At 41.6% G+C, this 247,753-nt stretch overlaps 8 protein-coding genes, 1 long non-coding RNA gene and 1 other non-coding gene across 20 annotated transcripts; 8 read left to right on the top strand and 2 right to left on the bottom strand.

The window, feature by feature from the left end:
- Positions 1 to 47,938: 47,938 nt before the first annotated feature.
- Positions 47,939 to 70,476, top strand: LRP11 (LDL receptor related protein 11). Its single transcript, XM_061990314.1, has 7 exons — positions 47,939 to 48,458; positions 54,152 to 54,315; positions 57,491 to 57,632; positions 61,146 to 61,271; positions 62,001 to 62,213; positions 67,634 to 67,735; positions 69,185 to 70,476. Exons 1-7 carry the CDS (start codon positions 47,939 to 47,941, stop codon positions 69,337 to 69,339), a joined length of 1,422 nt encoding a protein of 473 aa, XP_061846298.1. The 3' UTR covers positions 69,340 to 70,476.
- A 6,619-nt stretch (positions 70,477 to 77,095) lies between these two features.
- Positions 77,096 to 113,234, bottom strand: PCMT1 (protein-L-isoaspartate (D-aspartate) O-methyltransferase). 3 transcript variants are annotated; one of them, XM_061988977.1, is made up of 8 exons: positions 112,982 to 113,234; positions 98,685 to 98,789; positions 97,457 to 97,488; positions 95,633 to 95,737; positions 92,142 to 92,262; positions 87,263 to 87,348; positions 85,507 to 85,723; positions 77,096 to 79,335 (listed from the first exon to the last, which is right to left on the bottom strand). In XM_061988977.1, the coding sequence occupies exons 1-7, from the start codon at positions 113,232 to 113,234 to the stop codon at positions 85,544 to 85,546; spliced, it is 882 nt and encodes a 293-aa protein (XP_061844961.1). In that variant the 3' UTR covers positions 77,096 to 79,335; positions 85,507 to 85,543. The 3 variants fall into 3 exon arrangements, with proteins under 3 accessions (XP_061844961.1, XP_061844960.1, XP_061844962.1); XM_061988976.1 differs by having other exon boundaries at positions 85,554 to 85,723; XM_061988978.1 differs by lacking the exon at positions 112,982 to 113,234 and adding an exon at positions 112,811 to 112,829 and having other exon boundaries at positions 85,554 to 85,723.
- Positions 113,235 to 119,476: 6,242 nt separating this feature from the next.
- Positions 119,477 to 128,690, top strand: NUP43 (nucleoporin 43). The gene is made up of 8 exons (XM_061988974.1): positions 119,477 to 119,673; positions 120,018 to 120,140; positions 120,405 to 120,482; positions 121,501 to 121,678; positions 124,339 to 124,474; positions 125,237 to 125,388; positions 126,342 to 126,464; positions 127,583 to 128,690. Exons 1-8 carry the CDS (start codon positions 119,554 to 119,556, stop codon positions 127,795 to 127,797), a joined length of 1,125 nt encoding a protein of 374 aa, XP_061844958.1. The 5' UTR covers positions 119,477 to 119,553; the 3' UTR covers positions 127,798 to 128,690.
- Positions 128,691 to 129,432: 742 nt separating this feature from the next.
- On the top strand, positions 129,433 to 155,230 carry LATS1 (large tumor suppressor kinase 1). 2 transcript variants are annotated; one of them, XM_061988973.1, is made up of 8 exons: positions 129,433 to 129,631; positions 134,396 to 134,904; positions 138,814 to 138,949; positions 140,725 to 142,250; positions 146,892 to 147,474; positions 149,268 to 149,450; positions 149,655 to 149,761; positions 150,758 to 155,230. In XM_061988973.1, the coding sequence occupies exons 2-8, from the start codon at positions 134,554 to 134,556 to the stop codon at positions 151,271 to 151,273; spliced, it is 3,402 nt and encodes a 1,133-aa protein (XP_061844957.1). In that variant the 5' UTR covers positions 129,433 to 129,631; positions 134,396 to 134,553; the 3' UTR covers positions 151,274 to 155,230. The 2 variants fall into 2 exon arrangements, with proteins under 2 accessions (XP_061844957.1, XP_061844956.1); XM_061988972.1 differs by having other exon boundaries at positions 138,814 to 138,964.
- A 1,571-nt stretch (positions 155,231 to 156,801) lies between these two features.
- Positions 156,802 to 156,872, top strand: TRNAG-GCC (transfer RNA glycine (anticodon GCC)). Its single transcript has one exon. It is a non-coding gene; the product is annotated as a tRNA-Gly (tRNA).
- Positions 156,873 to 157,110: 238 nt separating this feature from the next.
- KATNA1 (katanin catalytic subunit A1) lies at positions 157,111 to 175,506 on the top strand. Of its 6 annotated transcripts, none has more exons than XR_009818098.1 (14): positions 157,111 to 157,208; positions 157,687 to 157,807; positions 162,053 to 162,227; positions 162,959 to 163,116; positions 164,097 to 164,280; positions 165,805 to 165,926; positions 167,252 to 167,357; positions 167,691 to 167,849; positions 168,957 to 169,083; positions 170,609 to 170,743; positions 171,066 to 171,192; positions 171,579 to 171,686; positions 172,256 to 172,728; positions 175,166 to 175,250. XR_009818098.1 is itself a non-coding variant. In XM_061988969.1 (12 exons), the coding sequence occupies exons 3-12, from the start codon at positions 162,057 to 162,059 to the stop codon at positions 175,362 to 175,364; spliced, it is 1,488 nt and encodes a 495-aa protein (XP_061844953.1). In that variant the 5' UTR covers positions 157,111 to 157,208; positions 157,687 to 157,807; positions 162,053 to 162,056; the 3' UTR covers positions 175,365 to 175,506. The 6 variants fall into 6 exon arrangements, 3 of the variants coding, with proteins under 3 accessions (XP_061844953.1, XP_061844954.1, XP_061844955.1); XR_009818099.1 differs by having other exon boundaries at positions 171,579 to 171,719; XR_009818097.1 differs by having other exon boundaries at positions 171,579 to 172,728.
- A 3,774-nt stretch (positions 175,507 to 179,280) lies between these two features.
- Positions 179,281 to 198,992, bottom strand: GINM1 (glycosylated integral membrane protein 1). Its single transcript, XM_061988968.1, has 8 exons — positions 198,830 to 198,992; positions 190,197 to 190,256; positions 189,923 to 190,019; positions 187,020 to 187,171; positions 184,478 to 184,634; positions 183,589 to 183,719; positions 181,945 to 182,108; positions 179,281 to 180,195 (listed from the first exon to the last, which is right to left on the bottom strand). The coding sequence occupies exons 1-8, from the start codon at positions 198,923 to 198,925 to the stop codon at positions 180,087 to 180,089; spliced, it is 966 nt and encodes a 321-aa protein (XP_061844952.1). The 5' UTR covers positions 198,926 to 198,992; the 3' UTR covers positions 179,281 to 180,086.
- Positions 187,262 to 191,615, top strand: LOC133624789 (uncharacterized). The gene is made up of 3 exons (XR_009818096.1): positions 187,262 to 188,658; positions 188,751 to 188,825; positions 191,175 to 191,615. It is a non-coding gene; the product is annotated as an uncharacterized LOC133624789 (long non-coding RNA).
- A 3,707-nt stretch (positions 198,993 to 202,699) lies between the features above and the next one.
- On the top strand, positions 202,700 to 224,763 carry PPIL4 (peptidylprolyl isomerase like 4). 3 transcript variants are annotated; one of them, XM_061988965.1, is made up of 13 exons: positions 202,700 to 202,791; positions 204,068 to 204,135; positions 204,221 to 204,285; positions 205,895 to 206,012; positions 208,871 to 209,013; positions 209,351 to 209,447; positions 210,832 to 210,948; positions 212,496 to 212,620; positions 213,636 to 213,702; positions 214,465 to 214,576; positions 216,749 to 216,845; positions 217,450 to 217,588; positions 224,314 to 224,763. In XM_061988965.1, exons 1-13 carry the CDS (start codon positions 202,722 to 202,724, stop codon positions 224,536 to 224,538), a joined length of 1,443 nt encoding a protein of 480 aa, XP_061844949.1. In that variant the 5' UTR covers positions 202,700 to 202,721; the 3' UTR covers positions 224,539 to 224,763. The 3 variants fall into 3 exon arrangements, with proteins under 3 accessions (XP_061844949.1, XP_061844950.1, XP_061844951.1); XM_061988967.1 differs by lacking the exon at positions 202,700 to 202,791 and adding an exon at positions 202,873 to 202,893; XM_061988966.1 differs by lacking the exon at positions 204,068 to 204,135 and having other exon boundaries at positions 202,721 to 202,791; positions 204,176 to 204,285.
- Positions 224,764 to 235,204: 10,441 nt separating this feature from the next.
- ZC3H12D (zinc finger CCCH-type containing 12D) lies at positions 235,205 to 246,964 on the top strand. The gene is made up of 5 exons (XM_010206777.2): positions 235,205 to 235,913; positions 240,542 to 240,681; positions 241,667 to 241,901; positions 242,967 to 243,073; positions 243,762 to 246,964. The coding sequence occupies exons 1-5, from the start codon at positions 235,531 to 235,533 to the stop codon at positions 244,769 to 244,771; spliced, it is 1,875 nt and encodes a 624-aa protein (XP_010205079.2). The 5' UTR covers positions 235,205 to 235,530; the 3' UTR covers positions 244,772 to 246,964.
- The last annotated feature ends 789 nt before the right edge of the window (positions 246,965 to 247,753 follow it).

Genomic DNA, 247,753 nt, shown 5'->3' with positions numbered 1-247,753 from the left:
GCCGTCAATTCATTACAGATGGACTTTGCTGCTGCTGCTTCTCAGGGGGAGGCCTCATCACTCTTTCCACTGCTACAGTGTGGGGTCCCTCCCGCAGGAGACAGTCCTTCATGAACTTCTCCAGCAAGAGTCCTTCCCATGGGCTACAGTTCCTCACAAACTGCTCCTGCATGGGTCCTGCCACGGTAGCAACTCCTCACACCCTACCCCAATGTGGGTCATCCACCAGGAGAACAGTCCTTCAGGTATCGACTACTCCAGCCTGGGTCCCTCACAGGATCACAAGTCCTGACAGCAAACCTGCTCTAGTGTGGGCTCCTCTCTCCCCACAGGCTCTCAGATCCTGCCAGGAACTTGCTCCAGTGTGGGCTTCCCACAGAGTTACAATCTCCTTCAGGCATCCACCCGCTCTGGCGTGGAGTCCTTCACAGACTGCAAATAGCTTTCTGCTCCTTGGTGGTCCTCCATGGAGTGCAGGGGGACAACTGTCTCACCATGGTCCTCACCACAGGTCACAGAGGAGTCTTTCTTCCAGGGTCTAAGCACCTTCTCCCCCTCCTTCTCCACTGACCTTGGTATCTGCGGAGATGTTCTCACATTCTCACTCCCTGTTGCTGCTGCAGTTTAGCAACTGCACAGCAACTTCTTCCCTTTCTTAAATACATTATTTACAGAGGTATTACCTCAGCCACTAATTGACCATGCCTTAGTCAGCTGCAGGGTCCATCTTAGAATTGATTGGCCCTAGCCCTATCAGTTACAGGGGAAGCTTCTGGCAGATCTTTGTTTAAAGAAGCCACCCCTGTAGCCCCTGCTACCAAAACCTGGCCCAGGCAAAATCACTACAAAGTCACATCCCACAAGTCCACATTTACATGAGGAACCTGTCCTATCCTCTGTCCAGTCTTCTCTGCCATCACCCAAGCAAATCTCAACCTCCAGCTGCAGCTGAGCAGTGCTGCCTGCCTAGCTTTTATCAGTCTGGGCTTGGGTAAATACAGTAGGAAAATACCATTGCCAACAACTCGTTCTTAGAAAAACCAAAAAGATGCAGAGAAGTTTTTGAAAGAGGGGAGTGGCCATCATTTAATCTTTTTGTGTTTGGAGTGACCTATAATTTGTGTTTTCAGCTCTGCATATCATGTTGGAAGTCTGGAATGATATTCTCAACCACAAAACTCAAAACTTCCCTGTTTAGAGCAGGAACATTTTCATCTTTACAGACTGATTTTGGTTTTGGTTGCTCAAAAGAAAAAAAAAAGAGAAATATTAAGGCAAAAGAAGGTAAAAATTGCACAAGAGGCTTTTTAAAGCCATACTAAGCATTATGCTTGCTGTTCTATGGGATATAAAGCAGCAATACCCCAACTGTCACCATAATAGGATATTTTCTGGAGCCAAAAGAATGCTGAGGTGTTCCACACTGGACCTAAACTGTCTGGAGAATGCTAAGATTTTTGTTACCCACTGTAGCTTATATCAGGTGTACAGATGGATAAAATATTTTCATTGACTTTGAGTGCAAGAAGCCAGAAAGTCTCAGCTGAAGGACTTTTTCAATGCTATTACTAATAGGGTAGTATAATCACTACAGACATCCAAAAGTTGGCACCCGCTATTCAAACAGCACTTCCGCAACACTCTTAAAGTAGAAAATGAGGTACTGCTGATTAAAAAGCATGTCCTCAGAGGTTATCATTTCAAAGTTACAATTCTAACATAATGCATAGTGGTTGTTAAACGTGGGTGGATGAGAAACTGGTAGAACTGCCAGCATTGTCATAAGGCAGTTTTATGTGCCATTGGTTTTTGATTCAGTTTTTAAAGCAAGTGCATTCCTCAGGAAGCCAGGGCAAATACTTCTGCCAAGAATCTTTCCTGCAACGATTTGCTTCATTTAGAAAGAAAGATCTAGTTGTTTAAAAGTCAAAGTTGAGCAAAAGAAACGTTTAGATCTAACATCATGGGAACGAGCAATGCAGCCCTGTGTGGGCACAATCTCTACTTTACTCCTGAGTGTAAGGAGGCGTATGAGAGCATTTCTTGGAGTGAGAAGTTTCTTCATACCACAACGGAACCATTAATGGTTACACCCATAACAAAGACAGGAGTTAATGTGTCAGAGAGAGAAACACTCCTTTCAAACCCTTCAGCCCCAGTTTCAGCATATCTAGAGGAATGAATTCAGGGAATAAGACATTAAGCTTCCTAAGCGAGGGTCTTCCAGCAGTTAATTCAAAATCACTGTGCTGCACTTCATCCAAAGCTAATGACTGATCGATAAAACCAAAGGGGAGATAAAATACACCACCACTGAAATACTGTGCTCTCTCAGATTGATCATGTCCAGGTCTCTCTCACAAGAACATTGTATTTGGTGACAGGGTAAATAAAGAACAGATAACATGAATTAAGAAACACCAAAGGCAGAGGAACACTTGCATCACCTGCCCTCCCCTATGTTTCTTTCCCAAAGAGTGGACATGGGAATCTCTTGTGAATGTCAGCAACATGAAGCTGTACTTCTCACGTACATACTGCATGGTCATAACCTGTCTTCTGGTCAAAGAAAATACTGAAGAGCATTTGAACTAATTTTTCAGGAGGTTTACACAGTGACCCTTGAGAGTTCAAGGCCCTGAGCATTAATTGCCTATTCCCCTTTAGTAACCCTGTTTCACAGCACGTATTTTCTCTTCCTAAACAATTGGCACTTCCATTAGTGCTGCCACATATGTCAGTGTTGATTCATTTTGGAGGCTAAAAGGTTCTTCTTTAGGCAAGTTTGCTATTTAGGAAATAAACTTTTGACTTACTATCCTCAGTGGCAGTCTAAATTCCCATTTTCCTATATTGTCAAATACTATAATGGCCAAACCCAAGACTCCTTTTTATACTGCTTTCCACAAGTTTGCCTTCCCTGGAGGCTGCTGGGAGGAAGAAGGCCTGCAGCTTGCCTCTCCTCCGTGACTTTCCAATGTTTCATAGCTACTTCTCTAGATTTTACCATGGTCTTCTCTGAACAGCCTTGGAAATAAGTTGCTGGACTCTAAAATGAACCAGTATCTGTCATGAGGTTTCATTCAGTTCAGTATCTGTTATTTTCCTGAGGCATTTACTGTTTAAGGTAGCCATGTGTGTGTAGTTACGTTGATTTCTACTTCACATTATGACGTGCTCAGGAAGAAATTGGAGTCAAGTGGAAGACTCAAAGCTGGAGATTTTCAGAAACCCAAAATTGTTTAAAACTGCAAAGTACACACCAGCTGGTGATTTTATTTCCTTATTGAAATGTACGTTAGCCTTCATGTGTTCTCAGAATCATAGGAGTTGTTTCATGCTTGTATTCCTTGGCATCATAACAAAATAATGTGTGTGTAATGACAGACTCCATTATTTTTGCAATGCAAGACAGTCTTTCTCTACTGGCTGCCCCGCCATTTAAGAGCTCTGTGTGGTGTCTTGGTGGTGAGCTGTGAGACTTTGCTCCAGGCACACTAGCAAAATTCACTGTTGCAGGGCTTCTCTTTTGCATGATTATGGGAAACTTCCATCATCCAGATAGTCTGTTTTGTGCCTGGTGACTGCATCTGAGGAGGCTGAAGACACAGTTACTTAATGTTATTTTTGTGTGATAAAAGTGTTTCATCAATGAGGAGCCTTGACAGCCTGCTCAGCTCGGAGGAGGTTTCGCTCCTGTGGTGTTGGTACTAGGGACATGTGTTGTACATTGCCTCATCTGGATCAGTGTTGCCATCCTCTTCATCAATAAGCAAAAGCTTTTCAGGAGGATACTACCATAGTTCATAAACCACTACAGAACTAAGCGTCACCTTCATCACAGCGGTAGCCCATGCGTGTCAGACACTGTGTAAGTGTCATTTTTGTGTCTCCTATTTGAGTTTAGCTTGGGGCTATGAGCTGTTAATGAGATTCTGTGTCTCTAAGTGATTTCCGACTTTACATGTCCTAATTAATGTCCCTTCCTCTGACTGGTAACTTCCATGTCTCCCCAGACATGTTATGATTTTGTTTTCATTTTCAATTCCTTTTCATCCATTTGTGATATTGATGTTCCATACTCCAAAGACACTGGGTTTGTGTTGATCTGTCACTCTCAGCACTGCCAACTGAGACTGCGTCTTGGCATTTTGCGTGGGATCCAAACTCCATTTGCCTCTGGCTCTCCCAGAAGCTCTTGCAGCCACAGTAGTGAGAGAGGATACCAGGTCCTTTAGAGCAGGAAGTCTCTCTGGAAGGGCTCTAGTTTGCAAAGGTAAGCCATCTAGGTGTCCACTGTTGGATCTCAGAGGGCAGATAGAAACTCAGAGCACTCTCAGTTATCAAGTACGATATCATGGAGCATCTCTGGTGCATGCTGTTCAGTCACCTTAGGATACACAGGCTATGCTGATATGGTACTTTGTGTTGAGGATAGGTTGCAACTAGAGAAAAAGTAGGTAACCTCTGTTTACTTGCACTTGCCTTGAATAACATCAGCAATTCCTGGTACAAATAACCTATGATTGTTCAGCTGGGCACTACCACCCAAGCTGTCACATTTCTTTAAAAAAATGTAGACAAATGCCTCTTTTTTTTTTTTTTTCCTTTTTTTTTTTCCTGGAAGGGATTAGTGGGGAGGTAGAGAATCAATAAAGGAAAAGATTTGAAAAAAAAACAACAGCAAAATGTACCATCAAGCAAGGCTGGACAATTAACATCCCACAGCCTCTAGTAATATTGATTGTTGTTTTGCCCTTGAATCCCACTCTGCTTACACAGAAGTATTAACCCTTTGGTAAAATACAAAGGGAGAAAGTAAGTGACACATATTTGTATTAGTCCATAAAAAGAGACAAACAAAATATTAAAAGAAAGTATGAGTTAAAGAGCAAGACACTCACAGTATTAATAATATTCTGGATCAGCTGTCTCCCAGACAGGTGCCCATCATTTCTGTTACAAACTCCATTTCGCTGGCACTCAAGAAATAAAGAATTATTTTATTCTGCATAGCTTGGCCAGTCTGTAGAGGAACAACATCACGTGTTTTACCAATTTTGGTTGGCAGTCAGTGGCAAGTGATGGTACTCAGGTGCTTGGATCTGGGGAAAAAATCCATGAAAAATCTGAAAGCTAGACAGAAAGTAATAACTTAGCAATTTAGGTGCTAATAGTTCTGCTTTGCCTCATGTCCTCTCATCCCTGCACCTTAGAGCATTCTGCAAAAGAATGTAAGCACAGTGAGACCAAGACTGTCTAAAAATGGGCATGGATGTGTAGCTAAACCTTGGTGCTGCTCTTGATTGTTCAACAAGAAAGAAACACTAAACTTCATGAGTTTTTAGTTACTTTGGAAAAGCAGAAACAATGCTGGGCAGTTCAGCATGGAGGGAGCCTGTAGTCTCTCTGACTAAAACAAGATGTCAAGAGCACAGAACTGTTAAAAGCATTAAGTAATTTATACCATTGCAGTGCATGTTCTTTCAAGCTAAAAGGTATTTTGATGGAGGAAGCATAAACAATCTAGAGTGCTAGCTGATGAAAGCTACCAGCTATGGTTTGAACAGAGAACAAAATGAGGAGCAAAAGTAGAACAAGCTCTACCACTCAGGTGCCTTTCTGGAAGATTTTTACAAGTGTACTGAATACATTTTTCAAACCTTAAGGATATTCCAAGTTACCATTCAAAATCTGGTAAATGAAAAACATGGAGGATGCAGGCATTGAAGAAAGGAGATCAGCAAAATGTAGAGCAATAATCAAACTATTTCATCAGTTTTATACGTATATCACAGGATGCAATTCAATAAAAGAAAGGCAAACACTCCATATTCATCTGGAGTACTCAGCTGTGCAAATACATGATTGGAAAACATGAATTTGACAGCAGTTCTACCAACAGGGACTGAGGGAGTCTGAATCATACACTCAACATGAGTCAGAAAAAAGCTACATCGCAGTGGGATGTATAAAGAAAAGTGTCATGCATATGAGATAGGAAGTAACTTTACTGTGTGAGACTCTGTAGGTAAAGTTCAGAGTGCGAGACTCCAGAAGAGATTGGACCAATTTGTCAGAAATTGGAGAGAAGCCATGGGAATGATTGGAGGTCTGAGACATGCCCTTTGTATAATAACCTACAGGCAAAGACTAAAGGAACCCAATATATTTTCTTTATAAAATGCAAAAGTGTTGATAAAGCTGAGGGAAATAATATGCCCTCAATCTCATGTGGTGAGCACAGGGAAAAATGAGCTTAAACAGAAGCAAAGAAGATTCTGATTAAATGTGATGAAAAAATTTCCATCTTTAGGGCTAGTGAAACGGCAAAATACTCTGCCTAGGAAGGCTGTGGAATTCACATCATCAGAGGTGGGGGTTTTTCTGAATGAAAAGGTAAATAATTACTGTTTCTTCCTTTCTTTCCCTACAAGTAGGAATTACCCAGCCTGAAGGCAAGGAGATGAACTGTGAGCCTCTCAGGCTACACCTGTCCCACTAAGCTCTCCAGGGCCAGGAGCAGGCTCAAATACTAAGGTAAGCACTAAGGCACTCACTAAGCTAACAGTGGCATCCCCATTGGAGCTGACTACTGTCCTGGTCACTGTCCTGGGGATCTCATCCCCAAAGATTCTTCCCAATAGCCACTATGGACAAGCCTATCACATTCAGGAGGAAAAGTATTCAACTGCACAGAGGTATTTGCCCTCAGGGTGAAAGAAGAGGTCATGCCCCTGTTTCCTCTACAGACATAGCTTGAAAGTACCCTCCAGTCCTAATTTTTGTGGGTATTTCTGTACTAACCTATTTTTAATGAGGAGAATCCAAAAGCCCTTTCTAAATACGTGCAATTTAAATGAATAAGCTTTTATGTGTACAAGAACCACCTGGCTTTGGGGCATTCATGCAATTTTGCTGCTCTTAGCAGCTCTGAATAAATAGCATATGAAAAGAAATATTCCACATGCAAACATTATACATTCAGAAATACAAAATATTTCTAAGAATCCATTGCAATATTACCAAGTTGAAAGTTCCATTATCCTAAGTACTTTTAGAAACCTGTAGCAAGAGACACTCCCTGTCCCAAACTTTGCACAGTATAGTTTGAGACAACAGAGCAAAGGTTAAAACACATGGTCATGTAAGGCATCTGGATACATAAAGAACATTTTTGTAAGTGTAAAAATGAGATTGTCTCATTTTTAGTAATTTTCAGTACAAGTAATTTTCAGTATAAGACACAATATAGTATTTCTTCCCCTGCTTAGGCTTGGGTCATTTTCCAGGAGATTCATCTCAGTAAGCTTTATACAATAGTATGATTGCTTCCAAATGTAATTTTCTTGTGTGAATATACATATTGGTTAATCTGTTGGATATCTGTCTAGATTGCCTCCATTTAACAAGCTTCAAAGAACTGCCCAGTACAGAGAAGATTTAGGAGATTTTACCAACAGGTATTGCCCTATACTTAACTTTCTAATTGTGATAGGGGGAAAGTAAAACATCATAAAGTTCAATAAAAACAAATTACTCTTTTTAATTTCAGTCGACTTTAAAGCTGTTCTGTCATTCTGGCCTCACAGGTTTATAACAATTGCTGAGTGTCTCTTTCTTAAAGTGAAATTCAGAGGAGTGCTACAGAATGGGCCCATATATTTCTTGCAAGAGTGAAAATACTATCTACATCAGGGTTATTTTATTTTCCTTTCAAATCACCCTAAGAAAAACACCACAGGCATCAGCTAGTTAGTAACCTCTTAGTGCACTGACCTGTTTGATGTTCACAGGATGGTTATTCAATAAATTAGCCTTAGATGTGGTCCCATTGATAATTTACACATGGATTTCATTACATATCTCAATCTTCATCTGGCTCACAATCTGTAAATATCCCTCCATCGCACAGTGCTGTGTAAAATGAGAATTATTATTAAAAAAATTAATCCTATTTACATTTTTGTCTTATGCAATGTGAAAAGTATGGCATTGAGGTATATTTGTATATTTGTAACATTTTGCACTTAAAAAGTATGTTACTACTTTTAAATATGACATCCTAGCTATTGTTATATTAATCATTAAATTTTTAGGACATTTCTAATAATTCATATTCCTAAGACACTCTCAAAAACTCACTAGATTGACCTCAAAAAGAACCCTTGGCATTTGAAGAAATCACATGTAGATATATGCTACCTTCTCTGGGTTAGCATCTTTAACCCATCTTTAAAGAACAGACAATAAAACATCCCTGTTATGTTGTAGATGGGAAAAGATTGCAATCTGCCATGGATCATCCTGAGAACAGGAGAAGGATCTTAATGAATCAAAGCAAAAAATAGTCAGAAATTGAACTTGATAAGATACACCTGCTAAATTATGTGCTTTGTGATGATGAGGCCAGATCTAAAGCAGCTGTTCTAGAAAATGTAAGGTGACTGAAAAAAAATAGAGAAACAGAGCAAATGAAAAAGATTGAACCATTGTTTGGTGCTATGTGGAATGGTTCTTCAGCTCTGGCATGCTGTTGTTGAATTATCTATCTAGGCCTACTTTTTGATACATAAGTGCACTTCACACTCTTTATTTCTTTTTTTCTTTACCGAGCGTGCATTTATATTCATACATCTAAAATACTCCTGGAATGACACATGCTACAGCTCTGTAGCACTAGGAAATGAGGCAATTATATGTTGAGTTAATAAGTCCAATTGGACTACCCTCCCCTTTCAGAGCTGAGTCCCAAGCCCATGGTTAGGTAGCTACATTTTCCACACAGTACAGAAGGCTTTTCAGAAGAGCAAACTAAAAAAAACCTCCCTTTGCAGAAGATGCCTGAATTGAGTCTGAAGCAATGAATCTCATTCAGAATTGCCTTGACTGAATTTGAACTAGAGTTAGAAGCAAGGTAGCAGCACCTTTTTTTGCATTTATATACCCTGTTTCTCACAGCATGACTTTAGCACAGGTTGTGGGGGCTGCCTTGGTGGACACTGGGGTGGTTAGAGAAGACTCCTGGGAGGAGGAATTTTTTTAGGGTGACTCTGAAGTAATCCTAGAATCAACCTCTCCAGCTTTCTATGCAAGTTCTCTAACTATGAATTTGTTGTTTAGACACTGGAAAACAAATATTTATTCACCATGTCTCCTTAGAAGTAGGAGATCACAACCCATCAGACCCTAAAACACTTCGTCCAGTAATTGTCTTGAAACATGCTGTTAAACAGCCGTTCTATGGGTTTTAAGTGAAGTGTTGCTCTCTTTCATGGTTGAAGCCAGTGTCTCCTGCCAGGCTTTGTCAGTTCTCCTCCCTAGCATTCTGGACCACAGGATTTGGCCTATGGTCTGTTACTGAAAAAAAAATCCAAGTGGCTTCAATGGAAAGACACTTGCCTGTGTTCAGCTGTAGTCTGATGTACCTGCTAGCAGAATCACATCCCTATGTCATTCAGAAGAAGGCAGGATAGTGCTTATCTGAAATTTAAATTTTTAGGAATCTCTTTTTTTAAAAAAGGTAAAAGCAAAACCAGATGTTCCCTATTGGCTAAAGAAATTGACTCTGAATTTATTCTGAATCAATAGTATTCTGTATTGCACCATACCTGGATGAGTATGTTAGACTGTACAGTATTATTATTAATATAAGGTATATGATATTAATGACAGTAACTATTTTACCATTAACTAATTCAACAATAACCAGCTGTTTGTTCTACAGTGTTTTTATCCAGCTGATCTCCATCTTTCCTGGATTACCCATGGGACTTGTGGATCCCCAAGGTTCATAGATTAACATGACATGTTTCCTTTTATGTCAAAGCATTTACAGTATATTTATCAAAATTAATAGGTTTTAAATAAGCCACTCTCCTCCTAGCATGTTGTTTGTTTCTAATTTTCTCATGAGTACTGTCATTAAATTTTGTTCCTCATAGTGGAGTCCTCTGTATTTTCAGTAAAGTCAGCTGAAGTGTTTTCTCCTTCAGTGTTCCAATTAGCCACAACAAATCTTTCTCTTGCTGCCTGTGCATGCTCTGACTGCCATTTCAACACTGACTCATGACTGAGAGGAGATTAAGACTTTGACTTGACAGGGTTATAATCCTCTGCCTGCAATGGGAATGTCTGCTGCCTACAGAGCAAAGCAGGGTCCTGATACCTTACAACTGCCAGTCCATTCGTAAGGAGGCATGATGGCCCCATCTGATGTAATTCAGCTTGTCCTGATTAGATAAGGGAGAAAAAAAATACACACATACCTAATTGATGCATGGGAATTATTTTATTGGATTACTAATGCACTTGGAAAATCTATGGTAACATTTATTAAATAAGTGCTTGGTCACATGTATAACCTGGCTCACTTCATTACTTAGGATGAAGGTTGGAAACTGCACCCTGTGAAATGGTTGAAGCTTTTGTCGATTGCTGAACAGGCAGCATTTTCCATGTTCTTTTCAAATCATCCTTATGATTCACAATGGTCTTCTCTTTCTGAAGCATTATATTAGCACAAATGCTAAGAAGGGCATCTGTTCTACAGAGCATTGCTAACGCTTCAATATATATTCCAGTAAACTGCACACATTGAAAAACCTTACCTTAAACAAAATGTAGCAATACAGTGACACAAAACACAGCTCTTGTATTTTCTTGTGTGCTTACTTTCCTGCCATCTGCTTTGCACATAATACTCATGCCTGTGGAGCAGCTTCCAGGATTCTGGCATTTCCATTGCAGATGCCATGTTTCTTCCCTGTTACCATACCAATCTTTAATTTGAAAAAAAATTACACAGTTCATACAGTAGCTGACAAAGCTGAAACAGTGCCATTAAGGAATAATGATTTCACTTGGAAACAACCTAACAAGCTTGCTAGAGCTGCATCATATCAAGTTAGTAGATACTAATTCTCATTTTTATTTAACTGTCATTAATTACCATACTGAGGTATGAGGTAACATACCCATTCAATTTAGAATAATGCCAGAAAAGTCCTGAGGATCATTACAAAAGCCCAGATTTTATTAATATGCTTTGGGATCTGGAACTGTACGCTGTGTTTTGCATCACAGAAGGCATAGCAGGGAGAATGGCACTGATGCACCAGGAGGATCCTGCCTGGTTGGATACAAGGCACGTGTCATGTCATCTCTCAGCATGTCTACAGAGCTTCATCTCTGGTTCAGGTTGGTGTTACTTCAGTAAATACAGCAACATACGATTACCATTATTACTATTGTTATTGTTACTATTTTCTATTTCTACTTTCTGAGTGGGCCAAATACTGATTTATTTATTGATGTGATTTTTCCCAGGACTTTTTCTTCCACACTCCTTTCCCCAGACAAAGTTTTATTTGTACGTTTCTGAGCCTTTTGCAGTGATGAGCCACTTCAGAGAACTACAGGGCTGTCTTTATTTAGCAGAGGACTTTGAATTAAGCAATTAAACTAGGCTGCTGGGGTTTGCCTTGCAGACTGGTTATTTTCTCTTGCTTTTTCTTTTTTTTTTCCCATATTTTCTTTATTTTGGCAATCTTCATGCTGATTTTGTGGCTGAAGTTCTGCAGTGTTCATCCGTGTCTGTGTCTGTCACCTGCCTTTGTACCTAACAATATAATCCTGTCTCCTGGGAAGTTTTTTCCTGGTCTTCCCCTCAGCAGAGGGGACTATTGCACAGAGGGAAAAGGCTGCATCATCACTTGTTTGATCTGGAGGTTGCCCCATGCTGGGCAGGAAGAATAGTTGAGCCAAAAACAGGTGAAAGGAAAAACAAAATCACAAAAAACCAAAAAAACTTCCAACCCCAAACTAGAAATAGATACTGAAATAATGTCAGAGCAGCTCTGTTTGTACCTCATTTCTAACTTATCCCTGCAGATGTCCAGTCCAAAGGCTCCTGCTCTCCCAGCATAGACATGGGAAGGCTCAGAGCAGAGCTGTGGCAGGGCACTGGTTAGGGCAGGTTAAATCAGCATTGTCTGCAAAGTCAGGTGGCATCTTTGGATGTGCAAAGCACTGTTATTTCCCCCAGCTGCTGCACCCATGCCCACAGTACGCTGGTGTGCCTGGAGGCCATGAAGGCAGGCCCGTGTATGGCTGGTAGAAGTCTTCCTGCTGCCTGTTGTTCAGATATCTATCCTAAACCCACTCCTTATCTCCACACCCAGCATAGAGCCTCAGGATGAAAGCCAAAGTCAAAATCAGAACTCCATTTAAGCAGATAAAGTTCAGCCAGTTCCTGAGCCACATAACAGGTCTCCTTACTCTTAAAGCAATGGCTCAGCCTTAGTGTCTGTGAAAAAAAAAGAAGACTGAGCAAATGTACAACTTTTGAGCAGCGTGAAGGCATAGAAACAGAAGGAAAACATTCTTCTTTTTGATGTGATGCATCTTAGGGGGAGAAGAATATGGCTTGTGATATCTGAATACCTGGCAATATTTCAGGGTCACTTTCACAATGGATTGGCCCTAATGTAAGTCCATGACTCCCAGTCCTCAGCTACATACTCTTACAGATGCTGGTGTCAACGTGGGCACTCCTGTAGCTGCACAGTCATCCAGACCAGGGACCTGATCACCAGAAAACATCCCTTCCTTGGATGAGGTAGGGAAGGAGGAAGGACTTGACTCCAGTGCAGCTCATGCAGCTGCCTGAATACCCAGGAGGTAGTGATAAGAGATACTTGGACAGGGGACAGAAAAATGTGAGATAGCTCATTTTGAAAGTAGTTAGTGTTTACGTTAATGTAAAGTGATGGGTAAGTCAAGTACTCAGGTAGCAAAGTGTGTGCACCCATTGTGTTTTCAGAGCATAATGCTGGACCTCACAAAAAATGAGGTTATAGATCAGACTGCAATATATCTTTAGCCAACACAATATCAATTCCAGTACTCATAAACAAGATTCACTATGAAATTCATAAGGGTAATGAGACACTTAAAGTGATTGCTCCAAGAAAGTGGAGCATCTCCCTTTGTAGCTATTTAAGAACAGAACAAACATGGTCAAGATGCCTCCCTGCTTCCCAGATCCCTTTTTATATGATTCGACAAAAGAACTTGAATCATTGTCAAAGTATTCTAAAACAATTTCAAAACCCAAATGCATTCAAATATATCAGCACGTTTCTCAGTCGAAGAAAGCATTGAAACCATCAATGTGTTCTTCAGTAGCTACAACTTTGTTCTTATGCTTTACTGGAGACATCCTGTCTGTTTTGGCCTGGCCAGCAGTGAGCAGCGTGTAAAGACAAACAAGCTACCTAGTCCAAGAGCCAGTAAAACGCTTGAAATCATTGCTCTTTCTTCTCTTGAACACTTAATTTTTGCTGAAATCTATAACTGACAGCCCAGTTCAAGGACAGCTTTAGGGTAAATACAGGGTAACAGATTTTTGAGGTGAGTAAATTCATCACAACTCCTCCATTTGTGTCAGTGTGGTCCCTTGGTGAAGACTTTGGCCTGTCAGTCACTCACATCTTCCCTTGCACGCCACAACCTCTGACAACCACTGAGAAAGATGTCTGAATTTATATAACACTTGATCACATCTTAGGTCCAATTCATCTGCTCCCACCAATAATGGAACAGGTTTGATTTGGAGCAAATTTGGCCTTTATTGCCAGCTAGGTTAAGGAAGTATCTGGTCTTTATCGATTGTACTTTTGAGATTTTTCTCCCCCATTTATTTAGTGTGGAACTATTTCACATGTGTAGACCTTTCATAATATTTACTGGGTACCAGAAATCAATCAGAGTACGGGAAACAAAAATCTTGATGGTTCATCAATATTTCAGACCCCATCAACAATGCACTCAATTTTATTCAGAGAGGGACTGGAAATTTTTGCTCAGTTTGTGGGTTTGGAGTGGAGCCAGTTCACTTCAGCAAAACTGAAGCCTCAAGTAGGTGATGGTGCCAGGTGCTCGCTCTACCCCTCATTGCCACTCAGCCTAGCAGCCACATGTACAATGTCACCCCTGCAACCACAGAGGCCTGTACAGCAACAAGAGTTTCACAGGATTTATTTGCTTCTCCCACACTTGATGTGGCTCCCTTAGCCACACTGGCCCTGCCAGTGTGACAGGATGGAGGGAGCAGGCAATTTCAGCCTCTCTCAGAGACTTTGGGCCAAAGCTCTTGCTCTTTGGCCCTCATCTTGCTTACAGATGGCAATGAGAGCAAAAATTCAGAGTCTTTACTGGGAATCCCTCCTTTCCTCAGGGCTGCCTTTTATGTTGCTGATTTATTTTTTACTTCAAAGACAAAAAAACATTATCCAGAAAAAGGGACTTCATTTTCAGAATAGACAAATGCAGCAGTAAGTCGGATGCAACGATTCAAAGACATTTAGAAAGATATGAAAACTTATTTCTTTGTAAGAGTGTTGCAGCTTTCAGTTCTTTATTCTTTTGAGTTCTCTTCATGATTATTGCAGCTTTATCTTTGCTTAATAAACAGTGGGCATTTCTGTTGCTTGGACAACAGTGACATTTGAGGGCCTCTTGAGGCAGACCCCAACAGAATCACATCTTGTTCTCATATTTTCTTCTCTGCAGAAGTTTAATTTTCTATAGCTAAGCTCCTCAGTTTCTCTCTGTTATTTCCTGTGTGACTGTTTCATTTAAGACTCAACAGTCTTTTACCCATTGAAAATACATTGGTTTGACTAATGGAACAAGCATCACGATGCTGGAAAAGTATTTCCAAAGCATGTATATTCTTGTTTGGCTCACTGTGTTTCTCTCAGTGGGAGAGTTACTGTGCTTAGACGAGCATGTTATGCACCAGTTAGTCAGGTACACTGGTGATTACACGTAGCTTTTTAAAAGCATATCATGACTTTTTGTGTAGTTTTGACTTGCTTTTGTGTACTTTTCTGGCAGCTTGCTCTTTATACTTTTTTTTTTTTCTCTCCAGACTGCACCATTGTTTTCAAGAGCCTTAGATAATTAGATATGAATGTTTTGATTTTATTCTTCCTGTTCAATAATTATGTACTTCCCTTTCTATTTTTGCTTTCCCCCCATTCCACTGTGATTAATGTACAGCAACACAAAAATAAATGTTGTAATTACTGAAAACGCAATTCAAGGCTACAGTTTCCAGAGTTCAAAAAGAAAGAAAGAATAAGCCACAAAGAAGTGGAGGTTTGATTTTTACTTGCTGGCAGGCAAGGCAACACAAAGAGTCAAACATATAGTTAGGATCTAGCTAAAATGGTAAGCCACAGCCTCCAAGAAGAGGCTGTGTGGATTTGTACTGCCCAGCAAAAGGCCAGGAAGAGATGCTTCGTGAAGTGACCACAGGGAAACCCTGAACTCTGCTGCACTGTTAAAGACAGGACACAACACACTTTTCCTTTCCACCGTGGCCACTTTACATGGCTGAGCAGGGGTGCACTCCGCTCCCTCACTCTTTACATGCCTGATATGATTTTCTCTGTCTGCTGTTGCAACAGGGGTCTCCTCTGTCCGGTGTGCGATGGGGGCTGGGCAGAGACCCCATGCCCTGGCTCTCACTATCCCCACTCGCTCAGGCACAGCCTGGCTTCCGACACCTGGAAAGCTGTGGATGATAGAAAAGCCTTTTGTGCTTTTTTTTCCTTCTTTGGGATAAACAGGGACCCTGAACAGCTGGCAAGCTGCCCAGAAAGGCAGGCAGGCTTGGAAAAGGAGACTAGGGCTTTGTCTTGAACACTTCCCAAAGAAAAATGATGTTTTCTTTACTTTGGAGCAAATAATGGGTGTGTGATAAATTTGCAGGAGAGACTGGGCATGGCAGTTTGACTGCAAGAAAAACTCAGTGAAATAAAGCACTAAATTCTGCCTCTTCCTCTTCTCTCCAAACACTCTTTCAGGATAAATTCATTTATTCAGTAGTAAAGCTGAAGGGTATTGTTTATACATTGTTTTGAGTTTTTTAACTTCAGGAGATTTCATTCATGTGAGGTACCCCAAGCTGTAAAATACATCACTTTTAAGAAAAAAAAAAACAAGCCCAGACCAAACCCTGCATTGGACTGGATGTGGCTCATTTTAAACTCTTCGGTATAGATTACTCTTGTTTTCTGTGAAGGCTGCATGCCAAAAAGCCCCCCCTTCTCACCTTTAGATCATGAAACAACATGTGGTATATTGCTACTGTGTATGTCAGCATTTGGGAAGAAATAGCAGTTAGCCAGGAACATCACAGGACAAGAGTAACAGGAAGATGTTGAAGGACATGCTTCTTGAGAGCCAAATAAAAGCATGGAGATGTGGACAAGACCTAAGGTTCTCCATTTGCAATAGCACTGGGGAGGTCACTGGCAGATAAAGGCACTCATAGGAGAGGACAAAGAGAGATTCTCCCAGGAATGCTGACTGTATTTCACATGGCATACATTATGTGATTTGCACAGGTAATTACACAGACTTTTAAGGGTTAACTCCACACCCTGAAATTCCCTTATAATAACTGTAAGTATCACACCCAGAAAAAATCTGCTGTGCTGCATCATTCTTTCCATCGCCGCTGGGAATGTATGAAAGCTGTCAGTGCTGGCATCCAAGTCGTCCAAAAGCTCCTTTCCTCTCCCTCATCTCCAGGCTCGTTGTGCACACACCTCTCTAATGGGCTAGAATTGGCTTAATTTGATCTTGAGAAAATAAAACTAAGTAAGCACAAAACCACTGAAGTTGTTATAGAACGTATTTCTGAATCATATTTAGCTTCATGCCATGCCAGGAGATGATCTCCAGCTAAATCCAACCTCAGTTGAAAAGAAACATGGAACTAATTCAGCTCAGTATACTTCAGATCTCAGCAGCATAGTAAGTACAACTACTAATCAGCCTCCTCCTTTCCCAGGCCATTTGAGGAAGCTAATCTGGATGATCACACTCAAAATCGGTTTCAACTTCCAGGTGCAGCTGACTTATTAAATTTTAAAATATATCTTTTTCAGAAGCTGTTCATCTACCACAAGTTTAGATTGTCTAAACATGACTATCCACCCATTTTTAGACAGCCTGTTTAGCTGCCCCTGCTTTCCCATTTTGCTCAAGTTGATCATATAGAGATGGAAAACAGTTTTGTCTTTGTTGCAGAACGAAGTGCAAGGGTATTCAACCAACAGCAGTTGTGATTAAAATAAATTCATATTCAAACGTCAGATCAAACCTTGAGTAAGTGTAAAATCATTATAACCCTGTTGAATTCATTGAATTTCAGCCCATTTTCATCAGCCAAGCCTTTGATTAGAGCTGAAGTAATCTTCAGCTATTACTAACAAAATTAGCAATTTGTTTTTCCAAATATCTTACAATGTTTCTGCCCATTCATTGAAGTGGAGTTTCTCTTCAGTGTTTCTTGTAGCTTGAACATGAAGCAGGGATCCTGCACCGATTCTTGCTGAATCAGAGCTCAGCGCATGTACTACCAATCACTTTTCTCTCAAGGGTGCTCAAAATAGCAGTTTCAGCCCATCCCAGCTCACTGGGAAATCTGTCAGCAAATTTCATATTCCTATTATTACAAAACCAATTTTAGAACCAGAAAAAAAAATCAGAGCAGTGATAAAGGTCTGGAGTATTTTAAAAGAATTCAGGTGGAGATGGGTCAGCACTGCAAATGCTTTCACAACGAAGTGCCAAAATTTCAGGGTGAATTCACTTTTAACGTGTTCATATCATCTCGAATTGGCTTTCCACAGACATTTGGATGATTAAAATGTTGATCGACAGCAGTATTTACACTTCACTTCTGAAGCTGCATATGCAAGTATTCAGGGTTAATGAGTTTTGCATTAGCATTAGCAATTACTCTTGCTAGATATGCTCATACATTTCCTAGTTTAGGAGACCCTACCTAGGTATCTGCTTAGATCTGTCCCTATTTGACAACAAACTCAACGTGAGACAGCAATGTACCTTCATGGTCAAGAAAGCCAAAGGCATTTTGGGCCATATTAGGAGGAGTGTGGCCAGCAGGTCAAGGGAGGTTCTCCTCTCCCTCTACTCTGCCCTGGTGAGGCCTCATCTGGAGTCCTGTGTCCAGTTCTGGGCTCCTCAGCTCAAGAGGGACAGAGAACTTCTGGAGAGAGTCCAGCACAGGGCCACTAAATCAGGGGACTAGAACATCTCTCTGAGGACAAAAAGCTGCGGGACCTGAGGCTGTTTAGCCTGGAAAAAAGACTGAGGGAGGACACTTATAATTACCTAAAGGGTGGATGTCTGGAGGATCAGATGACACATTTTTATGTAGTGTCCAGTGACAGGACAAGGGGTAATGAGATGAAGCTGGAACACAAAAAAATTCCACCTAAGGGAAAACTTACTTCCTATAAGGTTGAGAGAGCCCTGGCACAGGCTAAACTAGGATGGTGTGGAGTCTCCTTCTCCAGAGGTTTCCAAAACCCTCCTGGATCCATCCTTTTGCAACCTGATAGAGGCAGACCTGCTTTAGCAGGGTGTTGGACTAGATGATCTCTAGAGGTCCCTTCCAACCTTGAACATTCTATGATTCTACAATTCTGTTGCAGGTAGTATCGAAGTGTGTGCTTACATCCCAATGAATTCCTCCAGGCATAGCTCTAAATTCATCTACTGGCATGCAGGACCCCAGAACCGAGGCCGTAATGGTACTGGGGGAGGTGGAGACCGGTAATCTTAAACAGCTGCCACACTACTATTGCCCACAAACTTTTAAAAAAGCATAAACAGGAGTGGTTGAAAAATCTCTAATAATGCATCTTGAAATAGATCACAGGTGCTCATATGTGTCCTATAATTATGGAGCATCCATTATTTAGTCACTTCTTTCAAATACCACTTTAAAATTAGACCAGTCTAGCACTTGGGATTTTTTGTGTGTGTGATCAAGCACTTTTAGACAAGACAGCAGGCACACTGGTTAATAGCAGAAGAAAAAGGAGTTCTGATATGTTCCTAGAAGAGAAAAGTAGAGAAAATTCCTAAACATCCATGGGCTCTACATGGTACTGGAAAATTAGGTAATTCATAATGCCTTGGCTAGCCATTGTGTTGAAGGGAAAGTCTGATTTAAACACGAACACCTTCCTTCATGGTTCTTCATGGATGTGTCCCTCAGGGACCAAACACAACTCTGCATAGATTATTTCACATTTGGTTGACTTCGAGCAAACCTATAAAATCTATTACTGTTACAACAATCAGTGTAAGAAATACAGAAAGATGAGAAAGAATGTATTTAAATCCTAAATCCTTATTATCCTCCTTTTTTTTACAGTCTATCAAGGAGGAAGGTGATAGAGAGCAAGGTGTTTTACATTTATGGGCAGGTTTTTGGTGTAATGTTGTGTTCTAATCCTAGGGATAGACATCAGGACACAGGTTTATAAATCATAATTTTGGACTACTAATAAGAAACATCCATAAATTGGTTTTTAAATGCAACAATAATAAGGAACCTGAACAATGCATGCTGTTATAAAACAAACAGCCTCTCCTAAACCACAAAAAACTTACCTTATCCATATGTTTGTTCAAAGAAAATGGAATTTGTGGTCTCTAGGTGTTGCTTTGAAAAAATAATGTCAGTAAAGGAGAAAACAGGAAGTACTGAGAAACAGAAATTAAGGAAAGAAATTCAACTTAACAATTCTGGCTGGAATCTGAATGTTCTGCAAAAGAATTGCTAACTGGTGCTGCTGAGTTGTCCTGTTCCTGCTGCATCTGCCACTGTATTATTATTATTTTGCCTCAAGCATTGCTGTGGAGCTCACTTTTAGCTAATGATCATGCAACTAACAGTCTGTCAGCCTTGGTATCTGCTTGAAACAAAATGGAATTTGTCCCTACGCTATTAGCCATGCTTTCTAAACACACTTCCTTTGGCCATATGTATTGAACGTTGCAATCACTGGCTGCTCTACTGTATGCCTACTGGATATGTGCAATAAAGACAAGCATTATAGGGCAGTAGGTAGAAGTCTACATAAACTTCTTTGACATACCCTTGAAATACAAACTCAATTAGACCCTTTGTTCAGCTTTTAGAGTAAATGCGACATGAGAAGCAGTGGGTCAGTGGATCAGTGGCCAGTAACAGTGCCAATTTAGTGTAAGACTCAGTTTCTGCCTGAGACCATCTAATTACATATATTGTAACCACAATGAGATATAACACAAGGCCAATTAAAGCTTCCATTTTGAGGAGGTAAAAAAGTCTAACTGCAATGTGAATTAAAGGGGAGTACAGGCAGCTGGGTAAAATCAAAAAGAGTTCCCAATTTGTGAGACATTTAAACACAGGGAGAGATTAATCTGCTTAGAAATAACTGCCCTAAGCACTGCTGCCCCCAAAGCGATGAGTACCAAGCCATGTTAGGAGAAAAGCTGGCTGCCCATTGGTGTCTAGACCAAGCTAGGAATGCTCAGAAGCCTTAGTCCTCACTCTGCTCTGCTGCATTTACTACAGTGCTGCTGAGGTGACCCATATGCTGCAATGCTGCTGAGATGACCCATTTCTTATGGCAGTGAAATAAGCTGTGAACTGTCAGTAAAGCATGCAAGAAGGGAACTGGGGAAAGCAGGCAGTGGATTCTTTTCAGGTAAACTATTGCTGTGTCAGTGCCTGTCCCACTAGACTATGTTTCTCTGTTCCACAAATAGCTTTGCATTAAAGAAATTAGGAAAAGTGAAATGACTAGATCTTGCTTTTACCACTGTTTTTCCCTGTCTGAATGCCATCATCATGTTGTCTTTCTCCGGTCATTTGTTTAATTGTTCAAATTTTACCTCCTTGACTAAGAGAAGTACTTGAGATTTACTGGTTCTTTTCGAGTGTTCAGTGACAGAGTGAGGAACTTAACCTCCTGATTTTGACTCAGGAAAGTTCGAGTTCAGGACCTCTTAGCATGCATCCAAATGAAGTGTGAGGAAGCCTTCAAGACCCACCTGGACATGTTCCTATGTGACCTGATCTAGGTTGACCTGCTTCTGCTGAGGGATTGGACTAGATGATCTCTAAAGGTCCCTACCACATAGACTACTGTTCTATGATTCTATGATGCATTTGAACTCATAGGGATCTACACATTCTAAAACAAGGCTCAAGGAGTAAACAATTTCTGTGAGGTAATGTTAGGCTTATTTGCTACACCTCAGCTCTGCTGTTTTCCAGCAACCAAGGCTGGGTTCCTGAGTATTTAGATACTGCCACTTTAGAGAAAGGACTGAAAATACAGCCAATGCACCAATACCTGTTTTAGTTTCATTTAGAATAAGACTAAATGATTTAATTCTTCATGCTGTAGGCTGTAATCACCAGAAGTGCTCAGGAAGGGTAGAGTACTAAATGAGTAGGCATATTAATTCTCCAAGTCCTTTAATTAGCTTCATTTCCACATCAGATTCTACTTCCTTATACCTGCCCTAGAGTCTTACAAAATGCATGACAACTCTTCCCATATGCTGCCATGTTTTTCTCAGTAGCAGCTTTCCATCAATGACACTTTGTACCTTTCACCTCCTCTATACTTATCATCCATTCACATACATCTTACCAGTCACTGACATTTTTGTTTAACTGGAAGATTCCAGTTGTGTATCTACACTCCCTTAAAAAAAATCCACCTAAAAAAATTCTCCAAAGAATATTGCTACAGAACCCTACTTTAGTGTCCTATGTATATTTTGTTCTCTATTCTATATTGTGCCATGTAGGTATATATTTTATCGATGTAGCTTCAAAGCTGAATATCTCAGGAGCAAAACAAGTCTCATAGAGACGAAGTGGTGTATGTAATCACTCAACTGGAGAACTGTGTACAGCTGTGCACATCAAACACTTTAGGATAGATGTAGATCATCTGGAGTAAGTCTAAGGAAGGCAAGAGGAGGAGTTAAGAGAAAAATGGGGAAAAAGAGGTTGGTTAGTCTAGAAAATTTGAGATGTGAGAAATCTTTAAATATTTAAAACATTATTGCAACATAATCTATTAATTTGCATGTGACTGGACATGGGGGAAAAATATAATGGGTTTATGCTACAGCATGAGAGATTTAAGATGACCTTTAGGAAAATCTTTCCAGTGGTTAATGCTAGTTAAACACTGGAGTATCCACTGGGGAGGGAGTGGAGTACTTAGCTGAAGTAATAGGGGATAAATCCACTGCTTTCACAATGATTTTGACATAAGATTATTGAAAGTTTAAATGTGTTTCTCCAGAACATACATCTCTTGCTACTCAGAAAGGCAACTGGCTGTAGATGGCAATTTCCTAGGGAGAAGTATCTTCATGACAACAAAATGTTGCTAACTCCAGTCTGCTTTGCTGCAACACATGAGGCTTTCTTTCCATTTACTGGCTCATAAAAATACTGTGCAACAAAACCATGGATCCTTTACTCTTTCTCTTAACTAGGAAAACATTCATTCCAGTATTCAGGTGGCAAGTGACTTGTTCAGCTGGTTAGTAAACAATGCTAGTTACTCTGGAGTTCTGAAGTCTTGAAACCAGAAATTTGCACTACTATGCTTGAGACACCACAACAGAAGCTTGAGGAAATTAAAACAAAAATTAAAAGCAAGCTTTTACTTTATAAATCACATGCAAAATCATCAGACTCTTCAGAAGTCCTTTTGAGTTTTCAGAGACATTATCTCAAGTTAGATCTTTTTCTTCACGAGTTACATAGAAGTTGAATAAGAGAAAAATGTAATGCAAAAAAAGCAATTTGGCAGAACACCCAAGAATTAAACTACCTGAACACTCTTCCTGGTCCCAAACCATCTGTGTTTACTTCATGGAAGTCTGATATGCTATAGTCTTCTATTCATTGAAAAGATCCATTAGTTTAAACAACACATTATGTTACAAGTGTCATCTGGAGATAAAAACGCTCAGTGACTCTATACTAAGAATCTTGGAATAGCAAAAGGCATAGGAGATAATCCAGCCTCAGTGGAAGCCAGGGTAGGGGCATTTTGGTCAGTGAGTGAAGGACTTGGAGAAAGCTTAAGTGTGTACAAGCTTTATGAGGCATGGAAGGTATTAATTTTAAATAGTGATTGGCAAACTAAATACAAGATTAATTAACTACATTTTCAACTTTATATTTCCATTATAAAAATAAAACAATTGCTAGATTGTGTCGATCTGTCAAATGAATAATTTAATATTCTCACTGGTACTTAGGTTCTACACACACATACACACCTCTATTGTAGCAAGAATTGCTGTTTTCTTTTCCATTTATTGTCAAGATTATAAATGTTTGCACTTATTACATCCTATTCTCTGGAAAATTAGCTGGAAGTGGTGGACATAAACATTTTGACACTGAAGAAAATCTGCTTAATAAGCTTAGTAAAGCATTTCCATTATATAACAAATTATATGCATTTACATATTAGGACAAGACTGATGTGAAAAAGTCTGTTTTATAGGAATGATGTCTACTGTTTAGGAAAAAGGGGAAATCTGAGTCTGCCTGATATTTTTGTCCTGATGGTGATTGTGCTGTACAGGTAGTTCTTCTAAACATAAAGCAAATGGGACTTATAAGTAGGATAAGGCACTTAGAGCATGAAAGCACATTGGAATCCTGCTCTCTATTTTAGTTTTTAAAAAAAAATAAAGTTTAAAATAAAAAGCCCTTACTTGAAGTTTCAATTTCAAAGCAAAAAGCACTTAAGAGTTAACTGTGGGTACATAAAGGAATACTGACTAATACTGTAAATGAGAGAGTTACATTTTCTCCTGCTCAGAACCAAGTAGGTATACTCCTTCTGACATTCTCTAGCCATCTCACTGGTCCTTGCTGTGCTCTGACTTATAATCAGTATAATTTATGAAGCAATCAATATCGCCATTTTTATGACAAAATGACACTTTGTGTCCAAATGAGAGATCTCAAAGTATCTGTATCAGCCTGTCAGAAATCAAATTGCTTGGTTACTCTGTAACACAAGCAGGGAACACATCACAGGAATAAAGAAGGACAGTTGCACATGGGTGTAATCTGCTAGTCAGGAAACAGTCACAGTAATAAACCTACAAGAAATATATACCCTTTTCAGTTTTCTGCTTCCAGGGATACAGTTAGTTTAGTAAACTTAGATGTTCAGCATCTCCACCTGTCAGTCAAGCTACCATCTGCTCCCATCCACTGTAACCCCTTCCAGGTTGCCTCTGTACTACCATATATATTCAAATCCCTTCTACTTCAAAGAGCATAAGACAACTCTGATCCTTTCCCTCCTGCTTTGAGCGTGTCCCAGCTCCACATTATGCAGGCTGAGAAGTGTTGTCCTGTTAAAGGTTATGTCTACATCATATTTTGAAGACAGATGCAAGTTTGCTTCAAGCTGATAGGAAGCAAGCCAGTTCAAATGCAGAAGCCACGTGACTGCATTATCAGCACAATGCTGAGCTTGATGTAATAAGCCTGACAGAGAAAAGGAATATATTAGCTGAGCTTCAGTCAGTGCAGAGCACAGGCAAAGCAAGCTTACATCTGTCTGCAATCTGTTGGGTAGCTCCATATTGCGCCTAAATCACATAATTCCTCCTTCAGTCTTATTAGCCCACACACAAACTGAAGCAGGAACAGAAAGCTATTCTGTTTGCTTACTGCAGATGAATTTGCTGACACTGGGCTTGTCAGAGATGGCACACCTGCATGGATGAAGTTCAGCTCTGCTCTGCTGTGCTGCCATTTCTATCACAGGTACCAGATTCATGTTTGTCAGAAACTCTTTATACTCCACATCTACATTTATATTTGTTCAGTTTGCCAGGAAGACATTATTTTCTGCACTGCTACCTGTTTCCACCCACTGAGAATCAGCTTGCAGAGCCCTGAAACATTTATTACCCAAAAAAAAAAAAAAATAGTTGCAATTCTCTTTACAAAGGATAATTTCTCTTTCTGTCCCAAAGCACAAGAGCCCTGATAACATAAGACTTGCAAAAGCACAAGATCGGTGATCTAGTATCACTTAGGATAAAAGCCATAGTTAGCCATTTTGAAGTATGTAAACATCATCAGATAATAAAGAGATTTTATGAACCCTTAGGACCATTTACCCCTGGGAGATTTTACATGCAAATTTTCCCAAGGTCCATTTTCAATGTTAGGTCTATTGCACATAAAGGCTGCACTTTCTCTTATGAGGCCAGCTACCAGATGCTCTGGCCATTAAGGGCCTTTCTTTAAGGGAATTTTTGGACCTCTGGCTTAGAATTCTCTGTGTGCAGGCATTTTCTCTCTTTTTTTTTTCCCCTCAAAGAATTTTTTATGTATAAAAATGTCTTCTTCAAGCAGATACAAACCTGCTGCCTGCGGCATTGTGGATCAACTCCCTGAAGTGGCTGCCTAATGCTTAGGTTGCAGTACTGATTGTAGGACAGCCTTGAACCCTTCTTCCATGTTGCTCTCCAACATGTCTGTAAATTCCTCACTCAAATCACAGAATTCACATGGGACAGATACTCACCATACATGGTTCTTTCCACTACAGGAAATGAGGGTGTTATTCAACAAAAAGTGTCTAGCTTCTCAGTGGGGCAACAGAGATGACTGTTTCCTAAGCAGCATCTAAATTGAATGAAGTTGAGAAAAAAGAGATGATGCAAAGTAGGTTTCCAAGAACAAGTACCCATTGCAAATCCAACATACAGGTTTTCCCCCTCTCTCCTAGAGCAAGCCACATGACCATCTCCAGGCTGAAGGAGAGTGCAACAGGATCAGCATGTCCGTGGCTCAGGAGTACTCAATTCTCTTTTTTGCATCCTGACCTCCTTTGTGCCTGCAACAAGGGATTCATCAACTCTCTTGCAGGCACATGCCTCGGTCTTGACTGAATTTTCACTGTATCAATCTGCTTCTCAGATCCTTTCAGTCAATGAGGAACAGTCATGATACCTAAGCAAGAATAGACAAAGCTGACAAAAAACACTCAGCTGTATTTTGCAGGGGGAAACTATTTCACACTGTTTGTAGCCCTGAAAGGTCTGACAAAAAGTCTACCCTTAGAAACTTTTCTGCCTGCTGTCTCACACAGCTTGCTAGCTGTCCAAAGGGACAGTAACATTTTAAGTGTAAAGTAATAGCAAATACTTTTGATCAAGTGCTTTAATTCTGCCTTATATGAAAGATTTAGCCACCTGAACATCTTTTATTGAGAGACAAAAAAGTCTTCTTGGTCTAATATTTGGAGCAGAGACAGACAACTGTTAGATTGCTCTTGTATCATCCTGTAACTGTACTTCAGTGTCTAGCAGTCAGCTCCTCAGGATGGAGCATCATGCTTGCACTGTTATCCCAGCTCCATAGGCTCTAGCAGAGCCCTACAGCTTTGCCTGAATAACATATGGATATCAGGTATGTCTGCTTAACCCTGCAGCTCTTGCAGAGATGGCACCTTGTGTATCCCTGTTACTCACCACAGACAACTACTAAATTTCCCAAGCCTGAAGTCTCTAGCACTCACCAGTCATGAGCCATGGTAGGGAGGGGAGAAGGAAGGGTATTCCTCAGGGGTAACAGAGAGATGAGATACAAAGATGCAGCCATGTGCTTTAATGGTGGCACAAGTCAACCTGAGGTTTTACTGCCTAGCACAAAACCTCTTCCACCTCCTGCTTGAGAAATGTGATACAGGCAATGAAACAGTTTTGCCAGGATTGCAATGCCCAGGTACTACAAACTCAGTCCCAGCTAAGACAGTCACTTGGCTAGAAGCAGATCCCACTTCAGCAAACTCCTGGCCAGGAGATCCTCATGGGGAGGTCTCTTGGGGCAAGGCCTGGCAGCCAGGGCCTATCTCAGCTGACAAATGAGTGGCCCCAGATCAGTGGGGCCCATGGCTCGACAGGGCTGTGAGCAGCTAGACATCAGCCCTGGTATGGCATCCCTAGGGCAGGGGCTGACATGGGGTGCTGGACTGTGGGAGAGTTCCATGGGGCCAGGCAGAGACAGTCAAGTCTGGCAGTGCCTCTGGGGCCCTGGCACTGTGTTTCTTTTTTAAATCAAATTGCTGTTCTCAAAGACTTTCCTCTGGACATGATGGTCTTCTGCTGCATCTCCCTCAGCACTCCTTGACCATGCTTGGCCATATTTGCTTGCTGTGGGTCACATTCAATCACAAGCAGCACTAAAGCAGCCACAGCACCAAGACACACATATTTTTGAATCATAGAATCACTCTGGTTGGAAAAGACCTTTAAGATCATCAAGTTCAATCACTAACCTAACACAATAAACCATGTCACTAAGCAGCTCATCTACCCAGCTTTTGAGTATTGCCAGGGATGATAATACCATCACCTCCTGGGAAGCCTGTTCCAGCTTCTCTTCCTAATTCCCAATTTAAACTTCCCCTGGTGAAACTTGAGGCCATTTTCTCTTGTCTTATCATGCATTGCTTGGGAGAAGAGACTGACCCTCACCTTGCTACAATGTCCTTTCAGGTAGTTGTAGAGAGTAGTAAGGTCTCCTCTCAGCCTCCTCAAGGCTAAACAATCCAAGCTCTCTCAGCCACTGCCCGCAAGACTTCTTCTCTGGATCCTTCATCAGCTTTGTTGTCCATCTCTGGACATGCTCCAGCGTTTCCTGGGCTCTACTCTGCCTCAGACCTGCACCTGAAGGACCGCTTCTGCATCTCCTCATCTGCCCACCACAGTCTTGGCTACAACCGCTCCTGAGCTGCCGTGCCCCAGGAGGCTATTTCATATCCATGCTGCAGCTCCCTGCCTTAGCACTGGCAGTAACTCTGCTTCACAACCCACCTTTTCAACCAATGAGTTGATTTGAAGCTTTCTGCTATAGGTTACAATGGCTTCTTGCCAGAGCTGCCTCGTTTACAAGTAATGGGTTAGCCTTCACCTGCCTTACTCTTAATTAACCCTCCCTAACTTGCGCTTCAGTTCAGGGAGTTCAATCCTGTTGTGCGCGGGTGACCTTTTATTTTAACGTGTCAATATTTTGAGAAGAGTGACCTACTTTTAAGTTAGAGGTGGAACTAAGATTCTTCTCTGCAAAAAGGCACACTTTGATAAATCCAGGGGACTGGAAGATGAAGCCTGTTCAGCTGGGGATCTTAAAGAATGGAATGTTCACAATGGTCCCAGTTTTTAAAGTAAAAGGTGAACACTTATACAGACTATTTTATTTTTCTCAAGAAAAGGAAAAAAAGCTGTCAGAAAGGGATATAGATCTTAGTGGATGAACAGGTATATCAAAAAGGATACTAGGACTAAACAGGGAGACCCAGGAACAGATAGGAATGATCACTAGAGAAAGCAGTTTTACAACATCAGCATCAGAGTTGAAAAGACAGACCTGTCCCCAGGCAAGCTGATTTAGCCCATGCTAAATCTGAGCTCTAATGAAATCATCATTTCAGCAATATCTTGTAACAATGAGTTCTGTGTGACAGTTATGCATTTACCCTTTAGTTTCACAACTCAGTATTTTAAAACATCTTTCATTGCTATTAGTTTGACCGCCCCTAACATTAAATCAGTGCTTCTCTGGCATTCAGTATACAACTGCTTTGTGAAATGTCTGAGTAATTGCCTTCTGTGCCCCTTCTTCCCAAGGTCATCATTACTGTTTTCCTCACAGGTTTGCAAACCTGCCAGCAGCTCCCACAGTTGTGTCCCAGCTGCACATTTCACTGACCTCATCTCTGCAGGCCACTGTCTCCCTCACGCTTGACGCCAACTCAAATCAATGAAATCAGTCTCCAAAGCACAGCTAATTATATTCTTCTACTGCCAGGAAGCTCCAGTATATCCCAGTGAATCCCAAATCAAACATGGACCAAACCTAGATCTTTGCAAAAAGGTGAGGCCTTTGTTACTGGGTCTATCTTCAGTTTGATCATGGATGTCTTTGGGACATGCTTGTGCAGCAGCAGTTTGTCTCAGGCATCTTTTCATGATCATTAGGAGAGACTACTTCTTGAATTGTGACAAACAAGAGTCAGTTTGGTCCTATCTCCATAGTGTCCCCCTCGGGTGCTTTCAGGTACAACCAATATTCAAGTTTCTCTCAAAGTTGTTAAGCTCCATTTTCAGTGTGACAAAGCTAACCAGGAGCTAAAGAAGCTAAGGTGCAATGGGATAAAAGGAAAGTGCTCTCACAGAGAAAGAAATGGTTAAAAGATAGGATACAAAGGATAAAAGTCAGTGGACAAAGACCACCAGTGGCTTCCCACAAGAATACACTGATTGATCTAGTCCTAAGTGACCTGGAAAGTGGGACAAGACAAAGTAACAAAGTTTGCTGACAATACCAAGTTATTCAAAGAAGTAAATTTAAAGCCAACTGCTAAGAGCTGCAGAGGGATGTTATAATACAGAATGACTTGGAAATAAAGAGTAGCTGAATTCAATATTGATAAATGTAAAGTAATGCCCACAGGAGAAAAAAGCCCAACTATACATATGCAGTGATAGGCTCCAAAATAGCTGTTACCACTGTGGAAGGCAATCTTGAGGTTATTACAGAGAGGTCTACGAAAATGTCAGCTCAGTGCTCAGTAGCATTTTAAAAAGGAAATCAAATGTTAGAAAAGAAATTAAGACCAAACCACAAAGTATCATGATGTCACTGTACAAATTCAGTGTGACTGCATTTGAATAGTGTGTTCTGTCCTGTCTGTATCCTCCCAGATCAAAAAAGTTGGGGGAAAACCAAAGATGCTCCAAAGTCTGGAACAGTTTTGATGTGAAAATTGGTCAACAAGACCAGTAGCCTTTGTCTGGAAGAAGAGAAAACAGGGAGGGTACACAATAAAAGCCAAAACAATCTTGTGGCTAGAAGGATGCAAATAGTGAATAGCTGTTTGCTGTCTTCCAATATAACATCAAATGAAATCAATAGTGATAGTTTCAAAGAAAGCAAGAGGAGGCAATTCTTCAAACCACTGTTCAGCTGTGTAACTCATTGGTACAGGAAGCTACAGGCACAAGAGTCTCTGTTGGGCTTAAAAGATTCATGGAAAGGGAATCCATTTGAGAGTCATTAGATGCAAAGACTCAGTTTCCCAAAGATGCAGATCTTGGGAGTGGGAGAGAGTGGTCTGGCATGCTGACTGTGTCCTTGCTCTGCTTCTGCATCCCTTTTCCCTCTGGGCATCCATTATCACCCAGCAATGATGAGTTGTGGTGGGATCCATTACAAAAGTTCTGGTGTTTTAAGTTTATCCCCTTAGATCAGAGTAAGCATCAAAGCTCACCCTTTCCTCCTTGGAAGTGAGCAAGGCAAACTTAGCTCCTATGTCTATTTTATGTTGGAATAAAATACAGCTTGGTCTAAATCAGAAGGGAGGTGTAAGCTGTGTGACTTGGATTAATTTGGTATTCAGTGGGTGTATGAATGATGACATACCCACCAATGGAACAGATGGTCTGGGCAGCAGAAAAAAAAATAACTAGATAGCTATAAAATCAAACAAGCTCCCTCCAGGCAAATTCCTAACTTCTTTTTACTGGGATAAACCTGAAACAACTTCATTGAAAGGACTGAGCTGTTTACCTCTTTCACTTCAAATGTATCTTAGGTCTTTGCCTAATTTGGCCCCTTGCTAGAATCTTACTCCATCTTACTCCAGGCTGAATTTGGGTCCTTATATCAAATCTTCTACACGGTATCTGTGGAGCAGCATTGAGATTGATCTCCAGAGAGATGAAATCAGCCTTGTACACACCTCTCCTCAGCCCTGCATATCTTGGGGGTGGCAGCTGGAAAGGAAGAGGTACTGAGGCTGATGGGGTGGGGGTGATAATTAGGGTGGGGGGTGATAATTAGAGGCAAGCAAAAAAACCTGAAATCGCTTTCATTTGAGTGAAATCAAGCTTGGTTTTGAAAGCCAGCTAAGGTATCAGTCCTTTAAATAAAAACTCTTGACTGTAGTAAAAATATATCACTAACAGATGCATCCACTGTCTCTCCTTTTCTTCTCTTGCCCTTTCCACACACCCCACATGGTTCTTTATGCTGTGGCTGATCTAGTGTCAGAGGTCGTGACAGGGAGTACACAGGTAAGACATAGTATCACACAAGGAATTTCTCAGATCCCAAAGCAAAAAAACTTTTACCTGCCATAAAGCAACAGCAAGATAAAGAAAAGTATTCCAATTTTAAAGATAATGCTAAAATGGAGGGCTCCATGATGGAGCTTTATCTCAGAACAACATTTTCCACACTGCAGAACACAGTTCTCTCTGCATTTTTTGTAATTTGATAAGCACAGTTTCTGTTATCCTAAGCATGAATGTTTGTCAATACCAGCTTTAAGTAATAAGAGGCTGATTTGGTTGCAGGAAAAAAAGAATGACTCATCTGGCTGCACATAAAACACTGCATTCTTGTAAGTGTATCCTGTATATCTGTATACTTAAACAAGCCTAAGATATGATGCCGCTATATTGTTTCCAAGTAGAAACAGTTTCCAGATCTCTGTGTGGGTGGATAGGCAGTGGGTGGATATAATAAAAACCTCTATGATGTATTGTACATATCTCTCTGTTGTTTTCAAATATGGCTCTGAATTATTAATATCTAAAAATGGAATTGTCCAGTTCTGCCCTTATGCATCACTGTTTACTTCAATAAATCTAAATTTAGCAGGAAATGCTGAATATTTAATTGTGCAGCATAAGTAAAAAAGACTCCCAACTACTCTGGAAAGTCCCTGTTTCGGAGGCAGCAATAGTCTTGAAGTGCTTAATTTTGGTTTTTATTGCTATAATCTGCTGCTAACGTCTTCTGAATCAGGACTCAGCCATTTGATATGCTGCAATGAACTACTCACTTTCACAAACCAGTGGGAGAAAACAGACTTTGTCCTTCATATCTAAGGCATCATTTACCAAGTGGATATGGACAAATGCTCATCTCCTTCAGGCATCCTAATTTAACTTTGCCTTACCTTTTCATTTGGGACCCACTAGTGGAAGATGCTGAGTCTTCTGCTCATTGTTTCCTTGGCTGGCTCTTGCAAACCAGGCCTCAGTGCCTAACCCAACTACCTTTTTCCCCCTTTGGATGCTGCCTGGAAGGAAAGTTATGTGCCTGTCCATAGGGGAGGCCCCATGCATTTTTGCCTGCCACCCCAGATGGTGGGGGCACAGCTGCCTGTGCTGGGAGGCACCCTCAGAGCCAGCCACAAAGTTCCCCGGGGTAGTTTGTAAAGCAGGATCTCCCCAGCTTATGATGGCAGGTACTGACAGGAGATGGACTGACAGGGGTGATGCTGATCTCCTTCAGTTTTTGTCTGTAATTCTTGTGCAGGCTTTTCTCCCTTTTGTTTTGGCACTGGCACATATCTATCGCCTCTGCATCACTGCCTTTGATCTAAACCTGAGCATTTTGCATTTATGAAAAGTTGGTGGTTAAGGCATAATTAGGCTGTTTCCTTAATACAGATCTCCACGAAGTCCATGGCCTCTTCAAAAGCCCAAGTGGGATGCAGAACAATAGATAACTCCAGGAAAAAAACATACAAACAGGGCACATCTTGCTATGGGCCAGCATGCAAATGTACAGTTGTTTGCATAGGGGCTTTGGTAGGGGAAATTAGATTTGTTAAAAACACAGAAGCATCCTGGAAGAGTTACTAAGGCCCTCCAGCAAGCTCTGTTCACCCCTGCCTCATGGCATCCCTGCCCATCCCTAATGCAGCAACTATTTTGCTTCAGTTCTGGGCTACTCAGAGGCTGAACAGCCCCCATCTGTCCCCACATGCACCCCTAAAACCATCAGTATCCCTTGATACACACCCAGGCAGGAACCACTGCCATGCCTGTCCCTTTGGTATACACAGCCTAAACCCTGCTCTGCACACTCAAGGCCTCTCCCCTTACATACACATACACACCATGGTGCTGCCTGATCTCACAAAGTCTTGGGCCCCCATTCAAATAAAAGAGGAAGACAAAGTTGGCCTCAGACCTCACCATGTCACTGCCCAGGCTGGAATTCTAAACAAAGTCTGTATTTTGTGGGTTTGATGAGATTCACCTCCACATATAAAAGGGCTTCACCACTCATTTGCTCCCTATTCTGTATGCACCCTCATCTACCTCACTAACTTTAGCCCTTCTTTATTCACTACCATATAGCTTGTCTTCACTAGCAATGGATAGTTAGAACCAGAAAAAATGTACATTTATTAGTTGGTTTAAAAGAAGAAAAATACCCATGTGCATTGTATGAGTCAGTCTCTGTCTGCAGCTTCCTCTTAGAATAACAGAATCATAGAATTATTTTGATTGGAAAAGACCTTTAAGATCATAAAATCTAACCCTTTACCTAACACTGCCAAGCCCACCACTAAACCATGTCTCTAACCACCCCATCTACATGCCTTTCAAGTATCTCCAGGGGACTCCACCAGCTTCCCAAAACCCATCAGCCACAGGGCAGTGCATAGTTTGGTAACAGTTTTGCATGGAGCTTGTGAGCTTGGCTTGGGGTTTCAGGGAGGTAGTGTCAGGAAAAGGATTCTACAGAAGGATAGATAAGCAGATACAAAGGCATACTGCATGACTCTGACACACTACATTTTGTCTTAATCACTATCAAGACTGAGTGTCTAGGCAATGGTGAAACTTGCACAAGCTAGCAGAGCTTTCTGCATATCACAAAATCATAGAATCATAGAATCATTTCAGCTGGAAGAGACCTTTAGGATCATAGAACCCAGCCTTTGTCCCAGCCTTATCAACCACTAGACCATTTTCCTAAGTGCAACATCCAACTATCTCTTAAACACCTCCAGGGACGGTGACTCCATCACCTCCCTGGGCAGCCAGTTCCAGTGCCTGACAATCCTTTCAGTAAAGAAATTCCTCCTCATGTATCTCTAGAACTTTAGAGTTGTACAGATGCCACCTTTTGATTTTCATTCACTTGCTCAAAACAAAGGATCCAGAATGTCTTACCTAAAAGTAAAAGTATTTAAAAAATACATTTCTTAAGCGTAAAGGAAAAAATCCTATTGATTCTTTCTCATTACACTTACACCTACTTTATATGTTCTTCCAGTGTCATGCAAATTATGACTCATGTAATTTCATACTTCCATTTGTAGATAATAACAAGCAATTTCTACATTATGGTTAGTGCACACAGTCTGGGTCAGAGCTGTAGTTTCATCTCTAGTGGAGATAAGTGTATTACATGTGTATATTGTATCACAAAATCATATGCACACAACATAATTTCCAGAGGGAGTGTATTGAAAGCAGTGCCCAGGTCAGGAGTTACAAAAAGGTCTCTGAGTGCTACTGCAAATCTAGAGAATGACAGAGGGGAAAAAAAAGGAAATTAATGGGCAGCATCATTAATACCAGAAGATGTGGGGACTACTATGCGTTTTGGAAGGCACTTTCTAGGACCTGTTCAATCTTTTTCTGTAGAAAGAAAGGGAATAGGGAGTGCTTGCTAAGTTGGTAACAAGACATACTGTTGTGCTGAAGAAGTGTGAAGTGACAATAGAGGAAATTTGTTCGAATTCCTCTTTCAGAGCTCACTGAGGAATGAGCAGTCACAGAGGTCACGCAGAGTATGGACGATAGTTTACAGCAGTGTGTGCAATTACAGATCACACCACTATGGTTTAAAATGAAGGGCTTTGAAGTCTATACTTAGAGATGCTGCACTAGCTGCCATATGACTGCTGGTAAAGTGGATAAGTTGCTTAGTCTACAAATAGCTTGGATGCTCTCCACTCGTTTCTAATACATAGTTCTGAGCCCACACAGGTTAAATACAATGTCTGAGGGCAGACAGGAAACATTTATTTTAAAATATTACAGTAATCTTTTCTCACTCTCAGGTAGATTACGCCTCAAATGCAAAGCTGCCTTGTTTTTTTGGAACTCATTCAACCCACTCTGAAGTTAAGTCATCCCACTGATGGAGACAGCTGATAACTGGCAGCATCCCAGCTGATCATGGCTATCACCGCTTAGACTTTTTAACAATAATTCCAAGGGGAGGGAAGTGTTGCTGTTGTTCTTTAAAAGCAGGTGACAGTCTCCCTTGCATTTGTGTAACATGTAAAGACTGTAGTTAACACCTCCATTCTTGAGATAAAGTATCAGTTTCCACTATGAGGATAAAGCCTACCTGTTAATATAATTTCCAGGGCAGAGCCTAAGGCTAAAGAATGAACTGTTGCAGCTATCAAGAGTCACCTTAAATATTACCATCCTTCACCTTTCAAAAAAGACATTCCTCTTGAGCTTTGCCTTATCTGGGAAAAAAACCCAAAAAGTAAGTACATTTACATAGAATTATACATACAGATATATATATGTTTGGTTTATACACACATAAAACAAAAGCAAGACTCTATTAAAAAAAAAAAACAAACCCAAAACTCTATTAAAACAAAACATTACCCCAAACACACAATTTTCCCCAAGAGACTGATGAGGCTGAGCTGTTAGTGGCAAAAAGCAGATCCATCATTTCAGGCTTGTGCATGTATATTACTATAAAGTAAAATGAAAAGCCATATCAAGCATAATACAGCACTCGCTCTCCGTGTGCCAGAACCACCATCCGTGGAGAGGAGGACACCTTCGTAAAGAAGGAAGAGGTTGGCACAACTCTGGGCTGCCTGCAAGCTTCAGGTCACATGCTCAGAAGGGAAGTACAAGGTGCTTAATCTTGTCCCAGACCTGTATGGTTTTTGTAGCATCCAAACTAAGGAGGAAGCAAGGGGATCACAAGATTTTCCCTACCAACACACAGAGTCTGGTCCTTTCCTTCATCTTCAGGGTACAGAAAGGCAGCTTCTCTCTGTCTCTAATCAGGTCCTGTACCTACTCTTCTCCCAGCAAGAACATGGTTGCTTTGTAAAATGCCATATTCACATCCAGCCTTCAAACCCAGCTCCACTGTAACAGCTCTACTGTTTTGACTCATATCAAAACAACAGTGCTGTGCAGGCGACTATAATGCTGCCCCCGCTCTTGGAGTGTTTTGGCTGCCTGGAGGAAAGGATGGCTTTGTGTAATGCTAGTACTAGGTGGCATTTGGGGGCCAACATGAAGATTTCCATGTAAAAATCTGCTGATAGACCTATGAATGTCTGCAGGGGATGGTTAGGTGTAAGCTAAAGGGCAGAGCTGAGGTAATCTGCGTGGTGCAAATGGATTGGTGCAAAAGAGTAAATTTGGGGCATAAAGACTCAAGACCTGACTAGCTGTCTCAATCCCTTTCACTCAGCTTGACTCTGCTAAGGATGGTCAGGCTTAACTGAGATCTTCTCAAGCACCTTACCACACCATGGCAAGCCTGACTCACACTCAGTTCAGAAGGAATGAAGAAAACTCTGGTCTCAATCTGTAACGTCTGTTAAGCAGATTGTGGATTCCCTTCTCTAAAGACTAGACCAGGATAAAAGTGCTGTGTTGTCCTTCCCCAGGTGAATCATAAGATTTGTTTCAATAGAAGGTATAGCAAATTATCAAATGAAATCACCAAATTCTTATCCCATTGTTTTAATGTAACTGAAGTTCAAAGAATGCAAGAACTTGTCTTGGCTAAACAATTAGTGCAACACCCCTGGAACCTTGCTAGGGGGGAGGAGGAAAAACAGTCTTTTCATGACTTGGTGAGTATGTTAATATACTCCTTTACCTATCACTGTACTGTATATAATAAAGATTTTACACACAAAAAAATTCTCTTCTCTTTTTGTATAACAAGAATAGATAAGATAGGTTGGCTTTGATTTTGTTTTTTTTTTAATAGAATTAAATCCAGATCACACTTAGCTGGGAAAAAAAAAGTTATGGGCTTGAAAGGGGGAGTAGAGGGATACAAGTATGGTGGTCTGGTTGGGAGAGCTGGTCCTGATGTGCAGGTAATGAGGCCCAAGAGAGAGATGGTATGTGTTGTGGGATAAAGGGGAAGAGAGAACAGGGTGAAAAAGGAATTAAATGGTTGTTTCATGCTTGGGAGAGGTGAGGTGTGATATTTCTCAGGGTAGGGAAGGAGAGACGATGCAGAAGTTTTATGTCCTGTTTAAGAGAGATAGAGTGTGCAGCTAGGGAGAGGGAAAAGAGCACAATGATTGTTCAATATGCAGACTTGGGGTGTGAGGAATGCAAATTTATTTCTAGTGTAAACTAAAGCTACATCGAAGTGCAGAGTCAGGCTCTTCCAATAGATCAGCCTCCATTTATGCAGTGTACTAACAAGGAACTGGGATGTCCTAAGGGAATAATTGCAACAACTGCAATGACTTCCTTCAGGATAGTCAGTGAAAGGTATCCAGGAATTCACCTAGAGAAAAGTCATACTGTTAAACTGTTGAATATGGAAGTCGTTTAAGTAGATGTTTTCTTTGTGCTTATTGTCCAATCAGTGCAAAATCCTGTCATTGAAAAAAAAATCAGATAAAAATACAAAACCCAACACACTATTTCTCAAATCCTAAAGCTGAAGGGCTGTGCAGACACCTTCCCAAGTCTCTGGGTTTCAAAAGGTAACCTGGATATGAATGGATGGATGGATATATGGATGGATAGATATATGGATGGATGGATGGATGGCGAATGGCCATGAGCCAGATGGGATACTGCAGGGTGACCGTTAAGCAATCTAGTTCAAGGATTTGGTAGCTTTGTTGCAGGATAAAATTATACTGAATATCCATGCAGTCTATTGCTGTGCTGTTTAAAGCAATACACAGATTAACAAATAATTGAAATAGCTTAAAGGAACAGAAGGATAAATTTACTGCAATCAAGTAACAAATGATGCAAAATATGGCAGGATCCCAAAGTTCATTAAGAATAGGTGTGTGACTAATTGGTACCTTCACTGAATGCAATGCCAGCCTACACATACTTGTGTTACATTCACCATATAGCCTAGAGATGCTTAAGCAATACTTTAATATATAATATGTCTGCTGATCCCTTCTCAGTCAGACTACTGGAGAGACAAAGAGTAAATACCCAGAGTCTCACAGGAGGCCACAGAAAACCAAGACATTACGAAGTAAAATACTAGATTTTTAAAAGTCTTTACTTTGAGATGATATTCCATCTCAGGACATACTGAATAGCAAGTAATATCAGTGAAATAATTCTGCCACTTGAAATTTCAACAATAGCTCATGAAGAATGAGTAAGCAAAACTGAAGTGCCCTATACTACCATAGCTGACAAAACAGTAAAGTCTTTCCCTCTTTGCCATGCATGCTCTAACTTAAACATGAACCGGGTAATAGCACCATTCTTGAGAAAGGATTTACATTACTATTTTCCAGGCGGATGCCCACTCATAAAAATAGTAGTTCCACAAAAGATAGGAGAGTTTTGCTGCAGGAGCTGAGATAATTTTCTATAAAGTATAGAAATTGCCTTAGTATATTTCATCCATTTCCTTCCTCAAAATAGGAGCTGAGTAATAGTTAATAAAATAAATGTTATTAAATGTTATTATAATATAGTTGAATTACTAATCCATATAAGCATTAAGCTACATGATTCTCTTGCCTCTTTTCTTGGAAAAAAAAAAGAGAGGGTAAACATATTCTTGCTTCTTGATTAAAAAAGCTGCTGGCAGAAATGAAAAACCTAAGGACAGAAAGGAGAGAAATCTTTTAACATTCAACAAAGTAGATAAGGTTTACTGAGAGCTGTTCAAACACACCAGAAAATCCTATAGCACATACCATTATAACTTTAATCTGCCCCTGAAGTAAACTGTCAATCCCACACTATCCAAACTTTCTATACCATCTGTCAGGAAGTTTACACAGAACCTGAGAAAATTCCTCAGATTCCAGTCCGGATGGACCTAACAGCATGATTTCTGGGGTTGATCTAACTATGCAATACATTTGGACACGTGTCCACACATAGTCAAATTTCTTGGCCCTCGAGGAAGACGTCTGGTGTTTATTGAGAGGCTGGAGAATGGAAAACAAAAAGTATTCATTCGAGTATTTATTGAAGTATTAGGAACCTGAACAGTTGTAGACTATATATGGTCAAAGAGTAAGAGGTTGAGGTCTAGCCCTGCTGGCAGAAATCCAGCACAATCTCTTCTACAAGACTTACTTAGATTCGAAGAACAAACAGATTCAGTAGTTTTCTCAAAATGAGCCATTGCACCATATGCATGCTGTATAATCAAGCACTAACAGTATTAATATTGTTTTATACTCAAGTAGCTCCATGATATCCTGCAGCAACACCTCAGTAACTCTTCTGGACATGAACCGTGACTTCTAGTTAGGAATATAAGTTACCACCCACACGCATGTCACTCAGAGAGCTAATTATGTTGGTGATACAGCCTCAGGATTAGTCCTTTGGTTTTTCTGTAGCTGATGGAAATGTAAAAATATGGGCAGGCTTTCAACTCCAGAAGTGCCAAGGTGTAGTGCACCCAACCGCCCAGGGAAAGCCTTTTAAAATGGCTTCATGACACAACTCAAACACACGCTTGCTGTGAATTACACCACTTCTAATCACAGTTTCCAGATTTCACATACAAATAACTTCTGTGCAATGTTAGCAACACAAAACCCTCCCAAGTGAAAAGTATACTGCATAATGCATATACACAGCATACATACACAATGCCTCGCATTGCTCAAAGACTATCTAGTAATGTAGGAATCTAGTATCTTGATCAACTATATTTTAAAAGTCATTATTGCTCAAGTATTTCCCTTTTCTATCTCTAAAAGAAGCACAAGAAGAGAGACAAACTGGTTTGGTCAAACCATGGACTTGCTAGAACCACTACCTCTATCCAAAACCAAGTTTCAGGGGCACTTCTTCTGAGGGTCTGAAACAAATGGTTTTTCACTGTGAATTTCCACATAAGCCCAGCTAAGAAGGGTAGAATCACCAAGAAAAAGCTTGCTATCACATTATTTTCAGGCCACATTTGAAGCAAGAAATCAGTTACTCTCATTTCAAAACTGTTTTTCAAGAATATTACTAGCCAGTTCTGAAAATTCATAATATGCTCAGATATATCTTCAAGCTCTAGGTCCTTATTAAATAAGAATGCAATCCAAAGTCTTGGGGAAAAAATGGAAATTTACATTCCCTGAAACAAAGTCTATATCTTATTTAGGACCTTTTTTTTGTTAATGTAACCAGTGTCTCTTCATTGCACCATTACCCTGGGTAAACTGTATCTGAGACTAACCAAAATCCAGATATTCCTCCATTACAATTTATATACCTTGACAGTATTTAAATGATAGGTAACTGAGAAACAATGGATGGAGTTTATGCTGACATCCACTGTGATATTTACTTAGCCAAGTGTCACCTGTGAGAAAACATATGCATCCTCTGAGACGCATATGGGAGAGCACTGGAAGGAACATTGGAGGATTATCTGTATTCAAGTCATCTTGCCTCAAGCATCACTCCAAAATGTGTGATTTGCAGCCCAGTTTAAAGAAAATCCCACTCTCTCATCCGTCTAAGTTAATTTAAGAGCCCTCCTGCTTTGAAGTCCAGAAAGACTGTTTTAATGAGGACAGAAGTAAAATGCTTGTGATAAAACTCACCTAAGAGCTTAAATTAACAGGCCAGTTATGACACACCTAAACCCTACTTCTCCACCATTAGCAAAGCAGGAACATCACTAAACCTGATTTCACCTGGAGAGATCTGTACGCTGTTAGAACAACAGTTCTAATACTACATTGGCCAGAATACAAGGGAACTGATCGAATTGTACAGTCAAGAGTTTTGGGGGAAAAAAACCCAAACACAAATATGAATACGGTAATCTAAAGCAAACAGCCTAACATACAAAAGAGGAATTGGACTGTACCCAGAGAAAAACCAGACATGAATACTTTTTATTGCATCATTTAATTATTCGGTGCAATGAACTCAAAATGTGTGTTATTAACATGACTTAATTTTTCTATTGCAGCTCTCCTGTTGTAGGTATTCATGAGTAATTCTGAACTACGGGTAAGAGATGCAGACTAAGGATCTGACCCAAAGCCTACTAAAGTCAGAAGACTTTTCTCAGAGCTGGGAGGGGCAAGCTATCTGATCTGCTCTGCAAGACAGAGAGAAGATCTACCAATTTTGTTTGTGCACCTTCTGACTAAGGAAAAATCTCGTCCTTCCAGCTAACATAGGTTAATACTTTATGCCTGCAGCAGAGAACCACATCAGGTCCTACTTCTTAGACAAAATAATAGCTAGGCAAACCAATGTGCAAGGCCATAAGCTATCACTTCTATTATTATAAGTTGCAAGAAGATCGAAGAACAGTCTTTGTCTATTTTACACACCAACGTTCAGAATTAAAACGATCCTTTACATGCATTTTATCTTTCCACCTAATCATGGCTTTCATTCACTTAAGACAGGAGAAGTATATGAAAGCAGGGACTCGGGCTGCTGAAATGAATTGTACACATTCACTGTTCTAGCTGATATAGTAAAGTAACCAATGCATTCTCAGCAATAAAAGAGAAAGCTTTATCCGAGAAATAGCTTCAGAAAAATAACTGGGATTTCAGAAAAATAACTGTTAAAAATGGGTTAAAATTAACAATAATAGTTGCTGGTCTTATTTCTACTGTTTAACATCCCCAGGAAAAAAAAAAACCAAACAAGCAAAAACAGAGAGTACAAGCATCTGGGGAAAAAAAATGAAGTAGATTTGAGTTTAAAATGAGTTTTGTATTTTGCATGGAGGTTAAAAGGAAGCCTCAGAAAGAACGGAATGAAAGTGGTTGACATCTTCTGCTGCAGATCAAACTGTCAATGTAGTTAATGACTTCTACTGTTGCCATTAAGTTAAACATTATCATCACCACATTTTTGTTTTCCTATAGAATCAACAAAGATGTGGAGAGTCTACTGCCCCTCCAAGCTTTCCTTAAGCTCTGTATTTTTGCAAGTTTTGAAACTGACAAAAAGAAAGAAGTGCCAAAAAGTTCAAAATTATTCAAGACCAGTATTCTAAATCCAGAGTGTATAAAGGAAGAATTCCACATGAAACTGCTCCCAGTGATCAAATAATTGGCTTTGTTTTGTCCTTTATATGAAAAATGAGGAGTCACTAACAGAAGAAGGAGTGCTGCTGGTCACATCCAGCTCATTCACTAATTCAGCAGCATCTGCAGATCCTGCTATTCTTTTGTAACCTGTTAACAAAATCTTGACATTATTGATCAACACCAAGGCTGCCACCAGCTTCCACTGACTCACTATTCATCAGCATATTAACCAATTGATTTTTATCAACATACCATATTGCAGGAGAACACATGGCTGAAATAGCAATGAATCAATTTTTCAGCTAGATATTTTCCTTCTGGGAAGTGATCCTTTGTAGTTTTACACATAATATCAAAGCTTTGTGTATTTCAAAAGAAAGAAACCCAAGTACAAAGGATTTAGGCTGTCAGTTATGTACTTTCTGCCAGTACATGGTTTTCCACGTTTTCAATACACAATAGGAATTTTTTTTCATTGACTTCTGGACACAGATTAGACAAATCTTTGCTTAGCTAATGCCTTGGAGCACAAGTTGTTCTGCTCCAGCACAAATACGGGCAGAGTCAGTGTCTTCAAAGGTTAAAATACGCTGACAGTAAAAAAATGCATAATATTGACCCATCCTCATTCTCGCAGCCATTCCCCTATTAATGGTGCTGTTTACAAGCAAAATGGCTTTTTCTACTCCTAGTTTAACCTGGCTGTTAAATTAGGTTTTTACTCTTTGTAAATCAGTCGTAACTTATCTCTACAGAACTGGCTGAAATTTTAGTTACAAGTCTGCTGCTCTCATAACATCTTTCCCAGAGAGTATTTTAATCATTTGGGGGTTTTTTTTCTAAATGAGATCAGAGCTGTCTTTCACCTCTCACGTTGCAGTTTTACAGCATTCATGCCCAAAGAAGCAGCTACCCAGTGCTACTGCATTGTCCAGGAGGGTGCTGAAGGAGCATTTGATAGACTCCAAGTTGAAAACAGATGTTGTGTTTTTCCAAGATCCAGCTAAGAGTAGTAAAAGTGGTACTTATTCTGTCAGCAATATTAGGATTTCTTTGTGTAGCTTTACCCTACTCGTTTTTTTATCCCTGCTCACATCCATGTATGATCTTGATTTTGATTAAATTCTTCACCCTCGTAGTGCCTATACCTTAGCAGAAATCAGCACAATCATTCTGTGACCTCGCTCACTACAAATTTCACCTTACACCTGGTAATAAACACAGTTATTAAATTCACCTTACAAAAGTTGCTCCCTCCTTCTCACCCTTATCCACCCTCCTTCTTTACAAGGAGGTTTTTAAAAAATATATTTATCTCACAACCAGAGCCTTAGTGCTTTTTCTGCCAGATTCTCTGTTCCCATACCACGTGGTACCTGGCTAATGCTGTGCAGCCAATTATGCAGTATCCGGGCAGAGAAGCAATCACAGCACGTATGAACGTAACGTTAAAGTAATCACCTGATGTCTCTTTCTTAGCCTGCTCCTTACCACTGCTGCTAGAGGGAAATAGTCCAAAAAAACAATCTCATGGCTTTTTTTTTTCATTCTCTGTCTGCTTCCCTGGTTTAGTAAAATACTTGTTTTGTATTAGGCACAATTCCACTCAGACATACAGCAAGGAGAGGTGTTTGTTTGTAATATTCCACTTTACTAACTAGTAGATCTCTCATTTTTTGTATACTGATATTTAACATAGCACTAGAAAGACAAGCACAGTTATACACACACATACACATTGCCAAGATTGGGTTTGGCTATTTTTCTTTTCTTAAAGAGAGCAAGGAAAACTGTTTACCATACTTGGACTGAAACCATCTCAAGCTGTAACTGGTTGTACCTTTTTAACTTGTATCACTGTGGGATGTACATATAATCAATACAATATGAAACATTTTCATGATTGCATTACATTTTTCATTTCAGAGTTTGAAAAATGATTCTTCCTGCTGTTTTCTTAATACCAGTACCACATCATTAGACAAATTTGCTTGGGAGGGACAGGAAATACCAAAAAAGGACAAAACACACAAGCTGAGTTATATACCAGTAAGTCCTCTGCTCCTACTGCTAACATTTACCACTCTACTCCTGTAATTTCTGATGATGAATGCCTTGGCTCTTGCTCTCACGGTCAGAAACCTGAACTTTCAAGCTGCAAAGAAAAGGTTATCACTTCAATTCATTCGTTGGTAAATTGCTCAAAGCCAACTGTCAATCAACAGTCCACTCCATCATCCGAGCTGATCTGTATCTCTCATGGGTATTTAATCGACATATTCTCACAAGTAAGCTGGTGCAGAGAAAATGTGTTTAATGACAGCATCATGGTGATGAAAGACAGCATCACAGTGACGACACGTTTTCTGCACATAACATTTGCATTATGTGTTTACTGTTTGCAGCACATTTGTACAATATCAGATGAAAAGGAAGACATCTTTTTTTTTTTTCTAAGCATGTATTCCAACAAAAAAGAGAACATGAGTCTTTAGGATAGGACTTCAGCTGGAGAAGACTGGATGTAACTTTGCCATTTCTTCCTGCTCCCCTTCTATCTTCTCCATTTCTTTCTACACTACACCACACCATTACCTTTCTGTCCCCTGCTTGCTTTATCCCTGTTCTTCTCTTACTTTGGAAAAAAATGTATGTAAAGGAAGAGAAAAGTAGATGCACTCATGTGATTTATGATTTTTGAATATGAATAGAGACTGAAACTAATCAACAGATGGTTAGAGATGTGAATATTCATGAATTCTGAATCCCTGTATTACTCTGCCAGGTATTGTTTAGATGTAAAGAATGTGTGTTATCTAATCACCACTTTTGGAAAAGAAAGCTAGCAGTCTTTTTAACTATCTCACGTCTTATGAAGTGCAGGTTTTGGACAATAAACTGAGGGACATGTATGTATCATCTGAAAATGGAAGAAGAACTAAACCTGACAAATATCTTTATGAATCTATAACGCCCTCTGCTTGAAAATCAAATAATTCAAAATTGGTTTTGGTGATAGGCAGGAATACAAACTAAAAATTTTTATTTGAAATTTCACTAACCAAAGCAAATCTAAGACACTCACAAAAATGAACCAGTAGAGAAATGGGAAGGATAAATATTTATTTACACTTAGACAGACATGAACATCTAGTAGCAATCTATTTTATATAAGTAATAAGCTGCTGCCACCTTCTGAAAAAAGCTCAACATGACTACAAACACCATCTCTCATAAGGCCAAAGTAACATGAGATGCGTGTTCTGAGTCAAGAAAATTAGGCAACAAAACAAGCTCTGCTTCAGCAGCAATACAAAAAAATCTGCTGCATTTACACATTCTTCCTCAAGAAGCTGATCTGAAGGCGGCCTCAACACTTCCTCAACACTTCCAAGCACAAATCACAGAATCACAGGATCTTAAGGGTTGGAAGAGACCTCAAGAGATCATCCAGTCCAACTACCCCTGCCAGAGCAGGACCACCTAGAGTAGGTCACACAGGAATTCATCCAGGTGGGTTTTGAATGTCCTCAGAGGAGACTCCACAACCCATCTGGGCAGCCTGTTCCAGTGCTCCATCACCCTCATAGTGAAGAAATTCTTCCTCGTATTTCTTTGGAACCTCTTGTGTTCCAGCTTGTACCCACTGCCTCTTGTCCTATCATTGGACATCACTGAGAAGAGCCTGGCTTCATCCTCCTGATACCTGCCCTTTACATATTTGTGAACATTAATGAGGTCATTCTCATCCCAGCTCAGGAAAATGCTTCAACATCTACTAAAAATCAAAGGCAAAAGTGTCACTGAAGCAAATCAACAATATCCTCCTTAACCCACCTGGCTGACAAGGAGTCTACTCTCCTTGGGGACACTTTCCAACCACAGCTTCCCTATTGTGAGGCAACTGAAAGTCAACATTTTTTCTCAGTGATTTCTGTAAGAACAACCTACCTCTCTGGAGATGCTGTTACCATTGCTGACAAACAAGGGTCATCTTTCTGGTACGCCCAGGGTGGTGGCACAAGCAACCTTCTATTCCCCATAAATGGGCCCCCATTGAATAAACACTGGCTGTGTGCTGATCCAGAACTGGGAGCTTCTGCTCAGAGGACCTCAATCCTTTGGTGACTACGAGGAAGTGATGACCTGGTACATTTGATCCTCTGCCAACTTCAAGCACTGCAATGGTGGTATGAATTTTATTTATTTTTTACATTCTGGCAGCACAAATTGCATCAAGAGGGTACAATGGCAGAGCCATAGCAAACTGTGTCACTTCTGGCCAATCAGTGCTTCACAGTTGTTACCCCTCTTAGGAACAGACTGATCACCTCTCCAAAGCTGTCCTGAACAACAGCATCATGACAGTTTAGCCTGATTTTTAAAGGAAATGATTCTGCAGTTTTACCATATATCTGCTCCATCCTCCCATAACCTTCGAATGCATTGACTAGTTTCAACTAAATTTGACAGGAAAAGGAAAGTCTCAAAAACTTTACTAGAAATTTAGAGAACCCACTGTGCATAAAGCCAGAGAAAAGCAATCTTCAATATAGCCAGACAAAAGCAGTCTTGAAAAGCTTCACTGCTAATGGGTCCACTGCTTCAAAGAATCACTGAACTACAGTCCCATGACTGGAGGGAGGAGGGCAGGGAGGAAAGTCACAGGAGAAACTGTAAGTTGGTTTAAACTTCGTGGGTAACACCTAAGAGATCTGTGAAGGCAGAAGATTAAAGCAGATTTGTTTTGAAGGAGACTCTGTTGTGAACATGGACTAAACCAACCCACAAATAATAATGGTATTAAAAATGACCAGTTTTTGATGCAGCTGTTAAGATTTTTTTTTCAGTAACTAAAGAAAGGTATTTGTCTATGCTTAAACATGCTTGCAAGAATGAAACAAACTGATATGGAAACAGAGTTACCACCTAACCTGTCACTACTAAAGGCAAAATTTATACACAGTCTCTCTGCATGCAGGGCAAAGCCCATAACCATCTCCAAACGTTTACTGGCCTGTTTGTGTTTCTTAACACCAATAGATAGTTCTCCATGTGCCATTCCCATGCTTTGAGGTTCTATCCATCCAATGAAGAGATAAAGAGGCACATTTTTCAGAGGTTGCTGGTTTTCAGGGAGGCTGTCCTGTAACTTGCAGCACAGAATCAGCCTTCATTTTGTGATAATCAAAAGCTGTGACAGGTGTATAACTGCTGACTTGTAAAGCGTTTCTGTGAAATTCATTTAGTCCTCACTTCAAAAACTTGCACAAGCAGCTCGTCATTACTGGTGAAGCTCCCATCTGGGATTTTTTTGCCAAAAAATCCCGCCACCGCTTTGCTTGCCGCATTTTTTACCACTAGGCCTTTTCTTTTTTTTTCTTTAATAAATTTCTGAGCAGAAAGGCCACAACACCCAGGATGGGGCACTCTGCAATTTCCTTTCTTGTTTTGTTTCTGTTCCTCGTGCTCTCGCAACCACGGGCGGTTTCAGCGACCGACTGCCCCGTGTACTCGTAGGAGTTACCTTGCCGCGTGGTCTTTTCGGAATATTTACGCCCAACGGCCGGCGCAAGCGGCAAGCGGCGTGCGACCCAGTGTCCTCGACAGTCGTGCCGAAGAACCGACGCGCAAGCCCAGCCCGTTGCCAGCGCGGCCCGCCGCTCGAGGCCGTGGGGATCGCTGCCCGCCGCGCCTAACGCAGGGGCTCCGCGCCGGGCCGGGGCGCGGCCCGCGGGTGTGGGGGGCGTGTCCGGGGCCGTGTCCGTGGCGGCCCCGCCCGGCGGAGCTGTTCAGGGCGGCGGGTGCTGAGGCCGCCGCGCCGCCTCTCGCAGCCGGGCGGGGCCGGTGCCTCCCCGCGCCGCGCTCGCGGGTGCCGGCGGGGGGAGCCGGTCCCGCCGCCGCCGCCGCCTGGGGCCATGGCGGCGCTGGTGCTGGTGTTGCTGGCGGCGCTGGGCGGGCGGGCCGTGCTGCCGGGCGGGCGGTGCGCGGCGCCGCTGGCCGACCTGCGCTCGCAGATCTCCGGCGTGGAGTCGCTGCTGGAGGAGTTCCGCCGGCAGCTGCAGCAGGAGGAGCCGGGACCGCCGGCGGCTGCGGCGACGGGCGGCGGTGGGGAGCGTTGCGGCGGCAGCAGCAGCTTCTCCACCAGGCCCGACTCCATCATCCGCACCAAGGACTCCATCGCGGCCGGCGCCACCTTCCTGCGGGCCCCCGCCGGCGTGGTGGGCTGGCGGCAGTGCCTGGACGCCTGCTGCGCCGAGCCGCGCTGCACGCTGGCCGTAGTGCAGGGGCCCGGCCGGCCGCGGAGTGCGGCGGCGGCTGCGGCAGCAGAGCTGGGCTGCTACCTCTTCAACTGCACGCACCGCGGCCGCCCCGTCTGCCGCTTCGCCCCGCACCGCGGCTACAGCACTTACAGCCGCCGGCCCGCCGCGCCGCCGGGTAAGGGCCGCCGCGGGCGGTGGGGCGCGGGGCCCGGCCCAAGATGGCTCCGCGCGGGGAGGGCGGCGCCGGTCGGGGCCGCGCCGGGCACCGGGAGCGGCGGCCCCGCAGCAGGAGGCAAATGGAGGCGGGCGGCCCTCAGTGTAGGGGCAGGCAGGGCCGGTGGCAGGGCACGGTCTCCGCGCCTCCGTTTACCGCCCCACCGCCGTTAGGGGAGCCGGCAAGGAGGGGGAACCGTAGGTGCGGCTCCTTGGGCGCCCGGGTCATGAGGCATCGCCCGCGGGAGGGGAGGACGAGAAACGCCGGTCCTTTCGGCGGGAGGGCTTTGCGGGGTGTGCGAGCGTGGGGGAACCCGCCCTTCGCACCTCTGCCCGTGCGGAACCCTCGGGAGTGGCTGTTCCCGCGGGCCCGACATTGGGAGCTGGCCGGCGGGTTGAGCTTGTTCATGGGTCTCGCAGCCCTGGGGACACCAGACAGGTCCTGGTCTCCTGGATCGGGTTTCCCCGGAGAACTAGGGGTGCTGGGCACTGTGGAAAGCATATACTGCTGGTGCCAGCTATGCCAGAACCTGATGAGGTAGTTTGAGAGGGATTTACACAGCAGCTGAGAAAAAGCATACCTTAGAGGTGCTGTCAAAAGGGTGTCAGGTACCTAAGTGGGTTTCTCATGTGCTTAAGTCAGATTTTTTCCTGCTTCAAAGGAAGAACTTCAAAGCTAGACTGAAGAAGAGAAGGCTATCTCACAGGTAGTCCAGAGGCAGGAGGAAGTCTGTATAACTGCTTCTGGAGTCTGGGCCGCATCAAAAGCAGCAGTTTGTTCAGTCCTGAAGTTTATTAAAGGACTACACAATCCAGAGCAAACAACTGTAGATGAAAACAAGTCTAATTTTGGAGTTTGTTTCCTAGCATCTGAACCAAAGAGTTTCCTTGCACTCCCCACCTCTTGTTAGACAGTTACATCTTGATTAGTTTTACCATAATTTGATGGAATCACAGAATGGTTGGGTTTGGAATGGACTTTTAGAAATCATCCAGTCCAGGCCCCCTGCTAAAGCAGGGTCACCTAGATCAGGTCACACGGGAACACGTCCAGGTGGGTTTTGAAGACCTCCAGAGAAGGAAACCTTCCCTTGTCCTGTTGCTAGATGCAACAGAAAAAAGGGATGCCCCAGCCTCCTGACATCTACCATTTAGATATTTGTAGATATTAATGAGATCCCCTGCAGTCGCCTCCAGACTAAACAGCCCCAGTTCCCACAGCCTTTCCTTATAAGGAATAATTCATTACCTTCTGTGAACAATGCTTGCCTAAATGTCCTCCTCTTCATTTTCTTCAGTGATATATCTCAGCTGAAGTCCATTAGTGACTGCATGCAACATGAAGAAAACTTGGAGGTTAAACTAATGAAAAACTGTGTCCCCCGGTGGTGCCTACTATTACTGCTCCCTTCACAGGAGGGACCTCAGGCTTGTCCATCTGAACCTGCCCATTTTGTGAGAATGCTAGTGGGAACCCCCTGGAAATAAGAGAGCAAGGGCTCAGTTTTTAGAGGAGTTATGTCCAAATATTTTTTGTGAAGTGCACAGGCGGGTAAACTGGAGTGCTATAGGGAAGAACTTGTGGCAGTAAAAATGACCTTAAGATGTCAGAAAAACCCAAGATGACATTTTCAACAGGGAACATATTTATGTAGCAACTTTCAGGCAATTTTGTTTTATAACCCTGGTGCACTTCTAAGATAGAAGGCTTAAGACTAGATTTTCCATCAAAAGTCACAGAGAATTAGGCTGCTTTGAAAACATCTTCAAATGTCACAGAAGTCGTAGAATTACAGAATGGTTTGGGTTGGAAGCGACTTTAAAGATCATCTAGTTCCAACCCTCCTGCTATGGCCAGGGTCCCCTTCCACTAGACCAGGTTGCTCAAAGCTCCATCCAGGCTGGCCTTGAACACTTCAGGGATGGGGCATCCACAGCCTTTCTGGATGACCTGTTCCAGTGTCTCCCTACCTTCCCAGTGAAGAACTTCTTCCTACTATCTAATCTAAATGTCCTTCATAATTGTAAACTGCCATTAATTCCATTAAATTCTGTTAAAACCTCGCCCTAATGTAGTTACGTAGTTATGGCATGATATAAAGACTACTGTTGTCCAAATGTTATTCCACCTACTAGAAATCTTGAATTGCTTGAATTCTCTTGAGTTCTTCAATTCTGTAATTCTTGAATGCCTGGCCTTTCTGACTTTCATGACTATCAGCACTGGGTTTGCAGGGCAATTTCAGTTCCTAATCTGCAAATTGCTCTGTGTCCTGTTGGGTTTAGTTGAAAGTCTGCTTTGTGGGTGATGGTGGTATTGGAAACAGGGGATTGTGCCTTCTTAGTGCAATTACACTGGAGCTGAAGCAGAGCCACAAAGGAGAATGAACTTTTATTCAAATGTCTGTCAGCCGTGACATAGACCAGGAGAGAGCAAATTAAGATTTAATTCTTTTGCTGTCTGATATTATTTTACCCCTGCATTCATTAATTTCATCGAAAAACTGATCTGGACAACAGTGCATCATCACAGGATGATGAAGGCATGTTGCTTTTCCTTTATGTCACACCATGATTGAAGCTAAAATGTGGTAAAGAGCTTTTCCTGTCAAAATTTCCTTTCACGAGGGGATCACGTTTTATTTGTTCTCTTTTATTTTTCAGAGTACTGTGGTGGTGTCTGTTCTGTTGTTTTCTTTTTGATAATCCCAAGCCAACATGTATCCATACCATGGTATCCTCATAATTCAAAAATATTTCTTTGGATTAGTATGCAGCGGTCTCTGAGGTTTTGTGGTTTCATTTATGTTAAGGGTGTTTAGTAAACCAAACCCAATTGTTTTTTTAATGCAGTTAGCAATTAATGACAGATGTGTATTTCTCAGATCAAGTCTATTGCTGTGTACTTCCAGACCAGTCGGCAGTGGGATGAATTTTTGAGACTGAACATTTCAGTGTAAATCCGAGTCCTTCACTTTACACCCAGTTGGTGCTGGTTTGGCTGTGGATTTACTTTGCACTTCCAGGCAGTTTGCACAGAGTTAACAATGAAACCCCATATGCCTCTACTGAAAGATGAGGTAATTGGTATTGCCTTCGTTAGGCAAATTTTAAAATTTGAGGTGTAGAAAGAAAGAGGACTTGAGTGTCTCACCAGGAATATCTGACTTTCCTTCTGTGCCACTCACAAGTGAATCAACATTAAGGTAAACTGATATCAAAGGCATTCAGGAATCCACAGTGCAATCACCTTTTCTAACAAAGCCTTCATTCAGACAGCTAGCTGGCAGCTTCATTATTGGCAGCCCACGCCTGTATAAAGGATGGAGGAAGTGGAAAAAACCAAGCCTGTTGTATTCCCCTTCAAAGAAACAAGTATTGCTCTTAAAGTTGCAGCCTATTGTCTAGAAAGCAGCTGGCTCCAGCACCTGAGAGCCTTGATCCAGTGTATCAGTTTCATCTTGCTTGTTTATGTTAAATCTAAATTAAGTTAGAAATGGAAGTTAAAAAATGCTTTCTGAGCTTGAATTTTCTGTTACTCTGTGTCTGATAGTTCTCTGCTCATGTGAATGGTGGTTCTAAGTTGAGTGTGTCTCCTTGCTTTTTCATGCTACCATCTTAGAAGCGTGTATTTCCCAGATTTGGAGGTGATTCACTTGAGGAGGAAAATGTATTCCCTTGCTTAATTTTTTTTTTCCATGGAAAAAGTCTTAAGCTCAATAGGCTGTCTTCTCCTATGCCAAGTTTCTCTTTTCTCTCTCAGGCCAATTTTTTCTTTACTAGGGCAAAAGACTAGCTGACTTGCCATTGATTTATGTTTCTGACGATGTTCTGGTGGCTTACAAGCAAGGGCATGGTGCTTCCATCCTTTGGGACCAGAGGCCTGAGTGTGGTCCCTCAGTCATCCTTAGCAATGAGCTGGCATGAACTTCTGTGACCTGCTCCAACATGAAGTGGTCCTGCCATAGCAGCTCAGGCTGCTGGAGAGTAAAATTAGCCTGGGAGGACAATATCCTTATTGTTTAGGGCCCAGGGGAAGTGGGACTTGTCTCTGTTCCTGATAGAGTCACTTAAACTAGATAGGTGACATGAAAACACTTTCCAAGGTAGAAGTGGAAAAATGGGCTGTGCTGTTTCAGACCCAAGTCGGTCTCTTTTTGACAGAATCAGTAGTTAATCATGTGAAGACTGTACATAAGTCATATACAGCAAAGAAGAGTTGCCCTGGCACCGTAATAATGGTGTTTAAGAGTGAATTGGGATTTCTTTTGCACTTAAATGTTGCATTTTAAACAAAGTTGGTTTTGAGAACTGAGTTTATACAAATTAGATGAAGCTTCCTAGGGCAGCTGGATGAGCAAGAACTGTTTTATACTTCATGTTCTTAGGCCCCGTTTTCAGTTATTTGTACATTTTCCTAACTTAAGACATTTGCCTTGAAGTTTTCTGTGCCTTGCCTACTACTGAGAAAAGCAAGAAGTAAAAAGCTTGCTGTTCAGTCAGTGATAAAAAATCATCCCACTGCTCCAGTGAGGTCCATGCCTTTGAGCAAGTTCTGGCAGCTAGAGAGGAGCACATGCAAGGCAGAATCCCTGTGCTGCTGGGGAAGTGCCTCTTCCTTCGTTGTGCAGCTCTGCCCACGCTGAGTGAAGTTACAGCCGTCTGTTCAGCAGGTGCCCTTCAGAGATTAACCTCAATATTCTCTCCAGGATAGCCTTTGCGGAGGTTGAAGAGCAAAAAGCACTCTGGCACTTCAGAGTGCCAAGGACATCCTGTGCTGAGAGAAGAAAAGAAACTTGAGGGGAAAACTGCAGAAAGATGCACTCTTGTGACTAAAGTTGCCAAATGCTGAATTGTAGAACTAGGTTTTATCTCTCTTCCCTGCATTACCTGAGAGTTTGCTGAGCAAGTGGCTCAAATCACCTCTTGCAGGCCACGTCACTTAACGTGTCATGGGTTTTATTAGTCTAACCTGAAAAACTTGTGGTGTGATTGGCAAAAGTACTTAGTACGCACAATTTTAATCAATAAGAATTGTACTTTGAATATGGAAAAATGCTACAAATCCTAAACAGCCTGAAAATCAAACTTTGAGTGTCTAAAATGACTTAGTACTGATCCTGAGGTACTACATTTAAAATCAGTTGTCATTTCTGATCAATTTTAATCATTCTGTGCACTGCTTCACCAGGATACCATCTTGTGTTAAATAAGTTTTCCAGTAAATAATAGACTAAAAGCCCAATAGGTTATGCAGAGTGATATAAAAGGTGTGCAGTAACTGCCATCTGAATATGTATATAATGCCTATTTAAATGAATTTTCCTCGGTTCAGATTAAAACACCACAGCAGTGGTGATAATCCTGTTTGTTGTATTAGTGAGACATCCATATACACAGAGAGGTTTTCTATGCCCACGTGCTTCTTATGTAGCAGCTATTTGCTGTAGGCATTGTAGAGTGTGGAACAGTTAACTAAAATTTAAGTAGATACTACTTTGCTTAACAGAATGCGCACTAATGGGGATGTGCTGTCTTTCAGGAAGTTGCATACTGGTGGAGCTATATCTTAACCAAGAAGAAATATGTTTTATGTGATAAACAATCACTTGTCTTCCTCTGGTAAATAACTGAGCTTCTGTTTTTTTACTGAAGAAGAAGATAGTGATGAGCCTCCACGGTGCAAGGCGGGACAAGATATTGTGCTGCAGTCACCTGTCGACTGGGTGCTCTTGGATGGCCGAGAAAGTTCAGATGACCATGGAATTGTGCAGTACGAGTGGACGCTGCTGAAAGGGGACTCATCGATTGAAATGAAGGTATACCTGCAGTCTCACACGTGGCCAGTTACTTGCAGATTGTTGTGTTCTTACAGTTTTAAATGTAGAGCTAAAATTATTAAATGTGTTCAGATGGATCCAGGCACCAAAATTAAGGTAACAGTACAATTTGTGTATTTATTTAATGGAAATGTAGAGCAGCCCAGGTTGGAAGGGACATCAAAGGATCATATGCTCCAACCTTTCGTGGCACAGAAGCCTAGATGAGATTATTTTACCTGTCCAATCACATCTTTAAAACCTCTAGTGATGTGGACTATAGCTGTTTTAGCCTACAAAGGAGAAGACTGAGGGGAGACTCATCATCACTTATACGTACCTAAAGGGTGGATGTCAGGAGGATGGTGCAACATTTTTTTTCTGTAGTGTCCAGTGACAGGACTAGAGGTAATGAACACAAGCTGGAACACAAAGAGTTCCACTTAAACACAAGGAGAATCTTCTTTCCTTCAAGAGTGAGGGAGCCCTAGCACAGGCTACCCAGGGAGAGTGTGGAGTCTCCTTTTCTGGAGCTTTTCCAAATCTGCCTGGATGCATTCCTGTGTGACCTGATTGAAGTGAATCTGCTTTAGCAGGGGGCTGGACTACAAGATCTCTAGAGGTCACTTCCAGCCCCAACCATTCTATGATTCTATGATTCTGTGTCCCTGTATTGCAAGTTAAAACTATCATGTCAAAGACCACCCTGAGCGTGTTTATCTTCATTTATTGTTTTGTTGGCTTGGAAATTAAAAGGTCAAAAGGCTTTGATAAGAAATGTGAATAGCATAATACACAGAAAAGACTTGAACAAAGCTTTAAGAATAGTTGCCAGATATCATCTGGATAGAATTAACATTATCAGAGGCTGTTAATTTCACCCTTTGCATCATTATTTTCTTTAAATAGCAATTAAATACTCTTTAAATTAATCTCTGATGTAGAAATGCATCTGGAGTAAGACAAAAATCAGAAGTTAATTAAGAAAATTAAAGTTCACGCTTTTACTCAAAGTCACTCCATAAAACAAAGACGAGTCTTATACCCATTGAAACTTCCAAAGTTCACATTAATCTTGGTGATTTCTTGATATTTGATAATGGAAAACAAATTTGAGACAAGTTTGTGATGAAATAAATAATTTTCCATTGTGCTCAACTGAGCAGAGGTTTCTCCTGCAGATAGATACCATCATGATTATCCATGATGGTTTCATTTTTAGAGTTGAATTAATAATTGTTATTGTTTTCATATGATCTTCAGTTGCTGTCTTTAGTGCTTTGCTTTCTGTCCTGAAGATACTGGGTTTCATGTCACTTATCCTTAGAAAATTACATGTGAATCCATAGCTACAAAGGAGAATGGGTCTGTGTTTAAATAGGATTAAAAGGCAGCTGTTGTATTGCACTTAATGTACCAAAGAATAAAGAGAAGGTAGAGGAGGGGGAAGGACTGCTGTAAAGAGGTCTTATCATATTGTAAAAGGAAGACAGTGGATTTTTTTTTTCTACTGTGACTGATTATTGCTTCTTAGCCAATTTGCTTCTCAGATTGCTACCCACATGCTGTAGCTGCACAGCTCCATGACTCTGAGGGGCAATTTATGAGTGGTTTTTGTAAAAAAAATACTCATTATCTGGAAATTTACTGTCTAGCTTGAGCCCAAGTTTTAATACTTGAAAAGTCTGAAAATTCCTGTTCTTTAGGCACAAAAAGCAACGTTAAATAAGCAAACATAAGATCTTTATTGACTTTTGGTTTTAATATTAAAGATAATCACAAAGGATTTTAAGTACCTTTCAATTACTTATAAAAATAGCCCTGTGTGCTTCATTTGTAAAAATGCACTACTTGTCCAATAAACCTGCAGTGCTTTTTTGTATTTACTGAAGTTTGTGTTACTGAATTATCAGACAGCTGGAGTTATTTCATAGAGTCATAGAATCATAGAATGGTAGAGGTTGGAAGGGACCTTTAGAGATCATCTAGTCCAACCCCCCTGCAGAAGCAGGATCACCTAGATCAGGTCACATAGGAACACATCCAGGCGGGTCTTGAAGACCTCCAAGGAAGGAGACTCCACAACCCCTCTGGGCAGCCTGTGCCAGGGCTCCCTCATCTGAAAAGTGAAATAGTTTTTTCTTATATTTAAGTGGAACTTTTTGTGTTCCAGCTTCATCCCATTACCCCTTGTCCTGTTGCTAGCTACTATAGAAAAAAGGGATGTCCCAACCTCCTGACACCCATCATTTAGATATTTGTAAATGTTAATAAGATCCCCCCTCAGTCTCCTCTTCTCCAGACTAAACAGCCCCAGTTTCTGCAGCCATTCCTCATATGAAAGATGTTCCAGTCTCCTGATCATCTTGGTGGCCCTGCGCTGGTAATTGTCACAAGTTTAAAAAAAGTTCGACATTTACAAATATCACACTCATTTTATGCAAGCTTATTTCTAAATGACTTGTACTAGTCATGCCAGTTTTGTACCTGTTTTAAGTTACCATGAAATAAGTCATTTTAGTAATTTCTTTGTGATCTAATCCAATTAAAGTTGTTTCAGGATTTGTGTGACGTGACTTTCTGGAACCTAATGTTCTAGTCACTCACTATAAATGAACTTATTTCTGGTTCTGAGAAAGGCATGGAAATTCAGCATGGGGCATGGAGAAATTAACGTGGAAGTTCTAAGTGACTACATCACACGTCACACTGGACAGAGATATAGAGTCTTCTTAATATGCAATCAGTCACCTTATTATAAATCAATATATAGCAAAAGTAACTTCTGTGGCTACATGTACAATGTCTACAGGCTAACTTGACAGAGCGTCTTACTGCCTACTCTCAAAAATTAGATTTCTGATTACTGAAAAGTTTATTTCAATTTATGTTTCAATTTATTCTCTGGTGCTAAGATCTACAGCTCCAGGTAATTGAATGTACTGCAAAAAACAGTACATTAATGTTAGGTGTGCTTATTTTTACAAATGGATGCAAAATAAAAAGATCAAAATGTTACATGTTGATACACATGCTTGAGTGGGCTGGCTAGACTTTAGAGAAGTATTTAATCAACGTGAAAAGCATTATACAGAAAATGCTCCCTGTTTTTAGAAGTTTATGGATGGATCCTTTATACTGATACCTTTTTTTCTCACTGTGTTTCTTTAATCAGGTGCCACAACCAGGAACACTGAAACTGTCTCACATTCAGGAGGGTGGGTATGTTTTCCAGCTAACTGTGACAGACACTGCAGGTCAGCGGAACTCTGACAACGTCTCTGTGACCGTTCTGCCTATGGTTCATTCTGCAGTAGGTGAGAAAATGACTGGAGCTGTCTGTGTGACATTTAGGGGATCATATTCTTTTCAAGGGTCTTGATGGAGGCAGAAAACTTATTCATTTCTAGTGATTTATTTTGCCTTTACTCGTTACATAATCATAGAATCATAGAATGGTAGGGGTTGGAAGGGACCTTTAGAGATCATCTAGTCCAACCCCCCTGCAGAAGCAGGTTCACCTAGATCAGGTCACATAGGAACATGTCCAGGCGGGTCTTGAAGACATCCAAGGAAGGAGACTCCCCAACCCCTCTGGGCAGCCTGTGCCAGGGCTCCCTCATCTGAAAAGTGAAATAGTTTTTTCTTATATTTAAGTGGAGCTTTTTGTGTTCCAGCTTCATCCCATTACCCCTTGTCCTGTTGCTAGCTACTATAGAAAAAAAGGGATGTCCCAACCTCCTGACACCCATCCTTTAGATATTTATAAATGTTAAGTCTCCTCTTCTCCAGACTAAACAGCCCCAGTTCCCGCAGCCTTTCCTCATATGAAAGATGTTCCATCCCCCTGGTCATCTTGGTGGCCCTGCACTGGACTGTCTCCAGAAGTTCTCTGTCCCTCTTGACCTGAGGAGCCCAGAACTGGACATAGGACTCCAGATGAGGCCTCACCAGGGCAGAGTAGAGTAATGTCTCTTTCAGCTTTGAATTGCCGTTTCAAAGTGGGGAAGCAAGCAAGCAAGCAAGCATCACTTGTTTGTTAGAGCTATGATACTTTCAAGCATTTATATGTTCATCCTTGTATTGCTAATAAGCATGTGGGGTTCGAAAAATGAAATACTGCCGTATGTATCAGGCACATCTTAACAGTTCATTGTGTAGTCAAATGGTGCATGCAATAAGGTAAGGCTTGTGCTGTAGGAAAGACCCAGTTAAAATCAGTCAATGGTCTGTGTGAGCCACAGACTATTTAATAGTATTGATCTGTGTTTGTAGTCTAAAAGATGGGATGGTTTCCTGTTTTCATGCATTTAAGGTTTTCTATGTGATGGTAGGTATCAAATGTTACTGGGGAAACTGAAGTTGACCCATTGGTTTTAAACTCTGAGCTCAAGAAACAAATAAAAAGCTTAAAAGGTAGGAAGTGAGTTAGCTTGCAGTGTCTTGTCAGTTCTGCAGTCTTTTATGTAGTACCTTCCTATTGCTTTGTAATCAGCACATTGCTGATACAGATCTCCCACTCTGACACAAAGTAAAAGTTAAACAGCGTTGACACTATGTTCAGCTGAACCAATGACAACTTTACTCCACACCAGTGCAATATCTGTACGCAAGAGGGCAGTCCCTTCAGCAATCAATTCCTACTTCCAAAAAAGTTATCAGTCTGCTTAATAATGCCTGTATTCCAGTAATGGATGCTAAGAGTTGTATTCATTAATGTTTAATTCAGCTAATGCAGCCAGAGAGGTTTGCTGGTTTATTTATCTGCTGCTGCGGGTGTCTGTGGTATCTTTTGGGTGGAGCATACTGTGAATTTGCTGCCTTTTTAATTTTTATAATTCCCCAAGTATGTTTGCAATTCAAGTGTGATGGCTGCAGTTAAACCAGTGCGTTATGTGTGCAAGGCTGTTGATAGTCCTGAAGTACAGGAGATGCCTTTCCTAAGTACGATTTTAGGAGTTTTAAACAGGCGTCTGCATTCCTGCCCTAATTCCCGTAGCATCATGCAGCTTCTTGGTACATAGCACGATAGTGAGGTTCCACAGGGGTCAGTTCTGGGGCCAGTCTTATTCAACATCTTCATCAACGACCTGGATGAGGGGACAGAGTGTACCCTTAGCAAGTTCCCTGATGACACCAAACTGGGAGGACTGGCTGATTCACCAGAGGCTGTGCTGCTGGTCAGCGGGATCTCAACCGGCTTGAGAGGAACCTCATGAGGTTCAACAAGGACAAGTGCAGAGTCCTGCACCTGGAGAGGAACAACCCCATGCACCAGTACAGGCTGGGGGTGACCTGCTGAAGAGCAGCTCTGCAGAGAGAGACCTGGGAGTCCTGGTTGGCAATAAACTAATCATGAGCCAGCAAAGGCCAATGGCACCCTGGGATGCATCAAGAAGAGTGTGGCCAGCAGGTCGAGGCAGGTTCTGCTCCCTGTCTACTCTATGTTGGTGAGGCCTCATCTGGAGTCCTGTGTCCAGTTCTGGGCTCCCCAGCTCAAGAAGGACAGAACTTCTGGAAAGAGTCCAGTGCAGGGCCACCAAGATGATCAGGGGACTGAAGCATCTCTCTTATGAGGAAAGGCTGCAGGAACTGGGGCTGTTCAGCTTGGAAAGGACTGAGAGGGGACCTCATTAGTACTTACAAGTATTTAAAAGTTGTATGTCAAGAGGATAGGACAACACTTTTCTTCTTTAGTGTCCAGTGGTAAGGCTAGGGGTAATGGACATAAGCTGGAATACAAAAAGTTTCACTTAAACATGAGGAGAAACTTCTTTCTTTTGAGGGTGAGCCCTGGCACAGGCTGCCCAGGGAGGGTTTAGAGTCTCCTCTGGAGGTTTTCCAATCCCACCAGGACGCATTCCTGTGCGACCTGATCAAGGCCAACCTGCTTGAGCAGGGGCGTTGGACTAGATGATATTTAGAGGTCCCTTCCAACCACCACCTTTCTGTGATTCCATGATAATAGCCAAAGGCTGTGACTTTCTTATACAGATCAATTTGCTGTTACAACATTAACCAAACATAGTGCTTTACAGAGCAATGGACATTGCTTTTAGAAAGACGAAAGCACAGATGCAAACATTTGATAACTACAAGGCCAGAATGGATTAGAGGAAAGCTTTGAGTGCACAAAATTAAGTGTCTGGGAACACTCTCCGTTTCCAGGGGAATCTAAATATTAAAGCAGGCAGCTATCAGTTCTTTCTGATGGAGGTCACTTGTGAGACCTTGTGCTTAGTCTTGATATGGCATGTGCTATCTTGGAGTCAGTGGATTGCTGATGTGGATAAATGCTGAGCATTCTTGTAATATTTTAACTAGGTTGCAGAAAACATGCCTTACAAGATCCCATATAGTCCATAGGTGTGCATGTAAAATAAGTTACTGTCAGAATACAGAATGGGTATGTAGTGGGAATTACGTGTTGGAGAGAGCCATAGAGATTTCATTCATTTATTTTCAGGTCTGTCCTGGGTCTTTAAGCCTGAGAGGATCTCCTTTCAGCTTAGACCAGCAGAGGTTAAGTGCTGTAGGTCTGCTGCACACGGTGTAAGGTGCAACAGCCTCAAGGTTGAGTATTCCTGTAGCACAGAGATTGTCATAATAGTGATGAGGGTGCCAGGAACAGCTATTAGCTATATAAGTTCCTGTGTCAATATAGCATCATATAGCTGAGCCTGGCCTTTCTTCAGCTTTCTGCCTTGTTCCTGGTTCTTCTTGACATAGCATGGTTTTGCTTTCTCTTTGGTGCTGCAGGTTTTAGTCATTGACACAGTATTTACTGCTTGGATTTCTCCTTTGGTAATTTGGGACGTGTTTCTTAACAGCCTGTGTCGGGGTTTGCTCTCGCTACCAGTTCATCTGTGATGATGGCTGCTGCATCGACATCACGTTTGCTTGCGACGGGCTGGCACAGTGCCCGGATGGGTCGGATGAAACCTTCTGCCAGAACTGTAAGTGCACCGAGACACACTGTAGATTGTGAGAGTCACTGCAGCCTGAGTGTCCAGGGGAAAGTGATGCCCCTTCTGTGGCTTCTCGCCCTGTGAGCAGGCAGCTTGCTCCCAAAGTAGAGCCTTTCACAGGAAATGACACATTGGAATGTTTAATGTCCACATACAGCAGATGCTCAGGACTTTACTCCCTTGCCTTCAATGCATATCAAAACTGTCAAAGGTCTACAAATGTCAGATTTTCTGTTAAGAGTTTGCAACATTTAAAAGATCAGTTCTTTACTTACCTAGTAATTCTAGAAACAAGGATCCCAGTCTCAGTCTGAAAGGGTGTCTCAGAGGTACCCTGCAAAGTGCGCTTCTGCACCTTGCAACAACCTGAAAGGCTGGAAATGTGAGCACCTAGGGGAACTGGCTGATTCACCATCACTCTGTTCTCTTTCATTAGTCATCCTTGGTGTGGGCCCATCCTCAGCTGAGCGAACAAAATTTGTCAGAGGTTGAGCTGGCATGATAGCTAACCACTCTTCCTTTGGTATTTCAGTTGCTGGATTTCACTGTAGAGTTCATAACTATACTCTTGTTTAATGGAGGACAGCAGGCAAGTGGCAACTTGCTGTGTATCTGGAACTCACATGTTGTCATATGTCTGAACCTGAGGAAGTTGTTTAGTCTGCCTCAAGGCCCACATGGGAGGATCTTCCATGATTTTTGTTTCTGTTAACACAGTGGGCCCAGGTCGAAAGACGGTGACACATGCAGCTCTTGGCACTACCCAGCAAAGGACTGTAGGACTGACTGAAAACACAGATGACAACTTCTCTGCAGAAAACACCCTGAAAGCCACTGCCAGAAATCAACCACTTCTCTCAGTGGATGCAGACGTGTCTAACCAATCGCTTTCTCAGGGACCAAAGAAACAAATCAGTGGATTTGTGCCAGGTAAGAATTGAAACAAATAATTTTCAATAAATTATTTTCTTTAATGAGAGAAAATGTCTTGCACTTTAGATTTATTTAAATTGTTGTTTGGTGCCTGGCTAAGAGTAAAAATATGTAAATGTAAAAAATACAAAAGCAGCTTGTAATGATTAAGTTACAAGTAGGTGTTGCCTTACAAGTGTCAGGTCTGGTTCTTACAAGGTGCAAAAAGAAAGTTAAAATGTAGGAATGCTAGGAAAAAAATGCACAGTCCAAGGAATAAATCATGTGGATAGCTAAATAGAAATTCTGCCACAAGCTCAGCTGTATAAGCTGATGTATAAGGCTCTTTAAATGTGTAGGTGAGTACTTTCAGGAGAGCATAACAAAGCACTGTTCAACTTGGGCCAGAGTAATTGCTTTTCTTCTGGTGCTATCTCCTTCTTTTCTGTTTACCTGAAGTAATATCTTGATTATTACAGACTTGTTTTTTTTTCTGAAGTGCAACATCCACCTGTCTCTTAAGCACCTCCAGAGATAGTGACTCTACCACCTCCCTGGGCAGCCCGTTCAATACCTGACAACCCTTGCAGTAAAGAAATTCCTCCTCATATCCAGCCTGAACCTCCCCTGATGCAACTTGAGGCTTTTTCCTCTTGTTCTATTGCTTGTTACTAGGGAGAACAGACCGACCCCTGCCTAGCTACAGCTTCCTTTCAGGTAGTTGTAGAGAGCGATAAGGTCTACCCTGAGCCTTCTTTTCTCCAGGCTAAACAGCCTCAGGTCCTTCAGCTGTTCCTCATATGAGACATCCTCCAAATCCTTTACTGGCTTGGTAGCATGCCTCTGGATCCTCTCCAGCACCTCAATGTCCTTCTTGTAGAGAGAGGCCCAAAATTGGACACAGGACTCGAGGTGCAGCCTCAACAAAGCCGAGTACAGGAGAATGATCACCTCCCTGCTCCTGCTGACAACACTGTTCCTGATACAGGCCAGGATGCCCTTGGCCTTGTTGGCTGCCTGGGCACACTGCTGGCTCCTGTTCAGCTGCTGTCAACCAACACTCCCAGGTCCCTCTCTGCCTGGCAGCTTTCCAGCGACTCCTCCCCAAGCCTGTAGCACTGCTGGGGCTTGTTGTGGCCCAAGTTCAGGACCCGGCACTTGGCCTTATTGAAACTCATGGCACTGGCCTTGGCCCAGCCATCCAGCCTATCTAGATCTCTCTGTAGAGCTTCCCTACCCTCCACCGAGGCTTGGTGTCATCTGCAAAATGACTTAAAATTCTGAAGTCCACTGTAAACTCTTCTCACTTACATAGTCCTGAGTGACACCTGATGCAGGGTGACCCAAACGAAACGTCAAGTTGCCACAAGGCATTGCAGGCTCCTGTGGAAAGTCAGCTGCTAAGTAGGTCTTAGAAACCACTGGGCTTGTGAATGCAGAAGTAAAAGCAGACTTGAGGTCACCAACTCTCGTAAGCTATAATCAGAGGTTATGATTGGAAGTAAATTGAAAAGCATGGTGCTTCTGCATAGTCATTTTCTGTGTTTACCCATTGCCCAGTGACTAATGTGCACCAGTTTTGCCCTCAAGGTAGCCTTATGCACAGCAGTAGGCAATAAAAGAAAAAATATTATAAAACTAAAAAGGTTGTGGTGGGGATTCAGTGAATCTACCAGAAGCTGTTGTAATCTTTTTAATTTTGAGCAGGCAGGATTTCCAGCTGACCGTGTCTGGTTTTAATTCTCATGGTTGTAATATTGCTGTTTTGACAAAGCTTAGTAAGAATTTCATTTTGGTTAAATGATACTTAAGGATTTCCTTGTAAAATAGAAGGACTCGGTCCTTACTGACCCGGGAGCCCAATGCTTTGAAGCAACAAAGCAGCAAACTGCTCAGCGAGTGTTTAAATCACCCACAGATCAGTTCCAAAGAGAGTGCGTGTGGTGGGACATGAAGAGGTGGTAGGAACTTGAGTCCAAAGGGCAACTGCCAAAGTCAGCTCAGGTAGCTCTCTTCTCATGCAGACAATTAAACTCCATAGAATCATAGAATGGTAGGGGTTGGAAGGGACCTCTAAAGATCCAGTCAAACTCCCTGCTCAAACAGATCCATCTAGATCAGGTCACACAGGAACATGTCCAGGTAGGTTTTGAAAACCTCCAGAGAAGGAGACTCCACACCTTCCCTGGGCAGCCTGTGCCAGGGCTCCCTCACCCTCGCAGGAAAGAAGTTTTTACATAAGTGGAACTTTCCATGTTCCAACTTTTTTCCCTTTCCCCTAGTCCTGTCACTGGGCACTACAGAAAAAAGTGTCCCATCCTCTTGACATGCACCTTTTAAATACCTGTAAGTACGAGTGAGGTCCTCCCTCAGTCTCCTCCAGACTAAACAGCCCCAGTTCCCGCAGCCTTTGCTCCCCATAACCTCCCCATAAACACCTTTCATCTCTGAGAATCCAATAAAGATGTCAAATAAAGTGATCTCCTTGTCCAGGACCACCATAAATTTCTTTTCTTCACATCAAAAGCAGCTGAGCTGTGCTGTAATGTTTTAGGCTGTTGATAATGCTTCAAAGCAGGAATGAGCTTTCTGCTTATGAGAGTAAAACTAGTCCAAATTTCTCCCATAATCCAGTTTCTCTATTCCAAATTGCCCTTAACTAGCTTTCTCTACTCCAATAGCCCCTCCTATTCGGCTCTGACTTGATACTAGCTTGTTAAGGATATATGCTCAAGGAGGAAAATGTGGAAATACGCAAGTCCAGGGTAAAGACTATTTAAAACTCCTACCTGACCTAGCAGGGGATCTATTCATAGTAAAGAGAAAACCAAACCAAACCCTGAAAGTCATTAATTGCTGACGGTGGGTGAATCTTGTTCCACGCTCCTGCCTTTCCAGTGGGATTCCTCTACAGCAGGGTGATTCCTGGGAAACACCAAGTCCAATGTAGAGGTTACCTCCTAAGACACTCAAGGGCATGGAGTCTTCTGCAGCAGACTCATCATTTACTTTTGCCCAAGCTGGAAGGCTGGACATTGTCTTCCATGGTTGGGTGCCAATACAGAAAAAGGTATTTGATGTCAATAAAGGAGCCTTTTCACTTTGCAGACACAACTCCACAGTGAAATAAACCAGACTGCATCTGCTCTGAAGGCCAGCGCAGCATTTCCACATGGCTGCCTCCAAAATGCCCTGGCATCATTTTCCAGGGAAGCTCTCGAGCCCAGCTGCATATTCTGGCACTGCTGCCCTTGTAAAAGAACACAGCAAAAACACAGTTGCAGCAAAGCACACGGAAATGAGCAATGGGCTGGTTTCTAGGCAGCAACAGCCAGTCTAGCGAACACAGCCATACAGATGGGTCCAATTCACAAGCAGCCTGAAGATTTGGACTCCCCAGCACAGACAATTCAAGTGTATAAGTCACTGTAACAGCTTTGCCTTACCCTGGCACAGGGCCTCTGGCTCTGCCCAGGCTGCCCACACCAGCCGTTGTGCAATGCTGTTCGGAGCAGGGATTACAATGTTTGAGCGAGTGCCCAAGCCTTAGTCATGTTTCTGCTGCAGAGGCAGCAACAGCAGTAGCCATAACCTAGAGCTCTGATTTAGAGTAACTGGAAAGGGCTATAAACTGCCATTTCCTCATCACAGACTAGAAAATGAAGAGAAAGGGGAAACAAAAAATCCACACAGCATGCCTTATGTCAGACTCCTAAACCTGTTTGGGGAAATCTCTATTTGTTTTCTAGTTGATAACAGGTAAGTTGTTAAGTAGTATTGGCTCTGATACTCCTCAGTAAGAACAGCCGCAAGTCTCAACAAAACCCTTCATTGAAAGGATTCTGTTATAAATTTTCCCACTAAACTCCTCTCCATATTCACATGTATTTGCCAGACCTCCTTACAAGCAGTTGACTTAAATATTCCCTTTACTCAAAAGGCAGGGAAACAAGTGCATAAAACAAGCTTTCAGATCTACCCTTGGCATGCAGACTGGAGCAGCTCTTAAGAAGAGATGAAGTCTTTTGGATATTTCCAAAATAAAGACAATGATTAATTTGATTTCATTGAGGGAAGACAGAAGCAGAAAACAGCTGCTGGTTTTGGTCTCAATTACATTGGGGTTAATTTGCACAGCTCTGATACCATATAGGTACCTTAAAGCCAGTACAGTTTACACTTAGTACTTCCTTAAGTCCCCTTTCCATGCCAGCAGAACTTAAAGAGGCTGAATGGGGAGGGCTGCAGCTTGTTTCCAAGGCGTTTCCTAGCAGCTGACACTCCTGTTGATGCACCTCTAGCCATAACAGCAGGGTAATAAAGCCAGAGGCTGAGAGAGCTCTGGATGACAGCACAACCCTCCTGCCAGTATTGATGAAACAATGTCAGCTTTAATGGTTGCTTAACGAGTGCATTTGCTGCTGCTGTCCCTGAGAGGGCTGCATTCTGCAGTGGTTGGGAGCCGGTGGCAGCGGGTGCTTGTTCCAGGCCAACTGACCCAAACGCTTCCCCAGCACCGAGCGCTGAGTGCAACTCCAGCTACAACGTTTCACATTCATATTTCACAGGTCTCCTAGCATAGTATGCTTCTGCTGGCAGCCTCACAGTTCCAGGGGCTGCCAGCAAATACAGCACCATACAGTCCCAACATCTTTCAATATTTGTCAGTGAAAAAACAAACCTAGTCATTACACTTGAAAACATAGGCGTATTTATGGCTTTAGCGAGGGTGCGTTGGTGGATTAAGCTGGCACTTTGGCACAAAGGGTCCCTGTAGCTATTGGTGTAGGACTTCAGTGGGAGGGCAGGAGGAGGGAGTCCCAGCTGAGTTACTCTCTGCTTCTGTGAAGCAAAACTGCAGCTGCCTGCACTCCCAAAAGGAATGCTTCTTGGCAGCAAACTCTGCATTCTCCCTTCTTGTGTAGCTACACATCTCTCCTACATCTTCTCTGCTACACAAAGCTAAAGTCATCCTCTTTGAAATGTTTTTCCCACACATTTCTCTGTCTTCCAAGTACGTTAAATTCCTCAGGTAACAGGCAAAATTAAGGTAATTTGTGTAGCCAACCCGTGTATTTCCTGCTTTACAAGATCTAAGGGTGGAACATAACTTGCAATTGTCTCATTTTCAACTGTATACAACTGTTTTAGTGATGCTTTGTCTCAAGATTGGTCTATTAAGTTACATCCATCATTTTTTTTCAGTAGAAATGACCCCACTTGGGTTTGGTTGAGAGGTTTGTGGTGCTGATTTGAATTTGCATTTTAGCTTTAGTTTCACACTGTTTCAAAAATTCAAGTTATACAATTGGAGTCACGAGTTCTTAAACTCTTTTGTTGTTTGGGGTATTTTTCTGAAGTGCTTTCACATTAATTCTAGTGTTCTATGGGTAAGACTTCCCGAGTCACTGAACTGTAATATTCATTTATCTGTGCAGACAGCAGTTCCTCAGGGAAAAGAACAGATGATAAAAATGGGAACGGCATAACGGTGCCAAAGAGAGATCAGTTTGGAGGTAGTCGTCCAGTCCCAGAAACAGGTAAGGCTTACCCTGTGAATCTGGTTTGAAATATGTAATTTTTTCAGTCAGGTGCTATAGATCCAGATACTATAGTCACAGAAAGACAGAATGGTAGGGGTCGGGTGGGACCTCTAGAGATCATCCAGTCCAACTCCCCTGCAGAAGCAGGTCCACCTCAATCCAGTCACACAGGAATGCATCCAGGTGGGTCTGGAAAACCTCCAGAGAAGACGACTCCACAACCTCCCTGGGCAGCCTGTGCCAGGGCTCCCTCACCCTCACAGTGAAATAGCTTTTCCTTATGTATGTTTAAATGGAACTTTTTGTGTTCCAGCTTATGTCCATTACCCCTTGTCCTGACACTTGGTACAGCATAAAAAAGGGATGCCCCAACCTCCTAACATCCACCATTTAGATATTTGTAAATATTAATGAGATCCCCCTCAGTCTCCTCTTCTCCAGCCTAAACAGCCCTAGTTTCTGCAGCCCTTCCTGATAAGACTGATGCTCCAGTCCCCTGATCATCTTGGTGGCCCTGTGCTGGATTCTCTCCAGAAGTTCTCTGTCCCTCTTGAGCTGAGGAGCCCAGAACTGGACACAGGACTCCAGATGAGGCCTCACCAGGGCAGAGTAGAGGGGGAGAAGAACCTCCCTTGACCTGCTGGGCCACACTCTTCTTGATGCATCCCAAAATGCCATTGGCCTTCTTGGCCACGAGGGCACATTGCTGGCTCATGGTTAGTTTATTGTCAACCAGGACTCCCAGGTCTCTCTCTGCAGAGCTGCTTTCCAGCGAGTCAGTGCCCAGCCTGTACTGGTGCATGGGGTTGTTCCTCTCCAGGTGCAGGACTCTGCACTTGTCCTTGTTGTCATGAGGTTCCTCTCTGCCCAACTCTCAAGCCATTGAGAACAGAACAATCTAGTCAAGAACAGAATAATCTGTTTCTATATTCCGAACCATTCCTAACATGCATGATCACGTTAGGGGAAACTCATCAACACTTGAAAATATCTAAAGGGTAGGTTTCGAGAGGATGGGGCCAGTCTAGTGCTCAGTGACAAGACAAGAGGCACAAACTGGAACACAGGAAGTTCTACTTGACCACAAGGAGAAACTTCTTTCCTGTGAGGGTGAGGGAACCCTGGCACAGGCTGCCCAGGGAGGATGTGAAGTCTGCTTGTCTGGAGGTTTTGAAACACACCTGGACACACACCTGTCCAGCCTGATTGAGGGGAACCTGCTTGAGCAGGAGGGTTTGACTGAATGATTTATAGAGGTACCTTCCAACTCTTAACATTCTGTGATTCTGTGATTGTACAGTTTAGTTTCGTGGTATGAGTTGCTCCAACACTTACCACAAAACTGATAGACTAAGCAATAGCTGTATTGTTAAGAAAAAAATCAGGTTTTCTCTACCTATTTCTCACTGTACTAAACAAAGTGTAATTTCTCTCAACTCCTTGTAGGTGCTGTGTTACCCTTAGCCTTAGGCTTGGCAATCACTGCTTTACTGCTGCTTATGGTTGCTTGCAGACTGCGTTTAGTGAGACAGAAGCTTAAAAAAGCTCGACCCATTACATCTGAAGAGTCTGATTACCTCATCAACGGGATGTATCTCTAAACATTGGATTTAAGTCAGTTGTTTTCTCCCCTTTCTCCTGTGTCCATGAACCTCTGCCTCTATAAAGGACCAAAACCTTTAGCTGAGTTCCAAATGTAGAAGCTGCCTACAAGACAAGGAACATGTTCTTTCTCTTCAGTGATAAAATTAAAAAGTGGGTAGATGCCCGTGCTGGGAAAATAAGCAGCGTTCAGGCTCCAGAGGCTAGCTCCAGTTGGCTCTTGTGCAGAGGGTACTGCAAGGTGGGGACATCCCAAACTGGCTGCAGGGTGCCCTCTCAGAAGCATCCCCGGCGGCTGCATGGGCCGAGGCACAGAGGGGAGCTGTGCCACAGCCCTGTTCCGCACCGGGCACTGGGACAGGACGCTCCAGACCAACGCCTTGGTCACTGTCCAGCACAGACGGGTTTCTGTACTTTCTACCTGATGCACTGGGAGTGTTTTCATTAAAGAATTTGTCTTGCTTTGTTAAGTAAAAGCAATCACTATCTAAGCACCAGCTTTTGTAACGAAATTTGGGATTTAGGGAGCAAAGCATCTCTTTTTCCATTCATAGTTTGAACCCCTGTGCAGCTAACAGGGAGTCATGCTTATTGAATGCTACAGTGAAAAAATGCAAGTCCTCAGCAGAGGAGTTTGGACTTACCCGTGCTCGACAGCAGCCACGTGCAATCCCAGAGCTCTGCCTCTCCCCAGAGCCCAGGCCTTGTTCAGCCTTTCTCACCCCAAGCTCGACACCCTCCCCAGCAGGAGACACCGGGGCACAGGAGTCCTGCTAGTTATCCCGTAGCTCCCTGCAAAGCTTGAAAGCTTTGGCCACCTGCCCTCACCCCAGCAAAATTCTCATAGAACAAGTAATTGATATGTGTGAGTGAACTTCAAATGTGTTAACAGTAAAATGTGTACAGTACATGTTATATATACATATCTCGATATATATACACACCTTGCTGTCTATCTTGTTTGACTATGCGAGGATGTCACATTCATCAGGTGTCCCAATAAAGACAGAGGCAAACGAGGCACGCGTCCTTTTGTATGTCGTCTTTTGTACTTCAGCAGCTTTGAGGCAGCGGGAATATTGCCATGGTATACAACTAGTTCTTCAAGTTGCTCAGTCTTGATTACTTTATGTAAAATAGCTCTAATAAACATATTTTCTTCTTACATTTCTTGCATTGCCTTCATTTTCAGATACTGGCTAAATTTTGTGCTGCAAGGCCATAGCATGAGGGGCAAACAGGAGCACGTTTCTCCTCCCAGTGAAACGGCCTTAGACAAAGCTGGCATGGGGAGCTGTTGAGATATTTTGGTGTAGGAAACCAGAGGACAACAGGGCACATACACCTGTGACCCATCTCTGAGGCAATACTTGAGCTTAGCAGGAGAGAACAGAGCTGGCTGTGCCAACCTGGCAGGGAGGCTGTGCTGGTGCTGCTTGCTCAGAGGCCTCCTGTCATGTTTAGGCCAAGTCTGTCTGCTTGTACTTCAGCATTACATGGGGTCCTGGAGCCCTGCTGCTGATACCGCTGGTTTCTAACTTGGGAGGAACATGGCATTTCTTCTGTCCCGGCCTGCAACAGGCACTGCAAATGATGCAAGATCCAAAAGGCCACATTTTAAACAGCCTTCTAGGAAAGACACACAGCTCATCTGGTTGAAGTATTGTTTCCTGTCACTGAAAATTCTCTCCTTGCTTTGTTTGGGGTTTTTGATAAATATCTAATTCTCCTTCGCCATCTTACCAGAGCAGTAAGAACAGGCTTTTGTCACTGTGTCTATAGTGCTTCTGTTACCAAACCCCATTCTAGCACTCGGCCAGCAGGAAAAGAAAAGGTTTGGTTTTGTTCCTCTGGGCAGGCTGAGAGCGAGCTCCCAGAGAGAGCACAGGCCATCCTATGTAGCTGTGGCACGGGAAGCTGCTCAGCTTTCCAGTCACTATACGCAACAGCAGGCTCTGGCAGCGAGTGGAATCAACCTTCACAGGTACTACCTACAGCAGGCAAGAGCCAATGCCTCCAAGCAAACCTGGAGAGGGACAGCAGACAGCAAGCATAGCACAGGAAGACGTCTGGCTATCGGTACGTTATAGCTGCCACAGTCTTCCCAGACGCTCTTCCTTCTAGGAGGGGAAATGGTGGCTGCTGCTGCTGTGCAGACCACAAGCCTGAGGCCTCTTTTCAAGTAACTGCAAACCACAGACAGACTGAAATAAAAAAGAAGTTTGCACCTTACCAGAAAGCCTGGGCACGGTCAGAGAGATGAAGTGTGAGGCCAAGTTAGCAAAACGACAGATTGGCTTGGCAGCTCCTGCAATGAATACACACTAGCATCGACACACTAGCGTGTGTTTTCATTCAATAACTTTCACGTTGTTTAACTTCAAGTAAGTGATCCTGAAGCACTGAACCAGAGCACACCTGAGCACTGGCAGAAAAAGCTGTGGCAAGACACCCTTGTCGACACGCTGGGGATGCTGCAACCCTTCTCCCCAGGCTGCTCCCAGCCGTGGCCTCCTGCTGACCCCTCTTCTGTAGCCCTTTCCCAGCCACTCCTGAGGTTGGGGCCCTCTCTCTGATCCAAAGGAGTGCTTGGAGCAGGTACTGCTTCTATCCTACCCCTATGGCTGCATTGCTAACTGCTTGCATGGCTTCTCATGCAAACTTCAGGAGCTAAGGAGTTTTTACAGTGTTTACACTGCAGCAGAAGTCACAACATCACAGAATCTCAAGGGCTGGAAGGGACCTTGAAGTCAGATATTCTCTATGAAAATCATCACTATTTGAGGTCTGTCAGATACTTTTCCTGTCCTAAACACTGACATACATCTATCCACAAGTCTGGGAATACCCTTGACCCACCTGCTTTTACTACCAGCATGCTTTAGACAGATAAGTAGAGACTATTGATTGCTCTGATAGCATATACCTGGATATTGCTCCTGTGTTTTAGGACGGATTGTTACAGTTTGTTTTGTCAGTGTAGTATCACTCAAGTTAGATACATGTTTCAGATCACTTCTTATATTTTAAATTGTTTTGCCTTTCAGAATAACTTACATATGCTTAAGGGTACAAGTTATCTCAAATTAACAAGCAATACTTACTTGAGTTATATCCATACTTAGAAATAAGTTTTTCCTGTAATGTGGGTTGCTTGCCACCCACTTTTGCAGGGGACCCTAGCCTGAACATCCCCACTGTAGTCTTTCCGTAGCACTACAGGATTTTAGCAGGGGCAGTTCAAAAAGCAGATTTACAAAACAAAAAGGCTGAAATAGGTCATTGTGATGGTCCATTTGCTTTTTAAATCCCACATAAAGCATAAGAGTTTCAGTCCCAAACTGCAGAGCCAGTCAGCATCAGGAACCAATAGTCACACAAACATGCCACCCCACAACAAAGAGAGCACCTTTCTAGTAAGCCCTAACAGAATTCCCTGTCATGCATCACTGAGGCCTATGCTTGCTGCTTTCACAAGCATGAGAAGTTGGGATTTTTCAGCTTAATGGCAAAAACTAAAAGAGTAAAAGCATGGGGAAAAGACAGAAAATATTCAGAGAGAGATGATGGTGCAGAAACCAAAAGCAACTAGTATGAAAGAGCCCATGAAACAATTAGCTTGACCTAAGGAAAGGTAAACATGCTGTAAACAGGAATATTTAGCAGAAAAAAAAAATGTATAGAAGTTAACTTTGCTGCATATTTTGCAACCAATAGTTCATAGAATCATAGAACTGTTTTGCAGGAAGAGGAATTTAAGATCGAGTGCAGCCGTTGTCCCAGCCCTATCAACCACTACACCATTTCCCTAAGTGCAACATCCACCTGTCTCCTAAACACCTCCAGGGGTAGTGACTCTACCACCTCCCTGGGCAGCCCATTCAATACTTGAGAACCCTGGCAGTAAAGAAATTCCTTATATCCAGCCTGAACCTCCCTTGGCACAACTTGAGGCTGTTTCCTCTTGTTCTATTGCTTGTTACTAGGGAGAACAGACCAACCCCCACCTCACTCCAGCTTCCTTTCAGGTAGTTGTAGAGAGCAATAAGGTCTCCCCTGAGCCTTTTCTCCAGGCTAAACAGCTCCAGATCCCTCAGCCACTCCTCATATGACACATCTCCAAATCCTTTACTGGCTTGGTAGCATGCCTCTGGATCCTCTCCAGCACCTCAATGTCCTTCTTGTAGAGAGAGGCCCAAAATTGGACACAGGATTCAAGGTGCAGCCTCACCAAAGCCGAGTACAGGGGAATGATCACCTCCCTGCTCCTGCTGACAACACTGTTCCTGATACAGGCCAGGATGCCATTGGCCTTCTTGGCCGCCTGGGCACACTGCTGGCTCCTGTTCAGCTGCTATCAACCAACACTCCCAGGTCCTTCTCTGCCTGGAAGCTTTCCAGACACTCCTCCCTAAGCCTGTAGCCCTGCTGGGGGTTGTTGTGGCCCAAATGCAGAACCCAGCACTTGGCCTTATTGAAATTCATGGCACTGGCCTTGGCCCAGCCATCCAGCCTATCTAGATCTCTCTGTAGAGCTTCCCTACAAGTTTCCTAGTTACTTAAAAAGAGTCTGAAAGTGAGAATGTAAGGCTACAAATGCATTTGTACTACAACAGAAACACTTGCTGAACACTGCACCGAAGCTCTGAAAGTCTAGAAGTACTGAATCAACGCGAGAAGTCAGCTCAGAAACAAGTTTGTAAAGATACACACTGGAATTTCATTTTTGCATTTGTAAGGCTCCTGGCTGACAGTTATAAACCCCTCATAAATCAATGATAAGTGTATTTTTGAGCAGGTCAGGGAAAAAAACAGATGAGGTAGAGGTTCAGTGCAGGACTGATAAGTGACAGGTTGCAAGGATGTCCTCAGCTGCTCAGCCAACAGAAACATTTAATCCTGTTTTAAAGAGGGCAGAGCAGGAAATTTTAACATAGTTCTTCACAACTTCCAGATCCTAACGCACAAGAGAGATGCACTGAAAACGTCTTCATTCAAAACAAGTGACTGAATAGCAGAGATATAGAGTACGACACTTGAATGGGATACTTGACAGGATAGGACTTGAAGACAGGCAGTGTAGTGGAAGTTTGGGACCATGAGGAAAGCACCCATGAAGGCTAATTCCAGGCCCCTGAGGCTGCCTCTACAGCCAGAGATGAACTTCTCCAGAGCTCTTCTCATAGCATTAGCCTGGGCAGATGCTCTGAATCACCATTTCCCTAACCAGAAGCCTTTGAGAGTGTCCTTCTAGTCCATAAGGCACCTGTAATAAAAGTTGCTGATTAAGTTCAGTTGCCTGTTCTCTATTACAGTGAAAAAAGGATTTTGCAGAACACTGTAGAGAAGATACTTAATGTGTTCATGGTAAAGACACATAAGATGCAAACAAAGGCCTACACATGGCTGAAAAAAAGACTTCAGCTTGTCAGGAGTATCAGGGAATATTTTCAGGCCTATCTGTCAGGTCAGTTCCTCGGATGCATTCAGTGAAAACGGCTGGACTACAAAGAAACATTAAAAGACCAAAGTGAGATCTCAGAGAAGCTCCATCAACAGTCTCTATGAAAACATTAAGAGTCTGTCGTTGCCAAAAGAGTTTTGTTAAGAAGGCACAGGATTAAGTCTCTTCAGTTTTCAAGTTTGGAATGATGATACACAAAGTGAATTCTTTCTATTTCTCCTTCCCGATGCTTCTGAGCAGAATTCAATGGGCAGCTGGATGTCCTCCATACCTACTCCAGCAATAACTATGCCCATTCAATTCATAATTTAAAGAAATATGATTTCAGTTCATGAGCACATTCTGCTGAGCACCTCATTAACACCCTGCCAAGTGCATGAAAGAACAGTAACAGCCTTTCATAGGAGAACTCAAGAGTGCATCAGCTGTGTTATGAAATTGTGCTGCATACAAAACCACCACCTGGCACAGAAACTCTGCATGTCATGGATGAAATGTGGGAGGTAAACAGGTCAGACAGAGGAAAGTTTGTAGTGTTTCTGCCTGCATAAGGCCAAGTTTTAGCCCCAGCTGCTTTCCTCTGACCTGGCTGAGGGATGGAAGGAAACCCAAACCTTGCCAGAGGGTGCTCTGAGCACAAAAGCACATACTGATTACAGCAAAGACAAAAGCAGTTTATGATACCTTAACAGTGTCTGCACTTCCCACAACTGGTCTTCAATCTGTCATAACTATAAACAGAGAAAAACTCAAAAGCAAACTGTATGAACCCACAAAACCAACTTAGAGCCCATGCTTGAATCCATCAGCTGCAAACCACAGTGTTTAAACTCTTCCTGATGTGTAAAGCCTGGACATCTTGAAATGCAAAAGACCAATTTCAGACCTCATCATCCCCTCCATCCCCCTGCACAAATGCTGCCTTTTGGGCAGCACTTCCCCTCTGTATTTGTTTCATTACTGTTTTGTTCTGCACAATGTGCTTTCATGACCTCATTATCCCTTTTTTTCTGAGCTAGAACCAGTGCTCATTCACTCCAGCAGAATCTCTCTTTCACACCATTTAAGACAAAGAACAATGGCTCCATAAAGGCAATTCCACAAAGGTAATTAGTATCATCGATCTTTCTACCTGCATCTTATGTTCAAAGTCAGCTACATGGAACCAGAGATACAGATGACCAACTTGATTTGCACTACTCAACCTCTGAATCACATCAAAACCAAGAAGCAAGTGCAATCATACAAGTGAAAGGCAGACAACACTGCTGTTGTAAGGATGAGTTAACATCCTTCTTTCTGGCAGAAAGTTCAGAGTTTTCCTCTGGGCATTTTAGTTCACCTCTTTGTGCTGAGGGTTAATTCCACAGTCCCTGCACACTCAAAATCCCTGGAGCTTGTCACCTTGTCACAAAAGCTCTGCACAGGCAGAGAACTGCTGCCAGCTGGAAACTCCAGGGCCTACTATGTAGAGCCCTCCTCCTGCCCCGGGCGTTATTGGCCATTTGAGATTCATTGACTACAAAACATTTCCAGAATCATCCAGGTGGCCTCCATCAGCAGTGCTGGGGCACACACTCTGTGCACTAGTTTCTCTCCAAAAGGGACTCCAAGTAAACCACATAATGGTCTCTATGTCTTCAAGTTCATAGGTTAGTTTGAATGAAAGAGTAAATAAACAGATAATTCCTGATACATAAATAGAAAGCATCCATGTGGTACAGCAAACTGATCTTCTCTGCACAGCACCCACAACTCTGTGTTGGTTTTCAAGGAACAAGTATGGGCTCTTGGTTTCTCTGCTCAAACTCTACCTGTTCCCTGGAAACAATCAGCCAAGTGGCTATCCCTGATTCAGCCAATCTGTTCTCTCAACTTGATCTGGCTTAGAGGCCATGGTAATGATTGAGTGAAGCATCACTGTGCCTCTTAGAAACAAACTTTACTCCTTGCAAGGCTGATCTTACGCTCCTAGCTAGCTGGACTCAACCACAGACAACAGGCAGAATTCACACACTGTGCACGAAGCCTGTTTCCCAAAACACAGCTGTGAACTAAAACTCCAGAGAGGTGAGGAAAACCCCACTCAATATTCCACATGGAATTACCAGGCTTGGTAACTGCTGAAATATGCTGCAATGCATTAATTAACTGAAACCAGACACAGTTTTGGTCATTTAGTAAACCAGTACCTTTATATGTGCTTGCTTTCTTTTTGGACATGTGAACTCCTGTGAAGGTTTAAAAAAAACCCCAAAACAATGAAATGCAAAACCAAACAGACACTTAGATACAGCTTCCTCTCATTTTATTTGGCAAAGTAGCAATTCAGACAGTTCACACAGCATTTACGCAAGCTCTTCAAATCTTCTGCATTTCAACTTGTCCTGTTCTCCAAGAAGTTTTTGCTTCAGAACCATTGCTCCAACACGGAGGGGTTTGCATTTTCGGATTCCTAACTGCTAGTCCTGGATACTCCTTCCTGTCCAAGTACCTTGACTTTCACCAACCCCTTCAGTGGAACGGGTGCACTAATCCCAACAGCCTTGGTCCCTGAAGTCTTACACCTCCTGAAGCGGTTCTCTCCAAAGAAAAGTTGTCGCTGGGTTTCAGCTTTATCACCTCTTCCAGATTAGGCTAGCTTATTACACTGTGTCCAGAGACAAGAATTTGGATACCATTGAGATCGTATCTTTCTTTTAACTGATTAAATGAGTGAGAAGATATAAATAAAGCTGAACTCAAATTGAATGATACAGTGACCAAAAGGTTGAACATTAGCATGCATCGTTTAAGATATTTCACTTCAACACCAAGGACTAGGTTCACAGTTGATTGTGAGTTAGTACAAATTTGTCAGACGCAAGTGGGTTTTTCTGAATTGTATTTTCTAGAACACAGGCTATATTAATTCCTTCATAAGATGAATCTCTTGTATGTGCTCCCAGGCTGCAGGCAGATCAGGAGGTGATGCTTTAACTTCCAAACATCTAAATAAATTAAATCATACGTATCTTTTACACAGGAATATGATGAGGCCGGCCTTCAAAAGGAAAGTTATTTAAAATGTTCCTCTCTCATATTCAGACACCTTTGAATGTTAACCTTTATGCTTTCAGGGATTAATCCTGTCACAAAACTATTGCTGTTCCACTATAAGGAGTCTAATATATTTTTGCAGTGATGACTATGGGTTGTTTTTATGCAAGTTCTTCTATAATTCCTTTTATCATTAAAAGACAATTTGCTGCTTACTTTAATTCCTGTTTGCTCTAATCTGAGCAAGATGACTCAAAACACGCTTCCCCCGTTTCCCAAAGCAGCCCACCTTTCTGTACTGCTTCACAGTTTGCTGTTGTCATTTCACAGTACCAAAACTGAAAACTTGGGGCAGACAAAAAAAAAAAAGGTTTATAGCTTTCCAATTACTCTTCTCTATGAAAATTGAACAATTGCATCTCCTGTACTTAGAAGTCCAGGATCCTTCTGCATGTATCCTGTTTTCCTTGTACAGAAATTAAGAATTCACTTTCTAAAATGCCAGATTTTTTTGTGTGCCCACAGTTAGAAAAAAAAAAAAGAGAATATTAATACAGCAAAGGGCTCTGCCAAAAGCAACATCCATTTAGAACCAAACTGGGTATTTTCTGTTTTAAATAATCTTAACAAGCAGTATCTCAATATTCTACTCCATGCTGATCCTAAACTTCCACACAAGCATACAACCCCCTTTTGCTTTTAACTTTATTTGGCAAAGCAGCATTGCAGAAACTGTTCAGTGACTGGGACACAGCCTACATTGTATTTAGGGGGTTAAATCCACGTGTAGCACATCAGTTGTGACCTATAAACCAAAACAGAATTTCAAGACTCCATTAAATAACTTTAGAAGGAAGGGGAAAACCACGTCTGTTATGTCCAATTTGAACAGCAATGCTTGGTGTGAGCAGCCACCCACCTCTGATGTCAAAGTTTAATATATACAAGTGCCTGGTTTTAAGGTAATAAAGCAGCTGATTGTATCTACTACATGCTAGTCTATGACACCATGTCAAAAGCTTAAAAAGGAAGTTCATCTCCTTTTAGTAGCATCTAGCAGACATCAGAACACAGAAAACCTCGTATTACCTACGTAGTGTCGTAAGGTGCACAGAAGCAGTTTTACCAAGGGACACAGGAGCCGAGAGAAGTGAGTGTTCAAGTACCCCCATCAAAATTAGAGTTCACAAGCTATAGGTCTTCATCTGCAGTTTTGCAGAAATTCACTTTGACCAGATGAAAGTAAAATAAAGGCATGTTAAATAAAACAGTGCCCGCATAAAACTTTCCACCATTTCTTTATCAGATTTGCCTTGAGCATCTAAAAAAATAAAACAAACACCACGCTTTTCCATGCTGATAACAACAGTATAACAAAGTCCAAAACAAGCTGCAATGCTGTTGGTTTTCAAAAAGCTTTTAGAACTGGAGATGAGCAGTCCACTGTAACACTATGTTTGGGTCAAGATGATGTAGCTTTTACAATTCATCCCTGTAGAAAGAAAACACAACGCAGTTATGTTTCTCCTCCCCTTGTAAATCACATTTGAAAAGTTTTTATATTGAATCAGATGACATTTAAGAGCTCATGCACATCAGCAGAACTTCAGAAATCTCTTAAAGCATTTAAGAATAAACCCAAACACCAAAGGAAAGGCAACAGCAATCTCATATTGTCTCATACTGTTATGTGATGTATTGTTGAATATGGGTCCCGTTATTTTACATTTAGTGGATCTTTTGCTGTAATGAACATCCCCTGCACAGCACAGCTAGCTTCTCAGCTACCTGTCATCCAAATTCTGTTGGCTACATGCTAGCAAGAAACTGAGCCAACTTACTAGACAGAGTATTGGCAAAAAACATTCTCTGCAGCTGCCAAAAAAAGCAAGTTCAGCGTCAGCTGCGGTCTCCAAGAAAGCTAGGGACACAATCTCACATTGATGACGTGCAGTTTGTACAGTCTAATTTATTTACTTCACAGAGGAGCTCAATAGCTCCTGACGGATCTACGCTAAATCAGGACTAGTGAAAGCATGGGGGCAAGGTAGGGTGTGCGTGCACACTAAAAGGTGGTTCAGGTAGGAGAAAGGATGCATCCAGAAGTGTCTCTAAATGACTGCTGGGAAATCAAGAAAATGAAGACTTTTGTACCTGCAGGACATTTAAAACACATTGAAATAGGAAACCCATGGAACCCATATTCCAGTAGTAAGACTATCACATATTAATCGTCTATTTAAATACTTCTGAAGTATAAACCTTAATGCAAACCTTCCATCAAATCTGAAAGCTGTGCACTGTGCTGTTACAAGTGTTGGAAAATTCAAAGGAGAGCTTTTTGCTTCTTACCCGCCCTCCAGCCTCAAGGCACAACCTATCTACAAACTCCCAACGAGTTTGCTGCATTTTGTCTTTTAGTAGGGGTGCATCACCCTCATTAGCCAAAGCAAACACTGTAAGAAAACTAATCACTAACGTGATTGCTGGCTTAACACCCAGTAGTATTCCAGTTATCATGCAAACTAACCCACAAAACCACAGTGCTACATGCACTCAAGCAAAAGCTTTAAAAGGCATTATCCTTCAGGAATCATACCACATGGAATGACAGCATGCAGAACATTTTAAAAGCAACTGAAAAGGCTGTTGCAACTAGTTCTGAAATGACTAGATTTCCACCTAATGCAGCTAGGATATAAACTTTCTCATCTGTTAGTGATAAATATTTGCATTCTTTGCACTGCCTTCTAAGAGTGAGGTACTAATCACACAGCTCCAGAGTGTTGCGGTAATTCCAGAAGGGAGTAAAAGGCAGAAGAGGGAAGAACTCATCTTGGCAGGAGTAAAGAAAAATCTGTTTATAGCCAAAGGTTTGGAAGTTATCCATGTTTGCCTGTTTCACAGAATGGGTATTTGCTTACTTTAAACAGATAAAAATAAATGAACATCTGATAGTTTAAAATGCAATACTGGTGAATTTAGGACAAGTATCTCACTTATCCTTGATGCTTACTCCTTTCAATCTGCTTACTAGCTCCTGCTTAATAAGCAATGTGTATGTTTAGGTTTTAAGTCATCACAACAGTCCTTCTCAGGCCCTTGGAATTCTAGCACTAGAATCACTCATTTAATGTTGTCAACTGAAGCCTCAAAGTAACTTTATAAGCTCAAATTAAAGGAAATTTCAGAAGTCATTACCTCAAAATTACTACTCCAAATGTGATCCAAGAAAGTTTGACAAATTTGCCTTATTTGTAGGGAACATATACACAAAAATATTCCACAGTTCTCACTGGGAATATCCAACAACAAACTAAGAAACACTCTCAGAAAAAATAATAGGCAGCGTTTCAGGTAAATGTCAGAGTTCATTATGGAAAATAAAAATCACAAATCTTATCTGATAAGAAATCACAGAAGTTTGGGATACAGGCAAGTCGTGAAGTTGTGTGACCTGTTTCAATCCCTTTGGTGGAAAACATAAAAATTAAATATTTGAACAAGTATTTTTAAACTGATCTGAAATCTGTAACTTTTTGATCCACTTCAGGCAGCATTTGACTTTCCCTTTTTGATGCATAATTCATATACAAAAAATATACTGTCATTACTGATATTGTATTTCTAACTTGTATTAGGCTGCACTCTGCACCTACCGAGTGTTTCAGCAGCCAGTTATTTCTTTTTTGTAATTTTAAAGGTAATTAGAGTGTAGTGGGTTTGTGGGGCCAGGTTTTGGTAGTGGGAGGCTACAGGGAGGGCATCTTTAAAACAAAAAGGCTGCTAAAAGCTTCCCCTGTATCTGACAGGGTCATCGCCAGTTGGCTCTGAGACAGACCTGATGGTGACCAAGGCCGAGCCCTGTTCTCCAGGCTGAACAGCCCCATGTTCCACAGCCTTTCCTCATAAGGAAGATGCTCCAGTCGCCTCATCTTCTTGGCCTTGCACTGGACTTTCTCTCAAATCAAACCAATCCTCCCTAAGCTCAGTCTGTTTAGCCTGTGACATTAATTGCTCCATGATCTCCTTGTCCTTATCTCACCTTGTGAGCTCTTTGTTGTACTTCTCTCTACCCTATTCAGTTTAGGAGGGGGAGCAACAGAACAACTTGGTGGTCAGCCAGGCTTAAACCACCACACAGAGGCAACCCTTGGACTTGGGACATTTTAATCTGGAAAGGTGCCGTTAGAAAGTATTTATTATTTGCTATGATCAATCATAAAATTGAGAGATTAGGCTGAAGTGACAAAGAGTAGGAATTTTCCCTGCAACCTTTTATATCAGTTACATCACGTGCATTTTGCATAATATGTTCAAAGAATTTTTTGCCAAAACAAAAACTTTATCATTACTGTGCATTCTGGGCAAACAACTGCTGCTAATTTCAACTGAAATTAGACAACCAGCTCATCCGGGGCATTTGAAACAGTGAATGTGAGTTTCTAAACACAAATATATTGAACTATTTCCTAATAAATATATTTTCCAAAAGGGTGCTTAATCATGTTGTATGTACAGATAAGTGGGATACAGTAACAGTCCCAGTTTAGTTACTTGCTCAGAAAGGTTATACTCTTCATATAGTTTTGTGTTTTATCAAACATGAATTTAGCATGATTGCATTATGATTATGATTAGCTTTATTTATAAATTAGCATTTATAAATCACTTACAGTAATGAAAAACTTGAAGTTTTAAAAGTAGTTTCTTAGCTTTAAGCACCTACTGTTTTGAAAATAAAATCCAAGCTTGCAGCAGAGACTTATTGCTCGACTTTCCTTACATTGTTACTCTCTTATTTCCCCTTGTATCAGAAATAGTGTGACCAGCAGGAGCAGGGAAGTGATTGTCTCCTTGTAGTCAGCATTGGTGAGGCCGCACCTCAAATACTGTGTCCAGTTCTGGGCCCCTCACTGCAAAAAGGACATGGAGGTGCTGGAGTGTGTCCAGAGATGGACAGCAAAGCTGGCGAAGGGTCTGGAGCACAAGTCTGATAAGGAGCAGCTGAGGGAATTGGGGTTGTTTAGTCTGGAGAAGAGAAGGCTGAGGGAGATATAATCACTCTCTACAACTACCTGAAAGGAGGCTGTAGCAAGTTGGGTGTCAGTCTCTTCTCCCAAGCCTCAAGAGACGGGACAAAACAAAATGGCCTCAAGTTGTGCCAGGGGAGGTTTGAATTGCAGGAAATTTAGGAAATGCTTCATCAAAAGGGTTGTCAAGCTTTGGAACAGGCTGTTCATGGAAGTGGCAGAGTTGGCATCCCTGTAGATGATCAAAAGTCATACAGATGTGGCACTTAAGGACATGGTATAGTGGTGGATGTGCCAGTGCCAGGTTAACAGTTGGACACAATCATCTTAAAGGTCTTTTCCCATCTAAATAATTCTGTGATTCTATCATTCTTTATGACATCTCTATATAAGCTCTTTATTACAGAAAGACTTCAAGATGCTCTTTCAGAGGAGCCTCTAATTGATCTCTGCTCACAGGTCCTCCAACAATTTAAGAAAGATAAATTGAAATCTAGGAAGTGCAGAAAAAACCCAAAACCTCTTTCATCTTTGATGCTAGCATAGATAACAAATGTTGATTTATCATTAGGAGTTTCCTTAGCAGCAGCTGGCTGACTGTACACTTTGGACTCACCAACATGGAAAAACAACAACAAAAAGACAGATGCAACCTCCTGTAAGGTCAGCAGTGCACAGGCAATTATCCTTGAGAAAGGAATGGGAATTTTCTTCAGATCACGAGAGAGACAATTAAAGAAAAAACAAATATTACAAGAAGTGGACTTCTGAGATTTCTTTTAACAGAGATTTCCAAGTCTGAACTGAATTTAGATATATGTATGGAGAAACAGCCTCTATGCCACCGTAGTGATCAAGGTAACCCTTCAGGCTAAACACTTTTCTGATACAAATATATTTTTGTGTCTATATATATTTTTAACACCTAAATTAAGTATTTTAGAAAAAAAATCCAGAAACTAGTAAAAATATAACCCCATAATACTCATGACTGAAGAAGGCCCAAAGACAATCTATTACTTCTTCCAGAGATAGCAGAGAAAACAGAGTACAAAAACGCACAGAGAAGATGCAAAGACCACAGAATTCTAGTCCTTAATCTGCTACACCATCTTCACTAGCAGCAAAGGATAACCACTGTCATTCCAGAAACAATTCTTATAAATAGCGTTTATTGAACACACATTGCTGCTTGGATAAAAAACCCAAAACAATCAACTGCTACTATAATCAGATGAGGTGGAAATGCAGAAAAATCTATGAAACCCATCTGGAAAAAGGAAGGCTTAAGAATAACTTTTCTCTCTTATAGAGTAAGTAAAGGATGGACTCTTGAATACAAAAGTCTACCACACTTCCCAGAAGAGGAAACTGACCACAAAGCAAGACTTCCAAAGCCTTACAAGAGGCAGGAAACTCCTCCCAAGTACCACGCTGAGAGAATATTGGCAATATTTTGGGACAAAGTATTAATTTGCATAAAAAACACAAAACATCTGAATAGCAAGCACGCTTCACAAGCTTTGAACTAAGCAGTAACTCATTAAAGTTGTCCTAAGAGTAATTGGTATGTGGTGGCTATACAGTAAACCAAGGAACACTGAAATGAAGTCTCAGTGAGCAGCAGCAATGCAAACTGCTTTATTGGTACTTGTAATGAACATTTTGAAAGCTTAAAGTTTAAGTATTCATATATCTAAATCACAAGCTATACTCCAGAATATCAAGAGGGAAAAAAATCGCCAAAAACCTATATTTAGGAGTTACAAAGCTCAAAAGTTGTTTTCAGAACTCAAAACACATCTAACACACTTACTTCATTATTGCAGATAATACATTCACAAGAGTTTTCTGCCAGGAAGCAAAATGGGACTGCTGCTTTGTTTATTTGCATACTAATGCCTAGCTTGGTTTAAGCTGACAGCTGCGTTATGTCAAATGTTACTGGCCATTCAATTCGGCAAACTGGAAGGTTTACTACTTCTAGAAAGGCCTTTAGAGTTTGCTGTGTTAACAAACACAAATGTGTCCCTATCAGAGACAGACCACAGACTTTTAATAACATGTCTGAGAAAATTTTCTGAACGCTACTAAACTACATTTATGCTTCAGTAAGAAAGGGATTAGCTTCTCTACTGTCGGCTGCTTCGTGGCTGAGGGAAAAGTGCTCACAAGATTATGTGTATTTCCCACAAAGGATTTCACAAAGATAATTCTTCAGTTGTGACATTTCACAAAAACCAAAAACCAACACCCAATTACCACTAACTTACAGGACAACACAATATTTACTCTGAAATAGTATTTCAATCTTCAGCCTAAATACTGGGCAACCTAGTGATAAACAAGTTCATTAGAAAGGAAGTTTAAATTTAGAAAATACTGTGTTTGAAATGACAAATAAGAAACTTGAGCACACCAAAGACTAAAGAAAACATGTCTGAAAAAGACAAAGTGCAACCCATGCAGTATTCTTCTGCTTTTAAATTAACTCAAACTTAGCATAACCTCCTTTTGGTGATGTAGTAATGCAGACTGAGTTACTTTTCATGGTATGAAGGAGCAGAAAGCAATGACAGCAGCAAAGGCAGGCCTTGCAGTCTATCTGCTTAAAATTCACACCCTTTCACCTTGCATGTTTGTGGAAGAAGAAAGTGGAACAGAAAATCACTTCCACCTGGACCACTGCTTCTCTTTATCTGTTAAAGGCACATATATCACTCCCATCAGAGGCTTCATTTTGACACTGCCATCTTCTAGTTTGTCATACTGTTCGAGCATCTGGTTTCCCCCTGCAGGACCAACTGGTAATATCAATCTTCCTCCAGGTTTTAACTGATCTATAAGCTAAAACACAACACAGAAGTTAGAATGTAACCAGCCACTTCAGAGAAGTTGGATCCAAAGTTTGTTACATTAGGTTAACATCTTTGCCACAGTTTTATCTATCTCCTGTTATGCGGCAGATAACTACTTCAACTAGGAAAAATTTCAAAATGCACTGAAAATGAGAATATCACAACATGGTACAATAACTGGTATTACAGAAACATTCACAATAATTCCATATCATTCCAAAAGAAGGTAAAAATAGCAGTTGGATTCACTGAGCTGCTTGCAATTTTAGTTTCTACACACAAGGAGAAAAATACATTTAAAAGATTCAGACTTTTTAAACTGATAGTTTTAACAGTTTGATACTTACTGTGCATCAGTACAAGCCCATTGCCTAACATTTTCAGAGTAACTGATCTCCCTTGCCTGAAGCCCTTCAAATAAGATTTGAGAGTTGTGACTTTATTTCTCTTCCTGGAATAACTGTTGTCTACAATACACTCACTATGCAACAGTTCCTCTTTCATTCTGTGAATGTAACAGTGTTTTATGAAAGTAGTCCAAAGTATTTGAATATAAGTAAGATCAGTGACAAGTAAGAGAGTGAGAGAAATACTTGGATTTTCTTTTTTTGTTGTTTTTGCTTTCACAGGGAAGCTAACCATACCAGTCGCAAGGAAAATTCACTACTTCCCAGATGCCATGTAAAAATCTTAATTGTAACTTTTGTTAGTAACAAGGATCAAGAACTGTTTCATTTACTAATAAGCTTCAAATTACCTCTCAAATTATTATCTGTTAACACTTTGGTGGGAAAACCTCCCCACACCTACCCCAAAACAAAATTAAAAGATAAAACAATGGCCAATGTCTGAAAACTTTTATCTTGCTATAGCACCTCAAACCTCCAGTTCTTCACTATCTCTCATTGAAATTCAGATTTAGAAAAACTGAACTAGTATCTAGCATATAAAAATCATGCAATAGATTCCCATTCACCTGATGAAAGGATAAGGGTAAAAAAAGAATCTTATCTGCAAGAATGGACTGCATGTATGCATCCTCCAAAGTCTCTAGTTACTCTTCACCATCTCTAGTAAGAGGGGCCCTGTATCCACTCCAAAAGCTATGAGCACGTAGCACTGTCCGTATTTCCAGCTGAGCACTTTACTTTCCCAACAGGCTCAACACCATGAAATCTGGGAAACAAATACTTGAATTTCCTACTTCAATGTTTGATAAATTTATTAAGTAATCCAGTTCATTGCTGTAATGAAGGGCTGTGCACAAGTCATTTTAAGGTATGTTTATTTAGAGGAGAGAAGAGAACTGATAGAACATACAGCCTTTGCAAACCATCAGGAAGCCCAATTATAACATAAAAACAAAACAGAGAAGCAAAAAAACCCCACACCATAAAGTAATACCACACTGCCCACTGATACTCCCAGCAGTGCAAGTCTACCAAATCTTTTTACATATATATGCATGTAAAATGTTATTTACAGCTAAGAGATAACTGAATCACACATACAAAACATAAAGGCTTACTGCTTGGGGCACAACTGGTGCTGCAGCTCCTACGTGAATCGCATCATAGGGAGCTTCTTCTGCATATCCCATTCTTCCATCTCCCACTGCAAGAAAACACTTTTTTAAAGAAAAAACATTTTCAAAAGGAGTGGAGAAAACAGCTAATCTGCCAGATCTATAGGTAGATAAATAGCTATGCTCAGATTTCAACTAGAATCCTGCTAACCAGTGATAACAAAATCAGTCTAAAAATATTAACACAACTGTAAAATAAATGCAACAGAACACCCTTATACGTACACACAGACACTTATAAAAGATATATTACTGAAGCACCTGAAATTAGAAAGTATGGACTTATATGAAAGTTCTTGGAGACACATGATTGACTCATAAAAGATATCGGCGTATTTATATAGCCTACCATTCAAACACAGGTGCCTTTCCCTCATTTACCCTCTTAGAATATAGGCTTTGCTTTGCCTTGCCTGCATGCACATGGTTTCTAAATACAATGCAAAATATATGTCTAAAGCATTACATCTCAGAAGCAGGTTTCAGAAGTCTTTAAAGGTCAGGAAAAGACAAAGCAAGTGTGCTAATGAACTATACACCTACAACTACACTATCAGTTGGAATGAAAGTCCACACCTACTCTTACACATAAATGGAGTATCACTCTAATCCCCACACATACCCTTTTGCCAGCAGATGAGTCTCACTGACGTTCCTGCAAACATTTGCTGGACTAATACGGATAGCCAGCTCAGATCTGTGGCTAAAGCTCTAGAGGGCTGCTTGAAAGAGGTTAGTAGTAGCGCACCTATTCAGAGGGCTACCAATGCAGCTTCAACTTTGGTGGAGAGTCACTGTCACAGATGTCTCATACCATCCCAACTACGCATGATGAAAAGGGAAGAAACTGGGGTTTTTAAGCCACTGAAATGTAGCAAAGTAAACTAGACCTTAGTTAAGTTTTGAAAGATGATGTGAATGTGGCATCCTCAATATTTACAGGAAAGCAATGAGGAATTCAGAGCAAGATAGGCAACCTCTCTCTGTAGCTATACAGGAATAAAAGGAGGCCAAACCATCCATAAATTCATACTCAGTGCAGAAGCCTCAATAACCACTCAAGAAGATACAGCAAGGAAGCTAAAGAACAGACTTCTGCTCAGCACAAGTACTTGTTTGGGGTTTCCTGTCTTCAGACTGAGCTTCAACTTCTGTGTAATCACTATTATTACAGGTTAACTAGCATGCTGAATGAGTCAAAAGAAATACTAAGCCCCTGCCAGAGGCTGAAAGATTTATCAATTTTTTTTCCTCCAACAACTCACAAAGCAGGAAAAATACATGGCAGCCATAGTAGGTTTCATCTTGATCTTGATGATAGGGATGGCTATCTGGACAGTACCAACAACCTTAAGTACAGGAACAGTCCCTTGAAACAACTCAAATTGAGGAGTTTGTCATCTTTCGTATTAGGCCCTGAATCAAGACCCTGCAAGGACCCTCTACACCCAAAGCTTATGGGCTATACAAGAGCACATTTTTTCATAAGTTGAGAAGTCCCTTAGAAGTCAGTGACTTATTTCATCACATTGTTGATTCTGACCAGCACAAGGGTCACAGTAAGGTGCCACAAAAGAACTGCCAGTGCTTTAAGAGAACTCATGCCTATTGATCACCAACTCCACCGAGTCAGCTTTTATTGCTGTTGACAGTAATGAACGTTCCAATATTTCCAGTGCTTAATCTGACTCTGATAAAGTTGGTTCTACTGGAACAATCACCTCAGCACAGTAAAGTATATAATTTACATTTGCTTCCCTCTTAGTACCACTGTACACCTCCTCTAAAGAGGAAGTAGCCATGTGTTACTGTGTCAAGCCGCTGCTCCGCCTGAGAAGGTACTGGAGAAAAGACTCCGTTAGCTCAAAACGTACAGATACTGCTTGGATGATGTTAGTTACACAGGGAGACAGACTCTCATTCCCTAAGGTGCAGCAGTAGGCATCAGAAGCACTGATCTCCAGTACTACTGGCAAAAGAAAAAGAGATTCTTAAGTTGAAGAAACAGCTGTGAAAGAAACTGCAGGACACATATTCTGAGACCTAAATACACTTTGTGCACTGTGCAGAGAAGTCTGAATGTGGCTTCTGCACACCTAATCACTTCATCGACACTGGCAAAGGACCCAAAATATCTAAACTCTTTGCTCTGACCAAGGAGGTGATTGTCCCCTTGTTCTGAGTGCTTGTGAAGCCACACCTTGAATACTGTGTCCAGTTCTGGGCCCCTCACTACAAGGACATTGAGGTGCTGGAGCGTGTCCAGAGATGGGCAACAAAGCTGTTGAAGGGTCTAGAGAACAAGTCTTACGAGAAGCAGCTGAGGGAGGCGGGGTTGTTTAGCCTAGAGAAGAGAAGGCTGAGGAGACATGATCACTCTCTATGACTATCTGAAAGGAGCTGAAGTGAGGTGGGGGTCAATCCCTCCAATAACAAATGATAGAACATGAGGAAATGGATTTAAGTTGTGCCAGAGGAGCTTTAGATTAGACATTAGAAAGAACTTTTTAATTGAGAGGGTTATTAAGCATTGGAATGGGCTGCTCAGGGAGGTGGTGGAGTCACCATCCCTGGAGTTATTCAAAAGACACACAGATGAAGCACTGAGGGATAGGGTTTAGTTTAGTGATGGGAATGGCACTGTGAGGTGAATGGTTGGATTTGATGATCTTAAAGGTCTTTTCCAACCGTAACGATTCTATGCTTCTATGAATTGTCCAAATCAAAGCTATCATCTTCAGAATCAGCACACATCCCAAACAAAAAAATCATGCTCTTCTATATGCATCAAGCATAGCATGGCTCTTCCCTTTTAACACCCATGAAAATTATCCTGCCTACAGCAGTCAGGTATATTTCCACCCACAACAGGAACATGCCTTTAGACATTCGTTGTAGGTAAGTTGGCATTCATATATATTCAACGTGATACAAGTCATTATATTATTCAACATCCAAGGGGAAAAAGCAGCACAAATTTTAAGCTTGTGCTTACATCCTGAATAACATCATCTGTCCCACTCAGGTCTCCAGTTATATGCAGAAGCCTGTTAACAAAGTAATCACAGTGGTGAGTGGTAGGTGGCGGTGAGGAAGAAGTGTCAAGACTTTGACATAAAAGCTTGGTTTTGAACCTAGACCTGATCTGCTGATCATGGTACTCAGGTCTTCAGTGTCTCTGTACAGACCTGTGTCACAGAGGGTTGTAGCAAGTTGCCAGAAACAGAACTACATCACTGTGGTTAGAATACCCTCATCCCCTCCAGCTATGTCTGCATCAGCAAATACTGCAGTACAACAGAAGTAGACCTATTCATCAGAACAGTTTTTGCTGAGAAATTGAAGTCCATGCAACATAAACATTTCATAATGCTAGCTCTGGTCCAGTTCTAGTCTTATTTGGCCTAAGATGCATTAATATAGAAAACATATTTGGTTGCTTCTCAGAGCACCAAATCTAGTCTAGTCACATCCAAAAGGAAACAAAGTTTGTGTTCTCCAGGAGTACTCTCATGTGAAGCAAAGTGTGGTAAGAGAAAGTAGTTGAGAGATTCATCTCAAAGGCACCCTCCTGATAAGAAAAAACAAAACAACAAACAAACTACACACATAAAAAAGGCAAAAGTCCCCACAAACTAATATAGACAAACTTTACACCCATTCATAGGTTCTCAAGGCAGTTCCAGCACAGTCAAAACCTTCTTCATCTCCACTCAACTCAGAAAACTGCTGCTGTACATTTTTTTCAAATGTACCTCATACCAAAACTATTCAGGAGTCTCTTAATCATTCTGCTACACTGTCAAACATAATATGGATGATGATGTTTACTTAGAATTCTAGACCCTCAAGAGCACCACAGTCTGTTTCAGGTATAACTAGAAGCTTAAGTCCAAATTAATTGCTCTCATACAGCAACATTAGAAACTATGCCTTCATTTACCCTCTCCAGTCCCAACAGTCTCATTCTAAGAGCCAGAAATGGTAATTAGAGCAAGAGATGAATATCAAATAATAATCACTTTTCCAAGTGCTCTTGAAAGCAGCCTCAACAATCCAAATCTTTAACTTTTTAAAAATGTAACAAATACAATGATAACAAAGGGAACACTTTCCTCCTGCCAACCTTGCATCTTCAAAAAAAACCAAACAAAAAAGCACAAAAAACTCCATACCCACAAAAAAAACCCCAAACAAGACCCCACATCTTTTTAGTCTAAGTATTATTTAAAACAATTCACTGTCCTTGTATAGTTTTAGCATAATTTCCTCTCAGCAACTGAACTGAAGTAGTCTTATGTCAATTAACCACTTCCCTAACATACAAACACTGTTGTGAAATAAACTCCAGTGATGCATACTGCCGATCTAATACTTTTTCCACTTGACTCTTCGACTGCAAATTTCTCAATGACTATCAGAAGTATGAAGGCTTTGTTAAAATGCTGAAATTCAGATGACAGTACATTTATTCAAGAAAAGCTGTGAATTGAAAGCCAATTTTAAATAGCAAGTTTAACATGACAGACCTTCAGCATGTGAAGTATTTTCACAAGAAAACACTTCTCTGTTAAGCTTGTCTAGAGAAATGAATACATACACACTTTAAGATTATTAGAAGTTGTATTCTGAAAGCTGTGTGGAGATGGTATTTTTCAAAGGCCTAAAGACAACTGGGGTTTTAAAATGTTCATTTGGTTCCCCTCTCTTTGGTTTGACTTCTTAAATCAGAATTTTTAATCACATCCAATTCCAGTCATTTTCAACCAGCTGCTAGAAAGAAGACCAGTTTTATTAGTAAGTATATCAGTCTGATGCTCACCAATCAGTTTCACTCTTCCTGAAGACAGCAATGTGGGATCATCTTTTTTGACATTATTTATTGAGTCATCTACTAGTTCTTTGATATGATCAATTCCTACAACTTGTCCTTTGGGACCAACCTGGAATAAAAATATACAGTTGAATAATTTCTGCTAGTCTTGATTTATTTATAGAATGATTATTTCTATCTCCTGAGCCCATTTCTCTAAAATGAAACCAAAACAAGTAAAGTAGTAACATATTTTCCCAAGGTTATTAGTACTTTTGCTTGGAATGACACATTCTGACTGCTAGCAACAACTAGTAAAGTCTGTCAGTGTAGTCTTAGAAATGCCTGTTACAGCATCTTTTTTGAGATGTGATTCAATTTTGTTATTAATGGAGGTTACTTCTCTGAATTTTTACAAGTTAAATTTGCCATGAGTGTTTGCATTACCTACAACAGAAAGCAATAACTTCAAGGACAAAGACTAGAACTAATTTCCTGTCACAATGAATAAAACCTACTTAAGATCAGGGTTTTTCTAGAGAAAACCTCACTTCAAGGAAAGAATAAGTCATGCATTTTACTCTAAGTTATCTCAAGAGTCCTATTTCTTCAGGAGATAATGCAGCAATTAACACTTAGGGACAAACTGCCTTCCACCTACTCTTGGATTCACAAGCCTACTTTCAGATTTACAGTACTCTTCCATAGGAACAGTCAAACTTTTGAGAACCAACAACTCACAAAAGATCTGTGCATCGTGAGGGCAAGAAAAGGCCTAGTAACAAAAACTTCTCCTTTACAGGTATTTCTTTCAGATTTGTGTCTTTATTCCAGGGGAAAAAAAAAAATCACTTTTGGAGAGAGGAGAAAAAGGATCTAACTCTTAAAATCTGACTATTTTTAATAGGATCCAGCTCAAAGAGCAGAATGGCAGACTATGTCCTAGCAGCCCATGTTGTCATGCAGCTTTCTTTGGACACATTTGAATGCATTGGTTATGTTTCTGTATCTTACATTTTGATGTTGCCAAGACATGGAAAATTAATAACTGGTTATTGATATCATGGAGGATTCTTTTTTTCTGTTTTACTATGCATAAGTTCTACGCTAACATCAAAAAAAGCAGTGTTACCTCTTCTTTTTCAAGTGGAAGACCACCAGCCTAGTCTTTAAAACAAAGCAAGACACATGGCAACCACAGGTTGCTAGTTCAAGGAATGCCTGGCAGTCAGTTGTACCAGAAAGTTGGCAAAAGATCCAGTGTAGTCCAAAGGGTAAAGCCACGGAAATTAAAATTTAGCTAAATGGTCATAGCACAAAATAATCTGATGTAAAGTAAGAGAACCTCCTGCTGCATGTCACAGTCTGTATTTCTGAGTCCTCATCAACTACCTCTGTCTATTACCCTGAAACTTTGAAGTATGTGTACAATTGAGATAACAGCAAAATGGTGTAATTTGAGGGATCTCCATGGTCTGTTTGGAATCAAAATATACCCCACTCCTTTTACGATCCCAGTACCTACAGGATGAGAAATTCATTGAATTTGCCATCAACCTTTAAAAGCAAATAAACAAGTTTCTATGCTATGTAGATAAACTTACCACAGCAGTTTAATATGAAAACCCAAACAAAAATCTTCAAGATGCTTTACTAGTCTAAATAAGCATAAAGCTTTCCTAGAAGTACCATAAATGAGATTATCATCATAGGAGTAAAGTTGTCATGACATCAGTGTGCACTCAGGTGCTTACGCCACAGATGCAAGCTATTCTTTCTAGATCTCAAGTAGACCAAGAAGCAATATCCACATGATCCAGTAAGCAAATTCCCAACTGAATTTTGACAGCAAACACTTTACCATCATTCCCCATAATATACTTTCTTCATGCTTTTGTTACCATTACAAATAACTTCACAGAGAATGTCAGAGCAGTACCTGTTGTCCTATCTACATTCATTCAAGTGCATGAAGCAAGATGTATATTACAGAGTAGTAATACTATCAAACAGAACAAAACATTTATCCAATGTTTCACAAAATACTTGTCTGTAAGGCATTCCACAGCATATCACCAAGGAGGATTAAGAAGAAGAATATGAGATTCATATGGCAATAAAAAGCTAGTGTGATTGACCGCAAAGTAGGAAATATTTTTTTCTTTTTCTGGTAATTCTGACTTCTCTGCAGATGTTTTCAACTTTTCTTACACAGTGTTTCAAAAGAAAGAACTGCACAACCACAGCTCACCGCATGTCATATCAAAAATGGCTATTCCTCTACGCAGTCATAAATTTTTAGTAAGAAATACAGATAACTTGGACAAAAGTTTTAATGCTTGTAAGACTGGATGCATGCTACTAGCACTTGATTATTGACTACAAAGTTTGACCAAAGACACTGGGTAGGAAGTTGAGTAAGTGACATTTAGGATTTCCTCTAAACTGCAGTTTGGCTGACTTGTTTCAACTACAAATTTATAAAAAAAAAAAAAAATGCAGCTAGCACTTAAAAACCCTAAATGCTGTTGCTAGTGCATTGCCCAATCCTAAACATCGTCGTCTAATTCTTAACACTGGAAGCCATAAGTGACTGAAGACTCAACAGATCACTGCTTGGAAACAGAAAGCCAAGTAGCAAAAAAAAAAAAAAGGAGAATTTACATCATTTAACTTCTCAGAAAGAACAAACAAATACAAAAATCTAGTTGTCAATTTAATGCAGGTCTCTGTCAGTTTTAAAACAATGATAAAGTGCTGGAATGGAGGAGGAAGAACTGATTATATATATTCCACTACATAAATTAGTCTAACAGTACAGCAGTTATAGACACCATAAAACAATTATTTCCCATCTATTTTCCTAATGGAAGATAGGGTGGAATCACAGAGAATTCCTTAGGTGCAGGCTGAACACCACAGAGATTAAATCATTTGGGAAAATGTAAAAAAAACCCAAACAAATGAATATACAATTTAGGAAAGATTACATGATGCTTACACAATATAGTAACAAGAAGTTAAGTTAAAAGACAATTCACATGCATATAGTATATTTTCCTGAGGAAACAGGATTCTTTTACATCTCACTAAGCTCTCATCATAGCAGGAAGACCTGACAACTGATCACAATGAGAACATTCATAGCCACATAAAATAATGTAAAAATTGTGCTGGACAAGATAAACACTTATTTCCTTCACAGTAGAAAGTAATCAGTAAAATATAATAAAAACACTTCCCCTCTAGGCAGTATTTTATCATCGCATGATTTACTAGACCCCTTAATGGAAACATCTAGCATCAGCTAGGGTAAGAAATTACTAGGGTAAGTAAATTACTTTCTGTATAAGTCCACTTACACAGTATATAAACATATATATATACATATACATATATATGTCCACTGTGTGAAGGATACTTTTATACTCCCTTTAGTTCAGAATTACACTGTAGTTCAAGCAGTTCTGATGGTCAAGCAATTAAACTAAATATCTCACCATTCGTGAAAAGCAGGCTGTAAGGATTCCACTTCCAGATCCTACATCAAGTGCTTTGGCTCCTTCATGTAACTGCTCAGACAGAAGTTCAAGAGCATATGCATGCTAAGAGAATTAAAAAGAAAATTTCATAATAGTTTAAATGTTTATTTTATCCAACATATGTTCATTTCATCAGTGATTTTGGGCAATACACTGAGGGTTCAGGTAAGAATTATTCAGAATTATTTTCTATTACCAAAAAAGCAGAGGGAGTTAACTCTACAATATAATTGCTATTTCACTGACTTCAATAAATTTTTTGTATGTGTGTGGGTATATATATATATATATATATATATATATATATTTAGTATAGAAACTCATCTGACCATTCAAGCTTCTAGCATACACTCAATTTATAGATAGTTATTGGGAGAGACACCATAAATCACTTTAATAGTCTGCTGGCTATTACTGTTTTGGCAGTTTACAGCCCATGAAGAATTTAGCTTATCATTAGGCTATATGCATTGAAATAAGCTGGGACAGACACTAGCTAGGAAAAAGGCAGCTCTGGTTAATCAAAGAAAATAGTTATTCAAATTCCCACGTGTATTACCTGCACACTTGCTGAGTAGTAAAAAGAAATTTTCTACTAAGGCAGATAGTCAGGCTTATATGTGAAGTGCAGTAGCCTACAGACACACTATAGAGTTTTGCTTTCCTACATGGTGGATCAGTACACAAACTAAGCTTGGGTTGCACACTAAGAAAATAATTTGTTCTTTAATGTTTCAGAGGTAATGATTGCACACTCTTACAGTTTAAGCCCTCATATCCAGAAAGCAGAAATAATTAGAACATTTATTATTAAAATATTTATTGTTAACATTTGCTTAGAGCTTACATTCCCTTTTGCTTTAACACTTCTTACACTGCTAGTGGTAACCACAAGTAATTTGCTTTGAATTACCCTAAGTGAGGTCAAATTTTGGAAAGATAATGAATACTTATTTTATCCCTTAGCCACAGTACTTCTTTCTCTATCTTTAAATCAGGAATTTTGTACAGGAGTGTTAATGATTTTATTTAAATTGATAACAAAACTAGATAGCTTTTAGTCAAGAGGACTAGAATTTTACTGTGTTTTGACACTTGACAAACACTGCCAAGACAAAATATACACTTCTATTCATGCTTCAGAGAAAATAAAGAAACACAGAAAAAATATATCTGTGCTAGATCTAAGCACTGAAATCCCCTCTTAATATTCAGTCATGAACATGCTGGTATCAAACCACTTGGCAAAACCACTCCATCTCAGTACAACGTTGGAGTTGTTTTCCTGTCCAAAGAATTAAAGGCATTACATCAATACCATACCATAGAAATCACTATTATTCACTCCTGAATTCTTATATCATTATAAATTACAAGTCAGATTCCTTTAGGGTGGAAAGAATCTCTGGAAATCCTGTGGTCCCACCCTCTTTCAACACAGGGGCAATTTAAATCAGGTTGTTTAGAGCCCTCTCCAGCAAGCTTCTTTGTATACCAAGAACAGAATTTCCACAACGTGCAAAACTTGTTCTAGTGTTTAACTACCCTCAATAGGATTTTTTTTCCCTACATATAAATGAATCAGAATTTCCCAAATTGCTTTTTTTGTCCAGTATCCCACATCTTATCACTGTCTGTCTCAATCTTTTCTCCCCTCCCACTAGGTTGTTCACAACGCAATCAATGGACTCAACTCATTAAATTTGCTAGGATAAATATTTTATTTCAGAAGCATTTAGGTGTTTTTAAAAAATCACCTAATCACATAGGTTTAAAGCTTACCATATGTGGAGCACTGATTGTTGCTTGGAAACCTATAAAACAAGAAAATGGAGGAACATGTTGATAACTGTTCAGACAGTAACTTTACGATCTTTATTACCTTGACTGTAAAATGCAATACATTAAATGTTGCCTTCATTCAGGACAGTACACACATTCCCTCAACAGTTACACATGAACTCTACTTCAGAAGTGAGTTAAGGTATACAATTTGAAAGCTATGCCATGTTAACCCTGGACAGGAAAATAAATGGTTCTTTCCTTGATTTGAGTTACAATCTCGATTTATCACTACAGTGCCTTAGCTTGATCAAGTATGTTGAATTCAAAAGAGTAATGTCTCTCACAATGACGTAGTATCTTTTTCAGTCAGTCTCCCTACATAATAACTTGAATTCATTAGTTTGATGTGGTGGATACCATAGAACTTCTGGAGACAATAGCCTGATATATTTTGTAAACAGCACATACCTATGAAAAAACACTGAGGAACACTCATCTATATTTGTTCCTGTGAAGATGTATAACCTTTTGAGTATGTATAAAAGGATTTTTGACATTTCCTATACAACTAATAAAATCCATAACTCTCATCCCCTGCTATTAAAAAATTCAAGCCTTTCCCTCTACAAACAATAGAAGTCACAATACAATTCAGAGTTCTCACCACACACTATTAAAGGTGGGTTGGAGGGGAAGAAAATCAAGGAAGAAAAAATTATACATTCACACATTTGTTCTCCTGCCTTGGAAAGATAAAACTATGAACTAGATTGGAAATAACTGTCCTAAACAACTATCCCATCAGTACATCTTCCCATTTAAAGTCTGTTTGTACATTAAAGAAAATCTCATGTAAACTCTGCATTGACCTCAACTGAAACATCTCTTTAAAGAGAGATTGTTTCTGACATAAACCACATGCAAATTACTTTAAAGTATATAAACATAAGCAGCAGCACCACAAATTGCTGTGATTTAATAAATACACATTTACATTTATTAAGACTGATTGAAAAACATCTCTGTACTTGATGCAGCCAAGTACGCCAACTGCATTCCACAACAAATTGAAACTTAATTAAAAGGTATTGAATAAGCTGATAAAGAACTAAAAAAGTTTCCAAGTTTAAAAAATTATGCTCACATCCTTAATGTATATATGACAAAGTCAGTCACAGTTACACAAATTAGAACAATCTCAGTCATTTTTACAAGATGCTCTTACCTATAGACTGTGGAGAATCCATATAAGGGTTGTATTTTGCATAGTGGCAACGGTCTGTAGCCAGCATTACTTCAAATACTTTGTCTGTTTTTATTATTCCATTTTCTATAAACAAAAAAAATAAATAAAATTGAAGGCATTATTTCTTTTCTGTGATGCAAGAGCATGTGAAATACACTAATATATTCCTAATATTGTGAGAAATCATGTTACCTTACCCTTTCTAGCATTTTAACTCTCATCATACTAGCGTTTAAGCTGTGGTCCATAGATCAAATAATAATTGAGCCAGTGAACTTTGAACAAGACTTTGCTAACAGTTACAGATGCTTCTCTGAAACAGTAGAGACTATTTGCAGAGATCTGTCCTCTACAAAAACTCAATTTCACGAACACCTTTGATCCTCCTGAAAACATCATTAGAAAGAAACTGATACTACTCTACATATCAAACAAGATCTAATTCTTATTTCTAAGAGCTATATAAGTGAGTAATTATTGAAAAATATATAAAAGCAAGTTAGAAATGTGAAGCTGCAGCATCCTTGCTCAGTAGTTTCTCTTTTCTACTGGCAAAAGAAAAAAATGCTTTTGTAAAGAAAATCCTACAGAACTAGAATTCTTCTGCTGGAGAAGACTGAGGCCAAGGAGTTTTTATGCCAAAGCACTTTGACTCGTCGTTCAGTTTGCAAAATAAACTGTAAATGCATACACAATGTGAGAGCACTATCCAGTGCAGCCATTTTTAATTGCAAATTTATCAAAGTTTTTTTTAACACCGATAATTCTGCCTTTAAAAACTTCTGAAGAGACATTGATGACTTTAGAAATGTTAGAAAACAAATGGAAAAGTTAATTCATCAATTGCATTAAAAGGTACAGTATAAACAACAAATGCCTCTACACAAACACATGCATCATAGGGAATAAACAAGAGGAGTCAGAGAGGTGTACACATCTACAGGGCTACGATCTTATTGGCATTGTTGAGACATGGCAGGATGGCTCCTATCACTGCAGTGTTGGAATGGAAGGACATCGGCTCTTCAGTGAGGGGAGACAAGGAGGGATGTCGCTCTCTGTGTCAATGACCAGTTGGAGTGCATAAAGCTCTGCCTGAGGATGGATGGGTCCACGAGCTTATGGGTCAAGATTAAAGGAAGACAGGTGACACAGTCTTCCTGGCTGAGTGGCTTGTAGCTCAGGTTAACATGAACCTCAAGAGCAGCCTTGGCTGCAGTGACAATGAAGTGGTGGAGTTGAAGCTCCTTAGGGCAGTGAGGAGGATGCACAGCAAGCTCGCTACTCTGGACTTCAGGAGAGCAGACTTTGGCCTCTTCATGGATCTCCTTTGTAAAGCACCATGGGATAAAGCCATGGAAGAAAGAGGGATCTGAGAAAGCTGGTTAATATTCCAGCTCCAATCTCAGGAGCAATACATCCCAAAAAGATGATATTGGGTAAAAATGCTAGGAGACCTGCATGGATGAACAAGGAGCTCCTGGACAAACAAGAAACCTATAGAGAGTGGAATCAAGGACAGACAGCCTGGAAAGAATGCAGAGATATTGTCTGATCAGACAGGCATTAGTTTACGAAAGCTAGAGCCCTGATAGAACTCTGGCCAGGGATATCACAGACAACAAGAAGGAAACAGGAGACCCAGTTACCTGGGACATAGAGATGACAGAGATACTCGAGTTTTTTGCCTCAGTCTTCACCAGCAAGTGCTCCAGCCACACTGCCCAATTCACAGAAGGCAAAGGCAGTGACTGAGAGAATGAAAAACTACCTACTGTAGGAGAAGATCAGGTCTGAGACTAATCTAAGGAACCTGACCTTAAGAGATGCATCTGTAGGTCTTGAGGGAACTGGCAGATGAAGTGAATATCCATCATATTTGCAAAGTCATGGCAGTCCCATGAAGTTACCACTGACTGGAAAAGAGGAAATATAATCACTGTTTTTAAAAAGGAAGACCAGAGTAACTATAGGCTAGTCAGCCTCCCTTCTATGCCCAGCAAGATCATGGAGCAGATCCTCCTAGAAACTATGTTAAGGAATGTGGAAAACAAGAAGGTGATTGGTGACAGCCAACATGGTTTCACTAAGGGCAAATCATGTCTGACAAAATTGCTGGCCTTCTAGGACAGGGCTATAGCATTGGTGAATATGGGAAGAGCAACTGATGTCATCTATCTGGACTTGTGCAAAGCATTTGACACTGTCCCACACTCCACCCTTGTCTCTTAACTTGAAAGACATGGATTGATGGATGGACAACTCGATGGATAAGGAATTGGTAGGATGGTCACACTCCAACAGTTGTGGTCAATGGCTCCATGTCCAAGTGGAAAACAGTGATGAACAGCATTCTTCAGGGCTCAGTGTTGGCACTCGTGCTGTTTAACATGTTTGTTGGTGACCCCAAACTGTGTGCTGTGGTTGACATGCTGGAGGGAAGCAATGCCATCTAGGGGGATTTTGACAAGCAAGTCTGTGTGAACCTCAAGAAGCTCAACAAGGCCAAGAGCAAGCTCCTGCATGTGGGTCAGGGCAGTCCAAAGCACAAATACAGGCTAAGTGGAGAACATATCAAGAGCAGCCCTGGGCAGAAGGACTTGGATGTGTAGGTTGATGAGAAGCTCAATATGACCTGATAACATCAGCTTGCAGCCCAAAAAGCCAACTGCATCCTGGGCCACATCAGAAGCAGCATGGCCAGCAGGTTGAAGGAGGCGATTCTCCCCCTCAACTCTGCTCTTGTGAGACCTCACCTGCAGTCCTGCATTCAGCTCTGAGGCCCCCAGTGTAAGAACATGGACCTGCTGGAGGGCCATAAAGGCGATCAGAGGGCTGGAGCACCTCTCCTAATAAAGATATGCTGCGAGAATTTAGGTTGTTCAGCCTGGAGAAGTGAAGGCTCTGGAGAGACCTTATAGCAGCCTTCCGGTACCTAAAAGGTGCCAACAAAAAACCTGGGGAGGGACTTTTCACAAGGACAGGTAGTGACAGGACATGGTGTAGTAGCTTCAAACTGAAAGAGGCCAGATTCAAATTAGATATAACGAAGAAGTTCTTCACTGGGAGGGTAGAGAGACACTGGAACAGGTCATCCAGAAAGGCTGTGGATGCCCCATCCCTGAAGTGTTCAAGGCCAGCCTGGATGGAGCTTTGAGGAACCTGGTCCCGTGGAAGGTGTCCCTGGCCATGGTGGGGGAGTTGGAAATACATGATCTTTAAGGCTCCTTCCAACCCAAATCATTCTATGATTCTATGAAATAACTGAAACTTCAACAATGGATTGCTTCATTGAACTACTTACTTTAAACAAGTAAGATTTATTTGGAAAATGATACTGAAAAGGAAAAAAAAAAGATAATTTGAATACCTTTAAAATCTAATTCAAAATGTAGTAACCTCAGTCAGTTTGAGCTTCTGTAAGGTTGTCCTCACTGAAGTTGTGACAATGCTTTTTTTAAAGTACTACCAATACTAACACACCTCTTTGTAGGCCTGGCCTAACCTCTGCAGGGGCTTCCCTGAACATTTACAGTGTACCACCAACTACTCTTATCAATCATGGAATTTTATTTTGTTTTTAATCTATTACCTGTATCCAGGATTTAATTACCCTATATAACTGACGCCTGAATTCAGAGAGCAAAGTAACTCCCCAAAAAATGTTGCTTATTAGTCTAAAAACAAAGTTTCAAATAGAACTGCAATGGGAAAATACTCCCAAATTATTAAGGAAAAAGACAATTACTTATAAAAAATAGTAGATAGAAATAATTCTAAAAACAAGTCCCAGAAAAAGCATACGCTCCCTCACAGACCATACGTATTACACATATCCTGTGCTTCAACTTCATTTAGAGCTCTATACTACAGGACCAGTTAAAAGAAACTTGTACTTGCAATTCAAGTCTTTTAATCTGAGACAGGAGGTATCTGCAGCAGTTCATAAGTTTATTTACTGAGCAAAATTGGATCCCAAAAGAAAACAAACAAACAAATCAATCTGTTAACATACTAACAATGTAAGATAGTAATAAAAATTGGTTTTTCTCAACTACTTGGAACTAGTTGTATATAGTTCTCTGAACAAAGCATAGAAACACACAAAAAAACCCCACAGCAAATAAAAAACCCACAAAATTTTAATGTTAACATTCTCATTAGGTATCACCTAGAAATTACTATCTCTAAAATAAATATACCTGAAAAGGTAGGAGAATAAGCAATGCTGATTACAACAGAAGTGAAGAAACAAAAGTTCTGAGGAGCAGAGGAGAGCTCAAAAAGCAGCAGCTAAGCATCGCTCAGGAAAGATCTAAAATAGCAAACTTTTTCCCTTTGAGATTGCATATTGTGCAGTTAGATGCATACATTCTAGAAGCTATGGGTAACCATCTCCTCTTTCCTTCTGTACCTTGGGGAAAAAACATGCAGTGAATACAAAGGTCAAGCTTCCAGCTTGAAAGAGCGACTGCAAGGTACTATGATAACGCTGAGAACCCCTCCTCTAGTTTTCAGAGGACCTTCCCTGTACTGCCATAACTGCAGGGTTCTGTCAAATCTCTTCTTTCACACTACTGGTAATCCATTTCCCCTTTTCACAAAACTCCATGCCTGCCACCTCTCTCATCTACTCCTGTCATCTTTCAATTTAGAATGTCAGTGAGTAAATCAACCTCTAAGCTTTTACAGAATTTATTCTGTCTCCATTGTATTACTTACGTATTTTACCCATTCTTCCCCCAAGTTGTTATACTCTTATCAGAGTTCTATGCCAGAGACTGTCTGTGGATGTCTTTACAAAGCAAAACACAAAACTTTATGCCAAAGTACATAAAATCTTATGAAGTGTGATGTTTATTCAAATAGGAAAATTACAAAAAAACCCTGAAATCAGTAGCTCCTAATATTCTACAAATTCTAGACATTCAGGATGCTCTCATATAGTGAGCACAAGGCTTGCTGTACAAGTGCCTGCCTTTTATTAGTGTCATCTTTTTCAACAATAAATAAGAAGTTAAGCAAATTACCCATACTTGGAGTTCCCAGCAGAACCAATGGGAAAAGCTCAATCTCATGTCTCAGCCCCGTACTTCAATTATTGAGTAATGCCCCTTCTTCAAAAAAAATACACCCTCTCAGCTATGACTGTAGAATTACAGAGCATGACATTACCCTTCCCCTACCTCAGACTAAAAGCAGACTAAGTCTGCTTTTCAAATTGTCTTATTATACAATGGAGACAACAAATTCTAGATAGGAATTAAGAAAAGCAATCAAGCCCTAAACAGTAAAGTCAATAATGAATTTGTGGTAATTTTTCATTTGTTTATAATAACTTTTTTTTTTTAGGCTCATGGTTAAATACAGAGGAAACACAGGAACTATAAGGTACTGAATGCCAATGAAAGTCCTTTCCTTCCTGCAGCAGTCAATCTCAAGACAACCAACTGCCAGGATCGTCATTTTGTCTGGAACAGATGTCTAACATATTCTGAACTAAGTCCAGAAAACAAGTGTATCTTAAAAAAAAGCCACTAATGAAAGTTGACATTGGAGAGAAGACATTCTAATTTTATGCTGTTTCTAAGTGCAGAAAAAATAAGACAATCAATGGTAAATTATTTATTAGTAAAATGCCAAAGCAAAACATTTTCTAGATATTAAGAAGAAGTTTGTATATCTCAGGACAAGAACTGATCATTAAATATATGTAGGTTGATTAGTCCTTCCAATAACAGTGTGCACAGAAGACTCTCCTTGAGAAGACCAATGGGTTTCAAGACTCTGATAATCAGTACTGCAGACAAGTCAGATATTAAATTATAAAGTGTTTACAAGCAAAGGCTAATACACAAACACACCAGCTTACAGTTTAAAATCAAAAGCAAACTCTGTTTATTAGAGTTGTATCACCACAACTCCTAAGCTTCAAAGGGCTGAAGCCAAAAAGTAACTACTTAAGGATGGCGCATGGCCCACTGAGTTTAAGAATTACTCTTTGCAGAGGCTGCAGCAATGACAACTTGACATAATTGGAGTATGTTTTGAAAATTCACTCTGGTCTGCTTCTTTTCCACAAACAACACCATGAAGACAGGAAAAGAGCTCACAGAGCAGCCCTTGGATTTGAAGGTGGAAATATACCCCTGTTGAACATAACCTGGGAAACTAGGCAGATGGCTGTCAGAGAGCAAGGAAAAAAAGAGCTAAAGTCTGAAAAGATACCATGGGCTTGCGACAACTAAACAACCCATCTTTTTATTTAGCAACAAATGCATTACTGAAGTGCTCTTCTTTCAAAGAACAGCCAACAGCACTGATGGTATTCTGACTGTTGATCAAACAAGATTCTGACCAGATCACAAAATGCTAGAAGTCAATAATTATACCAACACTAGCTTCCAGATCAGAGAAAGGATGTCTCACTGCCACGTGATAAAATCCAGCACAAAAGCTTACTATGCAAACTATAAACAGCTACAAAAACACCTCCTGATGCTGGCTTTACATAAACAAAATGTTCATGCAGATCCCAAAATCATTTTCTGTGGCACTATTTCAACATTCACATAGTTCAGCTTCTCCCCAGATTACTTTCTCTACAACCGCTGCAATTATTTAAATTATGATGATGACGATGTCTTAAAGCATGATGCAAAGGGGAGGGAAGAGAAAAAGATGGGAAAACAATTCAGTTACTTTATTTAAGTAATGAGCATAGGATGATTTTACTGTAAACCAGGAACACAAAGAAAGCACTTTGAACAAGAAGTGATGAATCAGAATCCCAAGATCCAGTAAAGGATGCTGACCTTAAAATATACAAAGCTCTTTGTGCTAAAGAAACTGAAAGTAGCTGTTTAGAAACAGTGGTTTTAATCTGCTCATACATACAAATCTCTTGTGCTTTGCTGATAATTGAAGAGTATCTGCCTCAGACATTCAGCTGCATTACTTATCACTACAATTTGGATTCACAGTAACACATCATTCCAACAGAACGTTGCATATGGCTAACCAGAAGGAATCAATTCAGAGTCTGTCATTCAGAAATGCAACGACAGAATGACTGAGGAAAGTAAGCATTCATCAGAACCGATCTCAGCGTCTAAAAATTGAGCAGAAAGACTAAATCTTGTGAAAATCCCAAAGAGGTAGAAATTTAAAATAATGATATGATGATAATATAATGCATATAATGATATATGCATCTAAATGCAATCCAAAACACGCAGAGGCAAAAGCACATGGATAGAGTCTCAGTTACACACAAACCTTCTTCTGCTTTATGGGAGAACTCCTTCCTGTTTAACAGCAATCACCTTCAAAAACAACCTGTCCTTTTTAGTATAATGGATAAGAGCTCTCTATTATTTTTCATGGATCTGAAAATCTACAGATAACTAATTTAGACATATTTAGCCACCACTGTATTGCTCCCTCATACTGTAGGTCAATGTTCCAAAGTTCTCTGGGGGTGGAGAAAGGCATGCTAGCTCTTTGCTTGCAAGTCCTAGAGTGCATCTTTATCACATTTAGCAAATTATCATATATCGATTTACCCTAAATCTGTATCAGTAGCCAAGTGAAGAAACTTTTGGGAGTACATGAAAGTAGGTCCACCTGCTTTGGCAGGGGGGTTGGACTAGATGATCTCTAAAGGTTCCTTCCAACCCCTACCACTCTATGACTTTAAGGTTGGATTCAGTCTGCACAAACACAGAACTGCACTTTCCAATCAACTGTAATGCCTGTGTGCAGATGATGGAGACTTCACCTCTGAGCACACCTTGACCATGTTTGAGGGGACTGAACTTCACTTACATCAAAACTGAAGAGTTCAATACAAAGCAGCAACAATCACCAGTAATAACTAAAAATTGTTGCAGAAGTTAAGATAAACTGCACTAGATCGGCCAGACAGAGCACTAACTCTAGTCACAGTAAGGCCTGAGGCAAGACTACTTCAAAAGCTTTAGTAGATCTGTAAAGAAAGGTAGATGCAGCACATCTTATACCTTATTGCACAGATTTAACGCAACCACTTTGCTGATTTGTTTTCAGAAAAACCAACACAGTCAAGACTGGCAGCTAGACCACACAAACAGTCTGTTAATATGAAGGTTGTTTCATTAAAACAGGCACCACTACTGTGCACAAGCTGAGGAAGATCAAAAGATCAGCAAAATGTGACCCCTACTCTTAGAAAATAATAACACAAAGCTGTCATAGCAGCAGAAGGATGAATTTCTGAAGTTTAATTTCTAAATTTCTAAAGTTTCTAAAGTGTATTTGTCTGATAATCTTTTTTAGATTTGGACAGTGCATTTAAAACTCCTTTGGGGCTCAAGTCCAGGGTTGCAGCATTCACATTCTGAAGTCTCAAAATATAATTCACAAGTCAACCAGTCCAGGAGAGTTGTAAAGCAAACCTCATTTTCTAACAGTCTTAAGAATTAAGTTTTTGCTTAAAAAAGTGTTAGCATAATGCTAACAAATATTCCTTTGAGGTATTAGATTTATAGAAGCAATCATTCAAAAGAACATAAACATCATCCATTTCTTTCCAAGTCTACTAATAGCTCTCAGTAAGCTTTTGATACTAAAATCAGGACGAAAGAAACAGGAGCATGAAAAAGCAAAGCTTGGAGTTACATTGCAACTAAAACAAGGATTACTTCTTTTTAACATGCTCACAAGCAAGAGTAATAATCTGTAAGGGAAAGGTTTATCAAAATTATTTCCATTTTACTATGAATTATTAGGCAACTTCAAACTATCAGAAAAAAAATAGTAGCATGTGATTACACTCAGAGATAAAAAATAAAAAGAAATCTTCAATTAAGCAAAAGAACTAAACCTTTTTAAATTAGTTATTTAATGATTACTATTTATTATTATAAAGTGTTGAGATACATATAAGCAGTGAAAAACATGTTCTTTTTTTTCCTGGATGACTGAAGACTTGGACTTCATGGCACTGAATTTCGAGGTTGTTGTGGGAAAGAGTGGGCATATTTTTAACATTACATCAACACTTTATCCAAAATTAAGGGGGAAAAAAAGCCAACAACAAAGAACCAGTTAAGAATATAATCCCAATTTGCATACAGATAAAACATGATGAATGTTGTTATACATTATTTTTCATTTATATTAATATTTCTTATTTTCTGGGATGTTGTCTCGATTTACTTGAAAGCCTGCCTCTTAGAAAGTCAAAGGTGCAGAAATTCCTTCAAAATGTTTCACCAACATGGGCAAATCACTAATAAATACTTAAATAACAAAGAAATCTCATGGCAACTCGTCCAGGCAATTATTTGAATTACTTGCTAACAAAATATAAAAAAACTTGATGCTCTAAAAACCAGTATCAGAGATTTCAAATTTATACCACACAAGACATAACTAAATTTTAAAAAAATATTGTATTCTTAAGTTGATGTGTCAGTGAAAGCATTAATTTTTAATTTTAAAAAACAGTTCCATTTTCAACTGTTTCCCTGTCTGGCCACGAGTTACAGTGCTTACTGACTCAAGCTACAATACAACATACATGCTGATGGAATCTGTGTTCACTGACTGTGCACAACAGGTAGCATAACTGCTTCTACAGTGGAGGTATTACATTTCAGTTAAGTGATTCTTATTGGTCCAATTTTCCATTACTATTTCCCCTCTTCATGTTCATTCAGGTTACACTACTCTTCCTTGAATAAAAATAGACAGAAGAAGAGATTTGGATTAACCATGGGAAATGGCACAGCAGCAGAAATAAAACCAAAACAAAACCAGTGTTTAGTTCTGGCTGAACCTATTGATGGCCATATTCAACGCCTTCACATCCATGGCAGTTCTGAGAGATATTTGTCCTCAGCAATCAGAAACCTGCAATAAAGGTGCAGACTCATTGTAGATAATCCTTCACTGTGGCAAAACTTGCCAAGATGCTGTTTTTAATTATTTAACATCTAAAGAATAAAACATTCAGAGAAATATCTTTAGCATGTCTAAGAGAACTCACAAAGTGTGACAAGAACTGAATATTCACTGATTTGAAACACCATTCACACTGAGAAATTAGGAATCTCGTCTCAAGTGATGCACAAAATTCTATGGAATTTGTGGTATTTTGTAGACTGAAGTTGTTTACTTTTGTGATACAAGTTTATTAGATGAGGAAGAGAAAAGAATATAGCAAGAAACAAGCCTAGAGATGGTTAGGAACATTATGCAGCACTTAGGCACAGCCAAGTTAATTCACTAGCACGTTCACCTGGAAATGGGGACTCCAAAGCATGTGTACATGGTTATAACACCATTGGCACAACATGATCAGAGAAATACAGAAAGGAAGATGGTCATATGGCCATATGCTATATTTATTTGAGGAGAGAAAAAGAAGTGCACTAAGTAAACTTAATTAAATGTGATGAATTGTGAATTGTACATGGACTAATTTTTCAGTTCTGCAGGTAGGGAAGAACAACTGATTTCTAAGATGTTCGCTTGTAAAGTAACAGGACTTGGCAAGAGCACAGGTATGAAAGACAGATGAAGATAAAAGTGACCCAATAGTAAGATGAGAGAACAGTGAATAACTAAAGTGGGGAAAAAAACCCCAAACAGATTCAGAACCCAAAGATGATAAACAGTAAGTAGTCAAAAGCCTTTTTCTGCTTTCTCAGCATCTCTGTAGGTTCCTAACAAAAAGGAACTCCAGTCAGTTACATATTTAAACATAGACAATCATTTCTGTTTAGCACAATTTCTAATCCTACAGTAGCCTGTATTTCGATAGTTTCCTTGACTAGTCAGAGAAAAGATCTTCATTAAAATATTTTAGGGGGAAAGTTTGCTCAAGTTTGAAAGAACATGTCCAAATATTTCCAGTTAGGTAGAAGTAAAGATTGACATAATCAGTCTGTAAAGATGAAAATTTTATTATTAGAAGAATCAAACATCAGGAGAAATTGCTTCTCATTTTACAACATGCCTTTTTTTTCAAGAATCATTGGGAAAAGAAGTAGCTGAACACCTTGTGGAAGTAACAAAAATGTTGTCCTTAAATATGTGAAGAGTACATTTTAAGCAAGTTGATGTGAATTGCAAATTGTGCATCCATGATGCCTCAAATTAACAGTGCAAGAACATGTTTACAATGTAATAAATCGAAGTTAAAAATCAAAAGAGCAAAACACAAAGTCATGCAACATTCTTCAGTTTGCACTAAAAACTTCTAAGTCTGCACTGAAAAATCTGCAGAGTTCCCAGGCCCTCTTCATCAGTTTGTTCCTTTTCAGACATGTAAGCAAAGGTAAGGCTTGTAAAGAATCCTTGCCCAAATTGCATACAAATGCATAAAAGCCCTTACCACCACTCTAACGGGATGAATGTTACCATTACAGAAAAGTTCATTCTATAGTTAAGGCAATAGAGAAATGAGCAGTAAGAATATGTTAATATAGTTTCATCAAATTATAACCCTTTATTGTCCCAAAATAGAAGATTGTCAATAAAAACTTACTGAAGAATAATCTTTATAGCTGTTTAAAAGGAAAAGAATATGTAGCCTACAGGAGTTTTCCATTGATGTTTTTATTTGGAAGTGAAACCAGCTGAAGAAGTTCCCATTCTCCACAGCCCACTTGTATACATGAAAGTTCACTGATTCTCTGTAGAGAATAGTACAACAGTTTACAGAATTGAGGAGTTTAGACCTTGTTCTTTTGCAAGAAGAGTAATGAGAAAGTGACCTAGGCTTACAACACAGCTTCCCTCACAAGCAGTTCTATAAGCACAGGGAAACAAAGACTTTGGCAGGAACAAGAACCTTTCAAGCAGGCTTTGCTGCAGTCACTACAACCTGCGTTATTGCCTTTAAGTTAGGCAAGTTACATATTTAGTTACTAAGACATATGGAAAGACGAACACTCAGACAACCTCAAATTAGCTTCATTTGCCTTTTATTCTTCGTCCAGGCACAAAAATGTTAGAAATGCTATGCTACTTAGCTGTTATTAGAGGGAAAAAAAAAAGAGAAGAGTTTAACGCCTTGATGGTTCTACCACTCAAATCTCTATAATATTTTACTTTTTCTATAACCAATGACTTTTAAGTTTGTTAAAAACATATCTGAGATAATTACGTATCATGTAAAACAGTACTTCCTTCTAAACTCGTTCCCAACTTTAGCAACAAGTCCCAGCTTCTTACCTGGAAAACTCTTACTTAAGTCCTGCAACTGCCCTGGACTGGTAAAGCCCTACGTCATCACTGGAGTCCCAGTGAAGTCAACAACACAATCTTGCTGCAAGATCAGAAAGTCTCTATGCCCTTGCAACATTTTCTTTCCAATCCACTATTTAACACCCCTCAAAATATTTTGGCATACATATGCACAACAAAGCGAAATTACAGACTGTAATTTTCCAGGTAATTGCCACAATCGCATATCTAGCGAATACAATATTAAACACTTCAGTTTATTTTCTTCTTTTTACACTGCCATTGTTGTGTACAAAATATAAGGGGTTTTAGCTTTTTCATTATTATTATTATTAGCAAAGCCCTAAACAGTTTCCATGTGTTGAAAAACACTGTCATTGTTTTCTTCAACAAAGAAATCAGTTTTGCCTTCAGGTTCTCAGAGCCATAGACAATTCTGGCAACAATCACTTTTTGGATATATTTTTTGGATTTTGACATTCATTTTTATGTCCGAAAGCTTTCTCCCACTGTGTAAGGGAACAGGATTTCATTAAAACGGTATTTATGGCCCTTACAGTTACAAAACAAAACAACAAAAAGCACTGCAACTCTTGTAGCTAGAGAAGTTACTCTCTCTTTGTTAAACAGGCGGTTTTTACACTGAAACTTAAAGTAGTCACTTGAGCACATATTGCTCTACTGGACAGAAAAGTCCTCAAAAAGAGTGGCAAGAGAAGATATCAGAAAAGACCATTGGATCCCGAGATCTAACATAAACAGACTGGAGAAAACAAGGATGATTATCCTGTGTCTCAAAAATATCAAGGAGACCAAACAGGTGAAACTGTCTGTGATCTTGCAGCATCACTAAAATAGGAGACAGTTGACATAACATAGGCTCCAAAATCATATTCTTTTATGCCTAGGACACAGACTTGAGGAGCCGAAGGGAAAGGAGAAAAGATAGAAAAGTCTATCAAACGCAGATTAGTCCGAGTCTAATATGAAAAACAGAAGCTCTCAGTAAAGATGTTACCACCTTTTCATTTCAGCCTGGATCACAAGTAAATAACTCTGTGGACTCCAGGACGTGCTGAAGAATATCGGTGATGAGTACTCGCCTAACACCTTCCGCATTCAGCACGGGGACAGCACAAACCTTCGGTGAGAGCAAGAGACGCCGAGTCCTAGCAGTCACCGGAAAGCTCGGCGAGAGCACGAGCCTGTCCCCTCGGCGGCTCCTCTCCTCCCCAGCGGCCCTAGCCCTCCCCCTTCGAAAGGAGCAATTCGGGGCTGGGTCCAAAAGGGAGCGTTTCGGACCTCAAGAGAGTGCTGCTGCCACACACCCCTTTCAGAAAACCAACAAAAACAACCTCGGCCTCTTCGGGCCCAAACCCTGGCAGATCTCACTGCGTTTAGCCGGGGCCTGAAAGACCGCAGAACAGCAGCTACGGGCCCGCCGACACCGCCGTTGCCCTGCCCGCCCTGTAAGGGGCCGCCGCTCCGCACCATCTGGCAGAGGCGGCCGAAGCGATGCCTGAGGGACGCCCGGCCCGTTGCGTGCCAGGGATCACGGGCCCTCCGGCACTGCCGCCGCCGCCGCGGCCCCGCCTCAGCTCACGCAACAGTGTTACGAGCAGACGGGGACAAGGCAGCGGGAACGGGGCCGGGGAGGAGGGGGAAGGTGGCTGGCTGACAACGCTGCCGCCGCACAGCGCTTCCCCGTCGGGACCGCCATCGGCGCCGCCCCTCCCGCCGCATCTCCTCCCGCAACAACACCCGGGGCCCACCCTGCGCTAGCGGCCGCCGCCCTTCGCCCGGCTGCGGGACGGCGGCGGCGCTCGCCGCGCCCTCCCAGGAGGGACCCGGACGGACACTCAGACACACACCCCCCCGGCTGGGCGCCGCCTTCGCCTCCTCCCCCCGCCGGCGCTGCGCCTTGACAGTTGGCGGCTGGGCGGGCGCCGCGGGAATGCGAAGTGCGTGCGGCCGGCGACGGTCACCCCGCGGCCGAGGCGAAAGGGGCCCTCGCCCGCCCGCGCCCCCCGCGCCCGACTCACTGCGGAGGTTGTGGATGAGCTCGGAGTGGCTGGCGCCTCCCGACTTCCAGGCCATGGCTAGACACACTCTGCGGAGCAGGTACAGAGCCGCCTTCAGCGCCGCGACTGCGCACAGCAGCTTCCCCAGGAAGGACACAACCTCCAGCGCCGACACAGGCGCCGCCTCCTCGCCGCCTCCTCCTCCCGCCGCTGCGGCTGCCGCGCGCCCGCCGAGGGGAGGGGCCACGCGCCCACCGCCCCGCGCGCCCGACATTCTGCGGCCGCTGCCGCCGCCGCCGCCGCTCCGCCGGCACGCGCTGGCCCCCGCGCATGCGCGCCCATCGCCCTCGGAGGCGCGCGCGGGGTTGCTCTGCAGCCGCCCGTCAGGGGCCGGTGGCCTCCCACCCTGCCGGTGTCCGGTCGGGGCGCAGCTGCTCCGGCAATCCGCTCGGGGCAGTTGGCTTTCTCTCTCGACACCCTTGCCTCTCCTGGCGTTCGCAGTACCACCGTGAGCACCCGGTAACACACGAGCGCGCTTACCGCCTCGGAGCGTTGTAGCCCCTCGCACGGCGATGGATACGGGTGTGGAGAGGCCGCGGAACGCACCCGGAGTGGCGGAGCACACGCGTGGACTAAGCCCCAGTGCCGCTAGTGCTCTCCCACTTGGTGCCGGGGCCCGAGCCCGCTCCTCCCCGCAGCTGCAGCCTTGCGGCGCCAGTGGCACTGCTCAGCGGCTGCTCCTGCTCCGCGGGTTCGGTTGCAGGGGTGGCCGGTCCCGCGCTGGCTGCGAGGGAGCAATCTTGCCCTCGCTCCAGAAGCAGCAGGGCTGCGGATAGCGGGATGAGACAGATTGTTAGCACGGGTTTGTGAGCTTGGGAGGTCCGTTAAGGAGTAAGTTAGCGAAACCGGCGCGTCAGTACTCTTCCCCCATCCCGGCTTTGAGCAATGCCGAGAAATGAGCCGGCACACGCCATGTACCGAAGAAAGGGGGCGGCGAGCCCCGAGCAGCCCGCCGCCCTTGCGACCGGAGCCAGTGATCGCTGTCCCGCGGGCCGATGTTTTGCATGGGGCTCGCCTATTGGCTGCTACCAGCCCGCGCGGGCCAAGGCCTACGTGTTGAAGGCTGCCATTGGCCAGCCGGCGCGGGCGCGGCGGCAGTCGCGGCATGGCGGGCGAGGGGATGTCGGCTGGCCAGGAGTGGGACTCCACACCGGGAAAACGGCACAAAAACCGGGAAGGAGCGGGAGCTGGCACCTGCGGCTACGGCCAAGCGCTGCCAGAGTACCAGAGATCGGCAACAGTCACGCTACTGTAGGAGAACGTTACGAATTACAATTCCGTTTTAAAGGTGTCTCCGTCACAAAATCAGGAACTCCGAATTTAATCAATGCCAACCTACTGCTTCGGATTTTGCCTTCACTCTGTCCTAGTGCAGGCACACGGTGAAGCGTCAATCGTAAGGGACAAGTAACACCTGTCGTTGCTCCCACAGCCTGTGGCATAATACAGAAAACGGCAAAATTCACTTCCTGCAGTCACGCGGCATTCCCGGGCGCTCCTGAATTCCTTAATGGTTCGGTTTGCTACCCTTATTCATTTGCCACCTGTTATTTAGATGCGTTTCTAATGGTTTTAAGGGAAAGCAATTTCTGTTGTTGCAGACAACTTGGGAGAACCTGCTGTCAGCGCTGTGACTTTTGCATTTGTGCCCCCTTCTGGTCCCTGCGCAGGAGCTTCCCGCACGCCCGGGATGGCAGTTTTACAGCGCTTCCTCTCCTCAACCTGTGCAATAGTGCAGGTATGTCACTTACTTGGTACCTGACTTGCTTCTTTGAAACGAACTCTAAAAGAGCTTTGGTTCTTTTGGTTCTAGTGCTACATAACTATGAATATAAAGGCCCTATCAATAGTATGTTGTATAAACATTGGAGAAAATAACGTGTCATACAGCAGATATAATTTCAAATACTATATTGTTTCTTAAAAGCATTCCTGATACGAGGACACACACAGCTTAACATACCACGATAGGACACACAGATAGCATCTTGTTTTGTGCGAGAACCCATCCTGGGATGGATAAGCCTGTTCCAGCTCCACACAACACATATACTCCATCCCATCGTTGCTGGATCAGGTGAAGAAAATGAGGTGAAGGTGGGAATCTGCTTTTGTGCTGAGAAGTAAGTCCAGGGCAAATCTGGCAGTTGCCCAATGCATATACCAGGTCCCATCCATGGACCTCCCAGACCTTTCATATCTGCTTCTTTTAGTCCTAGAGACAGATCGACCGCTTCATTCTGCTTTCTTCATCTAACTTCTCCTAAGCATGATCTGGCAACTGTTCTACAGTCCATGAAAGACTCCTAGCCTGCCCCAGGATATAAAAGGTCTCCCTGTTATATGCAGTAGATTGGGATGGGAGAGAAGCCATGGAGTTAGATGAATTCCCAAAGGGCACCAAGTACAGAGAACAGACAGACATTGTAAAAATACACACACAAAAATGCTTCATTGTTTTAAATGCAAAAGACATCTTCTGTTGTTAGATGCAAGCAAACTGCTTTGCTCTCACATAGAGAGGTTGTTAGCAAGAAACTATCTGGCCCATGTTTAAAAGCATTCCAGGGATATTTACCCCCTTGGGAGACCAGAAGAAACCACTTAGATATAAACTGACACTGCTTACCAGAACCAGCTTGAATTAGGGTTAAGCTTGTCACAGAGCACACAGAACGTGCCCACCTTTATCTTCTAGAAACTTGCAGACTTTGCCAGGCGCTTTCTTGCCCTGGCACTTGCTCAGACTGAATGTATCTGTTGGCCATCTCTTGGCTACATTCTTGGCATGACTATTCAGAGAATGGCAACAACATAAGTGTGAGCTTCTCTAAGTGATATCTGGAGTGTCTTGGACAGATATCAGGCATGTGTGAAGGAAACGGCATTTGGCTTTGCAGGTTTTCAGAAGCTTTAAGACATGCCAAGTTGTCTTAAACAAGTTGGCCCTGAGAAAGTAACATGCACCAATAGCATCAGAATGAACCTATTTCTGCAGTAAACAAACTTAGGATCCTTAGCTCTTTCTGCTCTATGGCCCAGGTCCTAAGTCAATCTTTAAAACTTATTAAGAGCATATGCCTTAAGATAAAAAGGAACATAAACTTTCTACACTAAGGATAAGCAGAAATTTAAAAAAAAAATCACTGGCCATCAGCATCCACATGGAATCTCTCCATCTGCTCTGCCACTCAACATTCCAAACCAGTATGAGCACCATTGGTCCCTGAATGCCCACTGTCAGTTGCAGGCACATCCATCTTCCACAGATAAAGCCATCTCCGTAGACTCCAGTGAGCTGGTGTATGGATGGCCCTATTAGGGTAGAGGCATGGGAATGCCAGCAGCCAGAGTGAGCCATCACATGATTGTTCTGACATGGAGATCTCACTAATTGTAAGCACATCAGATCTCTCTCTTTTTCTGCACATTCACCCACATTTCAATCTCTTAGCTGTACTTGCATACATTTATATACACTCCCCACCCCGTGCTACTATTTCTGTTTCATCCTTTCTCTCCCACCTTATGAACCCATTAGGTTTTTTTAATTCTTTCAATTTAAAAAATGTATGAAAAGTTGATCATCACTGTCTGGCCCCAGCTGCTTCTGCATATACATGCCACAAGCAGAAATTCCCTTGTGAAATGTTCCTGCTGAACATTTCTAGTTATGTCCCAAACCCCACACTAATTGGCTTCTACACCTACACTCACTCCTCTCTCTGCTTCCATTCTGTTTTTAACTTACCCACTCTCCTCTATTTCATCTCTTCCTGTAACCCCAAGCAAGCTTGGTGTATGCTTTCATTTTGTATTTCCACTCCAGATATTTACATTATTTTTATTTCAGCATCCCTCTTTTCCCAGGACTAATTCAAAATGAAGATGAGAAGGACCCAGACACATCAGTGACTTTCCACATTAGAGAGCAGCAGGATTGAGACTCCTCTGGGAGGGAAGGTGAGTCTGGAGCTAGAGGTGATAATGCCATGCAGCAGGACACCATCCCACAGTGTGCAAGCGAGGCAAAGAGCAGGGCTGGGGATGGTAATGGTTTTGCCATCAAGCAAAAGCAAAGTGACGTGGAAGCCAGGTCCCAAGTCAAGGCAGTCGACAACTGAAGATGACAACATGCAGCTCAGGCCAGAAGGGGATGCCTCCACCCAGGTGGGAACCCTAGGCGAGGGCAAGTAAGGCTTATGAGTGTACTAAGGGCCCTGGCACACCACTCTTGCATCTGCTCTGCAGTACCCCACATAGTGACTATGCTTGTTCAGGAGATCAAACTGAGCACAGCTCCAGGAGTTATGACCAGCAACAAAAATGGCATCTCCAAATAACTTTCTTAAAATATTGTTGAATGATAATTGGAAGAAAGCAGATGATAAGCAGTTCAGAATTGGCATTATCCTGCCCTAGTACATCCACTGATCTAATAAGTACCTTCATTCCCAGGCCCCTGAAACCTCTGGCAGAGACAGGCATGCTTTCCATTTTCTTCTCTTTCACTCATCATCCTAGCTTTAGCCACATTTAAGGATACTCCATAGATGCTCCTTGTCTCAGATAATATGTTTGGACGCAGTGCCCAGAGTCATCTTCATCTAGACTTAATGTTCTTTTTGACAACCTCAGAAATATTTGATGAGGTGTAGTTTCTTCCAGTGTTTATTTCTTCATTTTACTTGTTTATTTAAATCTGATGTTACTCTGGAATAACATACTATCACGGTACACATCTTTCATACTGATCAAACACAGAGAATATATTTAAAGGTTTACACAACAGCCCTAAATCCATTACAATTCTCATCTCCATCACACAACATGCTGCCAACATTTTCTTTAAAAAAATATTAAGGCAGAGAAGAAAAATTGTGTTTCTTCTTTCCCTCTTCATGAAAATCAGCCTCTATGTCCAGCCTACTCTCTTTAATACTTGCCAAATGCTTTTGAACAAGCAATCCCAAGCAAAGAAAGAAACAATCCAAGACCACGAGATAAAAAATACACATAGAAATCACAAAGCAACAAAAAATATTTGCCTAATAAAACATTTAAATAACTCTCAAGTGTTATCTCTTCTACTTTTAGCTCTCTGGTCTGTAGCTGTATTCTGAGGCTGCCTATTTTCCTTTCTCCCATGTGTTTTAAGAATTAGCTGAAAATATCTCTGGAGCTGACAGTGACTTGCAGGGTTGCTGCTAGCAGCTCAATACAGAATGCCAGAGGCATTGGCTACTGTAGAATAACAATGCTACTGTGGCATGCAACAAAGCTGTTTTATGGCTTGCAGTGTGGTAGGCTACAATAGCATCCAGCTTTCTGGATATAGTCAGTGTTGGATTCTGCTGTACATAATTATGGGAGGGGGGAGAAATAGTTGCTCACAATTGAAGTTCAAATAATGCATAAAACATATAAAATATCACTGTTTTGATATCTGAAGGATGTTATAACCTGAAAGATTAAAAATGGCACAGCAGACTTGATGGAGAGCTCAAGAATGCTGTATAGAAGAAATCTGACAGGCAAACTTTAGCAGGCAAACTGCAATAGGAGTGATGAAACTTTGAGCAAGCTACTGCTGCTAACACTGATAATTCCACCCGACAGAACCTTAGAGAGCTGGCACTGACAGCTCTGAAAAAAACTGCAGCAGAAAAGCAGGTTGTAAAAGTAGGAAGGTGCCTGTGAGTAAGTGCCTTACTGCACTGCAGTTAGTGGACAAATAGTCCCATCCTCTGAAATGACAACATAGCTATTTCAGCGTTTAGCTCATTTTACAAATAACCTCTTCACTTTTTATTGAACTATTGTTGAGGTCTCAGTTGAAATGCGATAGAGGAGGTAGTGCTCTTGTTTGATTTAACGTGCTATTTGGGGTGAAAAAAGTTATTGTTGTACTTCTTTTTGTACAGGTAGGAACCTGACAGAGGGAGAATAACATTACTTGGATATTTTTACAGCAAATGCTGTAAAAGTCACCAATTTTGAGAAAATGGAAGTTGGCGACCTCGCAAGATGATACAGACGCCTATTATTCTCGGGGGAAGACGGCCCAGCTGGGCACATAGGTAAGTGCACGGGCAAAATCGCCTCTTTTTTAATTTCTTCCGGTCCCGGCCCCGATTCTGGAAATAACCCGCAGCTGACACACGCTGGTTTGGCGGCGCGCAGTGCGAGCTGGCGAGGCTTGAGCTGGCCGCGGCAGGGCTCACCCGCCGCCCTACCTTACTCCAAGACGGAGAGGCAGCCTCGAGGCGCAATTCCGTCGGCTGCCGGTTAGCGAAGGACCGAGGCGGGGCTCGCCCCACCAGCCCCCGTCCCGTCCGCCCCGGTACAGAGCGGCTGCTGGCCCGCAGGGGTTCTGCATCGCCCGGGCGCGCTCCCGCCCGCCGCCGCGCCCCGAGCCTGTCCCTCCGCGCTCGCCGTCGCGCCGCAGCCAATCAGCAGGCGCGGCGCGGGGCGGGCAGCCGAGGCGGGAGCCGGCGCACGGAGCGCAGCGCAGCGCAGCGGAGCGGGCGGCCATGGAAGACGTGTGCGCCAAGTTCGTGTCGCAGAAGATCAGCAAGACGCGCTGGCGGCCGCAGCCCGCCTCCGCACTTCAGCCCCCTGACCTGTTTGCTACCGGCTCCTGGGACAACGAGGTAGGTGGCGAGCGAGCCCGGAGGCGCGGCGCGTCCTTCCCGGTGAGGCATGGGACCCGCCGCCTCTGCCTGCAAAGCCTCCGCCGCTTCGCGTGAGAGAGCGGGCCCGCAGCTTGCCGTGAGCACTTCCCGGCCCGGCAGTCCCGGCCTTCCCTTGACTATGCTTTTTTTCTGTCTTTGAGGATACCGGGGGCCTCCCGGCTGCTCGGCATGGCTATCTCGCCGGGTGAGCGCTTCCTTGCACGGCCTGCAGCCTAGTGCTTTCCCTAGTATCTAGGCTGGCTCGTTGACAGATACTTTTAAATACATTTTCGACTAAAACTGGTGGTGTTTTTTCCATACAGGATAACAGGATCTCCATTTGGTCTGTTGGAGATGTTGGAAATGTGGGCCTGAATAGTGAATATCAAGGAGAACCTCAGCTACTGTGTGACATCAAGCACAATGGTGATGTTATGGACATGCAGGTAAAATAGCATGTGTGGAACAGATTTGTGCTTATTTAGGGCTTCTCGCTTAAGGGAGATTAAGTGTTGGTGAGCTGCCAAAATGCTGAGATTCACAAAAAAAAAAAATCGTAGGAAGAAAGGCAAAACCAACCAGTATCCATTTGTGGATTTGTTTTGTTTGGGTTTTTAACTATACCTAGCAATAATTTACATTACTCTAAAATGGAAATTATCATCTAAGTTTTGTTGTGAACTAATAGCACATTTATTATCCCACTTTAGTTTTTGGATCAAGAGAAAATTGTGGTTGCCTCATCAACAGGAACTGTAACGGTATTCCGTCATCATCAAAATAACCAGGTATGTAATTTGTACTGGCTTTAAGATGCTGTTATATGTAGTACAGGTCACTTTGATCTTAGCACAAGATTTCTCAAAGTTACTACATCAAGAAATATCTGCATACCAAAATCAATTGTTTTGAAGTTTGTTATAAAAAGCCTTGGCCTTATGCACACCAGGAAATTTTAAAAAAATTTTTTACAGATACTACAAAAATTAGACTCCACAGACACACACAAAAAGTTCCACTTAAACATAAGAAAAATCTATTTTACTGTGAGGGTGACAGAGCCCTGGCCCAGGCTGCCCAGAGGGGTTGTGGAGTCTCCTTCCTTGGAGGTCTTCAAGACCCGCCTGGACTTGTTCCTATGCGACCTGATCTAGGTGGACCTGCTTCGTCAGGGGGGTTGGACTAGATGATCTTTAAAGGTACCTTCCAACCCCTACCACTCAATGATTCTATGTGTAACTAAACTGTTCATTCCCTGAAAACATTTAGAGTTTAGATTGTTTCAGGAGGGTATTAATAGACTTGTGCCTGCCTTATTACAAGTTTTTACATTCTTGAACTAAATGACTCATGTTGAATTTCTTCTCACAGGTGTCATGTGTGGGAAAATATGTAAACTCTGTAGCCTTTTGCTTTGATTAGAAACCACTGAAAATTATTGCGCAGTGACTTTTTTATATAGTCATAATAAAGACTATTATCTGTTAATAGTTTGCAATCTAAATCTAAATCTGACATTACCTTTTGTAAAGGCCTCAGCTCTTTTCCATTGCCTTACAGAAAGACTGAAGGGGTAAGAAGTGACATTTCACAGTTCTTAAGTAGATTACGTTCTTGTGAAAGAGGTGGCTTAGAGAAGAAATAATCAATGTGTCTTTGAAGGGTTGTGTTCTCAAGAGTTGAGGAAAATCTAGATCTCTAGTAGTGTGTCATTCCTGGAGCTTGTTTCTGGTTTTGTGAGTATCCTGGAAGCTACAGTCTATCAAGATCATTAACAGCAGAATTTCATGTCTGATTGCTGCTTAGACTTTATCTGCCAACCACCGGTGGGAGAAAGCCCATTATCATGTGGATCAAGACACATCTTCTGGTGGAGCAGCGTGTACTGGAGTAATCTGCAACAATCCTGAAATTGTCACTGTTGGAGAAGATGGTAGAATCAATCTCTTCAGAGCTGACCAGAAGGATGCAGTAAGAACTATAGGTATGTTAGATAACTGTTCAAATTGGTTTACTTTTGAGCAGTTTGTTTGGATTTTAGCTTCTTATGTGCTTGCTCCAGATTATTCCTCCAGACTACAGATTATTGTAGTGTATTTCTGTATTCATTCATATGCAAATTAATGTTTTAACTGATGGAGAAGTTTCAAGCCCAACATTCTCTGTAGGCTTTTTTTGTCTTGGATTGTTAAATGCTATGACATTATACTTGAAATCTAACCACATTTCATGAAGTACTGTGTCACAGGTTCTTCATAACTGGAGGTCAGTGAAACAGTCATTCCAATTCATTATTTGTACTAAGATTAACCCTAATGGTGTCCATTTGCAAAGTCATCTGTTTCTCCGTGTGTAAAGGAACACCAAGAACCAGAAGTCACTGTTTGTACCCTGTTCTTCTGCCAGATATCATGGCTTACAGTGACAATTTCTCCCTCAGTGAAAAAGCTCCCTATTTCCTAGAGTAACAGATGAAGTGATAAAATAAGAGATTTGTGAAAGGTGCCAAAATGTGGTTATTCCCAACTCTTCTATCATGCTAGATAGATATCAATATAATACAAGTTTGTAATATTTATTGGAAATGAAACTTAAAAGTAGACACAATTTAAAGGACAGTAACATCATGTTTGATGGTGGCATTATTAAGGCAAAACTTTCTCCCTGGAATATCAGTTTTACACAGCATCTGGGTTTCTTCTCAAGCAAAATCTTTCCCCCAACGGATGAAGGAATTCACAGTGATAAGCCAATTAAGGAAGGAAGCGCTCTGAGGTTTCTAGCAGGGAGTACTTGTGTGTGTGTGGCTGTATACACACACAAGATAAATCCTATTAATTGCATACATCCCTTTACTGAAGCTCCTTGAGGATTTCTGTCAGAAAGCTTTCTATGCTTTAAAAGTGAAGAAACAAGGCATGAGGTAGATTTTATGAGCACATGCACACAAAACACAGTAACTTCCCCTCTGAGGGGCGAGAATGTTAACTAGTTTAGGATTATTTTTAAATCTTTATTTGTATACAGATAGTGTTCTAGTACAAATTTAATAGAGTAAGCTATTTTGCTGACTCACTGGAGGCAGATCTCCACAACAAATGTGCAGTTTCTCAGATGTTTTCATATAGACTTAACATGCAAGGTGCAAGTTGTATTTTTCAGTGCTCACTTGATAGTACTAGGTGAAAATGCCTGCTTTGTAGTGGTAGCATCACCCAGTGTTATGCTGCAGTAAGATTTTGCACTGACATTAGCTGCCATATAAACACTTCAGTCACATGTGAATTAACTGATAAATGTCTCTTTGGAAATGAGATGGGAAATGTTAAAATAGAAACCTATAACCTGGTAAGTGAAGGCTGCCTGGAGTTATGTGGCACAAACTCATTAACTAGAAATTGTTTTACACTAAGAGTTGAAGAGGGGAGAGAGAACATCTTGGAAGATGCCTTCATGTTCTTAAGGATGGAGTTCTATAGTGTAAGCAAACCTTTGTACTGGCTCCTAATTCAATGATATGTTGACATTTCCCAGGTGCTGAGCTGAACCCTCAACATCTTTTAACATGAAGACATAACTCTTGTTCCTCATGAAGTATTTGTAAAGAAGCACTTTGCTGTTTTGTTGTTGTTTAATGGATTTAAGAGTATAATACAAAGTTAATATGTTTATAGTCAATCATGGGAGTGAAAAAATCTCCAGAGTTAGAGATGATGTAAAAAATCTTTTAGAGCTGTGAAGATGTATCGCTGCTAAATCACCTACTATTACTCTGTCACAAAATTTTAAATCCTTTAGAACTTCAGTGTTCAGTAATGTAACATTTCTTTGTAAATGTGTTTTGTTACTTTTTTTCCTTGCCCTTGGCTTTTATTTAAATAGGCAGAAAACTGATTCAAGTATCTGTAACTAGGCAGGAATATAACTTATCTGTCTCAATATCAGAAAAAGTTTCCATCTGATGCAGAAAAAAAGTATTTTCAGGATACATTTACACAAAGACTTTTAAAAAACTTGAGGTGAAGTTAGGTTTAACAATGTTACCTCACTCAGTTAAGATGAACAAGCACAGCATGATTCTGCTTTGGCTTCAGGGACAGGGATGGATATCACATTGGCAGCTCTTGGAAAAGGTCTAAAGAAAGTTGGTGAATTAAGGGCTTTTGTATTCAGCTGCTGAATGTTCTCAGCCAGAGTTACTGCTTCTTGTGTTCAAAAGAACCGCATTATGAAAAGCTCCATAGCTTGCCTCCTGCCAGGAGATGTGGAATATATAAAGAAAACACTTAGGAAAACCATGAACCTGGCTAAATCAATTTCTCTTCCTAAGAACCACTGAAAGAAATCTTAATGGATCAACAAGTAGTTCTTTAAGCACTGGAGTTAATTAATTATAGCTTCTTAGAGATTTGTCTCAGTAATGTTTGACATAGGAAGCAAGAGCTCCTTTTCCAAAGGGTACCCTTGCCAGACATAAAATTCACATGACATTGGTCTGTCTCTGCCCCTGAAAACACAAGAGAGGTTGTAACCGTATTTAAGCAGCTGTGTTCTCTTTCCTGAAAGGAGTTATTTTGTCATAATGAAATGGAGACTTAACATCCCATAGGTTTATCTGAATGCTTTTCCTCATCTCTCTTGCAGACAACGCAGACAGCAGTACGCTTCATGCAGTGACTTTCCTTCGCACAACTGAGATCTTGACAGTAAATTCAATTGGACAGTTAAAAATATGGGACTTCAGACAGCAAAGAAATGAGCCATCTCAAATATTTTCTTTGTAAGACTTTCATTTTTTTACATGTTTACAGAGAAGCACATGCTACTTGATATCATCTGATTTAAATCTTTTCTGATGGTTTCTTGACAATGGGATGATAAAGGATTGTTGGGTTTTTTTAAATTAAAAAACATGGTTTAAAATTTCTTTGGTATTTAAATAATCAAAATCAGACTCTGCTTACTGGCCAAATCACTGTTGTGGCTGAGCATTGTATTTTGGCGATCTGGTTTATGACTTAACTTTTAAAGGACTATTGCACCTGAACACTTGCTCTTTTTTAAGGAAAAAAACAAAACTAACCCTTAGCCTCAAACTCTTCCTACTTAAATAAATATAACACCTATGTTTCTCCACAGACCTAATATAAAGTTTCTAGTATTTGAAATGTATTTGCCTGGTAACTTTGTGCCACGTAAGGTATTGTGAGGAAACTGAGCTAGATTAAAATTGTTGTTGTCTGTGGAATGATTCCCATTGCTGTTAATAGGCTCTAGTTTCAGTACCTGTTTGATTGGTGCCCAGTCTCGCACAGAACCAGATGCTCATCCGACTAGCTTCGTATTATTGCCATACCTCTAACTTCCAGTAGATGTCATGTGTCTTCAGCCTGTAGCGACCAGATGCTGCAGGAACTGCAGCTGCACTTGACACCGTTATTCATCAGTGCTCGTAGGGATTAAGAAGGAGAAACCAAAAGCAGAATAAAGAATTCATGTTTGGGTTTGGTTTTTTGTTTGTTTTTTTTCTTCTGCTTTGCAGGACAGGTGACAGAGTTCCCCTGCACTGTGTGGACAGGCATCCCAATCAGCAGCATATTGTGGCCACAGGGGGCCAGGATGGGATGCTGAGTATATGGGATATCAGGCAAGGTACTATGCCAGTGTCTCTGCTGAATGCTCACGAAGCAGAAAGTAAGTATCTGAAATGGAGGTGAGGAGAAGAAGGTGGCACTTTAGAAAAGTTTCTAATTTCTGTAAAAAATCAGGTGTAGCTATGATAGAAAAATCACATAGTTGCTACTCTAGGTGTTTTCATCCAGTTGGCTTCGATTTGTTTCTTCTCTGTATATGAAACTGTTCTTATCTAAAAGCCAACTCTATCTAAACTGAATCTAGACTTAGTAAACATTTTTTTAATGAGTCATTAGATGTGTTTAATCAGAATGTCTGTTTCTAGAAGGGTAGGTATATAAATAGTTATAGAATTGGATGTTTTAGTATGCAGGTATAGTACAGCAAGAATGCAGTTACTAACAAACTTGAAGGTATGAGGAAGGAGGAGAAACTCAAGATAGTATAGATCCATTTGGTGCCTCTGCAATGCTGAAACAGCTCACTTTCCCAGTAACTTTATATGAACAAGATAACAGTTCATATTTTGCTGAAAAGTTCTTGATGACACAGTTCTATTTAACGAGTAAAACTATTTATTGATGTTAAGTTTTACTGACTTAAATATCTGTTCCACAGTTTTTATATTTCGACACAAAATAATAATGTGTGTGCTGGGAAGGAATGCATGCTGTGTGCAGATTTAAAATTAATAGTAAGGAAGATGGTATGAGAAAGTATTTGGAATGCCTGAATAAGAATTTAGCCTTCAGCCTTCAACAATTTTCACAGGACTGAAAATGCAACAAAATAGTCTCTTTCTCCTTCCCTCACCCCGGGGAGGGAAAACCACAGTAAATAACTAAAGATGGGGTTTTGTGTCTCCAAGCCTCACTTGAAAAATTGAAAGTTTTGGTGGGGACCTAGGTTCTTGCAAGTGCATGCCCACATCATATTACCAAGTGCACTGAGTGAAGTACTTGATACTTGTTCTGAAATGATTTTGTTGTTTGATTTTTGTTTGGTGCTTCCAGTGTGGGAAGTTCACTTCCATCCCTCCAACCCTGATCACCTATTCACGTGTTCTGAAGATGGATCTCTTTGGCACTGGGATACTTCAACAGATGTCTCTGAAAAACCATCTTTTCTTCATCAAGGTAAGGATGTTTGAAGTCAGTCTGTCCCAAATTTGTCAGTTGGCAGTATAATTAAAAGTGGATGTTCTCACATGACCCATGTTATTAATAGAACGTAATGTTAATATAGCAAATGAAATGCTGGTTTCTTTTCTTGGAAAGAAAGCCCTCTTAGGCACTTCAGCAGATCTGCTGAGACCAACAGTTGTGTGTGTTTGGTTGGGATTTTTTTTGTGGTCTGTTGTTTTTGTGGTTTTGTTTATTTGTTGTTTTAATATTCTGTACTCTGTCCAATGTGTGAAGGGGCACATCTAGTATTTCAAAGATAGATTGTGTCCACTTCCAAATAATCTATATAGAAAAGACATGAAGACATCCTAAAGGACACGTTACTATCAGAGTCTCTAAGGAAGTTAAACAAAACCCTAAAATACGAAAATAATTGACATGTCAGTAGGAGAGTGGAATTATTAATTTACTATACAAGATCATAATTGGAACTTAACAATGAATGAAACTGGTTCCCTCTGTATCATGGAAGGATTTTCATGAAAGATATGATACTGACTTAATATAAACGCTCATTTTCATATTCTAGTCACAAAGAGTGCTTAATTGCTTGCCACTTAGTGGGGAATCTTTCAGATATCATCTGCTGCCTTTGGCCTCAAAGTTGCCATTCAGAGCTCAGTTCTATATAGGGAAGCAACAGGATAACTAATTTAAGTTTCATTCTGCATGTTTTCAAGTGTATTAAATATAAACCCTGTAGCCTCATTTCGGCCACTTACTAATTTTATGCTGAGTGATGGGTCTGTCCTTGCTTTAATCTGTGGCTAGAAAAATTTGTAGATACTTACACTGTTCAGTAAGAGCAGTTCATAGTTCTACTGACTTACTTGTCTTAACTGAGAGACAGAACTGACAGCAGGTTTCTGTAATCACTTCAAATACTTAATATTTTTTCTTTAAGCTGTTTCCTTTATTTACCAAATAAATGACATCTGTTAACTCATCTGAAAACCTGACTGAAATGTAAACTGATGCTCCTGTAATGTCTGTCCCATACCTACTATATTTCTCCAAATTCTGAGAATATTTAAACTATATTGAAACTTATTTCCCTGTCCTTCTTTCAGGAGGAAGAAGTACTACCTATTTTTCCCACAATACCATTAACCAGTCTGTAGTGAGTGCCTGGCTAAGCAACGATCCTACCAAAGACCGCATGGAAATCACCAACTTGATTCCAAATCAGACTTTGTCTGTGAATAGTTTGGATATTTTAGGACCATGCCTAGTATATGGCACTGATGCAGAGGCTATTTATGTGAACAGACAACTTTTTGCATGAAACAACTTGCAGTGTCCCTTTTGAAGTACCAATCACCTTGGAACTACCTTGAACTACTGCCAAGTTCATTCTTAACCATACCTATTAGTTTGTTATCAGCATGTGGGGGACGGGGAGAGGCCTGCATCTTGGGCCTTGCACTGCAGAAGAAATGTAAAGTGCAGATTCTGACAGCTGCCATTCATTATTGATGGTCCAGCATGAGGAACTGGGCAAGCTTACATGTATGCTTGCTCTCATTTCTCTCTTGGTCCCTGTTTGGTTTTGGGAAGCAGGAAAGTATTGCTGGGGCAAGATATTTGCTGTACACTGTCCATAACACACATGTATACAAAGTAAAGGGAAACTCCCAGTTTTTATTTTTACCATCCTAAACATATTTTTCAAGTATTAATTCTAAGGCCAAACTACGGGGTTCTTTGAAGTCCTTTTTATGTCATTTGAGAGAGATGAGTTTTTACAAGCTGATTTTTGTCTATATTTAGGGGAACATACCTTTTTATGTTAGTTCATGACATCTGGAAAGGAAAACTGTTAAAAGCTGTCACGTGTGAGAGGTTCTATCAGAATCTTTGCATTTTAGTGACATTATTTTGATTATTTACAGCTACATCATGGATGCTGCATGTTAAAACTTGATCTGGATAATGTGCAGGTAACTCAAATGTGTTTTAATAGTTAAGAGGCCAGAATTGACAAATGCAACAAATGTGATGACTGTGCTTTCAGGTGTGAAGAGATTTTCCAAATTTCAGACACGGTCTCTCTCTGAATCAAAATTTCACACTTGGTCTGTTGCAATTTTTGAAAAGTTAAATTTTACAGTGAGTGTTGTACCTACCGTTTGTTGCAGGGAACACTTTCTCTTTTTAATAAAAAGTCTTGCACAAGAATACTGGTCTGACTTACTAAATTAGTTGAAATGGCTGTACTTGCAATCATTTTTGCGGGAAAAGAAATAATGATAAGTTATTTCGACTGATCCTGGAGATGCAATCTGAAGGACGAAGGGAAACTTCAGGATGGTGGGCAGTAGCAGATTTAAGTTACAAGGTTTAACATGGGTTCAGTGTACTTCCATGTCAGCAAGAACAGCCTTGACCTGCCGCGATAAGCGTATTTTAGCCCGTCTTAATTTCTTCCCGTAGTTGGGAGGTGGAAGGTGGGCTGGGCACAGAGCTGTCACGCAGGAAGTCACGGAGTTGCCCAGGGGCACGGTGGAGCGTCTTCAGTTTTGCTTCCCACTGTGAAATGCAGCACTCTCCCTGAAACGGTGGCGATGCGTCTGTGCGTGCCGGTCGACGGGTTTTCCTTCCTGGCGACTTTGGGCACGGTGGGCCGTAACGAATCCTTCCATCGGGCACTTGGAGTGAAGGAGGTTCGGCAACGCTTTTTAGTCTTCGTTAGAAAATCGGTAGCTATCCAGCGAGCTCGGTACGGCCACAGAAAGCAGGAATGAAAGGTGTCAGCGGTGGGGGAGCGGGAGGACGTGCGTTTGGCGGTGCCTTCGGTCCGCTGAGCGGCAAGCGGCCGGGCCCCAGGCGCGGGCGGCCGGCGCAGCTCCATCCGGGTCGGGGCTGCGGGGGGAGCGCCGGGCGCAAGGCAGGCCGGGAGCTGCCCATATCCGGGAAGCCCTCCGCGGCGGAGACACCGACAAAATGGCGGCGCCGAACTGAGAGGCCCGTGGCGGCGGCGGCGGGCGCTGGCGGAGGGACAGAGGAGCCGCTGCCGGCATTGCGGAGGGCCGCGGCGGTCGTCTCCTCGCGGGCGGGGCTGAAGCCGAGCTCTGTGCGCCCACGCCCGGAGCGCTGCCGCCGCCGCCTTCTCGCCGCAGGTAGGTCCGCGGTGCCGCGGTGGCGAAGGCGGGGCGGCGGCGGCGGCGGGTCTGGGGAGCGGCCGCGGGTTGAGGGTGAGAGGCCGAGGCGCAGCTGTTGCTCGGGGATGGTAACGAGCTCTCTTCGGTACGGCCGACTAGGGTTCCTGGGCCCTTTCCCCCCTGCCCGGAGCGGGCGGGACGCGGCTGCGGGACACGGAGCGGTCTCCGGTGTCCCCGCTGGGGATGGGTGCCTCCGAAGGCGGCTTTTAGCGCGCCGCGGAACGGCTCTTCAGGAGGGGCGGCGGGACCAGTCGGGCCGTTGTGCCGCTGCCGGGCGACGGTCCCGCTGCCCTCACGGCCGCGCTTGGCCACCCGCGTCCCGCCGGCCTGGGCGGGAAGGAGCGGCGGCGCGGGGAGTCCGGCGGTGCCAGGAGGAGCGGCGCTGCACCATACCCACCTCAGGGCACGGTCAGGGGTTGGCTGCGTGACAGAAGCGCAGGTGTCCCGGTGCCATAAGATAGAGCAGGGTTACTGGCGGCTGTCGTATGCCCTGGCGCTGGAGTCCTCCTCATCTGGGTCCTGCGGTGCTGTGGGAATTGCTCTGGTACTTTTCTTGTGCTAACACAGTTTACACTTTGGTCCTCGGTGGCTGTTCTGTTGGTAACTATAAAAATCAGTCGGATGTGCGCTTGAAATAACTGCTACTGAGGATAACTAAGACTACGTTTGTAGGTAAGAAAAGCTGAATCCTTTTCAGGCAGATAGCAAAGCGTAAGAATGGAAATATGCAGAGTGAATGCTCAGTGTTCCCAGTATTCAGGTAACCTCTGCTCGTTTCTAGCTCTGTTTTCCCTGACCTTAGTTGTATTTATTTACTGATTTCAGGGTCTAGTTTTCTCCTTTCCTGTGGAAACTTTTTTGGATTGGAAATGCATCCTTTGACAAATTGCTTTACATCTCAGTGAGCTGTTATCTGAAGAACAGCTTCTTTTTATTGGTTTGAGCCAAGTCCCTAAAAACTTAATTTTACATCTCCCAAATTCTTGTTTGATTTTTGGTTTTGGATTTTTTTTGTTGTTGTTGTTGTTCCCTTAGTAGTAAAGCATCATGGTTATGTGTAAAATAAGTTATTAGAATAGGTATGTAAGAGAGGAAACCAAAATAGGCTAATATGTGATATTTGATACTTAATTGGAAATATGAGCATTTAAAAGTACGTTCAGAAATTTGGGAAATAAGAAATGTTACACATCTATTACAAAGCCCTGTTTTGGTTTGTTGGTTTTTTTTTTCAACAGAAGAAGCTGGAAGTCATTGACAGTTGCATTTTGCCATTCTGTGTTCTCATTCAAGTGTCTGTTTTTATGTCCAGTATTTCATGATTATATTGTAAATAGACAACTATTCTTTTTTCTTTACAGTTTGACTCATAGAGAAAAATATTTTATCCCCATAGTTTGAAAAGAAAGAATTTTTATTTTTTTTAAACTCCTTCAGGGAGGTGGAAAACTTCATCAGTGGAAGTAGCTGCAATGACAAACAGATCTATCATTGACATATAACAGCACAAAAATGCAAGGGGGAGCAGACATCAGTTCCCTTAGATTTGGTTTGTGTTTGCTAGTTAGAAGTACAAAGTTTAGTTAGATTTCTTACTGAGCAGTTCCAACTTTCTTGCTTTAAAGTGTGTGCAAATGTCTATAAGAGAAGATGACCTCTTAATTTCAAGATTCATACGTAAAGCAAGGTGAACTGTAGTAGTACTTGCTTTCTTGTACTTCATTAAACTAGGGGACCAATGTAATAATTAAGACTGTAGTTTTGCATACATATCAAACTGCTGCTACCCATTGCTGCTGCCAAAAGAAACCACTCACCCCCCCAAAAAAGTTACCATTTATCTGGGTAAGTTCCTTTAGCTTGATTCACTCTGTGTGGCCTCGCAAATAATTATGCTGGCGCTAGTCAGTGGTGGGAAATAAGTGAACTGACTAGTTTACACTGGTAAAGCTCTGCTTCTGCTGAAAATTTATGTGAAAGTGCAGCTTTATTTTCCGAGACTGTGTAATCCATATCCTGTTATGCTGCAGTTGCCAGCAAAATAATAACTATCAAACGCTTACAGCATCCTTTGTCTTAAAGTCCTCAAGGCACTTTAGAAAGAAGTACAGTTCTCTCAGTTTTGAACTGAAAGAAGCTGGAGCACAAGCTGGGCTTTCTTTGTTTGATTGATTTTTGTTTTGGTTGGTTTTTTGCCCCCCTAGGTAGTAGACTCTAGACTTTCTCATTTATTAAGTGTCCTGTTAATTTAACTTTAATTTCTTTAAGAAGTGTTACATTTGTTTATCTCAGCTACCTGTGGTAGCTTCATAAAAGGAGTATTGAAACACCAGATGAAATTAATTGTAAAATACATAGGTGCAAAACAACTGCTTTCTCCTGAATTCTGGATCTTTGGAACTTGTTAAAAGGACTAACTCGGGTATAGACATTGTTTTCTTCAATCATTGGTACATCAAGACAATCCGTTTTATCTGGTTTATCTGCCAATGCTTAACTAGTCATTACTCCTGCACTTGAACGAGCAACCTAGATTAATACGCCCCTAAGATGTTTAGCCTTTTTGTCCTGTGTTTTGGGATGAGTTTATGCTAGAGGTTTCATTTTCCTGGAGGTCGTGATTCTTTCAAGTGTTGTTAGCATACATCCTCGCACTTGGGTTCCAAGATGTGTGTTTTTTGAAGCAGGTCTCTTGGAAATACAAGCAACATCCATTGCAGAGCTAGTACAATGGTATCAATGTAGGTTGCAAAAAGTGTTTTTACAAAAAGTATTTTCAATCTGGTCTTAAATATGGCATGTTTTGAAAATTATATTGTAAGTGGCCGAAATTACATTACTTTTTAATCGCTCTCATGCCGTACTTTATGCTGAATCTAGGTTTCTTAATACTTAGAGCAAAAAGTCACTGTTTATTTTTCACACACATGTCTGATCTTTTCCTTACTCAGTGACCACCAAAGAATTTTATGCTACTGGACTTCAGGAAAAAAAAACTTCAATATAACTGCCAAATTACGTTTAATCAAGGTTTCAAACCAATCACAGGGCAAAGAAAGCTTGTGGGTACAGTTGCACCACCTCTGAGATTTAGAGAATTCTGTTAGAGAAATTCTGTTATTTCTTAAGTGATTCTCCAAGGAGAATGGGATTAAGTGGATGGGCCTTGTGTTTCAGGTTTTATTTGTAGGTAGGTAGCACATGTTCTAGATTTATGTAATTTACACGCGTGTTAGCATATTCTTCCTCAGTCACTGAATCATTGATTTGTTTGACAGGGTAAATACTGTGGAAGCAACACCTGGGTGGAGAAAGAGTGATTTTACAGAGACTGTGTAAAACTTGATACCTGTTTCATTCATGTCTTATCTACCACACTACTTCTTTAAAAAACAAAATATGCTTACAGACATCTAAATCCTAAAAATAATCTTTTAGAAAAGTAGGAATGCAAATTTGGGAGGCAGAAGCAAGAAAATAAGAACATATCATTATTGCTACAGTTTGACATTGCGTTAAGGTAAAGGAAAAGCGTGAGTTAAGCTTTACAACTCTGAGTTGTCTGTCAAGAAAAGACCTGCTAAAATAAGTAAATTTTGTGCCCTTAGTAACTGATCATCTTCTGTGGAGCAAATGAAGCAACAGCTTTATTTCATGATACTCTGAAGCGACAAATGCTCTGTAACTTCTCTGGTGTTTCACCTTAGTTGCTCTATCCTTTGCAATACCAGTTACAGTGTTACAGGACTAAGTAGTGCACAGCAGGACTGCAGAGATTTGTGTTCTGTGCAGGCATGGGCTTTTTTCCCTGATGAGTCAGCACCTTCAAGATGCAAACGTTTTTTTATTTGGTTTTGGCAGAAAGTTCTGTTTCCCTTAGCAAATGTCACAGCTATGCTCTTGGTGAATGTGATGCCTGAGTTGTTAAACAATTTTACAGTAGAAAAAGTTTTATTTCATTTTCTTTGTTTCCTTTTCCCTCCTGCTCACATCTTCCCTGTATAAAATAAAAATTAGCTGTTGACAAAGACTGGTTCAAGGAGACTCGAGCTAACAGCCTCAGAAAACTAAACCCTTAAACAGGGTTAAATGGCCAGATGGTACAAAAAATCATAAAGTGGTGTGCAATGAGCTAGACAAGTGTTTTACTTTTTACATAGATCATTGCTATGGAATGGATAAAGTCATGGTAATTTTATACTGTCACTGATGTACTTTGTGCTTTTCGCATCCATCTGTTTGAGGAGCTTGATGTCAGAATTGTTGAACAGCTAGGGTACTTAGTCCCTAACCTGGCTGACTGGGAGGTAGGATTGGCACCTCCAGCTATAAAAGTGTTTATGGAAAGAGTGTGGATGATGAGTAGGGACAGCACTCAGCAGAGAGGTAAGGCAGAGAAGCAGTGATGGGGTAGCACACTCTGCAGTTCGTATCTGCTCTTGAAAGCCTTGTCCCCCACACTGAGTTGCTCTCTGTCCACATCCTTTGCAATTCAGGACAATCTGGACTTGACGACCTGAAATGGTTTTTTTTCTTAACGAAATGTTAATCCCAACACAGTTTGTAATTTACTTTGTGTGAAGACAGCCTGAAGAAGTTGCTTAGCATGCTTTTAGTAACTGTGAAGGCAGTGCTGCATGTGAACATTTCACTGCCACCAATGCTACATTGCAAATTTTTTCACTGCTGTAGATGTAACAGCTTGTTTTGTTTTGTTAACAGGATAGAAGTTCTGGGTTCTGACAAACTCCAGCACTAGAGGAACCATGGTTTCACAGTGAAGAGCCACTGCTTTCACAAGTTCTGAAACTACCAGCCAGCCATCCTTGAATTTTGGTGTATGTGAGTCCTTGGTGGAGGTTGTATATATACATGTTTTCATGAAGAGAAGTGAGAAACCAGAAGGTTATAGACAAATGAGGCCTAAGACTTTTCCTGCCAGTAATTATACTGGCAGCAGCCAGCAGATGCTACAGGAAATACGAGAGAGCCTCAGGAATTTACCTAAACCCTCAGATGCTGCTAAAGTTGATCACAGCATGGGCAAGATGTTATCTGAAGATCCTAGACAAGGCCGAAATCCCCCCAAATTTGTAACATACCACAAAGTTTTGCAGGAGATCAGAAACTCACTTCTGCCTTTTGCAAATGAAACAACCTCAGCTGTGAAAGGAACTTCAGAAGTTAATCGACAGATGCTGCAAGACTTACAAGCTGCTGGCTTTGATGAGGTGAAATATTTTATTTTCAAGATGTAGTGTTGTGCTAACTATAAATTATTAGTGGATGTTGGAGGGGATGTGGATTGTGGAATGTTTGAACGGTATATGGTAGGCAAAATAGCTGCTTCAAAACCTGGTAGGTTTCAGATTAGGACATGAAACAGGTAATAGTGGAAGACGAAGAATAGAAGGATATAAAGAGACTTGGCTTTTCTGGATGTGTTTTCTTTTTTTAAGCTTCTTGTGCAGCTTGTTCTTACATGATGGGTTGTTTTAATTATTTATATCATTGTAGACAGAGAAAACCGGACTCTCTAGAACATGGATTTTATGTCTGATACTTCACGGAATCTTTGTGCTCAATGAAAATGGTGATAAAATATGGACATTCTAAATTGAAAGGCAATGCCAAATATTTCAGAAATTAATTGTAATGAGCTTTTTATGTCTGCAGCTAATATAAACTCAAACTCTGTGGAGAAAGAAATGTAGCTATCCTTATGTACTGCACTTGGTCAGATGCAGGTAAAATAACAATGTACCTGACAAAAACGGTTGCAGGGTGTCTTCTCTGCAGTCAAGACAAAAATGTCAAGCTTCTTGAAAATCTTGGACATAAATAATATTCTGCTGTTATTTTCATTATAAGAACAAGGAACTAATTAATTGTTCTGTTTATTTTTTAAATTGTTGACTAAACTTATTTCCATTGATTTTAATAAGTGAACGAAGTCTTGAAATGTGATTTCCAGGAATAAAAACAGTAATACACTTACAGCTACTGTGTTTTTAGTTAGACTTGCACATCACATTAAATTACTCATGTTTTCATGCTTTCTCTGTAAACCTAAGTACAAAAGCAGGCTTGAAGAAGCTAGTGAACCACTCATCTTTCCAATGAAAAAAGGCAAAGTACAACTACAGGGACTGCCTTGTCGGGAGTGCACTGCTTGCAGTAGTTACCAGCTCATGAATTCTGCTGGCTATGATGCTTTGGTAGTTACAGAGAGAACTACCTCTACCAAGAGTGAGCTTCTCCAAAACTAACAACTGGCTTTTTGTCAACAATGTACAAGTGTCAAGTGCTGATATATGTTTTTCATGTGTCTTTCACTTGCTTAAAAACACAGTCCATGCTTTGTCTTCAGTAAGAGTGGATGGATTTCATAGTGATAAATGATTTTGTAATAATTTGCTGCTCCTCTCGTCTGTTGCAAAAGTTGTCGTTTTTTTCCGTTTAAAAAGTAGATCAATTCTCAGAACCATTTTTACAGATTTAACCTGCAGTCTTTTTTTTTTTTCCCAAACTGAGGAATGGTATGTGAATGGATAATCAAGTAGAAAGATATCTTGAGTTGGTATTTTTATTAGATCCTTTGTGTCTTGAAGCCTTCTGTTCCAACTCTTTGTTCTTGAATACAACAGAGAATTCCCAGGACGCTTGTGATTATATGGACCTTTTTTCAGGCATAGTGCCAGCATAAGCTGTTTCTACCATGTGTTAACCCACAGCTGTGTTGCCACAATAGCCCATATGGCGTTGGCCCATGTACACCACCAGGAACAGATACAACTGAAGTAGGAAAGCATTTTTCTTGGTGGGAGATATTTGAGACAGCAGGTAGGAATGAAATGAGATTGTAGTTTGAGCTAGGATTCTTCTATGGACTGGATCTGTGTATTGGCCAGCTGTAAGTGACTGGTCTAGGCAGTTTGACTAATATTAAATATATTTGTAATTCAGCCAATTATGTGTAGAACTTAAGTTTCATGATCTTGGGTGCATTACTGGCTTTCCGTAGAGACTGACTTAATGTGTCCAAAGTAGAGGCTAACTGTAGCTGCTAGGTAACAAGTCCATTTTTTGTTTTCATTTGCTCTGATTTGGACTTGTCTATATAAACAGTGTTTCCTTATCTCAGCTTTTAAAGAGATTTTGTTAAGAAGTTGAAAATAGATTTAAAGTGTCAACACAAATTTTTCGCTTTGCCATGTTGTGGAAAGTACAAACGTGGCTCAGTCGCCACTTAAAGTTTGGAAACATAATGTGTGTATTTTTTAACTTTTTTAATATTTTGGATGTAACAAATCTGGTGGTTATCCCCTCTACCCCTCAATTAATGAGTAGTATTCAGGGTTAAAGCTGAACAGATGGATATGTGTCAGTATTGGATGTGTATCTAGATAGGGGGTTTTTTTAAATATATATATGTATATGCATAGTAATTATGGGAAAATGCAGTTCATTATGGTTTTCTTTAAAAAAAAAACAACTTACACAAAATCTTATTAGGATTCAAGTTTATTCCTCATACGTTGTGTGCAATGTGATACTCTTCAAGACATTGAATATTTCATGTCACATAGGTGACTGAGTTTTTTGTTCTTTAGTTAGAGGACAGAGAGATCTTTTGGCCCTTGTTTAGCTGTGAGGGAACTAAATTTCATCTCTTCAAATAAAAGATTCTGTGTCTTTATGGCTTGCTGACGTGAACTGGTAGATTTAGGTTTCTATATTGTAGAATTAGTTGACTAGAAATATGACTATAAATTTGATTTGAAAACTGATTACGAAGAAAATTAAACTCAATAGGTAGAAATGAATGATGAGGCCAAGTATATTTGAATTGAAACTTAAATACTCTGGGCAACTTAACCTTCTCTTTATATAATGATCAAATAGCACACTGGTGCAGAAAACGTACATCTTTGCAACAGATCAGTCTTATCTATAATAGTAGAAGTGTTACAAATACGACTGTCCTGTGAAGGAGTTATGATATCAAAAGATATATCTGCATTTTCCATCAGCTGGTCTGTGAAGATTGCAACAACCTTGTTACATGTTGGGTTTTTTTGTTTTTTTTTTTATTTTAATATCCTTTTTTAAGGTTCTGATTTGTCTACTTAATTATTGTTCTGAAGGCTGTATGTTCTTTTATATGTTCGTGGTGTTAAGTACGTACACAGAGCCGGTGAAATGTATAAATGTGGGTTTAAGTTTGCAATTAATCCCGACCACATCCTTTCTGAATCCTCTTTGATGTCCCATTGATTTTAGCAAGAGGTGAATACTGTCATAGGTAGGTAACTTATTCAGGCATAATGTGACCTGAAATTATTTCTTCTATGTATGACAAAATACAACCATAACAAATCACTAAAGACAGTGCACTTAATCATAGGGAGATATGTTGGGGGTTTGTTTCAAACTTGATTCACTTGCACAAATTCTGTTCAATGTGAATGGGAGAGCAGTGACTAACTTTTAACAATCTTTGAAATTCTGCCTCTTTCTTGACCTTAATATCATTTGAGTCAGCGGAAAAGCCGTTGGTCCGTAATATATGTTCCATTGACAGAGCTGGAATTTACTATCAGATCAAAACTTGTGTTTGGATCTCTAAGAACATGAGTCTCAATCTACCACAAATACAGAATTTCTGCCAATAGTGCCATCTTAATTGAGAACAGTTTAGGGAGAAACTGATGCGTGTTTGTTGACAAAGCCGTGCTGAGTTGAAGAAAAATGAGCAAAACCCCAAAGTTCTGAATTTCACTTTAAGGGTATCTTTCACCGAATAACTTGGGCTGATCATCACGGAACTCACTGTTACTTGGGTAGTGCGTATCGGTCGGAAATGCTGATATAAGCAAACTATTTGTACATGATTTACATTGAAGTACAGGCCTTCAAGAAGTTAGCTTTTTTCCCCTTAAGATCCAGACAGTGTTAGTGTTTTGGAGGATCTGTTGTGAAGAAAATATTTTAAAGTTTTTGTTTTAAATCAGTTGAGAGAAATCACATATATACTTTGTTACAATTCCAGTAGGATTGTTGAATAAATAATTGTGATTTTTTTTTTCATTTTTTACGTTTTCTTGTAAATTATATTTTATATATTATTCTCCCTTTAGGATATGGTTATACAAGCTCTTAGACAAACTAACAATCGTAGTATAGAAGCTGCCATTGAATTTATAAGTAAAATGAGCTACCAGGATCCGCGTCGGGAACAGATGGTTGCAGCAGCAGCAAGACCTGTAAATGCAGGTATGAAACTGCCAGGTAGGTGTATCCATGGTAACTGAGTAACTCAGTGAGTATACTCTTATAGGTGAAAAATATAAAAGAGCTAATTCCTCAATCACATATTCACAATGGAACGGAGGAGACGTTAAGATACATGCTATTTTTAAAAGCAAAATATCTGTAAAATACATAACATAATTCTTCTGAAAGATAGGTGCATTTTACATTAATTTCTTATATTTCATGCAGTTTTCTTTTCAGAACGACGTGGGTTTAGTATTGTGTGTAAGTACTTTATACAAGGAATGATGTTCAGATCTCAGTTTAGTAAATTTTGACACCCATATTTTGTTCTCCATGTCAGATGCTGTGTAGAAGTCAGTGGTGAACACTAAATTCTTATTTTATTTTTTTGCCTCTCTCTTCACACACCCTCCTACACAGAGGGACTACGTATGTGAATTTCTATGTATATACTTTATGTGTGTGTGTGTATTCTATGGCTACGATATTTGTGTTTTAGAATGTCCTACTTCATGGTTCCCCTCTACTTAACTTTCTGCTTGCTTCCAGATTTTGGTTTTATGGTTTGTAAGGCAGACTTCATGTTTTTAACGATGTTCAGGGACAGATTATAGTGTTACTAGCAACAGGGTGAGAGTTTTTCCACTTATTATTCTCTTAACACATGCAAGCACATTTTTTAATACATCTTGACGATTTTCTTTTTTTGACAGGTTTTAGTAGCATACATCTAAATAAACAGTTACTTTCAAATGCAGCAGAAATACTTCTCTTTGGCAAAAGCTGAGTGCTGAGCTACTCTCACTGTAAAGTTCAATTTTGAATTGACTGTATAAGTGTGAGGAAAAATTAGTTGAGAGTAGCAAAGTACAGCATTATTTTCCTTTCGTTTGTGAGGCCGGCTTAGTCGGTGCTTGTATGAAGCTGCTAGCTAAATGCCAGCATTCAGCCTTGATTTACACTGTTACTTGCAAACATGCGGTAATTGCATATTCTTTTACTGAAGATAATGCCTTTCAGCAGTTACAGTGCTGTGTGTTTAAAAGTATCTCAGTAATAACATTGTAAAAAGTATGATAAGACTGCATGCACTATCAGTCCCTTGCATATCCTTTTGTTTACATGGTACAAAATAACATCGATTAAGCAAATATATTGAAGAGTTTGACTCGAGTTTTCATAAGATTTCATACAGGTTTAATTCTTGCCTCTATACAACACTTACAAAGGCATAACTTTTAAAAGTAAAGTAGTTAAATGTTGCATGAAAGGAATATAATAAGTTTGAATGCACTGCATGCACACAAAGGTGTAGGCAGGCTGTTTGATTTTTACAGCATTCAGTTCCATTTTAGTTTAAGAACTCTATTTTTTAAAGTGTTAAACTGAAAGGAATAATGACATGACTAAACGTATTTTTCCATGCGATTGCATTTGTATTGAGCATCTCTTCTGAGAGTTGCTTGTATGCATGATTAAAAATCCATAGTGTGCCTAATAATGTTTTTAATTAAAAACTGAGTGCATCTGAAGCAAAAAGCGTCTTCAGAGAAGTGATTTCTAAAGCCTCATTCTATAGTCTGATTGCATTTTTTTTACTCTATTTCCATAGCATGTTGTGTATTACTAGATAAATTTTTCAGTACAGTGAATTATGCTAAATTAGAGAATTACCATCCTGCTTCTGTAGCAATTAATGCAGAAGACTAAAATACTCAAAGCAGTAAATAGAAATAATTGTATAAAGGCTGTATTTTCTTCTTGCAAAACAGGGACTGTACAGCAATCAGTTAACCGCAAGCAGAGCTGGAAGGGTTCTAAGGAGTCCTTGGTTCCTCAGCGACATGGCCCTTCCCTGGGAGATGGTGTTGTTTATCGCTCAGAAAGTCCCAGCTCTCAGCCTGATGTAGGGAGACCGTTATCTGGATCTGGCATTGCAGCTTTTGCTCAGGCTCATCCTGGCAACGGGCAAAGAGTGAACCCCCCACCTCTACCACAGATAAGGAGTGTCACTCCTCCTCCTCCACCTCCTCGGGGACAGACGCCCCCTCCAAGGGGAACTACTCCTCCACCTCCTTCCTGGGAACCAAACTCTCAGACGAAGCGTTACTCTGGAAACATGGAGTACGTGATCTCCCGTATTTCCCCAGTGCCACCAGGAGCGTGGCAGGATGGTTATCCACCTCCACCTATGAATCCTCCACCCATGAATTCTTCCACGCAGGGTCAGAGAGGCATGAGCACTGTCCCCATTGGCAGGCAACCCATAATCATGCAGAGTTCTGCCAACAGCAAATTTAGTTTTCCTTCAGGAAGAGCTGGAATGCAAAATGGCAGTTGTCAGACAGAATTCGTAGTTCACCAGAACGTGGTGTCTGGAAACTCAGTGAGTCGCCAGCCACCTCCATACCCCATGAATCCAACTAACAGGCAAAGTCCCACAGCACTACAGATGCAGGCAGGAGGATCTGCTCCTCCTTCAGCATACACCAATGGGAATCTGCCTCAGGCAATGATGGTGCCAAATAGAAATAGTCACAACATGGAACTTTATAATACAAATGTAGCTGGAATACCTGCGTCCTGGTCACAGCCTTCCCCAGTGCAGCCACAGTCCTCACCTGGTAATGGGCATGACATGCCTACATGGCAGCCTAATCTTCCTGTACGGTCAAATTCTTTCAACAACCATCACGGAAGCAGGCAAAGTCATTCTGGCAGCTCTCAGCCTTCAGCTACAACAGTAACAGCTATAACACCAGCTCCCATTCAGCAACCAGTAAAAAGTATGCGTGTGTTAAAACCAGAGCTACAGACTGCATTAGCACCCACTCACCCTTCTTGGATGCCACAACCAGTACAGACCGTTCAGGCCATTCCCTTCTCTGAGAGTCCATCTACAAATATGGCAGTTATGCCTCCTGTTGCAGAGGCTCCAAACTACCAGGGTCCTCCACCACCTTACCCAAAACACTTGTTACACCAGAATCCCTCTATCAATCTGTATGAGACAGGGCCCAAGCTCAACAAGGAGGAACCACCTATTTTATCCAAGGAGGATGAGAGTGAAAAGAATTGTGAATGTGTTGATTCAACGGATAAAGAAAAGAAACAAATTACAACATCACCTGTTCCTGTTAGAAAAAACAAGAAAGATGAAGAAAGAAGAGAGTCTCGCATTCAAAGCTATTCCCCTCAAGCCTTTAAATTCTTCATGGAGCAGCACGTGGAGAATATACTCAAGTCACATCAGCAGCGTTTGCATCGGAAAAAACAACTAGAGAATGAAATGATGCGGGTAAACTCTTTCTTCTTTCTAAATCTATGACTAGAACTGCTCCCATATTAAAGAAATATTTCTTACCTGTAGAATGTGTAGATAGTACAGATAAATAGAACATTGTGGTGTATTGTGGAATTGAAGTATATTTTTAGGCTTAATGTTTAAGATGTGGCTAGTTCTTCAATGCTTGGTTTACATACTTCATTGTCTTCTTAGGTTTTTTTTTTTTAAGTAAGATTTTTACATATCCAAATGTAGTTTGACTTATGTATGATAAGGCAGCAGGAGCACAATCATTGTTGCATGAATTGAGATTTAACTTATGTAGTTTCTAACTTCTTGTTATAGGTTCTATTTAAACATTATATTTGAGTTATATGCAATATATTCATGATTTTTAGTACTTTTTTATGTATTTAAAATAAACATTGCTGGTACCAGCAAAGCAGGGACAAGTGGGTAGGCTGTTTAGTGCATTTATATAATCACCCAAGCAGTAATACTTTTACATTTCTGCAGTTTATTTCCAGTAACGATAGAGTTTTGGAAGTTTAAATTTTTAAAATCAAAAATTAAAATGTTTTCAAATGAAAGAAATGTGGTATCTTTTGCCTGAGTGTTTTATAATCCAGGCTGTAAGAGTATATGTTTAAACAAGGATTAGTTGAATGGAATAATAAGAAAGAGACGACAAAAACATGCACAATCAACTTTTTTGTGTCTACATTTAAGTCAGTAGTTTCTTTTTGGGACTTCACTGTTCTGCTAAACCAATTCAAAATGGTAAACACTGGAGGTCATGTATACATATATCATCTCAAAAGAGAAAACAATGAGAAATCGTGAAATCAAGACTTGCAGAAATAGGCATTTGGAATGTATTACTTATGAATATTTCTTAACAATTGAAGTTGAAAATTTGTCATAAATATTATGTACTTTTTAATTTATTCTGTGAAGGAATGTATGTCTTCAAGTGGTGGGGTTTAAATCTGTGTTTTCTTACTCTTTGAAAATTGTTACTATAAGCTGTAGTGTTTTATAAGCATTTGCTTAATCATAGATATGTAAATGCTAGCAAGATTTCTTCCTGGAACTCTTTTTAGATCTTTATTCTTAGTTTTCTCTTTTTCCTTTTCACTTCCACTAACAGCTGTTTTAGACTGTTAAGGTGTGGGAAGCTTTCCTGAACTCTAGCCTCCATCCCTGTGTAGACAAGTAAGATTCTGGAGCAACAGTATTTATTAAGAATAGCATGATGCCTTTTTAGAGGGTTTTGCATGTAATCCTGCATCAAAAATAAGCATGAATTTATTTTTACTATTTTTGAGTACTTAAATGTAAGATAATAATTATTGTTGACTTGCAAACTTCACTTTCCCTTCTTACTGTCTTGTGTTCTATAGTATCTCAAGCATAAGTATTACTTATATGAAAGCACTGGTATAACTTTTTATATTTGTCTTGTGCATTTAAAGCACCCTAGTAAATGTTTTTTTTGTAGATGAAATATGATTTCTAATATTCATACTAGATTTAAAGCTGGGAAGCTTAATTAAGAGGCTGCAGCTGACCTCTTCTTTTAGATTGGGGTGTAGGAGAGGAGTAGTACTGCAACAGTGAAGTATATTTTGGCTCTTGATGAGAATGAGAAAGGGAAACCAGCTCATTACTTATTTTCAGGAAGTTTAAGAGAATTAAACAAGTATTGAATCCCTTGTTTTCTCCCCTTTGATAGGAATTTTGAAAGGAAAAAAACCAAAATGCATCCCTGCAGAAATACCTGCCTTCACAGGATGCTGTATTTCTAGCACAGGTGACACATTTCTGTGTTGTCAGGTTTCCTAGGGCAGAGTGGAGCTGTCTCAAAAATGCTTAGTTTAGGTACGTGAATTTGGCCAAAAATTGTGCTAGGTGTCTTTGACGCAAAAAGGAACTGAAGTCAGGAATTCAGACACAGCAAGAAGGGAGCAAAAGAGATGAGAAGCAAAAAGAGAAGAAAAGGGAGCAAAATGAGATTGTGTGATGTTTGTAGAGCAATTCAGGAAGCTCTCATGTCTGGCATTGACTAGAAATAAAGGTGCATGCTTGTGGTTTATTTTTGGTAAATACTGTAACTGGTAAGAGTTCTAGGGAAAACATAGTAATGCAGAGAGTGATCAGTTTGTGATTAATATTTGTTTTAGTGGATAGCCCAGGAAAAACTGAAGATGGGCTGAGGTAAGACATGAAAATTGTGACACTTAGGCTGGTTTTTTACAACAAAACTGTTAGGATGCAACAATTAGCAGGTACAGGAAGATAGAGCTACAAAGTTTTTGGAAACTCTGTGACTTGCAGTGATTAATTACTGTATTGGGTCTTACCCTTTCTAGGGTTTTGTTGCCATCTAGATTATATTCTTTGCCAGTTTTCTAACTGATCGGTGAGGTTCAGTTTGTGTACAAATGTGGCTGCACTGAAGCAGTCTTCATGGTTCAGATGGGATTTGAGAAAGTGACCTACCGTTGTCTAAACCTTAACAGGATCAAGTTTTCAAATGTCATCTTGACATTTGTAAGTCTTCAAAAATCCCTCCTTCTGTGTTGATGTGTACAGTGAGCACGTCCCTTCACCAAAAAAAAGTTGAGATGCTTCTGTCCTGGAAGACAGTGCCCAAGTATTCCTGCACTAATGTGTTAAGAAAGGTTCCGCTCCCTACTCTGAATCAATAAATTGTCTGTTTCCCACATCCCGTCTTGAAACTACTGCTAACCAGTCCTAAGTACTGCCCATCAGATGTCAACAAATTTTGTCTCAAATTTGAGGCAGCCTTCCTCATTTAAATCTTACTGAATTGATACTCTGTGATGAGCTTATTTGGACAGACAGGCATTTTGGTTCCATTTTCCTAATTGCATTTCCTTTAGATCCATTTTTGTTACGCTGCCTGTAAGAAATTTTCTGCTTTCTAACAGTGTCGTCTTTAATAGATGACATATAGTATCCTGAAAATCTTTTCAAGATCCTGAATGATACCTAATTGATCTTTTATCTCTTCTTTTTTCTCACTCACATCTGTTATATTTTATTCCATGTTACATTGTAAGCTAAAGTAGAAATTGTCTATTAACGTGAAGTTTATACAGGCCTAAACCAGACGTTCCCCAATCCTGATGGTGATCCTGAGTATTATTATGTGGACAGTATCTTAAACATTGGAAGCATTAAGAGAAGCAACAAGATTTGGTACCAAGAATTTATAAGATGTGACAATAAAAAATTGAAAACTTCTGGTTTTCAATAGTACTTAGAATAACAATTGTGATGTTTGCAGGGACTCAAGTTTGTCTGTGTTCAGTTTTAGGTGCAGAATGTTCAGGAAAAAATAAAGGAATATACTGTAGGTTGAATTTGGAAATCATTGCTGTATAATCATGATTTCAAGAAAAGTAGGCAGATAAAGTAATTTGAATGCTGTGAAAAGGGGAGCATAAAAGAATTTGAAAATGCTGATAGAAAACAAAAGGCATGAACATGAAGCTATGTGGGGGTAGTGTCACAGAGAGAAGAATATTAAAAAATTAAAGAGAGATTCTACTTGCACTAAAACCAAAAGGAAGGATTATTAGGATTACAGGGTCTGAAGTTTGCCAAGAAAAAGGGCACTGGATTGAATAGCACTTAAGGAATTGAAGCCAGCAAAAATACACTTAGAGTGACCCAGGTTGGAATATAATGAGAATGCTCAGCGTGGTTCTTGTAGATAACTGTTTCCTCACTGCAAGTGATGAGTTACGTGTGGCCTGTGTGTGTTTCAGCTGTCAGAATGTTAGTGGTGCTGGCTAGAGCACCAGGCATGTTCCTCCGAGATAGGGGTATGTACACAGATGGGAGCCAAGAGCTGATACCGTGAGAGAAGTGAACCACTTCAAAGAAATTGCTCTGCTCAACTAGCTGGTATGTAGAGTGGAGAGTGGTAGAGTGTGACTGAAGTCCTGTTAGAAAGAGGTGGGTTATGTGGTAAGAGGAAAGATCAGGTCTTGGCTTGTGGCAAAGACACATGCTTGGCATGAGTGGACAGTAGGGAACAGTGCCATGTGGATCTGGTTTGTGTAGCTACACGGGAAGGTATGAGAGAGAGAGTCACGTACTCCCTCCTGCAACAAAATTCCACTGACATGGTTAGGAGGTTCAGCAACTTCTGCCCCAGCTAGTTTGGAGAGTGGAAGCCTGTCCCACAGCAGCTCCTTAGTTAGTCCCTAGCAGCTTATTGCTCCTATAGGTACATCTTTGCTTCTTTTAGCTCTGCAAAGAGAATCAAGGAGGGCAGTTGGTGCACATTGTTATTCAGATAAGTATTATTTGCAGTGGTTTTAATGAGTAGTTTGTAAATTACCCTTTCTCTCCTCCAGAACATATTCCAGTCTCAAGAACTTTCTGGTGCATGGCACCTCATGCGTTTTACTGTTGAAAGTGATCTTGTTTTGTTTTGTATCACTCTTGTATGTTTTCGTAGAATCCTAATGTGTAAATTGGAACAAAACAAAACCCCTTTATTTCCCGTGCTGTATATAAGTATTTGATTTGCTTTGCCTAAGCCTTATAATTATAAGGAGATCACCACTAATTAAGAGTACTGTTCACTCTTCAGATTTAATTTTGTTTACTGCACAGGTTGGATTGTCACCAGAAGCCCGAGATCAAATGAGGAAAATGTTGTGCCAGAAAGAGTCTAATTATATTCGGCTAAGAAGAGCTAAAATGGACAAGTCAATGTTTGTAAAAATTAAAACCCTGGGAGTTGGTGCGTTTGGAGAAGTTTGCCTAGCAAGAAAAGTGGATACTAACGCTTTATATGCAACAAAAACTCTGAGGAAAAAAGATGTCTTGCTTAGAAATCAAGTTGCTCATGTTAAAGCTGAGCGGGATATCCTTGCAGAAGCTGATAATGAATGGGTGGTTCGCCTGTATTATTCATTCCAAGATAAGGACAATTTGTACTTTGTAATGGACTACATTCCAGGAGGTGATATGATGAGTCTCCTAATTAGAATGGGTGTCTTTCCAGAAAATCTGGCACGGTTCTACACAGCAGAACTAACTTGCGCAGTTGAAAGTGTTCATAAAATGGGCTTCATCCACAGAGATATTAAACCTGACAATATCTTGATAGACCGTGACGGTCATATCAAACTGACTGACTTCGGGCTCTGTACAGGTTTTCGATGGACCCACGATTCAAAATACTACCAGAGTGGTAAGAGAAATATAAAAGCTTTCTCGTTATATTTGTTGACATGTGATTCTTTGCAAGGACTTGAATAAATCAGTAGGAAGATGACTGTGCTGTTTTGGAATAATAATGCAACTAACCATATGTGCACACACCAGTCCAATTACAGAAAGCGACATTTAGTATGGGAGAGTTTGTATGAGCATTAATTCCTTGAGGGAGAAGGAATGAGCTATGCTGCTGTCAGTTTGTCCCATTAGTGGCTTCTGAAATGTGAAGAGAGTAAATCACAGAGGCAGCAAGATAATTACACAAAGAACAACCCTAATTCTGTTTTGAAGATAGGATGGCTGTTTTACATGTAGTTGTTCTGGATGTTCTCATGTACTTCATGTTAGTGTAACCTATTGATTTCTGAAAAAAGTTTAAATAGGCCTTTAAAAATTCTACTTGATTACTTAAAAAGTTAGAACAAAAAAAATCTCAGTTCTGAGAGTGGTAAAAGACAAATTTGGTAATAATTTTTAATTTTAAAAAGTAGAAGCATACCTTCAAAAACATTACTTTTGTAAAGAGAAAAATTGGTAACCTACATAGACAATATTATGAATAAAGAACTGCACAATCCAGACATGACAGACCATTTCTGATGTAATATAGTAGTGTGAAATGTATCACTAATGATTATATAGATACTAAATGAAATATGTTTTCAAGCAGAAGAGGAAAAATGGAAATTAAAAATATGAGAAAGTTTCATCTCAGGCTGCTTCAATTTTGGAAACGTAGTCATCTTCCATGACAAGTGAGACCGAGGTGAAATAAGTAAAATGCATCTCAAGTGATATTACTGCTAGATGCAAAACTAACCCTTGAGAAGATAGTTATAATTTGACATATAGTAGTTTTATTAGTATCACTGAAGCTGAACAGTGTAAGTAGACATGAGAAAGTATAAAAATATAACAAAGAAAATCCCTTGAGCAGAGTTGCACGGGTCATGGCATTCAGTTTAAGCTAGATTAAGGTGAAGGCTGTGGATTACATAATTTCACAGGAGCTGGTAAGTAACGGGAGGAGAGCAGATATGAAAATAATCATTATTGTTGATGAATTCTTCATTATATCCTGTCTTTATACAGGATAAGAAGATTATCTGGTTGAGCACTTGCACTGTTAATTTGTTTTTGCACAAACACATACCTGATCATAAGAAAGTAAAATCTTATGATTTAAAGTGCTGAGTTTAGCCCAACTGGAAAAGTACATGATGGACCACAATGACCATTTTAAAAAAACATATCTGTGGTGATATGGAAAAAAAAATTGCACTGATTTCTGCATTAAGCTCATACCAGCTTCTGCAGGGGGGTTGGACTAGATGATCCTTAAAGGTCCCTTCCAACCCCTACCATTCTGTGATTCTGTAATTACTTTTGACTTGTATCTTAAGCTGGACTGTTACACAGTCTCTGGAGAGAAGTTTTTTTCTGTTTTTATTGTTTGATGTTTGAAATATTTAAATTCTTTTACTGTTTACATAAAAGCAAGACCAATATACACCCTGTACCTTCCACGTGGTTATGTCAAGCAAAAACTGAGAAAAAAAATCCTGGAACACCATACTTTCACATAGTTACATCAAAAATTCACTTCAAAAAAGTGTCCTCAAAAGTCAGTATTTTATGTAACTCTCGAGTGTTGAAATTCAAACAGATTGTGTCTTAAAATAACACATGGTAACATATGAAGAAAATTTCATACTAGGTAAGAACTAAAATAATCATCATCAATTTTGGCATCTTTCTCAATTTTAGGTGATCACGCACGGCAAGACAGCATGGATTTCAGCAGCGAATGGGGAGACCCAGCAAACTGCAGGTGCGGAGATCGGCTGAAGCCACTCGAACGCAGGGCTGCACGTCAGCATCAGCGCTGTCTGGCCCATTCCCTTGTTGGCACGCCCAACTACATTGCTCCAGAAGTACTGCTACGAACAGGTAATGTGTTTTTGTGCTGCAGTCTCACCTTTCTCACACTGCCACTTTTCCCAAGTATGTAATACTTTGTCAAAAATTAAATAGTCGCTAATACGGAAATCTTCAATATTGACTAGAATTCTCTTGCAAACCTTTTTTATTCTTAGAAATACAAGATTAAAATTATATCAAGTCTTTGACTACCGTGGTTTGACTTCATTTCAGGTTACACGCAGTTGTGTGACTGGTGGAGCGTTGGAGTAATACTCTTTGAAATGTTAGTGGGGCAGCCTCCATTCCTGGCACAAACACCACTGGAAACACAAATGAAGGTAACTTAAACAGTCTGAAAAAGCAGACTTGGCGTTTGCATAGTGTTTCTAATTTATAATGGATTCAAAGGTGACTTTTTTTTTTGAGAGTGCTGCGCTATCCAAGCATGTTATAAACTAATTTTAAAGTTTATATTATTGTGGTGGTGCACTTAATGTGATTCCTGAAGTCCCTTTACAAATTAATACCTTTGCTCTGGTCATACATTGAAATGTGGCAACTAAAACTCACATTTCAGATGTCAGCCATTCGTTTTCACTTCTTGCACCTCTTCTGGTTATTATTTCCACTTTCTTTTCTTGTCCTCTTCCAGCATCTGAGTGTCCTTTTCCCACCACTTGGCTTCCCTGCCCACCTACCTGCAGAGGATTTTGTTTGGTGGTATATCTGCAAGTGCTCAGCATGCAAAGGTGAAGGAGCACCAAATGAGCGTAGCTGCTCAGGGTTACTGGCAACTCAGAGCCCTTGCTGTCTTCCTGAGTCCCAGCCTCCTTTCAGGAAAACCACCAGGGCAATCTTCTGCAGGTGCCATTTTGGCAAAACCACATTCAGCTTGCAAGATGTTAGTTGGCCCAAGTATAGAGCAACATTGGCTTTTTTTTAAACTTTAAATCTGTTAATCTTTCCAGTGCATCAAATAAATCAAAATTTGTTTGCCTCACTTCTTAAAAGTGTGGGCAATATGTCCAATCTCAGGTTCCAGGTTCTGGGGTATTCAGTTTATAGCGGGGGTATTCAGTGCCAGACTCTAGATTTGGAATATGAATAAACTTTACCTGAATTTTGCCAGATTTTTGGACAAAATGTTCCTTGTGTTTCATCTTCATGTTTTTACCCTCTCTACTGTGAAAACTTAAACATGTTGAATGATTGTTTTGTGGCTGTTTGGGGGTTTTGGTTTGTGTTTTTGACTTTCACCATGTTTCTTCTTTTTTATGAAATTATAAACAGAATAGCAGATCTCTTTTTTTTCTTTTTTTTTTTTTGCTTTAAAGGTGATCAACTGGCAAACTGCACTTCATATTCCACCTCAAGCTAAATTGACTCCAGAGGCCTCCGACCTCATTATTAAACTCTGCCGAGGGCCAGAAGATCGTTTAGGCAAAAACGGTGCAGATGAAATAAAAGCTCACCCATTTTTCAAAACAATTGATTTTTCAAGCGATCTACGGCGGCAGTCTGCCTTCTACATTCCCAAAATTGCTCATCCTACGGACACGTCGAACTTTGATCCAGTTGATCCAGACAAATTGTGGAGTGATGATGACAAGGAAGGGAACAGAAATGATACGCTTAATGGGTGGTACAAAAATGGAAAACATCCCGAACATGCTTTTTATGAGTTCACCTTCCGAAGGTTTTTTGATGACAATGGCTATCCGTACAACAATCCAAAGCCCATTGAGTATGAGTATGGTAGTTCCCAAAACTCGGAACAGCAGTCAGATGATGATGATGATGGTGATCAGGCAGGTAGAGGAGTTCAAAATCGTGATCTGGTTTACGTTTAGTAGAGGAATAAGGGTTAAAAGTGAAATAACCGTATTTTGCAGCTGCAGTTTTTGAAAAGTCTCTTTAAGAGATTCAAGAGAAGATTGCTAGGGTAAATACATGCGTGCTTTTTTTTCTTATTAAACACTAAGAGAATCGTGTCCTTCCCTCTCTGTACATTTTGTTTCCTCAGAATAGAGGGAAGTTCTTCTCAAACATTAATTTATTCCAGCACTGTTAATTGTTTAATTTAGAAGTGATTTGATGTTAGGTGACAAAAAAATATTGAATTTTATTATTGGTTCTCTGTACTCTAAGTACTCAAAATAGGAAATAGTGATTTTTTTTTTTTTTTAATATTATTTTTTCTTGCTATGATGATGCCTGGTATCTATTTGTACATATACTGAATCATTTTAGAAAACAGATCTCTGCTTCAAAGTTCTTAATGACAGTTCTTCTTTTCATTGAGCAAATATAAAACCTACTTTACACTAATAAAGCTCTCTGATACACTTCTTGAGAAAGAAAGAAAAAAACAAAGGCTGCTGTACCCTCGTTTCTGGCTCTATTTAGCCTAATTATTCACAGCATTGGAAAAACAGCCATCTTTCTGGTGAAATGTTTCCAGCTGCTGTAGTAGTGTCATAGTTCTCAGCTTTGGAACAAGAAAGTGTCAGTCTTGGCTATGGTATGATTGTAAAGTGATTACGCATTAGAACGACATTTTTATTAAACGATAATTGAAGTTGACATTAGTAATGCTGTAGCGTGTAACTGGTATTCTCAAAGCAGAAGGACTGCTCACTTGGAGACAACTTGATTGTCTCCTGTCATCAGTCCTTCTACAGCTATGAAATGAAAAGGAGCTTTAGGAAAAACACTTTCTGAAATCCAGTTTAGTTTTCTGACTATGAGCAAACTGTACACTTTGTGCAGTTGTGCTTTAGTTGGATTTAGTTTGAAAAATACATTTTAGAATAGTCTCTATTATGTTTACAAGTTATAGCTTTTGGGTCTGTTGTTGTGGAGACTTGGCTTTAATAGTTTTTCTCCTTGCACAGACAATGAGGAGAAATGTCATGCAGAGTCCATCTGAGCCGTGTACAGTTTCAGTGGTCCATCTTTCACAGCCCCGTTCAAAACAGAATTAGGAACTTATGGCTGTGTCTGCTGCCCTCTGTGCTAAGTTTTCGTGATTTCCCACAGCAGGTGAGCAGGCATCCCTTTGGATGGGATGAGTAGGAGGGTAGTGAGCCTGTTGTGGTTAGTGGGGGCAAAGAGGGAAGCAACCCCTCTAAGCAGCTTTCCTGAGACGAGACCAAGAGTTACAGGTGAGAGGCAGAAAGAATTTTTTTTTTCTCTCTCTCCCCGCTCGTTTCTTCTGAAGTTAGCACAGTGGTAAAGAAAATGCACTACTTTTACTAAACTTGTCTTTTAAAACATTTCCTCCTCCTGGACTTGAATTCCAATGGATAATCTAATCATGTGCTTGTAAGCATTACCATTTTCTTTATTATTTGTGCTTTGTGGCTATCTAAGCATCTGAAATTGGTGTTTGAAGCTGTTCTTGCACCAAACACCAGTTACTAGCTTACTTTTCCTACCAAGCCAGTCTCAGAAATTCTTATGCACTTAAGGCCGTTAATTCCCTTTCTGTGCAAAAATTCAGTGTCTCTTCTTGACAGTGGAACTGTCTGGTATTGTGCTCAATACTGGATCCATGAAAAAAAAGTACTTGGTGTGTAGTGTTTGAAGGTTTCTTTTTTTTGTAATACAGCATGTTTGTTTTGAGTGATCCAGTTTCCACTGTGGTCCAAAAAATAATCTATATGAGCATAACAGGGGAGGAGTGAACAACAGTAAAGAGGGTTGGCAGTGGGGAAATGTCTTAAATGGACACAGCTTGGTCACAGGAGAAAACTTGTTGAAGTTCACCCCTCTGCTGTGCTTATCAGGGTCAGAAGATGGTTACGAAGAAAATGTTTTATTGTCTCAAGCAGGTATGAGTTATTTTCTAGTATCGCAGAGTCGTAGGGGTTGGAACTGACCTCTAGAGAACATCCAGTCCAACTCCCCGCTAAAGCAGGTTCACCTCGATGAAATTGCACACAAACACATCCAGGCGGGTTTGGAAACCTCCAGAGAAGGAGATCCACACCCTCCCTAAGCAGCCTGTGCCAGGGCTGCCTCACCCTCACAGGAAAGATTTTCTGTGTGTTAAAGTGGAACTTTTTTGTGTTCCAGCTTGTGTCTATTCCCCTAGTCCTGTTGCTGGACACTATAGAAAAAAAAAAGTGCGGCCCCATCCTCTTGACATCTACCCTTTAGGTACTTAGAAGTATCGATGAGATAAACCCTCAGTCTTCTCTTACCTGGGTTAAACAGCCCCAGGTCTCATAAACTGGATTCATAGAATCGATGACAATGGGTTTTTTAGCTTAATGAAACAATTCATGTTCTGTCTGCTTCTTCCACAGCCGTTGAATAGTTTTTAAGATTCATTTCATTTAGCTTAAATATTATAAAATGGCTGCAGTGTATAACTACTCCATTTTATATATTATGTAAAAAAGATTGTTTTCCGTGTAAATAAACTTTGAAGATTATCCTCCTTCATAGTAAGTATCCCAGTAAAACTGGTCTACTGGTCTTGGAGTAAAGTATAATATATTACTGGTTAAAGGTAATTTAATCAAGCCTGCCTTACCAATTGTGAAGTGTGCAGAGAAAATAGTGTCAATTAGACTGTCAATATTGCCTTTTTATCTGACTATATTTCTGCTGTACCTACATTGTATTATGTTCTATTCCTGTTTAGCATTACAACTGATCTTTAGATAATGTGTTGGGGTTTTCTTTAAAAAAAAGAAAAGGTCCTGTAAAGGCAACATGGTTCTATACAATCAAAATCAAATGCTTTTATTAAAGGAAATTACAAAGACCTCACATCTCTACAATTTGTTAGACACTGGCATTTTCCATTGTCTTGTGTTAGAAGTTGTCTGATATACTATGTTGGAGTTTTAACACCTGTATGCTGCGGTATTGTATATTTCCTTACAAAAAAAAAAGGCAGCATGTTACAGTCCGAGCTCTCTGAGAAAGTTACACACAAACATCACAGCTCTCCAACATTCCATGCCTTACCCATGTTTTGAAACTTTACGTTTCATACATAGATTCAAAGTCTGTTGGGATTCTTCATAGCTGCTGCTTAAAACATGGGTGTTTCACTGATGGGTGACCAATGATGGGGATTGGCTTGTGCAGGCAGTTGAGGAGAGGGGCTCCTAACCAGTAGCTGTGGGATTCTGCAGTAAATTTTAGTTCAGATTACTTTCACTTTGAGAAGCATGAAAACAAATTTCTCTTTTGTGTGCCCTTGTATACATACTAATTGTATTTATGAAATGTTCTATAATCCTGTAACTGTACTGTAAATACTATTTTATATTCAGTGGCATTCTATCCTAGGGCAGGCCCTCTTGCTATATCTTTTCTATCCTCAATTTGTAATAGAATCTATAGACTATATGGCTAGACAGTCTGTTTAAGACTGATGTATCTTCTGCTGTCGCAAAGCTGTGAGTGGGAATGATTTATTTAGACTATTCATCAAATGGACAGTGCAGTGGGTGGTTTCTTAGATGATGCTGCTGTCACCCAAGATACTACTAGGCTTTGTTTTCAGATATCTTTGGTGTTTCAGATCAGACCTTCAATCTGTTTGCTTTAATTCAGCCAAAGCAAAAAGATAGAAATTGAGTCAATGTCACAGTAAAATGTTTGAATGCCTAAAGATCCTCTTGATAAAGGCACTATTCGACTGATTTATAGATATCTATATATATCTATATAGATATATTCTCTGTGTGTATATGTGTATATAATGTCTTTTTTGTATTATAAATACTCTTCTGACTGTCAGTTCTTCTGGATCCTCCATTAAATACATAGACCACCGCACAATTGCACTTAAGCAAATTCTTCATTTATTACCTGCTTAGTCAGCAAACTTTACAGTCATGGCCACAGGAAGTTACTCACCTGTCCAGCTACATGTGTGGTATGTGATCTCCAGATGCTTCCTAATGTGTTTGGGTTTTATAGAGTAATGTGGTGGTGACTTGGATGATAAACTCCAAGTCTCATGATGCTTGTATGAAAAGAACATGCATCTTTTCTGCTGACTTGTGCAGTATGTACCTGGGTTGTCCATCCTCTTTGTGCAGGAATGCCACATTGCCTGTTTGTCTGTCTGTGCCTAATGGTTGAGAGCTAAGGCATCCTTGTCCCTGCTGACTGAACTGTAGTACAGTGTGCATATCTGACCTAGAGGATGTGAGTGGATGATTGCATTGACCTGTATTTAAAAGTTATTTCAGACTAATAGAATTCCAGCACTTGTGGACAGACTAACTGAATTACCAGCTCCTGATAACCAGTGACATTCTTGAGTTTCAGAAACTTTTTCTGTTTTCTCAGAATCAGTTTCTGTAGCAAAACACCTGCTGAAGTAACAAAAACCCCACAACGAACCTTTGTCAAATTCTCATTTTGGTTAAGCAAATATGAAATGGAAATATTAGTTGCTAAAATGCATTTATTCTTCTCTACACCCCTCTCCCCACATCCCCTCTATGCTGCAGCAGCTCTGCTGATGATGAAGAAATGTGCACACATTTACTGCGTCTCAAAAGTATACATCTTGGTGTTGAAGAGTTCAGTTTATTGGTGCTCTTTCTCTGTCCTCTACCGCCTGTTTCTTAGTCAAAATTAAATCTTATCTATTATGCATACATTATGTATTGGGAAGCTGTTAGTTTTCTTAAAAGAGATGTGACAGCATCCCACAGCTTTCATCTTTTATGAGGAGGGAAAATTGTCTTTGGGAAAGTCCACTTCTTTAAGTGCACATCTCAAACTGCTGATGGAGTAAACCAGTGTATTACTGCAGAGACCATGTAATATCCTACTTCTTCCTCGGCCGTGCGGGTTCAGTGGAATTACAGTGCCATTTTCCTTCATTAGCCACCTACAAACAGAAGAAGGGTAATCCCTCCAGCTCTCATCAACCAAGTGAGGTGATACCGTAACAATTTACAATCAATCAAACTCATTAACGGCTTTAGCTTAAAGTATTGTAGAAGTTAGTTAAAATTCAGTCGTTAATGGCACAGACTAAAATTGTTAAAATTGGCGATGTTAAAGGGGCAGAAATGTAAAAGCAAACGTGAGAATGGATGTTGAGTAAAAAGACTACTCTTCCGACTTCACCCTCATGGACTATCATAAAACCTGCTGCGTTGTGCCCGACCTTTAGATCCTATTTGTTGCTAAGCAGCTGAGTCTGTTTAGTCAGACGATTAGTTTCTGCCCCATCAGGGACACCATGCTCAAGGACACTTTCCTGTGTACTACGTGGCTGCATCCCCTCAGCCGCTGTGGGCTTCCAAACGGTCGCGGCAGTGCGAGAAAGTCGTGGGGGGGCCTTTCCGCTAGTGTCACCTTCGAGTGACGGGGGCGCAAAGTATACACCGTGCTAGCATTGGTGGTTCAGTGGTAGAATTCTCGCCTGCCACGCGGGAGGCCCGGGTTCGATTCCCGGCCAATGCAGCTGCGCTATCATTTTTCTTTGTTCCCCTTACCTTCTTCCCTCCCATTGATTTATTTATTTTTAAATAAAAGCTCATTATGCCAAAACAGACAATAACATGTTGTCGGCTCGCCTGGGCGGACCTTCGCCCCGCACCACACCACGCACTCCGCTGCCTCACCGGGCTGGAAGTGACGCAACCGGATTTGTCTTCAAACTGCCGGCGGCGGCGGGAGGAGGCGGGCAAGGTAGGGGGTGGGGTTATCGCCGCTGGAGAAGGAAGGGGGAGGAAGCTCAGCGTAGGGGTCCTGGCTGCGGAGAGTTGATGCCGCGGCGGTGCCGAGCCCTGGAGAGGAGTAAGTGAGAGCGAGTCGCGGTCCCTTCCCGTGTCGCGGCGGCCAGGCTGTCTGTGCGCGCCCCTCCCCTCACGGCGGGGACTGCGCTCTGCCCCCGCTCGGCCTGAGGCGTCGCCCCGCGTGGCGGGGTCCGGCCGGAGGGGACGCGGGTGCCGCTCCACCCGGGCCGGCTCTGCTGCCTCGGCTCAGGGCCCGAGCGCTGCTTTGGCGAGAGAGCGGCCGCGCTCGCTGTTCGTCTTGCACCGTGCTCATCTCATGTCGCTGCGGTAGCTTACGCGGGGTATCGCCGTCGAAAGGCTCCTGCCTGCAGGTGTATGGCTGCCGGGCACCCTGCCCCTGTGCGGGCTGCTCTGGGTGGGCACCACCTCAAACGCCCAACTTTGGTTCGTACTTTCTTTCCCTTCCACCTCCACCCTTTTTTTTTCTCCTTTTCCTTAATGAAGACAGTGTTTTGCAATGAGGATCATTTTCTCCCCAGAGAGAAGCAGAAGGCACCAGTACTAAGTATCTATTCTGCTGCAGAACCTTCTAAATTTTCCGAGAAACTTGCTATTTCAACGTTGACCTTGTTAAGAGTGTCGGCCCCCGTGGAACAGGGAGTAAGTAACACGATTTTTTTTAAAGTCTTCTGAAAGGCTTGACCTTGAAAACAGAGATACTCTGTTAGCAGATTATTTTACCTAGTGGTTTTTGATGTTTTTTTTTCTTTTCCATAAACAGCTAGGTATGCCTGTGTTCATGGTTGCTGGTAGTTTTGCTACCGTTACTGTTAAATACAAGTGGATGAGAACCAGTTTGTTTAGTATCCAATAAGTCTGGCAACTCTCCTATTTCCCAAGTAATTAACACAATCGCTTGTTGATTCCGAATGTTGCTAGGAGTGGATGTTATGAAGAAGAGTATGAAAGCTGGAACGGAGCTCGGAGGTGATGCGGACCACCATGTCATCAGTAAAAATTGATTCCTGAAAGCAATTACTTTGGAATTGTTTTCTCTTCTGGCTTACTGAGGGAACTGTCTGAATTTTACGTGGTTGCTTTGATGTCAGAGCCTGTATAGCAGGCTGAAATAATGGAAACATGCACACTCTGCCAATATTCTGGCTTAGTCCAGACTTTAAGGTTGAACTGAACGACTCTTCGGAAGTATTTTCCTTGTACGGCTTGTGCTGTTCTCTGTGTCAGCAGAGTAGGTGATGGGCACCCTTGTAGTAGCTGATCAATCCCAACTTTTAATATTCCCTTCCAACATCTGTATAGCGATCTCTTTTTTCATTTGTTAAAATAATGAAACAGGATGGATAACTTTTCAGTTATAGTTTCACAAATAATGTACGAAGGCGAGGAGAAATTACTTGTACTTGCTCCTTACGGTAGTTCCTTAAAGTCATTGTGGAAAACATGATCTGTCTCCATTGTTTTCTTGAGGGTGGTCAGGCTTTTGTCTTTACACGAAAATATAAAAGTAAGTTCTAAAACCCGATTCTCAAAAGTTGTAGATATCCTGAACCTGTATTCAATCCCTGCTGCTCTGGGCTGTTCCAAACTCCAGAAGTATTTTAAGGGCTTGGAGCAAATGATAAAATGTATTCTGTTGTTAGAGATGGGTTAATTTGATGGTTTTCTATTGTCTTAATTTCAGGAAAACATATATCCTCATAGCTAGTGTAGAGAGCGAGCGTTCTTACTCTGAAGTGTATGTGTTTGTATACATTGTGGAATTAAAACTGCAAGACCAAATGCTTAGCTTATTTTCCTTACGTCCTGTTTGCTATAAACTTTATGAGCTTGTTACTGTTTCAGTTGCTGTTGAAACGTAGATAAGGTACTGGACATGATTCACAGAAAGGTCATGGCTGATAAGTACAGCCTTGCTGCTTTGACATCCTGTTACGTGATAGTACTAAGTATTCATAAACACTTTATTAAGTGGTGCAGGATTAGTTATATGGGTTTGGGGTTTTTTTAGTTCCTTCAGATCTGGATTTGTGTTTGCTTGCACCTCTCCTGCGTGCTTCCTACAACCTACTCTGAGCTGCCATAGTCTACTGTGACTTTCTGCTGCAAAATGGTTTCAGATTAGTCCTCTAACTCTATTCTTTTTTCCCTGTATTAGAGCTGCTTCAGCACTTTCAGTTACAGGTGCACTAGGCTGATAGACTTGCATTAGTATATCAGCTCAGACACTGTATTCAAGTGGCAGCATCAGTGGTGTGTCCAGACAGAAGCAGAGCCAGCAGCTTTTTCTGCCCCACTTGTACACAACAGCCTTGTGTTCGGAAGCCACTTCAAGCTCTTCCCTTATGACTCAACGTGAAGTAACAAATTAAATTAGTTTTTCTAGTTTAAACTAAATTCTCTTGCATTTTCATTACCACTGATGAAACAGATAGATTCTTGGGGTTTCATTTGAATTGCTACTTTTGTTTATGTTGGAAGCATTATAATCTTAAGTGCGCACCCTTTTTTTCTCTCCTCCCTCCCCCATATGAAATGAGAGCTCATTCCTCTTCTGTTTCTTCTTTCTGTCCTTCCTTTCTCTGTCTTCTCTCATATGAAAAAAATCAGATTTTACTCTTTCATTATGTGCAATGCTGTCATTTCAGTCCCAAGCTTTCTTATCCTTCGGACTTAACCTCTGTAGCGGTTTTTTGATTCTTTTCTGTTTTTACATTTCTAGGTGAAAATTACAGGTTTTGGGTTTTTTCCTTTAAAGAGAATTGCTCTCCAGATCTATGACTTTTCTCCTTGTCTGAAAGTCTGCTTTCATTTTAGTAACTTGCTATTACTTGATTTTAAAACGTTTATTAGCGTCTTGCTCAACTTGTGATTTCAGTTGTGTTAGTCATCAGTTTGAGTTCTCAGGACAGGCAAACAGGTGTATCTGGTAGGATGAGCAGGAGTGGAAAAGCTTGCTCCTAAATATAGCAGGGAAAACTTTGGTAATATCTATGTGATGATCCATACAGCAGTTGGCAGACGTCTTGAGGGCTCTTTCTCTTGAGGTAAAAACCAACAAAACTTCTAAGTCAAACTATGTCTCCAAAGCCTAATTAGCTGGGGATAAGGTAGCCTTTGTAGTTGCTGGTCACATGAACTATATCAGCTTGTAGGCGTTGTGGCCAGCTCAACAAGTCTTTGACCAGAATGGGATTATACAGTGTAAGTTCTTATGATAGCAGGTTTCCAGACTCAGCTGTGTGGGTCCCTTCTGCATGGATGGGTACGGGCTGTCAGAGGCCTGTCTTCAGCTCTGCTGCTGCCAGAGTTTTGCTATTTGGACTGAAACTTTTCTCTGCAGCTATCTGTTTCAAGGGAAACTGGGGAAGGAAATGGAAGGAAGCAAAAAGAAGAGAATATTGACTCAGGAATGGATAAGCTGTGTGTCCATGCATAAAACTGCTTCAGAAGCAGACAGAAAAAGAAGTGGAAGCTGCAAAATGATTTATGTTCCTAGCAGCTCCTCTGTACAACGGGGAGCTAACGTTTTAGCAATAGATTGCCTGGTGTATGCAAAGTGGGGCTTCTGAAACCTCAGATAATGTGCCTGAATTTGACCCTGACCCAATCTTGAAATGTGTTCAGTCTTAAACCTGTTTATTGCGTGTGTGAGTTTAGTGCCTCTTACATTCTTTAAATAGTTGATCTGTATCGAGTAATGCTTCATCCTAGGGCTTAGCCAGAATTGCTCATCTGCAATTGCTTCTTACCAGTACTGGGTACAGGTACAGAAATGAGAGCAAGACGACTCTCTTGCAGGCATGTTTGTTTGCTCAATTTAATGCTTTCTCTAGGAAATTAGGAGGAGAGCGGGGAAATTCTTGATAGGTGAGAGAAAAAGTAGATGCAGTTGCAGGTATCTTAGAGAAGAAGTGGAGGGGATGTTTAAGTCATGGCGAAGAGCGTAAGACAAGTGCTCTCTGAACAGTGGTGACTGTAAAAAAGAAGTCTGCTGCTTCTCGTTGTTGTGTTTGTATAAATGGTGATTCTCTGTTACTCTAATATAAATGGGAAAATTCTGCTAATGCTACAAAGTTGAATTGGTCACAGTCCATGATGTTTGCTCCAAAAAAACCCCAACAAAACCACTGATGGGGAAGAGTAGCATGGTTTGAACAATACGTTATATACAGTGGATAGCTGCGCTTTAAACATTTAATTGTGGCCTTTCTTTACCTTTCAGTGATAGCTTAGCAGCCACATGTTTTTCAAGAGTTTCTTTGTAAGTGTAAAAATGAAAGAGATTGGAAGGTGCAAACTGGGCCCTAGAAGGAGGATGTTTGTTTCAAAGAAACGTTACATAAAACTGATGAAGTATAGAATCAAACAAAAGGGAAAATAGTGCTCTCCACAAGATAAAGTCAGACTGTTAAACTTACATGTGTGGAGTGTTAAGGCAAAAAAAAGAAGAAAAACTTTATGCATCTAGAAGAGAAGGGCTGTGTTTTATTCTTTGTTGTGGCTGTTTTTAAACCAGAGGCCATTATAGTATGGATGATGTTGTAGTGCTAACAGTAAAATACCAATTTATCTTACGATAGAATGAAGAGGGAAAGAGGGTACGCAGTTGTGGCTTGCAACAGTGCATGTTGCAATATCTGCTTGTACTGGATGTGCTTTTGATGGAATGATGGTTCTGTTGAAACACTTGTATGAAGAGTTTCATCTCTACTAATAGAGAAACAATTATCTTTGCATATGGATGTTATTCATTCTAGGACCTCTTTCTCACCAGAATGTTTTCAGCTTCTGTGTTTTGGTATGCCATGTGTGAAAATGGTTGCAAAGATTTATTCTGGTCCTGGGATTATCTTTTTTTTTTTTCCTTTTTTTTTCCTTTTTCAGCTTCATGTTGAACATGAGCCTTGTTATGATCAGTGAGAATGTAAAGCTGGCCCGTGAATATGCCTTGCTGGGAAATTATGACTCTGCGATGGTCTACTACCAGGGAGTCCTTGACCAAATGAATAAATACCTCTACTCTGTCAGAGATACCTATCTGCAACAGAAGTGGCAACAGGTAAATGGTACTTTTCTGGGACACTTTGAGGGGATAAGCATTGAAGTGGCAAAAAATTGCCTAACTGATGGTAAACAAAAGTATCACAATATTTGTACCATTCTTTTATAAAATATAGTGCTGTTATATATAGGCTTTTTTGTTACTAAATAGACTTATTTAAGTCTTTGTGGTTTCTTCGCATGACAATGACAAAACAGATAATGGAACACAGCCCTGGGGAGCCACTGCACTGTCTGGCTTGTCAGCTTCTTTCTGATGAGTACCCATGTAGTACCAGGGGGGTTTTTTTAGGCTACTATCATTTTGAACAGTCTTATTTCCCTCTCAGTGTTTTACTAGAGTGCCTTAGATCCTTCATAGAAACTGAGTTGTGGCCAAAAGGTTTGTTTATCCGTAACACAAGCCATCCATTTTTTTCACTGACATTCAGTCTATTAAGTTGTGCTCTTTTTTGTCACGCTCATTTAATACACAAAATCTGTCAAATGTCTCTTTGGTGTTAAATCCCTCATCATATTTAAAGAATCAAAAAAAAAAAAGCTAATTTGAAGGCAGAAAAACCTTCTCAATATCTGACGTGTTATTCTCGTCTGTTGAAGCAGAATCAGTCAGCTTGTGAAACCTTGTGGAAATCCACCCAGGTGTTCCATGGGCTTGATCAGAGGACTGTCACAAACTTATTTGCTATGTGCTTAATCTACCTTTCCCTTTTTTTTTCTTTAAATCAGGTTTGGCAGGAGATTAGTGTGGAAGCTAAGCATGTGAAAGATATAATGAAAACACTAGAGAGTTTTAAACTAGATAGTACTCCACTGAAAGCTTCACAACAAGAATTACCAGCTCATGATGCGGAAGTCTGGTCTTTGCCAGTACCTGCTGAACGTAGGTAAGAGGAAGCCTGAAGACCTTTGTTAACATGTACTGGGGGCTATTCCTGTGTAACTTTTGTTCTGGAACATAGACAGGTAACACTTACCAGCAGCTTGCCACTGTTCATGGTGAAGGAGATGCCACTTTGAGGCAGCCTACTTAAGAATGTTCTTCTGACTTAAGATAAACCTTAAAAGGAAAGGCTGCGGGAACTGGGGCTGTTTAGAAAAGAGGAGACTGAGGGGAGATCTTATTAATATTTACAAATATCTAAAGGATGGGTGTCATTAGGTTGGGACATCCCTTTTTTCTGTAGTAGCTAGCAACAGGACAAGGGGTAATGGGATGAAGCTGGAACACAAAAAGTTCCACTTAAACATAAGAAAAAACTATTTCACTGTGAGGGTGAGGGAGCCCTGGCACAGGCTGCCCAGAGGGGTTGTGGAGTCTCCTTCCTTGGAGGTCTTCAAGACCCGCCTGGCCATGTTCCTATGCGACCTGATCTAGGTGAACCTGCTTCTGCAGGGGGGTTTGACTAGATGATCTCTGAAGGTCCCTTCCAACCCCTACCATTCTATGATTCAAACCACTAATGGCCTCATATACACAGTTTCTTTCCTGAGAAGTGAAAATAAGATGGTCATCCCCAAGAAGCCTTTACATTTCTCGAGTAGAAGAGTGAGGACAATTGTGATAAGGAGAAAATGGGACGAGGGGGAAGGTGTCTGTGTTTTTCTAAGCTCTGTAAATCTAGAATTACTTTTATTAATTAAATATACAAACCAAGAAACTTGTTTTAAGCAAATGAGCCCCAAGCTTTTGGCAAATGGAAAATGGATTTTTAGTGACTGGCTAAAATATGTCTGGCCTGTTTCTGACATACAGATTTTTCACTCGAGCAGAATGGCTTTTCAATTTGTAACCACTTGATTTGGTTATGTAGTGCTCACCAGTGACTTTACACTGAGGCTTTTTGCATATGTTACAACTAATTAGACCTTCGCCAGGACCCAGGAAACGTCAGTCTGCTCAGTGCAGTGATTGTAGAAGCCACAATAACCGCATAAACCCAACTGTCAGAGGCCCTCACCGTCCATCCTCTCGCAATCCCAATGACAAAGGAAAGGCGGTCCGCAGCCGGGAAAAAAAGGATCAGCAAAATAAAGGAAAAGAGGAAAAGGTAAGCTTGCAGCTAACTTCATGAAGTTGAGAAACTTGATCTTGATTCCTTAATATCAGGTGTATTATAAAATTAGATGCCTGGAAAATGTTTCTTCTGTTCAAGTCCGTGTGCTGATTTGAGTCTCAGTTTTATGGACAGTCCTAGTTACGGATTAATTAAAATGAACAACCAACAAACAATAAAACAACCAAAGCATGATCTGGACATATTTACTGCAACTTGGAGATTATACCAGTGAATTACTGAAACTGAGCCTGAGAGAGCTCACTCAAATAGGATGACTTTATGGGTTTTTTCATTGCTTTCATATATTTTAGACTGAGGTTGACTTGCCTGTTCGAAAGCATTTCAAGATTTATTTGATCTTAAAAGGAGACTGTTATTTACTCTTTTGTTGAGATCTGGTATTAGTTACAGACACTTTTCAGTTTAAAACAACCAAAAACCGAGCAGGCCTGATGAGAGAGAATGAGCTATGTTCTGTTCTTTGCAGAATGTTTTCATTTTTGCTTGTGCTCTGGTCTCTAGATTTAGCTGATGACCAGAGTAAGAGATCATACTGAAGACACTGAAGTCATAGTTTTCCAGAATCTGAGTTAATGAAATATCCATGTAATATTTTTTTAGCTTCAGCAACCTTATGCTTTGGCAAGGTGTCATGGCCTGTGGAAACAGCTAAACAATTCCACTCTTGTCGTTTATACTATGTAAGCTGCCAGTCTTATTGAGAGCTAAATTACATTGTCTTTGAGTGGTAATCCTCTCTTGCTAAGGATATACACACATAGAGATAAGATAGGTCTTTTTTTCTTCTTTACAATTGTTCAGTCATCACCAGTGCTTCCTATTAATTGTATAAAACCCAGGGTACGTCTAGTGTATTTTGTTTCTTTTCAGTTGCATGGTCTCTGCTGTTTGAGCCCATTCAACCATGTACCAGCTTTGCTTCTGTTCTACTGCAGAGCTGCTTCTCTGCTTTTCTTGACCATGCTTACGTATCAGTCAATTAGCTTTTTTACTTCTGTGATCTTCCTGCAGATCACTTTTGCTCATCCTACCTCTGGAAGTCTTGCTTATTTTTTTTTTCCCCGTACATATGGTGTATTTGACACAGGATTTGAAATGCTGGAGCTCAATGTGACACTTTCTGATGCAGTCTCACATGTAATTCCTCCCCCTACCAGCTGCTGTCTCAAATAGTTTTTTATTTCTCTGGGAGAAGAGACAAATGCTGCTGGACTGGATAGGTGTGCACAGTTTTGATTACCTACTAATGCAAAGAAACTGCATCAGTGCAACATGTTGGCTTTGGGAAGAAGGAAATGGGACCAGTGCCACACAGAATCCTGGATGCACCACACAGATCGTGCAGTGCAGCAGTAATGTGGATGCTTGGGAATTTTCATACTGGTTTATGTTGCTGCCTTCTAGAAATGTGTTGCTATTGTGGATATGTTCTAACGATCCATTAGTAACACAGCCGTTGTTATATATTCATGCTGTTGTATCCTTTACATGTAGAACAAATCCACATGTGAGATTTCAGAGTCTGAGCCAAAGAAATTTGATGGTACTGGATATGATAAAGATTTAGTAGAAGCTTTGGAAAGAGATATAATTTCTCAGAATCCCAACATTCGATGGTAAGTTTGAATACTGCTGACAGTCTTCGAGTTGTTTCTTTTTCCCCTCAAACAATATTATAAGAATTAAATATTTTAGCATATGCTTACATACAAGAAGTAACTACAGGAGTTTTTTACTTATTTAATGGGTAACTATTTTTTTTTTCCCCACCTGTGGATTCATAGACTAGTTTGGGTTGGAAAAGACCTTTGAAGATCAGCTAGTTCAACCCCCTGCCATGAGCAGGAACATCTCTCCCTGGATCAGGTTGCTCAAAGCCCCATCCAACCTGACTATGCAAAGCTTCTCAGGCTTTTCTGAGAGTCCTCAAATCAATTCTTGAGGTACTCCTTTGCAATGTATGAGATTCTATTGTCTGTCAATGTCTCTTCATTTAAAAACCTGTTTTGCTACCCAGGGGTATGCTAAGATAGAAAACCAATTGACAAAGAAGTTATGTCAATATTGGAACCCTTTGAAATCTTAATGGACATGATGTGACTGGCAGTATAAAATATAAATGTGTGCCAGCACCTTTACATAAATGTGTTAAATATTAAACCTTGCACAAAGGTTGTCTTGTGTTAGAAATGTTTCCAAGCTTAGGTGGTTTTGCGAGGACTAAATGAGCAGAAATCTTCTGGCAGATAAAGTAGGGTTTTAAAAATCCCACAAACAACTTCCTATGTATGCAACTGACATGTATTTCAGTTGAATGTGTTAATATGTTTCAGTTTTTGTATTGAATCTTAAATTACAACTTCAGTTTTGAAACTAGTTCTCCACATGGATATGTTTTGAAACCAAAGTATTACTTGGGCACATGCTGGTAAGTGGCATGCCCTGAGAGTTACCCTCGGGAAATAAGACCTATCTATAAGGAGTCTAAGAATGAACATATTCGTAACTGAAAAGAATTCTAAACATTCTTTTTAATTTGGCCCCATTTACAAGGCTTCAGTGAATTGTTCTTGTAAGGATGAATGGTGATATTGAAATTCCGGGGTCAATCGACCTCCCGGCAGAAGGAGAAGACGTCATCTGTAACTAGCCTAAGTTTAACCAGTTTGCCTTATGCTGCTTATCCTTAATGTAAATAAGAATGATGACGTTCTAGTGAAATGGTAATGTATCTCTTTGCTTTTGCATCCAGCTGGAATCTGCCAGATGTCAACAGCAGCTGTTGTAGGCTTTTGCCATTAGAACACAATAAGTTCAACTTGTTCTGAATTATGGAAGAGCTGTAAAATAGCAATAATTTTCATTGCATGTGGTTTTGGGCTGTGGACTGATTCTTTTGCAGCATGTCTGAATCTGTCATCAACTTTCTCTTTCTTGTCAGGGATGACATTGCTGATTTAGTAGAAGCCAAAAAGCTGCTTAAGGAAGCTGTAGTTTTACCAATGTGGATGCCGGAGTTTTTTAAGGGAATTAGAAGACCATGGAAGGTATGAAAAAATCTGATCCTGTGATCATAAGTAGGATTCTGAGATTGGATCTTGGCGGAACAAGAAATTTCAGGTGTCTTACACTTTATATAAACTCTTTCCACTTATAATAACAAAATTTATGGTAAATAGTACTAACAAAACAAAGATGTCAGCCAGATAAATACATTGTCTTCAGCTGTATTGTTTCAAGTAAGCAGTAGTAATTACTTAGCTTTGAATAACTTTTCAAGGGAAAGTTTACATCTAGAATTTTAATATTACACCGTTAATCAAACTCTGAAATTGTGTTCCGATTCTTGCCTTAAAAGCGGTTCTTTTTCACTTCAATAGGGTGTGCTGATGGTTGGTCCTCCTGGCACTGGAAAGACCCTCCTGGCAAAAGCTGTAGCCACTGAATGCAAGACTACTTTTTTCAATGTTTCTTCTTCCACACTTACCTCTAAGTACAGAGGAGAATCTGAGAAACTTGTTCGTCTACTGTTTGAAATGGTGATTGAAGTTTCTGCACATAAATAGTGAGATAATGAAGTAAAATATTTCTGGAATAGTGAAACCTTGCCAAGGTTTCTAACTCATAGCATACATAAACAGCTCTTCAAGCTTCAAACCCTTTGGGATCTTTTGATTTGGCCGTATACATTCAAGATCTGGTTATGCCTAAATAGCTTTATAAAACCTGAAAGACGAGACCTTCTATTTTCAGGGTTAGCTCGTTAAATTAGAGGTAACTCACTATAACCTGATGAATGCTCTAAAACATACTTGAATGTAAAACTGGAGATGGAATCTAGTTGTTTTCTGGGTGAGAGCCCTGCTTATGCTGTGCGTGGTTTTTGTGGTTAATTGTTTTTTGTTTGTGTTTAAAGTAAGTGGATTTCCAGACTGTAATTGGCTTCAGAATACATAACACTTGAAATTTGCTCAGAATATGTAAGGTTTTTTACTGTTACCAGGCTTGCATGTGGTGTTTGCTAGGGTGCTGAAGGGGGCAGCAGAGCTGCTGTTACAGTAGTCTGGAAAGTCAGGAAAGAAAAGACATTTTGCAGTGTAGTTTGATGTTATGAAATGAGTTAATATCGGATCTATCAGTCAAAAATATATATACATGACAGAGAGCATCTCAACTTCTGGAGGACAATAGCTGTTGTTATCGCAGATCCTCGTCTTGACCTGTTTTGTTTGGGGAAAGGTGAGAGTTTTGCGGTTGACCTGTCTCTCGAACATATCGTGGTGTCCTAACTTTATGTTCATCCTAGCTTTAGCTGAGCTCTAATTCAAACATTCCATGACTTTCCCAGTTGTGTTATTCCTAATATGTAAAACTGCCTTTAGTTTATTAAACATATTTTCTGTTTATAGCCCTGACAATTAGAGGATGCTGCCAGAAACTGTTCTGCTCAAACGTTACTAATGAATGCACAGCTGCTCTACAGCTGTGTCAATGGTCAGAGAGAGGGAAGGTTGGGTATTGTTTGACACTTAGGAGCTGATTCGTTGAGGTAAACATGTCTGTTACTTGGCACTGAATGTGCTGCTACTTCTTAAATCTGAGTAGACAGCCATTTCAGTTTCTGCTTTATCTTTTGCTTTCTTTAGGCTCGATTTTATGCCCCGACAACTATATTTATTGATGAGATTGACTCTATCTGTAGTCGCAGGGGAACATCGGAGGAGCACGAAGCCAGCCGGCGGGTGAAAGCAGAGCTGCTTGTCCAAATGGATGGTAAATAGCCCCATCACTGGCAAGAGCTGGCTCAGGAGGAACTTGAAGGAGAAAAGAAAAAATCAAAACTTCATTCTTCACAAACAATTTCTTTGAAAGCCTTACATAAAATTGGGGTAAAAAGATACAGAGTACATTATTCCAAGTGTCAGTGTGGAAGGAAAAAAAATACCATTTACTCATCAATCTTTCAGCATCTGAGCAGTGGCCTTATGTTACTGAATCGGAATAATGAAGACTCAGTGGAAAACATGGGATTTCAAAGCTGCAGAGGGAAAAAAAGTATTGAATGCTCATTGCAGTCTTTACCTAGTATATCACTTCTTCAAAACCAAGTAAAAACTGGTTCAAAAGAACTGTTACCTGTTTATGTTTAAACTTCAAAGGCAATCATTACACTTCTTTGGGATCTCTTTCCCCCCCTGAAGATATAAATTAAAAATGAAGGCAATTTTTTATAAGAGTGGCTGTGAGAATTTCTAAACACTGACTTCATTGCAGCTATTTGGTTAATATTTCCCAAATCAAGGAGCTTTACAAGTAGGTAGCACTGCAAAGCTAGAGGCATCCTTTTTATACTCTGGTGAGCAGGAGGAAGGAAAGGAGCAACTGAGAAAGGCTAATCTATGGAGTAATTTGTGATAGAATTCCATGTGTCAGAAGATTTGTCTGTTTATTTCTGATTCTCTGATGTTGATACCCTTTTAATGTTTGACTTGAAATAGCAGCAGAGGTATAATAATGCTCTCATAACTCAAGGATGTACACAAGCTAATTTTATTAACAACTGTTTGAAGTTCTTTTACCTGAGTGTTCATAAATAGTGTTTTATATGCAAATTTTCAGGCAGACTAGGTACAATAGCTGTTCCACAGCCCAGTCCTAGGATTAAAAGCAAAACCAGTAAAAGCAGAGAGCAGCAAGTTGAATGAAATTAACTTCTTCATATAGCAGCCATTTCACAGTAGTTCAGGGACTGAGGTATTCTCTCTGCCTCTGAGAAGCTGTGATTCAGCCCACCAAATGTAAACATCCACTTCAGCAGTTCATAAGAGTCCACTTGCCTATGTGAAACAGTTGGCCTGAATTCAGAAGTGAAGAAACATTATAGGGAAGTAATGCTGCTTTTGTGTGGGTCTTAGTGAACGCTGTTGAGGGAGGGGAGGTGTGTCTGGTTTTGGTGTGGTGGCAGTTTTGGGGGGTTCTTTTGTTTTTCCTCAGGTGTTGTTGCAGGGCATCAATGTGAAAATTCAAATAGTAACGGCAGAAATACAAACAACCCTGCTGTAAAACTGTTCCAGTTGTGATGAAGGAACTTCCTCATCTGAATTAAACAGTCTCCAGTTTTGCTTGCAGGCTGTTATATAGATAAAAAAGTGAACTCTGTTGCACTTAGTGCACTTGGAGTCATTCAGGTGCAATAGAGAAGCTGCTTCAGTGTTATAGAATTGTGGATGTTATTCTCTCCATAGGTGGGATTTCACAAAACATATATACATTTTATATCCTCTTTTCTCCAATGCAGGTGTTGGAGGGGCTACTGAAAATGATGATCCTTCCAAGATGGTCATGGTACTTGCTGCTACTAATTTTCCTTGGGACATTGACGAAGCCCTAAGACGGAGGCTAGAAAAGAGAATTTACATTCCGTTGCCATCAGGTACGAAGACTTGGAGAAAGGAGTGGTTGAAAAGACTGAAATCTCAACTTTATCAATATTCCTTTACTTTTGATCACCTGGTATAAAAATCTAATTGATACAAAAAATGGAATTGATGATACAATTCATCCAATTGATAAAAAAATCTAATTGACACATATGCAAATTCATTTATGAATTCAGGACTAGGTTAAATCTAAACATTGAACCTTTGTAGCAAGTGCAGTGTCCTTTTTCTCAGTCTTCTCTCTTACTCTTTGTAAATTCATTATTTTCTCCAGAATGCAAATTGTACAAACTCAACTTTCTATTCTCTGGTTAGCAAAAGGTAGAGAGGAACTCCTAAGAATAAATCTACGAGAGCTGGAACTGGCTGATGATGTTGACCTTGCAAATATAGCTGAGAAAATGGAGGGTTACTCAGGTGCAGACATCACCAACGTATGCAGGTACGTTACATGGCATCATTATGCAGTATTTTACCTACATGGCCACTTACCTGTAGGTTTCCATGTGATCCTCCATCCCCCTCTTCTCCTCAGTACAGTTTGCATGCAGCCACTCATGGGCCTATTCCGTAACTCAGATTCCTGAAACAATCCACTAAAAATACCTTCTAACCCTTCCCCCAGTCTTTTCTTTCAAAAATTGAGAGGGAAGGAAAGGAATGATCTTTTAAGAGACTTAATATCAGTCATTTGGTTTGCATCTGAAGACCTGTGCTGCCACAGCTGCAGCAGCAGGGAATTGTGGAATCAGCAGTGAAGGACAAAGAGCTGAAACTTCTGAAGATGCTGTTGTCACCTAATAAGCCCCTGTGTAACTGTGGTTTCAGGACTTGGAGGTAGCAGGGAAGTGTAGCAGTGCAAGGCTTTTGCTCCTAGGAGTTTGGAGGCTCCATACTATTTCCTGAGCAAACTCTACGCAGTGTCGGAAAAGGATGGTATGTTAGTTGTTCTGCATCAGTGTTGTGCAGGTTTGTGTCATTCATAGGTCTGTGAGTTGAATTTGTGGTGGTGTTTTCTCAGTCTTGGTGTTGGTTATGCTTTGAAAGGAGTTTGTGCTAAGAAGTTCATCTTCTATGAACAGAGTTTACCTGGCCTGCTGCTTTGCTCATTTTAGAGGCAGTTTGTCTCCTCCAGTCTGTTCAGTGTTCATTATTTGTAACTCATTTCATATGGGATCCCAATACACCTGTTTTTTTAAAGACAGAATACCTGTAACATTTTTCAATGAATTTCATATCTATAAATGTACATGCACACTGTTGCTTTGTATTTTCAATCAAAGTGCATTTGTACAAATACTATTAAAGAAAAAAACCAAAAGCAAGCAAACAAACAAAAAAAAACCCACAAAGAAACCCGAGTGTTTCATTTGTGGCAGTTTCCGTAGAGATGACTGAGATGATAGCAACCAAAAATCCAGAAAAACTGGGATTTGGATGTACATTATGTGAAATTATAAAAAGTACTCCTATTAGCCTGTGTTTTTACACTTTAATGCTGTCAGGAAAAACAGATCAGACGTGATTTTGGAGAGGAACAACCCCATGCACCAGTACAGCCTGGGGACTGACCTGCTGGAGAGCAGCTCTGCAGAGAGAGACCTGGGAGTGCTGGCTGACAATAAACTAACCATGAGCCAGCAATGTGCCCTCGTGGCCAAGAAGGCCAATGGCATCTTCGGATGCATCAAGAAGAATGTGGCCAGTAGGTTGGAGGAGGTTCTCCTCCCTCTACTCTATGCTGGTGAGGCCTCGTCTGGAGTCCTGTGTTCAGTTCTGGGCTCTCCACTTCAAGAGTGATAAAGAACTCCTGGAGAGAGTCCAGTACAAGGCCACCAAGACGATTAGGGGACTTGGAGCATCTCTCATGAGGAACAGCTGTGGAATCTGAGGCCGTTTAGCCTGGAGAAAAGATGACTGAGGGGAGGACCTCATTAACCCTTACAAGTACTTAAAGGGTGGATGTCAGAAGGATGGGGTGAGTCTTTTTTTTCCTGTTGAATCCAGTAACAAGACAAGTACTAATGGACATATGCTGGAATACAAAAAGTTCCACTTAAGGAAAAAACTTCTTTTCTGGGAGGGTGAAGCACAGGCTGCCCAGGGAGGGTGTGAGGTCTTCTTCTCTGCAGGTTTCCAAACCCACCTGGATGTGTTCCTGTGTGAGCTGATCTAGGTAAACCTGCTTTAGCAGTGGCTTGGACTAGATGATCTCTAGAGGTCCCTTCCAACTCCAGTCATTCTGTGATTGTTTCATTTCCATTGAGGCAAAAGACATGGCTGATTGAAAAGTGTTTTTGTATGGTTCACAGTATATAAGCAAAGTAAAGTTCATAGTTGTGGACTATTAACAGTCCTTGCTAATGACACAAGCAAAACTTAAAAAAAAGTGAGCTCAGAACTCTGCTTTGCTCAAATTATTCTCCTACCTTAATGAAGTTGAGGTGATATCCAGATTTTGCTGAGTCTGAGTGAAAACCAGAGATGTCAGTACAGTTCCTAACAGTCAGCTTATAACTGGGATATGAGGGATATGGTTTAGTTTAGTGATGGACTTTGGCAGTGGGAGGTTAGTGGTTGGACTGAATGATCTTAAAGGTCTTTTCCAACTGTAATGATTCTATGATTCTTAACTATGGAAAACAAAGGTGAGTGTCAGGAGGTTGGGACATCCCTTTTTTCTGTAGTAGCTAGCAGCAGGACAAGGGGTAATGGGATGAAGCTGGAACACAAAAAGTTCCATTAAAACATAAGAAAAAACTATTTCAGTGTGAGGGTGAGGGAGCCCTGGCACAGGCTGCCCAGAGGGGTTGTGGAGGCTCCTTCCTTGGAGGTCTTCAAGACCCACCTGGACATGTTCCTATGCGACCTGATCTAGGTGAACCTGCTTCTGCAGGGGGGTTGGACTAGATGATCTCTGAAGGTCCCTTCCAACCCCTACCATTCTATGATTTCCTGACTGTCTTTTTAAAAATAATCTAAATTGCATATCAGAGGTGAGTATGACCTGCCTTGGCATCATTGATTTGAGCAGGTTATGGAGGTGGGACAGCCTTTGGAAGGGAACTGACCCCTGCTGCCTGTCCTGTGGGTGGCAGCTAACTCTTCGAATACAGCTCCCGTGCTTCTGTAGACACCTGGCCTGTGTTTGAGAAAGCCCCAAGAGCTGATGCCTGCCAGTAAAAGGACTTTACAGAAGAAAGGGGTGGCAGCTGCACTTGAATTTTATAGGGGTGTGGAGGTGTTGGCGGGTCGTTGTTCTTTTATTTGTTCAGTTATTTGGATTGATTTTGTTGGTTTTGGTTGGGGTTTTTTTGTAAGCTGCTTTCTGGAGGCAAATTAGATGTCTGAGATCTTCCCCCACACACACACCCTTTGTGAACATTGGCTTGTGGTTCACAAATGATGCTATAACAGCAGAACATGGTGATCTTTGAGTAAGATGGAGTTAAACAAGGCAATTTTGAGGGTTTGTGCTGAGATTCTAGTTATTGTATTATGCATTCTAATTGCTCACAGTTACTAAATTTCTTAAGTCTGAGAGTTACAGTTTCCTATTGAGGTGGGGTGTTAGAACTGAAACAGAATATGCTGAAACTATCTTTCAGAATCCTCCTAGAAGACAGTAAGTTCTTCTTTCTTTGGATTCTCACCTAGGATGTGATACACTGTTGTGATATCACCAGGGTTACCCTTCCATTTTACTCCTAGACAAAATAAGTAGCATTTTCTTCTTAACATAAGCTACGTGATTTGGGAGGAACTTCAGTGTTGCAGAGTTTTCTGTTTATTACTTCACCAACTCATCACCTGCTGCTACTGATATTACTGTTGGAAATCCAAATGCCATCAAACTTCATGCAGCAAGAAAATGCTGCACTTGAGAAGATACTTAATGCTTCTTGCGGCCAGAAGCTTGAAGAGGTTGATTTTGTAGTTTAACATTTAGCTGTGAATGTATAGGTTGGAGTCAGATACCGTTGAGCCCTCTGTCTTTGAAGTGGGATTCCTACTTGGACCAGGAAACACTCAAAATATTCCAGCCGTTTGTCCTGTACGCAGGAGGGAGTGAAAGCGTTACTTTGCCTTGTTCCTGTTTGAAAGTAGAATGAAGAGGAAGTACATGCCAGGCACGCAGTGGAATGTATAAACCAGTTAGTCTTCACTACGTTTCCCTCCCCTGTGAAGAGCAGCTATTCCGTGATCCACTGAGGATAAATCCACGTTTATCAAATGTGGATAGCGTGGTATTGCAGTTTGTACAAGCCCTTGGAGATCTTCCCTTAAAAGTTTACAATTCTTTATTGTGTCTTTTTGAAGGCAGCAGCTTAACTGGGATGCTATGGTGAGCCTTTCAAACAGCTGAACTTGCCGTCCTGCATTGAGTAACTTTCCTTTTTCCGCATCCTTTGTAGAGATGCGTCGCTGATGGCCATGAGGAGGCGTATTGAGGGCTTGACGCCAGAAGAAATAAGAAATCTTTCCCGAGATGAGATGCACATGCCAACAACCATGGAAGACTTTGAAATAGCTTTGAAGAAAGTTTCTAAATCTGTATCTGCTGCAGACATTGAGAAATACGAGAAATGGATAGTCGAATTTGGATCATGCTGAGTTGTCTTAGCTGGAAGAAGCCACTTCACGTCTTAAAACAGCCTTAGAAGTACTAAGTAGTGTGTGGGTGCACTGTGTGCTCTTTTTAACTTTTGTAATTTAAGAACAACAGATGTCTAAATAAATTTTTTTTAAAATGCAAGTTCTGTCCAGCTCTCTTGGAACCAGCTGAAAAGCTACCTGCTTTTCTCAAAGGTGAAAGATACTGATGGGATCTGCTTTGATCATCAGGATTTTCAAATGACTGAAATTTTATACTAGATCTCTTGCAGCAGAGGGCTTACTCTTGACAGCTAGCTGTTGCAGCCAAAATAAAACCCCCAAACTAGCCCTGCTAAATGAGAAGGGAGGCTGAAAACTGGCAAACGAGACAAAGAAGATGCAGTTATATAGATGGTTTTGCTGGCTGATCATACAGGATTCTACTCTTAACCTGTTTCTAAGGTCTTAATGAAGAACCTATACAGAGGTTGAGGTTTAGAACAGCAACCTTTGTGCCAGTGGCAGTGAATAGAGTAGGATCATCGCTAGTTTTATGAAGAGATACTAAAACACAACCAGGCGTTCTGTGCAGCCAGCCGTGATGCAGAGGTATGCGTGGTCTCCTAAGCCTGAGAGTAAGCAAAAGCTTTCATTCTGAAATATGTTTTAGTTCCTTAACTGTGTGATACCGGAAGCTTCAGGACTCGAGGCTGGTAGGTTGGGCCCTGGTTTACACCACACATGGTAAGGCTGTTCTGGTAAGGCAGTGTGTGCGTTGTTACCTTTGCACTCAGCTGATGTTGAGTCATAACCCTGACAGTACAGCTCATATAAAATCTAAATTCTTTTTACCTGACAAGTGGAATGTAGCAGCAGCTCCCTGAGAATGGTTCTGCAGTAACTGTTTAGGTCAGAATTTTAGATTTGGTCCCACAGTGGTCATTGTAACTGAACCATCTATTGTTTCTGTCCGTCTCCTAGGATTTTGGAAACACTTCTTCCTGCTAGCTCATCTTAGAGTAACTGTCTGTAGTTCTGCCTACAGCTAAACTTCATGCTTTTTCATGAATCAGATGTGTCTGGGCTTATTTCAGCTGGTAGACGAGTGCTGTGTGAAGCTGGCTGTGGAATTCCTGCTCATGTCCCTTCAGATACTGCAAGGCAGATGGGAAGGACAAATAATAACAACTTGCAGTCTGAGTGGAAAGCAAACAGCTCCCAGGTACATTGTTGTGTAAATGCCGTTACTGTGAACATCTCATTTGTGTACCTGAAGTTGGGCATCGTGTCGTGAGTGACAGCTGCACAGGCTGAGAAGGGACTTGCAGCAGTGCCAGTGATGAGACACGCCAGGAGGACACCAAGGTGCAGATCCTGTTGGGAGCTCCTGAATCCCTGGGTGGACCTGGCATGGTCAAAGCCAGAAATGAAGGCAGGAAGCTCGGGTGAGTATAAAAGTGTGCACGTTTACTGGCTTCCATCTCCAGACTGGAGAAGGAAGAGTGGCCGGATGTGTGAGTGAAGAGAAAGGATGCAGTATTTTGAACAAGTGGGTTCTCTTAGTACTTATTTTGTCTGTTTGTATGTTAGGATGAGTGTATAGCAGTCAGCTGTGTCACAGGAGGAGATTTCTCCTCATAAATGAATTCATCACAAGCAAGCCAAAATATTCCATCTGTCTCCTGAAAAAAAAAAAGGGAAAGTAGGCAAGCTGCAGCCCTTGGAAGCAATTTGGTAAGGGGCCACTGAGACAGGAAGCATGAGGTATTTTGAGAACTTTTGAAGTAAACCTCATTTTAAAAGCAGTAGTTTAGTTCTACAGCTCAACCAGGCCTCTTCCCTCCAAACGAACACCTGTGTAATGGCTTGGTGGAGGGGAAAAAAGCAGTAGATGCTGAATTTGTAGCTCAGAGGTTCATTTTTGGTTTGGAACACAGAACCTGATGATAGCAACCCCCTCCCATGTAGCCAGCACTGCTGAACTCCCTGTGTCTAAAAGGCAGAGACAGAAGGCAGAGACCTGAGGGTGAGACAGAAGGGCTGCAGCGAGGGCCATGGAGGTGAGAAATGTTGCCTTTCCTAAAAACCTCCTACCATCCTAGAGCAGGAGGCTTTGGGTAGGTTTTGTTGGGTGGGGTTTTTTTTTTTAGTGTGTGTGACTGCCTCCCCACCCCCTTCCTTTTCTTTCTGTGTCCTCATCAGCTTGTGTCGTGGGAAAACACAACCTCCCCTCACTGGACTGCGGGACAGTTGCCCTTTCCTAACTGTGTTAGTTGTGCCAAGGAGTTTTTTGAAGTGGTTTACAGAATGGTTCAGTGGTCCTAGCTCCAAGTAGTGCTCCTCTGAAAGGTATGAGACTCGAGACTGGGGAAAACCACATGCACGCTAAAGCAGAGCTGGAGTGCTGTAACTTTTTAGGAGCGAACGGCTCCAGCTCCATAGCAGAGCAATGTTGACTGCAACATACTGCCTTCAAGACTTGCACTTTAAAAGAAAAAAAACAACTAATTTAGTTAATCTGATGGTCATATTTCTTTCCTTGAGCTTTGTAACTTTGTAGAACACAATACAGAAGAGGATTACTTAGCTCGTGGATGTCGGCCAAGCTGGGAAGCAGCACAGGTTTAACCATTTGTTTGTGTTGCAGCTGTGCAGAACAGTTAAGTCTCCCTGTTGCAGTGCAGGTGTCTGGTTTTCAGTTTCCTAACTAGGGATGCAAAGAGTACGTGCCAACAGCTGCTGCATTTCCATCTCTGCTGCACTTCACACTGTGCTTGTGCAGTCAGCAAGAACTAGTGTGGTTTGTGTCCAGCTCACTCTGGTTTAGGGTTGTGGCTTTTTTCTTAAGAAATTAAACTTCAGCCTTCTATAGGAGGAGCCTGGGCTACATTCGTAAAATGTAAAGAGCATTAATTTACACATTCAGAGGAGTTTGTCTTCAACTGTCTGAAGACTTGCACTGGTCTGTGCAGTCACTGTTCCTGTGCCAGAGCCTTAGCAGTTTTCCCAAGGAGCCATGGATGATGACAACCCCTCTGTCATGTGTTCTTTCAGTAAACTACATCCTTTATTCAGATGCCTCTGTGGCTCTCGCACCACCTCTGCCTTACAGGTCTGTGTTATCATGATGGCAACTCTTTTATGTGGTGCTGGAAGGCACTGCCTGGGGCTCCAGGGCTGTTGGTCATCACCCCTTGTTCCAGCTGCATGGCGCAGCTGCCCTGCCCAAGGGTTTCTCAGCTCTACAACCCACCCCAAGCACAATGCCCTCTGTGACACATCCCCACCTCTGCCATCCTCACTCAGATGGGCAGCTGGCAGACACCTAGGATCCTGCACTCTAATTATGTGGAGCCTGAGGAAGTGAATTCAAAGTACAAACCCACAAGCTGCTAGAACAAAGACATTTTTTTGAATTGAAAAAGGGAAGTGTGAGCAGAGTCTGTGTTACCATGGGCTGACACCATGCTGTAGGGCTGCCTGGTGGGATGGGGGCTTTTTGGTTGGGTTTTTTTTGCAAGGCAAGTCAGTGTTAGAAATGTTTCTCCTGCCACTGCAGTGCTGAGGGTTTAGTGAGACAACTTGAGTTGTTCCTGTTACAGCCCAGCTGTAAGGACAAGTATCTGACTGACTTAGAGATCTCATTACACTTCTTTCCTTAACGGGGGAGATGTGAGTGCGTGACAGGAGGTAATCCTGGCTTCTCTCCCTTGCTATAACAAGCTGAACATGGATAATTCTGATGCCAGCTGTGTTCAGTATACTGCCAGATTGTTACGGTTCTCCTTTTTCCCATAGTCATCCTTCTGACAAACCATTTTTGTTAATGAGAACAATGGAGAGCTAATAAGCCAACTGGTACCTTGCGCCCAACACGTTTGGCAGACTGCTGCTTTCTGTAACCCCACACAGATGCACACACGTGAACAAAGTCTAAGAAACAATTTACATGTTTATTTGAAAAACATTAACAGTACAAATTGGCTTGGGCAGACTGGCCCTGCTTGGCAAGAGTGAGCCAGTACTTGTGGAGAATTGTGTAGCATTTTCTCTTCCTCTTTGAGACTTCACATAGTACTGCTGTCACAGGTACAAAAAGCACATTGCTTACACGTGCTGACAACTTTTATGAATGGAAGGGGCCAGAATAAAGTGCTTGAAATATAAATCTGCCTTTGAAATTTTTGCTTTGCATATATAAAATGGCAAATTATTTGAGTTACACAAATGTTTGGTAGTGATATTTTCCTTGCAAGGCACACTCAGCCCTAAGAGACCTGAAACTCAGTTGAGCAGCTTTGTTGAGGCTTGCAGGCACAGCTGATGTTAGCAATACTCCTTCGTTCTTTCCTGAAGAAATGCTCTCTCTCGAGACTTCAGGACACCCTGAACTTCATCGTCTCCCTGTTCAGGATAGCTGACCTGGTTTAGCTATGGGCGTGAAGGCAGCCAGCGTCCTTTCTGAGGTGTGGAAAAGTGACTTCACAGAAGTTAAAACCAATGGTATAGCCCTCAGGGTGGAAAGCTCTTTTATTTTGAAGCTTCTGAAAAGGCTGCATGTTTACAGAGAGGCACAGGGAAGTCAGCTTTGGGCCTCGGCCTGAATGTCCCTTTGCCAATTAATCAACTGACTTAGTTTTCTTAGTAGGAAACAAACAAGGTATTAAGATCAAGTGCCAAATTTCAGGTCAACTAAAATTTTGTTTTTAAAACAACAGTAACTCCAAAGTAAACACAGTATTAGGTACATGCTTTCTCATCTAAATTATTTTTCCTGTCTGGAAGATCTGAAGACAAGCTGATGGTAATCACGGGTACAAAGCTGACTTGATCCAGGAGGAGGATGCTTCTGAAAGGTAAGGTTACCTGGTGTTAGAAAACAAGCTAGACAACGACTCCATCTTCTAAAAACTAAACTCCCCAGACTTGGTTTAAATCAGTGCATCAAGTAGGTATTACCCTCATAATACCTCTTTTATGAAGCCAGAATAAAACTTGATGGAAAAGTGGTTCCAAAACATGCCAGCTGGGGTTTCAGAGCGGTCCCTTCACTCAGTTTCTACAGCTGAAATATCAGCAGCATCAGCTCTATATGCTCAGCTTCATAGTAGCTTAAAACTGTCTGCTGTCAGCACTTGCACCTAATTCTCTAAGATTAATTAAAGCCTTAGGCTCATCAGTGTGCTGTAGAATGGCATTAAAGACTTGGGACAAAGCCCTGACTTACCTCTGCAAATGTCATTCACCAAATGAGACTTTCTGCTCATTTTTACTGGTTTACAGTTACAAATGAAGCTTTTACCACTTTTCACAGGTAGCAACAAAATGACTGTGGTTTGGGAGGTTTATTTGGGTTTGTTGTTTGTGGGGTTTTTTTAAAGAGTGTGGAGGACCATCCTTCCTGTGTTAAATGCTCTAATAAGCCCTACACAAGCCCCATGTTCTCCAGTTGGAAGAGAATTTCCTGCAGGCTCATTCCTCTGCTCTGCACTGGCCTCTGCCAGGGACAGGCCATCAGTCTTTGCTCAACAGTTTCTTGGGATTAGATTTTCTTTTCCCCCTAGTTCTAAACTTCATTGTGTGAGGGTACAAAGTGTTTCTTCACTTTTTCTCCTCTAACTAGTTAGAAGAATTACTTCAATCTGACAGCAGGCTTGTTGAAGTGTTAGGAGGAAGCATGGTCGCTTTTGTCGCTACAGTGTCCAACATTCCTCAGTCTTTCAGCCCTCCATGTTTCTAGCTCTGTCAGAAGGACACTCGTATCCCTGCGTGGATACAAAAACTAACTGCACTCAGGGGCATTCAGAAGCACAGCCAGGCAGTTGCATTTGAAGACATCAGCTGTGCTTGTTGTAGCATATGCTTCATCACACACATCATCAATTGCTTCTCCTGAAAGAACCTAAGGTTCCTAAGGTCAGGTCTTCCAGAACTGACTTGGGTTGCCTTAAAATGTACATGAGTGCCCATTCCAACACTAAATCCAAACTGGTATCTTAGCTGCAGTTACTAATTCATCTTCCCACTCCTTCTTTTGAGAGATTTCTTTGAAAAATATTGGTGTTGCTGATAACACACCAACAGAGTGAATAAAGCCGTCTGCAAGCAATCAGCTTCCTTTATGACCTTTTGCCACCCATGCCACCACCAATCCCCGTGGCTTGTAAGCTGCTCCTTGGAGAATTCCCCTACAAATCTGCAAAGCCAAATTCAAGGCCTTTTGTAACTACTCTGATACTCTGACACAGTAGGAGTATGAAAAGGTTTGGCATTGTTGGAATTGTTTAGCTCTAGTTTCTACCCTCCTCCCTCGGAGCTATGGTGTCTCACAATGAAGTCCTTAGAAGACTTGATAAAAACTTGGCACTGTGACAGCCAAGCTAAAGACGTTTCCAGTGAAAGATTTTTCCCTTGTTCCTCTGAAATGCCCACATGTCAAAAGGTCACTTGCAATGGAAAGTTACCAGCAGCTTTTTCTCTGAATTGTTGCCTCCATCTTCCTACAGAATGGAGCTGCTTCTTGAAAGGATAGACTTTATTTAGTTAATTTTGTGCCTTCATCATAGGAAAAAAAACAAACAGAAAAAAAATTACTTACTTGTTTTCCCAGGAAGGGAAAATCACCTTTAAGACTTTGAGAATAAGAGCTGCTCCAACAACTCCAACTACAATGACTTCCATCAAACTAAAGAAGATGGGTAACGATCGAAACCAGAATCTGCACAACCCTTTTCTCAAGTCTTCCACCCACTGGCACATCACCTACAACCAAGCAGGTAAAAATAAAGCCAGGTTGCAAAACACAGCAAGTGCAGTTTTTGTAGGTACCGGTGAATCACGCGGTGCGGTGATAGTTTTACTTGTATTTAAGTACACTTGAACATACATAGAAGAAGGATGGAATTGACTGGAGGCTCAGACCTCTACAACGTTTGGAACAGGTGAAGGTTTTGTTCCCTGCCTGTCCTCCCAGAGCTCCTTGAAGGAGCCAGTTGGGAAAATAAAGGACTCCTGAAGAGAGAGCAGGTGAAGGGTGAGCTATGTGGCCTAGACGAAGAGAAGTTACGATACACTGGCGGTGTACAGCAGAGAAAGCGTTACTGACAGCCCAGGAGAGGGGCAGCACCTTCTCTAACCTAGCCTGAACTTTCAGCCTACTATTTTGGCTTCCTGCCTCAGCAGTTCAAAGTGTTTGTAACACTTTAAACCTACTTTCTTTCAACCCCAGAGGAGGCCATCCAGTCCATCCTTGCCTGATATGGAACTGAAGCTTCTCCAGCTGTGACCGTGTCTCTTACAGCGGGTGAGCCAACAGCCCATCTCCCAGAGGGGTAAGCACTCAGGCACAGTCAGAAAAAATGGATGTAATTTAAAGCAAAACAACCCTTGACATTGTTACCAATGCTTTGTTTTGCATCACAGAAATACTGCAACTCACTGTCAGGAAGTATCTGTGATATCAGATCATTCCAGGATTTGGAAACCCATTTCATTGCTACTGCAGTAAAAAAACCCAACAAATTCTCACTGCTACGGGACCATTTAGGAAGGGGTGGGGTTTGTTTAGGTTTCCTAGAGTATGTCTGTAAAAGTCTGTTGTTCTCAGTGGTTGGCTGGGAGGAGTTCTTACATTTCTGTGGAAGTCAGTTACTGTCAGATAGGGAGTAGAAAATCCTCGTATTTAAAAATCATGAAGCAGCAAAACAGTATTCTGAGAAGTCAATACTAGGAATGGCAATTCTCTCCTCCAGAAATGAGTTGGGATAGATGTTGCACTGCTTTTTCTTTTTTAAATCAAATAAAGAGTCAAGGACAATTACTGTTCACAAATACATAAAGGACAGGTGTCAGGAGGATGGAGCCAGGCTCTTCTCAGTGATGTCCAATGATAGGACAAGGGGCAATGGGTATAAGCTGGAACACGTGAAGTTCCGAAGAACCACGAGGAAGAATTTCTTCACTGTGAGTGTGATAGAGCATTGGCACAGGCTGCCCAGATGGGCTGTGGAGTCTCCTTCTCTGACATTCAAAACCCACCTGGACAAGTTCCTGTGTGACCTACTCTAGGTGGTCCAGCTTTACCTGCAGCATGTTACTACAACTTCTCTTCCCAGAAATGCCACCATTGATGAAATGTATGCATTTCATCTCTGGGGAAAGGGGGAAGAAAGGGGCTTCTCCTTTTTATTCAAGCCTTTAAAGGTATATGCTAATACTGAATACAAACAAACAGCAAATCTACCTTGTAAGAAGATGGAGGCTCTACCCTAAGTGGGGTCTCTGGTAACTTGCCAGGTAATGTCTCCTCATCTACTGTAGTTTCCACTTGCCGGATGAGGTACTGACTGGTAGTTTGCAGTGGATCTTGAATATCTGAAGAAGAAAAGCTAGATTTAGTGGGGAGTTGGTTTTTATTTGACTCTCAATTCAGGAAAACAAAGACATGCCACGTTTCTATACTTATGGTACAGTTCTCACACATTTATAGCAAGAATACAGAAGTCTGACCTCTTTCCTTACTTGATAAGAAGCAGAAACTGAGTTACAATGCAGCCTTTAACTGTGCCCTCAACTATACATTTCAGCTGTTACTGGATTAAAAGGTGATGAACTAGATCAAAATAGTCATCTCCTATGACATCTCTGGGAGTTTTTGATTAAACAAAACTGAAATAAGATTAAGGCATCAAATAACTTCTCCTGCTTTTAAGTTATTCAAGCTTAATAACATAAAACTATTCTCTGGTTTGGAAGTGACCCAGACAGGTATTTCCTTTCCAATTTTCACTTTCACTCTCAGGAAAAAGAGGGAGCTTTAGAGAAACTTCCATGACAGGACTGAGAGAGAATTCTGTGAGATGTCTGGGTTGCAGGCTGACAAGTACCAAGTGCTTCAAAACAGAACAGATTTGAAAACAAACACACACAATACCTAGAATGAGAAGAGCTGACTTTAGGTATTTAAAAAACCACCAAAACCCACAAACAAAAAACAAGCCACATAAAATACTTCCCTGTTAATGAAGAAAACTCTTTCACAATGTAAAACATGGGAATAATAATTGTCTTTCACCCTTGTAAAGCAACACATCAACTACCACCAGAAGTATTGTGTAACAGCTGAAAGATACCTTTTCCTGAGAGGTTAGGAAGTGTAAATAGTATGTCGTTGTCCCTTGGGATGGAGTACAACATGCTCTCTTTCAAAGGGACAGTGTAGTTTGAATGTCTAAGTACTCTCAGGTCCTTTACCAAAATATCTATTTCTGTTACTTCTTCCTGCTGAACCTACAAGAGATGCAAACATGTTGAGATTAATTACCATTAAGGTGTAGACATAGGGATGTTACAACATGAGTTAGTATTCTTTGGTTTTACTTAGCACACTTCTCTAGACTATACCACATGAGAAAACACACTAAACCGCCTGAGTGTGTCTCTCCCTGCAAAAGCATGTGGTAGTCATTCTGTGGGTTTTTAACCAATTCTCACAGAGCTCATTATGATCCTCTTTCTCAGGGGCATTTTAGGGCACGGAAAACTCGAGTATGGAGTGAAAGAGCACTTGCAAGCACTGAAAGCATTGCTGAGACAAGACGGGCGCTTCTGCTTTTGCAGTAACACCACTGTTTTCCAACAGCCAAAAGCACAGTTTTCTTCTTCCTATTCTTCTTCCTATTCAAAAGCTCTTCTTCCTTCTTCCTATTCTATTCCTATGCTTCATTGCTTATGTAGAGCTCATTCAGTTTAACTCCTACTAACATCAATAACTGTATTGTGAGGCCAAGACCTGACATATCCACAGTGCTGGTGACTGTAATTATAACTGCTACACAGAAATACAGCTAAAAAAGAGGAATGCAGCATGTGATGTAGCTTCACTCATGTTTTCAGAGCCATAGGCCAACTACTGGTGTCCTTGGGCTTTGAACACGCACCAAACAATGTGGCTTAAAGAACAAAAAAAACAGCATTAGCATTCTGGTTGCTCTTACTATGTCCCTGTGAAAGTCTACTTTGAAATATGAAATAGAGCAACACTACTGTGTAACAACTGAATCAAGCCAGGATATATTGATGTCATAATAGTGGGATAAACACCTCGTTAGAAAAGCTTCAAACCTTTCAGTGGGAGTTTTCATTAACACAGTAAAACTTTGACGTGATGCAGATCCCTGTAAAAAAAACAAGTCCAGCCACTAACCTAAGCCAAGCCCCCCACTCAGTCGTGTCCCTCAGCACCTCATCTACACGGCTTTTCATTATCTCCAGGGATGGTGACTCCACCACCTCCCTGGGCAGCCTGTGCCAGTGTCTAACAACCCTCTCAGTGAAAAAGTATTTCCTAATCTCCAGCCTAAACCTCTCCTGGCACAATGTGAGGCCATTTCCTCTTGTCCTATTACTTGGGAAAAGAGACCAACCCCCACCTCACTACAACCTCCTTTCAGGTGTTTGTAGAGAGTGATCATGTCTCCCTTCAGCCTTCTCTTCTCCAGGCTAAACATCCCTCACTCTCTCAGCCACTCCTCATAAGACTTGTGCTCCAGACCCTTCACCAGCTTCATTGCCTGTCTCTGGACACACTTCAGCACCTCAACAACTTTCTTGTGGTGAAGGGCACAAAACTGAACACAGTATTCAAAGTGCAGCCTCAATAGCACAGAGTACGGGGGGACAATCACTACCCTGGTCCTGCTGGCCACACTATTTCTGATACAGGCCAGGATGCCATTTGCCTTCCTGGCCCCCTGGGCGCACTGCTGGCTCATGTTCAGCTGGCTGTTGATCAACACCCCCAGCTCATTTTGCTCCAGATGGCTTTCCAGCCACTCTGCCCCAAGCCTGTAGCACTGCATGGGGTTGTAGTGGCCCAAGTGCAGGATTCGGCACTTGGCCTTGTTAAACCTCAATATAATGGCCTCAGCCCTTTGCTCCAGCCTGTCCAGGTCCCTCCGAAGAGCCTTCCTGCAGGTCTATGCACCCACCTAGCTTAGTTCAATCTCAGCTAGAACTGTAACCCCTCGTATTCACTGGTATTTCTAATACAGATAGAATCTGGGAGGCTTTTTTCTACTCATTTCAAAATCCATACGAATTATCAAGATTTTTATTAAAATTAATTATCTGACATGCAAAACACTGTAAGGCCACGCTCTCTGGTGAGTGAGCTTTCACAGCAAGCCCACCTGCCACAAGAGTTTGCTGCTGCAAGCTGTTTCACATACTACATGCTTGAAATGCTTTTAGCTTGGAGTAAACAACAGGGAAAACCTCAGGACTCAGAAAGAGCCCATGGCCCTTTATTTTGTACATTATTTTGTAAATGAAGTCTTGCCTTTGAGTCTAACTTTGCTTGCATAAATGCAGGCACTGGAAGAGCATGTGACAGAATTAATGATGTTCTAACAAGGTTAACAGAAAGTCATCCAACACTTAATTAAAATAAGAACAGAGGCATTAAAACTTGAAGACCATTCACAAAACATGTTTGCTACTATACAGGCACCTTAGGCTGGTATTACACCTCTCAGTACTGTGCTGTCTAGCATTAGATTGTATACTTTGTGCCCTAACCACCAGCTAGACACACATAAACCTTTCAATCCTTGGTAACTACTTGCCTCTCCTAAATGAAGAACAAGCAAAGTGTTGGGTTTGGGTTTTTTTTACCTGTTTTCCATCAATTTCTGTCACTTCTTCCTGAACAACAATCAGCTGCAAATCAGATCCGGATGCCAAAGGCCACTCGTGAACCATAATGCGAACACTGACAATTCCCAGGCGCTGCTCATCTGGTAAGTTACCCAAGTTTCCATCCTCCACTGTTAACACACAATGTCAGAGTTTTCAGAGAAACCACCCCAACCAGAAAGCAGTGTGCAACCATGGGGCAAACAATTGCGACTCTGAGACAGATGCCTTTGCACATGTGGTACCTGAATGTAAAAGTCATTACAACTACAGAGGACCACTGGCATCAAACCAGAGGTGCCTGAACAGTTGCAGAGAAGTATGTATTATGCTGATGTCTTTAACACTTCCAGTCACTGCTGATGTTAGTGGTAGCAATCTGGGAAACAGGTAAAACACATGCCATTATATTTTACCAGTATATCACCGAATAACACTTGGAGCAGGTCTGGTACAATGGCAGCCAAGAGCAGCGCTGTGCAGTCTGAGAGCCTGCAAACAATGTTGCATCCCTGCTCTTCAAGTTTACATTTAGGCCCTCTTAAGCAGTACTTTTTGGCTTCCCTGTTGCTGTTGTCCAAAGGAATTTATAAGAGTAATGCCACAGCCCAGCCAGCTACCTGTGTAAACATCTTTATTTGCACAACATTCCCCTCCCTCTCAACACGCTCTTTTCCAGTCACACTACATATACCACTCAAGATGAATGTCAGTTCCCTCATAGATGTTCCCTCTGCTACATTTTCCTATGTGATGGGTGATACTTCAAATTTGCTTCCGACCCGAAAGCTTTCAGCTATTTCAACACTCTTAATATCCCACAAGTACACAGAGAACTGCCTTTCTACTCTGGCTGTTTCTGCATAGCCTCAGTGTCCTTCTCCCAGCTGCCATGCCTCTATGACAGGCGAGGGCACGCTAACACTGAAGTGCTGTGGGAGTGGGCGAGTGGAAGTGGCAGAACTCTCCAGCATGCAGACAGCAACGGACATGAGCTGAGACTGAACCAGCCACTACTGCTGTGTGTCATTAGCAGTGCTGAGCCCAAGAGGCAAAATGGAGAAGAAGCTTGGACTGGTATCTCCCAGTTAAACAGTAACAACTCAGTGGATTCATTACCTTCATGCTATAGTCCCATTCCTCATAAAACTATTTTGCTTATTTTAAAGATAGAAAAATACTTTGTGGCATCATTTAGCAATGCCTTCCATTGCAAAAATACGTGGCAGAAGGAAAGAAGTTAAGAGAGCAGGCAAAAGATTCTCTGTAGGTGTAAGCCAGAGCACTAACCTGGTTGCTGAATGTGTTCTGACTTAACTTACAGTGGCAAGCATACGTTAAAGGGTCAAAGCCTCTAAGATGCCAAGAAGCTGAAACTCCCTGTGGTCCCAACCTGTCATGTGCCAGGCTGTTCAATCCCCACTGCCTCCAACAGGAGTGAAAGACACTCTTCCAATGTGGGAACTTCAAGTGGGGTACAGGTGCTAGGAAGGATCTGACAACAGTGTCAAGACAGTACCCTTCAGGAGACTTGGTCCCTGGTACTCCAGATCATGACTATTTGGCTCAAGTTTGGTTTTTACGTACATTCAGGAGTATTTTTCCCATCTGCTAACAGGTAAGAAGTGTCTCCATATTCCTTCAGCATTTTACAAACAACTGAATCTACTGAGGATTTAGTAAGTATGTAGTATAAACATTACTTTACAGGTAACAGAGAGAGGTACTGTGCTGAGGACTTGGATCCAAACACAGAGATAAGACTTCCAGGTTCCTAGATCCCAGGTCAGTATTTTTCTCCCTGTTTCAGATTGACATTCATAGTAGTCACTGTAACCTATTAATAGGAACTTAACAGGAACTACAGTAGACTACTCAGTATCTTTCAGAGTTAGTCAATAAAATCACACCTGTTCTGGAATCAGTTATCCTGCAGGTAAATGTAATTTTGCCATGGTTTTTTTTCTACCTTAGGATAGACAAAATAGAAGCAATAGGAATATAACTGTCCTAGAAAAAGATGAATTACTGCTCTTCCTCTCCAGAAAAGAAATAATGTCAAATTAATAATTGATCAGTCTTGGGAAGGAAGTGTTCAAGAAACAAGGTCATGGCTCAGAGAAGTTATTTAGAAGCAGCATCAGTAGTCTCTTAAGTAAACATCTGATTGTAAGGAGAGGGTGACCTCAGAAACCAAGCTTAGAGACCAACTGCACCTGATCCATCAAGAGCTCATTCTGAATACAGCAGAAGCCTAAAGCAAATGTGCATAATGGCCCTTGTTTAATTAATTATATAGCATGCTTTATGTATCTCAAAAAAAACCACAGGACTTTTCCAATCTTTCACAGAGCATGTAGCATTGAATCAGTGGAAAAAGCAACAGTTTCAAGATAATTCAAAGTCACCGACAGTGCAGTATTTGTGCTATAATGTCCTATCCTGTAGAAATGTGTTTGTCCAATAGAGGCAGAAAGGAGATAATCAGAACATCTTCTCAACAATAACTCATACTTTAGTTACTGAATCTCCTTTTGGATATGTGCCAACCAACCTAAGGACACAGCCATTAGCAGGGTGGAGTTGCATCCTTCTGTTTACATTGTCTAGCTTGTAGTGCAAAACATTCTTTTGAAAAGATAGGCAGAGTCTGGATTTCAGATCAGAACATTTGCATGTGTGCATGTAAATATGACTTGAGAACAGCCTCAGTACGATTTTGTTTTCCCACCCATTTTACTATCCTACCCTGGGAAATTATTTGCTTCTACAATGCTCAGGTTTACAGGGTATGAGAACATGCAGTCATTGTAAGCTTTGGTTACTAGATTACAGGAAAGTCAAATACCCCAGGGGGAAAAAAAAAGAGCAAGAATACTCACATATTACTGTTTGACATTTTATGTGGGCCACCCCGCTTTTCATAGGAAAATCATTTAGATATACCTGCCCATTCACATAGGTGATATTAAAAAAAACCTGAAAGAGAGACAGACAGGATGAGCATATTGTTCCTGGCCCCGTGTTGCAGTTCTGCTCTCAGAGGAGCACATTTCGCACTAACCGACCTCAGACAAAACAATACATTTGCATCCAGATGCAGACTCTGTTTCACTGTATAATAATTCTCTGAATACACAGAAAAAACAGACAAACCTGTCCTTTGTGAAACTCTCCATTGGTATTCAACATCATAACGTCGACTCTGATCATTTCCTGAAAAACAACAGTGAGAAGAGATGTAAGTTTCTGAGGAAACACATAAGCCATGGCAGGGCACAGGCAACTTTCACACGCTGTCCTGACAGAATGACAACGTGCAGTCCCCAGAGCATGTTCCCAGGCTTTCTGTTCAGCAGACAGAAGAAAGAAGAATGTGCTTATTTGTTTCATTTAAGAGTTGGTTTGGGGTTTTCCCCCTCTTTTTACTAAAGAGAATTGATGGGAAAGAATGACAGCTGCATGCCCTTATATACTGTGTTTTTTTAAATAAAGATAAAATAATCAAGCTACATGCTCAGGAGAAGTTGTTTCATGTGGATATAATGGAAAAGAAATCTCTCATATTAGCTGAAAAATAATACACAATACAAGATAACAGACTCTCTGCAAATGCTTTTTAAGCACTCCACTTAAGTCTTCAAGGAGAAGCATAACTTAATACACATTAGCCTACACTAAAGAACACTCAGTTTTGTCAATGTCAGCAGTAATCCCGTTTCTTTAGTTTGACTATTATTCTCAGATTATACCCCAAGACACCTCCTAACACACAGATAGTGGAGATTTGCTTCTTTCAAAGAAACTCTTATTACTATAATTTATTGACTCACTCATTCTGTTCTCTCATTCCCACCTTGTAATTTCAGGGGCTGTTTTGCAGATGGGACCTTAAATCTCCCAGCTCCTTGCCCCTGACAAAACATACACATGAAAGCCAAATCTCTCTTGAACAGAGCCAAAAGTAATGATGGCCACACCGCTTTCCTGAGCCACCTCTTCAAAAATAATGTTAACGTCCCTATTTGCCTTTTCAGAGCTTAAATGATAGTAACCATGTTCATTTTTCATCAGGAAAACTTCTCCCTCAAATTGTTTAACAGATTACCAAAATCTTGTGTCATTACTTCCTAGGTTTTTCTGTTTTCTGGGAATTCAAAGTGCACAGAAGATGGATTTTCCAGGCAATCTTAATAGTCCTTCTGCTTTTAAGGCTCAAGTGAAATTTGAGTTCTTTTACACAGAAAGTATTTTGGAATCTTTTTTCAACATCTATAAAGTGACTCACTGAGATTACAAGAAAAAGGAAATGACTGGTAGCATGTAACTGCTGAAAGAAAGGAAAATCCCCTCCTGCTTTTTTGTTTGTTTTAAATCAAATGCATTATTTGAAAATGAAGGGCATGGCCAATATAGAAACGCTCAACAATTGACCGTTAAAGGGACAAAGTGAGCTTTTTATTCATGATGATTTTCTTCAAAACAACTGTCAATTCTGTTGACGTAACATCCACAAGCACTGTCATGAATTCCAGTACATACTTAAAACTTGCACTTGAAGAACATATTGCATGTTTAAGAAATAAAAATATTTCAGTGAATCACTTTTGTGCTGTCAAAGTTGCAAAAAAGAGATCATAGTGTGCAGACAGTTTAACCACCTGCTGGCTCCGCCACAAAAAGAGAGAGTGTGGATCTCGCCTGCACATCATCCTTCCATCTCATTTATGCCAAATCAGTGAGACAATTTAGCTCATTAAATTGGCAGCAAAACGTTCTTTTTAGCCAGACTGTTTTGCTGTCAGTTGAACAAGCAAAAGAGATACAGGAATGCAGGCGGGAGGAGGGAGACAGGCTACTTGTTCTGATGGACGCAGGCTGTTGGATTTGCTCTGCTGCATGATCTGCCTGTCCTTGCAGCAGCTCCTTGGGAGATGCTCATCCTCACCATCATCTCAAGAGATGGTGGTGCGTCTCCCAAATGACACAGGTTCATAAAGCTACGCAACAACTTAGAGCAGTGCTTAATACTCTGATACAGCAGCTACATTATGACTCTTGCAACTTTTTGTTCACAAGCAAGAGAAAACTCGTATTCTTGCCATTCCTGTGACAGGTCTGTTCACATCCAGTTCCACCAAATCCTGCTGATAACTTCCCATATTCTGTACATCCATTCTCCTGAGTTGTCTTATGTTCTTGTTTTACGTCTTCACTAAGCAGCCTCATGAGACTTGATGCCAGTCTTGCTAAGAAACATTTCAAACAGATCTCAAACTTTGAATTATTCAAAGTTTTGAATTATTCTTGCTCCAAACATTCCTGAACTGATACAGAATCACCTCAAGGACTAGAGGAAAACCAACTTTTCCAGAGTCAGAATCAACTATTATCAACATCATTCCTGACAGACTTATTCTAGAAGCTCTGCAGTCATGTCCAAAAATGTCACAATCCCCTCAACTATTTACTCTAGTACTCAGCCACCTTTAACACTTTGCTAATGTCTCTCTTGAAGCTTCCTTGCTGCAATTTATGAACAGGTTGTTCATTACTCTTCCTGATACTTCCCCATGAAAAATAATAGCCCTCCAACTCAGTCTTCCTGATTTTATGCTAATACTCTCAGCTCATTTAATTTTTTCTTGGAGGCAAGTTCCTCGCTGCTCTTTCTGTGGCTTCCACTGGTCTTTCCTGCAGTGCTGCACCCAAAACTCAATGGGTCCTGCTGTAGCTTATCTTCCCAACCCTACACATCTCATACCAAAATCCACATGGGTGCAAGAACCACAAGATGCATGCCAAACACAATGAAAGGCTCTGCAGGAATGCTGGGGGAAAGAGGAAAGGACTATTGCAAGCAACTGAGAAGAGCAAAGTGCCATCCCAGCTGACCCACTTTCACCCACAATAGGGAACAGCTGATGCACAGCATTCCCCCTGTTAGCACAAACACAGGTAGCAGCCCCTTGATATCTGTTCATGAATAAGTGCACAAGAGCCACACACTGCTTATGCTTGCTAAACTAGGAGGGAAACAGACTTGGCAGGCCAACAGTTCTTGTGCCATGCTTTCATGACAAAATACCTGGCCTGACAACAAGCCATAGTTGTAAGAAAGTGCTCAAGTGGGTAATGCAAATACCCATCTTTCTAATCCTTGGGCTGAAGACTCACAGACTTATGAAATATCCTTTAATTTCAACAGAGAAAATACTTTTTTATGTTACCATAATAAAACCCGCTATTAAAAAAAATGGAGTATTTTAGAGTGCTTTATAGATATGCCTGTGGCTCTGTACTTCAGTACTAAGAAAAGTAAATAACCCTTCATCACCTATTTGGTGTATCAAAAGCACAGTAAGGCAACCCTGTAGCAACAAAGTCACTGGGAGCAGGATGTGGGTCCTCTGCAGTAATCACTGACCACAGTCAAATCCTGGAGAGGCCTTCAACTACAAGCATGCAACTTGTTTGTGTAACTTAACAATACACATTTTAGTGTTAAGAATATCATGAAACCTCACATAGATTTCTGACAGTTAATTGAAAAGGTCTTGAATTCATTGGAATATTTGAGAAGGCTGCACTTGGACAGTCAGAATCAAAGGCCCAGCAAGCAATTTGGGTCCCTAGGACCCAGGCTGTGCTTTCAGCTTACATTCAGCTTGCATTCCCTTCCTGTGATGATGAATGCCTTCTCACACAACTCCAATTGACACTAAAAACGGCCCTATCATTCTTAATGTACATCTCTCCAGTGTTTTCCTGTGATTTCTCATCCCTGTTTCAGTGCTCTATATTGGCTTTGCATGGCAAGGTTTTGGTAGCGGGGATGGGGCTACAGGGGTGGCTTCTGTGACAAGCTGCTAGAAGCTTGCCCCATGTCTGATAGAGCCAATGCCAGCTGGCTCCAAGACAGACCTTCTGCTGGCCAAGGCTGAGCCCATCAGGAACAGTGGTAGCCCCACTGTGGTAACACATTTGAGAAAAAAAAAAGTGGTTGTGCAACAGCATTGCATCTGGAAAGACGAGTGAGAATACGTGAGAGCAACAACTCTTCAGACACCAAGGTAGGTGAAGGAGGAAGGGGAAGAGGTGCCCAGGCACTGGAGCAGAGATCCCCCTGCAACCTGTGGTGCAGCCCATGGTGAGTCAGGCCCTGTCCCTGCAGCCGTGGAGGCCACTGTGGAGCAGAGATCCACCAGTAGCCCAGGGAGGACCCCATGCCAGAGTGAGTGGATGCCTGAAGGAGACTGAACTTTCGGGAGTAAAGTTAAGCCAGGGAAGAAGGGAGGGGTGTGAGGCAGGTGTTTTTAAAATTTGGTGTTATTTCTCATTATCCTGCTCTGATTTGATTTGATGTCTTCTTTTTCTCCAAGTCAAGTCTGTTTTGCCCGTGACAGTAATTCCTGAATGATTGCCCTGTCCTTATCTTGACCCATGAGCTTTTTGTTATATTTTTTCTCTCCCCTGTCCAGCTGTGGAAGGGGAGTGATAGAGTTGCTTTGGTTGGCATCCGGACAGCATCAGCCCACCAGCAGTCCTTGTGAAGAGGACAGCACTTGTAACACAAATCTATGTCACTCTATTCTGGGACAGCTAGGCAACAGCAGTAACATCGAGTGTGGCAACCTACATGATGGTGAACTACAGAAATTTTGGGAACTTGAATCAATAGAGATAAGCAGGTGCAAGTGACAATTGTCTAAGCCTTTCTCTTTCACCATGTGCTGCAACAGAACCCAGGAGTGTTAACTGGGGCAGTATAATCACAGTAGTGGCAGAGGAGCAAGATGGGGAAAAGATGACAAAGAATATCAAGCATTTGGCATAAGTTAAAAGGGAATATTCATTAATTTTTAAAGACTCCTCATACCAATGCCACAGAAATCTATAGAGAACAGTTCACTTAATCTTAGCCTTTTATGAAAAATGCCACACAAGACAAAGCCGTTGGGTCTAATCACACAGGAACTTCAAACAGATCTCGTGACAGAATTGCTAAACTTCTTCCACAGTCACTGGGTACCTGACAGGGTGCACCGTACAGTTTCTCCCAGTCCAGGGTAACTGTTAAGTCCTACATGACGATGTCAGTCACAGAAAGCCCTTCTCGATTCAGCTGCTAGCAGTCAGCCCACTTCAAGCACAGCTGTTCCCTATTGAGGCTGCCTGAACAAGGCTCTGTCTGCACTAGAAGATCTGTGGGAAGCGGAGCGGACAGCACTGGAACAGATGGCACAGTGCCTGGCAAGATGGCCAGCTGTACAGAGACCCAACAGACAGACAATCCCCCTGCAGTCATTACATAGGCACTACTGGGATATCCTGTTGGCAATAGGAAAATGCAAACGCCAATGAAGATTGACAAACAGATAAGAAATAGACAAAACTCCTAACTTGTTTCTAAATTTGAAAAGAGGTTATGGGGAAAAAAAAAAAACCAAGACAGTGTTTGAACAGACAAACAAAACTACCACCCAAACTCACACCATCTGCTTCCCGGCACTCCCATGGACAAATGGCTCCAAATGGCCTAGCTGTCTAGTTGCAATCCAGGGCTCTGCAATCTGTGCTTCTTTCTCGCAATTCTTTCATCAGGCTCAAACCACAGCAATGTTGTAGGATGAGTCTTAACTGCAGTTAGGCATAACTGAGTTAAGTAATAATCACAGTACAAGTCTGACCTTGTCAAGTTTGCAGGACCATAACTAGTCCCTAACATCTTACAAAGTTTTAGTCCAAAATCTTCTCCAGTAAGGTTTGGTGTTGTTAAACTGCATGACAATATCTAGGGTAAGATGAAGAAATCCAGTATTTGCCTAAGTAACCAAAGCTCAACTATCTTCTTAATACAAAAATCTAGCACGGTGGTTTTGCTTTCCTCTTCCGAACAAGCACACTTAGAACCCTTCATTGCTTTATGATGATTCTTAGTGTAATATTGCTTATCCTCTCCTTTGCCCTACAGATGTTGCCAGAATTAATTGTCCTCGCTTTCTCCCTATTAAAGTGATGCATAGCATCAATATTTTATCAGGAGTTCTAAAGGTGAATACTTAGCCTCACATCACCAGGACATGGTTGCATCATACTGCCTTAATGAAATATACATGGAAAGATGATGTCAGACCTTCCAGGCGTAAAGTTTAGAACATGGGCCAGGCTGTTAATAGAGGGACTGGCATCAAGCGATGAAAGAAACATTTCAGCATGGCACTATTGACAAGTTTCTTCTTTGATTACACCCACTGCATATGTACTCAAACGGCTGATGTAGTAAAGATTACTTCCTTCTGCTGTGAAATCATCCATCCACACACAGGCTTCCTGCAGCCACCAAATAATCCGAAGGCAATGTTTTTAGGCAACTGAACAAGAAAAAAAAAATGCCTGGTAGGCAAGTATGGCTTTTAGAAAGAACACTGCTAAACCTAAATTATCAAGAGACAAACAGAGAAAGCAAACAACACAGCATTAGCATTCAACCCAGAGTGCTCTTAGCCAGTTCCTATCAGCACATAAAAAACATACTGTAAAGCACAAAACCTAATTCCTGACCTCACACCAGAAAATCATGTTACTTTACTGTGAAGGTCAGTTGTATTATTGCATCATTCCTTGCCTTTAAAAAAAATCAAAACCAAACAAAACCAAAAACCTTTTGTCTAATATCAATCAATCTGAAACCCCGTTGGCTTATCCAAATTTCAGGAGACAAAATGAAAATCAAACCACACATGCTAATGTTTAAAAAAGAGTCCAGATTTCAAAACAGCTTATTTAAGAAATGACGAGTATTGCACAACAATGGAGGCGTTCACATTCCAGAGCTGAACAGAAGTGTTTCAGCCATACAAAACGTTGTCCCAACGTCTCAAGGTTTTTCCCTCAGTCATTTCGCTGTGCTTTCTGTTCATGCCCATCAACTCGGAGGTAAACTTCAAACCCACACACAAGGATTACAAAATGTGAAGCGGTCAGCAGCATGCTGCCAGAGGGCTCACAAAATTGTAGAGGGTACAACTGTGGTATCCAGTCAAAGAAAACCTGAACCACACGTATTGGATGGTGCCTGCTCCCAACCAGTTTGTAGTCCCAAGCCATTCTGAGGAAAGACTATGATTATTCTGACCTCACTGCTCACTGGCTTTTAGCTCACAGCTTCAGAAGCCAATCTGTCAGCGTGGCATTCCCACTCTGCCTATTCCTACTGCCTAGGCAGTTCCATTCCTACCAGGCCACCATCAGCCAGCTCACGCTCAAAACACACCAACTCTTCCGCTCATATCTATACTCCAAACTGGCTTTCACTGGACCACTCCCCACATCCCTGTGCTGTGCTCACTCAGATCCAAAGACAGCAGGTGCAGATGTGCCTCCACATCTTGTGCAATTGCCAGCTGGGATAAACAACTTGAATGACACTAAGCAGAAGTTCTGCTGTGAAAGTGTGATAGTTTCCAGGCAGAGGTTTATTAGAGCATTAAGTCTATATTCCATTGTCACTTTGTACATCTCTTGGCAAATTCAAGCTAGCACTCCCTTTCTCAAAGGGATAAGCAAAGTACCTGAAGAATAAGCTCCCTCTGCTCTCTTTGGTGCACCTGACTTAGAGCACTTACACACTTTTATAGGAGTCTGAAGACATGGACCCCCATTTTGAAATTGGAGCTAAGCAGATCCCACTTAAAATATTCATACAGAAAAGCAGAAACCAGGAAGCAAGCCCAAGAATCCTGCTTTGCAACACAGGATATGCCACTGAAGGACCTCTGTCAGGCTTTCTTGGAAAGATTCTACTTACATTTTAAAAAAAACACCCAAAAACCTCCAGAGGAAAAAAAAAAGGCATAATAAATTTACTCACGTGACAGCCACTTCACATTGGCTAGACAAGTGAATACAAACCCAACACACCTCTTCCCTCTTTGCGATCTCACACTTTGGTGTTCACAATTGTAACAATCAGAGGATGTATTTAGTCACGATTCAAGTACAGACAGAAGTACTCTGTTCACTTCTGTAATTCTAGAGGCCAAAGCTCACTGGTGCCACAGCACATCTTTCTATTGCCACCAAGAAAATATCTTAAGTAATATCCAAAAAAATTCCTTCCTCTGTTTAAAAAGCCACCAAATTTACTCTGAAACTAATCTTACCAAGATACAGCATAGGTACTGGAGCAGAAAAACACACGGCATGATACCCTCTAATATATCAATACATCAAAATCCTTTTCTTGGTTCAAGTGTAGAAGCAAATGTGGACATAATGCACCGGGTACTTCTATAGCATTGAACCATCGAGATGTGGGTAGACAAGCACAAAAATACAACATAAATACATTTACATCGCATAGAAAAAACTATCCCCCCACTTCAACTTGTCAGATATTTGTTTCAGCACATCAAATCCTACATAAACGAATAAAATGTCACTACAGGGATGAGGCAACACACGCACGGTAACCGGGTGTCAGGCGCGTAATTGTGTCCTTTTGTACATTTTTGACCGAAACGCACTTGGGCAGCGGGTCAAGCGCTGCAAGCAGGGGCAATGCACCTCATGCTGCCAAGCGCTACAGCCGAGAACAAGAACCGCTCACGTCCCGGCTTCGCCCGCTTCCTCCCGCCGCGCCAGCGGCTCCGTCCGGCCCTGCCAGCCTGCGCCCGCGGCGGCCGCCCCAGCGGCCAGCAGACGGCCAGGCGGAGCGGCCGGCTCGCCCTTCTGGGACAGGGAGAGGGACAGGGCCCGACCCCACCGCGCCCCAGCCAGCACAGTACCTGGCCCAGCTGCAGCGGCGCGGCCGGGCCCAGCAGCGCGGCGGCCAGCGGCAGCAGCAGCGGCAGTAGCTCTCGCCGTCCCAGCGCCGCCTCCATCTTGCGAGCCGGGAATTAAAAAAGTGAAACATCAACAAGCGGCGGCGGCGGCGGCGGCTGGGGCGGGGCGGGAGGAAGTGAGGGCGGTGGCGCTGGCGGTGGCAGCGCGGGGCCGGGCCGCGCCGGGTCACGCCGCGCCGGGGAGCCCCTGGCCGTCTGCGCCAAGCCGGCTCCTTCACGCCCGCTCGCGGGGGACAGAGCGCTGCCCCAGGCTCTCGCACCAGCTTTTACTGTGGGCTACGCCGCTGAGGGCGAGCGGCGGCTTGGGAATGACTTGGGGATTTTTGGGAGGAGGGCAGAAGTGTTGCGGAATTTGTGTCCTCGGTGAGCGTTGCCGGGAACGGCGGCGGGGCTGCCCCCGCTCAGCCCTGCCCTACCCTGCCCTGGCCCGGCCCCGGCGGAGCATCCCCCGTTAGGCGTGCAGAGCAACGCCTGCACTCGTGCCTGCGGCCACAGATTACCGTTATCGTTAAGGAACGGCTACAGCCTTTGAGAGCACTTTACGTAATAAGACTGTTACCCATATCACTAACTAATAATTACTGCTATTTATGGCATAGCCCAAGTACATTCCTCAAACCGACCCGCTTCCTTCGCACCTGTAAGGCACCGGCTGTTGCCCACCTGCTCAGCGAGAAAGCGGCAAGGGTTATCTGGCCAGAGTAATCCTGGGCCGAGTTGAGTTCTGAGGACCACACATCGGGAAAGGTTTCTGGAAAGCAAAAGCTCTCCAGGGGAGAGCAGAGAGAGTAATCAGAAAGGAAAAAAAACCTCCACGAGTTTTAAAGAATTAAAGTTCTTCAGCCTAGAGATGAGAAAAGGGAGGGAAATGTAATAGCAAGTAGTCAAAACCACAGAAGTCTGAGGCAAAGAGACAGGAAACAACCTGGATCTTTGAGTCCTCAGTGGATAGGAAGATAAAAGCACTTTTATTTGCAACAAGAAATATTGCTGTCATCTGTTAGCAAAACACTTTCTAACTGTAAGGATGGCAAACATCCTGAGGAGGTTTCAATATGGGCAGGGCAATGAATTAGCTGTTGAAGCAATTCAACAATGAATTGCTGTTGAAGCAATCTGTAGCCTGACTTTATTTTGCTGTATGACTCCCACTTGGTTGACAGTGAACAAAAATCATGGAACCTCCAGAGTCTTATTATTTTATATTCATTTTGCATTCATGAGATGCTGGTATAAACATCTGGCACAAGAGGCAAGGCATTGGAAAACAAGGCCTAAGATATTCATATATTGTGAAGTATATTTCAGATGCATTACATGAAAACCTCAAATATTTCATCCCTCACCACATTTATTATCAGTAGTTTGTATTATTTTAGAGTTTAGAAAAATTAAACCTAGTGAACTGCTTTCTATGTAATCACTACAGTCAGTAACAGAAGAAGGGATAAGGACTCTGAAATCTTAATTTCCACCACCTCTCTTTACCATCACCTACTTTACCTAGTTTCTCTTATGCCTGTCCTTAAGATTTTTTAAAATCAGTTGTATGTGGTAAACTGAAATAAATAGGAGAAGAGTCTGTTCACTGTGTAGTCTCATGAGGCAGAAAACTACTACATAAGCCAGCTCCCCAACAAGATGTGTTGCTGAGTCTCGTAAGGGTAGCAACTACAAAAACGCAGTTCTTGTTGGTACTTGCAGTCATTTGCATGTGGGAAGAAGTTGAAACTACCTAAATTCCTAACTATGAGTTGCACTGTGGGTGTAAATCAGGACGGGGATTACCTCCCAACAGGACAGGTGAATGCTAAATGCACAAAAGCAAGCTGTAATACCGTGCTGGTTTGTGGATTAGATGAATGATTTAAATGTTTGCAAAATGTACTAGAGGCAAAATAATTAATGGTATCAGAGCATATAAAAATGCAGAGTAACAAGGATCGCTGACCCTGCAGGAAAGTTCAGGAGGGTTTCTCACCAAGGAATTAGCATCTCATTGAAATGCAATATGAGATGAATCATAGAATGGTAGGGGTTTGGGAGGGACCTTTAGATCCTTTTTGACCATCCGTTTTTGCAAGTTTCCTGGTAAACTATCTATCATGTAATGCTTTTCTTCCATTTTTGTTCCCATCGTTCTCTCTTTTTTTCTCACTTCAAAGCTTTCATTAGTCTCACAGCACAACAGATGTCCTAACAGTTTTATCTAACATAAATGGTAAAATTATTTGCAGTCACTAAATAACTTGTCATCACTTTCACAAGTGATCTAGCCTTTTTTTCTTTTAGCATTCATTATAAGCATTGGTTATTAGAAGGAAAAAGCCAGTATAAAGGATAAGAAAACTATTATTCAATTTATTCTAAGAGTAAAATGAGTGATAAAAGCCTGGCCTAAGTTAATACTATGTTTTCTTACTGAAGAGCAAAGTAGGAGTTCCTAAAGTAGCATTGTAGTTAAACTTCAGTCAGCATAGGCTTGCATAAACCTGCTGTACTGCTTTTATCCATCTTAGAGTTTTGGAGTAATGTCATGTGTATACTGTAGTGCTTTCTTCTATTGACAACTGCTGTACAAGATGACTTAAAAACAGCCTTGAATCAACATTAACGTACAGGCTGGGAATAAGCTTGCAAAAATGATACAATACTGCAAAACACTTGATGGTAGCACAAGCAGCTTTGAAAACTACTGCGCTATGGAGGCAGAATACAATTCACTGCAATTGCAGATCTTGGTCCCAGGACCAACCCACTACTTGGTCTCTGGGACCATCACACAGTAGGACGGTGATGAAAACTATGAAGATTTCCATCTTGGCTATTTATAAAGGTGCTGTTATATAACGTGGTGATCTGGTGTTACCATTACTGATACTTAAAGAGATCTCGCTCTTACCAACCTACATGCAATTCTGTACTCCCAGCTTTGCCTTCCTGCTCCCTCCCTTCCCTTTTACTGTTTCCCTTTGTACAGAGAGTCAGTTCAAGTTAATTCAGGTCAATTCAGATCAGTCTGTCAGAGCACAGATTCAGCAACAAAACATAATTTGTTTTCCAACAGATTAGTGACTGGAATTGGCTTATTGTGTGCAGAGTACCAGAGCATGATCCCGAAGAGGTGAAGAGTGTACAACCTGAAGAGGAAGCTCTCTGTGCAGGGGGGCAGGATCCCTTGTTTTGAGGAAAATGAACCTTTAGGTTAGTTCAACTGTAACACATACACCTAAGAACAGGCTGTGGTGTCAACTGCAAGGGAATAAATTGTTTGCTTGTCTGTCCTTTCAGTGTCACCCACAGTAATGCAAGTCGTGTTGTGACCGTGTACTCAAGGTAAATACTGGGGCTGCTAGTTGCTTTACAGTCCTCCAATTAATAACTATGAGGTAAAACCGGTTTTATTTGACAATGTATAATAAGCACCCCAACCTCGGGGAGCATCACGCTCAAAACCTGCATGATTAGGCTCGACACGTGTACTTTGCCAGAGGAGGTTGCTCTTGGGAGGAGGGGTGCGTGTGTTTCCAGTTCCCCCTCAGGAAGGGGCTGCCTAGTAGCCCTCCAGGAAGGGCTCTTCTAGCAGCCCATGGCCTCCTGCCCTGTCCCCGCCGGAGAGGAGAGGCGTACGAGCCCCGAGCCGAGGCTGGCGCGCTTGGGAGGGTGCCCAGCCTCGAGGCGATGAGGGGCTGGCAGCGAGGACTTCTCCCCGCACCCTCGTGTCCCTTGGCAGGGCACATAGGGCGGCCCGCCGCCCGCCTCGGCGCCACCTCCTCCTCCGTGCCGGCAGAGGGCGGCCGAGCGCTGGCGGGCGGCGCGGAGGTCGGCCGCAGCCATGGCCGTGCTGCTGGAGACAACGCTGGGCGACCTGGTGATCGATCTGTACACGGAGGAGCGCCCCCGCGGTAGGAGCGCGGCGGGCACGGGGGGCGATGGGGCGGGCGCGGTGTTGCCCCTCGCGCGGGCAGTGGAAGCGGCGAGCAAAGCGTCGGGGCCGCTGCGCGGGGGTGAGCCGCCTGGCCCGCTCCGGAAGTCCGCTGTGTACGCGCTGGGCCGTGCTCATGGCCGCCCTGTGTTGCTGCGTCGTGCGGCTCGCTTCCCTGCGGCTCCCGGCCTGGCGGGGCGGCTGCCGCGGCTCTGGGCGTGCGAAGCTTCTCAGGGGTTTGCCGCCGGTGGGGCCGCTCCTCCCCCGCGCCTGCCCAGCCGCCGGCCCGCGGGCTCCCTCAGAGCTGTCCCGGGGCACCCCGGCCCTGGGAGCCAGCGGGCCCTTCGCTGGGGCTGTCGCCGCTTGACGTTTTGGTGGCAGCACGGGCTCCTGGGTTGGGTCAACACCTCACCTCTTGCCACCCTGTGTTTTGGCACGTCAGGCGGGCCTTGGTCCTGGGCTTACATCCAGGCGGGTGCCGAGCTTTCTGTGGTCGGCAGCGGTCCCCGTGCACAGCTTGTATGTAAGCGTTTGAAGTACTTGGAAGCATCAGTTGTTGTTGGGAAGCTTGAGATCTTTTTAAATTACGTTTTTATTATCAGTTCAATGTTTTGGGTTTTTTTGGTTTTTTGTTTTGTTTTGTTTTTAAATGAGCAAATATAGCACAGAATGTAGAGTAGTCGGGGTTGGAAGAGTCCTCTAGAGGTCACCCAGTCCAACTCCTAAAGCAGATTCTCAGGTCCAGGCAGGTTTTTGAAACCTCTGGAGAAAGAGACTCCACAGCCTCCCTGGGCAGCCTGTGCCAGGGGTCTCTCTCAATAAAGAAGGTACTCCTCAGTCTTTTGTTTTCCAGGCTAAACGGCCCCAGTTCTCACAGCTTTTCCTCCTCAGAGGGATGTTGCAGTCTTCTGATCATCTTGGTAGCCTTGAATGTTAAAAAATCAAATTAGAAAATATTCAAAATCAAATGGCAACTGTGATCTTTCAAAGGTGTTTGGAAAGAAACTAGGAAAAAAACCCATGGATTCCTGTACAACTAGCTGTATTTAGGGCTCTTTGAATCACGAGAGATAGGCTTTAGGAAGGGAGGAAATGTTGCTTCTCCTTAGAGCATCTCTCACAGTGTTCATATGTTGTGCACTGAGAAGTCTTAACACAGTCTGGCCAAAACCAGTTTTCTAGACATTGAACTGGATATCTTTATATCTATAGTATCTGATGTTTTCTTTAGTAAATGTTGGTGTCATTTCTTACAGCTTGTCTGAATTTTCTAAAGCTCTGCAAAGTCAAGTACTACAACTACTGTCTTATTCATAATGTACAGGTGAGTATTATAAATATTTTATTTTTTTGTTGGTTTACAGTCACACATGTGAAAGCAATACCTTACATATTCTGCTTTGTGACAGAGGGATTTTATTATACAAACTGGTGACCCCATGGGAACTGGCCGTGGAGGGGAATCCATATTTTGGTAAGTAACACTTTTTTGTATTACTCAATTGACCGAGAAATTGTCTAGGGGAATAGGGGTTACAATTAGATTGTCTTCAGCTCTCTTGGAGAAGAATTACTGATGAGAAGTACAAATGATGTTGGATAAGCTTTTTGGTTGTCATATCTAAATACCTTATTAATTCCTGTGCTGTCTTTGGCTGTTCATTTTTTTCTAGACAGTATTCTGTCTCTGATCTTAGCAATGAAGTGAATATGGAGGCTATACTTTATTTCCTCTGTGTATGAGAAAATAACCCCCTTGCTCTAAAAATGTACTTGTGTTCATTTCAGTCATATTGAATGCATATAAGGAAAGCACTTTTCTTCATTGCTTAAGATGTTTTCAGTGATCATGCACATGAAAGCTGCAAGATCATTTGGATGCTGGGATGGAAGTTAGCAAAGTGCCTATGTTCTCTTAAAAACAGAATTGAAATCTGCAGAGCAGAACTGAACCTGCAGTGCTAGGGAACACAATATACACAGATAAATAGCACAGCCTGAACAGAATCAGCATTGCTAAACCAATGTCAACTTCTGTAAGAAGAAGACGCTCTGTCAGAGTGTCTTAAATACAAGACCCTGAACGTTTTGGTCCATGGGTCACTGCTCTAGTGATCCTGGAAGCAGTATAATTATGCTCAGCAGATGCAAGTCTAGGTAGGTAAACTTGCCAGATCTGAGCTGTCTCTGCATGCAGATAGATCAAGTTTATTTTTATATTCAGCTCTTTTATAAGGATTGGTCTTCTGGGTCTTGTTGCTGTGGCAGATAAGAAAGTATAGTGTGATGAGAGAGCAGCAGATTCTGTTCTGCTGCTAGCATGGAGAATGGCAGTTTGTCTTTTCTACCTGTTCTTTACTGCTGAAGTCCACAAAATTGAAATTCCTGTTCTTGGTACCCAAGAAACTGGTGCAGGCGAAGATTAATTTGAATCCTCTCTTCATAGGGGCTTACATCTGCTTAGCAAAATGAGTTCAAACATAACACTGTCCTTAAATTTAGGCAAATGGGTGTATTTACCATGCCCTTTTTGGTTATGGAGTGAGACAAACTGAATGATACCAGTGTTACACTTAAAAATCAAAAATAATTTAACAATTTGCCATATGCTCTCACAAATCACAGCATTCAGTCCTGTGTGTATGATGGAGGAAGCCTACACATAGGTTTAGTGTCTTTTCCTTTGCTTTGGAAGAAAATCTTTTGACAAAAACGTCTAAGTTTTTATAGTGTGTATTAGCTTGTTTTTACAGAACCCACTTATCAAAATCTGCATTTGTGCTTCATGCCTTAGAAAAACATTACATGCTGCATTTTAAAAAATACAAATACACCTCCTCCTCCCTCCTGTTCCAGAAGCGTCTTTGAAGGGCCTTAGAGAAAAATCTGTTGTTTCCTGTAATGTGAATCATCTAAATGTACAGGTCCATAAAAATGTGCGTGGATGCAGAGTAAATTCTGGTTTTATTTCAGTACCCACGTACAAAATTTAAAGATGTTATATTTACCATTTAACAGCAGTTGTTTATCTCACTTTTCAAAATCCATTTGTCTTGTAACGTATTTGTTATATGCATTTTCAGTCAACTCTATGGTGATCAAGCTAGATTTTTTGAAGCAGAAAAAGTGCCAAGAATTAAGCACAAGAAGAAGGGAACTGTGTCGATGGTGAACAACGGCAACGATGAGCATGGATCACAGGTCAGCGCACAGTGTGGGAAAGCTTTGGTACATGTTTAGGTGAAAGATGAAAATTCCTTGAAATGACGAGAGAGACGTTACAATGACAGTGTTGTCTCAATAGCATCATCTTGTAATGGGGTCAAAAGGCATGTAGAAAAATGGCTTTGGATAAATATTTCACATAGTGTTCCAGTGGATATTTGCTTTTGGATACAATAGAGATTAAAATACTTAGATTCAAATCCTGTCCTAGATTGATGTTATAAATTTTGTTTGGTAGCATTCATAGAATCACAGAATGGTAGGGGTTGGAAGGGTAAAGGTCCCTTTACATAAAGAGATCATCTAGTCCAACCAGCCTGCAGAAGCAGGTTCACCTAGATCAGGTCGCATAGGAACACGTCCAGGTGGGTCTTGAAGACCTCCAAGGAAGGAGACGGTCCTCTGTTTTTTTTTTCCACCTGTTTATTCATTCCTGTTGATACCTTGGTGTGATTTTTGCTAATGGATAGAATGGGCAATGAAAAAATCCTGTAGTTAAATGGAAGTGAAAAGTAAGGAAACTGGGTTTTGAAGTAATCTTTAAACTTTCTGGTTATAACTTCATGCTAGTTTGGAAACTGAAATCAGACCACAGTTTTGTCTGGATGGTTACATAAAAGTGTGTTGTTAATAATACAATGTAGGTTGGCAGTTTTACTTTAGTGCTGGTATAAAATCAATTTTTGAAATGAAAAGGTTTTGCTGTAAGTATATTCAAAGCTCTAATGTAATAGAACATTATTTCTCAATTATTTCAGATGCATTGTCACTTTTATGTATTAAAATGCTTCACTTGTAATATCTGTGTGTTTTAATTTTTAAAAGAGATTTTTAAAAACCGAAGAACAATTTTTAAAAGTGATGATTTTATTCCAGCTGGAGTCTGTCATATATGGGGTTAATTTTACTGGTTTCCTGCATTGTATGTTTAAAAATGTTTGCATAGGAGGTTGAGGACAAAGAGATGACATTTGTATTTATACAAATACAAGGTTCAACAAGGACAAGTGCAGAGTCCTGCATCTGGGAAGGAACAACCCCATGCATCAGCACAGGCTGAGGGTCGAACTGCTGAAGCGCAGCTCTGCCGAGAGAGACCTGGGAGTCCTGGTTGATAATAAATTAACTATGAGCTAGTAATGTGGCCTCGTGGCCAAGAAGGACAATGATATCCTGGGATGCATCAAGAAGAGTATAGCCAGCAGGTCAAGGGAGGTTCTTCTGCCACCCTACTCTGTGCTGGTGAGGCCTCATCTGGAGTCCTGTGTCCAGGTCTGGGCTCCTCAGATCAAGAGGGACAGAGAACTTCTAGAGAGTCCAGCTCAGGGCCACCAAGATGATCAGGGGACTGTGGAACATCTTTCATGTGAGGAAAGGCTGCGGGAACTGGGTTTGCTTAGTCTGGAGGAGACTAAGAGGAGATCTTATTAGTATTTACAAATATCTAAAGGGTGGGTGCCAGGAGGCTGAGACATCCCTTTTTTCTGTTGTAGCTAGCAACAGGACAAGGGGTAATGGGATGAAGCTGGAACACAAAAAGTTCCACTTAAATATAAGAAAATACTATTTCACCGTGAGGGTGAGGGAGCCCTGGCACAGGCTGCCCAGAGAAGTTTTGGAATCTCCTTCCTTGGAGGTCTTCAAGACCCACCTGGGCATGTTCCTGTGCGACCTGATCGAGGTGACCCTGCTTCTGCAGGGTAGTTGGATTAGATGATCTCTAAAGGTCCCTTCCAACCCTTACCATTCTATGATTCATTCTATGATTCTATGATATTTCAGAATGCAGCCTTCTCACATGTACACAAGCATGTGGGAAGGAGTACAGTTCTCAGGAACATTATTGCAGCTTCTTCCTTGGGAAAGGAAAATTCCAGGAATGAGTTAGGTGGGGTTGGCTTACAAATGGAAAGTGACTTAGTGTAATCTGTACCAAATACTAACCAGCCTTAACTGTGTTGCAGAGAATGGGGAGCGAGATGTTGCCAGTCAGACTGTAAAGGGTGGATGTAATGGTTGGGTTCTGTTATTTGTGTGTACCTGCTTCTTCCTCCTTCTTTCATTATCAGGTGTCCTGCATCTGTAATTTCTTATCACGTGTTCAGTTGGTACCAGTTTTCCTAGTTCCAGTTTTGCCCTGCAGCAGAATGTCTGATTTGTGTTAGGATGCGTTTCAGTGCCAGTTCAAGCTGATCTAAGTCAATGCTACTACGTTCTAGGTCTTCTATCAATTCTAATGTATCGTGGTTTGTGGAAGAGAAGGCTTTGTGATAAAGAAGGGAAGGCAGGCAAAAAGTCTTGACAGAATTAGATGGAGGCAGAACTATGGAAACTTTAGCCAAAGTTGTGAAAATGCACCTGCTGAGTGCAGTTTGATGAAGAGATGCTTTGAGCTCAGCTCACTGCTGACCAGTGGGGTAGCCTTTGCTCTTTCTATCCTCTCGCTTTCGTCAGCTGTGATGCCTATCTCAACTTTTGTTGATGTTGCTCAGCAAACCTACCTGGTAGATACCTGTCTGCTCTTCCTCTGCCTGTCTGATTTTCTGGCCCATTACTGCATCAAACCAATTCACAGAAGAGTCCAACAAACCATAACTGCAAGCTCGTGCAGAGAGAGGCTTGTGTGAGAGAACCTCTCTTCCTCAGGCATGGCTGTAAGCTGACCCGCTGTGTCTTCAAAACTAGTGGAAGAAGACTAATCGTGTCCCACTGAACTCAGGAAGAGAGTCTCTTTTTTCCCCCAGATTTCAGTGAGAGTTGTATGTCTCCTAAGGTAAAACTCAAGCCCTGAATTTTTCTATTTACTGTTAATGGTTTTGTATCTTCTTTTGCAGTTTCTTATTACTACAGGGGAAAACCTGGATTACCTTGATGGTGTGCACACAGTGTTTGGAGAAGTGACGGAAGGCATGGATGTATTGAAGACAATTAATGAAACCTTTGTAGATAAGGATTTTATCCCATATCAAGATATCAGGTGTGACTACTTTTAACTTGAAGAATACATCATAATTAAGCAAATTCATCTTTTTTTTAAACTAGATTAATATAGTGGTGTCAAGTGGTCTGTACATGGTGTCTTAAATTCTGATTTATTCCTGTATTGTGGGTAAAATAAGCAGGAACTAAACAGCTATGTGAGAAAACGTGCAACTATGCTGCCTTTACAAAAGCATCAGTATTATAAGCACACAGTGTGTTTGACCACTTAGGATTTAACTGTGTCCTGCTTTCTCTACTTGGGTAAAAGGAGTTCTATTTGCATCTGACTGATGCTGGTCTTAATTTTTTTTATGTTATTATTTTTTTTAAAGGATAACTCATACAGTAATTTTAGATGATCCATTTGAAGATCCACCTGGCTTGTCTGTCCCTGATCGCTCACCAGAACCTACTAAGGAACAGCTAGATGTGAGTATTTATAATGGCTGCTTGGGGAAGAGCTGGAAGAAATAATTAAATGAATGTATCCTTATTAATGACCAGCACAGACTTGGTCAAGATAAGAATTCTGTCTTTAAGACTTTGTCAAATCTAGATCCTAAAAGAACTAAACGATTTAATATAGGAGGGTAAGAGATGCTCTTCTACTGAACCAGCTTGAGTTCTGATACATCAAATGCCTGTCTGTTATTTGGGGCTGTTGCTGTGTTTAATCTTTCAAGAAAAGAGTAAAAGGGTGACTTGTGTGTTCTCCCCTGTGTCTGTGGTGGAATTAGGTTGGGAAGCCAAAGTTTAGATTTTTAGTTACAGGCTAGATAAGCAGAACATTCAGAATATTCACCTTTAGCCTTGCTGGGTTGTTTTTGGTTTTGGGGTTTTTTGTATTATCTGGTAGTAGACAAAATATAACTAACATTTATTAACATTGAAATGCTTACTGCTGTTTTAAGTGTGAAACAGTCTGTTTTTCAGTGGAAGTAATCCTGATTCAATTATTATTGCAGTTACATCTGCAAGCATACATGCTGTTGTAGTGTATTTAAATGCAAGGAATTTGCTAGAAATGTCATTGTAATTATTCATAATTGACTCACAGCATGCAGTTATGCAAGTTGCCATGTGAGATTATCACCTTGTATGGAAACAGTTGTTTGGAGCGATGAATAAATTTACAGGAGAGAATAGTTTATTGTAAAGTTTAACAGATAGAATTACAAGATTGGAATTAGGCTTTTATAGTACTTCCATGCTGTGGTTGATATCTGTGACATACCTTCAGATTTTTTCTTCCCCTGTAGCCTGTCTGAAAATACACATTTTGGTGTAGAAATATCTGTAAGGACAGCACCATTCTAGAGGTTCTGATGAAGAGAATACCCCCTCCCCAAATTCTGCATAGATATAAATGTCTAAAAGTAAAATTCTTGTTGTGATGTACTATATTTAATGTTTGAGTCTTATTAAGCACTACAGTTGTTTGTGGTGTTCCTTGTCTTCATTCTGGTAGGAGCTATCTAGATTAGAAATGAGTTGACAGTTCTGGTGAGGTGTTGAGTATGAGATGGGAGCGTGAAAGAATTTAGAATATCTAACTGAAAATGGTTCAAATTGGGCCTGAAAGTTTATAGATAGTTCATAGTGTCTGAAACACGAGGATAACATCATCTCTCTCTTATTTTAATCTTAAGTGGGAAGAACAGAATGAAAGCCCAGTTCTGCGGAGATACAGTGCTTAAGCATTTTTCATGTCTTGGGGGATGAGGGGGGAGGTGATCCAAGTAATATTTGGAAAGGAAGAAAGAATATTTTGGCCACAGCTTAGCAATAAGTAGCTTTTTCCTTCATTTTTCAGAGTGGCAGAATAGGAGCAGATGAAGAAATCGATGACTTGAAAGGACGGTCTGTAGATGAAATAGAAGAAGTTGAAGCAGAAAAAGAAGCAAAAACTCGTGCCATTCTTCTGGAAATGGTGATTATCTTTCTGTATTTACCTTTTAGATATTACTCCTCTGTGTGTGCATGCTATATTAAGTCTAGGAGAACATGTGCTATTTATCGTGAAATTGCTTATCTGATGATGTCATGGCTCAGCATCTGTGCTATTGAATGTCTTTGGTACAATGAAAAAAAGTTGAGTCTGAGCACTGGAGGTGATTTTCTGATAAAACCAGGGATATTTCATTTTCAAAGCCAGGATTAAAAGTGGACCAGTGGAGGTTTTATAAAAACTTTGTGGAAGTGTATCTAACTAAAAAAGGTAACATACATAACATGCTGCTGAATGTGTCTAATCCTGGAAGAAGTTTAGTGTTTGTGGGAGAGAGCTGGGCTAATTTGGGATAATCTCTTCCCAGTACATAGAGGGACATTGAGGTTGCATTGTTCATATATGTAATGACAGTCTTCCTTCTGTGGGATTAGTTGAGCTTAACATTGGTTAACTTCATGTTCTTCCTTCTTAAATGTCGTGTTTGGTAACTGCTGGCAGTTGTAAACTCGATGTAGTAACAAAAACTGTGAATAGGCCTTGAAGTCTTCAGGAAAAAAAAAAAGCCCACACACTGTTGAAGGATTGGTAAATCCATCCCACTTCTTTACAACTACCAGGGTTACATTTGTGCTGAATAGTTAGCAGCAGAGTCTGATACTAAGGTCCATCCACATGTGGCCACAGTGTTGCAGAGGACCTGCAGGCACCTGAGTTCATTTTGCTGCAGCAGCAGTGTGGCTGATGACTTGTTTTCCAGATAAAGTCACGGTTAGCTAAAAACGGCAAGTGGAGTATGTGAGCCAATGCAGTAATTTTCAGGGAGTATTGCTGGGTAGAATGCTTATAAGTCTACTGCTAGTTTCACTGAGCTGAAAAAACACAACTATTCTTTCCACTGTTCTTTTATTGAAACAGTAAACTTCTGTGAGAGTGTCATGTGCTTGAACTCCTCATACATTTTCATCTGCTTCTTACTTCTATTATTTTTCTTCTTTCTGTTACCAAACTCATGTGCATTACCTTCTTATTAGCATATTAAGTAAAACATGGAGGTAAATTTTAAGAATCTCACCAGTCTTTTGTTCAAGTTTTTAAAAGAATTGCTACAATTCAACAGGAGGTAGTGTGCCTATTTGCATTTTCCTTTGTAACTTAATTTGCTGTCACATCATCTTGAATTAAGGAATGGGCCCAATCCATTTTTATTGTTATAACAGAGTGACTCTAAAAGTACTTTCACCTTTTAGAGCCATGTACTTGCTGTGTTGGAAACAAGTAAAGGCAGGTAGAAAGTGTGGCTTTCATGAAGTCCTAGTGGTGGAGTTGCAATTAGATAATAATTTTTAGGTGCTGTGGAAAACACTTCTTGCATGACATTGGGTAGGAAAAATATTGTATTAATTTTTGATTTTGTGATAGCAATGCATCTGAGGTCATCCAAAAGGTGTGTTGCCAGTGTCCCTGCGGGAGTAAAATGTAGAGAATTTCAGGCAGAAGTGTTCAAAGTCTTTTTCTTTATGCCACAGGTGGGAGACTTACCAGATGCAGAGGTCAAGCCACCGGAAAATGTGTTGTTTGTTTGTAAACTGAATCCTGTGACCACAGATGAAGACCTGGAGATAATATTCTCACGATTCGGTCCCATTAAAAGGTAGTTATCATATAACAAAAAAAAAACAACCCAAGCCCCTTTGAAACTGAGCTTGATTCCCTTCAGGGTGTTTAGATTTGACTAGTATTCTGTAGTCTGTATTCAGTAGTATTTAGTAGTATTCTGTCATCTCTGTGCTTGCATGTATTTGGATAGAGACCACAACAATGCAGCTGTAAAGTCAGATCTAGCTACATGAGTATCCTGTCCCAGGTGTGGTTTTAACTGAAAGCCTAGGGAAGTACAGGAACAAGGTGAGCCTTGTAGCTTGTCTGAGTCAACCTTGTCTTCTCCTTTTATTTTTCTTTTTATTTGGTCTTAATAGTTTTTTGGATTGTGTAATCCTAACCCTCATTTATCTCCTCCTAAGTACACATGGGAGAGGTCTCACCTTATTAAGTCTCACCTTAATACCACATTTCCTGCCCTTGTTGCCCATCTGACCTCTTTCAGCATCCTGTAGTCAGAATTCTCATGTCATACATAAGAGTTAGGTAATACTGATGCAATACTCTGTTGTTTCCATTTCGCATCTAGCTTCTTATTTTTACCCAGTAATAAGTGCCTGATAAGATTCTGTCTGGTAAAGAGGTGCATGCTAAGAAGAGAAAGTTTTCCCAATGCTGTCTGTTTAAACTTTTCATAAAATGACTTGAGAAACCAGAATGTTTTAAGTTTCTCATCTTGCATTAGCAAAATGCAAAAAGCAACAGTAATGTTGGAATATAAATTTTGTTTCATTAATCATAAACATCCCTAGTTATGCATGTTGACCACTTGTTGGTTAAGTGTAATAATTAGTCAAGTAAAGTCACGTGCATTTTTTCTGTGCAGACACCCCCACATCAGCAGGAGTCTCAGAATCGAGAGTTATAATACCTTTGAGGTTTTGGGGTATGTTTTTGGGGGGTTTTGTTTGAGTTTTTATAACTGTTACTCTCCCTTTTAAGCAGTGCTTGTCTATCTTACATTTTTTTTCTCCAACAGCATTGACATTTTTCTATCAATTTTTCAGCTGTGAAGTGATTAGAGACTGGAAGACTGGTGAATCTCTTTGTTATGCTTTCATTGAATTTGAAAAGGTAAGTTTTTTAGGTATACTGTGTGTAGATTCTGCTTATAAAAGTTCACTTTTTGTATGCTAAATGAGGCAAACATTTAAGTATTTCTTTTTTCATGCAAGCAATACAAATATGTTGCTCTTAGGTTGCCTTGAAACTAGCGGAAAGGGAGCAGGTTCATTGTTCTCACCAGAGCACATTAAGTTTTTGTAGAGTTAAAGAAATACTTAGAAGAGCAAGGAGGCAAGCTGTGTGAAGAGAAGAGGGTCTGTGAAGGAAGGTAGTCTGTTACAGTAGTGTCCTATATTGGGCTTGTAAATGATGCTCTATCAACATGCCACTTTCACTGTGAGACTGATAGGAAAACTTATCCTGATGGTATATAGCTTCTTGTTTGTATCTGGTGATCTCTCTTACCTGTGAGGAAAACTGGAAAAGAGTGGAAAATGTTCTCACTTTTCTTTAGCCTACTAATGGAGTTCTTAGTTGTCCTTTTCCCTTGTTTTTCTGAATGCATTACACGTGCCAAACGTACCTGGATTGGCAAATGATTTCAATATTCAGATGAACTGAGGAATTGGAATTGGAAACGGTGACATTTAGACAAAGCAGATCTCTCTCTCTCTCTTTTGAAATGGAACAATGCAAAAACTGTTGTGTTTCTAGGCAGCTTTAGGGAAAAAAATGTCTGCTATTAAGCAGTTGAATTTGTGTTTGAGCTCTTCCATTAATATTCTTGTGGAGTAATAACAAATCAACGTTTTCTGGAAACATTAATATCAGGAGGAAGACTGTGAGAAAGCCTACTTCAAAATGGACAATGTGCTGATAGATGACAGACGGATACATGTGGATTTTAGCCAGTCAGTTGCGAAGATAAAGTGGAGGGGAAAAGGTAGGTACACGTGTGATTTCTGACCTTCATAACGTAATGAGCCATGACTGCTAAAGTGTAAGTATATAAAGAGAAGCAATTGTTATGAGCTTAAATAATTTCACATTCAGGGATATAATTTTTCTTGGTACTGTAACAAATAGAGCAACACAGTTGCTGGTTGCTAGCTCTTCTCTTCACTTGCTCCATAAGAAAGAGTAGAAGGATTTACCACTGTTACATTAACATTACATTGCCTTGGATTACCTTTTTATCAGATATATTTTGGTTGCTAAATCATTCGTTCCTCTCGAGCTTTAAAAGTGATATTTTTGATGGTCCTTATTAGTAAAATAGCATGGCAGTACATCATTACCTTCTAGTTTCTTTTTATTATTCATTATATGACAGTTTTGTGTATAATACAAGAAGAAGTCAGTTTTCAGGCTGGGGATTTTCCCCCTTCACCTCCTGTAGGTCAAACGTATTGCAGAGCAGGCTGCAGGTTATAAAAACCTAATTTCAGATGTTAAAGGATGTTTTGGGAGGAAAAAGTTGGGGGGACAGGTAGCTGCAGTGGTTATTTGGTTGTTGAGGATGTAAGGAAAGCATTGGACTTGGAAAGGTGATTGTGCATTGCAGTGGTGATGTTCTTGTGTATCTTTGGCTAAAAGTAGTCGTCCCTCAGTTTTTTTTTGCATAGAATTTCTCTAGGTTGTAGACTAGTCATGGACACTGAAGTGCTAGAAATTGCCCTGGCCAGAGCTGAGATGACTTTGTAATCTATACTGTGCTTTGCAGTGAGTGCATCCTGTGCTAACTGACTACACTCTACCTGGGTACCTTAGTTCTACATTGTCCTAAATATTGCAAAGCTAACTATATTGTCATGTTCTTGTGCTTGTATGGTGCTCAAAAAGAGTAGAGGGAAGTATTGCCCTTCCGCTTTCAGTAGCCATTTCTGATCTAGCCAGTTAATAGGACCATGAGCCAGCAATGTGCCCTCGTGGCCAAGAAGGCCAATGGCATCCTGGGGTGTATTAGAAGGGCTGTGGTTAGTAGATGGAGAGGGGTTCTCCTCCCCCTCTACTCTTCCCTCCTGAGACTGCATCTGGAATATTGTGTCCGGTTTTGGACCCCTCAGTTCAAGGACAGGGAGCTGCTGGAGAGAGTTCAGCACAGGGCCAACAAGATGATGAAGGGAGTGGAGCATCTCCCTTATGGTAAAAGGCTGAGGGAGCTGGGGCTCTTCAACTTGGAGGAGACTGAGGGGTGATCTCATTAATGTTTACAAATACAGATAGGGTGGGTGTCAGGAGGATGTAGCCAGACTCTTCTTATTGATATCCAATGATAGGACAAGGGGCAACAGGTACAAGTTGGAACATAAGAGGTTCCAAAGAAACATAAGGAAAAGCTTCTTCGCTGTTCAGGTGAGAGAGTGCTAGAACAGACTACCCAGATAGGTTGTGGAGTCTCCTTCTCTGGAGACATTCAAAACCCACCTGGATGAGTTCCTGTGTGACCTACTCTAGGTGGTCCTGCTCTGGCAGGGGGGTTGGACTAGATAATCTTTTCCAGCCCTTGAGATTCTGTGATTCTGTGTAATAGTGCAGTTTTAGGTATGACCGTGAGATGGCAGCACATTGCTGTAGGATGGTTTATAAGGCATTCTGAAGTACACGATGGAAAATGAAATCTCTCACACTGCTCTTTAACAAGATCTGACAATTGTTTTTTATAATTTTCAGTTTGTATTCTTAAGCTGTAGCTTTCCCAGAGGTTTCCCTTTGTGCAGCCCAGGCCAATAAAGTCTTTTAATAAGAAGAGTAGTGTGTAGTAGCTTTCATGGTAACAGAATTTCAAGTAGTGTGACAGAGGATCTGTAATCAGAGTGGGACTAAACCAGTTGCTGAATCCTGGAGTGTTGCCTCCACTGGGCAGGACTGAGGAGAGAGCCATATGTTGTTTAATGGGATCTGCAAGCAAGAGAAGGACAGAAAATCACAATTTGTCCTATTCTCTTCTACTCCGCTACCCAGATGACAGTGTTGTTTCTGGAACTGCATCATGCTGTGCATCTCTGTATGACTATGAAGAAGCCTTAGCTTCATATGCAGAGCTTAATGATAGATATGGATCTTGTTTGATTTTTTTAGTTGGAGTGAACTGACTGCATTTTTCTGTGGACAGGTGGGCGCTATACCAAGGATGATTTCAAAGAGTACGAAAAGGAACGAGACAAATCTTCAAAAGTTGCTCTGAAAGAGAAAGTTAAACCAAAGCAGGAGTATCCTTTTCTGGTCAAAGGTTATTTTTTTGACTTAAGTACAGTTTATGAAAACAGCCTTGAAAAGACTTGTTATTCTTAAAGCTTGCCAATGGAAGCCACATGGTGCTTCGTGTGCCCGGTGTTTAAGACAAAACTAAACATTTTTTGTTTGCATTTAGTCAAATCAGAACGTTTCACTTCCATGTTATGCACAGGTAAATGATGTTCCCAGTCTTTACAGCCTTGGAATGAGATAACGGCCAAACCAAGTGGTTTCAAAGGACACCTGCTGCATCCAAAATGAGACCACAGTAGTAAAACTAAGTCGTGCTCTGAGATTATACTTTGTTTGTGGTAAGCATGAGAGAAACGAGGACCATAGCTTGTTCAGATACCCACAGGTAGAAAGGAAAGGAGAACTGGGGCCTGTCTGTACCATTTGACTGGACAAAATTAATTCATTTCGTACTGATGATTTTCTTTCAATGCGTACAGTCCTGTTCTGATTGAAGTCTTGGTAAACCCCAATCTGAGTAAATACGGATTGGTTTGTTTCATGAGCTTTCCTGCTCTGCTTTACTGATATTAGGTAAACGGGTCTGTCCTTAACCAATGCCACCAGTGCCAAGTATGACCTTGTGCTGGATGAGGACATAGAAGAGTCTCAAACCAGTCAGTCACGCTTTGCTAAAAAACAGAAGAAGAAAAAGCACCACCACTCTGAAGATGAAGAGGATGACAAGAGGAGCAAAAAGTCGAAGGTACTTAACCTTTTCATACATTAACTTTATATCTATTTGTTGTTCTCATAATAAGAGAAGCCAGGAAAAGTCTGATACTGAACTGAGGACATGGCTTGCAAAGTCCCTTAAGATACAGCAGTTGTAAACACACATAAGGCTGATGTTCATATCTGATTACGAAAGAGGCTTTCTAAATCTTCCTGGACTTTTGGAGCTTGGCATGTCTGAATGGCTTTTTGCCAAAACATCCTGAAGAGGCAGTGTAGCGTTTCAGCACTTTGAACCTGTTGTTCACATATTCCCAGTCAGAAACTAGTAGTTAATCATATTTTGGGAATGCAGACTGTTTCTCATTTTCTTGCCAGACCAGCATATGTTGTTTTTTTTCCCATGTGGAATCAGAAACATCATCTCTTTGCGTTATCTTTGTTAGATTTTTTTTCTGTGGAAGCCTTTGTGTAAAATCTGTGTGCAGGTTTGTTTGCATCTGCATTGTGCAAGCATACAGTGTTATAAGGCTTGGGCTGTGGAGAAGATCATCGAAAGACTACAGTTCCGTCATTAATTCCACTTCAGCTCATCAGGTCAGCATTCTCACATTTCTGTCAACTTGAGATAGTCAAGATACTGGTGTATCTTGACTGCAACGATAAAGTGCAAGTTTAACCACTGATGAAGTGAGTGTGAGCATTGGGGAGAATTGAACTAAGTTGAAAAAACAAGAAAACCAAACCCCAATGCTTTTAACAGAGCAAGCTTTATGAGTGAGAACAGAGCTGTCTTCTAGCAACTTCTCAGACTGTGAGAAGCTTCCAGCCACAGTAAATGAAGCCACTTGGTTGTGGCATGAGTTTTGAGTACCACTTAAGATTTTGTTGTCCCATTGCATCACTTCTTGCTGTAATGCTCAAAATAACTTTTCTCATGAATATCAGCAGTTAATGTTTTTCAGTGCCACCAGTGTGAGCCCTGTTTACTCCTTCATGGTAGAAGTCTTTTTATCACTGTTTGTGTACTAATTCAGTTGGGATCCTTTGCGAGGAGGGGAGGGGACAGAGCTGTTCAGATAAAGTCTCAGTCAGAGCCAATATATCCAAGAAGTCTGGACTAATGTTGGTTTAGACCTCCTGCTGTCTTTTTGTCTGATTGAGACTGTCCTTTCAAAGTTCTTGAAACAAATATTTCTGGAAATAATCTTTCTTCTTGATGGTTCAGAAGTTACATGTGTGGAACTGCCTGGTCATGCGTTATGTGCAAAAAGCATTTAAAAGTCACGCAGGTGTCTCCAGCCCTGCAGGTGGTACAAGTGCTGGCAGCAATAGGCTGATAACCTCTGTTGTAACAGTTTCATATGGATTTTATAGCACAAAACCATAGGGACAGAGAGATTCCTGGTGCTTTTTCCAAGTTCTGGAAAAGAGTATTTTCTAGTGCTTGACTCTGATCTCTTCTGTGTCTATGTATATCTTTTTGATTTAGCCACCTGCTGCGACTGTGGTTTGTTCCCGCAGTCTACTGCCACTCTTGTTCTGTTACTGTCTTTCCCATTGCTTTTCTCTCTGTTGCTCACCTTGTGTAAATAGCATAGCCTAAAATCACAGATGGAGGCTTACCTCTATTCTCTGAGCAATGTGGTTTCCCTCTTGGAGCTGTGAAATCCAACTTCTGGGAAGAATTTTTCTTGTCTGTACTTGAATATTCTCGTTGGTATGTACTGTACAGTGTGTACATACTGAGCAGTATGTACTCAGTCTCATTTCGAGATTCAGGAAGTGTTTTGAGCATGGCCCTTTCCAGGTGAAAGCTGGCAAATGCTATTGAGCATATGCAAAATGTAATTTTATTTTTACATTTCTAATTTGGGCAAAATTGAGGGAACTCGGGAAGGAAGTATGTTCCTGAGGCAGGGTTTGTTCAGTGTGAATACTGAGACTGGAACAAACCATAACAGTATGGAAATTTTGTGGATAAATGTTAGTGTTTTTAGTCTAGGTAAACAAAACATTTTTCCATAGCTCTCTTGTGGAAATATTAGAATATATTTAAGGTAAGAACTTTAAAACAGCAGCACACCCTCCACAACTAATTGATCAGAGACCACAACAGCTGTGCTTCATATATATACTTCCACCCTGAGCCCCTAGCGTGGCAGAGATTTTAATTAACAGAGAAGAGGGTCTTACGATGGGAAGTTCTGGCAACTGAAACTGCAGTTTGTGCTACAGCTCCAGCTATGACTTGAACGGGTTTTATTTTCCGAATAGTTTCCATGATGTTGAGTTGTTTTTCTGTTCTCTTTCTGCCTTTTCTTCTGCAGTGTATTTTGACCCACCCTTTTCTTAGTCTGACACCCGTTTCCTGAGTCTTCAGACTCTGTGTTGATGTTTAAAGAATACATTTTTGAATGTTACATCACTTGACTGGACTCCAGAGGGTAGAAGAGGTAGGGTGTTGTGGTTTGCTTTGAGTAGATAACAGGATGTGTGTCTGGAGCAGGAGGCTGGACTACTATGAGGTTTTGTGAATAGGATTTGACAGAATTGTTTTGGATACAGATCATGCGTCTGCCTGAGATCTGCATTAATTACAGCTTTGTTCTCTTTCCAGATTTTTGTGTTCTTTGGGTTCTTTTAATTTACTTATTTTTTTAAGATACCTGGATCTGTGGAGCAGTGTAGCCTATCCAGTGGATTTTTGTGAGAAAAAAGGACTTCCTGACTTTCAGGTTTCTGTAACGCATGGTTTTGACAGAGATATTGATTCTTCTGGTTTTAATTTCCTGCTCTCACTGCTCATTGGACTCTGTTCACTTTACACTCAGGGTCAAGTTTAATCAAAATTGCCCTCCTGAAAAGGCTGTCTCTGTTTGCTCCTCTTCACCTTGAACTAGTGTGCTTAATATATATAGAGGTGGAATATTTATTCTGCTTCTGTGGTCATGGTATTTCTAGCTGATTTACCTGCAAGTGCTGTTTGGCAAGTTAGTGCTTTCTGCAAAGCCAGCCACAAACTTCCAGAGAAGTGTCTTTCCGTTTCTTCATATTTCCTTCCTCATGTGTTCAGCAACACAGTGCTGGATTAAGAATTGAGGTGATCAACACTTAACTCATTGACTGATGACAGGCTGAGATCCTGGATTGAGAAATCTGGACTTCAGCAGTAAGAGACAGCCTGTTTATAAGTAGGAAGCTTTTTCTTTGAGTTGGAAAACAGCCTGTTTCTGACCAGGATGGAGTATAAAAGATTTTATTTCAAATAACTTTTATTTTTAGTAACTTACAATATTTAAAAAAATGTCTTGTTTCTCTGCCAAACACTTAGAAAAGGTAAAATCTTATATAAAGGGAAATGTACCAGTTTGCAGAGGGGACTAAGATGCAATTCATTCTGTTAATTCAAAGTACTGCTTTAGTTTCTGTATTCTGTGATCACATTAGCTGCTGTGAGGACTTTTTGGTGGCACTTTCAGATTTGCCCTATACACCTATACCTTAAATGCTTCTGTGAAGGTCATTGTGCTTAGCTGGCTCCACGCTCATGTGACTTCTTTTAATCCTTTCAGCAAGTTGCCCTTTTCTGTGCCATTCAACATGAGCTATTTGTCTTTACTTTCAAGTCTTCTTGAACTAAGCTGTTCCCTGCTCTGACTTGGCCAGTAGCCTGTCTGCAGCGTTAGCTTGGTAGATTTTTCAGCTGAGTGCCGTTCTGCTTGTCTACTGTTTCTCCCACGTGCTGGGAGGAAACTTCAGCGGCAAACCAGCTAGAAGGCAGCAGTGCACTAAGCTCACCATTTGTTTATCTGGCCAGTACTTCAGCATTGTTCTTCTCCACTACACCACCAGTATACCCATCTTCTGGGGTTGACTCAGGCCTTGCCACAGAAAAGCTTGGAATCTTTCTTCTTCAAACATACGGAGAGTGAGGCGTTTGGGTGGAAGAGTAACGTGCCCGTGCATCGTTCTGAAGATGAATGGACAAAGCAGTTAGACATAGCTGGAAGCACCACTCCTTCTTGGTGGATTCAGATTTTAAAACCTGTACTGAAATGAAGATTGACGTAAAAATGTGAAAAAAGCAGATAGAGATATACAGTGAGATTACTGGACCCAGCAGCAGCAGCAGCAATGTTTGGTTCTGTAGATGAAGATCAAAACTGAGGTTATGGATGTCTATGTTGATATGGGGCATTTAAATTGATTCTTGTACCTCCAGTATTTCAGCATTCTGTATGGAATTCTAAGGTGATGTTTGCTCTGGGAACTATGCTGATCACTGCCTTTCTGGATAAAAGCTCTGTTTGGAGTAGAGTTTTTTTCATTAGTCTTCAAAACAGTTTGTTCGTTTGTACATGCAGTGTAGGTTTTAGCCATGGAACTGTGAATGCTACTATGAATGAACGAGTACAGATGTAGAAAAATGAAAATCATATCTGAAAGGAAGAAAGAAATACTGTGTAATTTAATGCAGACAGTTTTCACAGTTCATAATGATCTGTGTTTAACAGTGTTATGAAATTCTCATAGAAAGGTGTCTATCTACTAGAGCGTCTAGCGATAGTAAACTTTCAGGTTATTGCACCTTCAAAACAAAAGTGTCCACCACTTTCTCAACAGCAAGCTGTGTATCTGTCTTTCTGCAGGATTCTGAAGCTCCCTCTTGTGTTTTTTTTCCCCTGTAGAGCTTAGTTGAATAATAAGAACAAATTAGTTTTTAGCGGTGTTTGAAAATACTAGTTCACGTGTTAAAACTCAATGTTGTGTATTAAGAAAATCTGTAGAGTCCCTAGAAGTGAAATGGTGACTTTCAAAGTGATCTGTATCTCTTTACTTTTAAAACTGCTGTGGTGCTGTGGCCTGTGGGGGTGTTTGTGTCTCCACGTAGTCATTGTAGCATGTGCCCTGCCATAGTATTGTTTGTGTGACATTACAGTGTAATTAAGCCATCTTTCCTGCATTTACTGATACACTGTCTCAGTGGTTTCATACTGTCTGCCTAGTGCAGCAAGTAAAGCAAGTGCTCTACTGTCAGCAGTCCCTCCTTGGTGATAGAAATCTCTTTTCTCTCCAGAGTAAATCTGTTCTGTGCACTGCCTAGTCAGCATTCTCAGTGACAATATGAAAAAAGCCAGAGAAATTCAAAATTTCCTCATCTTTTGGCCACTTGAATTTGCAGCTTTTTCTTTTTTGTGTTTGTGTGTGTGCTCAGACACCATCGCCACACACTGCTGATCCCTCCTTTTTACATCAATTTAAGTTAGATGGACTTGTACCTGTTACAGATTACTATGGCTGTGTATGAGTGTGTCCTCATGTGTTTTCTGTATGGGTCATACTCCTCAGCCAGCAAAACAAAGCTAATTTTTCATTACCTCATTATTTCCATTTCAATTTATACACCTTGCGTTACTGCTTGACTCAACCTTGCCCAGTCGAGTTGGAGGCCTGTGTCCAGTGGAGTTCCACAGGAATCGGTTCTGGGGCCAGTCTTGTTCAACAACTTTATCAATGACTTGGATGAGGGGACAGTGTCCCCTCAGCAAGGTGGCTGATGACACCAAACTGGGAGGACTGGCTGATTCCCCAGACGGCTGTACTGCCATTCAGCAGGATCTCAACTGGCTTGAGAGTTAGGCAGAGAGGAACCTCATGAGGCTCAACAAGGACAAGTGCAGAGTCCTGCACCTGGGAAGGAACAACCCCATGCACCAGTACAGGCTGGGGATTGACCTGCTGGAGAACAGCTCTGCAGAGAGAGACCTGGGAGTCCTGGTTGGTAATAAACTAACCATGAGCCAGCAACGTGCCCTCGTGGCCAAGAAGGCCAATGGCATCCTAGGATGCATCACGAAGAGTGTGGCCAGCAGGTCAAGGGAGGTTCTTCTCCCCCTCTACTCTGTGCTGGTGAGGCCTCATCTGGAGTCCTGTGTCCAGTTCTGGGCTTCTCAGCTCAAGAGGGACAGGAAAGTGCTGGAGAGAGTCCAGCACGGGGCCACCAAGATGATCAGGGAACTGGAGCATCTTCCTTATGAGGAAAGGCTGTGGGAACTGGAGCTGTTTAGCCTGGAGAAGAGATGACTAGTACTTTATCAACACTTAAAATTACTTATAAACCTGTGTTGAAAGGATGAGGTGAGTCTTTTTTTCTGTAGCATCCCAGTGACAGGGTAAGGGGTAATGGGCACAAGCTGAAACACAGAAGAAATGTCTTTCCTGTGAGAGATCTCTGGCACAGGCTGCCCAGGGAGGTGTGGAGTCTCCTTCTCTGGAGGTTTCCAGACCCACCTGGACGTGTTCCTGTGTGACCTGATGGAGGTGAACCTGCATTTGCAGGGGAGTTGGACTGGATGATCTCTAGAAGGCCCTTCCAACCCTGACCATTCAGTGATTCTGTGTGACTGTATGTTTAAAAGGATCAGATTCTCCATGTTGCCTTTAGCTTCAAGGAAGAGAGAGAGAGAGAGAGAGAGAGAGAGAGAGAGAGAGAAAAGAGAGAGTGATCTGGCAGCCATGCTTTCTTCTGTACATGCTGACAAAAGGTGAAGACTTACCTTCTTCATATAGTTACAGTGGGGTTATTTGTTGTGTGTGATGTTTTTCAAATCATCGTGGATGTAATTCTGTTTCAGGTAGTACCAGCCTTAGCTAAGGAACCAGCCAAGCTTGACTCTGTTCTAATTCTCTTCATGCCTTTGTGTATTTCCCCCTTTTGTCTGTAACTGTATGTCTGTCCAATTCCTTTGACAGGATTCTGACCGAAAATATGAAGGAGAACGCTGCAGAGAGAAGACAAAGAGTGAGAAGAAAGACAGGCATCGGAGTCGCAGCCGATCTCAAGAGAGAGACTACACTTACAGCAAACAAAAAGACAAATACAAAGACGACTCCCGAGTAAGAGACTGGGATAGAAAAGCAGACAGAAGCAGAAGTCCTAAGAAATCAAGAGACAAAGAGAGGTCCGAGTACAGATGAAAGACAAGGGAAAGAGAGGAACTAATCAGTGTTTTCTTCCTGCATTTCCAACATCCTCTCCAATGGATGCGCAATTCCTGGCTAAAAGCAGCTGCCTTCTGTTGGCAGCTTGGCCTTAGAATTCTGTGAGCACCCGGTGTGTGAGTGTCGGAGTGAGCCTTGATTCCAAAAGGATGTTTTTAATAAAGTCTTTCACATTGGTGAAATGGTTTGAGTCTCCAGAAAGGAATGTTGCCTAGAGCTTTTTGGAACTATAAGCACGCACTAACCGGGAATTGCTGTCCTCCACTGTCAACAGATTGGCAGGAGGTTGTCTTTACCTTTCAGCACCTTCAGGTGCTATGGTAATCAGAGTGACAGAATACCTGGGCTGTTCCTTCCAGGGAGTGGGCACATACCGTTAGTATACAGATACTCAAAACTCTTACTTCCTTTGTTTAAAATTAAGTGCTTCTAGCTGGCTGAGCCCCGTGGGCTCTGTTTGCTGACAGCACCGTGCCACAGGGGTGAGGGTCACTGAGGCACTGCTCTACTGCTTCCCAGGGCCCTGGAAAGGCAGTTGCATGCACTTGCTTACTCCTTGACACGCATGAAGTGGCCATGTGGCATTGCCAGAGGATGCCTCTCAAAACTGAGATTCGCTGGGTACTTGGCACGTCTGTGGTCGCTGATCTGGTCTCTGTAGTGTCAGGGGGCAGGTGATGCTGGATGAGTAAGGAGGAGGAAATGGTCGCTAGCAGAAGATCAGAATTTGTGACTTGCTGGGATTAATTTGCAGGTTTTGTGGCAGGAGTAGGTCAGTTGATAACTTTGTCTACAGAGGAATGGAGGTGATGTTTTGGGTCTTCGTGAAAGTCGTCAGGCCCTGGAATGTTTGGCTTGCTCCTCACCATTTGAACAGTGTTTGCCAATATACATACATTTTAAGAGCATGCACGTCCTCTTTCTAGAGGAGGGGTCTTGCATTATTAGGAGACATAGGCACTAGTATTTGTCTTTCCTTCCCATCCATAGAATGTGTGATGGCTTGGAAGTGCTCTGCTTTGATGAATAAATTGAACTTTTTTCTTTTGTGATTGTGCTTTTTCTGTAACGCTGTAGTGTCCGATTGTAATGTGTAGTGTATAAGATTGTGTAGCTTGATACTCCTCATCAGAACATCATCTTATGGAAAAAGACTAAAGCTAAAAATTCAAGGCAGCCAAGAGGCTGGCAGAGAGAGTCAACTTCTGATTAAGATGCTTCTATGGGAAGGCTGGTACTAAAGGAACAAAAGCAGCTCTTTACCCCGTGGCAGAAAATTCCAACTAAGCAGGCCAGGCCAGCCAGATGCCTAGAACACTCAGCCCCAAGCTGCGCAGGGGATACTGAGGGTATTGTGTGCAGGAATGTGCTTTCCAGCAACATCTGCCCTGTCTTGCCTTTGTTAAAGACCAAGTGTATTTGACTAAGAAGCTGCCTTTTGCTGAATCTCTCTTTTCTAAAATTTGTGTGCTTCAAAGCATGGAATTAGAAAGCCATGGTTTCCCTAACTGCCTCCTGACAAAATGTTTCTAAGCCACCTGGGCCTTGCAGAGGCCTGTGCCAGGTCTGAGGGGAGAGACACAGGAAGCCTGGGCTTGGGAGTGTGTCAGGGGATGGGAATTGGGGCTGAGGTCCATCACTGTTCCTGTCAAGAAAGTTTCTGGTTTTGGTCTGGGCATAAAAAGACTTCCAAAAAACTGACCCAGGCCAGGATATGATGCATTTTCTCTAGCTCTTCCTGATTTTAGCCTGCTTTGTTAAACAAGGTTTACAGTGTCATCCTGTCCTCTGTTCTCTTCCACTGCAAAAAAAACCACTGGCCAGATTTGCCAAGGATGTGGAGATGGTAAAGCAATTGAGATCTTGCTGCTTTTAGGAAATGGCAGTCACAGAAGAAAGGGAGAAAAAAGCTATGAGCAAAAGCTGGATTCGTGCTGAACACGAGAGGCTTGTATGGAAGAGATGGTACAAGTGACTTAACAGCATGAAGAGTTTCGGCAGGCTTCAGCTCGTTTCCAGCCACCTGTGCAACCTCCAGAACTTCTTGATGTTAAGAAACAAACACCCTGTTTCAGGTGAATGTGCTCACTTCTCTGCAGCAGAAGCAGCTTTTCCTTGCAACAGCTAAATGCTCCAGAAATTGAGAGCTTATATGAGCAATGGGTGAAAAGTAAATAGTTTGTGTTGTTGGCTAAAGAGTCTCCAGAATAACGGATTACAAAAGTAATTATATCCAAAAGGTTTCAGGTTTTTGATTTTCAATATGCCTTAGTGCTTCTAAAAATACACCCAGTGTCTTCAGATTGATGAAATTACTCATTTATGTTTTCAGGATGGAACTTTCAAACGTGGATGTTTGAAAACTTAAGTGATATTGATAGGCAATTAAGTGACTACATTATTAATAGGTGGTTAAATGAGCGTAAAAGCTCCCTGTTTGGAGGCAAGTACTTGATTTTAGGCACCTCTAAGTAAGGCTGCCATTTCTAAGCTACTCTGCTAATGCTGTGGAGGGATTGCAGCTCAGGCGGTGCACACGTGGGCTGCTGAGCCTTCTGGGTTAGATGGGATTCACTGCTATGGTCGTCATTAAGTTATGGTTGTGTACATGTGGTTCTTCTGGAAATGACATGAAGGAGCCCTCTGGTCAGCTGAAACCACAGCTATTTCCCGTCCTGTTCCTGTCCTGCCAGAGGTGTTGGAGACGACAGGGCTTTTTATTATCTGGGAGTTGACTTGTTTTATTCTAATGAGAGCTCTCACTTCCCTGTCATTGTTTCCTTTTCGTCACTGCTATCTCCAGCCTCGGTTTCAGTATTGACCTTTGGTGCTTGTGGTGGTTAAAAACCAAAACAGAACAGAAAACCCCACCTTCCTTAGTAATGTTGAGAATAACATTGAAAATGTCACTGCAGAAACAGCAGCTTCTTCGTTTTGACTTAGCTGAGGCCTGTTTGAAGGGGAACTCTTCACGCTTTAGGCTCTCTGTTCCGCAGGCTTAAAAAACAGCAGCTCCTTAGAGTTTTCTGTTGGATTCTCTTACCTGTGGCACCTCAAAAACATCTGTTGTGTTCCATGGATAAGAGGGAAAAGACATATTTTGTAGTCATGCACTGCAGCTCCTTTGGTTGTCTGTAACACCCTGCAGACCTGAGGTGGACTTGACCAAAACCGTGTTATGAATGGCATCTGATCTTAAACCACTAGAGGCAAGTGAGAGAGCTTGGAGAGTTTGTAACAAGAAGTCTCTCATCCCATTGGCATCACACGAGTCAGCAGAAGCAGCGTAAGGATCCATGTGGTTGGTATCCCAGGTGAGTGACACACTAAGCAGTTACTCAAAAAGTACTTGTTCATCCTGGTGTGTGCCCTGCCTGATGACTGTTGGCCTTCTTCCTGTTTATTCTCTTAAAGACGAGTACGTTTATGAAACTTCCTTGAGCATAAACCCGAGTTGTGCTCTGTGTGGGTTAGGGAGCCAGCAACATGTAAGCATTCTTCATCAAAATCCTGTTTTGGTACGATGACTTGGTGTGTTTGCTCTTCCTTTGAGATATCTTCTGAAAGTTTTAGCCCTATGCATGGACAGAAGAACATTCCTTGTGGCCCTGGTTCTAGGCTGACAAGAATCTTTATTGTCTGTAGGTAAAGCTGTACCTGCTTCCTTCCACTTCTCAAAAATAACCCCAGCCACCCAAACAAAAAACCCCAAAGCATACCCCCACCCCAGGTGTTAGTTATTTACACAAGCATTTTAAAGGCATATTTAAGGAAGTTAGGTTAAAAGGTTAATTGTCAAGGTCAGAAACCGGTCTGAACCTGTTGCTGCTCTTACCTTTGTTAATCTTGCCCTCCTATAGGCTGATTTCTTCATATAAAGCTTGTTGACACAGGATGCACAGGAAGCTTGTCAGCCTCTTGGAGCACAGATAATGTCTCTGCTATCAGTCACCTGTTGTATACATAGGGATAGCATTGCCAATTTGAAGAAGGTTAAATCACACTGAAATTTATGTAAATACTTGCTACAGGGCAGCATTTTTGTGTAAAACTCTTGGTTTGGTTACTGACAGAGCATGTTATTTTTCAAGGAGCAAGCTAGTGGCATCTCAGTTAAATGCTGTAGCTGTGTTAAAAAGTGTCAGGTAGACCATATGAAGGTTTAAGTCTTCTAAGGTGTATGATAAATCACTGAAGCTGTGAGTTATTTCCAAGAGGTTTCTGAAGTCTTAAGCTGAATGACAGTAAACTTTTGAACTTGAAACTTGTTTGGGACTTTCTGATTCAAAAAGGTACTTTTTTATTATAAGCTCAGTGGAAAACACTTGAGTAATGGCAGTATCGTTTTATATAAAAGGCGGAGGAAAACTAGATGCTTTAGTCACAAACAAGTTGAGATCCTGCTGCATCACATCTTCAGATGGGATTGTAATTTTACAGGCAGAAGTGGCCATTGGCTGTACTACAGAAGTCAGTTCTCTGTTCTCCCTGTTCTGTGGTCAGATAAGCAAGCACTCGCTGTTGTGGCTCAGTTTTGGAGAGGGAGGAAAGGTGGTCATTTTGTCAAGCATGTAAAAATACCTCTTCTAAAGATACTGGCATTTTACCAGCCTGAATACAGGGCTGCCCACCAGTAACTGATCCTAGCAGGACCTTTTAAGCTAGTGATGTAAATTTGTGAGGTGAACACCAGTCTCTAAGTCAAAACTTCCAGTGTCTCCAACAGGGAGAGAACTTCCCTGGCAGAAAATACCTAGACACTGCCTAGTAGTGCATAAAAATCATGTTTAAAATTGAGAGCATAGCTGTGATTGTGTAAGAGTGACTGCTTGTTCTTAGTGAACAGATTGGACTGAGGGAGTGTGGCTTGAGGGTCAGTCCCAAGCTTTGCTGAAGGCAGTAGGGAGACATTCTCCCTCGAAGCAGGATGGGGAATGTTATTAGTTCCAGGAAGTATTTCAGACATTCCTGGCAGGCAATAGATATGCATTTGATGAGGCACTTGCTTTATCCTGACTGTCTTCTGCTGGTGAGGGGCTAAAGGAATTTCACTGTGATACTGCAGCCACCTAGGCTTGTTTGATTTCCCCAGCAGGTGAGCTTTTTCAGATGAGGAATATGGTAATAAGACTTTGGTGCTGATGCAATAAGTGACAGTTTCCTTTAGCAAATCAAATAGCTCACTGGGGTGTGTAGATCAAAACACCTGTTGTGTTTTGAAACTACCAGTTTCAAGAGAAAGTTTTTTCCATACAAAGGTCTAACACCATCAGGAAAGCAGTTTTACACAGAGAGCCTCCTTGAGAGCCATGTTTGCTCCTCTCCCTGGCCTCCGGGAGCTGCCAGAGTGAGGCTGTCTTCCTTTCAGGTTGGTGATGATTTTTTCTCGTGAGGGTCTAGTTGTTTCACAACCCAGTTAAATCCTCAGTCTTCAGCTCAACATAGGAACATCTACTAATGAGAGGATCTTCCCCTCTGACAACTTCTCCTTCTGAGGCTGTTTCCGTGTGGGACATGACAGTGCCATTGAGCAGCGGTGAAGCTGTGTGCTGGGCAAGCTCCGTGTGCTGCCAGCACCAGGGAGCACAATGGAGAGAGGGAACGTCTGTGAAACCACAGCTGTGGGCAGTTTATCTGCACTGGTAAGTCGAAGGGTTGGAGACCAGCTGAAAAACTAAACTTGGTCCTTTATTTATCTTCATTTCTCTTCTGCCTCTCAACTAGCAATTACCTGGGGAAAGGCTCTTAACAGACCTCAGGAACTGGGCAACAGTCTTCCTGGCTGATTATGGATTTGAATGATGTTGATCTTTTGCTCGTGGCCTTTTACAGTAGATGGGATTAGTCATTTCATAATAAATGAAAGCTGAGTGCAAAATTCTCTTACCTGATTTTCTTCTCGTTTCTTTTTATAAGCCCTGGTTTGTTCTTACGTATGTAGTTAAAAAAAACCCCAATTTACTGAGAAGTGGAAGTTTAAAACAGTACTGTGCAATGTCATATGCTTTGCTCTGTTGCTTTCCTGGGTTATAAATAATGCAGCAACTTTCTATTTCCAAAAGCACTGCTCTGTGGTGGTCTTGTGATGAGATATATTAGACATCACAGACTCTGTTGTGCTCTTACAGCTGTTCCAGGCAGGAGAAAACAAACATGTCTCTGTAGTTGTGACCTTAGAAACACTTTCCTATTTCTCTATCCGCTAACCTGCTGAGCCAGACCTTTGTGGATCAGAGGAACTTTTGTGCCAGAGGCAGGATAGGTCAGGTGCCGTGCTGCCCTATCATCCTGAGGCTACCTGGACACTGCTTTACCCAGCAGCAGGGCAGCCTGGGTCCCAGAGGGCTCCCGGGAGCTTTGGATGCCATGCAAAGGCATAACTGTTGACTGGAGCTAGCTGGGACGCAGTGGTCAGGCTGGCTTACCAGCAGCCAGTGTTTGGATTAAACAGGATGCCACTGCAAAGGGTTTGGTCACCCTCCTTCCTCCCACAAAGTGCGCAAGTAGGAGGAATTTCTGGCCAGGAAAGGGCAGCCCTGCTCTGCTGTGTCACTTTACCACAGTGGCAGAGGTGCTCCCCTTCCACAGCAGGGTACCCCCACCCTCTATGGCCCTGTCTGCAGCATCCAAAGGGTCCTAGACATTAACCCCTTCTTGAATGTCTAACTCTTCCTGCTGCTTAAAAATGGATTTATTTGCAGCGAAGTAAGGAACAAGCAGAGGACACCTCAGGTTTCCATGGGGAAGTGCCTGTCGGTCTTTGCTGTGTACAGGCTGCATGTCTTTGAAATAGTCTTTTGATGGAGGCACCAATAAGTTAGCAAGTTTGGGTTGGGTTTTGATATTTGACTGGAGCGTCCCAGAGCAGGTTCCCTCAGATGTGGAGGTGTTTGAGGCTTTGCAATAGCAGGTGCTAAGCAAAATTTCCATCTTTAAAACATTTTTTTTCCATATATCCCTGAAGGTCAGAAAATTGCCAGAATGAGGCTGAAATCACTTGGTAAAAGCATCCCTGGCGAAAACTTTTCTCTTGCCCCAGAATTCATATGCCATTTTCTTGTTGTGGATCCCTGCCCCAGTGGGTTTGGCTAATCTTTCCCTGTGACTCAGGACTGAGATGTGTTGGGAGCCTCTTTTTTTTTTTCCTCCTTTTTTTTTTTTGCTTTAACCTTTTGAAACATGAAATGAAAGTTTCTCAGCCTGTACCTTGAAATGGGCGCTCAGTCAGCCAAATGAGGAAGTAAAACCTTCCTATAGAATGAGCTCTAACCTGCTCACTGCACTTGTTTGCTCTTTGTTGACATCAGCGTTGCCATAAAGCCTTTAAGGACAGGCTGACGACTTCCTTGTGAGCCTGGTGCTGCTCTGAATCCAGTTTCTGGCTCTGGAATGGTGGGACGATAATGCTGGAAGGCAGAAAGAGCAGCTGTCAGGTAAGGTGCAGAGCAAGTGGGGCTGCCTCTGAGCACAGCTCGCTCTCCAGAGTGTTTGCTGTTATCCTCTTTGGCACATGCAGCAGGGAAGGCGAATCTTTTTAGTCATCAAGACAATGAATGAGTGAGTGGTCCTGTTCCTAAGTCTACACCCACCTCTAGTTTGTGACTGAGAAAAGTCTCGTTTTATTGAGTGCAGAGCAACAGCTCACTGAAGGGCTTAAATGGGCTGGCAGGCTGAGGTGGTTTGCAGTGTGACTCTCAGGGAGAGAGGAGCAAGAAGAGGGGGACCACTGAGGTGTTAGGGAGGTGTTGCTGCGCTCCTGCTGTTCCTTAGCACTCACACCTAGGTTGGAGAAGACCCAAACCTTCTCTGCCTTGGCCAGCACCAGGCCCAGTTGGGACCCTGCTCCTTCAGCTCATACTCAGGCAGGACAGAGCTTTGGTGGCGGCTTTGAGGAACCTCGGCTCCCTGTGAGTCAAGCTGGTCCTTATTGTGGTTCTATGGCCTGAGGCAGCTGGAGGGGCTGCTTAAACATATGCCTGTGGCACACCTGGTCCTGCTCTCACTGAGCCCAAGTGGGACAAACACCTTAGGGAAGGGCTAGACAAAAATTATTCTTGAAAATCATTCAAGATGAGGAATTTGAAATTTTTGTACAAAGGAGTGATTATATTCTAACCACTATTTGCTAATTTGGAAAAAAAAAAACAAACCCAGAAGGCCTTGGCAGGTGTCTCAATCTTTTGGTCAAAAGTACTTTTAAAAAAATAGCCAAAATGTTAAGATTAAAATAGAATTTTGGAAACATGACCAAAGCCTCTGGGGTGGACAAGAGGGTGGGGCATGACACCAAGTATGTGTTTTTAAGCTAAGAACATAGAATGAGCACATGGTTGTCTGTCAATAAATTTAGATGGGAAATGAGAAGACCTCAGTTCTCAGTGGAGGGAAAAACAAAAGCAATATCCCAACAGTCTGCTGAGGTGAGGGGAATAAAAGTAGGAGGAAATCTTAAGTAGTTTGAAAACAAAGGTCATAAAGTTGATAACTGGGATTTCACAACCTCTTTATCTCTGATAGCAAAAGCTGGACTCTTGTGATGCACAATTTCTCCTCTTGTCATATGTTTTTGTGCTGGTTATAAGCAACTAACTGACGTGTTGGACCTGGGCACGCTACTGTTTGCTAAACTATAAGCTGGTGATTTTATTATCTTTTCATTCTTTCTTTAGAAGGGTGACCTCAGTTTTGGCTGTGACTAAGGCTTTTATCTCAGGGTTTTGAGCTTGTTTTCTCTGTGGTGACAACCCTGCAGCCACAACGTTATTTGTTCTTAATATTTGGCCATGCTGCTGCAGGAATCCAGTGGTAAACTTTGCAGAACTAGCGTGTTGCTGCTGATGGCTGAAACTGCTTCCCACCAAGGGAGGAACCTGGAGCTCGGTGCTCTACATGTGTTGCCCTGGCTTGGAGGGTGTAGAGAAGGCCTGCTTTGGCAAGGGGGTTGGACTAGATGATCTCTAAAGGTCCTTTCCAACCCCTGCTGTTCTATGATTTGATGATAAGGGCCAAGCCTTGCAAGTGCTGCCTCTGTGTGCCAGGGTGCAGAGTGCTCAGACATGGGCCATGGGCATAGGGCTTCCTGGAACGGGCTGGAAAAGTGCCGTGGGGAGCAGCCATCAGCCAGCACGTCCCCATGTGTGCTGGGGCTTCTGGGGCTGCCAGGTGGACGTGGCCTCTGCAGCTGGAAAGCTGGCTGGTAAAGTTCTGGAGGGTTGAATTGAACCTGCTTTCCAATTGAAATCCAGACCAAACATACACACAATGTGGGAAATTGCTCTGATATTAAAAAAAAAACCGAACCCATCAGATAAGTTAAAAGTCCAGGTTTTAAAAATAACAGTGATGGCTACTACAGTGTGTATTACATATTTTCTTTTCAACTTGAGGACAGATAGCATCTGAAACTTTTCATTTCATTTTAGTAAAATAAGTGTTAGCTGCATTTGGGGACAAAGGTGTGTTAATGGATTTCGATTCAAACAGCAGTTGTTTCAAAGCTGAGAAACCATTTTGGGAATGAAAAAGCAGGCAAATACCTTTTTAACTTCTGTCCATGAGCTAAAAACAAGGATTAGATACAAAAGCTGTTACACTTGTGGATTGCACTGTGAGGAAAACCAGTCAAGTCCTTTGGCTAAAAGAAGTAAGTAATGCTTTGGTTTAGATGGAAAAACTACACAGGGTAAATGCTTTTGCCTGATGTATACAACATACTGAAGGTATATTTTATTTTACTGATGCTGTTTGGCTCTTCTAACAGTGCCAGGTTTCTTCCATAGAAGAACACCTGAAAGTTTTAAGACTACTTAGAAAACTAAAGGTCAAAGTCGTATTAGGTGGGGTTCTAACTAGTTATCAATCTTTCCTGCTGAGCTATTCAGTTTCAAATTAACTGAATCCAATGCAGATTTATTTCCCACAGTCCTGGGGCTGTTAATGCCTCGGGGAGGAGCTGCCTTCAGGCAGATGTTTGGCTCAATGGATGAGTAGTCACTATGGATGTCCTTCTCTGTGCCCACACTATTGGGCTGAAGCAGCTCTGAGTGTGCCTGCCTGTGCTGCCCATGACCTTCATTTACTGGGTAGACCAGAAGTGTAACTAGTGCAGTTCTGGAGAAGCTTCAAGTAGCTTTCTGCTACTTGTGCACACTCATTTCTGAATTACCAGTTTCTCTTGACAATAAACATAGGTGCAATTGAAAGTGCTTTTCAGATTGCCTGCTTCCAGCCACTGCCCCGGCAGCTTTCATTAAACAAGCTCCTTCTCTGACTATAAAAGTCCTCAACCAAACAGCCAATCACACAAAAGGAGTTAAGTCAGGCACCATCAGAACAGATGAGTGATGGGATTTGGTAAGGTACCTCTGTGTCTGCACAGGTAGACACAAACTAGGAAGGACAAAGCTATACAAAAAAGTTCAGAGTTCGCAGCTACTTTGCAAACATTTCCTTAAATCACTCAATGAAATTTGCTGTAGTTGTGAAGTTGCTATGGCACCTGAGCTCATCCAACAGCGTTTGCCAGATTTGTATCTTGTGGCTCACAAACCACACTGAGCACATAGAAAATCCCCAGTTACACCGTCCTTTGTATCATTTCCTGTGAGATAAGCCTGAAGAACACAGTTACGCATGCAGCGTGCCCGGGTACAGACGGGCTCGCGCAGCTCCTGCAGTAGGGTCACAAGGCTGACATAACACCTGGAGAGGGACAAACGTTGCTCGGGACACTCCAGTGTTTTTATAAAGAAGAGTGGAACAGAAAAGGACTTTAATGCTGAGAGAAGACTGGACAGTCTCTTCAGACAGAAGCCAGCCAATCAGATAAACTCTTTGCTGTGCGCTAAGCAAGGAACTGAGATTGCACTTCTTTTTCTTAACACTTGCATTTTCTGTTTCTGATCTGTCCCTCCCTAAAGCTGCTGCCTCTTGGACAAAGCTGGGAGCACTGGGTTTAAGGGAACGTAAATGCCTGCTGAGATGGCACTGGCCGGTTCACTTTCTAGCAAACCAGTACCACCACGCTCCAGACAAGTTTCTACGGTGGGGGTGGAAGTGCGCCAGAGCAAGCTGGAGTTTTTCTGCAAGCTGGGCTACGGTAAGCAGGACATCTGCAAAGTGCTGGAGAACCTGGGCCAAGAGGCCTTGGAGGATGATGTGCTGAAAGAGCTGATTCGGATAGGGAGCAAACCTCAAGCTCTGGAGAGCCGGGCTCAGCCTTCCCCGCTCAAACTTGTTGCCCGTGGATCCTGTAGCACTGCAGCACCGTTGAGCTGGCTTGGAGAGGACGAAAGCGATTCCTCCGACTATTTGAGACCCATTGTGATTGATGGCAGCAATGTTGCAATGAGGTAAGCTCTGTTTCCCAAAGGGGTTTTTCTTTAGGCGAGAGGTGTGTTGATGGCTTTGATAACTAATGTAGGAATCACTGCTTACTCCCATTTCTTGCCTGAGGTGCAGCTTCTTGGGCCCTGCTGCCTTTGTGCCCATAAATTCTCAAGCCAAATGAAATCACTGTCTCACCTTGCCTGTTGACCTTTTGTTAGCCAGCAGCTAGCTAACCACGGCTCTTTATAGCAGTCTGATTCAGCAGCTCCTTGACTTTTGGTTCACCATTGATGTTTCCTTGCCTTTTCAAATGAGTACCTAGAATTTCTAACCTTATATGCTGAGGTGTTTTCCAGAACAACAACAACAGATTAATAGATAGAGAGAACAACCTAACCACCCTAAGAAGAAGAGGGAAAAGAAAGACAAGTGACTGTGGTTCCCAATAACATCACAGTTGTACTATTTGGCTGGCAAGTAAAGCCCAGCAGCATTCCTGACTTGTGTATTTTTGTTGTTTTTTTTAGTTTGGCTTTGTTTTTATGGAAATATCAGGGAATTTGTAGTTGACTTGTGCTCAATAGTCTAATTTACTCCTTAATTGGTTCTGTTTCTGGGAAATGTCATAGCAACCCCTCCTGGCAAATGCCATTTCCTAGGCAGTGTCCTGACACCGTGAAAGCACTCTTATTGATGGGGAGCCTGTCATGTCCATGTGGATGGGAAGTCCAAAGACAGGAGTGTGTTGGCCTCTGTTTACCTGGGCAATTTGAACAGCCAGAGTCCAGGATGCACTGGCTATCTATCTCTTTCCCCTGTTAACTTTCCTGCCCACTCATCAGGGCCAAGCCCATCCCAGCAGGTTGAGACAGGGCAGAGGAAGTCTTCCTCCTTTGGTTATCTTTGGTGTGAGGTGAGATGAGATCACATCCCCTCTGGTCAGAGGGCAAAGTGGACAAGCAGACCCAAAGCCATTGGCGACTAAGCAAATTATGCCATCTCCTGGATGAAGAGAGAAGTGGCATCCAAAAACGAGGGGTTCCTCTGTCAGGGCAGCTCACGAGGAGTAAGAACTATACAAAAGAACAAAACCTCGTAGCCCTGGCTGGGCCATGAGCTCAGTAGCCAGCTGTTACGATCTCCTGCCCTAATTTGCATTTTTACCCTGGGTCCTCCTTAGGGTGTCCTTCTTACCCCTCTGCAAAAGAAATGAGCACCCACTCAGGCAGAGCAGCTGAGCTGTGTTGCCTTCTACGGTTTTAGGGACAATGCTACCAGAGACTGGTCACATGCTCCATTCTTCTGGCACAGCCTTGGCCACCCAAGTTTACCTGGGCTTTTCTAGAGCAGGCAGAGGCAGACAAATCAGAGAGCATTGTTGTTTCCAAGACGGTGGAAGGAAGGTGCACCCTTGCCACTGATCAGGAGGCCCAGAGCAGGTTGCTGGCTAGTGAGATGGGATGTGTTTTGAGCTTGGAGTGCTCTGGGAAAGCTCTGAGGTGATCCCTCTGTGCCAGCCCATGCACGGGAGCTTGCTAGATGGAGATTATTTAAAACAAAACTCATTACAGGTGTGTGCAGGAGGTGGCTTGAGTTAGCATGTGGTTTTGCTTCCCTAGACCACATGCCCGCCTAAAGGGGTTGCCAGGAGGCCACAGGTGCCTCTGGCATGTAAAATTCAAATACTTTTGTAGAATAATTTAAAAAATGTGAATCCAAGAGGTGTTTGCTTGCTAGACTGAGTGGTTGGACTCGATAGTCTTAAAGGTTTTTTCCAACTGTAAGGACTTTGATTCCCTGATTATTGAAGGTGGGTGTTCTGATCCCTTGTCTTTTCACCTAAAAGAAAGTAGAGGCATGTGATGTACTTTTGAGTTTCAGAAAAGTAACAGGTTTACAGCTCATCTCAGACACCCCCCAGCCTCTGTCTTGATAAAGACTACTTGGATGATGGAGAAGACTATTATTTGTCAGTTTGGTTCACACTGAACCGACGCGGCCTGGAAGGAGCTGCTTTCCTCTCCTGGGTGCCTCTCAGAGTGCTGCTCAATGGCATCTACTTTGTCTAACGGGACAGGCTTGGTGAGGGCTTTCAGTGTCCTTGGTTTAATTTCTCTGGTTTGCTGCTGTCAAACGGAGAAGGGCTGTTTTCAGGACTCAGGGAAAGGGGATGTTTGGTTTCCTTGCTGGGAAAACTTCCCCATCAACACCGACAAGTGTCCAAGTGCAGGAGAAGCAGTAGTTTTGGATTGAAGCTGTCAAAAAGTTGAAGCTTGGAGAGGCAGTTGCCTGTATGAAGAAAGAGTATCTTGAGCATTTGTAGTTCTATCTTAGGCCTGGTGTGTCTGGAGCATTTCAGAGTTGGCACTGAGGATCCATTGTGGGGTGCAATGTATTCCAGAGGATGTGCCTTAGGGTAATAAAGTGAGTGTCTGGTGGTCTCCAGTCACCAATCAGACTATCTGTAGAAGCCAAGTAGAAAATAACCTTGCCTTCAGCTAGTCTCTCAAGCCAGGCATCTCAGCACACTTTGTGCTTCCATCGGGTGTAATGAGAAACTCACCTGTCTGCCAGCCTGCCCATGGGAAGTGGACAGGGGGAGTTTAGCTCAAAGCTCAAAGAGATTAGAACTGAGCAATTTAAAAAGGAATTACTGTGTGCTAATCATGGATTAATTACAAGAGTCACAGGTGGGCCAAACTGCTGCTTCAGTTTCTGAGAGATGTGCCCTGCTGATCTGTGACTCCAGTGTAACGTCCCCTCTTGCTGGGAGGAGGGAGACAGGTGGGACTGTTACAACAAATAGTTATTGTCCACAGACAATAACTATTGACTGACAGTAGGAAATCTGTTGTCAGGCAACACAAATTCACCACTCAGGGAGAATGTAAAGTTTTAAATCCTTTTCTCCATTGCACAGGGAACACTGGTGTTTGGTTGTGTGGAGGCTGCAGTGCATCACCTGTGTACACACTATTGTATCGTGTATACACTACCTGTGTATACACGAGGAAAGTGTATACACGTTCCTCAACTTTGGCTGTAGCGATGCAGCAGCAGATGGATTAAGTGATAAAATTGAGAAACAATCTCAGGTGCCTCTTCTTGTTCTGCTTGGTCTTTTTGCCAAACCACTCATGCTTGAGTGCGTCTAGAACTACTTTCCTAACAAACACAGACAAGGTAATATATAGGCATAGTCTATGTTAAATAGGCTGTCGCTGCACTGCCTTAGGGCTGTGGTGTTAAAGATGTATCCAGACTTCCTCTTAAAGGCACTTACTCATCTGAAAAAAAAATCACCTGACCTGTCCAGGTGACTTTACACCTGTAGATCCTATCCTTTTAAACCAAACAAACCAGCTGTTTTAGACTGGAGATTAGATACGTGAGATTAGAGTACTGCAGACTGTTTATTATTGGTGAGGGCTTTTTAAGACTTCCTGTTGCCTGGTTATCTATCAATAAACAACCACGTTTCTTCCTCCAAATAGTACTGGTTTTCATGTGTGGTCACTATTTCAGCACTGAAACTTCTATTAGGTGTAAAACAGAGCTTTGATAATGAGGCAGAACCCAGAGATGAATTCCTGGGGGCTGGTGCGGGGAGAGGCGTTTAGGACTGTGGTGTTGTCTTTGACTGGTCTGTTACTGCAGGTAGGTGTAGTCACAGAGAGTGATCCACAAGTACATATGCAGAGCTAAAAGCCTGAGCAAGAGTAGGGGGATACTATCCATCAAGCTTGAAGTACAAACATGAGACTTCTGTAGATACTGTGGGGGTGTTAATACATTTTAGGACTTTGTGTAGAGTTTATTTTTGTTTCCTTGTGCAGAGATAGTTAACAAATCACCTTCCTTTACATGTTCATTACACTGTAGTCAGATTTTAGATAAGCGAATGATGAGCAGTAAGAACTTTAAATGGAGGGAGGGAAACTTAGGAACGGATCTCACCCCTCATTGTTTCTCTCAAGGTCATTTTCTGTGTCTCGTGTTGAATATTGACAATTCTTCAGGACCTGCCTTGCCTGCATCCTTCACAGGCCAGTCCTAGGGCTCTTCTATTTCTCTGTGCAATGAAGACAAAATCCACAACTAGGGCAAGACAAACGTAGGCCTGAGGTGCCCATGGCGCTTTCCACTGAAGTCTTGTCCATTTTCTGGTGTCCTGGGTTAGGGTCTCTCTATTTCCACTCTGCCTCTTACAGTTTAGTTGACTCCTGCTTCCAAAAGAGATCAGCAGCTGAATGACCTGCAGGCACAGTTGCAGCCGCTTCAGACATTAAAAGCCTGAACGTCGCTCTTACCACAGAAAGAAATTCCCACATTTAGTTTCTCATAAGAGAGTCTCGTGGCTTTCTGCTTGTGCTGTAAGAAACTCTCACTCCTCAAATCAGTAATAGCCAAGGCACATGAAGGGCCTGACAGCCTAAGATCTTGCTGGTACTTTAGGACCCAAGTCCATCCAGATATGGATGGAAGCAACAGGCTCGGGTAGCAGGCAACTCACAGAAATGGGGAATAGGATATCTCTGTTTTTAAGTATCCAGACTGCTTCAGATATCAAGTTTCTGGTTTTGCTGGAGGAGGTGTTTGGATTTGTTCAACCAGAACACCCTGCCAGGTTGGTTTTTTGTTCTTTTTACAGTCATGGAAACAAAGAGGTATTCTCCTGCTGGGGGATCCAGCTGGCAGTGGATTGGTTTCGAGAGAGAGGACACACATACATCAAGGTTTTTGTCCCACTCTGGAGAAAGGAGCCCCCTCGACAAGACAGTCCCATCGCAGGTAGGTCACTGTCCTGGACATCATTTGTCAGCCATAAGGTGCAGTTTGGAGACAGGGGGTGTGAAGAGTCCTGTGCAGTTTTGCCCTGTAAAGATGAGCACAGGGCAAGTCGTGTAATCAGCTTTCCATCACTTAAATTAGTTGTGAATGTATTGCTGCATGCTCCTGACTAGCAGCTAAAACTACTTACATGGCTTTGTTTCACTGCTTTGCTTCACAAGCACAAGTTGCTGGCAGCTAAGTTAGTTAAAGGATGAGATTGTCAGCTCACAATGGGTCCGCAGAGCTTTCAAGACCAGCCAGGAGACAGGACGACCTTGCAGACAGCATCAGAAATGTTTGCTACTCTGGGACTGTTATCTGTTACCCTGGTACAGAAGCTACCTGGATTCCTCTTCCAGGAGAAAGAAATGCATGAGCTGGAGTTCATGGATGGTGGAAAGATTCATTCTGTATGGAAATAGATCTGTCAGATTTGTGCCAGCAACTTGGCACCTGCAGATGAGGCGGATGGCGATATGCCTTTCTGCATAGCAGGAATGATGAGAAGTCAGAGTGACCTCAAGAGCAGCAAAGGAAGTGTATCTGTTTATTTAATCAGGCACATTTTGTCTCTAAGCAAAGCTCATACAGAGCTGATCATGAGCCATCTAGCAAGGTAAAAAGGGCACTACAGGAGTTCAGTATGCCTCAGGTGTAGAACTCAAGCCACCCTTTTACGGGTAAGAACTTAGAAAGCAAAACAATCAAAAAAAGGTATCTCAGATTTTACAAGTAGATGATCTTGTAAAGACCTCATTTTCTAGTTGCCAAATAACCACCATTTATCAGTGCATCTGAATATCACAGCCCTGTGAGTTGCCTGAAGTGCTGAAGCACTGTATGTTTCTAGCACACAATTGGCACATAGTCCTTACTAATGAACTAATTCATCTTTTTTGATCCCTTTCCCCCCCCTTTCTATTTCTGCCAACCACTCCACCAGATCAGCACATTCTTGAGGAGCTGGAAAAGCAATCCATCCTCGTGTACACACCGTCCCGGAAGGTGAAAGGCAAGAGGGTGGTGTGCTACGATGACCGCTATATAGTGAAAGTTGCTTATGAGAGGGACGGAGTCATCGTTTCCAATGACCATTACCGGGATCTCCAGAATGAAAATCCCGAATGGAAGTGGTTTATTGAGCAGCGGCTACTCATGTACTCTTTTGTCAGTAACAGGTAAGAGACAGTTGTTGTTAAACCATCTTGAAAGAAAATGTTACGGGCCAAGTCAGCTCCAACACCAAGGCACCTCCCACCAGCAGCCTTTTTCACTGAAAGGTACTTACAGCAACTTTTCTTCTCTCATGTCTTTAGTTCCTGCTCCCTCAGCTTTGGTCATAAACCCCCCATGAACTTTCTCAATAAACTTTCCTATTGGAATGGCAGCATTAGTGACCAGCTTTACTTCTTTCCAATCCAAAATGGGACGTTAAACCAAGGCTTGACATCTTTTAATTTCTGTTTCCTACAAGAAATAGAATTAAATCTATTAGAGGAGGCTGTCTGGCTGGCAGGATTTTTAATTCAGCAAGACCTTTGGGAACCTCTCTAAAATGACGGCCTAAAGTTGGAGGTTTCAGTCCCATTATATGGATAACCAAATTGCCTAAGTGCCTCCTTCACCCTCTTGCCTGTGACTCCCTTCATCTGACAGAGAATTGCTCTACAGGCGGGCACCATGCAGGTTTGTTTGGAAATGAATTCAGAGATACTAATTAGTTTTCTTCCTGAAACGTCACATTCAAGTAGTGGCATAGAAAAAGAAACAATCAGTTTTACCTGAGTGTTTTGTAGGCCTTGCAGCAGGAAGCCTTTACCAAATCTTTGAAAAAGGCTGGACTTTTTTAAATCACACCATGTGCATGGTCAGCTCAGAATTAACTGCTGGCTTTTAAATCGTCATTCTCCTTTTAAATCATCATTCTCCATTTAGTAAGAGAGATAAGTGAGTTTGCTGTAGAAGGGAGCTGATGGTGAGGATCACAGTGCTGCTGTGCTGCCTTTGTATTGAAGGTTGCAGGCTGGTCAGAGCCTCACCAAGCTGCCCTCCCTTGGCAGTTGTTTTATGGTATTGGGAAAATATCAACACCTACAGGAAGCTGAAGCATTGTTGTCTTGGCAGGCAGGAGGGCACTGTGGTTGGTAAATGATTACAAAGTTCTGTGCTCAAAGCTGTAATGGCACTTTAGCTCCAAAAGCTTGAGGGGTTTTTGTTACTCCATGACTTTTTCCTTTTTTCAGATTTATGCCTCCTGATGATCCATTAGGCCGGCATGGACCCACTCTTAATAACTTCCTCAGCAAAAAACCAGTGCTTCCTGAACCAAAATGGCAGCCTTGCCCCTACGGTGGGTATCTCCCTATGCTGTGAACTGCCACCCCTCTTCCTCCTGCCCCTTGCTTCCCAGAGGCCCTTTCCTTCAGCTAAGGGCAAGCACCATTGCCATGTGCTGCCCTGCTTTGAGCGGTAGGGACTTGCATCAGGACTGCTCAAACCTGTGATGCCTTTTTTCCTCTTCCTCTCACTGAAGCTTTAGTGTCTTCAGCCTCAGTAAAGGCAGCAGTGGTTTCTAGCACCTCCATCCTTGCCTGCACACATCACCCAGACCAGGCATCGTGGCTGACCCCCATCATGGCTGATCCACTTTTCATTTGCAGAGTGAACTTGCTCTCTAGAACTTGGGAAAGGCTATCCAAACACTTCCCCTTCCAACAGCTCTACAGTAACGTGCATGTTTCCCAGAGGCTAATCTCTACTGTTTTTAAAAGCAACTCTTTGTAGCAGTAGCTCTCCCAGGCCACTACATCCAGCAACCATAAGATAAATGAAAGTCAGACACTTCCAAAATAGCAGAAACTTCCTCTCCCTGCTGTGTCACTCTGCTATTTAAGCCAGCAATATTTAAATCTGGGGTCAAAAGTACTGAAGTGGAAAACAGCGCTTCCCCTCTTTGCTGTTTGTCCTCACCCTACCTGTGCAAGTGCATTGTGCTGGGGAGGAGTGCTAACGACAACCTGGACTTTCGCTTCTTTCAGGTAAAAAGTGCACCTACGGCAATAAATGCAAATTTTACCACCCTGAGAGACCACATCAAGCTCAGCTCTCAGTCGCTGACGAGCTCAGGGCCAAAATAAAGGTCCCGCTAAGCCTGGGGAGAGAGGAGGAGAAGCAGCGTAGCGGCTCGCCGTTCCGGCCTGGTGGGGAGCCCGCGCCCCATGGTGCCTGTGCGGAGATGCTGCGAGAAGGCCGTGGCGGCGTTGCAGAGGCTTCCTGCTACCCAGAGCCACACCGGGCCTGGGCTGCCAGCACCGGCCCTGGCCCTCACCTAGGACTGCACCAGCAGTCCATACAGCCAGAGCCACCGCCAAACCAGCCCCTCCTGGAGCAGATGTCAGCCCTATCCCTCGGGGACGGCACCTACGGCTACAGCTGGTCCATACGTACCACGCAGGACGGAGAGGTGCCGGATGGCCCTCAGGGCTGCTCTGACCTCAGGCGCAGCCCGTACCCGCTCCTTCCACCTCCCAGGCTGGAGCTCCCCAGCTCCCCACGAAGCCCTTTCCAGCCGGCGGTGCTCCCGCTTTGCCCAGAGCCCTGCCAGCCCCAGGAGGCCTACGGTGTGCCCTGGGCCGGACAGACGGGCCTCTGGCATCTTCCTGAGGGTGCTCAGCACAAACAGGCCCCGGAGCCTCAGCACCGTGTTTTGGCGCAGTCTGCAGCTCTTCCCCCTGACCCACGACACTTGTACAGCGAGCAGCACCTGCAGCAGCATTTCCCCAGCCAGCCCCTGCAGCCACCTTTGCTCGTAGACTCCAGTGATGGACTGGGCCTCTTCCAGAAAGCCCACCCTTACGCCAATGCCTTTTACAGTGACTATTGGCCCAGCCCAGCTGCAAAGCCACCCTCAGCCCATCAAGCAAACATCTACAAGGAGCTATGCGCTCTTTTCCCTTACAGCGAGGTGAACCATGCCATGACTTTGTACCCTGATATCAAGGACGCTGCCAGCTTGACTTTACTGATTCAAAGGCACAGAAACTTATGAAGCTTCCTGATCGAGTCTTTCCCAACAAGCACAAGTCCTGGGGCAAAAAGATGCTTAACTGAGGCTTAACTAAGTGTGTTAAAGCGCTTTAGGGCAAAGGTTAGAGCAGTTCCAGGAGCATAAATCTATGTTGCACAGGGTGTCAAGGCAAAGGTTGCCATTCACTGAAGTGAGCTCTCCTTCACCTCCCATGGAATGGAATGGGAGAGCTCAGGATACCTGGGCTGTCAGCATTTCAACTTCACTGCTGGCTGGGTTCAGCATGGCATAGGTCTTCATTAATGCCCTGAAACACTAGACATGTTTCTAAAGTCATAACCTATTGTTCAGCTCCCATCAAAGAAGCTGTGCTCCATGGTCCCTAGTAAAGGGCCCTCCCCAGACTCCCATGACCTCCCATATTGCTCAGCTAGCATAACAAGTAACTTGGCCAATTTCCCCTAACACAGGGCTGTGCTCTCTGCTAGAAGACATCTTTGGCTCCATGTTACTATTGCCTGACACAGGTCTAGCCCTGGCCTAACAAGCTTTCAAAGACACAGCTGGTATTTATAAACCAATGCTGTGAACACATAGTGTCACTAGCAGAGGTGCTGGAGGTGCACAAGAGCACTTGAAGGGAGCTCCAGGTGCATTTCTCAGCGATCACACATACTGAAAGTCAAATCAGGGAAGTTATCATCCTAAGTGTAAGTCCTGATGTGGACTGAGGCCTTTGGGGATGTTAGTTAAGAAAACCCTACCCTGGTGTCAACACAATTATACAGCTGACTAACTTACAATTATAAACATGTAAATTGTGTTCTGTTGGGACAGGTTTGATTTTAAGTAAGCTGTAAAGCTGCATTATTCCACTGAATTCTTCAATTCAAATATTAAGGCTGATCCTGAAGGGGTTTTTTTGGCATTATACCAAAGTTTAAGTATGTCAGTATGACATGTTTTAGAACTGCTTTAAACACATTATAAAATAGTCATCTAGAACACTTTGTTATGAATAATGTCCTTAAATTTTTTTCCATTCCTCTTAGTACTGAGAGGCTTCATCAAGTCCAGCATTAATGTGGGATTTAGAGACTCTGACCCTGCGGTATCTCTGGTTCTTCTCTGAAGTGCAATCAGTGAAGTTGGTCCCAGGCAAGAATGAAACATGGACCTCACTGACAGCTTTGAGTTCTCTTGCTTTCAAAAAGATAGCTGAAGAGTAGCGACTTATCTTTAGTGACATTATCACATTATGCAGTCTTTGAAAGTGGTGATAGTTCTACCTGTTTCTCTCTGGAAACCATCAGCACCTTCTTTTTTTTTATGATGGTATTTAAAGAATCATGAGGAAATAAGTAAGTAGACTGTATCAGTTCAATCTCTTATGGCCATGTGGTTGGCTCCAAGAAATTCTAATTTGGAGTGTGGAGATAAGATTTATCTTCACAGTTTTTTTTCCATATGCCATGAATTTTCCACTGATTATAGAAATTCTATATAACTGGATCACCAGAATGGCTTATAAGTTTACCCACTGCACATTACATCAAAATTAGAAATGACATCAAAACAAAACCATGGAATAAATGTCCTGTGAAATGCTTTGAGAAGTACTCGAGTCCTACGGCCCACGTCAGTTGCGCTGAAATACACCACACACCAGAGTGAAGCAACCCGAGACAGCTCACGGATTAAATGCCTGGATTGTGCCTGTGCAAGGCCAAGCTCTTTGGCTTCCCTAACGACCTGCACGGCAGCTTTCCCAACCACTGCTTGACACATCTATCCCCTCGCAGAGAAAGCAAGATGTGGGGCGCAAAAATACCTTCCACATACCCAAGCAGAGCCAGTCCCAGACGACAGCATTCAGAAAACACACACAGAGCAATGGAGCAGGATATAACTGTGCATCTGGGATGTATGTTAAGTATTTCATAACAGAAAGTATTTAAAATCTATAGGAGAATTGGTACCTTGCCTTTATACAGTGCCCTCAGCTTGCTGGAGAGGTGTGCATAAGCTCTCTTTTGCCTTTGAGGATGCACAGGAATTTGGTTGTTGCTCAGAACACTGTCTTAGTGTTTAATAACTTATTTTTCTTTCATTTCTGTCTTATTTACTGGGGAATCTTTCAGTAAAATACACAGAATGTGCATTCTGCTGAGAAAGTGTCTGAGAAAATAAATCAGACTTTGGTGCTAAACAGAACTTGATTTCTCTTGGCTCTTCAGCTCACCAGAGGGGTTTCTTTTTCTCATGGAGCTTTTGTTCGAAGGGCAGCTCAGCAGCAGTGCTGTGTCACTGCCTGCTTGAGAGCAGCTATACTGCTGGCCAAGAGCCCACGGAAAGCACAGATCGTTTCATTATTTCACCACAGCACAAGCATCTGGGACTCAGGAGTTTCTGCTGCAGAGTCTTTTACACTTTCCAAGACAGGAGGATTTCTTTTTTGGCTTGGTCAGCTCCTGAGGTAAAGGAAGGGGCTGCCAACAGAAAGGAGGCGGCAGCTTTTGCACAGGCAGAATAGGAGGCTGTTGCTATTTGGTATCTCTGCTGAGAGGCATTTGAGTCCAGCTCTCACTGCCAAGTTGAAAATGAATCCATAAATCCCAACAGGCTCAGAAAGTCCTTGATGTTCGTTGCTTTTTGGTTGTCAAGGCTCTTTTAGAAGAAGCTGAAAGCAGTGTGAGCAATCCCCCAAGAGACAGGCTGCTTTCCTAAGGGAGATATATGGAGTTGCCAAGTTGATTTTAAGATTAAAAGAAAAAAGACAGATAAACCTCTTCATTTCTGTGCTCTCACCCTTTCCCAGAAAGTCAGGAAGTCACAGGCACTCTCCTTTGTGAGGAGCTAGTGAAACCAGATACAAACATTTCACTGAAAGTCTTGAGTGGAAGTCACCCCTGCAACAGCTCCTCAGCATGAAAAGGGAGAAAGAGGGTGGTCCTCTGCACCCAGTGGGGTCCTGGGCAGCTCACAGTAACTCCCTCCCACCTC

Source organism: Colius striatus, chromosome 2, assembly GCF_028858725.1.
Source record: "Colius striatus isolate bColStr4 chromosome 2, bColStr4.1.hap1, whole genome shotgun sequence".
NCBI classification, from domain to species: domain Eukaryota; kingdom Metazoa; phylum Chordata; class Aves; order Coliiformes; family Coliidae; genus Colius; species Colius striatus.
The sequence above is the reverse complement of the archived record's forward strand: the minus strand, read 5'-3'. Positions and strand labels throughout refer to the sequence as shown.

What these genes read in the sequence shown, in the direction of transcription:
- NUP43 (XM_061988974.1), top strand. Translation starts at nt 119,554, where the DNA reads ATGGAAGACGTGTGCGCCAAGTTCGTGTCGCAGAAGATCAGCAAGACG. An exon ending in GAATGCTCACGAAGCAGAAA is followed by an intron (nt 125,389 to 126,341) that starts GTAAGTATCTGA and finishes TGGTGCTTCCAG; the next exon opens with TGTGGGAAGTTCACTTCCAT. An exon ending in ACCATCTTTTCTTCATCAAG is followed by an intron (nt 126,465 to 127,582) that starts GTAAGGATGTTT and finishes TCCTTCTTTCAG; the next exon opens with GAGGAAGAAGTACTACCTAT.
- ZC3H12D (XM_010206777.2), top strand. Translation starts at nt 235,531, where the DNA reads ATGCCTGCTGAGATGGCACTGGCCGGTTCACTTTCTAGCAAACCAGTA. An exon ending in TACTCTTTTGTCAGTAACAG is followed by an intron (nt 241,902 to 242,966) that starts GTAAGAGACAGT and finishes TCCTTTTTTCAG; the next exon opens with ATTTATGCCTCCTGATGATC. An exon ending in ATGGCAGCCTTGCCCCTACG is followed by an intron (nt 243,074 to 243,761) that starts GTGGGTATCTCC and finishes CGCTTCTTTCAG; the next exon opens with GTAAAAAGTGCACCTACGGC.
- LRP11 (XM_061990314.1), top strand. Translation starts at nt 47,939, where the DNA reads ATGGCGGCGCTGGTGCTGGTGTTGCTGGCGGCGCTGGGCGGGCGGGCC. An exon ending in TATGGTTCATTCTGCAGTAG is followed by an intron (nt 57,633 to 61,145) that starts GTGAGAAAATGA and finishes GTTTCTTAACAG; the next exon opens with CCTGTGTCGGGGTTTGCTCT. An exon ending in TCGTCCAGTCCCAGAAACAG is followed by an intron (nt 67,736 to 69,184) that starts GTAAGGCTTACC and finishes AACTCCTTGTAG; the next exon opens with GTGCTGTGTTACCCTTAGCC.
- PCMT1 (XM_061988976.1), bottom strand. Translation starts at nt 113,234, where the DNA reads ATGTCGGGCGCGCGGGGCGGTGGGCGCGTGGCCCCTCCCCTCGGCGGG. An exon ending in GCTCATCCACAACCTCCGCA is followed by an intron (nt 98,790 to 112,981) that starts GTGAGTCGGGCG and finishes TTTTGTTTATAG; the next exon opens with AAAATGGAATAATAAAAACA. An exon ending in CAGCCTGCTTTTCACGAATG is followed by an intron (nt 92,263 to 95,632) that starts GTGAGATATTTA and finishes TTTTTATTCCAG; the next exon opens with GTTGGTCCCAAAGGACAAGT.
- LATS1 (XM_061988972.1), top strand. Translation starts at nt 134,554, where the DNA reads ATGAAGAGAAGTGAGAAACCAGAAGGTTATAGACAAATGAGGCCTAAG. An exon ending in TGCAGGTATGAAACTGCCAG is followed by an intron (nt 138,965 to 140,724) that starts GTAGGTGTATCC and finishes CTTGCAAAACAG; the next exon opens with GGACTGTACAGCAATCAGTT. An exon ending in TTCAAAATACTACCAGAGTG is followed by an intron (nt 147,475 to 149,267) that starts GTAAGAGAAATA and finishes TCTCAATTTTAG; the next exon opens with GTGATCACGCACGGCAAGAC.
- GINM1 (XM_061988968.1), bottom strand. Translation starts at nt 198,925, where the DNA reads ATGGAGGCGGCGCTGGGACGGCGAGAGCTACTGCCGCTGCTGCTGCCG. An exon ending in AAAATGTCAAACAGTAATAT is followed by an intron (nt 187,172 to 189,922) that starts GTGAGTATTCTT and finishes GTGTGTTAACAG; the next exon opens with TGGAGGATGGAAACTTGGGT. An exon ending in CAGAAATTGATGGAAAACAG is followed by an intron (nt 184,635 to 187,019) that starts GTAAAAAAAACC and finishes CATCTCTTGTAG; the next exon opens with GTTCAGCAGGAAGAAGTAAC.
- PPIL4 (XM_061988965.1), top strand. Translation starts at nt 202,722, where the DNA reads ATGGCCGTGCTGCTGGAGACAACGCTGGGCGACCTGGTGATCGATCTG. An exon ending in GGAGGGGAATCCATATTTTG is followed by an intron (nt 204,286 to 205,894) that starts GTAAGTAACACT and finishes ATGCATTTTCAG; the next exon opens with TCAACTCTATGGTGATCAAG. An exon ending in ACGATGAGCATGGATCACAG is followed by an intron (nt 206,013 to 208,870) that starts GTCAGCGCACAG and finishes CTTCTTTTGCAG; the next exon opens with TTTCTTATTACTACAGGGGA.
- KATNA1 (XM_061988969.1), top strand. Translation starts at nt 162,057, where the DNA reads ATGTTGAACATGAGCCTTGTTATGATCAGTGAGAATGTAAAGCTGGCC. An exon ending in ATAAAGGAAAAGAGGAAAAG is followed by an intron (nt 164,281 to 165,804) that starts GTAAGCTTGCAG and finishes CTTTACATGTAG; the next exon opens with AACAAATCCACATGTGAGAT. An exon ending in GAATTAGAAGACCATGGAAG is followed by an intron (nt 167,358 to 167,690) that starts GTATGAAAAAAT and finishes TCACTTCAATAG; the next exon opens with GGTGTGCTGATGGTTGGTCC.